The 236,762-nt window shown below is 40.8% G+C and overlaps 8 protein-coding genes, 1 long non-coding RNA gene and 1 pseudogene across 15 annotated transcripts; 9 read left to right on the top strand and 1 right to left on the bottom strand.

The window, feature by feature from the left end:
- The first annotated feature begins 12,368 nt into the window (after nt 1-12,368).
- LOC137281935 (regucalcin-like) lies at nt 12,369-21,859 on the top strand. Its single transcript, XM_067813661.1, has 6 exons — nt 12,369-12,543; nt 13,807-13,959; nt 14,300-14,314; nt 14,738-14,968; nt 19,252-19,395; nt 21,485-21,859. Exons 1-6 carry the CDS (start codon nt 12,369-12,371, stop codon nt 21,688-21,690), a joined length of 924 nt encoding a protein of 307 aa, XP_067669762.1. The 3' UTR covers nt 21,691-21,859.
- A 10,952-nt stretch (nt 21,860-32,811) lies between these two features.
- On the top strand, nt 32,812-34,295 carry LOC137281163 (receptor-interacting serine/threonine-protein kinase 4-like). The gene is made up of 3 exons (XM_067812288.1): nt 32,812-33,352; nt 33,554-33,721; nt 33,886-34,295. Exons 1-3 carry the CDS (start codon nt 32,941-32,943, stop codon nt 34,293-34,295), a joined length of 990 nt encoding a protein of 329 aa, XP_067668389.1. The 5' UTR covers nt 32,812-32,940.
- Nucleotides 34,296-36,500: 2,205 nt separating this feature from the next.
- On the top strand, nt 36,501-48,932 carry LOC137281927 (regucalcin-like). Of its 5 annotated transcripts, XM_067813647.1 has the most exons (7): nt 36,501-37,154; nt 37,697-37,854; nt 40,844-41,009; nt 44,867-45,046; nt 46,230-46,454; nt 47,124-47,267; nt 47,932-48,932. In XM_067813647.1, coding segments are annotated over exons 1-7 (1,065 nt in total). In that variant the 5' UTR covers nt 36,501-37,153; the 3' UTR covers nt 48,123-48,932. The 5 variants fall into 5 exon arrangements, with proteins under 5 accessions (XP_067669748.1, XP_067669749.1, XP_067669751.1 ...); XM_067813648.1 differs by having other exon boundaries at nt 36,503-40,648; XM_067813650.1 differs by having other exon boundaries at nt 36,504-40,207.
- A 6,875-nt stretch (nt 48,933-55,807) lies between these two features.
- LOC137281930 (regucalcin-like) lies at nt 55,808-213,885 on the top strand. Of its 3 annotated transcripts, none has more exons than XM_067813655.1 (6): nt 205,436-205,503; nt 206,303-206,465; nt 209,088-209,267; nt 209,860-210,084; nt 212,788-212,931; nt 213,557-213,885. In XM_067813655.1, the coding sequence occupies exons 2-6, from the start codon at nt 206,306-206,308 to the stop codon at nt 213,760-213,762; spliced, it is 915 nt and encodes a 304-aa protein (XP_067669756.1). In that variant the 5' UTR covers nt 205,436-205,503; nt 206,303-206,305; the 3' UTR covers nt 213,763-213,885. The 3 variants fall into 3 exon arrangements, with proteins under 3 accessions (XP_067669758.1, XP_067669756.1, XP_067669757.1); XM_067813656.1 differs by lacking the exon at nt 205,436-205,503 and adding an exon at nt 205,871-206,091; XM_067813657.1 differs by lacking the exons at nt 205,436-205,503; nt 206,303-206,465 and adding an exon at nt 55,808-55,940.
- On the bottom strand, nt 79,435-82,463 carry LOC137281937 (uncharacterized). Its single transcript, XR_010956773.1, has 4 exons — nt 82,449-82,463; nt 81,286-81,395; nt 80,084-80,270; nt 79,435-79,479 (listed from the first exon to the last, which is right to left on the bottom strand). It is a non-coding gene; the product is annotated as an uncharacterized lncRNA (long non-coding RNA).
- LOC137282106 (uncharacterized) lies at nt 80,318-81,265 on the top strand (annotated as a pseudogene).
- On the top strand, nt 133,028-143,823 carry LOC137281931 (regucalcin-like). The gene is made up of 5 exons (XM_067813658.1): nt 133,028-134,600; nt 135,818-135,988; nt 136,432-136,662; nt 140,339-140,482; nt 143,439-143,823. The coding sequence occupies exons 1-5, from the start codon at nt 134,438-134,440 to the stop codon at nt 143,642-143,644; spliced, it is 915 nt and encodes a 304-aa protein (XP_067669759.1). The 5' UTR covers nt 133,028-134,437; the 3' UTR covers nt 143,645-143,823.
- LOC137281922 (putative ankyrin repeat protein RF_0381) lies at nt 146,298-152,277 on the top strand. The gene is made up of 3 exons (XM_067813643.1): nt 146,298-147,124; nt 149,852-149,935; nt 150,852-152,277. The coding sequence occupies exons 1-3, from the start codon at nt 146,308-146,310 to the stop codon at nt 152,048-152,050; spliced, it is 2,100 nt and encodes a 699-aa protein (XP_067669744.1). The 5' UTR covers nt 146,298-146,307; the 3' UTR covers nt 152,051-152,277.
- Nucleotides 155,872-160,990, top strand: LOC137281164 (putative ankyrin repeat protein RF_0381). Its single transcript, XM_067812289.1, has 3 exons — nt 155,872-156,694; nt 159,068-159,151; nt 159,525-160,990. The coding sequence occupies exons 1-3, from the start codon at nt 155,872-155,874 to the stop codon at nt 160,721-160,723; spliced, it is 2,106 nt and encodes a 701-aa protein (XP_067668390.1). The 3' UTR covers nt 160,724-160,990.
- LOC137281929 (regucalcin-like) lies at nt 166,315-172,964 on the top strand. The gene is made up of 7 exons (XM_067813654.1): nt 166,315-166,382; nt 166,724-166,889; nt 168,282-168,461; nt 169,559-169,719; nt 171,019-171,082; nt 171,754-171,897; nt 172,569-172,964. Exons 1-7 carry the CDS (start codon nt 166,371-166,373, stop codon nt 172,757-172,759), a joined length of 918 nt encoding a protein of 305 aa, XP_067669755.1. The 5' UTR covers nt 166,315-166,370; the 3' UTR covers nt 172,760-172,964.
- Nucleotides 213,886-236,762: the final 22,877 nt, after the last annotated feature.

The raw sequence follows: 236,762 nt of genomic DNA on the forward strand, positions 1-236,762 counted from the left end.
CCACAAATAACGATCCATTAATTGAATCGTTTAAAAGTTTAGATAAATTGTTTATCTTGATGCTACAAAGAGTGACAGACAAAATACTGCCTTGTGGAACAGCCTGATCCTGATTGTAATGATCAGACAAGGTAGAACCCACACGGACCTGGAACTTTCTGTCATTTAAAACGTTGGCTATGAATTCAGACAAACGATCTCGCAAGCCGAAAGCACGTAAATCCCCTAAAAATGCCATATTTCCAGGTTGTATCATGTGCATGTGCCTTCTCTAGATCACAGAAGATAGATACAGCGTGTTGTTTATTAATTGGTGCGTTTTTAACAAATGATTCCAAACGCACTAAGTGATCGACAGTACTTCTGTTTTTTTCCGGAAACCACACTGTATGTCTGTTATGAGATTATTTGTTTCCAAGTACCAAACAAGCCGATTATTTATCATGCGTTCCATGGTCTTGCAAACACAGCTGGTTAAAGAAATCGGACAATAATTGGATGGATCCGTGTGATCGGGTCCAGGTTTAGGTATTGGTGCTGCTATAGCGACACGACATGAAGAAGGAAATTTCCCAGAATTTCAAATATCTTCAAAAATTGATAAGGGCGTTTCTAAACAGGATTCTGGTAAGTGCTTCAGGAGTTGATAATGTATGTTATGTGAATGGAAATTACAAGACTAATTCGCTGGAAATCGAATTTGGAGGGATCAAATTGTTCCAAGCGGACTGCAACAGTACCTATTATGGGCCAGGTGATTACAGACCGTCTACATGCTGTTTTTATCTAACTGAAGATCACGTGCTGTGCTGCCTCTGACAAATCATTATGTTCCCACCTGGGGTCAAGGGTGTACTCAGCGTCAAATCATGAGTAAATGTCGTCGGTCAGGTGTCATACATTCTTAAATACGCGTGACCATGTCATGCAGAATTCGACCAGCATCCCGATGATATATTTGATTGTGCATTAGTTCTAATGTAGTTGCACATCAATGTGAGTAATTGAACTCCACGCTACATTGTGTAATAGACGCCGGGCAATTTTACCAAGACAGTATGCTTTAATCTTACCATTGCTGTGAGTGACTGAGCTTATAAGAGTAGTTTTATGTCACACTCAACAATATTCCAACTATCCTTAGATATTCGCGTCTGGGTCTGGCAGTCCAGTGTCCTACAGCATGAACATCAATCTACGCAACTGGAATACATTGACCCGAGTCAGTCAGAATGACACTGAGATAAAATACTGACAAGTCGTTGTTCCTGTGCGTGCTCAGTCAATCCGTGGAGTCTGTAAACTTGTATTATCCTATTTCAGGTAGAGAGCAGGTCTGCAGTCAGTATACCCTGGATTGGGTACACTTACAGAAATATGTTTTTCAAACATAAACACTTTTTGCAAAGGATCTCCGTTAGAATGTATTAAAACAAATTCAGACCGAATCCAGTTACGGTTATAAGTTTTACGTTTTATAGTACTTTACGATGCCAAATGAAAACAGTGGCCAGGGGAATGTGTGGAACAGTCATTTAATCATGGATGAAATACATCTGAAGGAATCAGAAAAGACAGTAAACACTCTGATGAGATAATAAATTCACAGATGCAGCACTCATCCTCACTTACTCTGGACCAAGCCTACTTATAACAATGTGCAGGATCTCTGCACTGTGACCGTCAATAGAACCTAGTATGCTTCATGAAATACAAATAACTCTACTCTAGGAATGGTTCAACTACATGGAAATGTATTCCAAGAGCTTAGATTATTTCTACAGTTACATTTCTCTAGATTTTAGATAAGGCTACAATCTCTAATGCAAGATTTGAAACTAAGCTCTTCAACGTAAATAATACAGTGTGAGGACCTTGCTGCCTAGTAAATGGATCCATCAGAGCAGAGAGAGGTGACAGGTCGTTCCATCTGACAATCGAAAACAATATCGTAAAATACATGACTCTAACTCTTCTCAAATTCATAAAATGTGGTAATCCGAACAAAGAAAGAAATATTTGTTAGAACAAATATTTCAACTTGTTACGAACGCTCCATATCTAACAAACCATCCGCACATGGGATATTTAAAATAGATATAAAAAGAATTATCATTATCTTCTGAAACAAGAATTATCCCACCAAAAAAAAACAAAACAGTAGCCTACTCAAAATACGTTTATTTTAGAAACAACGACACATCGAACACCTCTGATGCAAAAATAAAAACTGTCACAATTTCCGAGAGAGCAATGATTGGTTTGCTTCATCTTGCAAGCCACCATTATCAGTCGAGAGGTCATCGAGACCTGCAAGTGTGTGTCCATGTCGGGGCAGAGTGCAGAAAACATATCGGGCCGGATGTATAGGCAGAAGTCACACCTTGTTTATGAGAACCAGCGTATACGAGAGACACGACACGGTGGGAAAATTCTTAGTATCTGTTGCAGCTTTGTTAATCTGTGGTGAATATAAGCTGATGAAATGGCACGGCTCAGGCTGTTAGGTAACTAAGATATAATAATGCTGTTAGCCCAATAAGATCATATTGTTGTGGTTTAGCGATATTCCAACTCATTGACTCTAGGCTTGATAATGTTGAAGGGTACAGATTGACATTAGCGATGTTAAACACTAAGGTCGCTACCAGCAGCATGAGACGTGCAATACGTTTAAAAAACATGACACATATACATACAGATGTGTTGTCGGTATAAAACTTCTGAGCATGTGTGCACATATGCACAAATGCACTAGGTCAACAAATCAACAGGTACTGGCTACGTGAAAGGTTTACTTAATGACATGAAGTGTGTACATCGTTTGGACAATTTCAGTAGGTATATCATGCTTGCAAGTTGTAAATTTGAGACTAGTTAAAGTACAGGTGATGTTCAAAATTTAGACACACATTCTTATAACACTGTATATGGTCCCATTTGTAGATTTATCGCTTGCCCTTATCTAATACTGCAGTATAATGTCATTTACTGTTTACACGACCTAAATGCTTTAGATAAGTCATGTCGGTGTTTTCTTGAAATAGTTGTGACTTAAAATTAAACGGAATTCATAATCTACTTTGTTCACTGAAAGTTTTCAGTTCACTGCATTTGAAATAACTCTTGGCATTTACCACGGGCGAATAAACTTTGTTAGTCATTACAGCAGGATGAAGTACGTCACTTATTTTGTCATTTGCGTTTGTTGTGACAGCGCGTTGGTTGCAATAATCAGAACAATGAAACTCACATTCAACGGATTACATAAACCAGACATATTTTGTAGCTAGCATCCTATACCGTTCTTTGGCGGATTCTTGTATCTCTCCTACAGACAACAGACCTATCAAAATGTTTTGTCAATGATACGGTAAAAGATGAGTGGATGTCTGAGAAGAATGGTCCATTGTGAGTAACCTCGGGATGTCCTTTTTTCTTTAGCTTTTTCAACTCCTTTATCACATCTGTCTGGAACTTTGACGTGTAAAATGTTTGACATAAACCAACAAACTCACAACTAACTCTATGTATCGTTGGGTTACCCAAGTCCTCGTTTTTTCTGTTTACAAAGAACGTTGTACATCGGTAGTACTGCTCGAATGAATATTTGTTCATGATTTATTCCCAGTTGTATGGTTCTATAAGCCGAGATTATGGAAAGTTGTTTGTCTCTTATATTTTGATATATTGGCATGTTTTCTTCTTTCAACATCATTCACCTAATCATCTGAATTGTTGGGAAATGTATCATCGTTGATAAAGCTAGAGTTTGCATGGGTTCAAAAATCCCATCGCCCGACCCCCTGGACAAAACACTTTTCATTTCGGGCTATCAAATAATGATATCTTACTTGTCCTTGAGGTACTATATAATTTCCACTTAAGATGGAAATAAACTTGGACTTCATTTCATATCCACTGAAAATGTAGCCAATAAATTTCGTAATGATAGTAAAGTACAGTTGTCTTTCTATACTATTTATCACTTTTTGATAAACAGCTCAGTTAACATTAACATTAGAAACCATGCTGATATATTCTTTCACAATTACATCATCATGATAATGTCATACATCAGGGCAACAGGAAAGTTAGTCTGGACATGTTACCTTCTTAACGTTCATGGCAGGAGCCTTTTTTAAAAAAAACCCCGAAACCCTGGTTAGTGATAGGTAATAATAATGAGTGCAATCCTTGCATTTAGGTCACACATATACATATAATGCTGTTGTAGCAATCTAGAGCTCTACTGCTTACGTCTGATCTCATTGTGTAAGTCTGGAATGATTTGACAGATTATAATTGTAAACTGTGGGCACAGGCTCCCGTATCTTTCTGATGGTTACAAAAACAGTATATAAAATGATTCGCAGTACAATTCATAATCACAAAGCCGCCTGCTTTGTCAATCTCCATGCTACTATCACATAAATTGTTTAAAACTTAATGTAAATAAATTGTGGATAACGGGCCTATCAAGACCCGTGACCCTATGAAGACCTTAATCATATCATGGTTCTTGCACATTGCACAAAATGTGTTTGTGAACGTGTATCTAAAAAACGTGTGAGTATGGTTTAACACTGCTTTTGTCAATATACCAGAATTATCAGGGCAGGGAACAACAGAATTAGACTCCACACATTGTACTCATGTGAGGAATCGAATTGTGTGTGTGTGTGTGTGTGTGTGTGTGTGTGCGCGTGGGGGGGGGGGGGGGGTTATCGGGAGGTGTATGAGGAAGTGTTAGTTACTAACTTTATTAGGGGTAAAAATTAAAACAAGTCCTACTGTGAAAGAAGCACAAGACCGTGGAATGCAAGGCTATTCACGTATGAGGAAGTCTGAGCTCATTGAATTACTATAGGAACAACAACATAAAGAATTACAATTCACACCTACTGAGCGTGCTATGGGAAAATGTTTGAAGGGTTGGAAGATAGAAGTTCAAAGAAATATAAACTTTGGGGATATAAAACAATTAGTATTTCAAAAAGTGAGCGAAGAACTGAATGATTTAAGAGGTATTAAATTTCAACTAGATGACACTAGAGAAACAACGGGTGGATGGACCTACTGAAAAAAAACTATGTTTACTTAAGAGGTACTCAGGAAGTTACAACACAACCAGATACTATCAACTCTTCTGTTGACAGATCATTTGAAAAAAATCTAGAAACACTAGAACGTTACACTATTATGGGGTCTGGTTGGGTCGTTGATTAATTAATATGATCTACCTGGATATAGCAAACTATGAACTGTTGTGAGGTGGATCGTACTTACCCCCGCCTGTGTATTTTAAGAACAAACAAGCTATGGTTAACGTTAAAACCATAAAAAAAAATTGTATGAGGACAACGATCAGATCTGCTAAATTTCAAGTTAAAAAAAAATGGATAGACTTTCCAGTTATCCACAAGATGATGGAATTATCCACAAGATGATGGAATGAATTGGGAAGGTATAGATGAACCCACCCAAATATCTCAGATCCCAAAAATAGAAAAACAAAATCCAGACTTCGCTATAAACGTATTTGGAGATGAAAGTAAAAGTGTAATAGTGCTCAGGGTACGCCCTTTATTGTATAAGGATAATAGTAAAACAATCAATATATTTATTATACAACAAAGTGAAAAAAATCATTACACATGGATTAAGTATTTCAGTCAACTGTTGTACGATCAATCAAAATATAAAGAGAAGAAACACTTTTGTGAAAGGTGCCTACACGGGTTTTCTAGAGCCGATCTGCTCAATTCACACAGTGATGATTTTCGAGGTGTAGGGGAGACGGCCATACGGGTAGATATGCCGACCAAAAACAACAATATCTTGAAATTTATCAATCACAAAAATCAGATACCGCTACCATACATTATCTACGCTGACTTCAAAGCTATCATTAAATGAATCGATACAGTGGCCCAATCCTCCAATCAAAGTTTCACGCAAAAAGTTGAACAGCATGAAGCTACTGAGTTTGGTTATGTGGTCGTTCGTTGTGATGGCCAAACTAACCCTCCTCCCAGTGAGTGAGTGAGTTAATATTTAACGTCACATCGGCAATACCTCAGCCATACCGTGACGGGAACATAACATTAAAATGGAATATATGAGTATTATAAAAACCTGTCGACGAAAGACAGTAAAACAACTAGAACATCACAGACCACAGAAATGAATGTAAAACTAGTAGCTATGCCTAAAACAATTTATCTACAAAGGACAATACAATATAAAACTGGGCTATAGATTGCTAACAACTGAAGGTAGATCACCATAGTAGGGATCATGGGGACTTACAGTACTTTTGCTACCTGCATGGACCCCAGCTGGATTTACATCATCCCCTCAGCCGTCAGCAATTTGGGAAATCTAGCCATACAATAAAAAAACACTTATTCTACGATTAAAAACGTGGAAATTTAGAATTTACTTTGAATGTTTGTGGACGTACGTACCCTTTCAGGAGGACAATAATTTTACAATACTTCAACCCCCTTTGAGGGTACAGCCACTAACAATGCAAGTCACAAATCTAAATTACCAATAATTAAAATACATCTATTTACAGAACATATTATTCAAAATTCAATCAAGAAATTAATTTCCTTTAAAAAATCAATGATTAAATTAGAATTAACAGTGTTAAAAGAACCTTGACAATTTTGACATTGAAATATTTATCCCTTGTGATGGAGAATTCAACACAGTCAAGCAGGATATGCTTGACCGTGACTCTCTCATCACAAGGGATATAAAACGGAGGATCCTCACCTTTCAATAGGTATGAATGAGTATATCTAGTATGGCCAATACGACATCGTCGTAAAATAACCTCTTCAAATCTGGACTGACAGCCCAAGTAGGTGTAACCACTATACGGTTTTATTTCATGTAATTTATTTATACCTACTTGGGTGTCCCACTTCTTCTGCATCAGATCATGGATGTAGGTTCTTATGCTTGCTTTGTAATCAGAGTATGGAAGAAGAAGTGGTGTCACAGATTTGTTGAGTGCAGCAAGATCGGATATCACATTTCCAGAAATACCTACGTGACTTGGTAACCAACAAAAGACGATGTCATATTGGCCAGTAGCAAGAGTATTATACAGTTCAATAATTTCTATTGAACGTGGATGTTTACAAGAAATATATCTAACAGCCTGAAGGCAAGAAAGAGAGTCGGAATATATTATATATTGTTTACGTTTCGGGTGTCTTTGAATATATTTAAGAGCTGTTAGTATGGCATTAGCTTCTGCTGTAAAAATAGAACTATTATCTGGTAATCTAGAAGATATTGTTCTGGATCCAATGACAGCAGCACAAGCCACTGCACCACCGTCCTTGGACCCATCTGTAAATAAGGATTTGTAATTGTTATATGTATGTTCCAATTGATTATATTCTTGTTTATACTATAATTCATTCGTTTCTGACTTTTTAAATGTAGTTAATGTTAGGTCAACCTGTGGTCTAACCAGCTGCCAAGGGGGAGAGGAAAGAAGACGGAAAGGAGCTATATTGTCCAGCTCAATACCAGCAGCAGCAATAAACGGCTTTATTCTGAGCCCAAGAGGTGGAACAAGAGAAGACTTTTTGCTATACAAATCCTCATAAAGAGGATTGAAGACACAGTTATATGCAGGGTTAGATTCGTTAGAGTATATTTTGGTGATATATTGTTAAGATAATTTGATACGGCGTTGTGCAAGGGATGGTTCATCGGCCTCAACGTAATGACTGTCAATAGGTGAAATTCTGAAGGACCCAAGACAAAGTCTTAGACCTTGGTGATGGACAGAATCAAGAACTTGAAGATTGCTTTTACAGGCTCCACCATAGACGATGGAGCCATAATCAAGTTTAGAACGAACGAGTGATCGATATAGATGGAGAAGGGTAGCTTGATCCCCTCCCCATTTTGAATTTGAAGCAACTTTCAACAAGTCAAGTGTTTTCAGGCATTTAGTTTTAAGTGATTTAATATGTGGTAAAAACGTTAAATGTGAATCAAAGACTAGACCCAAGAACTTGGCTTCTTTTAACAACTTAATGGACGTCCCATCTAGAGACAGTTCAGGGTCTTTATGTGGTTTGTATTTACGACAAAACTGTATGCAATTAGTTTTCCATTTGGAAAATTTAAAAAGCCATTTTCAAGACACCATTTATTAATCTTGTTTAAACACAACTGCAATTGCCGTTCAATGATATGTATATTTTTACCACGACAAGAAATATTAAAACCATCCACAAATAACGATCCATCAATGAATCGTTTCAAACTTTTGATAAACTGTTGATCTTGATGCCGAAAAGAGTGACAGATCAAATACTGCCTTGTGGGACACCCTGATCCTGATTGTAATGATCAGACAGGGTAGAACCCACACGGACCTGGAATTGTCTGTCATTTAAAAAGTTGGCAATAAATTCAGGCAAACGACGACGCAAGCCAAAGTCATGTAAATCTCTCAGAATGCAATACTTCCAGGCTGTGTCATATGATTTTTCAAGATCAAAAAAGATAGACACAGCATGTTGTTTATTAATTAGTGCATTTTTTCACAAATGACTCTAAACGCACTAAGTGATCGACAGTACTTACTATTTTTCCAGAAACCACATTGTTTATCAGTTATAAGGTTATTTGTTTCCAAGTACCAAACAAGTCGATTATTTATCATGCGTTCCGTGGTCTTGCAAACACAGCTATTTAATGAAATCGGACGATAATTGGATGGATCCGTATGATCACGTCCTGGTTTAGGTATTGGTACTACTATGGCGTCACGCCATGAGGGAGGAAAGTTACCCGATGTCCAAATATCATCAAAAATATGTAGGAGAGTTTCTAGGCAGGATTCTGGTAAGTGCTTCAGGAGTTGATAATGTATGTTATCAGGTCCTGTAGCAGTGTGATGAGCTTGATCAAGAGCAGTATGGAGTTCATGAATAGCAAACGTTTCATTATAATCTTCCCCATTATCAGAATTGAAATTAATAGTTTTATTTTCTTCTTGTTTTTGATATTGCTGCTACATAATTTGGTACGTAATTTGAAGAGGAAGAGTGTTTAGCAAGGGTTTCACCTAGTTTATTCGCAATATCTGTTTTATCAGAAAGCAATTGATCTCCATGTTTAAGATGATGGATAGTTGATTTAGTACCTTTACCTTTAATTTTCTGGACCATGTTCCATACCTTGGACATGTGTGTCCGAGAATTTATTTTGGATACATAATTTTGCCAAGATTGGCGTTTGTTCTGTTTAAAAGTACGCCGCGCTTTAGGATTTAAAATTTTAAATTCATATAAATTATGCACCATAGGATGGCGACGGAAATAATGTTCTGCCTTTTCCCTTGTCTTCCTAGCTTGTTTGCATTCATCGTTGAACCATGGTTTTCGAATATGAGGAACTGCAGAGGACTTTGGTATACACTCATCAGCTATGGAATTCAGTTCATCAGAAAAGCACTTAATAGCATCGGGAACGTCAATAAAACATTCAAGTTTTTCAGCACACAGTGTCTAATATAAAGCCCAGTTAGCCTTCTTAAAATTTCGTCTTGATGATGGAGGAACATCAGATGGAGTTATAGCTTTTAATACAGTATTAAAATGGTCACTTCCACAGAGGTCATCGTGGACTGACCATTCAAATTCATTTAGTAGTTCTGAATTTGTCAATGACAAGTCAAGAGCAGAATAGGTCCCTGTACCAGGGTTTAAATATGTGTTGGAACCATCATTATAAATAGATAAATCATTGTCAGACAAAAGTCCTTCAACAATTTCCCTTTAGTGTTTGTAGTTACACTACCCAGAGTGGGTTGTGTCCATTTAGATCTCACATTATAATACAGGACTTCGGGAGTTGGTCATATAGAGCTTGCAGATCAGTTTTGGCAAACGTCGAAGATGGCGAAATGTACAGAGAGCATAGCGTAAACGCTACATGTAAAGTAATTCTTACAGCCTGCATATTAGTATTAAGTGAAGCAGGGCTTTGAATAACGTTTTGTCGGACTAGAACGGATGACCCGCCAGTGGCTCTATCACCCGGAGGTGAAAAACAATGATATGCATTAAACTGACGAAGTTTTCAGAAACGTCCGTGTCTTCATGAGACCCGTATCTATTGAACAGTTGAATTTTGTTCTGTGATCCTTTAGGAGCTCTGCCACTTTGTTGTTTTGAAGCATCAGGCTTTGGCTTTGGTTTACCTATCACCGTTTGTTGACTATCAGCTGTCGATTGAGACTTTGAGTGTGACTGAGATGATGATTTGTGATCAGAAGAAGACTTTGAGGTACTACTCAGTTTGTGATGATATATACAACCGACAAGAAATAAGGGAACTAATGAAATAATAGCGAACTTGAAACTGCTTTGAATATCCACTAAATTAATTTTAGGCGTCAAGTTCAATATCTGGTGTGTCCACCATGTTGGGCAACACATTCACGGCACCTTGATGGCATGCTGTTAATCAATTTCCGGATGGTTGCCCGTGGTATTGCCCGCCATTCCTCTTGGAGAGCTGCACCAAGCTGGGCCAGATTGGCGGGTCCTGGGTCCCTGGCGTACACCCTTCGACCAAGAACGTCCCAGAGATGTTCAATTGGGGACAGGTCTGGGGACTTAGAGGGCCAGTCCAATGTCTGGATACTTTCTTGTCGGAGATAAGCGAGACAATTCGGGCCCGATGCGGTCTGGTATTATCATCTTGGAATACAAAATTTCGGCCAATAACTCTAGCCAATGGAGCCACAACAGGACGCAATATTTGGTCAACGTATCGTTGACCAGTCATGGCTCCGTTAATGATGACCAAATCTTATCGTCTGTCATGTGTAATCCCACCCCACACCATGGCAGTACCACCTCCATATCGATCATGGTCAAGAATTGCTGCTCTGGCATATAGCTCCCCGCTCCGACGCCAACAACGTTTTCTGCCATCTGTGAATCGTAGGCAAAACCTTGAAAAAACAGGACACTGTTTAGAAAATGAATAATGATTGCCTCCGCAGTCCCCCAAGGGAAAATGCAACAACAGCCATCTTTCTTAATTCTCCCTTGGGGGACTGTGGTTACAAATGGACCCATTTACTCTCTTTTTTATTCTTTCTAATATTTCTAGTTCTTGTGTGTCACAATCTCAGCCGGTACGCATTTAAAAATTTGTTTAGTCTAGGAAATAGGCCAGCCCACAGTAGAGGCAGCCCCCACATTGGGCTTTTTTGAATGCAGACGGGTTGTGTCTGTTTTTCCAGAGTTTGTGAATAAGGGGGTCTAGATCACGTTATTGATATTATATAACTTATATATTTGACATGAGCTCGTGCCCTTATTACCGACACAGCTCCTGCAACAGGTGCCTATATCACGAACTGCAAAAGTCAGTGTCCTTCACTGCTTGTCCAGTTGGCCTGGTCTAAACCCGATTGAGCATCCACAGGACGAACTTGATCGACATATCCGTAAACGTCACCATCGTCCGCAGACACTTGTATAACTTCCCAATGCGTTGTAGGAGGAATTGCGAGGAATTAATTTCCCAAAGGCAAAATTCGACTTGTGCAATCCCTTCCAAGCTGCTGTTGAGCAGTGACGACTGCAAGTGGTGGTGTTACCTGGTACAGACTTGGACGCCCCCTTCTGTCGACAAGTATGCTTTCAGTGAACAGTGTAAGGGATAACAGTCAAGGCGCCGACTGGCACACTGAACATGACAACGTGACAGGACAGATGACAAAACGACAATGGTGCATACATGCATCACGGACGACCCGCTAACAATACTCTGACCTGATAGACTCACCCTATCACGTGTCAGTTTGTAAGGGGACCATCCGTCCCGTGTTTGCATCACACATCAGAAGTAAGGCTGACAAGTGACAACAATACACGTAAATGCACATTTGGAAAGTTTATTTTGTAGCTTGTTTGTCAGACTGTGTTCCATCCGGGATTCGAACCCAGACCCTCAGAGTCATGCAGCTAATTATCAGCCATCTAACCCCCAAATCGATCGTACTGGAATAATGTAAAACATATTACATTTGACCTCTTTCTAAATGATATTTATCCGGGGTAGAATAGGTCTTCAACAACCCATGCTTGACATAAAAGGCGACTATGCTTGTCCTAAGAGGCGACTAATAGGTTCGGGTGGTCAGGCTCTCTGGCTTGGTTGACACATGTCATGGGTTCCCAGCTGTGCAGATCGATGCTCACGTTGTTGTTAAATGGACTGTCTGGTTCTGCCTTGATTATTTAAATGATACTGTGTATTCATCGTATGTTCATTCTCTCGTCATATCGTATTTTCTCCTTCAGATTATGTCAGAGAAGATTGATCTCGTAGTGAGGACTCGTGTTAACCATGGGGAGGCCCCCCACTGGGATGATACAACGCAGTGCCTGTACTACGTGGACATGTTTGCTAATGACGTCCACAGGTACAACGCCGTCACAGGAGAGAATAGCAAGTTGAAATTAGGGGATGAGTTTATCTCTGTTAAAAACTAGGTATCCCAATCTGCACGTTTGTTTATGTGTAACAAAGCTGCAGTTTTGTAACAATGGTCTGCACATAACAGAGTTTGTGCGAGATCAGCGAGTGCAATCAAAAGCATTGATTTTCACGAATAAAATTATACTATAACTCGCATCAGTGAGTTATTATTCAACGTCACATGAGCAATGTTTCAGGCATATCTATAGGAGGAATGAACCATGGCATGGACCTAAACCATCACTTCAGCCATTAGCAGATATTCATCCACAAGAAATATTCTACGATGAAACCAGTGTGTATAGCTAAATTGGCTTTGACAGCTTTTTGGACTTGCGTAAACCCCTAAGAGGATAATCATTCCAAAGGACACAGAACGAGTTGTAATTAACGACTGTATTTAAATAAAAACGACTGACTTACTGTATCACCGCATTTGCAGTCAAAGCACAATGGCAGAGCAAGTCCAGAAGTAACACCATTCAAGAGTGAGTGAGTGAGTGAGTCCGCACTTCGGTAATGTTTCGGCCATATAGTCACAAGAATGAAATAGCTGTAGCAAGGGAAGTAAACCATTGGCGAGTTATCAACATGTTAGTCCATAACTAAGCATGTCAAGTGATGAAAGATCAAGCAACACAATGGTCAAATAATATCATTAAAACATGAACTATGGAACACCAGTCACCAGAGCAGAACCATACAATTGAAGTGATTAAAGGAATAACACAAGTAAATATTCGCCCCTCAGCAACGCTAATCCAACTTCATACACAAGCTATGCGGTGTATGACCATCATACAAAATGCTAGTATTCAGGTAACTTGAGGGGTAATATGAAACAAGAGGATATACAATAGCTAGTTCTCATGATATAAACAAAACCAAGTTGCTATACAATTCTCAATCACGCATGATTATAATAGACTGAAGCAACTAAGGGAACTGCCTAGAACATTCCTGCATACTTTTTTAAACATAGGGCAAGCTTACGGAGCAAACCACTGGTTCCTACTGATTCTGTGATCGTGTGTGAGATGTACATTAGTGTTTTCTTTCACGATCAAAATGTCCATTTTTTTCTGTTTCACGTTTGTGATCAAAAACAATTTTCCGAGATATACCCAAGGTGCAAAATATCGGAACACATCTACACTTTGCACAACTTTGTATGTGTTGTGTTCAACATGTTTACATATTTAACATCTTTGAATGAGTAATCAGTCATGACATCATGTTTTGTTCCTGGAGACTCAGCGGCGACCGTCATCATCCCGCGCCAGAAGGGTGGCTTTTTGGTGAGTCGGCGGACAGACCTCGCCATCTTGGACTCTTGGGTCAATGGCAAGGTCATTAGCATTGCCAAGGTTGAGGTCGACCCTAAAATGCTCAATGACGGCAAAGTGGATTCTTCAGGTGAGGTGAGGTGAGTTCGTAGTTAACGTCACATCGGCAATATTCCAGCCATATCGTGACGAGAACATGTTTGATATTGAAATGAAATGTGCATATACTATAAAAACCTGTCGTCAAAGGACAGTAAAATAACTAGAATATCACAGTTATCATTTAAAACTAGTGTAGAAAGTTAAAACTAATATCACTATTTGGACAATACAACATAAAATACGGGCTATATATCACCAACCACTGAAGGTAGATCACCACACTAGGGACCATGGGGACTTACTGTACCTTTGCTTCCTGCATGGACCCTAGCTGGATTTACATCATCCCTTCGGTTGGGATTCTTCAGGTAGACTCTGGATTGGTAGGTTCATACATTCTTGTGTCTCGTTTTGGGACACCTCCCCTTTACGCGTCCCTAACCCCAGCCTAACCCTAACTTCCGGGGACCCGGAAAATGCAGTATACCCCTCGGTTTGAATATGTGGGTTAGTGTTGTTTGACAATTAGCAATGGCCACGTAGTCTTAGGGACACCAGGAACCTGTGTCCGAACCCAAGTGCTTTGTTAGCACCAGTTCCCTTCTTTTAGATTTCATTAAAGAGGAAACTCGGTTCACACGTCGCGATTTGCTAATTTAAAATGGTTTACAGACCCACCTTTTTAAGATAGTTTAAAGCTAAACGTACATGATCATACTGATATCCTGTCTTATAAACATAAAGTAGTATTTGACTTTACGTGAATCAAGCTATGCGAGAATAACCATGTAATACTTTCAACACAGGTTCGTGTTACTGTGGTAAAGATGACCTGGGTCCTGACCTTCTAAAGTGGCCGAAGTATCACGGTTCATTGTACAGCCTGGGTGCTGATGGGTACATCAAAAAACACCTAAGTAACATCAGCATCGGCAATGGCATGGACTGGACTGACGACAACACCATCATGTACTACATCGACTCTCTACCCAGGCAGATCTATGTGTTCAACTTTGACATTACAGCTGGGACAGTCAGTAAGTGGACTTGCAACACTGTAGCCACAGGTCGCAGAGTTGTGCAGTTCTGTCAAAACATTTAATTTTTTTTCAAAGCTGTACATGTCTGAACATATCCTATTAGGAATTAATATAATGACACTTTATAATTATATAACTTTAGAAATTAATCTAACGTTACGTCAAACATTATATAATATTTACTTAAATTAGGTAAAATGCTGCACTTCCTTGTTGATAACATCTTGTAGAATTATGACGTGAACAATTTGCACCAGAAGCCTGCATAGGCATCATTCTCCGACTTTTGCTAATGTGTGTCTTCAATCATACTGGTATAAACCTTGCTCCCGGTGACAAAATCGAAAAATCTGAACTTAAAATTAAGGAGATACACCATGCACAACGCGTCGGTGACTACAGAGATATGAAATAAGGAACAATGATTTCACTTTTCATAGTGACCTTTCTTTTCAAGTTGAGCGACATTCCAACATTTACGATACAAGGAGTAAGCTCCTTTCAACAAGACTTCAAGGTGTCCCACACAACTCTTGTTCAGAAGATGTTGCATCAAGGTTTCAAACTCCAACGCCTCAGAAAGGCACGGTAGGCGTCTTCAAGACAAATCAATATTTCACGAATGAGGGAAGGCGAGATACGGCGAGAATCAGTCAATAATAGCTCCAAGATGCACATAAAAATGTTGGAAAGAATGAGTGGGCGAGTTAAAACTTAACGTCACATCGGCAATATCGCAGCTATATCGTGAAGAGAGCAGTTCTTCAATGTTCAAATCAATAAATGTATAACGAAAACAACCTGTCATCAACGGAGAGAAAAGCTACTAGAATATCACCGCTCGTAAATTAAAACTAGTACGCTATCATAAAAATATACACCAAGACGACAGTACAGTCTAACAACGGGCTATAGATCACCAGCAACTGAAGGTTGATCACTATACTTAAGACCATGGGGACTTACAGTACCATTGCAACCCTTTGCTACCTGCGTGGACCCTAGCAGGATTTACATCATAACTTTTGCAGCCGGCGATTGTGGACAATAATTAAAATCACAAAAATCCTAGGTAAAAAATCTTGGTAAGTTTGACAATTACGTGGATCGTCTAAGGACTTACATACCCTCTCAGGAAGACAATATTTTAACAATACTTTGTTACGAGAGTGTGTTTTCTGTAATTTGTATTATCACTGATTAAGCGATAGTTATCACTGGGTTACAATATTTAAGGTTTTGAGGGATAGTTATTATGGATCACATTTCGTATCACGGCAATAGTATTTTAGCAGCAGACCTTCTTTTTTAGTGCTCCAACTACCTGACCTTGGCTAGCTATTGTTTACTTCATCTCGCGGAGGCTGTTCGGGAACGTTCTGACTAAAGGAAGACATGGTCGCGGTTTGCTGAAATATGCTCGACTTTGTGCCGTGCATATGAAGGCTGGCTGTGTTGAAAAAAAAGAGATCACACACTGACTTACACTTAGAAGGATTCTGGAGTTCTGCCTCTGCCTACCATCGACTGTCAGAAACACCCGACCCACAAACTACATCCAAGACTCGACGCCTGACTGCTCACTGTTGAAACAAGCTTCATTTACAATTTTTGCTCTCTCAGATAATAACTAATAATAATAATAACTGTTATTTCCAGCTACATGCAGCAGCTCAATGGTGCTTTAGAAGCTGGAAATCACTTGGTTACAAATTAAACAGAAGATTAGAAAAAAAAAATGGTTTCGGTTTTCTCTCAAACGTCACTGATCCTGATGTCATGGGGCCACATTCCACATGGTGGGAGCTGCTACTGAGAATGCTCGATCTCCAGGCTTTGTTGATGTTGATGGAACAACCAGCTGCTCCATCTGAGCAGAACGTAAGGATCTGGATGGGTGGTAGACCGATAGCAGGTCCTTTAACTAGGTATGCGATACCTCTAAAAAGAGAACGTTTTACGTCTAGGGGAGTAACTTGAAACTGATCCGATGTCTAATGGGCAAACAGTGTAAATCCCTGAGAATTGACGTAATGTAACATTCCCTTTTGGTTCTGGTGACCAAGCGAACAACCTTGTTCAGATCTCTGTGCAAGTGACAGATTACTCCAGGCCCAAACACTAGGGAGTTGAAGTAATCGAGTCTGCTTGGTCCTTGAGACTTAATAAAACTTTTACAAGTTTCATTTTCAAGGTAGTTTCCTGCTTTGGCTGTGTTCAGTGTCTGATATTTGCCAGACAGGATAACGCCCAGTTGTCTGACAGTTGTAGCTGGAGCAACACAGATCTTGTCCACAGACAAGTTAATGGTAACTGGAATCTTGGAGAGCTGTTTTTGAATTCTGTTTTGTCCTTGTTTAGTTCCAGATAGTTCGCAGACATCCAATCATGAATGTTGCTTATGCAGTCTTGTATGCGGCGGATTCCTGTGCTAGCATCTCATGGCCTAAACGCCACATACAACTGCTGATCGTCGGTGTATCCATGGAAATCCAAAGAGTGATATCTTGACGTTCCAAAGTGGCTTGATACAGCAGTTGATCAAAACAGGACCTAACACGGATCCATCATTGAATGCATGTTCGTGCTGTCAAACAGCGAGTGTACTGGGCTCTGCAAACTTCATGAAATTTCACTGTGCTATTCACTTCCAACGGATGAGAAAATTACATCTACTTCTTCAGAATTGTCAGTGGAATCTGGACTTTCATCCACATTTTACGGTTTAGAAATGTGGACTGTGCTAATATTTTCTATTCATTTGTGTACCTTCATTGAAAACAGTTCACCTATGTTTTATCACCCAAGGTAGAGCAACTCACTGCATACAATGGAAGCCAGTCAGCAACCATCAAAACTGAGACGGATCAACCACCCTCGCAATCATTCTGTTGGTGAGGGAAAAGCCATAATCTTCAGAAACTCTGTTAAGGTTAAGGTATGTCCTGTAAAATTCACTGTCATTCATTTGAGAGAAAGAAGATACGGGTCCTACAATAAGTCTTACTGTTTAGATGTGTGCATATACAGGCTACCTCCATCCAAAGCGAATGGCTTCCGCTTCTGTCAGTTCTATGATGAACTTTCATTAGCTTCAGAAACTACCTCACATCACAACTTACTGATCTTGGGACATTTCAATGTGCACTTTGATCAACATGATTTCTCATGCCAGAAGTCAAGACGTTAGTAAAGTTGTTTGACAATCACGACTTTACCAGCAAGTTAACGGCCCTACCCACAATAACGGGCACAAAATGGGTAAGTTTATTGTCAGCAGCACGACAGACAAATGTCCGAGAATTTCTTCATTCCATTTACGATGTCTGTCCTAAAACTTCATACCTGTGAAAATAGTCGTATTGTGAAGCAATTTGAGGAAAATTGACCATTGCCATTTAGGGATGGCCTAATTTCAGTGCTTATTAGTCCCAGCTTCCTCCTTAGATGACTTGTGTCACGCCTATAACGACACGCCAACAGGACTGTTAGACAAACATGCCTCGTGTGCCATGAAGAAGATCTTCCCTAGATCTACGTCTCACTGGTACAACGAGGGTGTTGTCTGTGCTAAGAACCACAGACGAAAGGCTGAACTTCTAAGGAGAAAGTCGAAGTTATAAGTACATCGGCAAATATACAAACATGTAAGAACACTTACACCATGCAAATTAGAAAATCCAAATCTGACTACTGCCATGCGAAGATAAAGGAGGGTAGAAGTGATGCTATTGCTCTGTATGACTATGTCTTTTCGATGGAAGTTTTCCATGCACAGAACATGACGTGACCGGTCAACTGACAGAACAGGATCCATTCTACCATCAGTCTAGGTGAAATCAGTGTCAGAGTGGTGCATTGGGCCAAAGACCACTATGCCAGGAACCATTGTCCTCAACCACAAGAAACTCCCCTCAGCCGTCCCGTCGTAACCAGTGGCAAACAGAATGCCGAGTTTGACCGTTTTTCACGATAGGAAGGGAGCTGAGGACCTTTTCACCCGTGGTTAACACGGAGGAACAGCTATTGTCATTACTCAGCATGGAGCCATATAACAAACTGGACATTTACAAATAGGTATACATTATAACACCTGTCGTCAAAGGTCGGTAAAACAACTAGACTATCACATGTAGAATTAACACTAGCTTGTACAGTTGAAACTAATAGCATTTTTTGGACAATACCTAATACAAAAACAGGCTATAGATCGCCAACAACTGAAGGTAGATCACTACCCTCAGGATCTTCTATCAAGTAACGATACTGTTTTGTTTCAGGCAATAAGAGAACTGTAGCAGACTTCAGCTGTGCTGCAATCCCAGATATGGGGTTTCCTGATGGAATGGTCATTGACACAGAGGGAAAATTATGGGTAGCCTGTTGTGACGCTGGGAAAGTTGCCCGACTCGATCCCGAGACAGGTGAGGGCAAGCATACCGAAGTGATGAATGGTGTCCCGGTATTGTTGTAATACGATTTGATCTCATTTTGAAATGATTTATTCATATGAAACCAGTCCTAAAAATATAACAAGTTTGTTCTCATCTATACTCATGCTATACGTCTTTTGGCACACTTTCTGTCTGTATGCGTCTGTTCCACTCCAGTCTCATAATAGAAGCATACTTGATCAATGCGAACCGATGGATTTAGCGTTAATGCCTTGGCAGAATGACTCACGTATGAACGCAACCAACTTTATCTTTTGTATACCTGTAGGTACAAGAGGTATGTAATGCCCAAAATGTCACTGGTAGATTCTTTAACTAAAGTACTTCAAGTCATCAGTGCATTCTAATTTGACTTTTTATCATATTTTACACACATAACTGTAATCGATAGGAGAACGGATGTTCTTGCAGGATACGGAGACTTGTTATAAATGGTTAACGACCTCATAACAAAAGTCAGGGACTCTATCCACCATAGAAACATCGTCCCAGTTGAAGGTCTGTTTGAAACCATATATCTGAAGAGCCTATTACAGATGTTACCGTTGCAGTATTTTCATTAATTTACGCTTATTGTGCATACTTGTATGAGGTTTAAAATGGTCTGATCGTCTGCATCAATACAATTGTGATGCACAGTCTGCAACAAGGAAGGAAAATCAAGTGCTATGCTCAGTTTATTGGTGAATGATGTAAGAATTCGAGAATGTGAGAATCTTTCGAGGGAGGAGGAATCCCATTCTCTTCCCACAGAGGTTACTGACGTCATGTCTTCTCACGTAATCTCTGTTCTAACACGGTCAAATTTCCCGGTTCTCGTAAAATCCTTCGGCGGCAAAAATCGCAACACGAATTATCTCCCTTTCTATGCAATAAGAAAATGTTTTACATTTCGGTATTTCATGTGAGGAGAGAATGGAGGAATCCAAGGTCTTGTCAGTGTTGACAAATTCTTTAGGGCTACACCCGAAAACTGATGAGAAGTTGTCATTCTTGTGTAAGTTTATTCAAGGAGGTTGACCACGCCAAAGTCTTCTTAAAGATTGTGAGAAACCTTCTAAACTTTACCTGCCCGGTTCAGACTACTCCTTAGGCTCTACAACCATGGCAGCAAATTACAGACTGGCATCTGCGGCGATGTTGATGTTGAACCCTTCAGCAAGAGGGTTTTAGTGGCTTTGAATGTCAACACTCAAGGCGTTGGTCGACTTCGCCCTAGTTGTCCATCCAAACCGCCTGATATAGAAGCTTGAGATGTGCGATAAGAAAAGGGAAAACGCTTTGCCACTGATACAATGCTTCATAAAAAGAGACTCCCTGTTCAAACGAGGTGACTGGGTAAGAACCTCCTGACCAGCGCATAATCATAAATTGAGTTCTTCTCACAAATTGAGTTCTTTGGTGTGAGAACCAAAACAGATACAAATGCAGCTTGGCAAATATTCATATCTTCATTGTGAGTGAATGAGTTAATCTTAAACGTCACATCGGCAATACTGCAGTGATATCGTGACGAGAACATTCTTAACACAGAAAGACAATAATATCTCCTTTTCGATGGAATGCATGACGTGTTATTCACTCCAATCAAAGATTTTCCAAAGGTGTTCATTCTGCAGCTGATTTATATTCGGACTACCAGACCTAAATGGACACCTAGAGATCAAGTGTACCCGTGTGACTATTACTGTGACTGAAAGTTCTAAAGAGTTTCATATACTGGTTTAGGTTATATTTCAGGTTAATGTGATAAGAAATTCAGGCAAACCAGTCATCTGAATTCATTGTCACATGTACGCCATTTTTAATTAACCCTCACAAGTGCAGATGCAGAATGGAGTCGGCTGTACGGGTTCGTTTACTTTCCTTCTGTTGAAGATCCGGGTTAGCAATCATCTTCAACCACCAAGGCCAAACATGGGATTGGGTGGTCAGGTTTCTTGATGTATCTTGAATTACATTGATTTTTCATGAAGCAACAGACATGCACACACAGTGTAATCAATAATGTTGAGGATATCGTTTCGTTATTAACATAAATTGATGTTTTATCTGTCAGGAAAGGTGATCCGAACAGTGAGGTTCCCGTGTGAAAAGATAACGTCGTGTTGTTTCGGCGGGAAAGACTTCACCGACCTCTACGCCACGTCATCGCAGTTCCAAATGACCCCGGCACAACTGGAGAAAACACCACTGGCTGGGTCCATCTTCAAGGTCACTGGGCTTGGCGTCAGAGGTCGCAAAGCTAACTCATTCGCTGAATAAGCGTTTCTCGGTTCAGTCCACAACTTTCGAGAACCAAGCTCGTCCACTATTTGCAAATATGATATTAGTCTAATTCAGGTTCTTAACCTTAGTGTCCATCTACTCAAGACATGTCAAATGAGACGCAGGAATATGTTAACGATTTACAGGAATACAGCATTGTTTTACCATGGAGAACTATGGAGTTTTTATGTATATTTTGAAAACAAAATAGTCGTCCCCTCCTTTATGCAACAAAGGTACTTGAATTTCATGAAAAGCGTCAGCCCCATCCCCACATTGTCCTTAACACCGAACACGTTCACCCCTGAATATAATGTGCTGACGCTTCAGGCAGAGGCGGAGAGCTGTGGCAAAAACATACAACATTCAATGGACTGCGATTAGTACAAAACCACACTTTGACAACAAACACCGTTGAGTTGGTTCCTGGAAGACAAAAAAAAAAGATTACAGAATTAACTGATTCCAAAGCAGACATCCCCAAATCGAGATATACAGTAGAAGCTGTATTCCAACGGTAAGATGCACGAAACTCCTCGTTCAAAAGCCACATGTTATTCCGCCCCTGACAAATGGCTGTTGCCACATTCCGTATCCATCATGGAAAGAGGACTAATCGTTTTTTGTCATGTGTCACGTTTACTGATCAACTTTTGATTTTTTCTTTGGCGCTGTCATGTTTGGCGACAAGGGTCACTGAGCAACAAATGGGATATCACTCTGACACCCCGCTTTGTCCCGCTTGTCAAGCGTGTGAGTGGCTTACAGTGGAATAAGCCACAGGCGTATTCCTCAGTACAGTTCTCAAAGCAATTGAAGAACATATGCCATAACCAGGAAAACTTCATCAGAGTTTATGACTGGCAGGCAGACAGATCAGGTTGACACGCCATCGACTTCTTTCTAGCTGTCTATCCCAGCGGTCTGATGTAGAGGCTGGAGATGTATCAAGGTGGAAAGAAAAGGCAAAACGCTTTACCACTGAAATAATGCTTCATAAAATGAAACGTGTTTAAACAAGGTGACTGGGTACAAACCTGCAGACCAGTGCATAACCACAATTTGAGTTCTACTCTGTCCGAACCCAAACAGATCCAAAGGTCGCTTGGCAAATTTTCATACCCGCGTTGTGGTGGAGTGCATGACGTTTTATTCTCTCCAATCAGAGAATTTCCAAATGTGTTCATTCTACAGTTGATTAATAATAGGACTGCACGACCTAAACGAGCACCAAGACATCATGCCTACCCTTGTGACTATTACCGTGACTACTGACAGGGCATTAGTGAAATAATGTTCAAACAATCCTCAGAACCCTAAAAGTACAAATCCCATGTAAAGTTCCATTTGGGTTGGACTCAATAATGATTTCTGTGAACTTCAAAGCTGTATCTTCCACTACACTAAATCATAATCACGTGCTCCCTAAATGAGGACATAGGCCTGTGACAGCTCTGCTTGGATGAAATAGTGTAAGCTGTTTACGTGTTTTAAAAGCACATCCATCCAGAGATTAAACCTGACAACAATTTTAAGTATTTAGTGCTGTCAGTTTTGTCACCATGGCTCATGCTTATGAGGGCCAGCTATTTTCAGTCAGGTGACATTTGGTGCGGAATGGGGATTTGATGTGTTCCACTTTTTGTGCTCGAATATTGGACAGAACATGTGTTTTGTATTGTAGTTTTAAAGGCAAGACATTAACCGCATGTACATAGAATGTCTGTTGATAGCCTGGGTATTTTATTTTGTAAAACGAAATAGGGTTACTATAGGAGCTCAACTATATGGGAAAACATTTGGTGTGGTGTAACCTGTAATAAGGTTTCCTTTGCTTGGGCGCATTTAGAGAGAAACATCTTTATCCTTAGAAGCATACGATGGCCTAGCGGGATATAAAGTGGATTTGGGGTATAAGTAGGATCCGTTTAATTTGCTCACTCGCTTTTCAGCATGGAGGTTACACACAGAATGCTCTAAATAACAGACTAAATATCATGACAGCATCACAGATAAATACTGTAGGGTTAGCTGCACCATTAGCAGATGATTTGCTGCAGTTATCTCTGTGGCCGTGCCTGGTTTCTGGTTGTCACATGAACACGCATGCCTGTGAGTATCTGTTTCCCCGAGCTGACCCTTTGCCAAAATTTGTAGATATCCAAACTTGTCGCCTTCGTCGCTGTGCGCTACGCAGTACCCTTGCAATATGGCAACATCGGCAGTCGTATTTTTCAGTCTCGTGTTGTTGTGCGGTGTCCGGGACGTGTACACACGTGCCAGATTGAGAGATTTAGCTCAACAAGTGCGACAGTTAGCTGGAGAAGTCCACGCATGGCAGCTAACAGTTGCTGAGAGGGAGACTAAATTGACCACATCACATCATGATTCAAAGCAAGAAATAGCTAGCCTCAAAGAAGATTTCATGACACTGAACATGAGCTGTGTGAGGAGGCGAGACAATAAAGAACGTCATGTTCCAGAAACGTCACAGAAGTCATCGTCATTGCCGCAGATGTCATCCACCACTTTGCCATCGACGTATTTTCCAGAAGGTGAGCATTTGTGGCTGAATTGTAATTTGTTTCTGTCAACGTAAGAGTGTACAGAAATGTCATTGTAGCGTGTTTGATACGTTTGTTAACAGATGTGGTGTACTGGCAATGTCATCATAGGGTGTCCATGGCATGCAAGGGTAATGTGAACATGTCATGCATGTCAACAGAGGGTGTATTGCGTATAGTATCCTAGGTTTTACTGGCCATGACATCATAGGATGTACTGGGCTGGGGATGTACTTCAGTCCAGATATACTGTACCTTTATACACTGTGCCATCCCTCAATCAGGAGGTAGAGTAAGGTTGTGAGGTAATACTCAGCATCACATAAGCGCGGGTTCATTCACATCCTGACGAAAACAATTCAATTTATATCAAGATTACAATCAATACATTTGGGACATAAAAACCTGTCATCAAAGGGCAGTAAAATTAATAGGGTACCACAGCTCTTAATATAAAACTAGTACGCTAATATAAACAACCTATCAATATAGCCAACAGTATCAATATAAACACGAACTTGCGTGTCACAGCTCTTAATGTAAAATGTGTCATGAAATAATATAGTATAAATATGAAAACGGGCTATAGATGACCAACCACTACACGCTGATCACCATACTAGGAATGATAGGGACTTACAGTACTGTAGCTATCTGCATAGACTGGATTTATATCAACCCTTCAGGACCTGGCGATTATGGTCAAATTCAGCCCAAACTAAAATTCCCTTGAAAGTTTCGGCACTGACGTACCCTCTCAGGACAGGACGTAGAGATGGTGTCCTCACCTCTACTGCTGGTGTCCTCAAGCTTCATTTGTATTTATCGATGCCGAATATATCTGTTCAGTGTTAATGTTCTATAACTAGTTTTATAACAAATACGTAATGTACGGCTGGGTTTTTTTATCCATCAATGACATATTTTATAGCATCATATATAACTGTATAACTTTATCAAGTCACAATATGGCTGAAATACTGCCGGTGTGACTTACATAAAACTGACTCACTAATTTAGTACATCCATTGGTTCCCTGACTGCATTAAAATGATCGACAAGGGAAACTGAAAAGGAATTGTTACCAACAATATCTGTGATATTTTATGCATGCACATATTTCGTGAAATAAGTATCAATGTTCAGTGAGAGAGAGAGAGAGGGACCGACTGTTGGAGAGGGATACACGTAATATCGAAGCTGACACCACCACAGGAAAAGCCGAGACTGAACAGCGAGATAGCCTCCACTTTGCCACCAGGTTACAAAGTGCTGTCTTTGCTGATCTGCAGATTACAAATCTGTCTTGTTCCACATGAAGGAAAACGACATTCGGCAGAAGCCCGGTAGGGAGATATATGTATACACATCAGGACATCACTACAACATATGTTCAAGGTTGTTGCGAAGGACACTGAATGTGATTTAGACAACAGATTCTCTACAGCTGACTATGTTTTTCGCCTGCGTTTCAAGAATAATCCAAAAACTATCGTTGCATGTGTCGATACACAGGCTAAATATATACTTGAACTTGAAATCAACAATGATATGTGGTATAAGCAGCAAAAGAAAGCATTGTGAAATATTTATAAACCATATTTTATCATTAACAACGTTTCCACATTATTGCAAGTGACTAAAAGATATTACAGAGACAGTACAAATTCAAAGGACGTAGTGTGAAATGAGTTTACTTTTACATCACTTTTAGCAATATTCCAGAAATGTCAGTCTGGGAACACCAGAAAAGGGCTTCACATATTGCACCCATGTGGGAAATGAAACCCGGGTCTTCGGCGTGACAACCGGGGGCTTTACCCACTAGACTCCCACGCCGCCCCTTCGAGAGTAGTTGTTACATCAACAAAAACGGAGACAATAAAAATTGCCATCTCAATGTATCAATGGCGAAGTTTACAAAATACAATCGAGACTGAGCTTCCCGAGCAAGAATAGTCACCACATAATTGTTTTAATTTGAGATGTAACATTAGAAGAGAGGCAAGTATAAGTTACCGTAATATAGCCAGAGAAATGACTCCATCTCCTTGGGTCAGACTGTCGACGAAAACATGGATAGAGCTGTATTACCTCATAGAGGACCTGTGTCCAAATATAACTCGCCACTATCTTCAAATGAATACCACACAATGAATAACCCTGTCATGCGCCAAATGTTGGGTTTTGTTGTTTTTCGCTCTAGTATTTTAGTCTGATTTAACTGTTTATTGGTAAATCATTTACCATGAGAGTATATAAAATCCATTTCATCCGTAAAACGATTTTGCTGGCAAAGCGTTAGTCGAAAACTGTGTTATGTCTACATACTTACATGCTTTACATAACCTTTTGTGCAATATATTCTCTTTCAGACTGACCCAAGTAAGGATGACAGGATGATTCCGCCAAGGCCAGGAACGAAGGAAGAGTCTGATATTAACGGTAGGTGGGCAAGTCCAAACCTTCCCACAATGAACAGGGTAGTGGAGTAACCAAGTGGTTTTGATGCTCGCTCATGACGCCGAACACCCGAGTTCGAGGTACAGTGTGTGAAGCCTATTTCTTGTGTTCCTCAATGTAATCCTCTCAGGAGTACTACACTTGGCATAAGGATAAGTGATGAGGGGGATTCTTGAAATGTGCCTCTCAGGAGGGCAATAATGTCGTTTAAAGTACGTTACCTTGGGACTTTGAGTGAGTGAGTGAGTTAATATTTTACGTCACATCGGCATTATCTCAGCCATATCGTGACGAGAACATTTGCATGAAATATATGCATGGGGTAAAATCTGTCAACGAAGGACAGTAAAACAACTAGAATATCACAATTTCAATTAAAACTAGCATGGAAAGTTAAAACTAATAGCACTATTTAGACAATACAATATGAAAAACAGACTATAGATCGCCAACAACAGAAGGTAGATCACCACACTAGGGACCATGGGGACTTACAGTACCTTTGCTTCCTACATGGACCCTAGTTGGATTTACACCATCCCTTCAGCTGCTGGCGATTGTACGAAAATTTAACCAAAATGAAAAGAACATGAATACTACGATTAAAAACCTGGTAGACTTAAATTTACTGTGAATGTTTGTGGACTTACGTACCCTCTCAGGAGGACAATAATTTTACAATACTTCAACCCCCTTTGAGGGTACAGCCATCAACAATTCAAGTTACTAATCTAAACTACCAATAATTACAATGCAACTATCTACAGAACATAATAATCAGAATTCATTCATGAAATCAATTTCTTTTAAAAATCCAATAATTAAATGAGCACTAACTGTGTTAAAAAGATCTGACATTGCTTTTAAATTAAAATATTTATCCCTTGTGATGGAGAATTCAACACAGTCAAGCAGGATATGCTTGACAGTGGTTCTCTCATCACAAGGGATGCAAAATGGAGAATCCTCACCTTTAAGCAAATATTTATGGGTATATCTCGTGTGGCCAATACGACATTGTCTTAAAATAACCTCTTCAAATCTGGACTGACGACCCAAGTAGGTGTAACCAATATAAGGTTTTATTTCATGTAATTTATTTATACCTACATGGGTGTCCCACTTCTTCTGCATCAGGTCATGGATATAAGATCTAATGTTAGCTTTGTAATCTGATTATGGAATAAGAAGAGGCGTCACAGATTTGTTGAGTGCTGCTTTAGCAGCAAGGTCAGCCAGTGTGTTACCAGAAATGCCTACGTGGCTGGGTAACCAACAGAAGACGATGTCGTATTGGTCAGTAGCAAGATCATTATACAGTTCAATAAATTCTATTAAAAGTGGATGTTTACAAGAAATATTTGTAATAGCCTGAGGACAAGAAAGAGAGTCTGAATAAATTATATATGGTTTACGTTTCGGGTGTCTTTGAATATGTTTAAGAGCTGTTAATATGGCGTTAGCTTCTGCAGTAAAATTAGAACTATTATCTGGTAATCTAGAAGATATTGTTCTGGATCCAATGACAGTAGCACAAGCCACTGCACCATCATCCTTGGACCCATCTGTAAATAAGGATTTATAATTGCTATATTTATGTTTCAATTGGTTATATTCTTGTTTATACTGTAATTGATTGGTTTCTGATTTTTTAAATGTACTTAATGTTAGGTCAATTTGTGGCCTAACCAACTGCCAAGGAGGAGAAGAAAGAAGACGGGAGGGAGCTATATTTTCCACCTCAATGCTAGAAGCAGCAAGAAATGACTTAATTCTGAGCCCAAGAGGCGGAAGAAGGGAAGACGTTTTGTTATACAAATCCTCATTGAGAGGATTAAGGACACAATTAAATGCGGTATTAGACTCATTAGATGCTAATTTTGTAATGCATTGTAAAGATAGTGTGATACAACGTAAGTTGAGAGAAGGCTCATCAGCTTCGACATATAGACTGTCAATAGGAGAGGTTCTAAAAGAACCGAGACAAAGTCTTAGGCCTTGGTGGTGAACAGGATCAAGTAGTTTTAGGCTGCTTTGACAAGCTCCACCATATACGATGGAGCCGTAATCAAGTTTAGATCGCAACAGTGATCTATATAAGTGAAGGAGGGTAGTTTGATCGAATCCCCATTTTGAATTTGAAACAACCTTTGATAAATCGAGTGCCTTCAGGCATTTGGCTTTAAGGGATTTAATATGCGGCAAAAAGGTCAAATGTGAGTTGAAAATAAGTCCCAAGAACCTGGCCACCTTGACCACTTTGATTGGAGTACCACTGAGATATAGATCTGGGTCTTTATGGGGTTTGCATTTACGACAGAAGTGTATACAATTGGTTTTTGATTTAGAAAATCTGAAGCCGTTTTCAAGACACCATTTATCTATTTTGTTTAAACACTGTTGCAGTTGCCGTTCAATAGTATGCATATTTTTACCACGACAAGAAATATTAAAATCATCCATAAATAAAGATCCATCTATTAAATCATTTAAAACGTTAGATAGACTGTTGATCTTGATGCTAAAAAGTGTGACTGACAAAATACTGCCTTGTGGAACACCCTGATCCTGATTGTAATGATCAGACAGGGTAGAACCCACACGGACTTGAAATTGCCTGTTATTTAAAAAGTTGTCTATGAATTGAGGCAAACGACCTCGCAAACCGAATCCATGTAAATCTCTTAAAATGCCATATTTCCAGGTTGTGTCATATGCGTTCTCAAGATCAAAAAAGATAGACACAGCATGTTGTTTTTTAATTAGTGCATTTTTAACAAATGATTCTAAACGCACTAAGTGATCGACAGTACTTCTGTTTTTGCGGAAACCACACTGTATATCAGTTATAAGATTATTTGTTTCCAAGTACCAAACTAGTCGATTATTTATTATGCTTTCCATGGTCTTGCAAACACAGCTAGCTAACGAAATCGGACGATAATTAGATGGATAAGTATGATCACGTCCAGGTTTAGGTATTAGTACTATTATAGCGTCATGCCATGAAGAAGGAAATTTACCTGAAGTCCAAATATTATCAAAAATGCATAAGAGCGTCTCTAAACAGGATTCCGGTAAGTGCTTCAGGAGTTGATAATGTATGTTATCAGCTCCAGTAGCAGTGTCATGAGCTTGATCAAGAGCAGTATGGAGTTCATGAATAGAAAATGTTTCATTATAATCCTCCCCATTATCAGAATTGAAATTAATAGTTTTCTTTTGTTGTTGTTTTTGATACTGCTGGAATTTAGGTACATAATTAGAAGAGGAAGAGTGTTTAGCGAGGGTTTCATCCAGTTTATTCGCAATATCTGATTTATCTGTAAGTAACTGATCTCCGTGTTTAAGATGATGGACAGTAGATTTAGTACCCTTACCTTTAATTTTCTGGACCATGTTCCATACCTTGGACATGGGTGTCCGAGAATTTATTTTGGATACATAATTTTGCCAAGATTGGCGTTTGTTCTGTTTAAAAGTACGCCTCGCTTTAGCATTTAAAATCTTAAATTTATTTAAATTATGCACCATAGGATGGCGACGGAAATAATGTTCTGCCTTTTTCCTTGCCTTCCTAGCTTGTTTGCACTCATCGTTGAACCATGGTTTTCGAATATGTGGAACTGCAGAGGACTTTGGTATACACTCATCAGCTATGGAATTCAGTTCATCAGAAAAGCACTTAATAGCATCAGGAACGTCAATAAAACGTTCGGGTTTAAGTTTTTCAGCACACAGTGTTTCATATAAAGCCCAGTTAGCCTTTTTAAAATTTCGTCTTGATGATGGAGGAACATCGGATAGAGTTACAGCTTTTAATACAGTAGGAAAATGGTCACTTCCACACAGGTCATCGTGGACTGACCATTCGAATTCATTTAGTAGTTCTGAATTTATCAATGACAAGTCAAGACCATAATAGGTCCCTGACCCAGGGTGTAAATATGTGCTGGAACCATCATTATAAATACATAAATCATTGTCAGAACAAAAGTCCTCCAACAATTTACCTTTAGCGTTTGTAGTTACACTACCCCAGAGTGGGTTGTGCCCATTTAAATCTCCCATTATAATACAGGGCTTCGGGAGTTGGTCATACAGGGCTTGGAGATCAGTTTTGGCAAACGTCGAGCATATAGAGTGAGCACAGTGTAAACACTACATGTAAAGTAATTCTCACTGCAACAGCCTGCATATTAGTATTAAGTGAAACAGGGCTTTGAAAAACGTTTTGTCTGACTAGAATGGATGATCCGCCAGTGGCCCTATCACCCGGAGGTGAAAAACAATGATATGCATTACAATGACGAAGGTCAAATGTATCTGTCTGTTTTAAATATGTCTCTTGGAGACATATCGCTGAAGGTGGAAAATCTTGGACTAATAGCTGTAATTCATGTAAATTAGTCCTCAATCCTCTGCAGTTCCACTGTACAATATTATTGGAATAAACTATCTTTTGGGGGGATTTATTGGGGATCTACCCCGCACTCTTTTTGAGGGCGACAAGCTATGTGCCCTAGAATGGACGTTTTCAGAAACGTCCATGTCTTCAAGAGACCCATATTTATTGAACAATTGAATTTTGTTCTGTGACCCTTTAGGAGCTCTGCCACTTTGTTGTTTTGAAGCATCAGGCTTTGGCTTCGGTTTACTTTTCACCGTTTGTTGACTATCAGCTGTCGATTGAGACTTTGAGTGTGACTGAGATGATGATTTGTTATCAGAAGAAGACTTTGAGGTACTAGGAAGTGATTCCTGAGTCTGTGATGATATAGCAGGGTACAAAAGCTGTGGAGAATCGCAATTTACCCAAGTCAAGGTAGTTTAGCAGCCTGTGGTTGACGTAGTTTTAGAGTTAGATCCCGATGATGTGTTTGCTACTCTAGCATAACTTTCTGGAAGATCAGGTCTCTTTACCATTTTTGTGGCCTCGGGAAAAGAGATATTTTGAGTAAATTTGATTCTTTTGATCTCCATTTGCTCTTTCCAAACAGGACATTGCTTAGAAAATGAAGAATGATCGCCTGAGGAATTGATGCATTTTGTAGAATCACTGTCACAATCGTCTGTTGTGTGTGTCTTCTCACCACAGTGATCACACACAACAGACAATGTGCAGGTATTTACTCCGTGTCCATATTTCTGGCACTTAAAACACCTTAGCGGGTTGGGGATGTATGTATCAACTGGAATGTTACAGTAGCCTGCCTTCACTGATTTGGGTGCATTTGGAGATGAAAAAGTAAACAGGTACGTATTCATTTTGATGGTTTCGTTGTTTCTCCGAGTTGAAAAGCGCTTGACATAGAGCACACCTTGATCCTTCATTTCAGATCCTATATCAAGGTCCGACATATCATCAGACAATCGATCACGATCTCTCAAAATACCTTTACTCGTGTTCAAGGTCTTGTGAGCAGAGACCGTGACCGGAATGCCCACGAAAGAGTTCATGTTCATCAAGTTCGTTGATTGTTGCTTTTTCCCGCATTCGACTAGCAGGGCACCCGAACGCAAGCGTCTAATGTTTTTCACCTCCCCAGCAATACCTTGAATACCCTTGGATACAGCAAAGGGGTTCAATCTCAATAACAACGAAACGTGGCCAATATTCAATCAATGCAGACGGTCTATGGTCAGTATCGACAGGGTCAATATCAAGTGGACGTTTTGTTTTTTTGGTTGAGGTTTCATACGCCATAGTTAGAGTAATATGGTTCATCATCCGAGCTCCCCACCCACCACGGAGTATCACAAGGACAATGCTAAAGCAAGCGGGCCTCCAGCTTGCAGCACCAAGGATACCCGGATGATATACTCCAGTAGAAGAATTACAAAGAATTAATCTACCAGATTGGCCCATGAACCACCGCCTTCTTGGCATAAGACTCTAGGCAAACTTCAGAACTTCAAATACATTCCTAAAACCAGAAAAGTCGATGAATAATTCAGCCAAGACCGAAATTAAAAAGTCCAAATACAATTTGTGCAATGACATATATATAAGCCATGCACAGGGATTGGCATGACCAGCCGATTGGTTGAATGGGGCCAATTCAACCACCCGTCTAGGTGAAGTAAGTGGTGTGTTGGGCAAATGGAAAGCAGTTAAAAGCCCAAATACCCTCAACCACCAGGTTCCCGTCCTCCACCGACACGGGACGCAACCCACGGCCTACAGGTTCCCCAATTTAGTCGCCTCTTACGACAAGCAATGGGGTGCTGTGGACACATTCTGCCCCGGGTCCACACGGGAGAAGAGCACTTAACATTACCCAGCACTTCAGACTTCATCCCGTCAATATATGGCTGGAAAATGCTGGATAGTGCATGTATTGGAAAGATATCCGGATTTGTACATAGTTTACTTCTTGTTCTAGCAACTCGATCATATGCAGACCTCGACCTCTACAACGCTAGCAGGGACGGTGACCTGGAAGCTGTTAGACGCATCCTGTCTGTGGGTCTTCCCAACGTCAACTGTAGGGTGGACGGCAGGACACCGATGATGGTGGCAGCATGGAACAGACACAGCGATGTAGTGGAACTCCTTGTGAAAGAAGATGCTAATGTGACACTTGTGGATGATCATAAGAACAACGTCCTTCACTATGCCTGTCGGGGAGGTGACATAGAGACGGTGGAGTTTGTCTTATCTCTAAACGCGGTGGGCATCAACAGTTAAGGATATAAGACCGGAACACCTTTGATGGTGGCCGCACAGCATGGACACAGGGAAGTAGTGGAGCTGCTTTTGAGGAACAGAGCAAATGCGTCATTTGTCGACGTTGTCGGTGACAACCTCCTGATTTGGGCCTGTGAGGGAGGAGACGTGGAGACGGTGAAACTGGTCATGTCTTTGAACATTGTGGACGTCAACAGTCACGGATGCAAGAGCAAGACACCAGTGATAGAGGCGGCTCAGCATGGACACAGAGATGTAGTGGAGCTGCTTGTGAAGAAAGGAGCTGATGTGACACAGGTCGACGACATCGGTGAGAACACGCTACACTGGGCCTGTGTAGGGCGAGACTTGGAGACGGTGAAGTTGTTGCTGTCTCTGAACATGGTGGACATCAACAGTCATGGATGGAGGAGCAGGACACCGGTGATGGTGGCGGCACAGTATGGACCCTCACAAGTTGTGGAGTTCCTTGAGCCGATGTGTCACTGGTTGACGGCGTCAAGGACAACATCCTTCACTACGCGTGTCGGGGAGGTGACAAGCAGACGGTCAAGCTTGTCCTATCACTGAACATTGTGGATATCAACAGTAGAGGGCAGAACAGCTTAACGCCTGTGATTGTGGCAGCACAGGGGAAACACAGAGATATATATGAACTCCTTGTGACGGAGGGAGATGACGTGTCTCTGGTCGACGATTCCCGTACAAACATCCTTCATTGGGCCTGTTTGGCAGGAGACTTGGGAACGGTGAAGCTGGTCCTCTCTCTCCATGCGGCGGACATCAACGCCCGTAGTGACTACGGCAACACGACGCTCGAAATAGCGAGATTCTGGGGACACCCTCAATGGGTGGATCTCCTGGTGTCAAGTGGTACGCAGTAAAGTCACACTAGGTCCATGTGGACAGTGCCGTTACTGACACAGCCATGTTATGTGATGTTCACTTTGTGTTTTTGTCAGTACGTTGTGTTGTAGGTGATTTTATTTTCTCTATAGTTTTGAACATATGTATTTGTTGTAAAACAACTTTCAGACATTTTGTCATTTGTTTTGTTTTGAAATTATCATGACCGTGGAAGACCATTGTTGACGAGATGATGTGTGTTGTATAAATACTGCTGATGACGTCACAACCAGTAGAGATGCGAAGGAGTTTCCCTGCTAAATAGAGCATCGATAATTCACTTGTACTGCTGGCTTTAGAACATATAGGTACAACACAAGTATTATTTATGAGTGATTTGGTTTAGTTTTAAGACTGGTGTCTGGTGTCATCGATCATCAATATTCCAGCTATATGGCGACGGTCTGTAAATAGTCGATTCTGGACCATGAGCATCGATCTGTGGAATCGGGAGCCGTTAACATGGCACATGACAACATAGGATGTGCTAAGGACATACAATGTTCTGGATATGTGACCACTTGGTGTACCGGCCATGACAACTTTGGATGTACTGATCATGACAGCATAGGGTGAGCTGCCTATCGCAACATACGATGTACTGTCCGTGACAGCATGGGATGTATCATCCATCACAGCATAAAGTGTTCTGTCTATCTGACCACTTGGTGTACCGCCCCTGACAACAGTGGTGTACTGGATATGTGACCACTTGGTTTGTTGGACATGACATCATTGGGTGTACTGGATGTGTGGGTACACGGTGTGCTGGCCATGACAACATAGTGTGTACTGGATATGGAAACATTGGCCGCTCTGCCGATGATAACAGGGACTGAACTGCGTTGTGTGGTACTTCAGTGCAGATATACTATTTCATGTTACCCCTGAATCAGTGAGGAGAGATAGCATTCCTTTTCAGTGGGTAACTAATGGTAATTCTATATGGAAATGTAATGATGTCCAGTTTAGAATGACCGCCATCGATGATAATCCCTGGTACTGGTGTGTGATGCAACACTATTGTTGGTCCAGGAAACAAAGTAGTCATGTCTGCAAGCGTTGATACAATTCATCATGTGACGATTGATGCTTTTTGTAAGAAAGATAACATCTGACAATAGTTGTACTGATAATATCACCATATATAATATAACAAACTTAGTAAAAATTAACACTGTCCAGCCATAGTCAAAATATTGTTACTTGGTTACAGATGTAAATAATGAAACACACAACATTCAGTTACGAATTTGAACATAAAACACACGTGGTCAACCTTGCAATGACTGGTGTCTACCCTATGTAGGTGGTCAACCTTTCAGTGACTGGTGTCTTCCCTATGTAGGTGGTCAACCTTTCAATGACTGGTGTCTACCCCATGTAGACGGTCAATATAACTGATGACATTGGATACAGTGTTTTATGGGACATAGTGTTGGCAAAAGTGTCATGATTACATTGTAAATAAAGTCGGTCAAGGTCCCCTAATGTAAACCGACACTAAATAATGAACACATTGTGCACAATAATTCATGATATATCACGTTTGCATAGATCTGAAAAGTGGTCAAAGTGTCGTCGTGACCTTGAACATGTGGACAAGCTCAACCAAATCACCTGGTGTCTGCAGTGTAGGCTGTCCACATTTAGGTTGTACTTTGGGTCCAACTGTTTTTGAGCTATCGCGTAAACACGAACTGGGACGTGTGTACATACGAATTTTGTGACAAGAGGATTTCATTCCCTTCGCTTTATTTCGAAACGTTATTCACACTATATATATATACACAAAACACACCCGCGCGGAAGCGCATATATATATATATATATATACACACATGCACATATACACGTATATAGTAAACTACGAAGAGAAGCATGCCTACATAATGGACTACAAGGACATATTCAATCATGAAAAGTCAGTTGTAGAAGCATTAAAGTAAGATTATATTTGTTTGGGTTTTTTTGTTGTTGTTGTTGTTGCATGAGCATCGTTCTGAACGCATTTTTAGATACGATTGCATATGTCAGCCAAGTCAACGAGCCTGACCACCCAACTCGATCGGTCATGCTATTAATCCATGGATTATCGTTCCTAACTTGTCTGGTCTAGATTGGATTATTTACGGCACGCCGCCCTATAACTAGAATATTAATTAGTGTTAACATAATAAATTACCTTCATTGACGTATTACAATATTGTTAATAACATTAAGAATTAAAAACACGGATTAGTCATTATTTTACCTAAACGCGCATAGCTTCATACTATTAAACAGTAACATAAATACTTGAGCATTTAAAACGTCTGAATATCTCTTGCCTCGGATCTGCGTCTGGAGGTGATTTCGCAAAAGAATGAATATATTCTCGAATCATTGCGAGTAGGAACACTCTTCGAAACATCACCAGTTATTTCATGCGAGTCATACTTGGAGTTAGAGTGGTGTTTGCTGATGGATTTGGGTAGGAATTTGGGTCAAGGACGGAAATATAGACGTAGCAGCGGAAACTGATAGCAGCAGGGAGGGCGAGGCGAGCATCTTGCTTCACTAACACTGCGGGTCACAGTGGCATGATGCTTGAGTAATGTGTGTAGGAGCGATGTTATCCCTTGTCGTTTGAATGATGATTGTACGCACTATGGTCATGAACTTATATTGAGGAAATGGACAAAGTTTTACTAATACCTTATTACATTATATGCTATTGGAAACTGGAAATATCACAGATACACTGACAGCTTTCCACTACCGAAAGCCAAGGGTCACGCTGCTGCATATGACGACTATCTGACACATTCCGGGACGAGTATCTCTCAAGCTAACAAGTAAGTAAGTCCCATTTCATTCAAAGATTGTTTCCACACTGCGTGTGTATAATCATAGAGTATGTGTCGCCAGCGACTGAAGGGATGGTGTAAATCCAGCTGGGTTCGATAATAACAGGTTTTATAAGCACTGCATGTGAGTCCCATGATCCTTAATTTGGCAATCTACCTTCAGTTGTTGGCGATCAATTGTCTGGTTATGCAGTGTCTTGTATTAATCGTAACAAAGTTTTACATGTACAAACTAGTTTTATATTCCTATCTGTGATCTTCGAATGGTGTTTATTGTCCTTCGTTGATACTGCTTTATAATTGAACTCTAAATTTATCATTTATCTAGAATTTCTACCTGAAATATTTCCCATCTGATAAATCGTAATTCAATATTCACTCACCAGAGACAATTAATTAATGTTTAATTTATAGTCGATACTTCGGTCATACGGTTCCTCGTGTGTATTTTGGTATTTCTATAAATAAATGTAACATGCTATAAACATTGAATGTATACTCTAGAGAAGAGGATATACGTATTGATTCAGTGACAGAGTACTTGTCCTTCATGCACCCGGGCCAGGCTTTGTGTTGTGTGTGGCTTGGTATAGTGGTACCTCTTGCCATGAGAGCTGGTTCCACAAAGACTCGCGTTTTACAGCTACTCGAAGTCAGACGTCGTTCAGCAGACAAGTTAGTATGCTCGGTGAGGTTTTTCAATATCTAAGGATATTGTTTTATCATCACAATTTTTTTTCACATCCTCCAAAGTAGCTGATTCCCTTGGCGGTGAATGTTATGTGCGAACTTAAGACAAAACCAGTCAGAATGTGTGCAAGTACTGAAAACAATCATGAGTACTGGCAAGGAAAGGCTGGGTAATTCTAATGGCCCAAGTGACAATTAAAATTAGATCCCCAACAGATTTGCCCCTCGTCCGTATCAGACTGATCGTCAACAAGTGTAGCCTCTTACTCTAGATGGAAGACTGGTGTCACACATGAGCCCCTATAAATCTTGCATTCAATCCTTTTTCGAAGTGTTTGATCGTAGATAGAAGTAGTTCGACGTCTTAGACTTAGATCGGACAGCCCCATTTTATCCTACACAATATATCCTCGTGTCACTCAAGAACTGTCACTGAATTTTCAAAATAATATTTATATATTCTTATTTCCAAATATCTTATCTGGAAACTGGTTTATTTACGATTACACGATGCCATTTAGAAAGTGGTCAAATGCAACATATGTCATATTTGGGATTTCCCTTTCTCAGTCAAGTACAAAATTCTAGTGCTTTTTTGGCTGAGTCCCATCCGGGATTCGAACCCGCACCCTCAGAGTCCACTCAGTGGAAGTCGCTGTGGCTGAGCGGGCTAGGCGGCTGACTTCGTGTGCTGGCGATCAGGTGCCTGACTCTGAGGGTTCGGGTTCGAATCCTGGATGGGACTCAACCAAAAAGTGCTAGAATTTGTACTTTACTGAGAAAGTGAAATCCCAAATATGACATATACTCATGGAAAAATTTAAGGGAACGCATGAAATAGCTGTGAATTTTAATCTTTGAATCTGTAAGAGAAAAGTTCATACAGATGAAAAGGCTTATGTCAAGTGATGAAAATCAGTATCGGATGTGTCCCCCATGTCTCTGGAGAACTGCTTGGCATCGTCGTGGCATGCTGAATATGAGTGTGCGGATGGTACCAATCGGAATTATACGCCATTCTTCCTGGAGAGCCACGAAAAGTTAATCCAAATTGTTGGGTTGAACAGGTCTGTCCCGAACATTGAGGTCAAGAACATCCCAAAGATGTTCGATGGGGTTAAAGTCAGGGCATTGCAACACCCGGAAATCTGCAGTCCTCAGTCTGTCCCGACAAACATGAGCGATAAGAGGGTGGGCATTGTAAAGTTGGAACTCGAACATTCAACCTGCTGTACGCGCAAAAGGGATCAAAATCGGGTTCACGATATCGTACACCTGTTATCCTGCCATCAACACGCACAAGACCTGTTTTGTGGTTAAAGGTAAACCCGCCACACACCATATCAGAGCACCCTCCATAACGATCATGTTCTTTGATGGTTCAGGCACTGTGACGTTCCTCGACGCGTCTCCAAACTCAAATTCAACAGTCATTATGGTGTAGTAAGTACCTGCTCTCATCACTAAACATGGTGTTTCTTCATTGACGTACGGTTCTTCTTCCGTGGTTCCGTGCCCACTGCAGTCTCAAGCGCTTGTTTTGCTCATTCCTGTTGACTCCAACCAATGGACGGTGGCTTTTTAGACCAGCCGATTTAAGACGATTAGGCACTGTACGTAAACAAAGTCTGACGTTTGTTCTTCGCCTGAATTCCGTACTGATTTCGGAGGAGGATGTGAACCTGTCTCGCAGAGCAATAAGACGTAGGGTGCGGTCATCCCGTGGGGAGGTTTTCTTTTTCCGTCCCTGACCACGCCTCATTTTGACGTCACCAGTCGCTCTATAGAGATTCCAAAGTCTGGATATCACGCTAACAGACTTATGGAAAGTTGTTGCAACCTGTCGTAATGAGCTTCTACCATTAACCATGCCAATTGCCTCCCATTTCTGTGTCAAAGTTAAGTACTGTCTCGCCATGTTAACAATTTTTTTTACCGCTGTGTTTGACAGTGCACATACATGTAACGTGTAAGTCTAAGTGCATATAACTTCAGGAGCATGTAGTGCACGTGCATGGAAAGCATTATGGTGAGTTTGAGTGAACTCCTCTTCACGAAAAAGATAACACACGGCGCTGAAGTTAGTAAACAGAAATTTTGAATTGCCCTAAGAAACATGCCTTCCCTTATTTTTTTCCATGAGTATATGTTGTTTATTTACGTCAAACATATCCAGGTATTTTCACAGCGTTTCACAATCACGGCATGGCAGCCCTCTCTCTAGGGCGCAAAAGAGTGTAGAGAGATAACCATATTACAGACAGTTAAGAGGTCATATCCATTGAGAGGTTCATACGGATTGAGGTCAGGGCGGTTTACAAACCGGGGTGTTTTAGACGCGACGCGTGTCGGTAAGTATATGTTTCCGCTGTTACCGCTTTAACATGACTTATGGCCTGATGAAACAGGTTGTCCAGCAGAGCACTCATTAACTGAATGGATGGACCATAACATTTGCAGCACAAACGTTTGTTTATCTTCATTTGCTAAGGCACTACACAGCACTATACCCAGGCTCCTAATAACCGAGTAGAGCGCGGACATTCCGTTATATAACATTACAAACAATCCGCATTGTGAGCCAACAAGCACGATTATCGGGTCAGAAACAATCAACAAGGGTTAGAAACAATCAACAAGGGTGATACTGACTTAATCTCGCGTTATCATGTCAAGGGCATACCCTTCAGTTGTCAGCTCGGTCAGGTCCATTTGTAAGCCCGTACAGTTGACTAAATGTACCGTCACTTCAGTTTTTCAACAGACTGTCCCAAAGGGATATGATAGAAGGGGTAGGTAGTGGGGTTGGGGTTGGGGTTGGGTTGTGGTTGGGGTTGTTTGTGTGTGTGTGAGAAGCGTTAAAAAGCAGTTAAACGTATTTCATTCCTGTGTTGCATTGCACGAGGTAAAAATATCGTTGTAGCACTTATCACGTACTAACCTCATCTCCACTATCTCCCTATGTGTATGTTTTTATCCTCCGTCAGATCATGTCGGAGAAGATTGAAGTCATTGTGAAGAACAGTACTCGGGTTGGGGAGGGCCCTCACTGGGACGACTCCACAAGGTGTTTGTACTACGTGGACCTTTTCGTTGGTGACGGCTACAGATACAACGCCGTCACAGGTGACCACAGCCGACTAGACTTTGGAGGTGCGTTCATTTGTGAACTTGTGTGCATGTTTGGATACGTCTAGCAATATCCCTGCTCTAACACGAAGGTCTGTAAATATTCACGGTATGACCTCATAACGAGTGACATCAGGTGCCATTGAAACACACATCATCACCCTATCCCGTTAGTGACATAGGTTGCTACAAATCAGTTTTGTAATCAATAATACCAGGGCTTCTTGTTCGCTGCCCTGGGTCACTCACTTCCCACTCGTAATCGCCAAAACCTGATTCTCAAAAAAAGTTCAGTATGAAACGTCGTCTTTGCAGTGAATTTACAGAGACTGTCCTAAAGCTTGTCAGTGGATGCTCTTCCTTTGCACAAACAGCATATTTTAAATGTCATGATTGCTTCTGCTATCTTCTTCACTATGCTTTTAAACTTTTTTTGAATAGGCCCGTATACAGCCTCAGGAGAATTCCAGCCTGCAAACCCGATCTTGCCCTTTTTGATTTGATTTCTGATTTATTTATGTCATTGAATTTTCTGTCCCCTTTGAGAGCAATGTCCCTGGAAGAAGTCGCTGTGTGGGCTACGTGTAGACGGGGCTAGGGTTCTGAGCTGACGATGAGCCTTGCCAGGCTGACTGTGTCAGGGTCACCTGAATCCTCTCCGCTGCACATTTATTTTCACCTGTAAAACATAATAATAATATTCAGGAAAAGCATAATAAATATGCAGACCTCGCCTTTGAAATGTCTCACTTGCATTCCAAGTACACTGAAAGGTTTTGGAAACTGTTGTGGTCTGCACCCGGCAACTGTAACCTGGAGGCACCATTGGTCAGTGAGTGTGACCATTCAATGCATGAGAAAGTAACTAGGTCGTTGTCTGTTACATCTCAGCAATGTGATTGGCAAGATTCAGGAAAAGCATGATAAATGTGTGGACCTTGTCTTTGAAATGTCTCGCTTGCATCCCAAGTACATTGTCGTCAGGCTCCCCATTGTTCTTGGTCGGTTCGAGTAGGCAGTGTTTCCTGCGAGAAGTCCCATTCGCTGTCTGGGCTAAGTGTAGGGGGCGAGGGCCCTGAGCTGATGATGAGCCTTACCGGCCTGACAGTGCCAGGATCACCCCAACCCTCTCTGCTGCTTATCTATCTTAATCTGTAAAACATAATAATATAAATAATGACGGTTATAATTGTGTGAAAAAGCGTGCTAACTGTAATGGGGCCAATTCTGATGAATCCAGGTCATGTCCCGTGTGGCAATGGGAATCACAAATAATGAAACTGAAATGTCAAAACAACATTTCGTACCTAAATGCAAATCAATTAAACCTGACCTACTGCACGTGATGCATTCACTTGCTCTGTAACAACATCCTATATTTCATGATAGACTGACTTGACATGTGTAACATACGTAAACCGATTCCTTTCTCTTTAAGTGTTCAGATTACTCCCGAAGTCTAACGATCTACGTCAGGTTCTCCAACAGAAATTAATCAAAATAAACAATCTGAAACGTCTGCTTCGAAACCAGTTAGTGACATTTGACAATGAAGAAAGGAAATATATTAAAAAGAGACAAGCAACCTGCTGCCCCTTCATCTTCTGACGTTCCAAAACATAAGACATTTGGACCTCTAGACATTTGGACGGAGGAATAGTTCCTCTATCAATTCTCGTTTTCGATCGCCATTTGAGCTATCATGCCTGTGTTGCCCCCTATAATGCAATGGAAATGCAGAGAACTGAAGAATAACTTTTGTGAGATACAGTTGCTGACACAGGACACAGGAAAAAATGCAACCGGAGATTTTTTTAGGGGGGGTCTATGGTATTAAGGGGGATATTGATTGCTCACTATCAGTTCTTGTTGCCTGATTCATGTATAAAAATCCGTTCGGAAATATTTGATGAAATATGGACTGCCGGGAACTCCCCACCTCCACTGTGTAATGCCACTGAAGTCCCTATCCCAGAGCATAGCTGCGATTATACTGATCTGTCTCTTTATGGACATACAACTTATACACATGGGTATTTATTGAAAGGCGAGGATTCTCAGTTTTGCATCCGTTGTGAAGAAAGAATCACGGTCAAGCACGTTCTGCTTGACAACATTGCATCGTCACAAAGGATAAATATTTCAGCGTAACAGCAGTTAAACATCGTTTTAGAACTGTTAACTTCACTTAATTATTATGTTATTATTGTCCAGGAGCATCCGTCGTTGTTGCTCTCTGGTAGTTCCGGATGGTGGACAAGTAACAGGGAAGACAAGAGTCGACGGTAGAGATGAAGGCAACATCAGGCAACATCATGTTTTATTATTGTTTGGCTGAATGATGGTCGAAATGGCATATACGGTGGTAAACGTGTGACAGAACGCACATCAGGACTGAGTGGACAATGATCCCGATGTGGAGACCCGCTCTGTCGCTTACACACATTCAGAAGTCCGACGGCGATCCATCATCGTCGACGTAGCCGTAGGTGGGGCGACGGCCTTGGCCGACACCCCGACTTAGCCGTCCACTTCTGTCGATGATCTGGTTTCCCTGCTTTCTCCAGCTGGTAGGTCTCCCCGACTGATCATATCAGTCAGGTTCTTATACACAGGGCCATTACGCCACCTTCTGCAAGGTCAATGGCCCATGCACACGTACATACGTAAGATTCGCCGACATAGGGAGGTGTTAATTGACATGTATTGATAGCGTTTACGAGTGAGTGCGTGAGTTTAGTTTACACTACACTCAGCAATATTCCAGCTATGTGGCGGCGATCTGTAAATAATCGAGTCTGCACCAGACAATCCAATGACCAACAACACGAGCATCGATCTGCGCAATTGGGAACCAAGTCAGCGATCCTGACCACCCGATCCGGTTTGTCACCTCTTACGACAAGCATAGTCACCTTTTATGGTTGATGAAGGCCTATTCTACCCCTGGCTACAGATACTGCCCCATACCATGAGGTCTCCTCCACTGACCGGAGGAACTTCTTGAATGCAGATTGGCGCCAGTCGCTCTTCCCTATGTCGAAATACTAGAATTCTAACATCGTTTCAGAGTACGGAGTATTCTCACTGCAACCGACGTAAGCGTGCACTGACAGTGTAGACGGGTCAAGGCCATTCCACTGAAGGAGCGGTACCAGCAATACCTTGTCATCGAATGTCGTCTGACGATGTCTACTTGCAATATGGACGTCACGAATGTTGTTCCGGAGGTGCATCTGCTTGATATAGCGACCGCCGTTGTGACACTGGATCTTCCCATTTTGGGTTGCCATCTGGTCTGTTTACTGGATACGCTTGATCAACTGGCTGATGGTGGCCAAGCTACAGCTGAAGGTTCTTGCCAGCTGATTGCGTGAAGCTCCCACATCGCCCATTTTTTTGCGAACATTCACGATGGGTTTTAGATTATTGCAAGCATGCTCTGTCCAAAATCAGACATATGCGTTTGTTCCATTGTCTAACAATCAAGTTTTTCACATTTGAAAAAGGTATGATTTGTACTAATGTCGTCAGCTGCATCGCTGTCGGAACCAATTTAATTATAACATGTTCTGCCTCCAACTACTTTCGTAAGGGCTAAATGTATTTATGTTTGCTCACTAACACTAATCTTATGATTTTGTGTTTCTTCTGTGTTAGAATATGAAATTATGTAAGCTGTTTTCTTTTTCTAGGTATCTCGTGGACCAAAGAAAGTATCAGTTTAATTTGGCATGTTTCGGATTGTATTGTGTTCGGAAATCCAAACATAACTGTGTATAAGTCCTCTAAGCACAAGCTTCCCTTTAGTTGTTCTTGGTTACTACCCCTCTTTATATAAACTTTTCAAACGATCCTATCATCATGTTTCATGAATGAAGACACAACAGTGAGCGTCATCATTCCGCGCCAGAAGGGTGGCTTTCTGGTGAGTCAGAGAACAGACCTCGCCATCTTGGATTCATGGGACAGTGGCAAGGTTACCAGTATTGCAAAGGTCGAGGCCGAGGCTAATATGCTCAATGACGGCAAAGTGGATGCTTGCGGAAGACTCTGGATAGGTAGGTTCATGTATTTTTGTGTCTCGTGTTCAATATGTGTGTAAGAGCTTTTTGACATTCACCAACTGAGGCCACGTAGTGTGAGGCATTGTAGTTCAATCCTGGCGACTCGTTAAGGTCCGGGTTAGAATGGGTCTTCAGCAATACCATGTTTGCTTGTCGTAAGATGCGACTAACGGGATCGGGAGGTCAGACTCGCTGACGTGTTTGACACATGTCATCTGTTCCCAGTTGCACAGATCGATGCTCATGGTGTTGATCACTGAATTGTCTGGTCCAGACACGATTATTTACAGATCGCCGCCACATAGCTGGAATATTGTTGATCACTGAATTGTCTAGTCCAGACACGATTATTTACAGATCATCGCCACATAGCTGGAATATTGTTGAAAACTGAATTCACTCACTCACTCACTCCTAGGACTTTGACAAGGTCACCAGAGTGCAAGGCCGATCGAGGCCGACGCTAATATGCTCAGAATGCTGATGGTTCCTGAACACACTTGTTCGGTAAGCTCCCTTTCTTGGGTTGCCTGTTGAGTTAGTGAGCGTTTTCAGTAAAACGACCTTTCATGTATGTGCCATTGAGCATACACAGTATTAGTGTTGTAAATCGAAAAATACAGAATCATAGCTCCAGTATTTGAGGTCTCGCATGTATTAAGCATTTTTCCGTGAGTAAGATTAAAGCCATTGAGTGAGTGAGTGACTTAATCAGCAATCCGCAATATTTCGGCCATATCGCGAAGAGAACATGTGAAAATGGAATATGTGTATTCCGTTTGTAGAACAGTAACTCACGTATTTGAGGTTTCATTAGCAGATTCGCCTTCAGTATAACGAGGATAATAAACCACACGCAGCGCCATGGCCGTCCTTGAAATCTTTAAATTCAATTGTCGTCTGTTCAAGTGTCCGCCCATGCAGCGACAAAGATCACTCAGTCATATTGCTTAGAAAATGTGTTGATATTATTTGTACGAAACTCTCCTGGAACAATAATATATGATAGTTTCCGCACAGGTCTTGTTTCTGTGGTAAGGTTTGTCACTTTATGTTGATACAGCTACGTTTAAATAACATGTATCAGCTTATATACTCTCGGACATACTGCTTTTTGAAATATGTCGACATTATTTGTAACCTCCCCAAGAATAACTACAATGAAGTTTCCACACAGGGTCTTGCTTCTGCGGTAAGGATATCCCTGACCCCCTAAAGTGGCCGAAGAATCAGGGCTCATTGTACAGTCTGGATGCTGATGGTAGCGTCAAAAAACACATCAGTAACATCAGCATCAGCAACGGCATGGACTGGACTGACGACAACAGCGTCATGTACTATATCGACTCCATTCCCAGACAGATCTGGGCCTTCGACTTTGACATAACAGCTGGGACTATCAGTAAGTAGCCAGTGGTTCGCCAAGCAGTCAGGACACAAGCACTTTCCTGAGTTATGTTCAGTGCCTTCATTCCTGCATTCTGCCTGATTCTTCCATGCAGTGCATTGGATACTGAAATCATTTATTAAAACCACACTTCCAACATATCACAAAAACTGGACCTTCTTGTGTTTTAGAAGTAGTCCATGTCGGACTTCTGTGCGTGTAATGTGGTTGTCAAGATCAAGGCAAACAACGGAACATCACTTACAAAATGTTACTGTTGCATATAACGGAACAAAGAGTCCCACTCCCAATAATGTTTGTACCTTCAGTTGCGTACCCCACTGTCTCGTGACTGAACTAATAGTAGGATCGTGCGTGAAAGTGTATAAAAATGATGTCCATATATGCTCGATTCTGCAATAGTCTGACTGACACATTATGTTTGAATTAGGACTGACAGATTCATAAACACGTATTAAACATTACATTTGTCATCGGATCGGATCTTTGTACATTTAATTCATTGCAACTTAATTCTGCATAAATAAACGGTAGGAGTAGAACCGAAAACTGCTCGGCGTTCCAATAAACCTCCACTTTAGCTGATGCATGATGTTTCTCAAAGGTTCGATCAGTACAACCAATTTTCTGCTAAGTCACCGTGCTGTTTTGGATTTGTTTCAGGCAACAAGAGAACTGTAGTAGACTTCAGCTCTACTGAAATTCCTGATATGGGGTGTCCTGATGGAATGACCATTGATACAGAGGGAAAATTGTGGGTGGCCTGTTTTGATGCTGGGAAAGTTGTCCGAATTGATCCCGAGACTGGTAAGTGGGTAAGAATATTGGTGACGTATTGGTGACGTATGGAACATCTGTAGAAAAAAGAGCTAATCAGTCTTCCTACATTGTTGTGAGCAGATTCGAACTATTGACTTATTTATATGGGACAAGTCTCGTTGTCAACACCTTTTGGGAGGAACGATAGCAGTGGGGAGTTTCAATGTCTGGGACTCCCGAATTATCTTTCAGATACTGGATAATACTTAGTTCGAGTTTCTTTCATTATTATAGCGTTGTATGACAATTGGTGGACATAAATATCATACCATATTCACATGAACTAGCCCAATGATGATCCTGAAGAAAGTAAATATCTTCAGCGACCCAAAGATGTACTAAGAGAAAGCAAAATTTTTTATGATCACCCTCAGTGAATCTTTGAAGGGCTTTCAGATGTGGAAAGCATACGAAAAGTCAGATTTATGGATGTCAACTTCTGTATCATGGATAACACAATGTTTTAGTGCGTATGCTTGCTCCTTCATCACGTGATATGTTAATTACAGGGCCAAACAACATTGCAACGAAACAATCTGCTGTCACGTAGGTGAAATGTAGCAGAATGAGAGTTAAACAACACACTAAGTACAGTCAGAATGTGCTGCGATTTATGTGTTGGTTATAATGGACCGATATTGTTTATGTCTAGGAACCGTGATTAGGACTGTCAAGTTCCCTTGCGAAAAGATAACTTCGTGCTGCTTTGGAGGAGAGGACTTGACCGACCTGTACGTCACATCAGCGACCCCGCCACTGGAGAATACAACATTGGCTGGGTCACTCTTCAAGGTTACGGGCCTAGGAGTCCGAGGTCGCAAACCTAACATATTTGCGGGATAAGTGTTTGTCTGTTCAATGCGTTTTTCAGAAAAAAGAAATCGTGCATAACTCGTATACAACTCATTTTGATGTAATGCAACTATTTAAGTTCAGTGTTTAACGGGACTGCATTCAGGAGGGAATGCCTATTGGAACTAAGGGATTAATTGTTGTGTATACAGTTTAATTTTCCGACGCTTTCGCTGATGCTTCGACGAAATATGAACAATAAATATTCTGAGAAAAGAATAGTTGTCCTCATATACAATAAATGGTAGCCTGCTTGGCCTGGATCCTTAAACCGCTCCCTAACATAATGTCCTGATTCACTGACAGAATTAAGTGGGCTAAAACCAAAAACTGTTTTACGGTCTGTGTTCAGCAGACTATGGTCCCGATATTAGCCAACATGTTGACAATATACTGTTGTGAAACAATGGGGACCTTGGTGTGCTGATTAGCTCTTTGTGTTATTGGGCTGAAGAGACACAGTGAGTTCAGCTCACTATCCACTTTAGTATATACACTGACAGTTGAATGGGGAAAAAGTTACAATGTTTCTCTCACTGATGATTTTTGAGACTTGGAATATACACCAAAAGCTGCAACCACTTGGCGCGACCTTGACCTTGGTATTGCCGATGTGACGTTAAACATCAGCTTACTCACTCAATCTGCTGCACTAACATAAAACGTGTATACATCAAACCATTGTGTGACCTCATACGAAACTTTTACGAGATATCTCAAGTATCAAATCCAAGACTCGTGCATGTATTGTACGTATGCTCTGTATGGTCACCTTTACTTAAATAAAGATTTTGCATATTATCCAAGTTGTATATTATCCAAGATTTGCCTCGGATGTGGCAGCTCAAAGTCTGTCCTTCAAAATATTTCTTTCGTGATATTCCCATCCTGGTGCCATGGTCATGAAGCTTTTGAGTATCACGGATGTCAGTTTCACCTCACTGCAGAGGAACCACTCATCGTTATAACAGTTTTCAATTGTAGTACGGATCTATAGTCTACAGTAGGTTTTCCCAGGGGTGGGATTCACCCTACAAATGTGTCCTGGGATTTCATCCTACCTATTCTATTATTTCCAAGCGAGTTTCAGACTGGATAACCTGGCAGCAGTTCCACCTCACTATACTAACCTATTCCACGTCTTAACTGGACCATGGAAACAGACTGTCACAAAGTCAAATAAAACAATGGTTGGTACGTGTGAGTCACGGCTGTGTTGTCCGCTGCCATTATCAGTTGAGAGGATAACCACGTGGACATAAAGGTCAGGGTGGAGAGCAAAGGACTGTGATATTCACACATGACACATTTTGGTTAGTACATGCACCAGTTTTTTGCACTTTTACTGATTTAACGCCATTCATGATCTGATGAAATGGGACGATTCAAGTTTTCCGGATGACAGTGAGCGAGTCATCACACCGCCGTTTCTCGCTAACGCATGCATAGCAATAGGTGACCTCATGCAGCTATTAATCGAGAGTGGAGCAGACAATCCAGTGATTGATTGCACATGTGATTGACAAGCGATCATCAATGCCATTTGAATATGACTACACAACAGTGAGTGAGTTATAATTTAACGTCACATCGGCAATATTTCAGCAATATCCTGACGAGAACAAACATGATTATAAAGAATATCTATATGTTACGAAACCCGCCGTCAAAGCACGGCAAGATAACTAGAGTCTCACAATTCGACTTTAAAACTAGCATCTGCAGTTAAAAATAACAGACAATAACAATAACAGTTGTTACGGTTAAGAATTTACCGTGACAACAATTTAAGAAATCCGCTTGTAAACCAGCAAAACAAAACAATGACAAGTTGTTTACGTTCAAATTCTGTTATTATGCAACGAGAGCAAGGTATACAAAGTCACAAGTCAACACAACAATGAAGATTTCAGGTACAAGTCAAGAGAGACAAAATCTAAGTCAATGGGTCACAAAATACAATATAGCAAACTCACCAAAGTCTTGGTGTGAGAGAGAATCAACTATGGCAGAACGTCAACACAGCGATCAGTGCGACACCAGATGATGTAGATTCAGGCTTGACGGGATTTTAAGTGTTGCAGGTAACTCCGGCAAATATGAATGAATGTCAGTGTGAGTGTGAGTCTCCCCGTCAACACGGCAACCAGCCTATATATATATATATATATAAACTAAGTCATTTCCCGAGTTCGGACACAAACGAACATCGTCAACACTGTAGAATGCCCTCGAATAAGTCTCCCGGAAGTAAACATCGAAAACTAGTAGCAGATAAATTCCGGAAAACCAGAATGCTAAAAGAGTTGACCAGCTATTAAAACGAAATGTGACCCATCACATTTAATATTCAAAACACTATATGCTGTGACCCAATAATAATTATTACTTAATTAATAACAAAAATATACAGAAACTACACACTCGTAACATGGTTTAAACAAGTCATGATAAAAAGTGAGTGAATGAGTGAGTTAATATTTAGCGTCACATCGGCAGTACGTATTACATCCATATCGTGACGAGAACAATATAGTTTATATCTATATTAAAATTAATAAATTGAGAACGTAAAACCTGCCATCGAAGGAAGTAAAAAAATTTAGATTTTCACAGACATGAACATAAAACTAGCACGTGAAACTGAAAAAGTGTATTTAATGAGGACAATACAACATAGAACAAGGGCTATAGATCACCAACAATTGAAGGCAGATCACCATTCTAGGAACCATGGGCACTTACAGTACGTTTGTTACTACCATGGATCCTAGCTGGATTTACACCATCCCTTCAGCCGCTGGCGATTGTAAGACAATTTAACCAGAATTTAAAATATCAGATATACCACTTTTAAAAACCTGGTTTTTTTACTTTGAAAGTTCTGGGACTCATGATATAAAATAGGCTATAGATCACCATCGCCTCAGATTCTGGGGGAATTGGGGGATTGTAGGAAAATGTAGCCGAAATTTAAAAAGACAAAAATACAACGTTTAAAAGTTGGTAAGTTTAAATTTCACTTTGAAAGTTTCGGGACAACAGGGGACAATGATTTTACGATACTTTAGCCCCCTTTGAGGGTACATCCACTAATAATAGCAAACTTTCTATTTACAAAACGTATTATTAAAAAATTATCTAATAGTTCTATTTCCTTTAAAATATCAATGATTAAATGATAATTAACATTAAAAAGATCCTTCAGTGTTTTGACATTAACGTATTTAACCTTTGTGATGGCAAAATCAATTCAGTCAAGCAACACATGCTTGACCGTGATTCCTTCATCACAAGGGATACAATACGGAGGATCCCCCCTTTAAGGAAATATTCGTTAGTATATCTTGTATGGCCAAAGCGACATCGACGCATAATGACTTCCTCAAATCTAGACTGACAACCAAAGTAAGTGTAGCCAATGCGGGGTTTTATGGCACATAATGTATTGATACCTACTTGGGTGCCCTAATTCTTCTGCATCAGATCAAGGATGTAAGTTCTAATGAGTGCTTTGTAATCCATTGTGTTCCCATAAATACACGGCTGGGTGACCAACAGAGGACGATGTCCTATTGGCCAGTAGCAAAGGTATTACGCATTTCAATAATTTCAATTAAGAATGGATCTTTACATGATACGTTTTTAATAGCTTGAAGAGAAAGAGAGTGAGAAAATATTATGTATTGTTTATGTTTAGGATGCTTTTTTAATATATCTCAGAGCAGTTAATATGGCGTTTGCTTCGGCTGTAAACGTAGAGCTGTTATCCGGTAATCGAGAAGATATTGTTCTGGATCCAACGACAGTGGCACAAGCTACTCCACCACCGTCCTTGGATCCATTTTCAATTGCTATATTAACGTTTCATTAGATCATATTCTTGAGGTTCTTGAGTGAGTGAGTTTAGTTTTACACCGTGCTCAGCAATATTTCAGCAATATGACAGCGGTCTCAAAGTAATCGAGTCTGGACCAGACAATCCAGTGATCAACAACATGAGCATCGATCAATTGGGAACCGATGACATGCGTCAACCATGTCAGCGAGCCTGACCACCCGATCCCGTTAGTCGCCTCTTACGACAAGCTGAGTCGCCTTTTATGGCAAGCATGGGTTGCTGATTCTTGAGAGGCATTTAGAAGTTGGTGAGTGAGTGATTAAAATTTAAAGTCACTTTGGTAATATATCAGCCATATCGTGACTAAAACAATCTGTAGATTAACAATAATAAGAAACAGAGTATACAATCCTGTCAACGAAAGACAGTAAAATAACTAGAATATCACAGGTATACATGTAAAGCTAGTAATGAAATCTAAAACATTTTGGCTGTAAGGGACAACACAATATACAAATAGGCTATAGATCGCCAACAACTGAAGGTAGAACACCACACCTGCATGGACCCTTGCTGGATTTGCACCATCCCACCTACCCGTTGGCGATTATCAGAAATGTTAGCCAAATTAAAATAACAAGATTACTACTTTTAAAAAGCCTGGTATGTTTACATTGACTTTGAACGTTTTGGGACTTACGCACCGTCTTCAGGAGGACAATAATTTTACTATACTTCAACCCCCTTTGATGGTATAGCCACTAACAGTTCAAGTTCCTAATCTAAACTACCAATTGTTAAAATACATTTATCTACAGAACATATTACTCAAACTTCAACTATTAAATCAATTTCCTTTAAAAAAGAAATAATTAAATGACAAAAAATATAACTGTGTTAAAAATGATCAGGAAGATTTACAGGAAGAACATAAATACATGTACATACAAACAAATCACAGAGGACAGATCAAATTTAGTTATAAAATCAAGATAGATAATTTAAGAATTTGATAGGTGTTCGGGAAACTAGGCCCATTTACACCTTGCCCATCACAAAGGTTTGCTTATTTCCGAAACGTTTACAAAGTATTAAAACTACCACAAGCTTTGATATAAGCAACAAGGACATTCTGAACATCAGTGCGGGCGATATTCCGTGAACAGAACAGTCCAGTCAAGGAGATATCAATATTGAGTGATGTAAGTGATTCGATCATCGTCTTTCGTTGAGTGGCACACTTTTGGCAATGCAGTAAATAATGGGCCACATTATGTAGCTGATGACACACAGTGCAATTTGGAGAAATATCTTTATTAAAACATTTAGATAGGCACCAAGACCACAGTGCCCAAGACGAAGTCTGGTAAATATCACATCTTCTCTACGGTTGCCTCTGGATAATTTCGACTTAACTAGAAAAGGCACGATGCCATAGTGAGTGAGTGAGTGAGTTTAGTTTTACGCCGCACTCAGCAATATTCCAGCTATATGGCGGCGGTCTGTAAATAATCGAGTCTGGACCAGACAATCCAGTGATCAACAACATGAGCATCGATCTGCGCAATTGGGAACCGATGACATGCGTCAACCAAGTCAGCGAGCCTGACCACCCGATCCCGTTAGTCGCCTCTTACGACAAGCTGAGTCGCCTTTTATGGCAAGCATGGGTTGCTGAAGGCCTATTCTACCCCTGACCTTCACGGGTCCACGATGCCATAGAGATGGCGTCCTTTTAAGGATGAGGACTATCTGTGTTGCCATTTCGTCTGAACACAGAACTTATGATGGTGCAGAATTCAACAGGAGAGGGCAATATTTACTCATCTTGTTCTGATCCATCAAATTCTAATGCAACTTCAGCCAATCTGTCAGCTTTTCCATTTCCAAAAATCCCAACATGAGCCGGCATCCAGGAAAATTCAACGTCTAAACGATCTTACTTAAGTCATTAAAGAGATCAAGTATAATATTGATCAAAACTTGCCTTGTTCCGTATTGCTTGTAAAACACTGACATAATCACTAAAATGACCGCTGATACAGGTCTTAAAATATGAATCCAACGCAAAGCTTCAATGATGGCCGCAAGTTCAGCAGAAAATCCTGACATGTGATCAGCTAATCGGAGAGAAATCTCTCTTTGATCAGTAGCTATGAAGATACCTGCACCAACATGTCCCTACACTGGGCACGTGGATCCATCAGTGTAAATCTGCATTGCATTAGTCCACTGTAAGCTTCGGATATGTTCCCCAGCAAGAGCGTTCATACAAGGAGCTGGCTCAGATTTAGATGCTTGTTCAAGGACATCAAGAAAAAAGGACTGAAGTTCAAGCAACCAAGGTGGCTTTTTAGGCAGAACACAGACATCATCTATAGCAACATCACGGACTTGATGATGAAAAGCAGTTCTCTGATAAAGCATCCCATAAGGCCCCATACCGTCCTTCCAAGGATCGAGAAAATGCTCAACACAATCTCCCAATACAGCTGACGTCGGGTGTTTCAGCCCAAAAGATTTCAACTTCAGCAGGTATCTAACTTCTAACAGTTCACGTCTGAGATCTAAAGGCATTTCACCCGATTCAACACGCAGAACCTCCACAGAGGTAGTTCTAAATGTTCCAAGACATATTCGGAGAGCTTTTGCCTGAACAACATCTAGTCTTGCCTTTTGTGTAACACATGCAGATCCCTAAGCTTGACGGCCGAAATCAAGTCGTGATCTAATGAGGGCACGATATAACAGCAATAAACACTTCCTGTCTGCACCCCATTTGGTACTGGAAATACTTCTCAGAAGGTTCAAGACTTCAGTGTATAAAATCAGCGACAACAGGGATAAAGTGAGGCCAGCTAACGGATGTCTACACAGCAGAGTGATATACAGATAATTAGATTTACAGGAAGTCAGAGATGTACATGTGCATACAATCAAACAGGTAGACCAAATAGATGTTACATAAACAATGATGATCTGGAGATGCAAACAGAAATGACATCAGTGGTGGCTTTTGTGATGTTCCAGGCACTTGGGAGATATACACCTTGATCTCATATATATGAGAATTTATATATATATTCTTGATTATACTGTAATTCATAATTCATTAGTTTCGGATTTGTAAAATGTGGTCAATGTTAGATTAACTTAGGACCTGACCAACTGCCAAGGAGGAGAAGAAAGAAGTCAGGAAGCTGAATGCTGGCAGCAGAAATAGAAATAGGTTTAATTCTGAGCCCAAGAGGAACAGGTTTCTTAGTGTAGACTACACAACATGCATGGTCACTATGTCCATGACGATGACTGTGGGATAAAATATAATCTTTCTGTAGCGCATGTCAAGGGCATACCTTCAGTAACCAGTTGGGTCAAATTCATAGGTGAGGCGGCACAGATGGTGGAATGAGAGAGTGAGCTACGTTTTACGCAACTTCTAGCAATATTCCAGCAATATCACGACGGGAGTTGGCAGAATGAACAACCCATCCAGTTATTTAGCAACTGTTGAATCATTTATGTATCAACTCCTTGGTCTAGGACGAACAGAACTATTAACGGCGAAGTTGAAGTATCAGGTTTGCTGGCGTTGGAGATGGACGTATTGTGTAGCATGCAGTTGCGCTCTTAATACTTGTGATATCAATGACTGGATTGTCTGGGCCAGGCTCGATCATCTGACTGCATCGTTATTGAATTGCTTCAAGTTACTGCGGGTTAGTTTATGATTTGGGCCTATAAAAGGTACACACATATTGTCCACTCTCTCGTTATTTGTATATTGCATTACTTTCCCCGTCAGATTATGTCTGAGAAGATTGAGGTCGTTGTGAAGAACATTCGGCATGGGGAGGGACCTCACTGGCACGACAACACACAGTCCCTGTACTACGTGAACTATTTTGTTGATGACGTCCACAGATACAACATCGTCACAGGAGAGGACAGCCGACTGAACCTTGGAGGTGAGTTCATTTGTAAACTCATTTCAGTTTGTGTGCATGTTTGATTACGCCGGACCATATCCCAGCTCTATAACTATGGTCTGTAAATATTCACTTTATAACCACTTAATCCCGTGAGTGAAATCATGGGCACACACTTCAAGAGGGCGACACTCATCGCCATATTTGGTTAGAGTTGTTAAAAACCAATACAAACATTTTTACCACGTCTATGTCCCATGTTCTGCTCCCAGAATGGGTATAGTTGCCGCATAAAACCATGTTACACGCTTTTGACATGCCGTACTTTAGCACTTTGCTAAGAAATTTTATCCCGAAATATTCATATTGTACATCTGACTAAACCACTGGGAAGCAGTAAGTTATCGCTGACTCCAACTGACCCCGCCCCCAAAGAGAAAAATAAATAAAAAATAAAAAAATAAAGACGTGTGTGGTATTTAAGAGAGTTGTTTTACAAACAGAATTTATGTTCCAATAATGTAACTGAAACTTAAGTGCAATATTGCTCTTATATATCTTAGAATTTATTAAGAAAGTGTCAAGGGGTCAAATTTTAAAATGATAAATGAGTTCATTATAAAGGTGAGTGAGTTAATATTTAACGTCACATCGGCAATATTTCAGCCATATCGTGACGAGAACATTTAATACTGAAATGAAATATATCAATACTACAAAAACCTGTCAACGAGGGACAGTAAATCAACTAGAACATCACAAATGGGATTAAAACTAATGTGGAAAGTTAAACCTAATAGCACTATTCGGACAATACAACATAAAATCAGGCCATAGACTGCCAACAACTGAAGGTAGATCACCATACTAGGGGCCATGGGGACTTACAGTACCTTTGCTACCTACATGGACCCTAGTTGGATTTACATCATGCCCTCAGCTGTCAGCAGTTTAGTCACATCTAGCCAAAAATTTAAAATGCACATATACTACGATTAAAATCAGTGGAAGTCTAAACGTACATGGAATGTTTTTGGACTTACGTACCCTCTCAAGAGGACAAGAGTTTTACGGTACTTCAGCCCCCTTTGAGGGTACAGCCACTAACTTACGGTGTTAAAAAGGTCCTTAATTGCTTTTACATTGAAATATTTATCCCTTATGATGGAGAATTCAACACAGTCAAGCAGGATATGCTTGACCGTTGTTCTCTCATCACAAGGGATGCAAAACGGAGGATCTTCACCTTTTAAAAGGTATTCATGAGTATATCTCGTATGGCCAATACGACATCGCCGCATGATTTCCTCTTCAAATCTGGACTGACAACCCAAGTAAGAATAACCAATATAGGGTTTTATTTCATGTAATTTATTGCTGCCTACCTGGGTGTCCCACTTCTGCATCAGATCACGGATAGAAGATCTAATGATAGCTTTATAATTAGTGTATGGAATAAGAAGTGGTGTCACAGATTTGTTGAGTGCTGCCTTAGCAGCAAGATCGGCCATTGCGTTACCGGCAATGCCTACATGGCTGGGCAACCAACAGAAGACGATGTCGTATTGGTCAGTAGCAAGATTATTATACAATTCAATAATTTCAATTAAAAGTGGATGTTTACAATTCAATTAAAAGTGGATGTTTACAAGAGATATTGTTTTAATCGCTTGAAGGCAAGAAAGAGAGTCGGAATAGATTATATACTGTCTATGTTTAGGGTGTCTTTGAATATATTTAACAGCTGTTAATATGGCGTTAGCTTCAGCTGTAAAAATAGAACTGTTGTCTGGTAATCTAGAAGATATTGTTCTGGATCCAATGACAGTGGCACAAGTCAGTGCGCCACCGTCCTTGGAACCATCTATAAATAAGGATTTATAATTGCTATATTTTTGTTTTAATTGATCATATTCTTGTTTATATTGTAATTCAATAGTTTCTGATTTTTTAAATGTGGTCAATGTTAGGTTGGGGCCTGACCAACTGCCAAGGAAAAGAAGAAAGAAGACGAGAGGGAGCTATGTTTTCCAGCTCAATGCCGGCTGAAGAAAGAAAGGGTTAAATTCTACGTTCTAGAGGCGGGACAAGAGAAGATCTTTTCTTATATAAATCCTCTTAAAGGGGATTGAACACACAGTTATAGGCAGCGTTAGATTCATTAGAGTGTAATTTAGTAATGTATTGTAATGGTAATTTAATACGACGTTGTGTTAGAGATGGTTCATCGACCTCAACGTAGAGACTGTAAATAGGTGAAATTCTGAAGGACCCAAGACAAAGTCTTAGACCTTGGTGGTGGACAGAATCTAATAGTTTCAGGTTGCTCTTGCAGGCTCCACCATAAACGATGGAGCCATAATCAAGTGTTGAGCGGACGAGTGATCCATATAAGTGAAGGAGGGTAGTCTGATCCCCTCCCCACTTTGAGTTAGAAACAACCTTTAACAAATCGAGTGCCATCAAGCATTTAGCTTTTAGGGATTTAATATGGGGCAAAAAGGTCAAATGTGAATCAAAAATAAGTCCCAAGAACTTAGCCTCTTTGACAACTTTGATAGGGGTGCCACTTAGAAATAGTTCTGGGTCTTCATGAGGTTTATATTTACGGTAGAAATGTATAAAATTGTTTTTTGATTAGAAAATGTGAAACCATTTTCAAGACACCATTTATCTATTTTGTGTAAACACAGCTGCAGTTGCCGTTCAATATTATGCATATTTTTCCCTCGACAAGAAATATTAAAATCATCCACCAATAGAGATCCGTTTATTGAATTGTTTAAAACTTTTGATAAATTATCTATCTTTATACTAAAAAGTGTGACTGACAAAATACTGATATGTGGAACACCCTGATCCTGATTGTAATGATCAGACAGGGTAGAACCCACGGGGACTTGCAATTGTCTGTTATTTAAAAAGTTGTAGCAGTGTCATGAGCAGTATGGAGTTCACGAATAGAAAATGTTTCATTATAATCTTCCCCATTATCTGAATTGAAATTAATAGTTTTCTTTTCTTCTTGTTTTTGATACTGCTGGAATTTAGGGACATAATTCGAAGAGGAAGAGTGTTTAGTGAGGGTTTCACCCAGTATATTAGCAATATCAGATTTATCAGTAAACAATTGATCTGCATGTTTAAGATGATGGGCAGTAGATTTAGTACCTCTACCTTTGATTTTCTGGACCATGTTCCATACCTTGGACATGGGTGTCCGAGAATTAATTTTGGACACATAATTTTGCCAAGATTGGCGTTTGTTCTGCTTTAAATTTATTTAAATTATGCACCATAGGATGGCGACAGAATTCCGCCTTGATGATGGAGGAACATCAGATGGAGTTACAGATTTTAGTATAGTAGGAACATGGTCACTTCCACAGAGGTCATCGTGGACTGACCATTCAAATTCATTAAGTAGTTCTGAATTTGTGAGTGACAAGTCCAGAGCAGAATAGGTCCCTGTACCAGGGTGTAAATATGTGTTAGAACCGTCATTATATAAGCATAAATCGTTATCTGAACAGAACTCTTCTAATAGTTTACCTTTAGTATTCGTAGTAGTCCCACCCCAGAGTGGGTTATGGCCATTCAAATCTCCCATAATAATACACGATTTGGGGAGTTGATCGTATATGGTTTGAAGGTCAGTCTTCTGAGGCGCTGTAGACTGTGAGGCATACAAAGAACACAATTTGAAGCGTAACATGTAAAGTGAGTCGGACGGCAACTGCTTGAAGATTTGTAGTGAGTGTAATTGGTCTATAGATAACATTCTGTGTGACAATAATTGAAGATCCTCCAGTGGCTCTGTCACCCGGAGGTGAGAAACAATTATAAGCACTGAAATGACGTAACTCAAAAAGATCTGTCTGCTTTAAATAAGTCTCCTGCAGACTGACTGCTGATGGCGAACACTCCTGGACCAATAACTGTAACTCATTATAATTATACCTTAGTCCTCTGCAAGTCCACTCTACAATATTGTGGGAGTAAACTATCTTTTGGGGGGATTATTGGGGATCTACCCCGTACCTGCTTTATTCGTCGCTTCAGATGATGTCTTAATTTTTTAAGCATAAGTTTCTGTTAGATCTCTGGACAAGCTGTTTTGCGTGAATTTCAGTTTGTTTATCTCCATCTGCTGCTTCCATATTGGACACTCTTTTGAAAAAGAGGAATGGTTTCCTGAACAGTTAGTACATTTCTTATAACTACTGTCACAATCTTCTGTTGTGTGTTCTTCTCACCACAGTGAGTACACACAACAGACAATATGCAAGTATTGACCATACTTTCGGCACTTGAAACATCTCAGTGGATTCGGAACATATGATTCCACTTTGATATGACAGTAACCAGCCTTTATCGATTTAGGAGCAGAGAAAGTAGAGTAGAGAAAGAAAACAAATAGGTGTTTGTTTGTTGGATCTCATTGTGTTTACGGGAAGTGAAACGTTTTATATACAACACACCTTGTTCCTTCATCTCTGAGGCGATATCAATTTCCAGCATATCAGCAGGAAGGCAGTCTCGGTCTCTCACTATGTCTTTGCTGGTGTTAAGCGTTTGGTGGGCAGAGACTGATACGGGATTGCCGACAAAAAATTTAGTTGACAGGAGGTTATTTGCCTGTTGTCTCTTACTACATTCAATAAGAAGTGAACCTGTATGCAAACAGGTTGTAACATCTCCTGCTATGAGGTGTACGCCTTTTGAAATGGCAAGAGAGTTCAGCTTCAAAGGAGTCTTGTCAACAGTCTCAAGTACTATAAAACGTGGACAATAGTCAATAGATGTGGACGGTCTTTGTTCATTAACATCAGGATCCGTGTCAAGAGGACGTTTTGTCTTGGTGATAGGGGTTTCGTAAGCCATAATTAGTGTTTTAAGGTTCATCATCCGAGCTCCCCACCCACCACGGAGTATCACAACGACAATGCTAAAACCAAGTGAGTCTCCAACTTGCAGCACCAAGATTACTCGGATGATATACTCCAGCAGAAGAGTTACAAATAGCTAATCCACCAAAATGACCCATGAGCCCCCGCCTTCTGGCATAAGACTCTAGGCAAAGAGCAAAACATCATATTGCAAATCATTGACATTTGATATGAACAAATGTACCAAGTCCAAAAGTAAAACATTTTCAAAGTAAATTTGTGCAGTGACGTACAAGTCCACACACAAGGCTTGGCGTGACCAGCCGATTGATAGAATCGGGCCGATTCTACCACCCGTCTAAGTGAAGTAAGGGCCAAAGTGGTGTGTTGAACAACAGGAACATGGTTCAGGCTCCTACTGCCCGCAACCACCATACTACCGTCCTCCACCGACACGGGACGCAACCCACGGCAAGAGAGATCAGCAAAATCCATCCCTGCTATGACAGCAGCCCGTGTACAACGTTATGCTCTGTTCCTGTCTGGACACCAGAATGACACTGAGTACAGAAACACACATAAACATGGAAATGCTGATGGACTTTCCAGACTTCCTCTCAAGACTGAAAGAACCGGACAAGATGCGTCAGATGTGTTCTATGTCCACTAGATTGAACCTCTACCTGTTACTGCAAGAATAACTCAAGTTACTCAAGAATAGAACAAGAGGAGACCCTGTGCTGTCACGACTATTAGAACTTAGATTACAAGGTTGGCCCGACATATGCCCTGCTGAAGAGCTCAGATCATTCTCCACTAGACGCAGGGAACTGTCTGTGTGTCAAGGTTGCTTGATGTGGGGACTTAGAGTTGTTGTACCTTCATGTCATCAGAGCCAGTGCTTATAAGAAATACATACGGGTCGCAAGGAGGTGGTTTGTATGAAAGCCCTTGCTTGAAGCTATGTATGCTGGCCGAATATCAGTTCCCATATCGCACAGATGGCTAAGACCTGTCGTGGATGCCTCGGACAAGGAAAAATCCGCCAACAACACATTGGCTATGGCTTATGGCATCATGGGAAAGAGTGCACATAGTCCTTGCTGGACCTGTTATGGATAGAATGTTTATGGTTGCAGCGGATGCATATCCCAAATGGCCAGAGGTGGCAATCTTGAAATCAACTACTGCTACAGCTACAGTCTCACCCCTACGCCGATGTTCGTTCGTCATGGAATACCGGACAACATAGTCACAGACCATGGTCCACAATTCATCTCAGGAGAAATGTCTCGTTTCACAAACAAGAATAGTATCAAGCATACTTTCTCAGCACCATACCATCCAGCAAGCAACGGGCAAGCAGAGCGATTCGTCCAATTTTTCAAGAACTCCCTGAAAACAGAAAGGAAAAATATAACAGTTGAACAGAAACTTGCAAACTTCCTAGTAGGTTACAGAAATACGCCACACGAAACGACAGCAGAAACACCAGTCATCCTGATGCATGGAAGACGCCTATAGATCAAGCTTGACTTGGTGAAGCCAAATCTACCCAAGACTGTTCAAGAACGACAAACTGCAAGTATCGATCCAGACAACGCAGTCAGACAGTTGCCACTAGGATGCTATGATTTTCAGAGATAATTTGATTTTTCGAACATGGAATCTGTCAGCGGAAACTGACATTATATTCTATAGTCTTGAATTAAAAATCTACCTAGTGTTGGTTGCTGATACATTCAAAAAAGGTTGCTTGGTTGTTTAACGCGACTCTGTGCAATATAGCTTCTATATGGCGGCTGCATGTAAATAATTGATTGTGGACCAAACGATCCAGTGATCAACTGCAATAGTACCAGTCTACACAAATGGGATAGAATGTGTCAGCCAAGTCAGCGTGTCTGACCACCAGATCCCGTTAGTCGCCCTTTACAACAAGCATGCGTTGCTGAAGACCAGTTCACGGGTACATCCCAAAGAGACATTGAAGGCAAAATATCTGCCATCACACGTTTGATCTTTTAGATGGTATAATGGGCGCTGGTCCGCTGGGCGCTGATACATCTAGATGGAACATATTCTCTGATAAAACCCGTCGAGTATGATGGAGCTGACCCTTGAATACATTGATGGCTTAGGATTGTATCCGGCACCCTCCTGGACACTTGCAACCAGTGGAGGCGAATCACGGCTGCTGACATACAGAGGTGTTTTTTGAGGCTGTTCTATCATGTTCTGACGCGTAAGCCATCACAGTCGTCAAGCTGTGACAGCAACATCGACGTGTGATGTCTTCCATCATACGTCAAGCGATGTTTCCTCACATCATATGAACCGTCTCAGATATGCTGTTCATATGACTTTGGAAATACAAGTGACTGACCCTTTTCAATTTATCATACATCTAGGAGTCGATTGAGGCGATATCATAATCAGAACTTCTTGGGAGAATTTTACAAGTTGGGATATGCAGTATTGACAAAAACGTTATGGATAACTTCTTTTATCCGGGAGGGTCACGTCTCGATACAGATTCTTGTACCATTGTGACGTCAAGACATGTCAGTACAATGACGTAACATCTGTCTACTGGCTGAGTGAGTGAGTGAGTGAGTTAATATTTAACGTCACATCGGCAATATCTCAGCCATATCGTGACAAGAACATTTAATACTAAAATGAAATATATGTCTATTATAAAACCTGTCAGCGAAGGACAGTAAAACAACTAGGATATCACAGAGTAGAATATAAAACTAGTAATACCTAAAACAATTTATCTATACAGGACAATACAATGTTAAAATGGGCTATAGATTGCTAACAACTGAAGGTAGATCACCATACTAGGAACCATGGGGACTTACAGTACTTTTGCTACCTGCATGGACCCTAGTTGGATTTACATCATTCCCTCAGCCGTCAGCAATTTGTGAAATCTAGCCATACAATAAAAAGACGCATATTCTACGATTAAAAACCTGGAAATTTAGAATTGACTTTGACTGTTTGAGGACTTACGTACCTTCTCAGGAGGACAATAATTTTACAATACTTCAACCCCCATTTACAGAACACGTTATTCAAAATTCTACCAAAAAAATCAATTTCTTTTAAAAAAACGACTAAATGAGAATTAATGTTAGTAAAAAGATCCTTTACAGTTTTGACATTAAAATATTTATCCCTTGTGATGGAGAATTCGACACAGTCAAGCAGAATATGCTTGACCGTGACTCTCTCATCACAAGGGATACAAAACGGAGGATCCTCACCTTTCAATAGGTATGCATGAGTATATCGTGTGTGGCCAATACGACATCGTCTTAAAATAACCTCTTCAAATCTGGACTGACAGCCCAAGTAGGTGTAACCAATATACGGTTTTATTTCATGTAATTTATTTATACCTACTTGGGTGTCCCACTTCTTCTGCATCAGATCACGGATGTAAGTTCTAATGATAGCTTTGTAATCAGTGTAAGGAATATGAAGTGGTGTCACAGATTTGTTGAGTGCTGCCTTGGCAGCAAGATCAGCCATTGCGTTACCGGAAATGCCTACGTGGCTGAGTAACCAACAGAATACGATGTCGTATTGGCCAGTAGCAAGATTATTATACAATTCAATAATGTCTATTAAAAGTGGATGTTTACAAGAAATATTTTTAATCGCCTGAAGGCAAGAAAGAGAGTCTGAATAGATTATATATTGTTTACGTTTAGGGTGTCTCTGAATATACCTAAGAGCTGTCAATATGGCGTTTGCTTCTGCAGTAAAAATAGAACTGTTATCTGGAATTCTAGAAGATATTGTTCTGGATCCAATGACAGTGGCACAAGCCACTGCGCCACCGTCCTTGGATCCATCCGTAAATAAGGGTTTGTAATTGCTATATTTATGTTTTAATTGATGATATTCTTGTTTATATTGTAAGTCATTTGTTTCTGATTTTTTAAATGATGTTAATGTTAGGTCAACTTGTGGCCTGACCATTTGCCAAGGAGGAGAAGAAAGAAGACGGAAAGGAGCTATGGTTTCCAGCTCAATGTCGGCCGAAGAAAGAAAGGGTTTAATTGAAAAGAGAGGATTGAAAACACAGTTATATGCCGGGTTAGATTTGTTAGAGTATAGTTTTGTAGCATATTGTAAAGATAATTTTATACGTTGCTGAGTGAGAGATGGCTCATCTGCCTCGACATGGAGACTGTCAATGGGAGACGTTCGAAAAGATCCAAGACATAATCTTAGACCTTGAAGATGGATAGAATCTAACATTTTGAGACTGCTTTTACAGGCTCCACCATATACAATGGAACCATAGTCAAGTTTGGAGCGAATGAGTGATCTGTATAAGTAAAGTAGGGTGGTTTGATCGCCTCCCCATTTTGAATTGGAAACAACTTTTAACAAGTCGAGTGCCTTCAAACATTTAACTTTAAGGGATTTAATATGTGGCAAGAACGTCAAGTGGGAGTGAAATATAAGACCCAGAAACTTGGCCTCTTTAACAACTTTAATAGGTGTGCCGTTTAGATACAGTTCAGGGTCCTTATGTGGTTTGTATTTACGGCAGAAATGTATACAGTTAGTTTTAGACTTAGAAACTTTTAAGCCGTTTTCCAAACAACATTTATTTATCTTGTTCAGACACACCTGCATTTGCCGTTCAATAGTATGCATGTTTTTACCTCGACATGAAATCATCCACAAAAAGTGATCCATCAATTGAATCGTTTAAAACCTTTGATAAACTGTTGATCTTGATGCTAAAAAGTGTAACAGACAAAATACTGCCTTGTGGCACACCCTGATCCTGACTGTAATGATCAGACAGGGTAGAACCCACACGGACTTGAAACTGTCTATCATTTAAAAAGTTGGCTATAAATTGAGGCAATCGGCCTCGCAATCCGAAGTCATGTAAATCATTTAAAATCCCATGTTTCCAAGTGGTGTCATATGCTTTTTCTAGATCAAAAAAGATCGACACTGCATGCTGTTTATTAATTATGGCATTCTTAACAAAAGATTCTAAACGCACTAAGTGATCGACTGTACCTCTGTTTTTGCGGAAACCACACTGAATATCTGTTATTAGGTTATTTGTTTCCAAGTGACCCGTGAAGGTCCCGGGGTAGAATAGGCCTTCGGCAACCCATGCCATGCTTGCCATAAAAGGCGACTATGCTTGTCGTAAGAGGCGACTAACGGGATCGAGTGGTCAGGCTCGCTGACTTGGTTGACACATGTCATCGGTTCCCAATTGCGCAGATCGATGCTCATGATGTTGATCACTGGATTGTCTGGTCCAGACTCGATTATTTACAGACCGCCGCCATATAGCTGGAATATTGCTGAGTGCGGCGTAAAACTAAACTCACTCACTCACTTGTTTCCAAGTACCAGACAAGTCGATTATTTATCATGCGTTCCATGGTCTTGCAAACACAGCTAGTTAATGAAATCGTTCGATAATTGGACGGATCGGTATGATCACGTCCAGGTTTAGGTATCGGTACTACTATGGCGTCACGACATGATGGAGGAAAGTTACCCGATGTCCAAATATTATCAAAAATATTTAGGAGAGTTTCTAGGCAGGATTCTGGTAAGTGCTTCTGGAGTTGATAATGTATGTTATCAGCTCAAGCATTAAGCCATGTTTAATGTTTATATTTTCATCATCCGAGCTCCCCACCCACCACGGAGTTTCACAAGGACAATGCTAAAAACAAGTGGGTCTCCAACTTGCAGCACCAAGGATACTCGGATGATATACTCCAGCAGAAGAGTTATAAATAACACACCCACCAGATTGGCCCATGAGCCACCGCCTTCTGGGTATAAGACTCTAGGCAAAGTTCCAAACATCATAATGAAGATCTTTAACATTTTATATAAACAAATGTGCCAAGTCCAAAAGTAACTCTTTTCCAAATTAAAACTGTGTAATAACATAAGTCCATACACAGGGCTTGGCGTGACCAGCCGATTGATAGAATCGGGCCGATTCTACCACCCATCTAGGTGAAGTCAGGGCCGAAGTGGTGTGTTGAGCAACAGGAACGCTGGTCCTGCTCCCATTGCCCTCAACCACCAGTATCCCCTCCTCCACCGACACAGGGACGGATTTGGTGGACCAAATATACCCCCGGGTCCACTACGGAGGTGTCGGCGAGCTCTTTGCGTTACCCAGCACCCACCACAAGGAGGTGGCTCGCCACGGGTGCCGTCTACTGGCTGAAAGGTGAGTTACAATATATATCTGATGTATGGACGTGGTTGTTTCCCGGAGTAAAATCGTATCCAAGTATTAAATAATGTGATATACTATTATTTCATCATAAGAAGCTTGTATTGCCGTTTGGGATTTAGACATGACTTACAGCCGCTTCTTTTGAATATAATACATGGATACGATATTGAAGCACTCGACCTCGAGATTGTAGCCTCCGAACTGAACAATATATTGCCATAGCCTGCAAATTTGATCTCGGGAATTAACATAACGTGTATCCGGGTAGGATAGAGTAATAGGATATGGGGTACCCGTGTACAACATGTGGAACCGTCCCAGCTATAACCAAACGGTAATGTTAATCCTCAACCTTTGGCACGAAATGTTCATTTGTGTCACAAACCGTAATTCCGATGTTCGGATTGTGTATTTTACGCACTGGGTGAGTGTGTGGATATGATTTTACGACCGTTTCTACAAACTACCAGCGATATGAGGTGGCTAACACCAGAAATGGGCTCCATACATTACACCTATGTGGAGAATCAAACCGGCGTGCTCGGCGAACGCATTGATCACTAGACTACTCTACCGCCAACTTTGTGAAGAAAACATGGGAAGAAACTTATGAATTGCCATCCCCACAGGGACAATGTACACTATGCTTCTTGCTTCAACAAGAGACGTGTGTCTTGCAACTTTCCATACCTGTCGCCAATCACTCGCCATTCAGTTCCTTGACTTCCCCATCAACACGAGCGCAGCTGTACGCTGTTTGTGTACAATCCGGGGTCTTGGGTGTATCCGCGGTTTTAATGTTCTCCTCCTCTTCTCTTTTCCATTTTTTGGGGCGTCGGTGGAGGAGAAGAACAAACATATCCATCACCCCCGAAAGAATGAAAGTGGACCCGGCCAAGTAGAACGATGCATTGTGACTCTTGGTAATGTCAAATAACCAGCCTGTGAAAGGAAGGAAAGGTATAATATACATATAACACTTTAAACCACAATATAACACATTACAACAGATATCCTCTTGCATCTGTATCAACGAATTATAGGTGTCATGTTTTATAATTGTCGGTGTGTGAGTGAGCGATATTCCAGCTATATGGCGGCGATCTGTAAATAATCGAGTCTGGACCAGATAAGCCAACAGCATGAGCATCGATCTGCGCAGTTGGGAACCGATGACGTGTCAACCAAGTCAGCGAGTCTGACTACCAGATCGCCTCTTACGACAAGCTTTGTCGCCTTTTATGGCGAGCATGGCTTGCTGAAGACCTATTCTACCCCGGATCTTCAAGGGTCTATAATTGTTAGTATTTCATTCATTCTGGTTGCAAATTAAATTTAGACTCCCTCCGTCAACCTCCGTCAGCCTCCGTCAGCTTTCGTCAGCCTCCGTCAGGTTGGTCATTGACTAACAACAATGTGTGATGAAACTCACGCCACTTGGCTAGGTTTGCCAGGAATATATATCATTTAAAAAGTAGATTATATTCCATTTTATTGCCAAATGAATGGAATAATTGTCACATTTCCCCTTATTTTCTCTTCATCACCTGTGTCCTACTTGCTTCATGATTTTCATCTTAAATATCCAGTATCTCCTACTTTTTGGGAATGATATATATACTGTGCACGAGGGTTTCATAAAGGTTGTAAACATCCCGGATTTGCATCTCAAGGACCTGTCTTCCCACATTGCACTGACGCTCCTGATAAATGATATTTACCTTACCCGCTCATTCACGTGGCATAACATGCATTACCGTACAGTTAATTACATCGAGAACTGATTTCTTTGTACTGTTGAGATCATATGATGATAAAAATTCCTGTCAAAGAAACCAGGTTAAGCATCAATGAGTGCTGGGTATATGGAACATGACCATTCGTTCATTCATTTATCTATTTTTCCACCTGCGTATGAACCAGACTTTAGGCAGTTAATGTCTATTAGCCATACTGTCTGTTTGTCACAGTAAGTTATGCCGAAGGAACTGACGACCTGCCAATACACACGCCTTGTACGACCGCGTAGCCGACCAGGGCATAGAAATGGGAGAGATTTGGGCTGGCGACTGTAGCGACACCACACACCAACAGCGACACGCCGTGCAGGAGGATGACGTTTAAGCAAGGGAGGTCACTCACCCAGCCCAGGAAATTCCGGACCACGATGTTGGATACGCCCATGGTGGAGATGAGATAGGCAATCGTGTACTGTATGGAAGTGAGAGAGCTTGATTTGAGGCTGTTGTAAAGTGTACTCCAGTCACATCAAACCGTGTTAGTTCTTTTTTCATGCAATATTCCTGCAATATCCCTGCAATATCAGCTCAATATGGGCTTCACACATGGTACGCATGAGGGGAATCGAACCCTGATCTGCGGCGTGACGAGTGAACGCCTCTACCACTAGGCTACCCCTGGTCTCAGACGTTTGTCACATTGTTGAAGCCACGGGCAATGTTATGGTGCTAACCATTCTGGAAACATGCTCCGGGGTAAATCGATAAATAACTGTTAAAGGAAGGCAGTTCTGCTCAGCGAATTCGGCATCTAAGACCATGACGGTAGATGCATGAAATACTAATAGTGAGACACTTGTACTTTAACATTATGGTTGAAGTAATTCAATAAAAGGGATAAATATAGATATGCAAAGTACAGAGGCTAGACATATGCATGTTTTCAAAGTTGGATCATTGAATAAAGGCACAAAGTATGCCATGAACAGAATGCGCACCTGTAATACTTAAAATATTAAGCAGGGATATATTTATTATCGCTGATAGATGTGTGAAACTGATGATTCGTGTTTGTAATAATATAGAAGTTTCAATATGGAGGATTTCAATATGGAGGATGGAACTGTCTTCCTCAAAACTCCATTCTTTTTATCTAGAGTTAAATTACATTCATTAATCCTCTGTATTACATACTTCTGTCGTCTATATTGTACACCTCTCTCCTCTTTATTAGATATATCAATCGTATATACAACATATACGGAACAGTAAAAGACACGCAACTCTGGTATCCATGTCAAATATTTCCATGAGACAAACAAATGGCGACCTTCTCAATTCCCAGCTGTGTCGCCATGTCGAATCCCAGCTGCCACCGACCCCGCGATAGCGAACATCGTGAAGCAGGGGTTACAGAACAAGCTGAAGAACTGACTCCAGCTCCGTCGGCTGGTCTCAGTCGGACTCTTCTTCCTGGCTGCTGAAGAAGCAGAGAGAGACACGTGACAATGTCTAGAACAACGTACTCATAAGCCAGGTAGGTTTACTCCCTTTATACTGTGGCTGTCTAATTTCTTTACAGATCCCCATTCATTAACAGTCACTCACCTCTCCATATAGTTTCCTGTGGTAATCCACACATTGACTGATATTAAACGGCGTCCGTCTGGTAATACTCTTTAACATATACCTATGAATGATATATACCATTCTGCACATATCATACTGGCTGTCGGTATATGCCCATATTGATAACCGGGACCAAAAATACATGCATATCAGCCCTATCAGTCCCAGGGTCCGGAATCCATATCAGCCCTAGGTTAGACAACCTAGGTCCTCACCACCATGTCTATATGACACCTATATGCATAGATCTGATACACCATAAAGCTATTAAAGAGTAAAAGGATAATAGTTTTGGCAGCTTATTGCAACATGTATTTCGGTGTGAATAAAGAACTTTCTACTACCATGTACATGCCTTTATTGTGTTATCTTGTTTCTCAAAAGGAGGGGTTCAAAGGTCAATTCCATGGTTGACAGATGATGCTTCAAACATGTCACCTCTAAAATATTTTTTCGACCCTGTCAAATTGGCATTGCTGAAAAATTCAAAACGAATTAGGCTTCATATTTCCATTTAATTGATGGTGTATTGTTTGAAGTACTGTGGTGACAGCAACTAGTCACAGCAGAATATGATACATCTCATTATTGACACCAATTATATTAAGTCTTAAAAGAGGCTGGGCAGAGTCCTGCACTGTTTAAATCTAACTCCACATTTGGTATTTTAACTATGGGATGGCAAGATTTGATGTTATTGCCTTCATTACAATGTAAAATTCACAGAGTTAGTATCTTGGAAATACTCTGGAAACATGGGACGAAACAAAAAGTGCTCTAAAAGTTGTTTCAGAAAAGGACATAAGCCTTGTAACCTAGGAAAAAAGTACCCGGGGAAAAGCAAAATAGCTTAAAAGTGCCCAAAACTGTCAGGTTGACCCCTGAGCTACACAAGAAAGTGACCAGTGCAGGGGTGACTGGGGTCCAGCCAGTACAAACACTTACCAGTTTGCCATACCGCTTCTTAAGGCCGAGGAAGGGAAACACCCGTGAGGAGGATGACTGTTCACTGAGAACAAAAAGTGACAGGTAAGATCACTATAATCTACTTATTCCTGTGACCCAAGCTTTGAAATACTTGCAGGTAATAACAAATCCTCATTGCTAAGTGATTTGAATGGCTACACTTGCCTAACTATAAGAAATTATCTTTATACAAGGACACTAAGAAATCTACAGTCTTATTTACATTTCCCAGTGATTTAATGAAGAAAGTGGCCACATTCAGATTAACTAATAAGTGTTTTCCCAAACCAATTAACAATACAGTGTTTTTACACCACATAGAAGGCTTTAATGGAGCTAGAAATAGAATTCACATTTCATCTACCAAGGGAGATAATTCGGAAATGTCAACCATAACAACATATTGTAAACATTCATTTCAAAGTTTTCCAAGTAGTCAGAGGGGTTTATTTTATATCTGCAGGGCTGCTGCTGATGTGTAGCACCTGTTCCACATTGGGGAGACAGAGAAACTGTTCAATGAGGCATTCCGTCAGCATGCCGTGACATCCGTAAACTGTAACGGGGACTTGATGATGGATATAGAACATGAGCAGCAGTGGGGCCTCAACTGGACAGAGAGACTGAAATGTACCAACTGCAACTACCTGTCCAAGTACCGGAAACTCTACAAGGAGGTAGTGGGACCTTCGGCAAAGAAGGGACGTCGCTCCTCCACTGCTAACACTGGACTCCAGATTGGCCTGTCGAAATGTCCTATGGGGAGTGAAAGTGTCCGTTTCCTATGCATGAGTGCAGACATTCCACCCCCATCCAGCTCAGGCATGCAGAAAGCTGCAAATTGAGTTTGTGATCAGATTAAATGTGAACATTTGAAGGATATGAGGGCCAGGAGGGTGGAAATGAGGGAAATAAACAAATACAGGGGAACAAATTTAAATACTGTTAGCATCTCTACAGATGGCATGTACAACAATCCACTTTGTTCAGGTGTTGGGAAAACCCCTTTTCAAGCAGCCACTCAAGTTACCTATGTGGCCACTGAGAATGAGACTTGTGACCACTAAATATTGGCTCTACAAACAAAATCAAAACTTTGTTCCAAGCACAGTTTAGTTGACAACACTTCTTGTGTAAACAATCCAGACTGCACAGCTGATTTGCACATGTCAGAATCAATAGGGAATGAAAAGAAGTTAGCTGAAGAGTGTTTCAGGGACTTAAAGAAAGACCAACTTGATGTAGAATATTTGACAACAGATGCTGATAGTGCAGCACACACAGCTCTGACTGAAATGTATGAAGCAGGGGAGATAGATGTTTGTCCACAAACTTTTCTCGACACAAGGCATTTGTCAGCCAGTCATCGAAAATTCATTAAAAATTCAAAATTTGTTGTGGACATGATGCCTGCCAGAACCAGACAAGATAAACAGAATATGGCAAATACATTTTCTTTAGACTGTGCATCCAGATGTGCAGCTGAATTTTCAGCTGCTTACTCAAGTCATGCAGGTGACTTGCTACGGTTGAAGAAATCTCTGTCTTATACTTCTGATGCTATTGCTAACTGTTACATGGGAGACCACACTAAATGCAAAAAAACAGTCATTTGTCTGCAAGGGGGGGGGGGGAAGCAAAATTGGTTATTACTCAGTAAATATTTGGATAAAAACTTCAAAATTACTCACAATGAAATTAATTTTCAAAATTTGAGACAATGCACTGACTTCCGACTCGGACCTAAAATAATTGACAAGACTCAGTTCAGCCTGAACAGTCAAAAGTGTGAAGCAACGAACAAGGCAATGCGCAGGTCATTAAGTCGTGATACAACCTTTGCTCGGAACTTCCAATGCAGAGCTCACAGTGCTGTGCATGGTGTCAACTTTCAAAGCCCAGCAAAATCACTCTTCCTGTTGAGGCGAGGACTAGGGTGTGCTGTCACTGCAAAAAGTAAAATTGATAATGAGATAAGCAAAAGCCACAAAAAAGTACTTAAAGCTAAAACTTATAAGAAATCAAAACTCAGTAAGGACCGCCGTGCTAAGAAAAAAATAGAATTATTCAAACTCCATCATTGCAAACAAAATCACTATTCAAAAGACATGTTATTGAAAAGAAATGCTGCATATGTGTAGATCCACACCAAAGAGAGGATCATTCATACACCAAACCAGCCCCAAACAGAGAGACCTAGCAATACCATGTATATACTTACATCAAACAGTAGGGTTTATGACCCTTGGTGCAAAAACCCTGTTGTCGACAGTGTACTCTTTCCATATTACGTTCATGCGTCTCAACAGTTAAGTGGTCCATCGCAACACATGAAGTGTTGTGGCAAAGGTGGATTTTTTTGCCAGAACTGTCTGTTTTCAAGAAATCTGCAGGGAAACATTTATTTACTATGCACAGAGCAATCCTGTGGGTTTTTTGCTCAGTCCCTGCTTTGGACGGCCAAGAAAAAAAAACATCGTCCATAGCCATGCTTATCACGGCTCCCTAACCACTCTCTGCAACCAAGTTTCCCACTTGGGTTACCCATTCTCTTTTCAAACTTCCCTCTGCAATCATCCCAAAACGTTTCCATGGCCGTACATCAACACGGTAAACCATAAATTATGAATTGCTGAAATATGTACTTACCTTACAAGTTATACACCACCAAATGCTTTCCCACAGACTTCTATAGTAACTTTATAATTTTTTAAAAGATCACACAGGCTATCAACAGCCATTCCATGAACACGTGGACACAGTCTGGCCTCTAAGCAACAATAAATCACTTGTCGTGGCCAACTTGTCCGGCATATTTGCCAAGCACAGGAAGCGAAACCATCTACCCCCAGCTCCGCACCAAATGTCACCTACTTCAAAATATATGTGCACACAAAAGCATAACCCATGGTGATAAAAATGACAGCACTAAATGCCTAAAACTGTGGTCAGTTTTAATAACAGGGTGGATGTGCTTTTAAAACACATAAACATCTTGCACAATTTCATCCAATCACAGCTGTCACAGGCCTCTATCCGTTTGAGTTGTTCCATACGGTCTCGCTCTGAGAGCATGTGATACTGATATAGTGTAGTGGAACCTGTAGAAAAAATGGTCTGCATCTGCACTAGACCAATCTGTGATGTAGTTATTTCAAATATGTTTGAAGTACTGTGGTGACAGCAACTAGTCACAGCAGAATATGATACATCTCATGGAAGTTGGTTGTGACACCAATCATATTAAGTCTTAAAAGAGGCTGGGCAGAGTCGACTGGCTGGAACTGTTACTCCTGCACTGTTTAAATCTAACTGACAGGTCCACATTTGGTATTTTAACTATGGGATGGCAAGATTTGATGTTATTGCCTTCATTACAATGTAAAATTCACAGAGTTAGTATCTTGGAAATACTCTGGAAACATGGGACGAAACAAAAAGTGCTCTAAATGTTGTTTCAGAAAAGGACATAAGCCTTGTAACCTAGGAAAAAAGTACCCGGGGAAAAGCAAAATAGCTTAAAAGTGCCCAAAACTGTCAGGTTGACCCCTGAGCTACACAAGAAAGTGACCAGTGCAGGGGTGACCGGGGTCCAGCCAATACAAACACTTACCAGTTTGCCATACCGCTTCTTAACCTTTAGCCTGCTGAATTAATTTCAGCATAAGGCGCTAATAAGAGGGTGGGTGATTTCAAACACTCAGTGCGTCACTAAATAAGGGGCAACCGAAAAAATATTCAGCTCATTAATACTACATACAAAAATAAACATTATTATAAAAAAATATCCAGGTAATTTCAAACGTACAGATATTAATTACAAGACAAACATAAATATAGTAAATTTTCCTGAATTTACCTGAATTACTCAATTGGTAGCCGGATACGTTTTATACTAGGAACCGTATAAATTGTCCAATTATCGCAAACCGATTTCAATATTCGTATTACTGATATTTCATAAGTATCTGACTTTAATTTCGTATATTTGTATCGGCAAATATCCGCGCGACGACAAATTAAAAAATAATTCTGAAAAAAAATAATAGAAAACGTTCGTCGTAAACAAATAACATTTTCGATGTCATAACAGGTCTTACTGAAATGGCACTATTACGTTTATTTAAACGTGTCATGTAATGAAAATAGCAGAATAAAATACATGATTCATAAGCATTCATGAGTGCAAATATCAAGTTTTATGGTTCATTAATTTTTGCACAAACCCACAAAAAGACGGTGTTAAATCGTGTTACGCATACTAAAAAACAAACATGGCGCGCTTCGTCGAACTCCTACATAAAATATAGCTTTTTTGGTCAGAAGAAAGATCACAGAACTCTTCTGTGTAAGACCTGGTGAAAGAGGGAGAATTACTCATTCTACAAGTGTTCCATGTATCATTTTCCGTTTAGTATGACGAAAGACGGACGAAAATTAAGATCGTGAAATCTAACTTGTTTTCTAGTAAGTGCAAAGGTCACCGGATGTGATGTCACAGACGGGGATTGCCCGATGAAATTCATTCGGTATTGAATATGAACAGAAACGTTGGAGATATTTCGTGTGAATTTAGCACAAATAACTGTTTAAAGTGACTAATCAGAGCTCATAGAATTTTCTTGGTGTATTTTTGACTATATAATTCGCACATAGCCGAACCAGTTTGACCTTGTATGCTCCCGTGACCCGGAAACAGTAGTCGATCAACACTGCAGATGCAAGTTTTTCAGTATCTTTTATTTGAATTTTTGTTCATATTAGGCACATTGCTTTATTGTCCACTGAATATAATGATAGCAAAGATATAATTGCGATGCATGTTGATCCCAGCTTATTCTTTTTTTCACATGATCCAACACAGAAACGTGTACAAACATCATTCTCAACAACAGGTGCGCGGATATGGGCGTGGCATTTGTGTTTCAAAATAACATTCATGCTTTTCTTTTTATGACGATGTAGTGTAGTAAGAACTGCAGTATACATGTTTTATAAACAAAAATATATTTTCAGTTATAGTTTCACATGATATCGGAGATGATTTGATAAAAATTGCGTTCATATTACATGATTGGGAAAGTTATATGTCTCACTTTAGAACAAGTTGAATTACATTCATAATTTTATGCAATGAATTAACGTTCTTGGTGAATAATTATGATAGATTTGTCAATGCTTTATGTTTCATAACTGGTTACAACTTTAAATCTTTTCATATACTTTAATATGTTAAATGATATTGATAATATGACAATTATTTTTCTCTCTCAAATAGACAAGGGCAAAGACAGTTAAAATCTGTCAATGCATTAGAAACGTGTAAATTACCAAATTTTAATTAATGTCTTTCAGTATTGTGGAAAGCTGACAGTTTTGCACAATTTTTTATTACAACTACATGTATGCCATAAAATATATGGATAGATGTTACAAATTATTTTGTGTATTTTATTTCTTCATAATATCGTGCCAAAATGTATATCAAATACAAATGGGTGATGAGTTATTTTTGTTTTCAACAGTACCACTTTGTTTGCTGAATTATTTTGAATCGCACATGACAAATAATGTCATTTATGTTGTTGAAGTAACAGTACATGTAAATTTATCGGAAAATGTTATCATTTGATAAAAAAGAAACCATATACATGTAAGAAGTTATATTGTCTCTGGTGAAAGTAAACATGCTTCATATTCTGTAAATATATATTATTCTACCTTATTGTCTTTTCCTGGGTTTAGGAGCAATGTCACAATATGAAATGGGTCTAATGAACTTTCAAGGATTGTTTCTGTTTGCTGAAGTGTCTGATGGTGATATACTCCAATTATTTAGTGTTCAATAGCCTAAACCATCATGAAACAAGAAACATGAAGAACAGTCTTCCTTGAATAACAAAATGCCAAGGACTGAGCAGTCTTCCGTTAAAGATCTGGAAGCATTTGATATATATGTCTTTGCCATATACACATGGCAATGAAAAAAAATCCAAATTGAAATCTTAAAGAATAGCTCCAAACTGGACAACAAAAACCACTCACTGCAGAGCTCAGTATTAGGTAAAAAGAAATTTACTTGCCACCACATGATTACCTTGATGCCAAAGACTAACATAGGTTGCACCTCCTACTCAACACTTAATTATCTGTCACTTGTAGTTTTGATATTCCATATTCAAAACATCACTACGACAAAATTATTCTAGGTCTGGTATGATAATTTCATATTACTTCATGAAATTTCATCACAAGAAAAAAATGAGTCTGTCTTTCGATCACTGTCAGTGTAATCACTGCTCCAAGAGTTTGGATCATCAGTCTGTTTCCCAGATGAAGTCTGTTTTAACAGTAAAATATGAACATAGACAGTGTGCAAGTAAGTAAAAAGTATGGCCATAAACATGAGGTACATTTTGCAGTTCAGATTGCACTAGTGCAATATCTAAAAGCTGTATGGAGCCACGGACTGAGCCACATGACATGATTTTTTTATACAAATATGCACACACGTCAAACAATTTGATCTGAAACATTACCTGCATTATACTAGGTAGAATTAACTCCGAAAGCTCTGCTGTTTGGAGTAACAAAATAATTTCAATTTTGCTCCAAATTCGTGAACAAAAGATGTGATGTTTAGCTGTTTTAATGTCTAAAATGAATACTGATTCACAAAGACGATGACAGTTGTTTTCTAAGCAGTAATAAATTTTTATGAAATACATTTACTGTACGTTACATTCTCACACTAGCTCTGGTTTCGTTCGTTTCTGCAAAAGGAAAAGTGATTTTTTTCATGAGATCTTCAATCATCAAAATTGTACTTCTTGTAACGATATACACAGAAGAATATTCTGTTATTGTTACGACACACTGACAATTTATATGTCTCCCCGTGTCAGAACATTCTTTGAAAAAAATAGAATCGACTTCGGATTTGCTAAACTAAAGATCAACACATCGACGGCTAACTTCAGGAGAAATACTACAACACAAGCAACAAATGACAACTGCTATTGAACACAACTAATAGTTAATGACTGAGGATGACTGAAAGGTAATTCTGGTGTATAGTATGGATCTTACGGGAATTTGAATCAGTTTAGAAAATGTATCAATGGTCGTTTTCCAACTCGTTCACATTTTACTTCCACGAGTGCCATGCCGTGTACGTGCTTCCGGTTTCATCAAGGGTGGGTACAATTACAAATATTGTGATATTGTTTCATGATCTGCATTATATAGGTATTGAGTCGTTTTCTTTCAATGTATATGTGTTCAGATTCTGCTTATGAACGCATATTTTCAAACATCCTTCGTATCTTGTCACTTAGAAAGACCGCGAGTTTGGCCACGCCCTTTCGGGTCACCAACGGCTGTCAACTTTGTGAATGTTGGAAGTTTATCAAACCAAATCAAAATAAAATCGCTAAATCTGGTAATTTCTGTGCAGAGGCAATAACATTTACCTATTCACACCGTGTAATTAATTCCAGATAAAATAATTGGATATGTCAAAAGGATGGCACATTTTCTTCGGCATCACGATACATGTGGAGTTGTTTGTTTACCGCCGTTGCCATGATCGTTTGTGTTCGTCCACCCGATGATATAACATTGAGATTGGTTTTGTTTATATTTATTTGAGCCGAAAGTTACTAATATTTAGAACATGGGAAACGTATGAGCTTTCTCTTCGTCAAGGAACAAAAAATATCGACTAAACTATCAAAACATATTTCATTATGAAGAAAATATTAGACTGGGTACCACACGGCGTGGTGCGCTGGAAGTCAACAATGGCCGTTATTTTCGACTGCGTGCCGAGAAATTCGGCGATCTCATTTTTAATTTGCGGGCGTTTCGTTTTAAGGTATATAAACGTATTGAACATTACATATTTAAAAAGGTGAGAATTAGTACATTCCATACATAATTCATATGATACGTAAATCCGACTCGTTGAATAATTATTGCAAGTTTTATTTGGAGATGTCATTATCCTGCACTCCTGTCGAATGGGTTCGACGATAGCATTGAGAGGATTAAGGCCGAGGAAGGGAAACGCCCGTCAGGAGGATGACTGTTCACTGAGAACAAAAAGTGACAGGTAAGATCACTATAATCAACTTATTCCTGTGACCCAAGCTTTGAAATACTTGCAGGTAATAACAAATCCTCATTGCTAAGTGATTTGAATGGCTACACTTGCCTAACTATAAGAAATTATCTTTATACAAGGACACTAAGAAATCTGCAGTCTTATTTACATTTCCCAGTGATTTAATGAAGAAGGTGGCCAAATTCAGATTAACTAATAAGTGTTTTCCCAAACCAATTAACAATACAGTGTTTTTACACCACATTGAAGGCTTTAATGGAGCTAGAAATAGAATTCACATTTCATCTACCAAGGGAGATAATTCAGAAATGTCAACCATAACAACATATTGTAAACATTCATTTCAAAGTTTTCCAAGTAGTCAGAGGGGTTTATTTTATATCTGCAGGGCTGCTGCTGATGTGTAGCACCTGTTCCACATTGGGGAGACAGAGAAACTGTTCAATGAGGCATTCCGTCAGCATGCCATGACATCCGTAAATTGTAACGGGGACTTGGTTATGGATATAGAATATGAGCAGCAGTGGGGCCTCAACTGGACAGAGAGACTGAAATTTACCAACTGCAACTACCTGTCCAAGTACCGGAAACTCTACAAGGAGGTAGTGGGACCTTCGGCAAAGAAGGGACGTCGCTCCTCCACTGCTAACACTGGACTCCAGATTGGCCTGTCGAAATGTCCTATGGGGAGTGAGAGTTTCCGGTTCCTATGCATGAGTGCAGACATTCCACCCCCATCCAGCTCAGGCATGCAGAAAGCTGCAAACAGAGTTTGTGATCAGATTAAATGTGAACATTTGAAGGATATGAGGGCCAGGAGGGTGGAAATGAGGGAAATAAACAAATACAGGGGAACAAAAATTTAAATACTGTTAGCATCTCTACAGATGGCATGTACAACAATCCACTTTGTTCAGGTGTTGGGAAAACCCCTTTTCAAGCAGCCACTCAAGTTACCTATGTGGCCACTGAGAATGAGACTTGTGACCACTAAATATTGGCTCTACAAACAAAATCAAAACTTTGTTCCAAGCACAGTTTAGTTGACAACACTTCTTGTGTAAACAATCCAGACTGCACAGCTGATTTGCACATGTCAGAATCAATAGAGAATGAAAAGAAGTTAGCTGAAGAGTGTTTCAGGGACTTAAAGAAAGACCAACTTGATGTACAATATTTGACAACAGATGCTGATAGTGCAGCACACACAGCTCTGACTGAAATGTATGAAGCAGGGGAGATAGATGTTTGTCCACAAACTTTTCTCGACACAAGGCATTTGTCAGCCAGTCATCGAAAATTCATTAAAAATTCTAAATTTGTTGTGGACATGATGCCTGCCAGAACCAGACAAGATAAACAGAATATGGCAAATATATTTTCTTTAGACTGTGCATCCAGATGCGCAGCTGAATTTTCAGCTGCTTACTCAAGTCATGCAGGTGACTTGCTACGGTTGAAGAAATCTCTGTCTTATACTTCTGATGCTATTGCTAACTGTTACATGGGAGATCACACTAAATGCAAAAAAACAGTCATTTGTCTGCAAGGGGGTGGGGGGGGGGGGTGGGAAGCAAAATTGGTTATTACTCAGTAAATATTTGGATAAAAACTTCAAAATTACTCACAATGAAATTAATTTTCAAAATTTGAGAGAATGCACTGACTTCCGACTCGGACCTAAAATAATTGACAAGACTCAGTTCAGCCTGAACAGTCAAAAGTGTGAAGCAACGAACAAGGCAATGCGCAGGTCATTAAGTCGTGATACAACCTTTGCTCGGAACTTCCAAGGCAGAGCTCACAGTGCTGTGCATGGTGTCAACTTTCAAAGCCCAGCAAAATCACTCTTCCTGTTGAGGCGAGGACTAGGGTGTGCTGTCACTGCAAAAAGTAAAATTGATAATGAGATAAGCAAAAGCCACAATAAAGTACTTAAAGCTAAAACTTATAAGAAATCAAAACTCAGTAAGGACCGCTGTGCTAAGAAAAAAATAGAATTATTCAAACTCCATCATTGCAAACAAAATCACTATTCAAAAGACATGTTATTGAAAAGAAATGCTGCATATGTGCAGATCCACACCAAAGAGAGGATCATTCATACACCAAACCAGCCCCAAACAGAGAGACCTAGCAATATCATGTATATACTTACATCAAACAGTAGGGTTTATGACCCTTGGTGCAAAAACCCTGTTGTCGACAGTGTACTCTTTCCATATTACGTTCATGCGTCTCAACAGTTAAGTGGTCCATCGCAACACATGAAGCGTTGTGGCAAAGGTGGATTTTTTTGCCAGAACTGTCTGTTTTCAAGAAATCTGCAGGGAAACATTTATTTACTATGCACAGAGCAATCCTGTGGGTTTTTTGCTCAGTCCCTGCTTTGGACGGCCAAGAAAAAAAAAACATCTTCCATAGCCGTGCTTATCACGGCTCACTAACCACTCTCTGCAACCAAGTTTCCCACTTGGGTTACCCATTCTCTTTTCAAACTTCCCTCTGCAATCATCCCAAAACGTTTCCGTGGCAGTACATCAACACGGTAAACCATAAATTATGAATTGCTGAAATATGTACTTACCTTACAAGTTATACAACACCAAATGTTTTCCCATAGACTTCTATAGTAACCTTATAATTTTTTAAAAAATCACACAGGCTATCAACAGCCATTCCATGAACACGTGGACACAGTCTGGCCTCTAAGCAACAATAAATCACTTGTCGTGGCCAACTTGTCCGGCATATTTGCCAAGCACAGGAAGCGAAACCATCTACCCCCAGCTCCGCACCAAATGTCACCTACTTCAAAATATATGTACACACAAAAGCATAACCCATGGTGATAGAAATGGCAGCACTAAATGCCTAAAACTGTGGTCAGTTTTAATAACAGGGTGGATGTCCTTTTAAAACACATAAACATCTTACACACTTTCATCCAATCACAGCTGTCACAGGCCTCTATCCGTTTGAATTGTTCCATACGGTCCTCGCTCTGAGAGAATGTGATGCTGATATAGTGTAGTGGAATCCCTACTGCTACTGAACTTGTACGGAATGAATAGAGTTACGTCCCTTGATGTGGTACAGTGAAAGCTCTCAAAACCGGCAGCCCTCCCATTCGCCATGCTGTCAATATACGTTTATGGTACAAAAGACATGGCAGTTTCCGTTTGCTTGCTGGAATATTGCCCAAAGCGGAGTAAAATCATACTCACTCAATTTCGCCAGTCAAATCAGCTTAAGACTAGGGAGACTATCTTCGGGCCTCCACTCACACGCATTTATATAAATACTAGACTAAGTATATAGACTGATCAGACCATCCCATAGCCCTCCAATAACAATGGATTTTTCATAAGCCTCAAGCCGTTGTCTTTCATTAAGTGAACCCGATAATTACCTGTACTATAGTCAGGGGTTCTGAAGACGCCGGCACAGACTACGCCGTTGAGGACGAGGCCAGACAGTAGAAGCAGCGTGCCCCTCCAGCCGTACTCCCCCAGTAGGTAGGTGTAAAGAGGGGACAAAGCTAGCGTCCCAATGCCACTCCCACAGGACGATATGGCGTTGGGGAGTCCTCTGTGTTTGTCAAAGTAGAGCACCACTATCAGAGCTGAGGGCACAAATACCAAGCCAAGACCTACACCTGTATGAGAAGTTGTAGACAAGAGCATTTACTACGTATACAGAGATGTGTCAGTGTGGTATAGGATGGAAGGCCGAAGTGTGTCAGGTCTCAAACGTCTACCACTGTGCTGAGATACGAAGTATTTATTTGAATCTTGGATTTGTAAATATGACCATAGGATTCTGAAGTTAACTGGAGATGGAATTGCGGTATCGGATTCTAATGACCACATAAGCAGCCCTCATGGGAAGTTCACCCTCTCAGGTTGACGCTGATAAATTCACTTATCTAACTTTGACCTACTCTCCTACAAAGTCGTCGTAACTACGGCCATTCACGTAATGAACACCGTAAGTTCTTCTACTTAGTGAGCACCGTAGCTAAATACACGTTAGGTCACTCACTTAGTGAACACTGTAATAAAGTACAAGTAAAGTCAGCCACTTTGTGAACACTGTAATAAAGTACAAGTAAAGTCAACCACTTAGTGAACACCAGAGCTAGGTAAACAAGTAAAGTCACGCACTTACTGAACACCGTAGCAAAGTACAAGTAAGGTCACCGACTTTGTGAACACCGTAGCTGAGTACAGGTGACGCCACACATTAACATGAACACCTTACCTAAGTGCAAGTAAAGTCATCCACTTACTGAACACTGTAATAAAGTACAAGTAAATTCAACAACTTAGTGAACATTGTAGCAAAGTATAAATAAGGTCACCTACACAGCTAACACCGTGGCCATGTACTAGTGACGTCAGCCACATAGTGAACACCGAGTACAAGTGAGGCCACGGACTTAGTGAAAATAATATGTAAGTACAGGTAAGTCCACTCACCTAGTAAGACGACGTAGCTAATGTGGAGTTAGGTGATCTCCGTGGCGAACCAGCTAATGAAACAGCCCACGAAGGCCAGGAGAGTTCCAGCAATTGTTGTTTTCCGTATACCAAATCTCGCTGTCAGAGACGCAGCCAGCGGTTCTGCGAATGTCATTTGTCACATTACTTGGTAAGTGAAACATTGTCGCCTAATCGTACCATGTAAACCTCATGCAGGCTCGGTTTTATCTGGACATTTCCCCCCGTAGACAGTTATACGGACAGGTGGGAATAGTAATAGACCTGTTGACTTGAAAGTGGCCATTATTATTTGTGATTGCTCGTCTGTCTTTGACCCTTCACTGAAATCCAATAGCAAAACCAACCTGCAATAATCTATGTGAATGATTGGGTGCATTTTGGATAAATCTCAGTTTCTTTCACCTGTGAGGTAGATCAGCCCAATTGCTAACGATCCAATCCACGCGGTGACCTCCCTGGAGGTGTGGAAGTAGTCGATGAGTTCCACGTAGATGATGCCGAACGCTGTCGCTGTTCCAAGAACACAGAACTGGCAGTACAGCCTGACGACAACACACACCTAACCCCACCCTCCATCCGGCAGGCCTCTCGTTCTGACATCACTCCCGGTCAACTCTTCAGAAATAGTTCCCATGGATACTACTTATACCTGAAACAAGAACGAAATACGGCTACAAGCCTGTAAAAAGAATTGAAACAACCTCCACTGATGTATTGTACTAGATACATGCTGTGGATAACTAAGAAGGGGAGTACGAACACCGGCTTTAAGTAGGTTTTCAAGATATGCACTATAATTACTTCATAGCATTGCATATTACTGAGACACTCACATGTAGTTGTTAATAAGAGGGCTGTCTGAGTGAGTGAATGTGGTTTTTCGCCGCCTTTAGCAATATCCCAGCCCTATCACGACGGGGGACACCATTAGCTGGCTTCACACATGAAATCGAACCCTGGTCTTCTACATGACGAGCGGACGCATAAATCACTCGACTACCCAACCGCCCCGAGGAGCGTCTGAACAGACGCCGCGTCCAGTACACTAGCGTGGTTGTCAAGTGAGTGAGTGAGTTTTAGTTTTATGCCGCACTCAGAAATATTCCTGCTATATGGCGGCCGTCTGTAAATAGTCTGGACCAGACAATCCAGTGGTCAACAACATGAGCATCGATCAGCGCAGTTGGGAACCGATGACGTGTCAACCAAGTCAGACCACCCAATCCCGTTAGTCACCTCTTACGACAAGCACAGTCGCCTTTTATGGCAAGCCAATCCTACCCCGGGACCTTCACGGGTCTGGTGGTCAAGCGCACATTTATACTTTACTGTGTTCCAGTTGTATCCCCAGTAACGGATGAGGAACCTCCAGCTCACTGCTAATGAACCATGACTAACGGGTTCACTCCAGTACAGATTCGCCCTTCTATTCACCCGGATTGTTTAACACCAAACACCTTCACTCCAGTACAGATTCGCCTTTCTATTCATCCGGGTTGTTCAACCCCAAATACGTTCACTCCAGCACAGTTTCGCCCTTCTATTCACGCGGTTTTTTTAACCCCAAACACCTTCACTCCAATATAGATTCGCCCTTCTATTCACCCGGGTTGTGCAAAACCCACACACCGTTACTCCAGTGTAGATTCGCCCCTCCATTCGCCCGGGTTGTTTAATCCCAAAACAAGTTCACCCCAGCACAATTTCGCCCCTCCATTCCCCGGGCTGTTTAACGTAAAGACGTTCACTCCAGCACAGTTTCGGCCGTCTACTACCCGAGTTGCTTAACCCCAAACACGTTCACTCCAGCACAGTTACGGCCCTCCATTCACCCGGGCTGTTTAACCCCAAACACGTTCACTCCAGTACAGATTCGCCCTTCCATTCACCCGTGTTGTTTAACCCCAAACACCTTCACTACAGCACAGTTTCGCCCGTCTACTACCCGAGTTGCTTAACCCCAAACACCTTCACTCCAGCACAGTTACGGCCCTCCATTCACCCGGGTTGTTTAACCCCAAACACGTTCACTCCAGCACAGTTACGGCCCTCCATTCACCCGGGCTGTTTAACCCCAAACACCTTCACTCCAGTACAGATTCGCCCTTCCATTTACCCGGGTTGCTTAACCCCAAACACGTTCACTCCAGCACAGTTACGGCCCTCCATTCACCCGGGCTGTTTAACCCCAAACACCTTCACTCCAGCACAGATTCGACCGTCTTCTCACCCGAGTTGTATAACCCCAAACAGATTCACTCTAACACAGTTTCGTACCTCTGTTCACCTCGGTTGTGTAACCCCCTACAGATTCACCCCGTTTAGAGGATGTTTCACTCCAGCAAATAGTAATTATTATTAGCTTCAAATTCATCTGTGTATTGTGTCGAAACAGCATATTTAGGTTGTTTGAATTATTGTATCTTTTCACATGGCTGTGTTAGATAAGGTGAAGTCCTGCAAGTATATACTAAGTTTGCTGAATAATAAAAACTTATAGATTAAATTTACTCACTGGATATTTAAAGGGTCTCAGTTACACATTATTTATCAATGGGTAATAAGTAGGTAAGGGCTGGTTTTATAAGAGCAGGTGTACTAACATGCAGAGCGAGAGACAAGAAAGACAGACAGGGAGGCAGAGGCAGTTGAGGCAGATGTCCAAACATGCAGGCTCCATGGCAGAAATGCACGTGTAATGTTTCACACATTGTTGACTTATTTAAATGTTCATTTAAGTTTTGATCGTGATGAGGTGAGGTTAGTATATATACATGCTTAAGTCCTGTGCCCCATCTCCACACAGAGACAAAAGCTTTCAACTGATTGTTGTAAACACATAGCATAAGTAGGGTTAACAGATTTACGCAATAATACGATTCTCCATGTATACTCAGTTTTCTTGAGTGAAACAAAGTGCAATCGCAGAAGAACGTGTCTACGGCACTTAGGTGATACATATTACCAGCAGTGCAGCTTGCTTACGTTTTTCTCCCCGTTTTGCTCTCTTATTGTTAATGTCAGAGCAGTCACTGATAGGTTGTGAAGTCACGTATTCTTTGACAAAAATTTTGAACAACGTCCCGACAGGAACGATTAGTATCCTGGCCACTTTGAAAACTTGGTCATTTTGAAAAGCGTCTAGAAATCACGTTGATTGTTTTCATCATGAAAGTGGATTTTTAAGAGACGTGATTATATTTGTGTGAATATTGAACAAGAAAATCCATCATGAAAATACATACAAATTTAACTGGTTCTTGCAAGAAAAAAACATGGTAAACAAAGAAATGTAGGAACGTGTCTACTTACTTCTGCACTTGCTGCTAGCGGCCTGTACGATACATCAACACATGCTGCTGTGATCTACATTACACCGGTTGATAACATGACGTCACTGAGTTGAAGCACTCGATGTTTCTGTTATTACCCGATAGAAAAGGGCATTGGTCATTCAGCAGAAATACTACTGTACACGACCGACCTCCAGTGATACAAAAACAGAATGAATGGACAGTGAGTTACTAGTCAGCCAAAGAGAGATATGCTTATCTAATTCTACAACAGACAAAAGTAGTTTCCGTGCACATTGGCGATACGTGAAGGCACTGTGACCCTTAGGTGAGCATGTGGCCGCATACAACTATATCGCTGACTTCTTGACCCTTGCTATCTTCAACATTGCACAAGTACAGCACGTAAGACAGCAGTTGTATATACTTCGCACAATATTATTCGCACTACAATTAGATCACTACGAAAACACAACGACATTTAGAGAGTTGTCAAATGTAACTTATGTTATATTTGGGATTACGCTTTCTTAGTGAAGTACAAATTGTAGAAATTTTTGTCCCATAACAGATTCGAACCCACACCGTCAGAGTCAGGCACCACACAATGTCAACCACCCAACCCGCTAAGGAACTGAGAAAGAAGGTGTACCTCAAATCTAACGTATTTTACATTCGACCACTTTCTAAATGGCAGTGTGATTTCATAGATTTCGGGCATGGAATCCGTGCCAATTTACACTTATCAGAGGGGTACACAAAGTCCGCAGTCCAGACATCAGGTGTCTGACCTCTATACGTGTGAAATCCCTACTACCATGCGCGCAGCACGAGTGGTTATCGATATTTTGGCTGTTTTACTGAAACCAGCATTGAATCTCTTGTATGCAATGCAGACGTCACCCGTGAAGATCCGGGATAGAATTGATCTTCAGTAACTAATGGTTGTCGTAAGAGGCGGGTGATTTGGTTGATACGTGTTGGACCGTCAGGAAAGGGTGCTCAAGCTCGCTGATATTGTTGTCGCCGTCATCGTATCCCAATGGCGTCGACCGATGCTCATGATGTTGATCACTGGTTTGCCCTGTCAAAACTCGATTATTTACAGACAGCTGATAGATAGCTGGAATATTACTGATTGCAACCATTCACCTAATTATTCACCATTGTTCGCTAGACAGAATGAGTGCACGACAGTCTGTAAGCAAGCACACATGGTTGATAACACCATCAGCAAAACATGTTCATGAAAATCTGTACGTTTCCGACCAGTCCCATCCTCTTCTGTACGTACAATACATGGTCATATTTAAATCGAAGAAAGAGAACCAGTTTGACCCAATATTTCATCGAAGCTGTTTCAACTCGTGTGCTTGACAGTGTTTTACAATATGAGCAAAACAAAATTACATGACGCGATTTGTAATTATGTTACATTCAAAAACAAATTTGCTTTCGTTCTCAACACAAGCTGAATACCGTCTTTCCTTGGTGATGTATAACAGCCTAATGCAAATGTATGAAATCATCCCTATTTCCACCATCACAGCATCACACTGCTCTATCTGACTCGGGAAGTCGTGGTGAGATGAAACTGGGCTATTGCACCAATATGACAATTTGACCAGTGCGTATCACGCCTCTCATGCAAACGGCCATTATCAGGGGAGAGGTCAATGTCAGGTGAAGGACGTGGAGACTGAAGTAGGGTGAAGCACAGACACAGAGACATGCGTGTGACACTTCACCCTCCATTCTTGGTTGGTCTATCATAATCAGGCAGACCTGTCATCGATACATCTTATTAGCGGAAACCTAATTGCCACGCACGCTTCATACAGTAGTATAGGGAATAGGGGTTTTAAAACACTTTCAAGAAATGTCTCTACAAAGCCTTATTTAGTAAATAAGGCTTTGGTTGGGTCATTAGCTCTTGCTACTATTACCCCTACTACAAAAAAGTTGGCGGTAATTACTATGCCTACTTTGTGTTGGTAGGAGGTAACACTGTGCCGTACGGTACGATCAATAATTCTTCTCTTACAAATCCCCTACCCGGCCCATCTCTCAAGTAGTACAAGTTAGGTTCGTCGGCTTTCATATCCACTTTATCTATGTTGTAAGTTTTGACTGACCATATAGGATCGGTGGCTCGCTTACGGCTATCGCCCTCGTGTTCCCCCGGCTGGTATAGATACCTCACTAGGGCCCTATCTGGTATCTGTTTCTCCTTCCCACGCAATGGAGCGGCCGACTCTGCAATTATTGATTTTAGTTTGATAGCATCTGCCGGTTTCTTACCGGTGAGACGGGTGACTTCATGGTTGATTGCCGACACCACCTTGGGTAACCTCGTGACCCATTCAGTCGATCGTTTTCCAGGGGTGACCATCTCCCTAGCATACTGATAGCCGAACAAGCGCTCAGCCAAAGTCCTATTAAATCTCTCAACTATGGCTTGGCTGCGATGGGCTCCGGCCGTGCCTCGCCTGACCTTTGTATCGTGTTTGGCTAGCAGTTGTGACACGGCACCCATGAACTCCCGTCCGGGGTCAACTTGCAGCTCTGTTGGCCACGTCAGCGGGCTGCGTTTGTATATGCGTTCGAATCCTCTGGCTACCTGGGCCGAATCTTTCGTGGTCAAGGGTTCGGCTTCCTTGTAACGACTGGCTACGTCCACTACGGTTAAGGCATACTTGTACCTCTTGTCGTGGGGTAGGAACAGTAGGTCTGCCTGGTGAACGCTATTAGGTATGTTAATACCGAACCTCCTTCTAGGCACGTAGCGTGGTGCCGGCAAATAGATCTGCCACAGGGCTTGTTTTTCAAGCCACGCTTTGGCTTCCTCCGGGGGTACTCGCGCTATTTTAGCTAGCTTATCTACTGCGCTAGCTCCTTTCCAGTACCCACGCGGGCTGTAGTAAATAGCCTCAAATTTTTTCATGTCCATACGCGTATGTGTTTATCCCATCAATAGCTATCCAACGTTTCGTGTCCATAGGCGACAGGGACGTCTTGTTTATAGTCAGTCCGTATATCTTATGTCCATCACTTCTAAGTGTGTTCATTTTATGCCTAAAGGTACGGGTCTTGAACAGGGCTTCCTTGAATCTGGCGTGTTTGATGTGTTGTTTCACCACATACTTCTTAACCCCCTTAGCCTTCCGGATCTCACTATTGTCGGCTTTCAGTATGGAGTACATCTTAGGTCTCAAACCTATGTACTCGGCTATGGGCGTGCCAGCACACTCGTCCTTCATCTTACCTAGGACCTTTTTATTTACCGTACTGTGTATGGCATGGGTCTTAGGGTAGTCGCTGGTGTCGTATAAATCGAGGTGTTTTTTCATGTCCTCGTACACGTCCTCGGTTCGAATCTCCATCAGCAGGGAATCCGTGTCAGTGTACAGCACTTCACACCTGTCACCGTACTGTTTCTTAAGCTCGTTGTAGTAAAAGTCGTACATCAGGTGTTTGGATAAATCGAGGATGCTCATCCCCACGTAAACAGGCCGGTTGAATTTTATGTGACTTTTCTTCATGTGTAGGGCAACCAGGTTGTCTGTGAATATCTTACTACGGTTGAATGCCGGACTGGCTATCAATCTCCTGAGCTTGTCTTCCTCACTCGATCGAACCAGCTTCACGGTCACGTGTTTCCTCAGGTTCTCCATAGTCTTACCAAACACCGAGTTGTTCATGAGCTTGTAGAGATTTTTCTCAAAATCACTGGTGGCTTTTTTTCGTAGGTCTGTGTTCATTCTGATGTAGGGCTCCATCCATGGGCTCTGGTCGAACATGAGCACCCTGTGTATTTTGGTCAGCCTCATACCCAACGACAGGTACAGCTGTAGGTTGCGATAGTGAACGATGTACTTGGTCTTATTCATTAAGTTAGGCACGAGTTTTTCAACGTCTGTCACACGCCCACCTGACAAGTTATGTTGGTACTCGGACATCCAGTCTGGGTTAACCCTCATACGTTCGGGGGCCAGGGGGTAGCTGTTGTGTGATGTGTGTAATTCCTTGGGATACTCTAAGTCAACCTCGAGGATATAACCTTTGTTCGAATCTGGTGCAACCCCCATAACATCAACGTGGGGTACCCATTCGAATCCCCCTGTAGGTAGATACTGACTCATGGCCCAGCCGTACAGGTTGTTTGCGTCGAGGTAGAGAATGTGATTGGTTGGTTTGTTAGGATCGTAACCTTTCACGTATTGATTATTTGCTTTCGCGTATCGTTTGGATGCCATGGAAATCCCACCTCGCAAACCTTTCTCAATGAATAGGTGCATGTCGTAATCTGTGAGCAATTCCAAATTAACTCCGGTCTTTTTAAGCAAGGCGTCCCACGACAGACCTGGGCTGGTGTAATACCATGCGGGGTCGAGTTTATACTGCTTGAAACATGTCCGCCTAAACGTTTCAAACACGTCGGCTAACAGCAGTACATCTGTCCTCAAGTACAGGTCGTGATAATCACCCAGGTTCTTACAACCCAGTTTATTCCATACGTTAGTCGCGTGCGAGTAATCATCTCGTGAGACGGACGCCTCATTCAGCTTGCTATAAAAGCAGTCAATAGGGGGTAGTCTGGTCTCGGTGAACTTAGCCCAACTATCTATGTACTCATAGGGGTACACACCCTTCCTCATAAGCAGGGGTCTAGTCTCGGCGTCTGTGTATCGATCGGTGATAGGGAAGGTATTGTTGGCCTTGACCAGACTGTCGAGTGACAACAGGAGGAACTGAAACGAGTCAATGAACCTAAGTCCGTTTAAGCTGAAGGAGATGTATCTCTCCATGTTGTTGGGGATGCACGTTATATTACCATCGATTTTCGCGATGGCCTGCATGATCAAGTGTGAGTCGTACCCTCTCAAGTTGTGAAAGACAACGGGGATGTTTATTGTCTTAGGGTTGATTTTAAGCTTGAGGTTGCACGCGTTGTGAGCGGCGCCTCTATACTTACCAGTTATGTGACAGTGATCTCTCACCGAATCACCGTTAAGTGGTGATTCACACACGTGACAGTTAGTGCTACTAGCGTGGGCTAGCCTGTCGACTCGGGTCAGACGCATGGGAGCGATTTTATACAATGCATTCCTAATAATTTTTTCTTCCTCCTGCAAACACTTTAGAAACCTTTCAGCCGCGTCAGGCCCCCTATACACTACCGGAGCTTTCGTTTCCCCGTCACAACGGACGACAATGTATCCAAACGAACAGGCTTTATGCTCTTGTGTTTTGTGGGTAAAGGTACCGGCGGCACCACTGGGGGTATCCCCCACAACTAAGGCTTCGAAGTCGGCATATATAATATAAGGCACAGACATTTGGTTCTTGTGGTTATTGAATTTTAGGATATTGTCACCTTCCTTAGGCATGTCGACTCGTATGGCCGTCTGCCCCACACCTTGACAATCATCCCGGTGGGATTCTAATAAATCAGCTCGGGTGAAGCCATGTAGACATCGTTCACAGAAGTGGGTCTTTCCTTTGTATGCTGATTGGTCATACAACAGCTTGCTAAAGTGTTTTATCCATGTGTAGTGATACTTTTCACCTCGTTGGATCATGAATATATTGATAACTTGGCGATCCTTCACCGGGCTGACCCTGTGTACTATTGTTGTGTTACCTTCGTGCCCAAAGACATTTATAGCCAGATTATTCTGTTTTTCTACTTTAGTGATCTGGGATATGGGGGTGGGTTCATCTATACCATCCCAGTTGAGCCCATCATCCTGAGGATAATTAGAAGGCCTGTTCGGATTAGTGTCAGCTGGAAATAAGGCTGACCTGATAGCTAACCTCAGGCAATCGTTTCCTCTATTCTTAACGTTTACTATAGCATGTTTGTTCCTATAGTAGGGAGGCAAGGCTAGGTATGACCCGCCTCTGAACGGCACGTAGTTAGCTATGTCTAGATAGACATTATCGATTTTATCTACAACCCACCCCTAGTGTGTGTAGCGTTCTAGGTATTCTCGTATCTGCTGAAAACTGGTATCGATTGATGTATCAATGGTCTCTGTATGTGTGGCGACCTCTTGTTGACCTCGGAAGTAAGGCTGAACATACTCAGTGGTACTCCCAACCTGCTTATCGAGCGACATTTTCACTGTGATCTGAAACTTGATACTTCCTAGGTTATTTAGTTCCTGGTTGACCTTATCAGCTATCAGAGGCTTGATATCTGTAATGTCTATGTTTCTATCAACGTGCATGCGCCAACCTCTCAAATAGTTGCCTACAGCGCGCTCAATGCGCACGAACTGTAGGTCAATAGCTCTATTCTGTCGTAATAATTCTATAAGCTGTGGTTTTCTCATACGGGAATACCCGCCTAAACCCAAATCGTGTGCCTCGACTTTCAGTTGTTTTACAGTGGGACGTGCTACGGGGGCATGTGATAACAATGCGGTTAACCCGGCTCTCCCCAGGTTTGAATAACCCGTGTATCCAAGCTGTTTTGCTTGAGCTTTTAATTGTTTTACTGTAGGAGGGGCTTCTAAACCTAGTAATCTCAACAATGCTGACTTCCGCATTCGAGAATACCCGATCACACCTCTCTGTTTTGCGACCCGCTTGAGCTCGCTTACAGTAGACATCGTGTTTACACCTAAGAGAACCAATGTCTAATTGGTTCACAGTAAGGGGAGGTAACCCTTAAGTGGCTATCTTGAGCAGTCGCCTACGTTCTTTTATGTAGCCTTTTTTATTCTCGTAGATGAGTTGATGTCTGACTACGTTCGCTCCGTGAGCTTTACATAGACAGTAGTGTCCTTTAACCCCGATACCACACACAGAACACGTGTAGTTAGGACTTCCCATATGGAAACAACAGAACCCCTGATTCCTGCATTTCCTACCACAGGCCTCGGTCTTCCCCATAAGTATGTATTCGCATCGGTATGGAGCGGGTCTCATGTTTACTTATATAGGTATTTTAATTTAATTGCTTCGCAACCAACGCAGTAGCTGCTATACCCAACACTATGAAGCCCAGTTCACGATTCATTTGTCCCTTGGATGGTGTGTAGTACTGAGCGAGTGTGGGTTTATTGAGCGGTTCCAATTGTTTACCAGTTAGTAGGTAGTATTCTTTCATTGCTTCATCAACATCGTTGAATGTTTGAACGGCATGGTTTTCACGCTGGAGTTGTTCATTAATAAAATCGATCCTCTGGAGGCGTTTTTTAACGTACTCGTCCTGTGCTCTTTGTAATTTCTCAGTAGCGAGATCGTGCCGCTTCCTTTCTTCCTGTATTTCAGCCGCGTGATCATCTCGTAGTTTCGAGAAGAGGAAATTACTCCCGGAAAATGCCAGGGCATTCACTAACGCCCCACCGACCATCATAGCTATCGTGGCCATCCCTATATTTATTTCATTATATTATCAGGTATTATTCCTTGTTTTACTAGTATGTCTTTTGTGGCCATCGCCATACCAAGGTTCATTATGAGCATACCCATATCCTGCAGGTTGAAATCTAGCTTGATAGTTGGTTGTTTAAGCACCATTTTAGTCAACCGAGCGTACCCTACGGCTAGACTGGCGACCACTGTGGCGTGGTATGCGTCGTTGACGAACGTTTTCCCCTCAGACATTATGTATATGATATAAAATATTAAAATTATAACATGATATGCGGGTCGACAGTGGGGCCTGCCGGCGGCGTGGCGGTACCCCCCACACCCCCAGGGTTTCCCTCACTGTGGGAGGGTACCCCCACGTATAACCATGTTATAACCACGGCAGCAGTTACGCCTACAGCCAACAACAGTCGGGTTGGGTTGGTCACTTTATGTTGGTTACACCACCGTTTTTTACCGGCAGCTACTCTCTTAGGATTCTTCTGTCTGGTTACTGTTTGTGAAGGGGTCACTTCCCTCACCTCGGGAGGGGTTTCCCTCACTGGTTCCTGTGTCACTTCCGTCACCTCGGGAGCAGCATCCATCTATACTATTATTATTATTCTTTCTCTCAAATTGACAATGTTTTGCTGTGATAATCGCCGCCGTCACTGGAGCCAACAACATACCATATTTGTGGTACAGCCCGCAGCTGATAGAACTCACGGCATGTTCGATAAAAGGGTCTTTCTCGAGGTCCTCCCACAGGTAAAGTCGGCGCTCTGGTGGAATGGGAAGGAAGTGTGACACAATACCGGTGTATATCTGGGTCATAGCCGATCCTATTGTCTTTGTCATTTCTGCTCCGAGCCGGGACTCGTATCTAGCGTACAGCTTATCGATTTCTTCGGCTGACATTTTGTGAATTTTATCCGGAGTGTAGTCTCCAAAGTAATGTTTGGCTTTGCCACCAACAGCCAACGCCACCAGTTTCTCTCGCTTGGGGGAATCCCCCACAGTGGGGCCTGCCGGCGGCGTGGTGGAGACCCCCAACTGTTCGAGCAATTCCTCACACTCCATCTTATAATATAACAAGTAAGATTTAGTTTTAACTTTATAATACCCGATGCAGACAAAACACAGAGAAATGAAGGTTAAGTTGCACACGACAAACACTTCAAATATCATAGCTATGCTTAGCATTTGCTTAGCTTTGCTTAGCTTTGCTTAGCTTTGCTTAGCATACTATATATGCTACTGGTTGGTCGGTCTTTAGCACGAGCTTAGCGTGTTTAGTTTCAGCGAGCTGTTTCTTCACCCGTTCCCGTTCAAATTTGCTCATCACATCGTTCTCTCTCAAACACTCCTCGAACGAATCCCTGTCCTTGCAGTGAAATAAGGCCACCCATCGCGTCTGCTCCCTGAGGTCTTTCAACACCGAGTTGAACTTCTGCGTTAGCACCCAGACGCTGTGATTTGCATGCCGGCCGGAGAAGGCCAGGTACGATAGCATGTCTCTCTTTTTTGTTATCTCGCGATTAGCGCTGCAGTCGTCCAGTATAAACAGAGTCGGTTCCCCTTTAAATTTCTCGTGAAGAGCTTTCAACCAGTCCTGCAGGCGTGTTCCAGGGTCGATTTTGTGTACGTCCAGGTCCGTCATCACCCAAGGTCGCGCGTACGTTTTATTCATGCTCAGAGTAGGGCACATGATAACGATGTTATCGAACACATCCTTGTAGTAACCCTCCAACATATCCAACACGAAAACGGTCTTCCCACAGCCAGTCTGCCCGCACACTATGGCGCAGTGTGGGTCAGTGGGTAGTTGTGGGTACCCCTGGGGGTACCCCCCATCAGTAGATGGCTTGCACGAATCTCCCATTGTCTATATTAAGTTGCGCGTCCATAATAACGTACAGATATAATTTCAACTTACCAGCGGTTTGAGCCTTCTTAGTAATCTGGATGGTTATCCCTTCGCTGCCGTTATCTATACGGCGCCCGCTACCGTGCAGTTTATCATCATCCGTGGATCGCATGTCCAACCATAGGGCGTACTTGGTGGTCAGGTATTCACCGATCTGCACGGAGCCGAGGTCCAGGTCCTTTGTTATGTAGTCCCCCACTGGTAGCTTTTTTATCTCATCCCACTGCTGGTGTGGCCTCATACCATGACTGAACAGCTGGTTGGGCACACCCTCGATGGTAACTTCCACCTTTTCAATCTCGGGGTTGAAAAACTTCTCGCTGTCCCTCCGGAATGGATCGTAATACTCCACGGGGACGACCAGGATACCTTTCATCGATCGCGCCGGCACGTTCAGGTTGATATTCCACACAGTGTCGCTCTTATCTCGCACGACTGATCTATGTCTCAGTACGCGATCGTACAGGATAGCCATCTTCCCAGAGTACTGGCTTCGAACCTGCCTGGCCAGCTCCGGGTTAGTGACCATGTCGAACTCCAGAGAGATGTTGTCTATGGCATAACTGGCCTCATCACCGTTCGGCGTACGCACTACTTTGCTATAGTCGTTAAACGTGAGCTCGTATTCGAGCCTATCACCCAGCGCGGCCTGGTAAAACGGCGCGTGTCCCGTGAGCAACTCGAAGTCGAGCGGCACGCAGAATCGATTCCCGTATGCTAGAGCGATGGCCTTTTCACCATCCGATAGCTTGTCTTGCTGGTCTTGCGTGAAGACATACCCTATGCGCGCCCGGGTTGATTTGCTGATGCCCTGGTACACATCATTGACTCGTTCTCTCTCGCTTTTCCAGAGATCCTTGTAGCAGTGAAACACGTCGCTGTCGTCGATGCTCAGCACCTCGTTACCGCTGATCTTGACGGTCGTTTTCTTGATGATAGCTCGACCCACGTTCCGCACTAGCTCGCGTTTGTCGTTGTCGGAGGTCAACGTGATATTGAACGCCAGTCGAACAGTGCCTGGTACAATGAGGTCATTCTCACCAAGGTTTGGAAATCTAACCAGCAGAGTTTGATTCTGGTCTATCTTGCTGGGATTGTTGGTGATGGTCACCGACTGTCGCACGGCTCTGGCTCCTAATGGCTCTCTCAATCTTCTGAAAGGATCTAATTTTCTGCCGTACATTGTTATATAAAAGAAATATATTTTTAATGCTAATGGATGAAGACATAGATATGACGGAGATGCCGGGCGCTAGTGCCCAGGCATTCGATGATGAGCAGGAGACCTCATTTACTAGTTCACCATTGAACCAAGAACTCTTGGAAACAACGGTAAATGATTATTACGAAAGTTTAAGAAGAGATAAAAACTACGTTGAACCACAGGGTCGATACCATAAGAATTTTTTTATTGATACAAAGGGTGTTCTACGCCTTAAGTCTGACCCAGGGGTTGACCTCTTTAACAAGAGCAATAAAAAACCACTGGCCTTGTCAACTCTAGCCAGCCGCCATGGTGTTGAATTTATCCGTAAAAATCTAAACATGAATGATTACGGTGGTGCAATACCTAAGGCCGTTAAAGAAGATCTGCAAGCTACCAGATCCCACCTCACCACTAGAGATGAAATGACACCACAGCGTGCTACAGAAGCCTCGGACAGCATAGAAAAACTGTTGAGCACCTACTGGGACAAACCGTTACCGGGGTTTGACTTTCCGGTAAGGGAACTGCGCGGCTTAGACGAAGCCGTGAAACGCGTGCGTGGAGAACTCGTGAACAACATGGGGAAACTGAACGAAATCGACGAGCACATCGCTAGGGAAAAAACCAAACTCAACGAAACTGAAAACGATGATATGAAGCGTCGTATCAATGAACGACTACGCGATTTAGAAGACGAGAGACGTACACGATTGGAATCCGCTTCCTCGAATCGTGAACAGCTTCGATCCCAGATCAGTCGCATTCAGGAAACAATCGATAGAATACTGAATGAGGATACAACTTTAGCCAACAGGATTCGGATATTGTTCCGGGAGCAAGGGATCACCATCGCCAGTATTCTGACTGCATTGGGTTTCATTATATCAACCCTGGTGGTGTCACTGACAGGGGGTACCCCTGTTGGGCCTACAGGAGGCGGCGGAACTCCAAGTGGCGGTGGGGGTGTTAAAGACTGGATAAAAAAACTCGGTGAAGGCCTAGCTAAACTGGCTGGTAAAGCCGCCGAAGCCCTTCCCGGCATCCTGGGTAGCATCGTCTCGTGGTTGTTGGGCGCTCTGTCTAAAACTGCCATGTGGCTCAGTCAAAACCTGTGGGCAGCCATCGTCGCCGTGGCGGGTCTGGTGTACGTAGCGGCTAAGAAATCTTTAACCAAATAAGTCCCAAAGTTACCCCACCAACCACTAAGGCTGTTTTATTATCAATATGCTGCTGATAGGGGGGTCCCCCCACATGAATATGGGGGTGTGGTGTTGGCTGAATTTTAGGCTCCGGAGGTGGCGCCACTATACCCTTTTCACGTGGTGGGATGTGTGGGATATAGGGGGTGTTAATATCGGGGTTGATACCCAACTTTTGGTCCGCCGTGGCTATGACTATTTTGTTGTTATAACCCACCACTTTTTTTATTCTCAGTTGCATATCACTCGGAGCCATGTACAACCCCACGCCGAACACGTAATTGACTTTCGATCTGGTGTATTCTAACACGTTTTGGTAACGGTCGATGGCCCTCGGGAAATCAACTGGAGAATTGATAGCATCCTCAACGTTGGAAACGAATTGTGTCTGAGCGTCGTAAGCAGTTCCCTTACCGAGGATGTTGGAACGCGTCATCGACTGCGCACCCAACAGCGCCCACACGTACGTTCGAATCGAGTCGTTCAAGCGTATTGTACCAGCACGAGTGAATCCTTTCGACGTGTCCAGCATGAACATTTTCCACCCGTCTGCGGTTGACTGCTCCACTTTCTGGACTGTGAAAGCAACACCACCTTTAAAGTTCATACGATCATCCCTCCATTCATTACTCGACAAAGCAAAGTCCTGGCGTAGTATATCTCGTTTCAGTAAATCATCACTGACTTCTTTCACTGATCGCGCGCCATCATAAGGAATACCCAACCCGTGGTTCGGCCCCGGCAAACGCCAATCCGTCTTCGGGTTTATTTCGAATTCATTGCAAATACGTTCGTAGGCCCGTCTATCGTACGGGTTGTTTGTTGCGCCCCACGCTTTGTCCTGTGGGAGGGGGGCGCTGATCTCTTTAAGGATACGTCTGACCTGGTAGTACACGTGGAACTTGAACACAGACTGACTCAGCGGGTCACGCCGAGTGTCGGCCAATGTCACACCACACCCCGTTGTAGCGCACCACACGGCAAAGTTTAATTGATTCTGCCAGAACTGCATAGGGTTGTTGAACCAAGCGTGGACTGCCTCAATGTTAGTCACCGAAAGCTTATACTGATCGAACACATCTAAAAACTGGGCATTGAAATACAACCCAGGAGCAACCACGATCTTCATGGGGGAGAAATCTACGTCCAGTTTAGGGTAAAACACACCAGGGGAATACATTTTAAAACTATTATATAATGAGCATATATACTCTAACATGTACATAACACTTCCAGGGATAACGAGCGGTGAGGCCGTTCAGCTGACGCACGCGATCGATAACACGTCAGGTCAACTCGAAGTCGCACTCTGCGATATCACCTACCTACCGCAATGGACTAACATTAATATCAGCAACAATAAGCTGTTCGTCAGTGGAACTCGCAGCCAGATAACTGACGGCTACTACAGCGTGTGCTCTCTAAACGACGAGGTCTTCAAACCCCTGGGAGCCGAACTCAAGATGAACGACTCAAACGGCACAGTGGTGTTAATCAACAACGGAAGAAACCCCTTGAGGCTCCTGACGAGATAAAACCAACAACAACCGTCACAGGCACGAAGTTACCCGACCTAGTACCGTACCGAGAGCTGTACATTCATCTCGATCAGGTGAGCACAACGTATAACATTCAAGGAGGTCACCCTTCCACTATACTGAGAGCAGTGCCGGTGAAAACTGAGAAATTCAACGACGGTAGAACCGAGTCGTTTTCACCACGGCAGTATAAGAGATTAACCCAGGGCAACATACCTGAGCTGACAATATCGGTGTTAGATATAAATCATAATCCTGTAAATATAGGATACCTCAGCTTAACGCTTCATGTAAAATGACCAGCGCCCAAGGCCCCGGAGTGAAAAAATGCGTCAATATCGGGATCTCCGACCTCGGAGACACGCGCGGTTTCGACGCTCCCGGAGTAGATGGTAAATCGTACGCCTTGCAACTGAAAAACAACATTTACAAACGCGTTGAAATCCCCTCCGGTGGAACCCTAAGTGATATGATAGATACCACAAGAGCAACAGTCAACACTAAGTACGCCCTTGTCAACACCGGTGATAATAATTGGATAATATACCCATCGTTTGGGGGTAAACTGTTCGACTTAGACGATGTTGAGAGCACTACCGTCGTCCAAAACAAACCATATATGCTCGTCTTCACCGAAGATGACAAGTGGGTGTTGTTACCCGATAACGACGACTGGTTTCTCAATATTAGACTCGTCTCCCCTTACGTGTTTACGGATAACAAAGACAACCACCTAAACAAAGTCGTGAACAATGGAACCCTGCTCGTGGCTTATGTCCCAACTCAGAGACGTAGCGTAGTCGTCAGCCCAGTCAACACTATGGCAGCCCACATGCTATCGAGTAAACCGGCCATACAAAACGTGACATTGCAGTTGGTGTCTGAATTCGAAGGCGTGGTCAAGATACTAGAGACTCTACCGGCAAACTCAACACTGATCATCAAAGTCTACCTAGGGGAACCATCGGGGAATGATGTCGAGATCGTGAAGGGAATCAAACTCGGGTGGGTGAAACGACACCAGTATCAAGTTTGCAACGTTTACGTGCGGGTGGGTGTTGGAGCCGACACCAGTATGGAGGGGGTCAACGTGATCGTGGAAAACAAGATATCACTAACCAAGATCTTCCTGCCTGACAACATACACTTCATGGGTATGAAGTTAACCCCTGAATTATTATCAAAAAACCAGTTGGAAATTATATCGTAATAGTATCATAATGACCAGTCATCGTCCCAACACTACGCTTAACGACCTAGGAGACACGGAGGGATTCGATCAGCCTGGTGAGGAAGATGAATTATACATCCTGCACTTCAAAGACAACGTGTACAGACGGGTGTCGTTATCAGATTTAAAAGAGCCCAAATGGCTGATCAACTTAACAATCACCTCACCTTATATCACATTAAAAGAAGAAAAGTGGGGGTACATCTCTAAGATTAGGAATAACGGTATCTGGCCCGGGGATTTCATTACGGAAAATAAAGCAACAGTCTCGATAGATTCTGGAGAAAAAAGTGGGTTAAGTTCTGACACAGAAAGTAAATTAACATTTAGCAGTAAGTTTTTTTTACCCAAGGAGCATCTTGATCAAATAAACTACCTCTACACAATCATCATAGAAGTCGTCTTTACGTATTTTAACCAGGAAAACTCCTCGAAAGGACGCCAAATTTTACCCGGGTTGACAATACACTGGTATAACGAACACGTAGGTCAATATTGCCGTATTGTTATACAACGGAATGACCCGGGGGGTCCTATAAACCGCTTCATAAGCCTCCCTGGGGTTTTTATTACAACAGAAAAGTCTATTGGCTTCACACCTATTATCATTAATTATGATCTATCCCTTGTAGGCTTCAAATTCATTCGTGAAATATTAACTGAAACCCAATTAAAATATTTTTCAAAATATATATTATAGATGGGTCTGTACCCAGTCGTAGAGGAAGTAGCGAAGACGCTGGAAACCGTAGATGGGTTCCACTTGAGACAGTTATGTGATGTGAAACGTCAACTAGAACAAGACCGTGACACGCGGAAAGCACTATGTAAAAAGTACAATAGAGCTTTCAATATCGTGGACGGGGTTGACACTACCCTTATGGCAACCAGCATGGGACTAGGGGCGGCAGGCGTTGGGTTGTTGGCTACCATCGTGGCTGCACCTATAGTGCTAGGTATTGAAATAACGGCTGGGGTGGCAGGGTTGGCAGGGTTGGCGCTTAAGTTAGTATCACGCAGACTTAATCGTAAGGCATTGAAACACGACGAGATCAGGGTTCTGGCCGAAGCAAAGCTGAACACAGTGAGTGAGCGTATTTCCACGGCACTCTCTGATAGTAAGATCTCAGAAGAGGAGTTTCGTTCAATCCTCTCTGAACTCAAAAAATATAACGGAATGAAACAAGATATTCGATCCAAGTCTCGTAAGTCTGCTATCAGCGAGGACGAGAAAAAAAAGTACATAGAACAGGGGATACAAAAAGCCCAGCAAGCCTTTATTATGAACACCAAAGAGATCGTAGGCGGTTCACGTTAAACTGTTTCATCGATATAAACATGACATAGGCCGCCAAAGTGAGGTATCTATACCAGCCGGGGGAACACGAGGGCGATAGCCGTAAGCGAGCCACCGATCCTATATGGTCAGTCAAAACTTACAACATAGATAAAGTGGATATGAAAGCCGACGAACCTAACTTGTACTACTTGAGAGATGGGCCGGGTAGGGGATTTGTAAGAGAAGAATTATTGATCGTACCGTACGGCACAGTGTTACCTCCTACCAACACAAAGTAGGCATAGTAATTACCGCCAACTTTTTTGTAGTAGGGGTAATAGTAGCAAGAGCTAATGACCCAACCAAAGCCTTATTTATTAAATAAGGCTTTGTAGAGACATTTCTTGAAAGTGTTTTAAAACCCCTATTCCCTATACTACTCATACCATAAAATTGTTGCACGTTTTCGTTTGACCTCAACATTTTAAAGGCTCGACTTGACGAGGCATTTCGTTACGGAACTTTAAGTATCGGCATTACTGATTAAATATTGGACATAGTCAGTTCAAACATGTTCACACTAGGTGAATTGTGTATAAATGGTTGATAAACACAATGTTCGTATTCTGTAACAATGCGATCTGTCAAAATGCGAAATAATTACCTAAGCCAATGAGTGTTCTAAATCAAAACAACTCAAGCAATAACAACTCGCATTTTATTTAGAGAAATACAATGCAACACTGAGATGCCATGACTATTTCCTGTCCCGTGTAGAATAGCTATATAAAAGTCGTGAGCAACCCGTGCCTAACTGGACCGAGTGGTCAGGCTTGCTTACTTACATACAACCGCCAGGTACTAAGAATATTGCTAATTGCTGCGTTACACAACAAACAAGCTCCATCCGCAAAATCATGCATTTGTACTTTCATGTGCCTCTCAAGAGCCTCAAATTAAATTTGTGTCTCTCAACCTTCTTCAAAATGTATTTCGAAGAGATGGCATTGGATTAAGCACGCAGACAAATAGGAATGTATTGGATGTCATTTGAAAGAAAGGAATTCACAATTTCTGTTTGAGCTGAAAACAGGACCACGACAAAGAAAATCAAGTATGTGAAAGCGGTCACCCGCCTGAGAAAAGGTCTCGACGTCGAGTCCGCCTTTGAATAGTGTCTAGGTTAGGGCAACCTGAACCTCTGTATTTGCCTTCGCTGACTATAGTCTTGGATTATCATAATAGACAACGTTGAGATTAGGGCGGATGTTTGACCTTACTTAACAAGGACGAGTTCATGTTATACTTGGCTTATGCAGAAAGGCCATCATAAAAGTCATACCTACTTTCACCTGAGCAATGGCTGGTGTGTCGCACGCTTGTATAGCAAGCCGCCAACATTAGTCGGGAGATCATGAAGACCTCTTACTGAAGGAGGTGGAGACTGAGGGCGGCGCGAGCTATATAGTCCGTTTGACTCAAAAGCGGACCGGTGAATTGCAGCCTAGCTCGAAAACTACGGAACATATTATACTCAAGGAAACGCTGATCATAATAAGAACATCATACCAACTCTGTGAGGTGTTGTGGAATTTTTGTCTTTAAAATAAAAAAAAACGTTTTTAAAACTATCATTAACATATTGGCACAATTCACCATTTGTAACGAGTTGTTTTATAAAATGTCATTAAAATATTGACGCAGTTCACTATTTGTTACGACGGAGGGGTGTAGACAGCCAGGTGTTCATCGATCCGCTTTTGAGGCAAAAAACCTACACAGGAAACATGTATGCGAGTATAAGGGACGTAGCATACTGCGGTGAGTAGACGTGTTGCCGTGTGGGTTTTAGATGATGGGATATGTAATAATGAGCAAACACTATAGATAACAACTTCGTTTATTACACGAGTGTGACGTCTCGATACATATTCTTGTTCTATTGTGACATCAGGATATGTCAGTACAATGACGTAATATCTGTCTACTGGCTAAAGGGTCAGTTACAGTTTGTATCTGTGTTCCGTTGTTCAAAACAACCTATTCTTACACACCCGTGAGTGAGAATCTCATGCGAGATAACTGGCGTCACAAATGTGTGTGAGATCGATTTCTAATCCCGTGATTGGCTACTCCATGGTGATGACCTAAGGTCAAATTATGACGGACTACTTTCCTGATACAAAATTCATTGATACGTTTCTCGTGCTTCGACCGAATGCAGACCTGTCACTCGTGTCCAGTACTTTAAAAATCTGAGTGTATAGCTGTCGCCTACCTTAATTGTTGTTAAGATGTACCGGTATTTATGAAATACACCGAACTTAGTTTAGATAGTAACATGTATGCTAATCTATTTTGTTTTCCTTTGTCGTCTGCTACAGTAGTTACTGCAGATTATGCACAGTCAAAATGGCTTCAACAACGAGTAACATCACTAACAATTAAAACTATTGTGGCATGCTACCGTTGCACTTCAGCTTGCCTGTAAAGGATTTACACCTGTTTGTTTGACACAAACCCCAGTCCACCCTGAAGTATATTGAGTGTTGTTACACAAAATGACTGACCCTGTTATTCATTTCACGAAATGACTGATTTCACAACCTGACTGAAACATATACTATACCAAAGAAGAAACGCAAAGGCAATTTGTATTTTTAAAAATATATTCACTACATATAGTGTTCAAACAATCGTCAAAATATGTCACAAAAGTGTTGATAACATGATTTTACACACCTGCACAAGTACAGATCGATTTTACGTCAAAATATTGAATTTGATTAGATTGCTTACAAGGATTAGAAATGCATCGCCACAACGCAACGGAAATCACCATCCAGTTGAAACTATGCAGAAAAGACTATTAACTGTCTGGCAATAAAAATCCAGATTCCTTTCACAAATTGGCATTCGTTTTGAAGGTGTTTCAAGGTCATTTCACAACTTCACGACTTGAAATTACCAATCTTTTCTTGCCAGGCGCCTGAATGTTTAGTCTGAGCAAGATGTCATAGCTTGCAGCTTGTTGCAACTAAACAGGTATAAAAAATGACCGTCCCCAAACAGACAGAACCTCGAGTTACCACTGCAGTCCAAGATTGGTATATCCGGGTGTTACAGTTGCGTGATCGTACTGCCACGGGTGAGAGCACAGCAGCCAGGGTGTCTGGACTTAAGAGAATATTTGGTCAAACGGAACAGGTTGAACGAGGTTGAGAGCCAGGAAGACTGACGTCAGGGTCGTGCCTCGTCGTTACCATAGCGCTCAACTTCCCGAATCTCTAAACGTATCCACGTGGTTGTATAGACATCACCTTCTTCTAAAAGGTTCATGCACTAAAGTCTATAATTGGGCGGGTTATACATGTTATGCCCGTGTATTTTCTGTAAATTGTATTATTCATGAAGTGATGTTATTGGTTCATAGTTACTGTGGGCCACATTTCGTGTCATAATTGTTCAGTCTTTACGATTGTGCTCTAGAGTTGCCTCGATCGAGAGAGAGAGAGAGAGAGAGAGGGGGGAGGGATTGAGAGAGAGAGAGAGAGAGAGAGAAAAGGCTGGTTATTGTGCTGACACTCACCCACGGACTTGCACATTGAGTTTTACTAGAGTGTGTCATCATTCGGCCTACATCAATCTGCCTGCCTCTTCCTGAACACTTGGCCTACCTGACTGCTGTCTGGCCGCTCGCTCAGTTACATTCAGTATAACTGTTTCTCACTCTCAAACCAAGTCTTTGGTGTGTTGATATTATATCTGTGACCCGTTAAGTTAGATTTGACTCAGTTGCATTATACTAGAAACCTCTATTGTGAATCTTTCTATCTTACTTTTGTTTGCTCACTACATATTATTGAATATTTTAGCTTTGTCTTAATGTTATCCAGCTTAAGATAATCCAACGTAATCCAACTTATCCTTCTCCCAGAAGTCATATTTACAATATAAAACAACAGGGATTTGTGGAAATCGCAACAGATCTCTCGTCTATGCGTTTTTGTTGTCTATGTTTTTTTTCTTTGATTGTATATATATAGATTTCTGTGATCAAACTCTGCTACCGACTATTCCATAGACCTCATGAAATTCATAAAAGATTCAAGTGAACACGATAATTACCTGTACTATAGTCTGGGGTTCTGAAGACGCCGGCACAGACTACGCCGTTGAGGACGAGGCCAGACAGTAGAAGGAGCGTGCCCCTGCAGCCGTACTCCCCCAGTAGGTAGGTATAAAGAGGGGGCAAAGCTAGCGTCCCAATGCCACTCCCACAGGACGCCATGGCGTTGGGGAGTCCTCTGTGTTTGTCAAAGTAGAGCACCACCATCAGAGTTGAGGGCACAAATACCAAGCCAAGACCTATACCTGTATGAGAAGTTGTAGACAAGCGCATTTACTATGTACACGGTAGTATGTGAGCTTAGTGTAGGATGACACCCCGAACGAGATAGATCCCACACATTTACCGCCGTGCTGAGATATGAATCATTGAAAGCTGAGGGCTGAGGGCTGAGGGCTGAGGGCTGAGGGCTGAGGGCTGAGTACTAAATATCTATACAGCATTATAACACATACGGGCTAGGATACACAGTTGATTATTTCTGTGATAATCGCACATGAGCTTGACAGTGATTCCCAACGTTGACTGGTCAGCTAAGCAAAGACAAAATGTAAAGTGGTTGACGGAACTACTTTTCATGATACAAATCCATTGACATCCTTTACCATTTCACTGATAATTAGAAGGTGCTGTACGCTCCGAGATGTGAAAAAAAGAAAACACACAGGTAAGAGCAAGAATACAGTTTTTATTACTTATATCATATTGCAAAAACGCGTTATAAGCAGGGAAGCAGTCTTTTCAGTATCAGTAACCTTATAAAAAACAGTTGTTTGCATTGTTTGTAAACAAACATGGCCGCCATTAGGCTAACCGCGATCAAGGGCAATGGCCTAGTTACTTAAAGTTTACAGTAACATAAGAGGAAGAGAGAGACAAATTTTACAGACCCTCAATTCCTACAACCTGTTTGTAGTTACTCTGAATTCGTGGAACAGAAGCACCAAAATACCAACTGAAGATGTTACCAGACGTTTGACAGGTGACTTTTGCCACTGCCTCCATACATCGACCAGTGGTGTACCAGCACATCAAATCATCCGAATTTGTGGGCACAAAGTGATTCAGTCAATAAACAGCTACTCTTCAGTTAGTGAGAAACAAATCAGTCCATCGATAAATTTATTTCGATGATATTGCATTTAAAAGATCTTAACAAATTATTCCATAAAACTTATTTACTTTTTTATCTATTTGCGCTGTATTGATACGGGTTTGAGCTCACATACCGTCTCCGCCTTGTTTTATTTTTAATTCCTGGTTCTTTTTAAATTACATTATGGATAATAAATAGAATAACCGACTCGATACGAGTGATGGCGAAAATTATGCCCTCGTGAAAATAATGTTCAGTGTCTCGCCAAGACTCGGCACTCTGAACATTAGTTCAATTATGGCATATTTCCCGTCATCACTCGTATCGTGTTGCATTGGTTATTCTATCAATGCGTCAGCTCAATAAAAGTCCGAATTGCATCAGGTCTCAGACGTCTACCACTGTACTGAAAGATGAAGTATTCAAGTGAATCTTAGATTTGTAAATATGACCGTAGGTTTCTGAAGCTCACCAGTGATTCTGCAGAGGGAATTATGGTGTCAGAAAAAAATGGCCTCATCAGCAGCCCTCAGGGGCTCATTCACCCAGATTGACGCCACTGATAAACTCACTTATCTAACCATGACCTATTCATCTACTAAGACGTCGAAACTAAGGCCATTCAACTAGCGAACACCGTAGCTAAGTACAAGTAAGGTCACAAACTAAGTGAACACCGTAGATTAGTACAGGTGAGGCCATTAACTTAGTAAACTAAACACCGTAGTTTACACCGTAGGTAAGTACAGGCGGGGCCATGAGCGTTTAGAACACCGTAGGTAAGTACAAATAAGCTCAACCCGTGAAGGTCCGGAATAGAATTGACCTTCAGCAATCCATGCTTGCCATAAAAGGCGACTATTCGTAAAAAGCGACTGACGGGATCGGGTGGTCAGGCTTGCTGACTTGGGTGACACGTTCGGTTCCCAATTGCGCAGATCAATGATTACGCTGTTGATCACTGGATTTTATGGTCCAAACCCGATTATTTAGAGACCGCCGCCATATAGCTGGCATATTAGTGAGTGTGGCCTAAAACTCAACTCACTCACTCACAAGTAGGGTCACCCACTTAGTGAACACCGTAGGAAAGTACAGGTGAGGTCACCCACTTAGTGAACACCGTAGATAAGTACAAGTAAGGTCACCGTTTTAGTGAACACTGTAGGCAGGTACAGGTGAGGCCACGCACGTAGTGAACACCGTAATTAGTTAGAAGTAATGTCACCCACTTAGTGAACGTCGCAGCCAAGTACAAGTGAGACCACGCAGCGCAGTACAAGCAAGGTTACCTACTTAGTGAACACCGTAGCTAAGCACAAGTAAGGTTACCTACTTAGTGAAAACCGTAGCAAAGTACAAGCAAGGTTACCTACTTAGTGAACACTGTAGCTAAGCACAAATAAAAGTTACCTACTTAGTAAACACCGTAACTAAGCACAAGTAAGGTTACCTACTTAGTGAACACCGTAGCAAAGTACAAGTAAGATTACCTACTTGTTGAACATCATAGCTAAGCACCAGTAAGGTCACCTGTAAGGTCACCAGTAAGGTGAACATAGTAGCCAAGTACAGGTGAGGACATACACGTCGTGAACATCGTAGCTAACTTCAAGTAAGGTCACTTACCTAGTGAACACCGAATGTAAGTACAGGTGAGTCCACTCACCTAGTAAGACGCCGTAGCTAATGTAGAGGTAGATGATCCCCGTGGCGAACCAGCTAATGAAACAGCCCACGAAGGCCAGCAGAGTTCCAACAGTCGTTGTCTTCCGTATACCAAACCTCGCTGTCAGAAACGTAGCCAGTGGTCCTGGAAATATCACAGTGCGTCTACGGCTAATCGTACCATTTAAGCGTCATGCAGGCTCGGTTTTATCCGTTTTTTTCCCCAGGTGGAAATAGTGATAGACCTGTTGACTTGGAAGTGGCCATTACTATTTGTTATTGCTCTTCTTTTTTTTACCCTTCAACTGTGACCAACAGTAGGATACTGTCGTGGACAACCTGTTCTACTTTCTTATTAGTGAACAACCTGCAGTGATCTGTATGGATCATTGAGTGCATTTTGGAGAGATTTCAGTTTCTTTCACCTGTGAGGTAGATCAACCTAATTGCTAACGATCCAATCCATGCGGTAACCTCACTGGAGGTGTGGAAGTAGTCGATGAGTTCCACGTAGATGATGACGAACGCTGTCGCTGTTCCGAGAGCACAGAACTGGCAGTAGAGCCTGTCGACAACACATACCCACCCCACGATCCACCCGGCGGGCCTCTCGCTCTGATGTCACTTGTGGTCAGTTCTTCAGAAATAGTTCCCATGGACACTACTTATACCTGAAACAAGAACGAACGCCTACAAACTTCTCACGTGAGTGAGTGAGTGAGTGAGTGAGTGAGTGAGTGAGTGAGTGAGTGAGTGAGTGAGTGAGTGAGTGAGTGAGTGAGTGAGTGAGTGAGTGAGTGAGTGAGTGAGTGAGTGAGTGAGTGAGTGAGTGAGTGAGTGAGTGAGTGAGTGAGTATTTAATGTAACATCAGCAATACTTCAGCCATATCGAGACGAGAAAGTTTTTATACTGAAATGGAATACATGTATATTATAAAAAGCTGTCGACGCAGGACAGTAGAACAGGTAGAAGTTAAAACTAACGTGGAAGGTTAAAACTAATATCACTATTTGGACAATATAATATAAAGACAGGCTATAGATCGGCAACAACTGACAGTAAATCACGATGCTACGGACCATAGGACTCTTTATAAGAAGTGACATAACATTGACTGATATATTTATAAAATTGATGTGAATAACCACAGTGAGTGAGTGAGTGAGTGAGTTAATATTTAATGTCACATCGGCAATGTCTCAGCCATACCGTGACGAGAACATTTAATTCTGAAATGAAGTATATGTATAGTATAAAAATCTGTCAACGAAGGACAGTAAAACAACTAGAATATCACACTTTGAATTAAAACTAGCCTGGAAAGCTAAACCTAATATCACTATTTGGACAATGCAACATGAAGTCAGGCTATAGATTGCCAACAACTGAAGGTAGATCACCATACTAGGGACCATGGGGACTTACAGTGCCTTTGCTACCTGCATGGACCCTAGTTGGATTTGCATCATCCCCTCAGCCGTTAGCAATTAAGACACATCTAGCCAAAAATTAAAAATACACATTTACTACGACTAAGAACAGTGGAAGGTTTAAATAGACTGTGAATGCTTTTGGACTTACTTACCCTCTCAGGAGGACAATAATTTTGCAATACATCAACCCCCTTTGAGGGTACAGCCACCAACTATTCAAGTTACTAATCCAAACTTCCAATAATTAAAATACATCAATTTACACAACAAGTTTCAAAATTCAACCAAAAAAGTCAATTTCCTTTGAAAACCCAATAATTAAATGAGACCTAACGCTGGTAAAAAGATCCTGCATTGTTTTAACTGTAAAATACTTATCCTGAATAACCAGAAAGAGGATTAAAAACACCAGCTTCACTAATGTATCCAGTATAATTAGTCCATAGCATTACATATAACTATTGACAATGGTATGTATTTCTTCATATGAAGACTGTCCGAACCCTTTCATACTGCACCTATGGTCCGAATGTATCACCGGTAATGGTGAAGAGACTCCTTTCAGACAGGACTAAGGTGATCATAAGTCACTAAGCAGTGTTGAAGAATGGGGGTTAAGGTTAACCTTAGTAAAGGTTGCTCCGTGAAAGGGGTCCCATTTGACGAAACTCTCTTACTGAAACATGTTATCACTTCGTGTATCATGTTGATTTGCAGAAATATTAGATCTTCGATTCGATGACATCTGTCATAGGATTGTTCGTAACCCAAACAAACTTTGGTTCCATTGTTTGTTTGCTGCTTAACACCACACTCAGAATATTCCAGCAGCGGTCTGTAAATAATCTAGTCTGTACCAGATAGTCCACTGATCAACATCATGAACATCGATCTATGCAAATGAGATACTGTCACGGTTAATTATTTACAGTGACAAACAACGTTAGAAAATCCCCCGTGAACGAGCAAAACAGAACAAAGACAAGTCATAAACGTTCAAACAATGTATTATTATGCAATGAGAGTAAAAACCTCAATTGGCAAAGTGGTGGTACCAAGGTACACTCCAAAATGCTGTAAAGCTAACAAAAGACCTAATGTCTCTTTCTCAATAGTAGAATAAATTCTTTGGTGCTTGTCAAATTTCTTTGAAAAATAACAAACGGGATGTTCAATTTCTGAATAAGGACAGCACCTGCAGCAACATCACTTGCATCAATTTGCAACTTAATTCATGAGTATGGCTTTTCAAATGCAGTCTGACAACTGCTATCCCACTGAAATTTTACCTTTCTCCACAAACGTTTGGTTAGTGGAAATACAACATTTGAGAAATTGTGACAAAACTTTCTGTAATAGCCAGCCATACCCAAGAATCTTATGCGTTCTCTCTTAGATTGAGGTAGTGGTAAATGTACAATTGCTTCAACTTTAGCATGAACTGGTTGTACCTGGCCGTGCCCTACATCATGCCCTAAAAATTCTACTTGTGCTTTCCCAAACTCACAGTAAGCTTCGCCTCAGAAAGTCTTTTGAAGAAAGCACGAGTCCTTTTCAGATGGCCATCCCATTCCATGTCGTAATCGATGATATCATCCATGTAAGCCTCGACACGATCAAGGCCTGACGTGACATTGTTGACGAGTCTCTGGAATGTCGCTGGAGCGTTCTTCAGACCAAACGGCATCACTTTGTATTGATACCGATATTTTCTTTGCACAGTCTGTAAGTGGAAAATGCCAGAACCCTTCAGTAAGTCAAGCTTACTTACATTCTTGGTTTGACCAATGCGATCAATGCAATCGTCCACTCTCGGAATAGGTTCATGAGACCGCATTGACAGCTTTCAGCAGCGCCAGCAGCGCCAACCACTTCCACTCTTCGGCACAAGAACACATGGTGAACTCCACGGACTTTCACTGAATAATGTCATTGTCCAGCATACATTTCACCTCTTACCGCATAATTTCACGTTTCACTGGATTCATATGATAAGAGTGTTGTTTTACAGGCACAGCATCACCTACATCTATATCATGACTAACAACATCAGTTCGACCCGGCACATCAGGGAATTAGGGAGAGAACTCATTAATCAAATCTAACATCTGAACCTTCTGTTCAGGGGTTAAATGTGATAGTTTCTCATCAAGGTGAGCTAACACATCAGAATTTCTCAACTTGGGTGAAACATTATCACTAAAATCATCACATTTCACATTGCTAACACAATCATCAATGTTGTCTACATTTTCACAATTGTCTTTAGTACAATCAGTAACTGGGGAGAGTTTGGCAATACAATTGACATGCTTTGTTTCTGACCTGTCACGATATTTTTTAATCATGTTCACATGACACAATCTCTTTTGTTTACGACGACAAGATGTCAAGACGCCATAGTCTGTGTCGCTAACCTTTTTGTCAACAACATATGGACCTTGATATCTTGTTCTCAGTGGCTGACTAAGAATGGGAAGCAAAACTAACACTATCTCATCACAAGTGAAATTTCTCTCTTTTGACTTTCTGTCATAGTTTAGCTTCATTTTTGTTGTGAAACTTTCAAGTCTCTCCTGGCCAATTCACCTGCTTTGAATAGTCTGTCCCTAAATGTAGACACATAGTCTAAGAGATTGATCTCAGGTCTGTCATTGAGCCATTCGTCTTTTAAGTGATTTAGTGGCCCACGCACACTGTGACCAAATATAATTTCAAAGGGACTAAACCCTAAACGTTCCTGAACTCACCCTCTGACAGCAAACAACAACAAATGCAAACCCTCATCCCAATCCCTCTGTCTCAAAACAATAAGTCTTGATCATATTTTTCAAAGTTTGATGGGTGAGTGAGTGAGTTAACATTTAACGTCACATCGGCAGTATTGCAGCCATATCGTGACGAGAGCATTCTTAAAAAAGGAATCTATGTATATGATAAAAACCTGTCGCCGAAGGACAGTAAAACAACTAGAATATCACAATAAGAAGTAAAACTAGCGTGAAAAGTTAAAACTAATATTCCTATTCAGACAATACAATATAAAAACAGGCTATATAGATCACCAACAACTGAAGGTAGATCACCATACTAGGGGCCATGGGGACTTACAGTACTTCTGCTACCTGCATGGTCCCTAGCTGGATTTACATCATCCCCTCAGTTGATGGTGATTGTAAGCAAGATTAGCCACAAATTAAAATGACACATATTCTACGGCTAAGACAAAATGGAAGATCAAATTTGACTTCAAATGTTTTGGGACTTACGTACCCTCTCAGGAGGACAATAATTTTACAGTGCTTTAACCCCCCTCGAGGATACAGCCACTAACACTCTAAGTTACTAATTCAAACTTCCAAGTATAAAATATTCATCTATTTACAATTCATTTAGCAAATCTAATTCTTTTAAAAATGCAATAATTAAATGAGAGCTAACAGAATTAAAAAGATCCTTCAAAGTTCGTGAATTAAAATATTTATCCCTTGTGTTAGAGTATTCAACACAGTCAAGCAGGACATGCTTGACTGTGATTCTTTCATCACAAGGGATACAAAACGGAGGATCTTCACCTTTTAATAAATACTCGTGAGTATACCTCGTATGGCCAATGCGACATCGTCGCATAATGACCTCCTCAAATCTGGACTGACAACCCAAGTAAGTATAACCGATATAAGGTTTTATTTCATGTAATTTATTTATACCCACTTGGGTGTCCCACTTCTTCTGCATCAGATCACGGATATAAGATCTTATTGCAGCTTTATAATCTGAGTATGGAATAAGAAGTGGTGTCACAGATTTGCTGAGTGCTGCTTTAGCAGCAAGATCGGCCATTGTGTTACCAGAAATGCCAACGTGACTAGGTAACCAACTAAGAACAATGTCGCACTGGCCAGTAGCAAGATTATTGTACAATTCAATAATTTCTATCAAAAGTGGATGTTTACAAGAAATATTTTTAATAGCCTGAAGGCAAGAGAGAGAGTCTGAATAGATTATATACTGTTTATGTTTAGGGTGTCTTTGAATATATTGAAGAGCAGTTAATATGGCGTTTGCTTCTGCAGTAAAAATAGAGCTATTATCGGGAAGTCTAGAAGATATTGTTCTCGATCCAATGACAGTGGCACAAGCTACTGCACCACCGTCCTTGGATCCATCTGTAAATAAGGGTTTGTAATTGCTATATTTATGTTTTAATTGATTATATTCTTGTTTATATTGTAATTCATTAGTTTCTGATTTTTTAAATGAAGTTAATGTTAGGTCAACTTGTGGCCTAACCAACTGCCAAGGAGGAGAAGAAAGGAGACGGGAGGGAGCTATGTTTTCCAACTCAATTCTGGCGGAAGAAAGAAAGGGTTTAATTCTGTGTCCTAGAGGTGGAACAAGAGAAGACCTCTTGTCATACAAATTTTCATAAAGCGGATTGAACACACAGTCATAGGCTGGGTTAGATTTATTAGAATATAGTTTAGTAATGTATTGTAAAGACAATTTTATACGGCGTTGTGAAAGAGATGATTCATCAGCCTCAACATAGAGACTGACAGGTGAGGTTCTAAAAGATCCAAGACAAAGTCTTAGACCTTGGTGATGGACAGAATCTAATAGTTTGAGGCTGCTTTTACAGGCTCCACCATATACAATGGAGCCATAATCAAGTTTAGATCGTACTAATGATCTGTATAAGTGAAGGAGGGTAACTTGATCCCCTCCCCACTTTGAATTTGAAACAACCTTTAACAAATCTAGTGCCTTCAGACATTTAGCTTTAAGGGATTTAATGTGTGGCAAGAAGGTTAAATGAGAATCGAAAATTAAACCCAGGAACTTGGCCTCCTTTACAACCTTGATGGGAGTGCCATTTAAAGATAGTTCAGGGTCCTTATGCGGCTTATATTTTCTACAAAAATGTATGCAATTAGTTTTGGATTTAGAAAATTTGAAGCCATTTTCAAGACACCATTTATTTATTTTGTTCAAACATAACTGCAGTTGTCTTTCAATAGTGTGCATATTTTTACCACGACAAGAAATATTAAAATCATCCACAAATAATGATCCATCAATTGAATCATTTAAAACCTTGGATAAACTGTTGATCTTAATACTAAACAAAGTGACAGACAAAATACTACCTTGAGGGACACCCTGATCCTGATTATAATGATCAGACAGGGTAGAACCTACTCGGACTTGAAATTGCCTGTCTTTTAAAAACTCTGATATAAAAAGAGGCAAACGACCTCTCAATCCAAATTCATGTAAATCCCTCAAAATACCATGCTTCCAGGTCGTATCATAAGCTCTCTCAAGATCAAAGAAAATTGATACAGCATGTTGTTTATTTACGATTGCATTTTTCACGAAGGATTCTAAGCGTACCAAATGATCAATGGTACTGCGATTTTTCCTGAAACCACACTGAATATTTGTAATGAGATTATTGGTTTCAAGATACCAAACTAATCTATTATTCACCATACGTTCCATGGTTTTACAGACACAGCTAGTGAGAGATATCGGTCTGTAATTCGACGGATCTGTATGATCCCTGCCAGGTTTTGGTATTGGGACTACAATGGCATTACGCCACGAAGGAGGAAATGCTCCAGACGTCCATATTTTGTCAAATATATCTAAAAGTGTGAGCAGACATGGTTCAGGCAAATGTTTCAGTAGCTGATAATGAATATTGTCATCACTTGCTGCAGTGTCATGAGCTTGGTCAAGAGCTGTATATAACTCATGTAATGAGAAAACTTCATTATAATCTTCACCATTATTTGATTCGAAATTAAGTTTTTTCTTTTCCTGTTGTTTCTGATATCTCTGAAACTCAGGGACATAATTTGCCGATGAAGAATTTTTGGCAAGTGTTTCGCCAATTTTATTTGCAATATGAGACTTGTCAGTAATTAAATTATCACCATCTTTGAGATGGTGAACTGAAGATGTAGAACCTTTACCTTTAATTCTTTGAACCATGTTCCATACCTTGGACATTGGCGTGCGCGAATTAATCCTGGAAACGTAGTTCCTCCAAGATTGCCGTTTGTTGTGTTTGAAGGTACGACGGGCTTTCGCATTGAGGATTTTAAACTTATTCAAGTTGTGGACAGTTGGATGATAGCGGAAATAATTTTCCGCCTTTTTCCTCGCTTTTCTGGCTTGCCTACAATCGGAATTGAACCATGGTTTCCGTACATGTGGAGCAGTAGAAGACCTAGGTATACACTCATCAGCTATTTCATTTAAAGTGTCAGAAAAAAGCCGAATAGGATCAGTTACTTCACTGAAACACTGCGGCCGTAGTTTAGATGTGCATAACATTTCAAATAACGACCAGTCTGCCTTGGAAAAATTCCATCTTGTATAAGATGGAGAATCAGATGGATTAGTTGCTGTTAAGATAGTTGGAAAGTGGTCACTTCCACAGAGGTCATTGTGGACTGACCACTCAAATTCATTTAGTAGAGAAGGGTCTGCAAGAGACAGATCCAGAGAAGAGTAGGTGCCAGTTGCAGGGTGCAGATAAGTGCTTGAATCATCATTGTATATACACAAGTCATTATTGGCTATAAAATCTTCCAGTATTTTACCTTTAGAGTTTGTGTTTGTACCACCCCAAATCGGGTTATGTCCATTGAGATCACCCATTAAAATACAAGGTTTAGAAAGTTGGTCATAGAGAGCTTGAAGATCAGACTGCTGGAGTGCTGAAGAAGGTGAAATATATAAAGAGCATAGTGTAAAGGTAACGTGAAGAGTTAGTCTCACTGCAACAGCTTGGAGACTAGTTGTGAGTGTTACAGGACTATGGATAACATCCTGTTTTACAAGAATTGAAGACCCTCCAGTGGCCCTATCACCTGGAGGTGAAAAACAATTATATGAAGTGAACTGACGTAGATCAAAAGCGTCTGTCTCCTTCAGATAGGTTTCCTGGAGACAGAAAGCGGATGGTGCAAAATCCTGGACAAGTAGCTGTAACTCGTTGAAATTGGTCCTTTGGCCTCTACAGTTCCACTGTACAATATTTTTGCAATGGATTATCGTTTGGGCGGGTTGATTGGGGATCTACCCCGTACTTTTTTTGAGGGCGACAAGCTGTGTGCCCTTGATTGGACGTTTTCGGACACGTCCATGTCCTCAAGTGTTCCGTATTTATTATAAAGCTTAATTCTGTTTTCAGACCCTTTTGGGGCTCTGCCACTTTGCTTTTTTGAAGAATCAGGCATAGGTTTAGTTTTTCCTTTAGGAATTTGTTGGACATTTGACAAAGATTGAGACCTTGCAGGTGGCTGTGATGATGAATCCGAAGCTGGCCCTGATTGACTTTGCGACATGCGAGGAAGTAGCTCAGCGGTCTGAGTAGAAATAGCGGGTGAAAAAACCTCTGGGGAATCAGTGTGCACCCAAGTCAAGTTTGTTTGAGCAGCTGAAGAAGACGTAGAAGCCTTAGAGGATGGTTCAGATGATGGTTTTGTTTTAGAAGCATATGTTTCTTGTGGATCGCATCTTTGAACAAGTTGTTTCGCTTCGGCAAAGCTGATATTTTGAGTAAATTTTAGTTTGTTTATTTCCATCTGGTACTTCCAAATCGGACACTCTTTTGAGAAAGACGAATGGTCTCCTGAACAATTGGTGCATTTCTTGTAATTACTGTCACAATCTTCTGTTGTGTGGGTCTTCTCACCGTAGTGAGCACACACAACAGACAATGTGCAGGAATTTACACCGTGACCATACTTTTGACACTTGAAACATCTGAGTGGATTAGGAATAAACGTTTCCACTTTGATGTGACAGTAGCCGGCCTTTATTGATTTTGGAGCCGTTGGAGTGGAAAATGAAAATAAATAGGTGTTGGTTTGTTGGATCTGGTTGTTTCTTCGGGTTGTGAAACGTTTCACAAATAACACACCTTGGTCCTTCATCTCTGCAGCAATGTCAATTTCCAGCATATCCGCAAATAGTCTATCACGGTCTCTCACAATACCCTTACTAGTGTTAAGAGTACGGTGAGGAGAGACTGACACTGGAATGCCTACAAATGATTTTGTTGAAAGGAGATTGGTTGCCTGTTGCCTCCTATTACACTCAACAAGCAAAGAACCTGTTCGTAAACGTCTAACGTTTCTAACATCACCTGCAATGCCCTGTATGCCTTTTGATACCGCAAAAGGGTTCAGCTTTAACGGAGTGTTGTCAGTGGTCTCAATTACAATAAACCGTGGCCAGTAGTCAATGGATGTGGACAGTCCTTGGTCTTCAACATCAGGATCAGTAGTATCAAGAGGACGTTTTGTTTTTTTGAGGGGAGTTTCGTAAGCCATGGTAAGTTTATATTGTTTCATCATCCGAGCTCCCCACCCGCCACGGAGTATCACAAGGACAATGCTAAAAGCAGGCGGGTTTCCTGCCTGCAGCACCAAGGATACCCGGATGGTATACTCAAGCAGAATAACACAAAAGTATTTATTCCACTTGATTGGCCCATGAGCCACTGCCTTCTGGACATAGGACTCTAGGCAAGTTACGAAATTTGAATTGTACAATCGAAATACAAATGAATCATCATGAAGCCAAGACAAAAAATTACATATTTTCTCAAATTTGTGAACAACATTTACATGTACAGGGCTTAGCATGACCAGCCGATTGGTTGAACCGGGCCCATTCAACCACCCGTCTAGGTGAAGTCAGGGCCAAAGTGGTGTGTTGAGCAATAGGAGCAATAGTCCTGCTCCCATGCTCTCAACCACCAGGATCCCTTCCTCCACCGACACAGGGCCGCAACCCACGGCAAACGGATTGGTGGACCAAATATCCCCCCGGGTCCACTACGGGGGTGTCGGCGAGCTCTTGGCGTTACCCAGCACCCACCACGAGGAGGTGGCTCGCCACGGGTGCCAAAGTTTGATGGAATCTTTTCTAAAGCTCCCTGTGACTATGGATGATAAGCACTAGACTTAACTTGCTTAATACCTAACTGGTACATAGCTTGTTGAAACACCTTAGACATAATATTTGAGCCCTGATCAGACTGAACAACATCTGGCAAACGAACTTAGGTGAAAAACGTGATCAAATCCATGACAAGCAAAGCAGCAACAATCCTACGAAGCGGAATTGCTTCAGGAAATCTGATAGAAGCACACATAATTGTGAGTAAATACTGATTACCACACTTAGTCTTAGGTACTGGACCAACACAATCAACAATAACTCTACTGAAAGGTTCCTCAAAAGCCTGTATAGGTTTCAAGGAGCAGTAGTAATTTTCTGATTTGGTTTTCCAACAATTTGTTATGCATGACAGGTGTTACAAAATTCAGCCACATCATGTCTCAAACTGGGCCAAAAGAAAAGTGCCACAATTTGATGGTACAATTTCCATTCATCCTCCGCAGGAACATCCAGCGACCTATATTTCCTCATCAAAACACATCCTTGTAGTAATAACAAACTGGAACCTTGCTAACCTCCTCAAAAGAAACAGCCTTACTAGCCAGCTTAAGCCCTTCAACATCCTCACCCAGTGCACTAATAAGCTGCTCTCTAGAAAGAATGTGTTCACCACCTGACAAACTATCTGACTTATCAAGAAGTCCTGGCACCCGAAAACGGCCACCTCCTCGTGGTGGGTGCTGGGTGCTGGGTAACACTGAGAACCGTTCACTCCCGTCATGGACCCGGGTGGATATTTGGTCCACCAACCTGTTTGCCGTGGGTTGTGGCCCTCTGTCGTCAGAGAAAGGGATCCTGGTGGTTGAGGTCAATAGGGGCTGTTCCTGTTGCTCAATACACCACTTTGGCCCTGACTTCTACTAGACGGGTGGTTGAATGGGCCCGGTTCAACCAATCGGCTGGTCGTGCTATATATATATATATATATATATATATATGCTGTGATACATGTGTTTATTTTTAAATTGAGAAAACGATGCCAGTGTCAGAAAGCGGTGGCTCATGGACTAATCTGGTAGACATAAGTTTGATCCCGGATCTTCGCGGGTCTTACAGTTGCTAGGTCTTTGAGTCAGAATGACACTGAGATAAAATACTGACAAGTCCTTGTTCCTGTGCAAACTTCTATGATCCCATTTCCAGTAGAAAGCTGGTCTGCAATCAGCATGCCCTGGATTGGGTACACTTAAACATATATGTTTTTTCAAACATAAACACTTTTTGCAAAGGATCTCCAGGGAATGTTTTAAAACAAATTCAGGCCGAATCCAGTTAAGGTTATAAGTTTTACGTTTCATAGTACTTTATGATGCTAAATGAAAACAGTGGCCAGGGGAATGTGTGGAACAGTCATTTATTCCTGGATGAAATAATTCTGAAGGAATCAGAAAAGACGGTAAGCATTCTGATGAGATAATAAATTCACAGATGCAGCACTCATCCTCACTTACTCTGGACCAAGCCTACTTACAACAATGTGCATGATCTCTGCACTGTGACTGTCAATAGAACCTAGTATGCTTCATGAAATACAAATAACTCTACTCTAGGAATGGTTCAACTACATGGAAATGTATTCCAAGAGCTTAAAATATTTCTACAGTTACATTTCTCTAGATTTTAGATAAGGCTACAATCTCTAATGCAGGATTTGAAACTAAGCTCTTCAACGTAAATAATACAGTGTGAGGACCTTGCTGCCTAGTAAATGGCTCCATCAGAGCAGAGAGAGGCGACAGGTCGTTCTATCTGACAGCCAAAAATATCGTAAAATACATGACTCTAACTCTTCTCAAATTCATAAAAGGTGGTAATACGAACAAACAAAAAAATATTTGTTAGAATATTTCAACTTGTTATGAACGCTCCGTAGGAAAATCAAACAAAATATGGCAGTTAATAATGGAGCACCACTAAAAATATATATAATGGACTCTTCCAGAAAAAAAATTACTTTTTCTACAGTATCTAACTTCCCAAGCAAAGACAATTCCTAGAATACTTCCAGATAAGATCAACAAACCATTATTACGAACATCAATCATTCTGGAAGAGTGCAATCTCCCCTTAATGCTTGTTTGTGACAGTTGACATCTCTCTCCACATCAGCAGGCTTGTAGGTAGCATGCGCCTTCTCAAGACAAACATGCAACAAACTATCGGTACAAGGGCTATTTAGATTAGGTATAAAAAATAGTTATCATTATCTTCTGAAATAAGAATTATCCCACCAAAAAACCGGTAACTTACTCAAAATACGTTTACTTTTAGAAACAACGACACATCAAACACCTCTCATGCAAAAAGAAAAACTGTCACAATTTCCGGGAGAGCAATGATTGGTTTGTTTCATCTTGCAAGCCACCATTATCAGTCGAGAGGTCATCGAGACCTGCAAGTGTGTGTCCATGTCGGGGCAGAGTGCAGAAAACATATCGGGCCGGATGTAAAGGCAGAAGTCACACCTTGTTTATGAGAACCAGCGTGTACGAAAGACACGATACGGTGGGAAAATTCTAAGTATCTTTTGCCGCTTTGTTAAACTGTGGTGAACATAAGCTGATGAAACGGCTCAGGCTGTCCAAAATGTCTGTAAGTTAAATGAGTACTTGAGATATAATAGCGCTGTCAGCCCAATAAGATCATACTGTTGTGATTTAGCGATATTCCAACTCAATGACTCTAGACTTGATAATGTTGAAGGGTACAGATTGACATTAGTGATGAGCAAATGAACTGAACTTTTGTTAAACACTAAGGTCGCTACCAGCAGCATGAGATGTGCAATACATTTCAACAACATGACACATATACATACAGATGTGTTGTCTGTATAAAACTGCTGAGCGTGCGTGCACATATGCACAAGTGCACTAGGTCAACAAATCAACAGGTACTTGTTACGTGAAAGGTTTACTTAATGACATGAAGTGTGTACATCCTTTGGACAATTTCAGTAGGTATATCATGCTTGCAAGTTGTAAATTTGAGACTAGTAAAAGTATAAGTGATGTTCAAAATTTAGAAACACATTCTTATAACACTATATATGGTCCCATTTGTAGATTTATCGCTTGCCCTTATCTAATACTGCAGTATAATGTCATTTACTGTTTACACGACCTAAATGCTTTAGATAAGTCATGTCGTTTTTTTCTGGAAATAGTTCAAAGGTCTAAATCATAATATGCCAAGTGAGTGTGTGACTTAAAATTAAACGTCACCATGGGAGTTAATAATCTGCCTAAGTTCACTGAAAGTTTTTTTTAAGCTAAGTAAATATTCACTATGTGGTTGGTTTCACATGCAGACCTTGGTTCAGAAGTTTTATGCATGAATGAGGATCATTTCTCATTTCCGTCAGCAAGGAATAAGAAGTTTTAAATGTATATTTGAAAAAAATACAGGAATTCCGCTTTTAGAAGTGTTACTTGCATTACGCAGTCTATTGTTTGGGAATGTTTGGCTGCATTTGAAATAACTCTTGGCATTTACCACGGGCGAATAAACGTTGTTAGTCATTACAGCGGGAAGAAGTACGTCACTTATTTTGTCATTTGCGTTTGTTATGACGGCGAGTTGGTTGCAATAATCAGAACAATGAAACTCAACGGATTACATAAACCAGACATATTTTCTAGCTAGCATCCTATACCGTTCTTTGGCGGATTTTTGTATCTGTCCTACAGACAACAGACCTATCAAAATGTTTTGTCAAAAGGTAAAAGGTGAGTGGATGTCTGAGAAGAATGGTCGAATGTTAGTAACCTCGGAATCGTCTATAGTCTCTTAGGGTTCACTACCAAGAATGTCATTTTTTCTTTAACTTTGCCAACTCCTTTATCACATCTCTCTGGAAAGTTGACGTTTAAGATGTTTGACATTAACCAACAAACTCACAACTAACTGTATATATCGTTGGGTTACCCAAATCCTTGTTTCACCTTTTTTTCGTACAACGATAGTACTGCTCGAATGAATATTTGTTCATGATTTATTCCCAGTTGTATGGTTCTATAAGCAGAGATTATGGAAAGTTGTTTGTCTCTCTTATTTTGATATATTAGCATGTTTTCTTCTTTCAACATCATTCACCTAATCATCTGAATTGTTGGGAAATGTATCATCGTTGATAAAGCTAGAGTTTGCATGGGTTCAAAAATCCCATCGCCCGACCCCCTGTACAAAACACTTTCGGGCAATCAAATAATGATATCTTGCTTGTCCATGTACTATATAATTTCAGTTTAAGACTTCATTTCATACCCACTGAAAATGTAGCCGTTAAATTTCGTAATGATAATAAAGTACAGTTGTCTTTCTATACTATTTATCACGTTTTGATAAACAGCTCAGTTAACATTAACATTGGAAACCATGCTGATATATTCTTTCACAATTACATAATCATGATAATGTCATAAATAGGGTAATTGGAAATTTGGTCTGGACATGTTACTTTCATAACGTTCATGGCAAGAGCCTTTTTATAAAAAAAAACGAACCCCTGGTTAGTGATAGGTAATAATAATGAGTGCAATCCTTGCATTTAGGTCACCCATTAAAGTATAATGCTGTTGTAGCAATCTAGAGCTCCACTGCTTATGTGTGATTTCATTGTGTAAGTTAGGAATGATTTACCACATTATAATGGGAAACTGTGGGCACAGGCTCCCATATCTTTGCAATGATTACACGAAAAGTATATAAAATGCTTCGCAGTACAATTCATAATCACAAAGCCGCCTGCTTTGTCAATCGCTATGCTACTATCACATAAATTGTTTAAAACTTAATGTAAATATATCCTAGATAATTGGCCTATCAAGACCTATGACCCTATCAAGACCTTACTCAGATCATGGTACTTGTACATTGCACAAAATGTGTTTGTAAACGTGTATCTAAAAACCGAATGAGTATGGTTTAACACTGCTTTTATCAATATACCAGCAATATCAGGGCAGGGAACAACAGAAATAGACTTCACACATTGTATTCATGTGAGGAATCGAATCCAGGTTTTTGGCTTGACGAGCCAATGCTTTAACCGCTAGTCTAAACCACCACCCTTTGTCATAAAAATAAGATTTATTATAAAATTACATGAAAAGAGCATTCCGAAAGAGATTGTGTGTGTAATGCACATGAAGCGAGTCTGAAACATGACGAGATACATCGCCGATAAAAACACAAATTCATCATTATTACAAAATGTGGGGTGTAAATGAAGATGAAAATGCCAAGACAGTAGTATTAGTAATAGGGGCACGAGCTCATATCAAATATATAAGTTATATAATATCAATAACGGGGGTTGCCTCTGATGTGGGCCGGCCTATTTCATAGACTAAACAAATGTTTAAATGTGAATTGATCGATACCAGGGGTCCCACAGTGCGCGTCGGCTGAGTCGATAAAGTGACAAGCAATTAGAGAAATGATCCACATATAGTATGAACCCTGTGTCATGGCTACAATACGTGAGGTGAAAAGACATGCACGTGAACGTGGTATAGGGGGTAAGAGGAAGTGTTAGTTACTAACTTTATACTAAGGTAAAATATAAAACACGCACTACTGTGAAAGAACTAATCAAGAGCGTGGAATGCAAGGCTATTCACATAAGAGGAAGTCTGAGCTAACTGAATTACTAAAGGAACAACAACATAAAGAATTACAATTCACACCTACTGAGCGTGCTATAGGAAAATATTTGAAGGGTTGGAAGATGGAAGTTTGAAGAAATGTAAACTGTGGGGATATAAAACAGTTAGTATTTCATAAAGTGAATGAAGAACTGAATGATTTAAGAGGTATTAAATTTCAACTAGATGACACTAGAGAAACAACAGGTGGATGGAGCTACTGAATACACCTACGTTTACTTCAGAGGTACTCAGGAAGTTACAACAGAAGCAGGTACTATCAACTCTTCCATTGACAGATCATTTGAAAAAAATCGAGAAACACTAGAACATTACACTATTATGGGGTCTGGTTGGGTTGTTGATTAATTAATATGATCTACCTGGATATAGCAAATTATGAACTGTTGTGAGGTGGATCTTACTTACCCCTGCCTATGTATTTTAAGAACAAACAAGCTATGGTTGACGTTGAAAACCATGGAAACAATTGCATGAGGACAACGATAAGATCTGCTAAAGTGGCCCAATCCCCTAATCAAAGTTTCACACGAAAAATTGAACAGCATGAAGCGAGTGAGTTTGGTTATGTGGTCGTTCATTGTGATGGGCAAACTAACCCTCCCATTATTTATAATGGCCCAGACACAGCTGAGAAATTTCTGAAGTGTTTACAACACAAGGAGGAGGAGATCAAGAGAAAATTACACACATAACACTATTGCATTTTGGGAAGCCTATATCAAAAATACACTTTGCCATGTCCATTGTAAATCTCTGAATGGTGATTCAGTGTGAGACCACTGTCACGTGACAGGAAAATACAGTGGTGCGGCTCACAGTGAGTGTAATCTGAAGTTGAGAATAAACCCTAAGCTTATTCATATCCCGGTGGTGTTTCACAATTTATGAGGGTATGATTCATGATTGATTATGCAAGCTGTTTCAAAGGTAGAAGGGAACATATCCTGTATCCCAAATAATATGGTGAGATGCATATCCTTTTTGCTAAATGGATTGATATTTATAGATAGTGTACAGTTTCTGTTGTCATCTCTAGACAGTTTGGTCAAGGCAAATAATCCAGATGACTTGGCTATAACTAATTGATACACAGATGAGAAAACTAGAGTTTTACTGCTACGTAGGGGTATTTCCACGTATAAATATATGGACGACTGGTCTAAATTTAATGAGATAGAGTTACCACCTATTGACCGATTGTACAGCAAACTGACTGACGCGTCTGTCTCACAAGATGATTACGAACACGCGAAAAATGTATGGGAACAACTAGGCTGTAAGAATCTAGGTGATTACCTCGATTTATATTTGAAAATGGATGTGTTGTTGCTGGCAGATGTGTTCGAGATATTGAGGAAAACCTGTTCAAAGCAATATGAGATGCATGATCCTGCATGGTATTATTCCCTGGGCTATCATGGGATGCCTTACTGAAGAAAACAGGTGTGGAGTTAGAATTATTTATAGATTATGATATGCACCTATTTACCGAGAATGGGTTATGCAGGGGTATTTCTGTGGTATTGAAATGTTATGGTAAAGCTAACAACAAGAATGTGGAAGGCTATAACCCTAATAAACCTTTGACTCATCTACTCTACTTCTATGATACCAAACTGTACAGCTGGGCTATGAGTCAATATCTACCAACAGGTGGATTCAAATGGGTTCATCCGGGGATTATGGGGGACATCATGAGTATTACACCGGATTCAAACAACGGTTATATCCTAGAAGTGGACTTAGAGTACCCGGAGGAATTGCACCAGTCTCACAATAGTTATGCTCTAGCACCCAAACAGTTGAGGGTTAATCCCGACTGGATGTCTGAGTACCAACATTACCTGATGAATGGGCTGCTAGCAAATGTTGAAAAACTGGTACCAAATTTGATGAATAAAGCAAAGTATATAATTCACTATCGTAATTTACAGCTGTGTCTAACGCTTGGTATGAAGCTGACTAAAGCCCATGGACGGAACCCTATCTCAGAATGAACATGGATTTGAGAAAGCTGGCCACGAACAACTTCAAGAAAAACCTGTACAAACTCATGAACAACTCTGTATTCGGTAAAACGATGGAGAATTTACAAAAACATGTTAACGTAAAGCTAGTCAGGTTGAGTGAGGAAGACAAGCTCAAGAAACTAATAGCCAGCGCGGTGTACAATAGAACTACTATATTCGATGATGACTTGGAAGCCATACATATCAAAAAGAGTCACATTAAACTTAATCGGCCGGTCTATGTTGGTATGTGTATTCTAGACCTGTCTAAACACCTGATGTATGACTTCTCCTATAACGAGCTATAGAAACAATACAGTGATAGGTGTGATGTGTTGTACACGGATACGGATTCCCTGTTGATGGAAATTCAACCTGAGGACATACACAAGGATATGAAAAACAACATACACATGTACAATACCAGCGATTACCCGAGAGATCACTCCATGCACAGTCAAGTCAACAAGAAAGTACTAGGTAAGATGAAAGATGAATGTGCTGGCACACCAACTGCTGAATACGTTGGGTTGAGGCTTAAGATGTATTCTATCAAGAAAGCAGACGATGCTGAAATAAGAAAGGCTAAGGGTGTGAAAAAAATGTGGTAAAACGACACATCAAGCATACCCTCTACAAAGAGGCCCTATTCGAGAAAAAAACGTTCAAACACTTTGAATAAGACGTCTCTATCACCCATGGATACAAAACAATGGATAGCCGCAGATGGTGTCAATACCTATGCTTACGGTCACTCCTTGATCTCTGGGGTGTGTGCGGGGATGCACCACTAATGATATTTAAGTAACAGAAATATGATGGAGAAAGTTTACTACAGGCCTCTGGGATATTGGAAAGGGACAGACAGTTTAAATTCACTGATGTAGTCTTTTTTCTTCTCCTAAAAAGCTGAAATCGTTGTTTGTCCACGCCATGGGCTTTACATAAATGATAAGGACCTTTCACCCCTATACCGCACCCCTTTACCACATGACTGAGCCTTCTTTGTCATTTGTATGGTTATACCCTCGCTTCCATTGTCGATACGCTGACCACCACCGTGTAGACTGTTATCATCCATCGATCTCATATCCAACCATAATGCATACTTTGTGGTTAGGTAACCCCCCGATATTCACAGAGTATAGATCCAGGTCACTGGCCACGTTGTTGACTATTGAGTTTTGTCTGATCGCCGGCAGTTTCCTTATTTCATCCCACTGCGAGTATGCTAAGAGGTTGACCTCTTTCACAGTCACAATAGAAAACCACTTGCTTTGTTAACTCTAACCAGTCGTTATGGTGCCAAATTTATACGTGAAAAACTAAACATGCAGGATTATGGTGGCGCAAAACCAAAAAGTCCTGCGGCCAACTGCAAATCCACCCAAAAGTCACTCAAGAACTGCAAACCATACAATCCGAACTTGTGGAGAGTCCTCCGGACCATGCTTCAGAACTGATGGGCAGTATCAAGTATATATATATATATATATATATATAGTACAACCAAGACTAGAGTGGTGACGCTCAATGATACCATTACACAGGCTACATAATTGATTGGCAGTATCAAAAATCTGCTGGGAACACTCCACAAAGAAACCTCTGCCAGGTTTTGAATTTACCTATCGTGAACTGAACCCGTTAGACCAGGCCATGCAGTGTGTACGTGGAGAACTTATGCACAACGTAGGAAAACTGAGCAAACTCGACGAGCAAATAGCTTATGAAAAATCCAAACGGAAGATGAAGATGAGATGCATCTTATCAATGAGAGAATAAAAACTGGGAAGACGAGAGATGGGCGCGATTGTAATCCGCTTCATCGAATCGTGAACAGCTTCAAACTCAGATCAACCGCATTTGGGAAACAATCGATAGAATACTGAACGAACATACAACTTAAGCAGACAGGATTCAAACATTGTTCCGTGAGCAAGGCATCACCTTTGCCAGTTTTCTGACGGCATTGAGTTTCATCATATCGACTATTGTATTATCAGTTACCACACCACCAAGTGATGGTGACGTTAGAGACTGGATAAAAAATACCTTTGAAATCACTCGGAGAGGCCCTTGCTAAACTCACTGGTAAATGCCCTGGAAGCCCTACCCAGTAACCTAGGAAGTGTCATTTCATGGCTGCTCAGCACGCTGGGTAAAACTGCCACGTGGCTTGGTCAAAATCTGTAGGCATTCATCGTCGCCATGGTTAGGTTGGTGTACATTGCTGCTAGGGAATTTTTAACCATATAAGACACAAGCCGACCGCGACACCTCCAACCACCAGCAGTGTTTTACGATTGATATGTTACTAGTTGATTGCCTGCACGGTGTGAGGGGGGACCTGCCGACTGGGCAATTTCCGTACCCTTGCCTCCGGTGGTGATGCCACAGAGAGGTGTCCTGTGGACAGCTGAGTAGGTGATGGTAAGTGCGTTACGTTGACGTCGGTGTTGATACCAAACTTTTGGTAGGCTGTGGAATGATTATTTCATTTTTGTAGCATGTTATTTTATTGATTCACAGACGCATGTCGCTCGGAGCCATATACAATCCCACACTGAACACGTAGTCGACTTTCGACCTGGCGTATTGTAACGTGTCCTGGTATCGTGTTATAGAACTAGGTAGATCTACTGGTGATGCAATAATTTTTTTCCAATCATCATCTGACCCTTGTTGAAACCTCCAAACGCGGTAATCCTTGCTGTCATCAAAAGCCAAGTAAGGGTCATCCCACTCGTTTGTTTTAAAGTAGTGATACGACTAATATACCCATTTTTTTAACCACTCGTAGCTGGCTTCCGCTAGAGACTGATTGTGAATGATAGGAATTTCTAATCCGTGAAATATAAACACAGATTTACTCAGTTCATCACGTCTAGTGTCTGTCAACTTCAAGCCACAACCAGTCGTCACGCACCACACAGAGAAAATGAATTGATTCTGCCAGAACTGCATAGGGTTGTTAAACCACGTGTGTACCGTTTTCACGTTTGTGACAGAAAACCCATAATATTTAAACACATCCATGAATCTGGCTCTGAAATATGAAACATCTGCATCAAGCAAGATTTTCATGTGTGTTAAGTTGCAGGCGTTTATGTCATCATTTTCAGGAAAACGTACTTTGGGGTTATGCATATTATTATTAAAAATGATTTATGTTATAATATGTACATTACGCTTCCGGATATAACGAGCGGTGAGTCCATTCAACTTACACTTGCCATTGACACATCTGTCCTGAAAACTGGAAATAGCACTATGCGATATCACTTACTACCCATGATGGACAAACATCGACGAAAAAAATAATATGTTCTACGTCAATGGTTCGCCAAACGTAACAGAAGATGGTTACTGCAGCATGTATTCTCTCAATGATGAAATCTTCAAACCCTTAGGAGCTGAGCTTTAAATAAATGACTCAAACGGAACAGTGATGATAATCAGTCAACCGTTGGCGGAGACGCATGGGTTGTCATCAATTTCAATACCCCCAAAATTTATTCGAAATTACCAAATGTAATTCCATACCACGAGTTATGCGTTCATCTCGACCAGCTCAGCACAACGGATGATATACAAAGTGAGCGTCCTTCCACCTTGTTGAGGGCTAACTCAGTTAAAACAGAAAAATGATCTAGGCGACACAAATGAGTTCAATTTACCTGGAGAGGAAGACACCCCATACATCTTATACTTTTAAGATAACGTATGCAAACAAATGCCACTAGTAGATTTTACAGAGCTTGAATGGGTAATTAAAATAACACTAACCAACCCTTACATCATTTTTAATCAAAATGACCTCATTTCCGAAATTACTAACAACGACTTCCTTTTCATAATCTTGATTCCCTCAAGAGACCTTATAGGCTTTAAATATATCAATCGAAACTTAACTGACTTGTAATTAAAAACTAATTTATAAACTATATTATGGACAAACAGAATGGGACTGTGTCCAGCCGTAGATGTGCAGATGGATTTTGACTGAAACATTTATCTGAAATAAAACGGGTATCACTACATAAAAAATACAATGGAACTTTAAACTACATAGATGGTGCTGATAACACCCTAATGGCAGCTAGCATGGGATTAGGAGCAGTAGGAGTTGGGTTGTTGACAACAGTCATAGCCGCATTGGTGGTGTTAGGACTTGAATTAGCAGCTGTAGTGACAGGAACAGTTGGGTCAGTGCTTAAATTTATATCTCGCAAATTGAATCATAAAGCAAAGAAACATAATGAAGGTAGATTACTAGCCTTATCAGAGTTAAATACGATAGAATATCATGCAACATATGTCATATTTGGGATTACACTTTCTTAGTAAAGTACAAATGCTAGTTCTTTTTTCGGTTGAGTCCCATCCGGGATTCGAAAAAAGTACTAGCATTTGTACTTTACTAAGAAAGTGAAATCCCAAATATGACATATGTTGCATTTGACCACTTTCTAAATGGCATCGTGTAATGATAGAATATCATGTTTCCACCACACTCAATGACAATAAATTCTCAGAAGAGGAGTTTCGTTTGATCATAGGTGATCAAGAAAAATACAACAGAAGATTAGATCGAAGGTTCATAAAACATATTCTATAAGTGAGGATGAGTCAAAAAGTATATAAAACAAGGGATACAACAAGTCTAACAAGCATTTATCATGAAAACCAAAGGCATGATAGAAGATTGTTACCCTCTGATAGTTTACATATGTGTAATTCCGGCTACCTAAATGACATGATTAGACAAGAATACGACACTGAGACCATAATTTGAGACCATTACTTTGAATATAGCACACATTTACTGATAAAACTGCAACCAGGTATCAGCCAGCGCACTGTGTGACCCAGCTCTTTATTGATCGTGCTTTGCATTGCATCTCGTTGCCATAAAGCTATCACGTGATCACAGTGTTGACAATGCAGGATAGACCTGTTAAACCGAGATTACTGCTCTCAGTCCTGAGTAGCTCAAACGGTTGAGGTGCGGGCTTATTGTGTACAGTAGCACTGCTGTGCATTATAGGTTCGTATCCCGCCATTGCCTCAGATTGACTCCCTTGCACAATTTCGTGACGCAATGGTCGAGCGGCCCTTGCAACTTTCGTGAACTAGGGATCACGATCATATCAGTTGGGTCTCTGAAAAGGACCTTTCTGAGTGGGGCACTCTCATGGTGAGAGAAGGCACCTGCGCAGTCCCCCAAGGGAGAATGCAACAACATCCATCTTTCTTAACTCTTCCTTGGGGGACTGGCTACAAACGGACCCTTTAACTCTCTTTTGTCATTCTTTCTAATCTTTCTAGTTCTTGTGTGTCTCTGTCTCGGCCGGAACGCATTTAAACATTTTTTAGTCTAGGAAATAGGCCAGCCCACAGTGGAGGCAGCCCCTACATTGGACTTTTGTGAATGCAGACGGGTTGTGTCTGTTTTTCCAGAGTTTGTCACTAAGGCGGTCTAGATCACGTTATTGATATTATATAACTTATATGTTATATATGAGCTCGTGCCCTTATTACTAATACTACTCAAGACCGATTGCTTCAAATGGACCCAAGATTGTCCCAGGAGTGGAAGACCAAAAGTGGCTACTCCTGCTTCGGACCGATTCATCTGGATGTTTCACCTGTTACACTGATTTGCTAACAGCGGACACAAGAGGACAGGTACGTGGTCCTCGAAGAGTCCTACAATCTCACCTACTCCCACTTTGTAACCGCCAGAAGGGACCTGTTTCTATGCAAAGCTCGACCCCACACAGCTCCTGTAACAGGTGCCTATATCACGAACTGCAAAAGTCAGTGTCCTTCCCTGCTTATCAAGTTGGCCTGGTCTAAACCCGATTGAGCATCCACAGGACGAACTTGATCGACATATCCGTAAACGTAACCATCGTCCGCAGACACTTGCATAACTTCCCAACGCGTTGGAGGAGGAATTGCGAGGAATTAATTTCCCAAAGGCAAAATTCGACCCAAAGGCAAAATTCGACCTTCCAAGCTGCTGTTGAGCAGTGACGACTGTAAGTTGTGGTGTTACCAGGTACAGACTTGGAAGCCTCCTTCTGTCGACAAGTATGCTTTCAGTGAACAGTGTAAGGGAAAACAGTCAAGGCGCCGGCTAGCACACTAATCATTTATTCATGACGACGTGGCAGGACAGATGACAAGACGAAAATGGTGCACACATGCATCACGGACGACCCGCTAACAATACTCTGACCTGATAGACTCACCGTATCACGTGTCAGTTTGTAAAGGGACCATCCGTCCCGTGTAACACTAAACTCACTCACTCACTTCTAAATCATACTGTGTATTCATCGTATGTTCATTCTCTCGTCATATCGTAATTTCTCCTTCAGATTATGTCAGAGAAGATTGATCTCCTAGTGAGGAATCGTGTTAACCATGTGGAGGGCCCCCACTGGGACGATACAACGCAGTGCCTTTACTACGTGGACGTGTTTGCTAATGGCGTCCACAGGTACAACGCCGTCACAGGAGAGAATAGCAAGTTGAACCTAGGGGGTGAGTTTATCTCTGTTAATAACCAGGTATCCCAATCTGCACGTTTGTTTATGTGTTACAAAGCTGCAGTTTTGTAGCAATGGTCTGCCCATAATGGAGACTGTGAGAGATCAGCGAGTGAAATCATAAGCATTGATTTTCACGAATAAAATTATACTATAACATGAATGAGTTATTATTCAACGTCACATGAGCAATGTTTCAGGCGTATCTATAGGAGGAATGAACCATGGCATGGACCCACACTGGATTTATGCCATCACCTCAGCCATAAAACATTATTCCACGATTAAAACAGTGTGTATAGCTAAATTGACTTTGACATATTTTTGGACTTACGTAAACCCATAGGACGATAATTATTTCAAAGAACACAAATCGAGTTGTAATTAACAACTGTATTTAAAAAACGACTGACCTAATGTATCACTGCATTTGCAATAAAAGTAGAAGTAGCACCATTCAAGAGTGAGTGAGTGAGTCCGCACTTCGGTAATGTTTCGGCCATATAGTCACAAGAATGAAATAGCTGTAGCAAGGGAAGTAAACCATTGGCGAGTTATCAACATGTTAGTCCATAACTAAGCATGTCAAATGATGAAAGATCAAGCAACACAATGGTCAAATAATATCATTAAAATATGAACTGTGGAACACCAGTCACCAGAGTAGAACCGTCCGATTTAAGTGATTAAAGGAATAACACAAGTAAATATTCGCCCCTCAGCAACGCTAATCCAACTTCATACACAAGCTATCCGATGTATGACCATCACACAAAATGCTAGTATTCAGGTACCTTGACCTATGAAACAAGAGGCTATACAATAGCTAGTTCTCATGATATAAACAAAACCAAGTTGCTATACAATTCTCAATCACGCATGATTATAATACACTGAAGCAATTAAGGGAACTGCCTAGAACATTCCTGCATACATTGTTAAACATAGTGCAAGCTTACGGAGCAAACCAATGGTTCTTCCTGATTTTGTGATCGTGTGTGAGATGTACATTATTGTTTTCTTTCACGATCAAAATGTCCATTTTTTCTGTCTCACGTGATCACAAACAATTTTCCGAGATATACTCAAGGTGCAAAATATCGGAACACATCTACATTTTGCACAACTTTGTATGTGTTGTGTTCAACATATTTACACATTTAACATCCTTGAACGAGTAATCAGTCATGACATCATCTTTTATTCCTGGAGACTCAGCGGCGACCGTCATCATCCCGCGTGGTTTTTTGGTGAGTCAGCGTACAGACCTCGCCATCTTGGACTCTTGGGTCAATGGCAAGGTCATTAGCATTGCCAAGGTTGAGGTCGACCCTAGAATGCTCAATGACGGCAAAGTGGATTCTTCAGGTAGACTCTGGATTGGTAGGTTCATATATTCTTGTGTCTCGTTTTGGGACACCTCCACTTTACGCGTCCCCAAAACCAGCCTAACCCTAACTTCCGGGGACCCGGAAAATGCAGTATACTCCTCGTTTTGAATATATGGGTTAGTGTTGTTTGACAATTAGCAATGGTCACGTAGTCTGAGGCACTGCAGGTGACTGTGCAATTAGGGACGCCGGGAACCTGTGTCCGAACCCCAGTGCTTTGTTAGTGCCAGTTCCTTCTTTCAGATTTCATTAAAGTGGAAACTTGCTTCACACACGTCGCGATTTGTAAAATGGTTTACAGACCCACCTTTTTGAGATAGTGTAAAGCTAGACTTACATGATCATACTGATATACTGTCTTATAAACATAAAGTAGTATTTGACTTTACGTGAATCAAGCTATGCGAGAATAACCATGTAATACTTTCAACACAGGATCGGGTTACTGTGGTAAAGATGACCTGGGTCCTGACCCCCTAAAGTGGCCGAAGTATCACGGTTCGTTGTACAGCCTGGATGCTGATGGGTGCATAAAAAAGCACCTAAGTAACATCAGCCTCGGCAATGGCATGGACTGGACTGGCGACAACACTATCATGTACTACATCGACTCTCTACCCAGGCAGATCTATGCGTTCAACTTTGACATTACTGCTGGGACTGTCAGTAAGTGGACTTACAACACTGTAACCACAGGCCACAGAGTTGTGCAGTTCTGTCAAAACATTTCAAAATTTTTCAAAGCTGTACATCTCTGAACTTATCGTGTTAGGAATAAATGTAATAACACTTTGTAATTATATCACTTTAGAAATTTATCTAACGTTACATCAAACATTATATAATATTTACTAAAATTAGGTACAATGCTGCACTTCCTTGTTGATAACACCTTGTAGAATTACTACGTGAAAAAATTGCACCAGAAGCTAATGTGTGTGTCTTCAATCATACAGGTATAAACCTTGCTCCCGGTGACAAAATCGAAAAATCTGAACTTAAAGTTAAGGAGATACACCATGCATAACGGGTCGGTGACTACAGAGGTATGAAATAAGGAACAATGATCTCAGTTTTCATAGTGACCTTTCTTCTCACGTTGAGCGACATTCCAACATTTACGATACAAAGAGTAAGCTCCTTTCATCAAGATTTCAAAGTGTCCCATACAGCTCTTGCTCAGAAGCTGTGGCATCAACGTTTCAACCTTGAAAGACATGGTAGGCGTCTTCAAGACATATCAAAATTTCACGAATGAGGGAAGGCGAGATACGGCGAGAATCAGTGAATAATAGCTCCAACATGCACATAAAAATGTTGGAAAGAATGAGTGGGCGAGTTAAAACTTAACGTCACATCGGCAATATCGCAGTTATATCGTGAAGAGAACAGTTCAACAATATTCAAATCAATAAATGTATAACGAAAACAACCTGTCATCAACGTACAGAAAAGCTACTAGAATATCACCGCTCGTAAATTAAAACTAGTACGCTATCATAAAGATATATACCAAGATCACCGATCACCAGCAACTGAAGGTTGATCACTATACTTAAGACCATGGGAACTTACAGTACCATTGCAACCCTTTGATACCTGCGTGGACCCTAGCAGGATTTACATCATAACTTTTGCAGCCGGCGATTGCGGACAATAATTAAAATCGCAAAACTCTTAAGTAAAAAATCTTGGTAAGTTTGAAAATTACTTGGACAGTCTAGGGACTTATGTACCCTCTCAGGAAGACAATATTTTAACAACACTTACGAGTGTGTTTTCTGTAATTTGTATTATCACTGATTAAGTGATACTTATCACTGGGTTACAATATTTAAAGTTTTGAGGGATAGTTATTATGGATCACATTTCGTATCGCGGCAATAGTGTCGTAACTGGCTATTTGGGTGTTAGTAACCATGTTACCAGTCACCTGTTACGGTGGCCGTTCTGACATGTCGGGGGTGATGTAAGCTCTGGTTGCATACTCGCTTGGTCTGTCCGGGCTGCTACATCTAGGAATGAGTGGTCTGACGACCGGGACTCCGAACTAACACATAGCATTCATGTACTGGCCCTCTGGCATACCAGAAATCACTCGACACAAGGTTCTATACTCACATAGGTTTACTTGATCCTTTTCTTTATTACACGATATCGTGGCCTGGACAAGATGGATAAGTTCTATCCCAACTATGGAAATGTACAATCCTGGTGTTCGAACGTTCTGCCAAATGTAACACGCGCCCGCACTGCTTTTGGTGCTGACGGGATCTTTTTAAGGTGGTCGAACCTGCTCCAACCTTGTCAAATGACCATATTCAATCCCTCTGATTTGTTAAAAGTTACATCATTCCATGGTCTCACGTATGCCTCGTGATCGGGAAAATTCCATTAACTCCCATCATTGAATCTTCCTTGATAAATCTCATTTATTCATCTACTGACATATTCTCCTTTCCCGACGATTGGGTATTAATCTTATTTCTAGAAATAGCAACTCTAGTGTCAATGTTCTGTACCACACTATTTATCATGGATACAATTTTGACCTTATAACAATAGTATTTTAGCAGCAGGCCTTCTTGTTAGTGCTCCAGCTACCTGACCTTGGCTAGCTATTGTTTACTTCAAATCGCGGAAGCTGTTCGGGAACGTTCTGACTAAAGGACGACATGGTCGCGGTTTGCTGGAATATTCTCGACTGTGTGTCATATATATAAAGATTGGTTCTGTTGAAAAAAAGAGATCACACACTGACTTACACTTGGAAGGATTCTTTAGTTCTGCTTATCATCGACTGTCAGTAACACCCGACCCACAAACTACACCCAAGACTCCACGCCTCACTGCTCACTGTTGAAACAAGCTTCATTTACAATTTGTGCTCTCTCAGATAATAATTAATAATAATAATTGCAATTTAATTGCTAAAAGTCACTGCTCCTGATTTCAAGGGGTCATATTCCACATGGTGGGAGCTGCTACTGACAATGCTCGATCTCCAGGCTTTGTTGATGTTGATGGAACAACCAGCTGCTCCATCTGAGTAGAGCGTAAGGATCTGGATGGGTGGTAGACCGATAGCAGGTCCTTTAACTAAGTATGCGATAACTCTAAATAGAGAGCGTTTTACTGTCTAGGGGAGTAACTTGAAACTGATCCGATGTCTAATGGGCAAACAGTGTAAATCCCTGAGAATTGACGTAATGTAACAATGGTTCTGGTGACAAAGCGAACAATCTTGTTCAGAACTCTCTGCTAGTGAGGGATTTCTCCAGGCACAAACACTAGAGAGTTGAAGTAATCGAGTCTGCTTGTTCCTTGAGACGTAATCACAATTGTGCAAGTTTCATTTTCAAGGTACTTTAGGAGTTTGCCGATGGCAGCGATGTGAAAGTTTGCGGCTTTGGCTGTGTTCAGTGTCTGATATTTGGCAGACATGGTTCTGTCTAGGATAATGTCCAGTTGTTTGACAGTTGTAGCTGGAGGAACACTGATCTTGTTCACAGACAAGTTAATGGTAACTGGAATCTTGGAGAGCTGTTGTTGGATTCTGTTTTGCCCTTGTTAAGTTCCAGATAATTAGCAGACATCCAATCATGAATGTCGCTTATGCAGTCGGATTCCTGTGCCAGCATCTGATGGCCTAAACGCCACATACGACTGCTGATCGTCGGTGTATCCATGGAAGTCCAAAGAGTGATCTCTGATGACGTTCCCAAGTGGCTTGATATAGCAGTTGAATACAACAGGACCTAACACGGATCCACCATTGAATGCATGTTCGCGCTGTCAAACAACGAGTGTACTGGGCTCTGCAAACTTCATGAAATTTCACTGTGCTATTCATTTCCAACGGATGAGAAAATTACATCTACTTCTTCAGAATTGTCAGAGGAATCTGGACTTTCATCCACATCCATGTTTAGAAATGTGGAGTGTGTTAATATTTTCTATTCATTTGTGTACCTTCATTGAAAAGAGTTCACCTATGCTTTATCACCCAAGCTAGAACAACTCACTGCATACAATGGAAGCCAATCAGCAACCATCAGTTAAGTACCATCAAAACTGAGACGGATCAACCACCCTCGCAAGCATTTCGTTGGTGAGGGAATTGCCATAATCTTAAGAAAGTCTGTTAACGTTAAGGTATGTCGTGTAAAAGTTCACTGTCATTCATTTGGGAGAAAGAAGATACGGGTCCCTGCAATAAGTATTACTATTTAGATGAGTGAATATACAGGCTACCTCCATCAAAAGCGAATGGCTTCCGCTTCTGTCAGTTCTATGATGAACTTTGATTGGCATCAGAAACTACCTCACTGTTTTGTTTCAGGCAATAAGAGAACTGTAGCAGACTTCAGCTCTGCTGAAATCTCAGATATGGGGTTTCCTGATGGAATGGTCATTGACACAGAGGGAAAATTATGGGTAGCCTGTTGTGACGCAGGGAAAGTTACCCGACTCGATCCCGAGACAGGTAAGGACACGCAGTAACTGTTGTTATAAATGGCAATCGACGTCATGACAAAAGTCAGGGACCACCATAGAAACATCGTCCCAGTTCAAAGTCTGTTTGAAACCATATATCTGAAGAGACTAGTACAGATGTTACCGTTGTAGTATTTTCATTTACTTACGCTTATTGAGCATACTTGTATGAGATTTCAGATGATCTGATCGCCTGCATCAACACAATTGTGATGCACAGTTTACAACAATGAAGGAAAACCAAGTACTATGCTCAGTTTATTGCTGAATGATGTAAGAATTCGAGCATGTGAGAATCTTTCGAGTGAGGAGGAATCCCATTCTCTTCCCACAGAGGTTACTGACGTCATATCTTCTCACGTAATCTCTGTTCCAACACAATGCAATGAGAAAATGTTTTACATTTCGGTATTTCATATGAGGAGAGAATGGAGGAATCCAGTCTTGTGAGTGTTGACAAATTCTTTAGGGCAACGCCCGAAAAGTGATGAGAAGTTGTCATTCTTATGTACGTTTATTCAAGGAGGCTGACCACGCCAAAGTGGACGGCATTTTGCCGTGTTTAGCAAGATGAAGGAAGAACACTTCATATGCGAGTCCTTCTGTCAAGGAGGTTGACTGGGTAAGAACCTCCAGACCACTGCATTATCACAAATTGAGTTCTTCGCTGTCCGGACCCAAACAGATCCAAAAGCAGCTTGTCAAATATTCATTCCTTCTTTGTGAGTGAGTAAATGATGGACGTCACATCGGCAATATTGCAGCAATATCGTGACGAGAACATTCTTGACATCAAAAATCTCCTTTTTGATGAAATACATGACGTGTTTTTCAATCAGAGACCAGACCTAATTGGACACCTAGAGATCAAATCTACCTGAGTGACTATTACTGTTCCTGAAAGTTCTAAAGAGTTTAGTCTCCTCCTTGGTAATTGGTAAGGCCAGAGGTTGACCTCACCCTGACAATGTTTAAGAAATCCGAAACAAATGAATTACAATACAAACAAGGATATAATCAGTTAAAAAGTAAATATAGCAATTACAAATCCTAGTTCACAGACGGGTCCAAGGGCGGTGGCGCTGTGGCCTGTGCCACTGTCATTGGTTCTACAACAATATCGTCTAGAATACCGGACAATGCCTCTATTTTCACAGCTGAAGCAAATGCCATATTAACGGCTCTTAAACATATTGAAAGACACCCTAAACATAAACAGTATATAATTTATTCAGACTCTCTTTCTTGCCTTCAGGCAAAAAACTTATCGTGTAAACATCCACTTTTAATAGAAATTATTGAAATATATAATGGTCTTGCTACTGGCCAATACGACATCGTCCTCTGCTTGTTACCTAGCCACGTAGGCATTTCTGGTAACACAATGGCCGATCTTGCTGCCAAGGCAGCACTCAACAAGTCCGTGACACCACTTCTTGTTCCTTGCTCGGATTACAAAGCTAGCATTGGAACTTACATCTGTGATCTGATGCAGAAGAGGTGGGGCACTCAAGTAGGTATCAATGAATTACATGAAATAAAACCCTACACTGGTTACACCTACTTGGGTTTTCAGTCCAGATCTGAAGAGGTCATCATGCGACGATGTCGCATTGGCCATACTAGATATACTCACAAATACTTATTGAAAGGTGAAGATCCTCCGTTCTGTATCCCTTGTGATGAGAGAGTCACAGTCAAGCATATCCTGCTTGACTGTGTTGAATTCTCTATCACAAGGGATAAATATTTTACTGTTAAAACAGTTAAAAATCTTTTTAACACAGTTAGTTCTCATTTAATTATTGGATTTTTAAAGGAAATTGATCTATTAGTTGACTTCTGAGCAAAATGTTCTGTAGATAGATGTATTTTAATGTTTGGTAGCTAAACTTGGAAGTTGAGCTGTTTGTGGCTGTACCCTCGAAGGGGGTTGAAGTATTGTAAACATATTGTCTTCCTGAGAGGGTACGTAAGTCCCACATCGTTCAAAGTCAGTGTAAACGTACCAGGATTTTTAAATGTAGTATTCTTGTTGTTAAAATTTTCGCTAAAATTTCCTACAATCGCCATCAACCGAAGGGATGATGTAAATCCAACTAGGGTCCATGCAGGTAGCAAAGGTACTGTAAGTCCCCTTGGTCCTTAGTGTGGTGATCTACCTTCCGTTGTTGGCGATCTATAGCCTATTTTTATATTGTGTTATCCCCTATCGCTAAATATTTTAGAATTCATTTCTAGTTTTACTTGTATATCTGTGATATTCTAGTCATTTTACTGTCCTTTGTTGACAGGATTATATAATCAATCTTTCATTATTGTTACTCTATATACTGTTTTAGTCACGACGTGGCTGAAATATTGCCAAAGTGACTTTAAATTTTAACTCACTCACTCACTAAAGAGTTTCATGTACTGTTTTAGGTTATATTTCAGGTTAATGTGATCAAAAATTCAGGCAAACCAGTCATCTGAATTCATTGTCACATGTAAACCATTTTTAATTAACCCCCACACCTGCAGATGCATAATCTAGTCGGCCGTACGAGTCCGTTTACTATTTTTTTTTAAAAACAAACAACATTCATTCGGTTTCACCATTATTTTTATTTGGCACCCAGTGGAATTTTGTTTTAGCAGATAACTGAGATTGAATATTTGTTTTCAAGAACTTTCTATATGTACTTAAAATGGCACTAAATTGGTTCCGTGAAGATCCGTGTTAGCAATCATCTTCAACCACCAAGGCGAAACATGGGACTGGGTGGTCAGGTTTCTTCATACATGTAGTCAGATTCCTTTCGCTCTGACTGTAAATTACCGCGTTACATCCTGCCGTAATGCATCTTGAATTACATTGATTTTTCAGGAAGCAACAGACATGCAATCAATAATGTTGATGATATCGTTTCGTTATTAACATAGATTGATGTTTTATCTGTCAGGAAAGGTGATCCGAACTGTGAAGTTCCCGTGTGAAAAGATAACGTCCTGTTGTTTCGGCGGGAAAGATTTCACTGACCTCTACGTCACATCATCGCAGTTCCAAATGACCCCGGCACAACTGGAGAAAACACCACTGGCTGGGTCCATCTTCAAGGTCACAGGGCTTGGCGTCAAAGGTCGCAAGGCTAACTCATTTGCTGGATAAACGTTTCTCGGTTCAGTCCACAACTTTCGACAACCAAGCTCGTCTACTATTTGTAAATATAATATTAGTCTAATTCAGGTTCTTAAGCTTTGTGTCCATCCGGACTGTTTTAGCAAAACATGTCAAATGAGACGTCAGGAATATGTTCACGATTTAAGAGAATACAGCATAGTGAACTATGGAGTTTTTATGTATATTTTGACAACAAAATAGTCGTCCCTTATGCAACAAAGGTGCTTGAATTTCATGAAAAGCGGCAGTGCCATCTCCACGTTCACCCCTGAATATAATGTCCTGACACTTCAGGCAGAGGCGGAGAGCTGTGGCTAAAACGTACAATATTTAATGGACTGCCATTAGTACAAACTCACACTTTGACAACAAACACCATTCAGCTGGTTCCTGGGATACAAGAAAAGATTGCAAAACTGATTGATCCTAAAGCAGACATCCCCAAATTGAGATATGGAGGCAATGCGAATTGTGCCTGACTGTCATCTGGTTAATGCAGTAGAAGCTGTATTCCGACGGTAAGATGCACGAAACTCGATGTTCAAAAGCCACTGACAAATGGTTATTGCCACATTCCGTATCCATCATGGAAAGAGAACTAATCGTTTTTTGTAATGTGTCACGTTTACTGATCAACTTTCGATTTTTTCGTTGGCGTTGTCATGTTTGGCGACAAGGGTCACGGAGAAAAAACTGGGAAATCACACTGACACCCTTCTTTGTCCCGTTTGCCAGGCGTGTGAGTGGCTTACAGTGGAATAAGCCATAGGCGTATTCCTCAGTACAGTTCTCAAAGCAATTGAAGAGCATATGCCATAACCAGGAAAACTTCATCAGAGTTAATGGCTGGCAGGCAGACAGATCAGGTTGACACGCCATCGACTTCTTTCTAGCTGTCTATCCCAGCGGTCTGATGTAGAGGCTGGAGATGTATTCAGGTGGAAAGAAAAGGCAAAACGCTTTACCACTGAAATAATGCTTCATAAAATGAAACGTGTTTAAACAAGGTGACTGGGTACAAACCTGCAGACCAGTGCGTAACCACAATTTGAGTTCTACTCTGTCCGAACCCAAACAGATCCAAAGGTCGCTTGGCAAATTTTCATACCCGCGTTGTGATGGAGTGCATGACGTTTTATTCTCTCCAATCAGAGACTTTATAAATTTGTTCATTCTACAGTCGATTATTAATAGGACTGCACGACCTAAACATCATGCCTACCCGTGTGATTATTACCGTGATTGATTACTGACGGGGCATTAATGAAATAATGTTCAAACAATCCTCAGAACCCTAAAAGTACAAATCTCATATATAGTTCTCTTTGGGTTGGACACAATAATGATTTCTGTGAACTCCAAAGCTGTATCTTCCACTACACTAAATCATAATCACGTGCTCCCTGAATGAGGATAGAGGCCTGTGACAGCTCTGATTGGATGAAATAGTATAAGCCGTTTACGTGTTTTAAAAGCACATCCATCCAGTAATTAAAACTGCCAACAATTTTAAGTATTTAGTGCTGTCATTTTTGTCACCATGGCTCATACTTGTGAGGGCCAACTATTTTCAGGTAGGTGACATTTGGTGCGGAATGGGGATTTGATGTGTTCCGCTTTCTGTGCTCGCGAAATTGGACAGAACATGTGTTTTAATGTAGTTTTATAGGCCAGACTTTAACCGCATGTACATAGGATGGCTGTTGATAGCCTGGGTATTATATTTTGTAAAACGATGTAGGGTTACTATAGAAGCTCAACTATATGGGAAAACATTTTGTGTGGTGTAGTCTGTAGTAAGGTTTCTTTTGGTTGGGCGCATTTAGAGAGAAACATCTTTATCCTTTAAAGCATACGATGGCCAAGTGGGACATAAAGTGAATTTGCGGTATAAGTAGGATCCGTTTAGTCTGCTCACTCGCTTTTCAGCATGGAGTTTACACTGAAAACGTATTTAACGATCTATTATTTTGCTAAAACTACACCTTCTCATAATGACCAATTTCTTTTGAAAATGATACAATCACATGGCTAGAAAGTTGTCTAAGTGGTTGTTTTAAAGTAGATTAATTGCAAAGTGATCTGCTTATCAATGCAGTATCAACACATTCTAAAAGTATGTGTTTCATGGCTTACTGGTATTGACAGTGAATACACATAGGAGAGTATCATCGCCCTTAGGTGAGAATGAGTGAGTTAAAATGTATCGTCAAATCGGCAATATTTCAGCCATTTCGTGACGAGAAAATAATAGAAAATAATTAATGTGGGAGGTAAACTGTAAGAAAAGGTCAACAAAGGAAAGTAAAATAGCTAGATTATCACATATTGGAATTTAAATCTAGTAAGTAATTAGATCTAAAACATATGACAATACAATGCTATAACTAATAGGCTAAATATCACGACAGCCTCACAGAAAAATACTGTAGGGTTAGCTGCAGCATTGGCACTTTGTATCGTACAGATGATTTGCTGCAGTTGTCTCTATGGCCGTGCCTGGTTTTAGGTTGCCACATGAACATAACACGCCTGTGAGTATCTGTTTCCCCGATTGACCTTTTGCCAACACTTGAGTCGAGCCGAGATGATGTTGTAGATATCCAACCTTGTCGATTTCCTCGCTGTAAGCTGCGCAGTACCCTTGCAAAATGGCAACGTCGGCAGTCGTATTTTTCAGTCTCGTGTTGTTGTGCGGTGTCCGGGACGTGTACACACGTGCCAGATTGAGAGATTTAGCTCAACAAGTGCAACAATTGGCTGGAGAAGTCCACGGATGGAAGCAAACAGCTGCTGAGAGGGAAACCGAATTAACCACATCACTGAAACAAGAAATGACTGAAACTTTTGTTCCTAACGTCATAGAGAGTCTGGTCAAACACGCGATCACTGAACTCCTGAAACACGAATCTATCGGAAATAGCATCAGTGGACATGTTCCAGATGAAATTGACGGCCTGAAAGCCGGTGTAGAGAACACAAGGACTCAACAGTTTAGAAACGTTGAACGGGAAAGGGACTTTGACAGAAAACTCCAGCTGGGCCAAACTATCCATACATTACAGCTGCAGTTGAATCAGACACAGGCTGACCTACGTGATGCAAGAGTGTTGAACAATGGTCTTAGGAATGATTTCATGACGCTGAATACAAGTTGTTGCATGATAAGAAAAGAGAATGAAAACCACAGCAAAGTTGAACAAGCATACAAGAAAGGCGTGCATGATATGCAGCTAAAGTTACGTACAGACATGCAGCGGTTAAACATTCAGCTCAGTCAGACCATTAAAGATCTGCATGATTCAAAGCAAGAAATAACTAGCCTCAGAGAAGATTTGATGGCGTTGAATGTGAGCTGTTTGGGGAGGCGATACAAGAAAGAAAGTCGTGTTCCAGAAACGTCACAGAAGACATCGTCATTGTCGCAGATGTCATCCACCCCTTTGCCATCGACGTATTTTCCAGAAGGTAAGCATTTAGGCTGAATTTTAATTTGGTTATGTCAACACAAGGGTGGCCAGAAATGTCAATGTAGCGTCTTCGAGGTATGTGAACATATGCGGTGTACTTGCAATGTCATCATAGGGTGTCCATGGCATGCAAGGGTAATGTCAACATGTCATGCATATCAACAGAGGGTGTATTGGGTACCATAGGTATACAGGCCATGACATCATAGGGTGTATTGTGTTAGGGATGTACTTCAGCGCAGATGCACTGTGTTTTATACACCGTGCCACACCTTAATGAGAAAATAGAGTAAGGGACTGAGTTAATACTTAACATCACATAGGCAATATTTCATTCACATCGTGACGAAATCAATGCAATGGATATTAATTGTGAGTTAAAACTAGTTGGGTACCACAGCTCTTAATATGAAAGTAGTATGTCAACATAAACAATATATCAATATTGCCAACAATATTAGTCTAAGCACGAACCTGCTCTTAATATAAAATTAGTAAGCTAGCATAAAATAATATAACACTATAGATAATAGTATAAATATGAAAACGGGTTATAGATGTCCAACCAGAAAACGCTGATGGCCTTACTAGGGATGACAGGCCGGGTAGGGACTTACAGTATTGTGGCTACCTGCATGGTCCGTACCTGGATTTATATCAACCCTTCAGCCGCTGGCGTTTGTGGTCAAACTTAGCCAAAACTATAATTCCCTTGAAAGTTTCGACACTGACATACCCTCTCAGGACAGAATGTAGATGTGCCTAAATGAAGGGTCGGAGTAATCATTGAGTAACCACATGGTAATTCCAAGTGAAAGAGTGTGATGTTGACCTCTTAGGAATGGTCCCCACTTTCGATAATCCCCTATGAGGGTTTGATGAGACTGTATTGTTTAGCCAAAACGTACATGTAACACAATCTGTGGTCAAGCTCCATGCGTTCAAACTGTTCATCATGTATTCCCTATATGATGTCATCAAGCCTCACTTGTATTTATCGATGCCAAATACATCTGTTCAGTGTTAATGTTCTATTACTAGTTTTATAACAAATATGTAATGTATGACTGTTGGGGTTTTTTTCCTTCCATCGATGACATTTTTCATAAAACCATACATAACTGAATAACTTTATCAAGTCTGGCTGAATATGGCTGAAATATTGCAGACGTGACCTCAATAAAACTCACTCACTGAGCATATATATGTATATGCACATCCATCGGTTCCGTGACTGCATTAGAAATGATCGGCAATAGAAACTGACAAGGGATTTTTACCAGCTATCTTAGAGAGCACGACTGAACACGAACACTGTACTTTAACCAGGTACAAGATTCACCTGAATGATAACTAGATAAATGTGTGGTGACATCAGCATGAACAATCGGGGCCGTATCAGCAAAGCTCAAAACAATAAACGAGCATCTTAAGATTTCAGTTCAATGATTCGCCACATGAAACGTAAACTTGTGTTCCCGAGAACCCGAACACTGGATTTTTTTTTAAAAAATGGTATACTGTTTGTTGGAGTGAAGAGATACACATAATGTCGAAATTGACACCAGCATCGGAAAAGCCCAGACTGAGTTGCGAGATAGCCTCCACTTTGCCACCAGGTTACAAAGTGTTGTCTTTGCTGATCTGCAGATTACAAATCTCTCTTGTTCCACATGAAGGAAAACGACATTCGGCAGAAGCCCGGTAGGGAGATATATATATATACCAGACTATACAGAGAGATATCTCTTCTTGCATATGAAGAAAAACAGCTTTTGGCAGAGAGCTTTGGCATATAGGTATACACGTCAGGATATCACTACAACATATGTTCACGGAAACTGACTGTGTTTTAGACAACAAATTCTCCTTAGCTGATAAATGTTTTTCCTCTGCGTTTCATGAATGATCAACTACAAAAACACGGATTGTGAAAAATGTATGAACTATATTCTATCATTAACAAAGTTTACACTTTATTACAACTCACTCAGAGTCTTTACAGAGGCAGTACCCATTCAAATGACGCAGTGTGAATTAGGTTAGTTGTATGCCGCTGTTAATAATATTCAAGGAATGTCACTTTGGGAGCACCAGAAAAGGTCTTCACTCACTGCACCCATGTAGGGACTCAGACTCGGGTCTTCCTGGGTGAAGCCTCCTCTCGTCACCCCGCCATTCAAGAGCAGTGGTTACATCAACAAAAACGGAGACAATAAAAATTGCCATCTCACTGGATCAATGGCGAAGTTTACAAAATACAGTCTAGACTGAGCTTCCCGAGCAAGAGGATAGTCATCACATAATTGTTGTAACTTGAGATGTAACATTAGAAGAGAGGCAAGAGTTAGTTACCCTGGTATAGTCAGAGAATTGACTCCAGAAGATTCTCCATCTCCTTGGGTCAGACTGTCGAGGAAAATACGGATAGAGCTGTAGTACCTCAAAGAAGTCCCTAGAACTGTGTCCAAATATAGCACGCTACTGTCTCCAAATGAATATCGCGCAATGAATAACACTGACATACACCAAATGTTGGGTTTTGTTGTTGTTGTTGTTGTTGTTTTTCGCTCTGGTATTTGAGTCTGATTTAACCCTATGTCTGTAAATTATTTACCATGAGATTAATTAAAATCTATTTCATCCATTAGATTTTGCTGGCAAAGCGTTAGTCGAAAACTGTGCTATGTCTACATACTTACATGCTTTACATATTCTCTTTCAGCCACGACTGACCCAAGTAAGGATGACAGCCCGAGCGAGATGGTTCCGCCAAGGACGGGAACGAAGGAAGAGTCTGATATTAACGGTAGGTGGATCCGAACGGTAAGTCCGAAACCTCCCCACATTTAACGGGGTAGTGGAGTAATCAAGTGGTTATGAAGCTCGCTCATGACGCCGAACACCCGCGTCCAGGTACAATGTGTTAATAATAAAATACAATATATAATTACAGAAACCAAGTGTGGTAATACAGGTCATGTCCTACCGTTGTCAGCCATGTGGGAATTATTTAAATATTGCATCAGTGGTTGTATCAGTCACATACTGGTTATACCTGCTTGGGTTGTCAGGCAAGATTTGATGAGGTAGTTTGCTGTATGAGAGAGTGAATCAGCTAAAATTTATCTTCAAACCGGCAATATTGCAGCCATAATATTAGAAATAAATACATTGTTCCCGAAGATCATGTAACACCACCAGTATAGCCATTTAAAGCTAGTAATTAATCTAAAACAGTTTACCTACACAATACAATAAGAAAACGGGCTATAGATTGTCAATAACCGAAAGTAGATCACCATACTAGGGACCATGGGGAGCTATCACACATTTTCTTCCTGTATGGGCCTTAGGTGGATTTACACCATCCCTTCACCTGCTAGCAATTTAGACACATCTAGCAATACATAAAATACACGTATGCTACAATTAAAACAGTAAAAGGGTTTAATAAGGATTAATGTACTTTAAATGTTTTGAGAATTAGGTACCCTCTCAGGAGGACTACACTTGTGGATAAGTGATCCGGGGGATTCTTGAAACTCTCAAATGAGACTCTCAGAAGGGCAATAATGTCGTTTACAGTACGTTAACTTGGGACTTTGTTATTAAAATGTGTATGATATCAGACTTCATTCCGTCAGTATATCGCTGGAAAATGGTGGCTAGTACACATTTGGGAAAAATATCCGGATTTGTATATAGTTTACCTTTTGTTCCAGCAACGCGATCATATGCAGACCACGACCTCTACAACGCTAGCAGGGACGGTGACCTGGAAGCTGTGAGACGCATCCTGTCTGTGGGTCTTGCCAACGTCAACTGTAGAGTGGACGGCAGGACACCGATGATGGCGGCAGCATGGAACAGACACAGCGATGTAGTGGAACTCCTTGTGAAAGAAGATGCTAATGTGACACTTGTGGATGATCATAAGAACACCGTCCTTCACTATGCCTGTCGGGGAGGCGACATAGAGACGGTGGAGTTTGTCATATCTCTAAACGCGGTGGGCATCAACAGTAAAGGATATAAGACCGGGACACCTTTGATGGTGGCCGCACAGCACGGACACAGGAAAGTAGTGGAGCTGCTTTTGAGGAACGGGGGTAATGCGTCATATGTTGACTTTGTCGGTGACAACCTCCTGATTTGGGCCTGTGAAGGAGGAGACGTGGAGACGGTGAAATTGGTCCTGTCTCTGAACATTGTGGACGTCAACAGTCACGGATGGAGGAGCAGGACACCAGTGATAGAGGCAGCTCAGCATGGACACAGAGATGTAGTGGAGCTCCTTGTGAAGAAAGGAGCTGATGTGACACAGGTCGACGACATCGGCGAGAACACGCTACACTGGGCTTGTGTAGGAGGAGACTTGGAGACGGTGAAGTTGTTGCTGTCTCTGAACATAGTGGATATCAACAGTCATGGATGGAGGAGCAGGACACCGGTGATGGTGGCAGCACAGTATGGACCCTCACAAGTTGTGGAGTTCCTTTTGATAAAGGGAGCCGATGTGTCACTGGTTGACGGTGTCAAGGATAACATCCTTCACTACGCCTGTCGGGGAGGTGACATAGAGACGGTCAAGCTTGTCCTATCACTGAACGTTGTGGATGTCAACAGTAGAGGGCAGAACAGCCAAACGCCTGTGATTGTGGCAGCACAATGGAAACACAGAAATATAGTTGAACTCCTTGTGACGGAGGGAGCTGATGTGTCTCTGGTCGACGATTCCCGTACAAACATCCTTCACTGGGCATGTTTGGCAGGAGACTTGGAAACGGTGAAGCTGGTCCTCTCTCTCCATGCGGCGGACATCAACGCCCGTAGTGACTACGGCAGCACGGCTCTCGAATTAGCGAGATTCTGGGGACATCCTCAAGTAGTGGATCTCCTGTTGTCAAATGGTGCGCAGTAAAGTCACACTAGGTCCATCTGGACAGTGCCGTTAGTGACACTGACCTATTATGTTATGTTCACGTTGTGGTTTGTCAGTACGTTGTGTTGTAGGTGATTTTATTTTCTCTTGTAAAAGCAGTTTCCAGACATTTTGTCCTTTGTTCTGTTTGGACCTTTTCATGACCATGTGAGACCATTGTTGACTAGATGATGTGTGCTGTATAAATATCGACTTTCGTAATATAATCATGTGTTAGTTTTGTTAGTTTACACCTCAGTGTAAAACAGACACAACAAACTGTTTGTATGTCACTGCGATCTGTGATCTTGGATTGCCCTGAGGTTAGCTCAGCGTTTGTTGTGTCATATGAGCAATAACAGTGACGTCACACTGCTGATGACGTCACGATCCATCTAGATGTCAAGCAGTTTCCCTGCTAAATACAGCATGGATAATTCACTTGACGGCGCACTGCTGGCTTTAGGACATATAGGTACAACACAAGTATCATATATAAGTGACTCATTAATATTCCAACTATATGGTCTGTAAATAGTCGATTCTGGACCATGAGCATCGATCTGTGAAATCGGGAGCCGTTAACATGTGTCGTGCTGCACATGACAACATAGGATGTGATAAGGACATAAGATGTTCTGGACCACTTGGTACCACTTGGTGTACCAGCCATGACAACATTGATGTACTCGATATGTGGGTACATAGTGTGTTAGCCCTGACAGCATAGGGTGTACCGGATATGTGGGTACACGATGTGCTGACCATGATAACATAGATGAAACTGGATATGTGAATGCATTGAGGGCTGACCATGCCGACTTAGAGTGTACTGGAAAGGCAGTCACGCGGTGTGCTGCCGGTGACTATATATCGTTGAACTGGATATAATGGGCATATGATGTGCTGCCAGTGACAATTTAGGGTGTACTGAATATGTGGGCACACGGTGTGCTGGTCATAAGAACACAAGGTGTACTGGATATGGGCACATTGGATGCTCTGCCGATGACAAAAGGGGCTGTATTGAGTTGTGCTGTACTTCAGTGCACATATACTATTTCCTGTTACCCCTGAATCAGTGAGAAGAGATGGCGTTCCTTTTCAGTGGATAATAGTAATTTCATATGGAAATGTAATGATGTCGAGCTTAGAATGACCGCCATCGATAATATTTCCTTGTGCAGATGTATAATCGGTCTAGATCCCCTAATGTAAACCGACACAAAATAATGAACACATTGGGCACAAAAGTTCATGATATATCACGTTTGCATAGATCTGAAAAGTGGTCAAAGTGTCGTCGTGACCTTGAACATGTGGACAAGCTCAGCCAAATCACCTGGTATCTGCAATGTAGGCTGTCCACATGTAGGTTGTAGTTTGGGTACAACTGTGTTTGAGCTATCGCGTTAACACGAACTGGGACGTGTGTACAGACGAATATTGTGACAAGAGGATTTCAGTTTCAATTTCAACACGTTACTCTCTCTCTCTCTCTCTCTCTCTCTCTCTCACACACACACACACACACACACACACACACACACATGCATATATATACGGAGGGACAGAGACAGATACATTAAATTAAGATTGTATTTGTTTGTTTGTTGCATGATTGGATTGAATTATTTGCGGCACTCCTCCCTACAACTACAATATTGATGAGTGTTAACATCATAACACACCTTCATTGACGTATTACAATATTGTCAATAACATTAAGAATAAAAAAAACATGGATTAGTCATTATTTTACCTTAACGCGCATACTTTCATACTATTAAACAGTAACATAAATACTTGAACATTTTTAGGATTTTGAATATCTCTTGCCTCGGATCTCAGGTTGGTGGTGATTTCCCAAAATGATAGCAGCAGGGAGGGCGAGACGAAAATCTTGCTTTACTAACACTGCAGGTCACAGTGGCTTGATGCTTAAATAATGTCTGAAGGAGCGATGTTATCATCCCTTGGCGTTTGAATGATGGTTGTACGCACCATAGCTGTGATGACATTGAGGAAATGTACAAAGTGTTACTAATACCTTATTACATGATATGCTATTGGAAACTGGAAATGTCACAGATACACTGACAGCTTTCCACTACCGAAAGCCAAGGGTCACGCTGCTGCATATGACGACTATCTGACACATTCCGGGACGAGTATCTCTCAAGCTAACAAGTATGTAAGTCCCATTTCATTCAAAGATTGTTTCCACACTGCGTGTGTATAATCATAGAGTATGCGTCGCCACTGACTGAAGGGATGGTGTAAATCCAGCTGGATTCCATAATAACAGCACTGGATGCGAATCCCCATGATCCTTAATTTGGCAATCTACCGTCAGCTGTTGGCGATCAATTGTCTGATTATATAGTGTCTTGTATTAATAGTAACAATGTTTTACATGTACAAACTAGTTTCATATCCCTACCTTTGATCTTCGAATGTTGTTAATTGTCTTTCGTTGATATGGTTTTATAATTCAACTCTAAAATTATCATTTGTCTAGAATTCTATGTGGCAGGGCGTAGAGTCATCCCACAGATGACATCCTTACCTTGTCAGCTTGCTGACGGGGTTAACCTCTTTGGCCATGTGGACAAGGCGTCCGACTTCGGATCAGAGGGTCCGTCGTTCGAATGCCAGCACGGGACTCGGAAATTTTGTGGCCGCTACATCTATTCTAGCTGAAATATTTCCGATGTGACTAAATCGTAACTTATTCAATATTCACTCACCTAAGCTAACAGAGACAATTAATTAATATTAAATTCATAATCGATGTTTCGGTCATACTAAATTATAAAAATCTCACAATAACCTTCACGAAAACAACGTTCTCCTAAGTGTAATCAGGAAATGCTGAGAGAGGGTAATAATATGGAGAACATTTACTAACCATTCCGTGGCCGTCTTTCACTCGTCACGATATTAAGTATTACATTCAGGTGCTTGTGGTACGTGGCATCCTGTCCTGTATTTAATTCTCATATACCCTGAAATGCTGTGTGAGTTAGTTTACTTCAGTACTAATCAAGGCTATGCTGCTTTAAATATGTGGGTGTCTAGTGTATAGCCTTTGTATATCCACTTGGTTAGAGTGTGTCCGACGTGCTGTGGTATGGATACTTCTCTATGAGATCGCGTACCTAGGTATTTATGGTGATCAGAGTATCTTGTGTCCTTCCCTTAAAGCAACATTGCTGTTCCTGTTATCTAGTTTTGTTATTTCTGTACATGCTATAAAACTTGAATGTACATTCTCGAGAAGACGATATACGTATTGATTCGGTGACAGAGTACTTGTCGTTCATGCACCCAGGCCGGCTTTGGGTTCTGTGCGGCTTGCTATAGTGGTACCTTCTGACGCTTACTCTGCTAATCATTTTGCCAAAATCTTGAGCGAATGCGTGTACGTTCACGTTTTGTGCACGTTCGGATTGTCGTTCAAAGCCTCACTCAGCAATATTGCAGACAATCCGATGATGAAGAGAGTGTTTTGAAAATGTTTACATTGCACGACATGATTGTATTTGGACGTGGATCCTCAGTGTGTAGTAGATTCAAATTGTCGGACCAATTTACGCCGCATATTGTCCATGACAGCGTCACAGATAAATACTGTTGGGTCAGCATTGGCACTTTGTATCGTACAGATGATTTACTGTAGTTATATCTATGGTCGTGCCGCCTGTGAGTATCTTTTTCCCCGAGCTGACCTTTTGCCAACACTTGAGTCGACCCAAGGTGATTGTAGATATCCAAACTTGTCGATTTCCTCGCTCTGCGCTACGCAGTACCCATGCAAAATGGCAACGTCGGCAGTCGTATATTTCAGTCTCGTGTTGTTGTGCGGTGTCCGGGACGTGTACACACGTGTCAGATTGAGAGATTTAGCTCAACAAGTGCGACAGTTAGCTGGAGACGTCCACGGATGGAAGCTAACAGCTGCTGAGAGGGAGACTAAATTGAAAACATCACTGAAACAAGAAGTGACTGAAACATTCGTTCCTAACTTCATAGAGAGTCTGGTCAAAGATGCGATCACTGAAATCCTGAAACACAAATTTATCGGAAATAGCATCAGTGGACATGTTCCAGATGAAATCGACCGCCTGAAAGCCGATGTAGAGAACACAAGGACTCAACAGTTTAGAAATGTTGAACGGGAAAGGGACTTTGACAGAAAACTCCAGCTGGGCCAAATTATCTATACATTACAACTGCAGCTGAATCAGACACAGGCTGACCTACGTGATGCAAGAGTGTTGAACAATGGTCTTAGGAACGATTTCATGAAGCTAAAAACAAGTTGTTGGATGATAAGAAAAGAGATTGAAAACCACAGCAAAGTTGAACAAGCATACAAGAAAGGCGTGCATGATATGCAGCTAAAGTTACGTACAGACATGCGGCGGTTAAACATTCAACTTAGTCAGACCATTAAAGATCTGCATGATTCAAAGCAAGAAATAGCTAGCCTCAGAGAAGATTTGATGACGTTGAATATGAGCTGTTTGAGGAGGCGAGACAAGAAAGAAAGTCGTGTTCCAGAAACGTCACAGAAGTCATCGTCATTGTCGCAGATGTCATCCACCCCTTTGCCATCGACGTATTCTCATTTTCCAGAAGGTGAGCATTTTGGTTGAATTTTAATTTGGTTATGTCAACACAAGGATGGCCAGAAATGTCAGAGTAGCGTGTTCTAGGTATGTGAACATATCCGATGTACTGGCAATGTCATGGTGTGCATGGCATGCGAGGGTAATGTCAACATGTCATGCATGTCAACAGAGGGTGTATTGGGTATAGTATCCTAGGTTTTACTGGCCATGACATCATAGGATGTATTGGGCTGGGGATGCACTTCAGTCCAGATATACTGTACTTTTATACACTGTGCCATCCCTCAATTAAGAGGTAGAGTAAGGGTGTGAGGTAATACTCAGCATCACATAAGCGTGAGTTCATTCAATTAAATTTATATCAAGATTACAATCAATAAATTTGGGACATAAAAACCTGTCATCAAAGGGCAGTAAAATTAATAGGGTACCACAGCTCTTAATATAAAACTAGTACGCTAATATAAACAACCTATCAATATAGCCAACAGTATCAATATAAACACGAACTTGCGTGTCACAGCTCTTAATGTAAAATGTGTGTGTTGTCATGAAATAATATAGTATAAATATGAAAACGGGCTATAGATGACCAACCACTACACGCTGATCACCATACTAGGAATGATAGGGACTTACAGTACTGTAGCTAGACTGTATTTATATCACCCCTTTAGCCGCTGGCGATTGTGGTCAAAATCAGCCGAAACTAAAATTCCCTTGAAAGTTTCGGCACTGACGTACCCTCTCAGGCCAGGACGTACAGATGATGTCCTCACCTCTACTAGTACTGCTGGTGTCCTCAAGCCTCACTTGTATTTATCGATGCCGAATACATCTGTTCAGTGTTAATGTTCTATTACTAGTTATATAACAAATATGTAATGTATGACTGTTTTTTTTCATCCATCAATGACATATTTTATAGAATCATACATAACTGTATAACTTTATGAAGTCACAATATGGCTGAAATACTCCCGGCGTGACTTAAATAAAACTGACTCACTAATTTAGTACATCCATTGGTTCCCTGACTGCATTAAAAATGATCGGCAAGAGAAACTGATAAGGGATTGTTACCAGCAGTACCTGTGATATTTTATACATGCACATATTTCGTGAAATAAGTATCAATCTTCAATGAGAGAGAGAGAGGGGCGGGGCGGGGGGGAACTGACTGTTGGAGAGAGGGATACACGTAATATCGAAGCTGACACCACCACTGGAAAAGCCCAGACTGAACAGCGAGATAGCCTCCACTCTGCCACCAGGTTACAAAGTGCTGTCTTTGCTGATCTGTAGATTACAAATCTCTCTTGTTCCACATGAAGGAAAACGACATTCAACAGAAGCCTGGAAGGGAGACATATGAATACACATCAGGATATCACTACAACATATGCTCGAGGTTGTTGCGAAGGAAACTGAATGTGATTTAGACAACAGATTCTCTACAGCTGACTGATGTTTTTCACCTGCGTTTCAAGAATAATGCAAAAACTATCGTTGCATGTGTCGATACACAGGCTATATATATACTTGAACTTGAAATCAATTACGGTATGTGGTATAAGCAACTAAAGAAAGCATTGTGAAATATTTATAAACCATATTTTATCATTAACAGCTTTTCCACATTATTGTAAGTGACTAAACGATATTACAGTGACAGTACAAATTCAAAGGACGTAGTGTGAAATGAGTTTAGTTTTACACCACTTTTAGCAATATTCCAGAAATGTCACTCTGGGAACACCAGAAAAGGGCTTCATATATTGCACCCATGTGGGAAATCAAACCCGGGTCTTCGGTGTGACAAGCAGGGGCTTTACCCACAAGGCTCCCACGCCGCCCCTTCGAGAGTAGTTGTTACATCAGCAAAAACGGAGACAATAATAATTGCCATCTCACTGGATCAATGGCGAAGTTTACAAAATAAAATCTAGACTGAGCTTCCCGAGCAAGAATAGTCACCACATAAGTGTTGTAACTTGAGATGTAACATTAGAAGAGAGGCAAGAGTTAGTTACCCCAGTATAGTCAGAGAAATAACTCCAGAAGATTCTCCATCACCTTGGGTCAGGCTGTTGGGGAAAACATGGATAGAGCTGTAGTACCTCATAGAGACACCCAGACCTGTGTTCAGATATCGCACGCCACTATCTTCAAATGCGCGAAATGTTGGGTCTTGTTGTTTTTCGCTCTGATATTTTAGTCTGATTTAACTGTTTATTGGTACATCATTTACCATGAGAGTATTTAAAATCCATATCACCCGTAAATAGATTTTGCTGGCAAAGCGTTAGTCGAAAACTGCGTTATGTCTAAATACTCATATGCTTTACATAACAGTTTGTGCAAATACATTCTCTTTCAGGCACGACTGACCCAAGTAAGGATGACAGCCCGAGTGAGATGCTTCCGCCAAGGCCAGGAACGAAGGAAGAGTCTGATATCAACAGTAGGTGGGCAAGTCCAAACCTTCCCACAATTAACAGGGTAGTGGCGTAACCAAGTGGTTTTGATGCTCGCTAATGACGCCGAACACCCGAGTTAAAGCTACAGTGTGTGAAGACTATTTCATGCGTGTGTCCCTCAATGTAATCCTGTCAGGAGCACTACACTTGTCATAAGGATAAGTGATCAGGGAGGATTCTTGAACTTTGCTTCTCGGGAGGGCAATAATTTCGTTTACAGAACTTTAACTTGGGACATTGTATTTAAAAAGTGTATGAAATCAGACTCCATCCCGTCAATATATCGCTGGAAAATGGTGTCATGTGCACATATGGGAAAGATATCCGGATTGGTACATAGTTTACTTTTTGTTCCAGCAACTCGATCATATGCAGACCACGACCTCTACAACGCTAGCAGGGACGGTGACCTGGAAGCTGTGAGACGCATCCTGTCTGTGGGTCTTGCCAACGTCAACTGTAGAGTGGACGGCAGGACACCGATGATGGCGGCAGCATGGAACAGACACAGCGATGTAGTGGACCTCCTTGTGAAAGAAAATGCTAATGTGACACTTGTGGATGATCATAAGAACACCGTCCTTCACTATGCCTGTCGGGGAGGCGACATAGAGACGGTGGAGTTTGTCATATCTCTAAACGCGGTGGGCATCAACAGTAAAGGATATAAGACCGGGACACCTTTGATGGTGGCCGCACAGCACGGACACAGGAAAGTAGTGGAGCTGCTTTTGAGGAACGGGGCTAATGCGTCATATGTTGACGTTGTCGGTGACAACCTCCTGATTTGGGCCTGTGAGGGAGGAGACGTGGAGACGGTGAAACTGGTCCTGTCTCTGAACATTGTGGACGTCAACAGTCACGGATGCAGGAGCAAGACACCAGTGATAGAGGCGGCTCAGCATGGACACAGAGATGTAGTGGAGTTCCTTGTGAAGAAAGGAGCTGATGTGACACAGGTCGACGACATCGGCGAGAACACGCTACACTGGGCCTGTGAGGGGGGAGACTTGGAGACGGTGAAGTTGTTGCTGTCTCTGAACATAGTGGACATCAACAGTCATGGATGGAGGAGCAGGACACCGGTGATGGTGGCAGCACGGTATGGATCGGCACAAGTTGTGGAGCTCCTTGTGACGAAAGGAGCCGATGTGTCACTGGTTGACGGTGTCAAGGACAACATCCTTCACTACGCCTGTCGGGGAGGTGACATAGAGACGGTCAAGCTTGTCCTATCACTGAACGTTGTGGATATCAACAGTAGAGGGCAGAACAGCCAAACGCCTGTGATTGTGGCAGCACAAGGGAAACACAGAGATATAGTTGAACTCCTTGTGACGGAAGGAGCTGACGTGTCTCTGGTCGACAATTCCCGTACAAACATACTTCATTGGGCATGTTTGGCAGGAGACTTGGAAACGGTGAAGCTGGTCCTCTCTCTCCATGCGGCGGATATCAACGCCCGTATTGACTACGGCAGCACGGCGCTCGAAATAGCGAGATTCGGGAGACGTCCTCAATTAGTGGATCTCCTGGTGTCAAATGGTGCGCAGTAAAGTCACACTAGGTCCATCTGGACAGTGCTGTTACTGACACTCACCTGTTATGTGGTGTTCACTTTGTGTGTTGTCAGTACGTTGTGTTGTAGGTGATCTTATTTTTTCTATTTTTTTTAACATATGTATTTGTTGTAAATGCAACTTTCAGACATTTTGTCATTTGTTCTGTTTGGAACTTTTCATGAACATGTAAGACCATTGTTGACTAGATGATGTGTGCTGTATAAATATCGACTTTCGTAATAAAATCCTGTTAGTTTGCAACTCATCGTAAAACCGACAAAACAATCTATCTGTATGTCACTGCTATCTTGGATTGCCCTGAGGTTATCTTACGGATGTGGTGTCAGATGTGCAATAACAGTGACGTCACACTGCTGACGATGTCACAGCTCATAGAGATGCCAAGCATTTTCCCTGCTAAATGCAGCATCGATAATTCACTTGGCGGCGCACTACTGGCTTTAGAACATATAGGCACAACACAAGTATTATGTATGAGTGATTTGGTTTAGTTTTTTAAGACGCACTCATTAATATTCCAGCTATATGGCGACGGTCTGTAAATAGTCGATTCTGGACCATGAGCATCAATCTGTGAAATCGGGAGCCGTTAACATGGCACATGACAACATAGGATGTTCTTATCATATAAGATGTTCTGGATATGTGACCACTTGGTGTACCGGCCCTGACTACACAGGATGTGCTGCCCATGATAACACAGGGTGTACTGCACATGACAACACAGGATGTGCTGCCCATGATAACACAGGGTGTACTGCACATGACAACATGGGATGTGCTGCCCATGATAACACAGGGTGTACTGCACATGACAACATGGGATGTGCTGCCCATGACAACATAGGGTGAGCTGCCTATCACAACATACGGTGTACTGTCCAGGACAGCATGGGATGTACTATCCATCACAGCATAAAGTGTTCTGTCTTAACTGACCACTTGGTGTACCGCACCTGACAACATTGGTGTACTGGATATGTGGCCACTTGGTGTGTTGGACATGACAACATTGGGTGTACTGGATGTGTGGGTACACGGTGTGTTGGCCATGACAAAATAGCGTGTACTGGATATGTGGCACACTGTGTGCTGGTCATGACTACACTTGGTGTACTGGATATGAGAACATTGGATGCTCTGTCGATGACAACAGTGGCTGTACTGTGTTGTGTTGTACTTCAGTGCAGATATACTATTTGATGTTATCCCTGAATCAGTGAGGAGAGGTGGCATTCCTTTTCAGTGGATAACTAATCGTAATTCTATATGGAAATGTAATGATGTCGAGTTTAGAATGACCGCCACCGGTGCTGGTGTATGATGTAACAATATTGTTGGTCCAGGAAACAAAGTAGTCATGTCTGTAAGCGTTGATACAATTCATCATGTGACGATTGAGGCTTTTTGTATAAGATAATTCCTGATATCTTACTGATATTATCACCTTACAAAGTATAACAAACTTAATATAATTTAACACTGTCCAACCATAGTCAAAATATTATTACTTGATACAGACAGATTTAAATAATAAAACACACAATATTCAATAACCTAAAACACATATGGTCAACCTTTCAGTGACTGGTGTCCATCCTATCTAGGTGGTCAACCTTTCAATGACTGACGTCTACCCTATGTAGGTGGTCAACCTTTCAATGACTGATGTCTACCCTATGTGGGTGGTCAACCTTTCAATGACTGGTGTCTGCCCTATGTAGGTGGTCAACCTTTCAATGACTGGTGTCTGCACTATATGGGTTGTCAACCTTTCAATGACTGGTGTCTGCCCTATCAAGGTGGTCAACCTTTCAATGACTGCTGTCTATCCTATCAAGGTGGTCACCCTTTCAATGACTGGTGTCTGCCCTATGTAGGTGGTCATCCTTTCAATGACTGGTGGTCCATATAACTGATGACATTGGATACAGTGTTTTATGGGATATAGTGCTGACACAAGTGTCATGATTACTTTGTGAATAACATCGGTCAAGGTTCCCTAATGTAAACCGTCACTAAATAATGAACACATTGGGCACAAAAGTACATGACATATCAAGGTTACAAAGATTTGAAAAGTGGTCAAAGTGTCGTCGTGACCTTGAACATGTGGACAAGCTCAGCCAAATCACCTGGTGTCTGCAGTGTAGGCTGTCCACATGTAGGTTGTCCTTTGGGTACAACTGTGTTTGAGCTATCGCTTTAACACGAATTGGGACGTGTGTACAGACGAATATTGTGACAAAAAAAGGATTTCATTCCCTTCGCTTTATTTCGAAACGTTAGTCACACTATACACACAAAAAGCGCGCGCGAATACACACACATATATACACACGCATATAGTAAACTACGAAGAAAATTATGCCTACATAATGGGGCACAAGGACATATTCAATTATGAAAAGTCAGTTGTAGAGGCATTAAATTAAAATCATATGTGTCTTTTTGTTGCATGAGCATCATTTTTAGATACGATGGCATATGTCAGCCAAGTCAACGAGCCTGACCACACGACTCTTTCGACAAATATGGGTTTGCTGAAGGCCAATTCCTGCTCGATCGATCATGCTGTTAATCAATGGATTGTCGTTCCTCACTTGTCTGGTTTAGATTGGATTATTTACGGCACGCCGCCCTATAACTAGAATATTAATGAGTGTTAACATAATAAATTCCATTCATTGACGTATTACAATATTGTTAATATCATTAAGAATTAAAAACATGGATCAGTCATTATTTTACCTAAACGCGCATAGCTTCATACTACTAAACAGTAACATAAATACTTGAGCATTTAAAACGCTTGACTATCGCTTGCCTCGGATCTGGAGGTGATTTCGCAAAAAGATGAATACACTGTCGAGTCATTGCGAGCAGGAGCACTCTTGGAAACACCACCAGTTATTCCATGTGAGTCATACTTGGAGTTTGCTGATGGTCTACATCTGGATTGGGGTAGGAATTTGGGTCAAGGACGGAAATATAGACGTAGCAGCGGAAACTGATAGCAGCAGGGAGGGCGAGGCGAGAATCTTGCTTCACTAACACTGTGAGACACAGTTGGTTGATGCTTGAGTAATGTGTGTAGGAGCGATGTTATCCCTTGTCGTTTGAATGATGACTGTACGCACTATGGTCATGAACTTATATTGGGGAAATGGACAAAGTTTTACTAATACGTTATTACATTATATGCTATTGGAAACTGGAAATATCACAGATACACTGACAGCTTTCCACTACCGAAAGCCAAGGGTCACGCTGCTGCATATGACGACTATCTGACATATTCCGGGACGAGTATCTCTCAAGCTAACAAGTATGTAAGTCCCATTTCATTCAAAGATTGTTTTCATACTACGTGTGTATAATCATAGAGTATGTGTCGCCAGTGACTGAAGGGGTGGTGTAAATCGAGCTGGGTTCGATAATAACAGGTTTTAAAAGCACTGCATGTCAGTCCCCATGATCCTTAATTTGGCAATCTACCGTCAGATGTTGGCTATCAATTGTCTGGTTATACAGGAACTTGTATTAATAATAACAAAGTTATACATGTACAAACTAGTTTTATATTCCTACCTGTGATCTTCGAATAGTGTTTATTGTCCTTCGTTGATACGGTTTTATAATTCAACTCTGAAATTATCATTTGTCTAGAATTTTATTCTAGCTGAAATATTTCCCATGTGACTAAATCGTAATGCATTCAACATTCACTCACCTAAGCTAACAGAAGGTAATAATATGGAGAACATTTATTAACCATTCCGTGGCCGTCTATCACTCGTCACGATATTAAGTATTACATACAGGTGCTTGTGGTACGTGGCATCCCGTCATGTATTTAATTCTCATATACTCTAAAATGCTGTTTGTGTTTACTTCAGCACTAATCAACGGCATGCTGCTTTGAATATGTAGGTGTCTAGTGTATAACCTTTGTATATCCACTCGGTTAGAGTGTGCCCGGCGTGCCTGAGTTCTATTCTGTGGTGTGGATACTTCTCTTTGAGACTGCGTGCCTAGACATCAATGGTGGCCAGTGTATCTTGTGCCATCCCTTTAAAGCAATATTGATGTTCCTCGTGTGTATTTTTGGTATTTCTATAAATAAATGTAACATGCTATAAACATTGAATGTATATTCTAGAGAAGACGATATAGTATTGATTCGGTGACAGAGTACTTGTCCTTCATGCACCCGGGCCAGGCTTTGTGTTGTGTGTGGCTTGGTATAGTGGTACCTTTTGCCATGAGAGCTGGTTCCCAAACACTCGCGTTTTACAGCTACTCGAAGTCAGACGTGGTTCAACAAACAAATCAGTATGCTCTGCCATGTTTTTCAAGATCCAAGGATATTGTTTTATCATCACAAGACTTTTTTCACATCCTCCAAAGTGGCTGATCCCCTTGAGTGTTATGCGCGAACTTAAGACAAAACCAGTCAGAATGCGTGCAAGTACTGAAAACAACCATGAGTACTGGCAAGGAAAGGCTGGGTAATTCTAATGGCCCAAGTGACAATTAAAATTACATCCCCAACAGATTTTACCCTCGTCCGTATCAGACTGATCGTCAACAAGTGTAGCCTCTTGCTCTAGATGAAAGACTGGTGTCACACATGAACCCCTATAAATCTTGCATTCAATCTTTTGTGGAAGTGTTTGGATGTAGTTCGACGTTTGACGTCTTAGACTTTGATCGGACAGCCCCATTTTATCCTACACAATATATCCTAGTGTCACTCAAGAACTGTCACTGAATTTTCAAAACAATATTTATATATTCTTATTTCCAAACATCTTATCTGGAAAAGTGTTTATTTACGTCAAACATATCCGAGACCCAGGTATTTTAACAGCTTTTCACAATCACGGCATGGCCGCCCTCTCACTTTCAACACAAGTGAGACAGTAAGTTACGTCACACAACTTCGAACATATAATTGGCTGGCTAGTAATGTAAACAGGATGGCTTGTATGGATGATCTCCCTTTAAGTTTAAGCTTAAACAATTATATTGAAGACCATACAACTTAAAAACGGGATGTAGATCGCCAACGAGTGTAGAGAGATAACCATATTACAGACAGTTGAGAGGTCATATCTGTTGAGAGGTTCATACGGATTGAGGTCAGGGGGGTTTACAAACCTGGGTGTTTTAGACGCGACAAGTATGTATATGTTTCCGCTGTTACCGCTTTAACATGACATGACCTGATGAAATGGATTGTCCAGGTTGTCATGCGGAGCACTCATTAACTGAATGCATGATCATAACATTTGCAGCACAAACGTTTGTTTATCTTCATTTGCTAAGGCACTACACAGCACTATACCCAGGCTCCTAATTATCGAGTAGAGCGCGGACATTCCGTTAAATAATGTTACAAACAATCCGTATGGTGAGCCAACAAGCACGCTTATCAGGTGAGAAACAATCAACAAGAGTTCGAAACAATCAACAAGGGTGTTACTGACTTAATCTCGCGTTATCATGTCAAGGGCATACCCTTCAGTTGTCAGCTCGGTCATGTCCATAGGTGAGGCCGTACAGTTGACTAAATGAATCATCCGTTCAGGTTCTCAACAGACCGTCCCAAAAGGATATGATAGAAGGGGTAGGTGGTGGGTTTGTGTGTGTGCGCGCGCGTGTGTGTGTGTGGGGGGGGGGATTGTTTGTATGTGTGAGAAGGGATGTTGGGCTCGTTTGGCTTTAAAGATGGTGACACTGTGTATTGTGCTTGTTAAATCAATCACTCCATTGTCTGATCCAAACTCGATTTTATATAATCAGCACTCCCGTGGACTATTTGTGATTGAAGCGTTAAATAACAGTTAAGCTTATTTCATTGCTGCGTTGCGTTGCATGAGGTCAAAACATCGTTGTAGCACTTAAGAGGTACTAACAGTTACCTAATCTCCACTATCTCACTATTTGTATGCTTTTATCCTGCGTCAGATTATGTCGGAGAAGATTGAAGTCATCGTGAAGAACAGTACTCGGCTTGGGGAGGGCCCCCACTGGGACGACACCTCCAGGTGTTTGTACTACGTGGACGTTTTCGTTGGTGACGGCTACAGATACAACGCCGTCACAGGTGACCACAGCCGACTGGACTTTGGAGGTGAGTTCATTTGAGAACTTGTGTGCATGTTTGGATACGTCTAGCATTATCCCTTCTCTAACACGAAGGTCGGTAAATATTCACGGTATGACCTCATAACGAGTGACATCAGGTGCAGTTGAAACACACATCATCACCATATCCCGTTAGTGACATAGGTTGCTACAAATCTGTTTTATAACCAATAATACCAGGGCTTCCTATTCGCTGCCCAGGGCCACTCACTTCCAGCTCATTATCGCCAAAACGTGATTCTCAAACAACATATCCATATGAAACGTCGTCTTTTTAAGTGAATTTACAGAGACTGTCCAAAACCGTGTCAGTGGATGCTCTACCTTGGCACAAACAGCATATTTTAAATGTCATGATGGCATAGCCTGTTGTTTCTACTATCGCCTTCACCATGCCTGTGGGGTCCAATTGTGGGTCGACCATGATCAAGCCGAGGGCGTCATGGGAAACGATGCTTTTAAACTTCTTTGGAATAGGCCCGAATACACCCTCAGAAGAATTCAGTTCAGATTACTGCCAAAGTCACACGATCTGCGTCTGCTTCTCCAACAGAAATTCACCAAAATAAACAGTCTGAAACGTCTGCTTCTAAACCAGTTAGTGACTTTTGACAATCAAGAGAGGAAATATATTAAAAAGAGACAAGCAACCTGCTGCCCCTTCATCATCTGACGTTCCAAAACACAAGACATTTGGACATATAGATACGGACGGAGGAATAGTTCCTCTATCAACTCCCGTATTCGATCGCCATTTGAGCCATCGGTGTTGTTTTGGTTATTGCAAGCATGCTCTGTCCAAAATCCGATTTGTGCCATAATCAGGCAAGTGCCATTGTCTGACAATCATTTTTTTCACGTTTGAAAATAAGTATGATTTGTACTAATGGGGACAGCTGCATCGCTGTCGGAACCAATTTTCGTTTTGATGAATAACCTGTGTTTGAGTTCTAACCCGTAACAGCGTTATGGCAATTACTTTAATGGTGATAGCTTTCTTGAAATTTGCTTTCTGGAAGGCGTTGTGTATTCATTTCCATGTTCGCCCCAAAGAACATTACAACATGTTCTGCTTCCAACTACTTTCACAAGGACTAAATGTATTTATGTTTGCTCACTGACACTAAGTATTATAAGTTTCTGTTTGTTCTGTGTTAGAATTTAAAATTCTGTGAGCTGTTTTCGTTTACTAGATATCTCGTGTACCAAAGAAAGAAACACGTCAAATTTGGCATATTTTGCCATGTGTTGTGTTAGGAAATCCAAACATAACTGTGAATAAATCCTGTGCGCAAGCTTCCCTTTATTTGTTCATGGCTACTTCCCCTCATTATATAAACTTTTCAAACGATCCTATCATCATGTTTCATGAATGAAGACACAACAGTGAGCGTCATCATCCCGCGCCAGAAGGGTGGCTTTCTGGTGAGTCAGAGAACAGACCTCGCCATCTTGGATTCATGGGACAGTGGCAAGGTTACCAGTATTGCAAAGGTCGAGGCCGAGGCTAATATGTTCAATGACGGCAAAGTGGATGCTTGCGGAAGACTCTGGATAGGTAGGTTCATATATCCTTGTGTCTCTCACCAATTGAGGCGGCGTAGTCTAAGGCACAGCAGTTCAATCCTGGGGACCCATGAAGGTCCGGGTTAGGACAGGCCTTCAGCAACCCATGCTTGTTTGTCGTAAGGTGCGGGTGGTCAGGCTCGCTGACTTGCTTGACACATGTCATCGATTCCCAATTGCGCAGATCGATGCTCATGTTGTTGATCACTGGATTGTCTGGACCATACTCGATTATTTACCGACCGCCGCCATATAGCTGAAATATTGTTGAATGCGACGAAAAACTGAACTCACCCTCTCACTCCTAGGACACTGGCAAGGTCCCCAAGAGTGCAAGGCCGATCGAGGCCGACGCTATGACGGGAAAGTTGATGCTTCCTGAAGACTTTTGTTCGGTAAGTTCCCGTTCTTGGGTCTCCTTTTGAGTTAGTGAGCGTTTTCAGTAAAACGATCATTCATGTATCAAGCACTGAGCATACACAATATTAGTGATGTAAATCGGAAAACGCAGAATCATAGCTCCAGTATTTGAGGTCTCGTATGTATTAAGCATTTTTCCATGAGTAAGATCTCAGCCATTGAGTGAGTGAGTGAGGTATCGGCAATAATTCAGCCATATCTCGAAGAGAACATGTGAAAATGGAATATGTGTATATTATAAAAACCTGTGTCAAGGGACAGTAAAGCAATTCCATTTTTAGAACAGTAACTCACGTATTTGAGGTTTCATTAGCAGATTCGCCTTCAATATAACCAGAATGAACTACACGCAGCGCAATGGCCGTCCTTGAAATGTTTAAATTCAATTGTCGTCTGCTCAAGTGTCCGCCCATGCAGGGACAAAGATCACTCAGATATATTGCTTATAAAATATGTTGATATTATTTGCACGAAACTCCCGGGGAATAATATTATATGATAATTTGCACACAGGTCTTGTTTCTCTGGTAAGCTTCTTCACCTTATATTGATACATGTTGCTACATTAAATAGCAAGTGTCCGCTGATATACTCTCAGACATACTGCTCTATGAAACATTATTTGTAAGAACCTCCCCAGGAATAACTACGATGAAATTTTCCACACAGGGTCATGCTTCAACGGTAAGGATATCCCTGACTCCCAAAAGTGGCCGAAGAATCAGGGCTCATTGTACAGTCTGGATGCTGATGGTAGCGTCAAAAAACACATCAGTAACATCAGCATCAGCAACGGCATGGACTGGACTGACGACAACAGCGTCATGTACTATAGTCTGGTTCATAATTATTGAGAATTTTTCTTCTTACTTTGAGCTATCCTAACACCTCAACTGATTCACTGATACTTAAAACTAAGTAATGGTATAAGGGAGGTAACTCATCTTGGCCTACTGAGTATAGTACAATTAGAGTTACCTCCCCTGAATTTGTAGCAGACGTCATTTTCCTCAGTACTGTCAACAATGTCTGCTGAAGATAAAAGAAGGTTGATTTTTGAGTTGTGTAATCAAGGAATTGATGATGTAAATACATTGGTAGGGAGAACAGGAACTCCTCTTTCTACTGTGTATAGGATTAGGAAGACTTTTAAAGAGGGAAAGGATTTTGGGCACCAGAAAGGAGCAGGGAGACCCAGAAAATTGGACTTCTCAGATCGCGTCCGGCTGGGAATTTTAGCGTCTAAAAAGCAAAGGGCAAGCATCGCCAACATCAGGTATGAAATGATAGAAAGGGGATCAACAGTTGTATCAAAATCTACAGTTAGAAGAAATTTGATTGATCTTGGATGGGAGAAAAAGACTGGAATTCTTTCTCCTCTCATGAAACAAGAACATAAAGACAGGCGTGTTGAGTGGTGTTTGGCACATGAAAACTTTGACTGGGAAAATGTGATTTTTACTGATGAAAGCTCAATATGGGTATATCCCAATAATGTGAAAATATGGACAAAGTCTGCGTCAGCACCGTTGTATCGACGACCTAAATACAGCCCAAAGTTTCATGTATGGGGAGGGATATCCTTATTAGGAACGACCCCGCTGTGTGTGTTTGAGGGAAATCTGACAAGTCAACGCTACACTAACATATTAGATAATTTTCTGCTTCCAAGTGCACATGTATTTTATGGAAATGACTGGATTTTGCAGCAAGATAATGATCCTAAACACACCGCAAAACATGCCAAGCAGTGGTTTCAGGAGAAAAATGTGACTGCATTACCATTTCCTGCATATAGTCCTGACTTAAATCCCATTGAGAACATTTGGGGGATGATGAAGGAATGTGTGAATCAAAAGGGGTTGACAAAAATTGAAGACATGAAGAGAGAAGTGGTCCGATACTGGGACAGCATAACTCACGAGACACTAACCTCTCTGATAGGAAGTATGCCTACCCGTCTTAGACTGTGCCGTGAAGCTCAAGGAGACTTGATAAAATATTAAATTGTTACCTACACAACATGAAAAGGTCAGTTCACTTTCACAATACATTCAATTTTATCTGATTTGTTCTCGTTTAATAATATGAAATGCTTTAGCTATTCTCAATAATTTTGAACCATACTGTACATCGACTCCATTCCCAGACAGGTCTGGGCCTTCGACTTTGACATCACAGCTGGGACTATCAGTAAGTAGACAGTGGTTCGCCAAGCAGTCAGGACACAAGCACTTTCCTGAGTTATGTTCGGTGCCTTCATTCCTGCATTCTGCTTGATTCTTCCATGCAGTGCATTAGATACTGAAGTCATTTATTAAAACCACACTTCCAACATATCACAAAAACTGGACCTTCTTGTGTTTTAGAAGTAGTCCATGTCGGACTTCAGTGTGTGTAATGTGGTTGTCAAGATCAAGGCAAACAACGGAACCTCACTTACAAAATGTTACTGTTGCATATAACGGAACAAGGAGTCCCACTACCCATAATGTTTGTGCCATCAGTTGCGCACCCCACTGTCTCGTGACTGAACTAATAGTAGGATCGTGCGTGAAAGTGTATAAAAATTATGTCCATATATGCTGGATTCTGCAATACTCTGACTGACACATTATGTTTGAAGTAGGACTGCCAGATTCATAAACACGTATTAAACATTACATTTGTCATCGGATCGGATCTTTATACATTTAATTCACTGCAACATAATTCTGCATAACTGAACAATAGGAGTAGAACCGAAAACTGCCCGGCGTTCCAATAAACCTGCTCTTTAACTGATTCATGATGTTTTTTCCAAGACTCGATCAGGACAACCAAATTTTCTGCCAAGTCACCGCGCCGTATGGGATTTGTTTCAGGCAACAAGAGAACTGTAGCGGACTTCAGCTCCACGGAAATCCCAGATATGGGGTATCCTGATGGAATGACCATTGACACAGAGGGAAAATTGTGGGTGGCCTGTTTTGACGCAGGGAAAGTCGTCCGAATTGACCCCGAGACTGGTAAGTGGGTAAGAATATTGGTGACGTATTGGTGACGTATGGAACATCTGTACAAAAAAGAGCAAGTCAGTCTTCCTGTATTGTTGTGAGCAGATTCGAACTATTGACTTATTTATATGGGACCAGTCTCGTTGACAACACATTTTGGGAGGAACGACAGCAGGTGGGGAGTTTTAATGTTTGGGACTCACGGATTATGTTGCAGATACTGGATGATAATTAGTTCAAGCTTCTTTCATTTTTACAGAGTTGTATGGCAATTGGTGGACATAAATATCCGGCAACATACCATATTTACTTGAACTAGCCCCGTGATGTTCCTGAAGAAAGTAAATATCTTCTGCGACCCAAAGATGTACTCAGAGAAAACAGAAATTTATTATCACCCTCAGTGAATCTTTGAAGGGCATTTAGAAGTGGGAAGCATAAGAAAAGCCAGATTTATGGATGTCAACTTCTATGTTCTGGATAAGACGACGTTTTGGAGCGTATGTTTGCTCCTTCATGACATGATATGTAAATTACAAGACCAAACAAAATTGCAACGAAACACACTACTGTCACGTAGCTGAAATTTAGCAGAATGAGAGTTAAACAACAGACTAAGTACAGTCAGAATGTGCTGCGAATTACGTGGTTGGTTATAATGGACCGATAATGTTTATATCTAGGAACCGTGATTAGGACTGTCAAGTTCCCTTGCGAAAAGATAACATCATGCTGCTTTGGAGGAGAGGACTTGACCGACCTCTACGTCACATCAGCGAACCCGGCACTGGAGAATACAACACTGGCTGGGTCACTCTTCAAGGTTACGGGCCTAGGAGTCCGAGGTCGCAAAGCTAACATGTTTACTGGATAAGTGCTTGTCCGTTTAATGCGTTTTTCAGAAAAAAAGCAAAGACTCATTTTGATGTAATGCAACTTTTTAAGTTCAGTGTTTAACCGGACTGCATTTAGCAGGGTATATCTACTGGAACAAATGGATTGTTGTGTATACAGTATAGTTTTCGGACGCTCTGTCTGGTCCTTTGACTAAATATGAACAATAAATATTCTGAAAAAAAGAATAGTTGTCTTCATATACAATGAATGGTAGCCAACTTGGCCTGGATCCTTAAACCGCTCCCTAACATAATGTCCTGATCCACTGACAGAATTCAGTGGGCAGAAACCAAACATATACGTCTTATGGTCTGTGATAGGCAGGCTATGGCCCTGCCACTCACCAACATGTTGACAATATACACCCTCGAATTCGTCGCAAGTGAGGGCCAAGGGTCATTGAACAGAATCTGGACAACACTGTAGCCAAATATCATTATCCTGTTTGCAAGGAGGGTGGGTCGGCCTTACGTCACGCAGAAGGACCCTGACATTGATCACCGAAGGAGACGAGTGATACAGAAGGACCCTGACATTGATCACCGAAGGAGACAAGTGATGTATTGACGACACAACTCAGAGAAAAATACAACATAGTTTTTGTGGGCTTTAAAGTTGCGAACGACGTTTCTGTCGGTTGGGTACATTACAAATAAGAAACAGACTGCTTTCTCTTTGACAGTACGCAATGGCTTAAAGTGAGTATTAGCTTTGGTGAATTGTGTGTGTGTGTGTGTGTGTGTGTGTGTGTGTGTGTGTGTGTGTGTGTGTGTGTGTGTGTGTGTGTGTGTGTGTGTGTGTGTGTGTGTGTGTGTGTGTGTGTGTGTGTGTGTGTGTGTGTGTGTGTGTGTTAAGTAGTTCGTCTTCCTCGCTGAGGAACAATGCCTGTTAGCAGTGATATCTAGCAACCCAGGCAAACGGAAATGGTTCGGAGACCTTCATTCATGCCATATTCGTTTCGGGTACATCGTTACCCGGACTGACACGCTATGCCAATTTATATTCAGTAAATGAACATGCCAAATTCTGTGGGAACAGATATTAAAAATATTCCAGCAGAATGAAAGGAAAACGTCAGTTTGATGGCATTTTCATGTACACAATGTGGTACAAATGGTTTCAGTACAGGATATTTTAGAACACTCTGACAACTAATAATTTTCGGCATAAGATTAGATATGTTGATCTACATGTACCTCTATGTTCTTTTTGTGAACGGGTACTTGAGAGTGTTATGCATTTACTATGTGACTGTATTCGTTCAAACAGAGTGTTGAAGGATTTGGCCTCTCACCGCCATATTAAAAATGCTTTATGTAACTGAAGAGTTTACATTTTAAGTCTCAATGCTATTTTATGCAAGTAAACAATTCATGTAATACACAGAAATGATTCATTCAAATTAGGGATATCCTACGGCATTTATGGTATATTCGGAGATATATACTGAACATCATTGAAAACGCACCACCCCTAAAATTGTGGATTTCTAAGAGCAGAAGTGAGCAATCTATGTAAATTTTATATATTTGTGTAGACCAATGTTTGATAAAGAAAAGAAGCAAAAAACAATCAAGCAAAACAGTGAAGATTTAATGCAGCTGACAATGAAATAAAGATGGGGTCAAAATGGAAAGTCAGTAGCGTGTATGACCCCCGTTAGCAGCAACACAAGCTGTGCAACGTCTCCTCATTGAACGGATAAGTCTCTGAATAAAGTCCTGAGGCACTGCATTCCACTCTTGCTGCAAGGCATTGTCGAGTTCCCCAAGGTTGTTGATCTGCGGACGACGTGCGAGGCGTTGGCCGATGTAATCCCACAAGTGTTCGATGGGTGACAAATCTGGTGACAATGCAGGCCAATGAAGTAGAGGAATGTTGTTGTTAGCCAGATACTGTATCGAAACACGTGCAGTGTGGGCTCGTGCATTGTCATGTTGAAATGAGTGCAGATCTTGATGCTGGTGAAAGAAGGGAACGACGTTGTTCTGAAGAATGTTGTCACGGTAGTAAACGGCATTCACTCTGCCACGACAAACAATCAGAGAGGTTCTGTGGTGATAACTTATCCCTCCCCACACCATAATGCTGCCTCTACCCCACCGATCGGTTTGCACAACACAATCCTGATGATAACGTTCACCCCGTCGACGCCATACCCGTAGACGCCCGTCAGCATTTTGCAAGTGAAAACGCGACTCGTCGGAGAACACCACACCATGCCAACGTCGTAACAACCACACACGATGCTGTTCAGCCCATTGTCGGCGTTCACGGCGATGCCTGTCATCAGGATGGGTCCAACGTAAGGGCGTCGACAACGTAACCCTGCCGCACGGAGACGGCGTCGGACGGTGGAAGCGCTGATCAAACCACGTCGACCCTGGGCAGCGTTGGCGGTTCTGGCAGCGGGTAAGGTTCGATCCCGAATATGGCGCCGTACAATGTCTCGATCTTGACGAGGGGTGGTAACACGTGCCTGACCTGGGCGTTGCCGGTCCCTGCTGGTTCCTGTTGGTATCTGTTAGCAAGCCTCAGAATGGTCGAATGATGACACCCAAATCGTCGTGCAATGTTTCTGCTTGAAGCGCCGAACTGCAACATACCCAAGGCCTGTTCTCGTTCCTCTGGTGACAATCTTGGCATGGCGAAAAAACTTTACTTACGAAAGTACTGCGAAAATGAGAACGGTTTTGTGCCGAAGGTCATTTATACCCCTGAACAGCATGCTTTCTGCATGCAATTTGTGCCCTTCGTGTGTGATGTGTATGAATTTTGTTGTTTTCATGTGATGTGTTCGATGATGTGTTCGAACGATCCGTTTTTTACTGTAGAGCGTTATTTACGATCTAGTGTGTTATTATCAAAATTCCCACCATTAATTTTCCATTTCCAAAAGATTCTATGGCCTTATTTCAAAATTTACAGGTGGTGCGTTTTCAATGATGTTCAGTATATGTTCGTTTCATGGCAGAATCTATAGATGTGTTACAAAATACCCAACATACCAGTCGTTACATCTCATATCCGCATCATCGTGATGTTTGGATTAATTAGTTCACGTTAAATATGTGAATCATGTGCATGATCCCTCAACATGCCATCAACAGTGATGGATGGAGGAGCAGGACACCGGTGATGGTGGCAGCTGACGTTGTGGAGCTCCTTGTGGAGAAAGTCCGTTTCTGTCAATCGGCTGGTCACGCCATGCCCTTCGCTTTGAAATTATTTTTGATAATTGAGGAAGGTACAGAACAATTTCAGAAGGTACAGAACAATTAGTATGTCATAACTTGTTTTTGCCTAGAGTCCTATGTCCAGAAGGCGGTGGCTCATGGGTCAATTTGGTGGAATTATTATATCATTCGGGTATGCTTGGTGCTGCAAAGCTGGAGGCCTGTCTGCTTTAGCATTGTAATTCTATTCTCAAACAACACCTCGGTGGTACAAGAGCATATAATCTACACAAATAGACAAATACAAAATCAGCTCGGAACCAAAATGGTAGTAAAACAACATATTCACATCTTTGTCTGACAAGGGATGATAGTTTTACAATATATTTTAATATATTCACTATATCTTGCCAAGTTTTAACAGATAGTATTTTCATAAACTTTATATCATTTGGAAAAATGATTGGATGGTTGGGTAGATATTGCCTCCTCAAAGTATCTAATGCTTTACAATGGAAAATATAATGATACTCGTCCGCAATGTTTTAGAAGCCTCGTGGAATATTATACCAGCAGCCCGTCTCAATAGGTAAATAATGGTTACATGTTCTAAGTCACAGTGGCAATGAAATACGTTTTGGGAGGAAGATATATTCATCAAAATTAGGAAACGTCTTAAGATGTTGATAGTAAGTTCCCTTGGGGCTAGAAATAATGGCATTGTGCCAGTTTTGGGTAAACTGATCCTTAAGAATATAATCAACTTTTGAGACTAGCCACTGGGTTGTGCAAGTTGATGGATTTGTAACAACATACGAGAGTCCAGTAGTGTCTAACATATTTTTAACGTGATGTAGCCAGGGATTACATTTCTTATGTGTTCTTCTTTGGAATGATAGGCAATTGTAAATTACGTTGGTAAGCTTAAAAACACCTTCTTGGTTAGTGAACTTGTGCCAAAACATTTATATATCATAATTCTAATGGGGAATCTTTGTAGTTTCCCATACAGCATGAAACGAGGGGTTGAATGTCTTAATCCTGTAATGAGTCTTAAGAATTTTAAATGAATTTTCTGTAAAATTACAAGGTTTTCGAAAGACCACACTTCAGCACCGTAGGTCAGGATACGTGTAACCATTCAGTCAAATGCTGACTGTTACGAGTGTGTATTTTCCGTATATTTTGTTATTAATTTAGTAATAATTATTATTGGGTTACAATGTTTAGTGTTTTGAATAATAATTATAATGGGTCACATTTCGTATTAAAGATGATCCGCATTTTTAGGATTCTGGCAGAAGGTTTTCCGTAAATTATCTGCCCTTGACAGTGCGTGACAAAGCTCAGTCACTTTCTCCAGATATTTTATTCTTGGTGATATTATCAAGTGCACTCTTAACAATGTTTTACCTAACTTTTACCAGTATGCTGATTGTTCCACTACATTCAATAGAACTATTGATCTCTGTTGCGGAAATGTAAGAAGTGCCTACAAGTCCTATGTAAAAGCACCCCTGGGATCATAGGATCACAACGTTATCCATCTTTTACCATCCTACAAGCAGAAATTAAAGTCTGAAAAACCTGTCATCAAAACTGTAAAATCATGAACAACTGGCGCAATAGATAATATTAAAGGCTGTTTTGATAGTACAAACTGGGCCATGTTTTATGAAGCCTGTGCAAGTCTAGAGGAGCTGACAACTGTAATCACGGATTACATAAACTATTGTGTGGAGACCATCGTACCCAGTCGGACAATCAAGATATATCGGAACAACAAGCCATGGATTACAAAGGAGTTCAAGTCAGTGCTCAACGACAAAAAACGTGCGTTCTGCTGCGGGGACAAAGAGAGAGTGAAAAGTGTACAAAAGGACATAATCACGCAATCTATTAAATGTAAGAACTCTTATAAACAAAAGATTGAAAAACAGTTTTCCGACAATAATCTCAGGTTAGCCTGGACTGGTTTGAAATCTGTCATTGGAACAAAACAAAAGAAGCAAAATATCCTTGTGTCTGACTGTCAATCCCTTGCTACGGAACTGAACTCTGTCTATGCCCGTTTTGATGTTCATGATTTCAAATGTGAAATTGACGATGTGTGTCTATCACTACCTCCGAGCGAGGACTTGTTAACCACAGAGGCAGATGTACTACTTTCTTTTAAACAGCTTAACGTGCGGAAGTCTTCTGGTCCAGATAAAATGGGTGGTTTTATTTTAAAGGAATGTGATGAGCAGTTAGCACATGTATTTAAAAAAATTCAAAAATTCAATAACGTCTGGTAAAATCACATCTCTGTGGAAAACTTCAAACATTGTCCCCATTCCAAAACAACAACGCCCATCTACTCTTAATGATTACCGTCCTGTAGCACTTACATCTGTTGTCATGAAATGTCTAGAACGTATTGTCAAAAAACATTTGCTTCATAATGTTACACACTTGTTAGATCCCCCTCGGTTTACGCACAGACCTGGGCGTGGTACTGATGATGCTACACTGACTCTCCTACACAGTGTTTTATCTCATCTGGAAAAGAGCAATAGCTTTGTTCGATTACTCTTTGCTGATTTCACCTCGGCATTTAACAAAACACAACCACATTTACTTTTATATTTCTAAATTGCCAAGTATGGGTGTTGACTCTTTTATCATCAAGTGGCTCAAAGATTTTATTGTTGGTCGGAGTCAGTTTGTATCTGTTAATGACTCTCAATCAAATGTTATATATACATCTACTGTTGCTCCACAAGGCTGTGTACTTTCGCCAATGTTATTCACATTATATACAAATGATTGTTTTAGTACCTCCAGTGATGTTTTTACAGTCAAATTTGCAGATGATGCAGCACTATGTGGTCTTATTGCACTTTCGGAAGCCTTCTACCGGCACGAAATTTTACACTTTATAAACTGGTGTCAAGAAAACTATCTGGTTTTAAACACTAAAAAAACAAAAGAAATGATTATTGATTTCAAGTTTGACGCAGCTTTTTGTTAATGGTGAAAAAATTGAAATTGTGGACAGCTACAAATATCTTGACACAGTAACTACCTCAATATTATCTTTTACCAAAAACACCAATCGTATTCACAAAAGAGGACAACAGCGGCTGTATTTTTTACGTCAATTCAGGAAGTTTTCCATCGACAAAACTCTAATGCGAGCCTTTTAGTGAGTGAGTGAGTGAGTGAGTGAGTTTGTTAAAATCTATCGTCACATCGGCAATATTTCAGTCATACCGTGACCAGAACAATTAATTTCATGGACAATAAATAATGGTAATTTGTATAAACCTGTCAGTGAAGAACAGTAAAACAACTAGATTATCATAGATTCTAATGTAAAACTAGTAACTAGATCTTAAAAAGTTTAACCTTACAGTACAATACAAGGTACGAGCAAGCTATATATTGCCAACAACTGAAGGTAGATCACCACACTAAGGACCATGGGGACTTACAGAGCATTTGCTTCCTGCATGGACCCTAGCCGCATTTACATAATCCCCTTAGCAATTCAGACACATCTAGCCATAAATTGAAACTACACATATTCTACGATTAAAAAAGTGGAACGTTTAAATTCACTTGGAATGTCTCAGGAGGACAATAATGTTACAGTACTTTAACCCCCCTCGAGTATACAGCCACTACCATTATTAATACCTTTCAACTTTATAGGTTGAATGGGCATTTATGATGATTTGTTTCGGTATATGCATATCAGAATCTGCAAAGTTGTGTTTCACATTGCATGTGATCTGTACGTATTTACTCCAGAAACTCCATTTGTCGGTTGTCAGTTTTATGTCATCAAGTAAACATGCTAAGAATTCATTAACTGAGCATCGAGTGACTGATGACAAATGACATAAGTAAGTTTATACCACCAAACAGAAGTTACAGCAAGGGAATGGTAATCGCTGTATTCCATGCAACTTTAACTGACTGTAAAATATGGATGGACACTGAGAATACGAACAGAAACTCATGCTTGCACAAGAAATAAATATCATCAATTGCTATTGCTAAGTAGAAACTGTATATACCTATTTAACATTTAAGTACATTTTCAGATATGTATAGCAATGACAAAGTGGAGTTGTTCAGTTTATAAATTTAAATAAATACAGTGTGGGGATAATCATATATATCGTGCATAATCATATTTTTCATGACATGAAAATATCGAGGTATAAACACAGCAATAGGATTGGATCAGTCAGTAAACCATCTATTAAGTATCCATATTTCAGAATGATAAGTGGCACCCGTGGCGAGCCACCTCCTCGTGGTGGGTGCTGGGTAACGCGAAGAGCTCGCCGACACCCCCGTTGTGGACCCGGGGGGATATTTGGTCCACCAACCTGTCTGCCGTGGGTTGCGGCCCTGTGTCGGTTGAGGACGGAAGTCTGGGGGTTGAGGGCACTGGGAGCCTGTAACCGTGTTTCCTTTGCTCAACACACCCCTTCGACCCTTACTTCACCTAGACGGGTGGTTGAATGGGCCCGGTTCAACCAATCGGCTGGTCATGCTAAGCCCTGTACATGTAAATTTGGCTGCACAAATTTGAGACACTATTTACAAATTTTGTTCTAGCTTCATGATGATATAATTTTCTTTTGATTGTGATTTCGATATCCAACTTTGTAACTTGCCTAGAGTCCTATGTCCAGAAGGCAGTGGCTCATGGGCCAATCTGGTGGAATTATTGAACTTTTTAAATTTTTCTGCTGGAGTATATCATCTGAGTATCCTTGGTGCTGCAAGTCGGAGATCCGCTTGTGTTTAGCATTGTCCTTGTGATACTCCGTGGTGGGTGGGGAGCTCGGATGATGAACGACTACACACTTACCATGGACTTCGAAACACCCTCTAAGAAAACAAAACGTCCCCATGACACTGATGACGAACAACGACCCTCCACAGTACTTGCTTACTGGCCACGTTTCCTGATTATTGAGACTTTGGATAAGACTCCCTTGAAACGATTTATAAATCCTTTCGCGATTTCAAAAGGAGTTTATGGCATAGCAGGAGAAGTGAAGAATGTTCAGAGGTTGCGTTCAGGATCCCTGTTAGTCGAATGTAACAGGAAACAGCAAGCAATGAACCTGCTATCAACAGATATGTTTGTTGGTGTTCCCGTTAAGATCTCTGCTCATAGAACTTTGAATACTAGCAAAGGGATTGTAAGAGACAGAGATCGCCTCTTTGCTGACATGACAGAGATTGAAATCGCTTCTGAGATGAAAGACCAAGGAGTGTTATTTGTCAGGAGATTTACAACCCGCAAAAATAATGAATCTGTTCCAACAAACACTTATCTCTTCTCGTTTTCAGCGCCAAACCCTCCTAAATCAATCAAGGCAGGTTACTGTAATGTGAACGTTGCTGTGTACATCCCTAGTCCTCTGCGGTGCTTTAAATGTCAAAAGTACGGACATGGAGTGAATAATTGTACATTGTCTGTTACTTGTGCTCACTGTGCTGAGAATACACATGTAACAGAAGATTGTGACAATAGTTATAAAAAATGCACCAATTGCCACGGAAGTCACTCATCCTTTTCTAAAGACTGTCCTGTTTGGAAACAACAGATGGAAATAAATCGGATTAGATATACCAGGAATGTCAGCTTTGCTGAAGCAAAAAAGCTTGTTCAGTCTAGAGAACACAGTGAAACCTATGCCTCTATCGCCAGTTCATCAACCGAAACAACCCATAAGGAAAGTCCTTCAGTCACAATTAAAAATACCTCCTCGCACTCATGCCAAACAGACTTGACATGGGTAAACTCTGACACTCCTACACGATTGTCTCCTGATCAGTTCACTCAGACAGCAAAATCACTTTCACAGCCGAACCACTTGCAGGAACAATCTTCTCTTCCACAAACTTGTTCTCAACCTGACAGAAATGAGAACCAACCTGGAAAATCCAAAATCAAATCACGGATAGACACTTCAAAAACAAATCGGGCATCTAAAGGGTCAGATAAGATAAAAATATCTAACAAATTTGGATCACTAGAGGATATGGATGTTTCTGATAGCATCCATCAAAGGGCACGTAGTTTATCGCCCTCGAAGAAAGTGCGGGGCAGATCCCCAATCAACCCTCCTAAAAGATAGTTCATTCTAAAAAACTAGTACAGTGGAATTGTAGAGGCTTACGGTCCAATTTTAATGAGTTACAGCTTTTAGTCCAAGATTTTGCACCATCGGCTTTCTGTCTGCAGGAAACTTATTTGAAGCAGACAGATGCTTTTGATTTACGGCATTTTGATGCATATCATTACTTTTCACCTCCGGGTGACAGAGCCACTGGGGGATCTTCAATCCTTGTTAAACAGGATGTTATACATAGTCCTGTACCACTCGCAACTAAACTCCAAATCGTTGCAGTTAGACTAACTCTTCATGTTACCTTTACACTATGCTCTTTGTATATTCCGCCTTCTTCAGCACTCCAACTGTCAGATCTCTATGACCAACTTCCTAAACCTTGTATTATAATGGGTGATCTCAATGGCCATAACCCGATATGGGGTGGCTCAAACACTAACTCAAAGGGTCAAATACTGGAAGATTTTATCTCCAATAATGATTGGTGTATTTACAATGATGATTCTAGCACTTACCTGCACCCTGCAACTGGCACTTACTCTTCTTTAGACTTGTCTCTTTCAGATTCTAGGCTACTTAATGAATTTGAATGGTCGGTCCACAATGACCTCTGTGACAAGTGACCATTTTCCAATTATTTTATCAGAAATTAATCCGTCTGACTCTCCATCATATTCGAGATGGAATTTTTCCAAAGCAGACTAGTCTTTATTTCTTGCTTTATGCACATCTAAAATACGGCCCGAATTTTTTAGTGACATAGCTGATCCCATTCAGTGTTTCTCTGACGTTTTAAATGAAATTGCTGATGAGTGTATACCCAAGTCCTCTACGAATCCACATGTACGGAAACCATGGTTTAATACAGATTGTAGACAAGCCATGAAAGCGAGAAAAAAAGCAGAAACATATTTCCGCCATCACCCAACTGTCCACAACTTAAATAAATTTAAGTGTGAGTGAGTTAAAGTTTAACGTCACATCGGCAATATCTCAGCCATATCGTGACGATAACATTCAATACTAAAATGAAATATATATAATTATCTATTATATAAAACCTGTCAACGAGGGACAGTAAAACAATTAGAATATCACAGATGAGAATATAAAACTAGTAACTATACCTAAAACAATTTATCTATAGAGGACAATACAAGATGAAAATGGGCTATAGATTGCTAACAACTGAGTGTAGATCACCATACTAAGGTCCATGGGGACTTACTGTACCTTTGCTACTTGCATGGACCCTAGCTGGATTTACATCATCCCCTCAGCCGTCAGCAATTTTGGAAATCTAGCCATGCAAATAAAACACACTTATGCTACGATTAAAAACGTGAAAGTTTGAATTTACTTTGAATGTTTGTGGACTTACGTACCCTCTCAGGGGGACAATAGTTTTACAGTACTTCAACCCCCTTTGAGGATACAGCCACTAACAAGCACGGTTACCAATTTAAACTTCCAATAATAAAATATTTATCTATTTACAATTCAGTCAATAAATCTAATTCTTTTAAAAATGCAATGATTAAATGAGAGCTTGTGTTATTTAAAAGATCCTTCAGAGTTCGTGAATTAAAATACTGATCCCTTGTGATGGAATACTCAACACAGTCAAGCAGGATATGCTTGACTAACACAGTCAAGCAGGATATGCTTGACTGTGATTCTTCCATCACAAGGGATACAAAACGGAGGATCCTCACCTTTAAGCAAATATTTATGTGTATATCTTGTGTGGCCAATACGACATCGTCGCAAGATGACCTCTTCACATCTGGACTGACAACCCAAGTAGGTGTAACCAATATACGGTTTTATTTCATGTAATCTATTGATACCCACTTGAGTGTCCCACTTCTTCTGCGTCAGATCATGGATATAAGATCTAATGATGGCTTTGTAATCAGAGTAGGGAATAAGAAGTGGTGTCACAGATTTGTTGACTGCTGCTTTTGCGGCAAGATCGGCTATCACATTCCCAGAAATACCTACGTGACTGGGTAACCAACAAAAGACGATGTCGTATTGGCCAGTAGCAAGAGTATTATACAGTTCAATAATTTCAATTAAAAGTGGATGTTTACAAGAAATATTTTTAATAGCCTGAAGGCAAGAAAGAGAGTCGGAATATATTATATACTGTTTACGTTTCTGGTGTCTTTCAATATATTTAAGAGCTGTTAATATGGCGTTCGCTTCTGCTGTAAAAATAGAAGTATTATCTGGTAATCTAGAAGATATTGTTCTGGATCCAATGACAGTAGCACAAGCAACTGCGCCACCGTCCTTGGACCCATCTGTAAATAAGGATTTGTAATTCTTATATGTATGTTTCAATTGATTGTATTCTTGTTTATACTGTAACTCATTCGTTTCTGATTTTTTAAATTTAGTTAATGTTAGGACCTGTGTCCTGACCAACTGCCAAGGGGGAGAAGAAAGAAGACAGAAGGGAGCTATATTGTCCAGCTCAATACCAGCAGCAGCAATAAACGGCTTTATTCTGAGCCCAAGAGGTGGAACAAGAGAAGACTTTTTGCTATATAAATCCTCATACAGAGGATTGAAGACACAGTTATATGCAGGATTAGATTCGTTAGAGTAAAGTTTTGTGATATATTGTTAAGATAATTTGATACGGCGTTGTGCAAGAGATGGTTCATCGGCCTCAACGTAAAGACTGTCAATAGGTGAAGTTCTGAAAGACCCAAGACAAAGTCTTAGACCTTGGTGATGGACAGAATCAAGAAGTTTAAGATTGCTTTTGCAGGCTCCACCATAGACGATGGAGCCATAATCAAGTTTAGAACGAACGAGTGATCGATATAGGTGTAGATGGGTAGCTTGATCCCCTCCCCACTTTGAGTTGGAAACAACTTTCAACAGATCGAGTGCTTTCAGGCATTTGGCTTTGAGGGATTTAATATGCGGCTAAAAAGTTAAGTGGGAGTCGAAAACTAGGCCCAGAAACTTGGCCTCCTTGACAACTTTAATGGGTGTGCCATCTAGAGATAGTTCAGGGTCTTCATGCGGTTTGTATTTGCGACAAAAATGTATGCAATTAGTTTTCGATTTAGAAAATTTAAAGCCGTTTTCAAGACACCATTTATCTATTTTTTTCAAACACTGCTGCAGTTGCCGTTCAATAGTATGCATATTTTTCCCACGACAAGAAATATTAAAATCATCCACAAATAACGATCCATCAATTGAATCGTTTAAAACTTTGGATAAACTATTTATCTTTATACTAAAAAGTGTGACTGACAAAATACTGCCTTGTGAAACACCCTGATCCTGACTGTAATGATCAGACAGGGTAGAACCCACGCGGACTTGAAATTGTCTGTTGTTTAAAAAGTTGGCTATGAATTCAGGCAAACGACCTCGGAAACCGAAATCATGTAAATCTCTCAAAATCCCATATTTCCAGGTTGTGTCATATGCCTTCTCAAGATAAAAAAAGATAGACACAGCATGTTGTTTATCAATCAGCGCGTTTTTCACAAATGATTCTAAACGCACTAGGTGATCGACTGTACTTCTGTTTTTACGGAAACCACATTGTATATCTGTTATGAGATTATTTGTTTCCAAGTACCAAACAAGTCGATTATTTATCATTCGTTCCATGGTCTTGCAAACACAGCTAGTTAATGAAATCGGACGATAATTTGATGGATCAGTATGATCACGTCCAGGTTTAGGTATGGGTACTACTATAGCATCACGCTATGAAGAAGGAAATTTACCGGAAGTCCAAATATCATCAAATATATATAAGAGCGTCTCTAAACAGGATTCTGGTAAGTGCTTCAGGAGTTGATAATGGATGTTATCAGCTCCTGTAGCAGTGTCATGAGCTTGATCAAGAGCAGTATGGAGTTCATGAATAGAAAATGTTTCATTATAATCTTCCCCATTATCAGAATTGAAATTAATAGTTTTCTTTTCTTGTTGTTTTTGATACTGCTGGAATTTAGGTAAATAGTTAGAAGAGGAAGAGTGTTTAGCAAGGGTTTCACCCAGTTTATTTGCGATATCAGATTTCTCAGTAAGTAACTGATCTCCATGTTTAAGATGGTGGACTGTAGATTTAGTACCTTTACCTTTAATTTTCTGGACCATGTTCCATACCTTGGACATGGGTGTCCGAGAATTTATTTTGGATACATAATTTTGCCAAGATTGGCGTTTGTTCTGTTTAAAAGTACGCCGCGCTTTAGCATTTAAAATCTTAAATTTATTTAAATTATGTACCATGGGATGGCGACGGAAATAATGTTCTGCTTTTTTCCTTGCCTTCCTAGCTTGTTTGCACTCATCGTTGAACCATGGTTTTCTTATGTGTGGAACTACAGAGGACTTTGGTATACACTCATCAGCTATGGAATTCAGTTCATCAGAAAAACATTTAATAGCGTCGGGAACGTCAATAAAACTTTCCGGTGTAAGTTTCTCCGTACACAGTGTTTCATATAAAGCCCAGTTAGCCCTTTTAAAATTTCGTCTTCATGAAGGAGGAACATCAGATGGAGTTACAGCTTTTAATACAGTAGGAAAATGGTCACTTCCACATAGGTCATCGTGGACTGACCATTCGAATTCATTTAGTAGTTCAGAATTTGTCAATGACAAGTCGAGAGCAGAATAGGTCCCTGTACCAGGATGTAAATATGTGCTTGAACCATCATTATAAATACATAAATCATTGTCAGAACAAAAATCCTCCAATAACTTACCTTTAGTGTTTGTATTTACACTACCCCAGAGTGGGTTGTGCCCATTTAAATCTCCCATTATAATACAGGGTTTCGGGAGTTGGTCATAGAGAGCTTGCAGATCAGTTTTGGCAAACGTCGAAGACGGCGAAATATAGAGCGAGCATAGCGTAAACGCTACATGTAAAGTAATTCTCACAGCAACAGCCTGCATATTAGTATTTAGTGAAACAGGGCTTTGAATAACGTTTTGTCTGACTAGAACGGATGACCCGCCAGTGGCCCTATCACCCGGAGGTGAAAAAGAATGATATGCATTAAAATGACGAAGGTCAAATGTATCTGTTTGTTTTAAATATGTCTCTTGGAGACATATCGCTGAAGGTAATAGCTAATAGGTAATGACTAATAGCTGTAATTCATGTAAATTAGTCCTCAATCCTCTGCAGTTCCACTGTACAATATTATTGGAATAAACTATCTTTTGGGGGGATTTATTCGGGATCTACCCCGCACTCTTTTGGAGGGCGACAAGCTATGTGCCCTTGAATGGACGTTTTCAGAAACGTCCATGTCTTCAAGAGACCCATATCTATTACACAACTGAATTTTATTTTGTGACCCTTTAGGAGCTCTGTCACTTTGTTGTTTTGAAGCATCAGGCTTAGACTTCGGTTTACCTTGCACAGTTTGTTGATTATCAGCTGTCGATTGAGATTTCGAGTGTGACTGAGATGATGATGATTTGTGATCAGAAGACGACTTTGATGTACTAGGAAGTGATTCCTCAGTCTGAGATGACATAGCAGGGTATAAAAGCTGTGGAGAATCGCAATTTATCCAAGTCAAGGTATTTTGGCATCCAGTGGATGATTTTGTTATTTTTGAGGTAGACTCCAATGATGTTTTTGCTACTGTAGCGTAACTTTCTGGAAGATCAGACCTTTTAACCAGTTTTTTTGCCTCAGAAAAGGAGATATTTTGAGTAAACTTTATTCTGTTTATCTCCATTTGTTCTTTCCAAATAGGACACTGTTTCGAAGAAGATGAATGGTTGCCTGAACAGTTGGTGCATTTTTTGAAATCATTGTCACAGTCTTCTGTTGTGTGTGTTTTCTCACCACAGTGAGCACACACAACAGACAATGTGCAAGTATTCACGCCATGTCCATATTTCTGGCATTTAAAACACCTGAGCGGGTTGGGGATGTAGATATCAACTTCTATGTTACAATAGCCTGCCTTCACTGATCTAGGAGCATTTGGACATGAAAAAGTAAACAGATAGGTATTAGTTTGAAATGTTTCATTGTTTTTTCGGGTTGAAAAGCGCTTCACATATAGCACACCTTGATCTTTCATTTCACATGCTATATCAAGTTCGGTCATGTCAGCAAACAATCGATCACGATCTCTGATGATACCTTTACTAGTGTTCAAGGTCTTGTGAGCCGAGACCGTGACCGGAATGCCCACAAAAGATTCAATACTCATCAGATTGGATGCTTGCTGTTTCTTGCTGCACTCAACTAGTAGCGCACCCGAACGTAAGCGCCGAATGTTCTTAGCATCCCCAGCAATACCTTGAATGCCCTTAGATACTGCAAAAGGGTTCAGCTTTAATGGGGTCTTGTCCGGAGTCTCAATAACAAGGAAACGTGGCCAATACTCATTCGACAGAGACGGTCTGTGGTCAGTATCAACAATTTCAAGTGGACACTTTGTTTTTTTTGTGGGGTACTTCATAAGCCATGGTTGGTGTCATATTGTTCATCATCCGAGCTCCCCACCCACCACGGAGTATCACAAGGACAATGCTAAAGCAAGCGGGCCTCCAGCTTGCAGCACCAAGGATACCCAGATGATATACTCCAGTAGAAGAATTATAAATAATTAAACTACCAGATTGGCCCATGAGCCATCGCCTTCTGGCATAAGACTCTAGGCAAAGTTCATATTAGAATTCACAATCAAAACTTACAGATCACCAGTAGTGCCAAAGCCGAAATTCAAAACAATTTCAAATCAAATCTGTGCCAAAGACACATACACAGTTCATGCACAGGGCTTGGCATGACCAGCCGATTGGTTGAATCGGGCCCAGTCAACCACCCGTCTAGGTGAAGTAAGGGCCGAAGTGGTGTGTTGGGCAAATGAAACGCAGTTAAAAGCCCATCTGCCCTCAACCACCAGGATCCCGTCCTCCACCGACACGGGACGCAACCCACGGCAAACAGGTTGCCCAATTTAGTCGCCTCTTACGACAAGCAATGGGGTGCTGTGAACACATTCTGTCCCGGGTCCACACGGGAGAAGAGCACTTCTAAATAAATTTAAAATACTCAACGCGAAAGCACGTCGTACCTTCAAACAAAACAAATGGCAATCCTGGAGAAACTATGTCTCCAAAATTAATTCACGTACGCCAATATCCAAAGTATGGAACATGGTTCAAAGAATTAAAGGTAGAGGTTCAAAAGCTGGTGTTCACCATCTTACAGATGGGGATAATTTAATTACTGACACATCTGAAATTGCAAATAAAATTGGCGAAACTCTTGCCGAAAATTCATCATCGGCGAATTGAGTCCCTGAGTTTCAGAGATATCAGAAACAACAGGAAAAGACAAAACTTAATTTCGATTCAAATAACGGGGAAGATTACAATGAAGTGTTTTCTTTACATGAGCTCCATACGGCTCTTGACCAAGCTCACAACACTGCAACAGGTGATGATAATATACATTACCAGCTACTGAAACACTTACCTGAATCATGTTTGATGACACTTTTGGATATATTTGACCAAATATGGACGTCTGGCAAATTTCCTTCTTCATGGCGAAATGCCATTGTAGTTCCAATACCAAAACCTGGTAAGGATCATACAGATCCGTCGAATTATAGACCAATATCGTTAACTAGCTGTGTCTGCAAAACCATGGAGCGTATGGTGAATAATAGATTAGTTTGGTATCTTGAAACCAATAACCTTATCACAAATGTTCAGTGTGGTTTCAGGAAAAATCATAGTACCATTGATCATTTGGTACGTTTAGAATCCTTTGTTAAAAATGCTATAGTCAAAAAACAACATGCTGTATCAATTTTCTTTGATCTTGAAAAGGCTTACGATACCACATGGAAACATGGCATTTTGAAGGATCTACATGGTTTTGGTTTGAGAGGCCGTTTGCCTCTTTTTATATCACAACTTTTAAAAGATAGGCAATTTCAAGTCCGTGTGGGTTCAACCCTGTCTGATCATTATAAACAGGATCAGGGTGTTCCCCAGGGCAGTATTTTGTCGGTGACCTTATTTAGCATTAAGATTAATAGTTTATCCAAGGTTTTAAACGATTCAATTGATGGATCACTTTTTGTGGATGATTTTAATATTTCCTGTCGTGGTAAAAATATGCATACTATTCAACGGCAACTGCAGTTATGTTTAAATATAATAAATAAATGGTGTCTTGAAAATGGTTTTAAGTTCTTTTAAGTCGAAAACTGTCTACACTTTTGTAGGAAATATAAATCGCATAAAGACCCTGAACTATATTTAAATAGCACTCCCATTAAAGTTGTAAAGGAGGCCAAGTTTCTGGGCCTAGTTTTCGACTCCCACTTAACTTTTTAGCCGCATATTAAATCCCTCAAAGCCAAATGTCTGAAAGCACTCGATCTGTTGAAAGTTGTTTCCAACTCAAAGTGGGGAGGGGATCAAGCTACCCTCCTACACCTATATCGATCACTGATCCGTTCAAAACTCGATTATGGCTCCGTCGTATATGGTGGAGCCTGTAAAAGCAACCTTAAACTTATGGATTCTGTCCACCACCAAGGTCTAAGACTTTGTCTTGGGTCTTTCAGAACTTCACCTATTGACAGTCTTTACGTTGAGGCTGATGAACCATCTCTTACACTACGTCGTATAAAATTATCCTTACAATACATTACTAAATTATACTCTAATGAATCTAACCCTGCATATAATTGTGTGTTCAATCCACTTTATGGGGATTTGTATGACAAGAAGTCTTCTCTGGTTCCACCTCTAGGGCACAGAATTAAACCCTTTCTTTCTTCGGCCGGCATTGAGCTGAAAAACATAGCTCCCTCTCGTCTTCTTTCTTCTCCTCCTTGGCAGTTGGTTAGGCCTCAAGTCGACCTAACATTAACTTCATTTAAAAATCAGAAACTAATGAATTGCAGTATAAACAAGAATATAACCAATTAAAAACTAAATATAGCAATTACAAACCCTTATTTACAGATGGTTCGAAGGACGGTGGTGCAGTGGCTTGTGCCACTGTCATTGGATCCCGAACAATATCTTCTAGATTGCCAGACAACAGTTCTATTTTTACAGCTGAAGCAAACGCCATACTAGCGGCTTTTAAATATATTCAAAAACACCCTAAACGTAAACAATATATAATCTATTCAGACTCTCTTTCTTGCCTTCAGGCCATTAAAAATATTTCTTGCAAACATCCACTTTTAATAGAAATTATTGACTTGTATAATGATCTTGCTACTGGCCAATACGACATCGTTGTTTGTTGGTTACCCAGCCACGTGGGCATTTCTGGGAATACACTGGCTGATCTTGCTGCTAGGGCAGCACTCAAACAATCTGTGACACCACTTCTTATTCCCTACACTGATTATAAAGCTAACATTAGGTCTTACATCCGTGATCTGATGCCGAAGAGGTGGGACACTCAAGTAGGTATCAACAAACTACATGAAATAAAACCCTACATTGGTTACACTTACTTGGGTTGTCAGTCCAGATTTGAAGAGGTCATCATGCGACGATGTCGTATAGGCCACACAAGATATACACATGAATATTTGTTTAAAGGTGAAGATCCTCCGTTTTGTATCCCTTGTGATGAAAGAATCACAGTCAAGCATGTCCTGCTTGACTGTGTGGAATATTCCATCACAAGGGATCAGTATTTTAAATCAAGAACTATGAAGGATCTTTTAGTAATGTCAGTGTTCATTTAATCATTGCGTTTTTAAAAGAATTAGACTTGTTACATAACTTGTAAATAGATTAATATTTTATGAATGGAAGTTGAATTAGCAACTAAGATTGTTAGTGGCTGTATCCTCGAAGGGGGTTGAAGTACCGTAAAATTATTGTCCTCCTGAGAGGGTACGTAAGTCCCAAAACGGTTTAAGTCAGATTTGATCTTCCACTTATTTAATCGTAGCATATGTGTAATTTTAATCTGTGGTTAATCTTGCATACAGTTGCTAACAGCTGAGGGGATGATGTAAATCCAGCCAGGGATCATGCAGGTAGCAGAGGTACTGTAAGTCCCCATGGTCCCTGGTATGGTTATCTACCCTCTGTTGTTGGCGATCTATGGCCTGTTTTTATATTGTACAGTCCACATATTGATACTATCATTTTTTATGTTTCCACGCTAGTTTTAATACCAACTCTTATAGTCTAGTGGTTTTACTGTCCTTCGTCGACAGGGTCTTCATAATATACATATATATTATTTTTGTCACGTATGTTCTCGTCACGATATGGCTGCAATATTGCCGATGTGACGTTAAATATTAAGTCACTAAGTCACTAAGTCAGAATGATAAGTATTGTCTAATACCATCCAGGCATTAGAAAGTCCGAAATGCATACACTGTTGGGATACTTTATTTCAATCAGACAAGGACAACCGGGTACATTTTCAGAGAACGGTATCTGATAGGCATTCTTCCTTCCTAATGTTCCACTGTTTAGGTTGACGAAGTTCTGCCAAAGTAGTCAGTAGTCCATTGCCCCTGTACGTCACTGTCGAGGGAGCAGGTGCTGGTCAGCATGCTGCTTGGTTTCACAATTAGGGCTGGTGGCGAGAAACATTAATCGCCCTTGATGTGTGCCCCTTTAATACTGACCACCACAATACCTTAAACAAGAACGACAACTCGTTTACCGGGATAGCACGAGTTGGTCTTAAAGGTTACGGAAAGGGACGAGTGGTAACGAATCCTTTTTAAGAGAGATCACGAAGATTGAAGAGGTGCGGAGCACAGAGACGCATAACTAACCAAGCTATATTACGGTAAGTACATCAAGTACTTGCTACTGTTGTTACATGTTTGTGGTGATTTATCAGTGTTATCGATAAAATGGTTCAGATTATAGATATATATTTGTTTTATCGCTCTGTAACACGATGCAGACCAGTACTTGTGGTTTATGGGATTAAGTCCTCATTACCTCGGCCCCACGTAGGTACATCGTCCGGCCGTCCATTTCCAATTAATTATCCATATTTCATAATGATTACTACTGTCACTGTTCTTGGTACTGCAGCCAGAAAGAGACATAGTTTTATTGTAAATAAAAACAGAAAAGAACATATTAAAATATTAAACAGAATAAAGCAATATTGAGAGGTCCTTGTTTTCGGCCCTCACATTTATATTTTTTCAAATTAAGAACAAACGTGATAAGCATACATGGCTGCAATCACAAACGTGATATCCATGTCAGCAATTACATCAAAGGTCAAAATCAACCCATACCGATGTTAGTATCAGTTAGTATCAATTTAAATGACACCATATCCGAACGGCATATTCCAACGATAGTTGCAGTGTCGGGGTGGGATATATTTAGTTGAAGTATTCATTTTGTGAATCCTACAGTTTGTTGGGTATTTAAAGTGCGTATTGCTTCTTCTTGTGATGGATATGTTGTTGTCGTAATTGCTAAAAGAGCGAGAGTTAACTTATGATCACATGGCAGGCCACGTGTTATATTGCGAAGTTAATTCGGTTCACAAATAGAAAAAAAACTACATAAACTGAGTGGCAGTGTAAAGTAGGAGATAATGCAATACAAGGGAAACATTAATAACAATCTAAAAAAGATACTAAAAATTTACACCAACGCAGAAGGTCCTTGTGGCCCATTATATCTATCATTCTTCTAAACCTGGCAAAGACTAAACCTGAAACAGTGCTGCCCATTACTGTATCTAAAGTAGGACACTGGAAAAAGTTCACATTTACAAGCTTGTAAATCTTTTGTAAAAATGATGTTTACAAGAAATTTACAATTTTGGAAAGATGGTGTTTACAAGACATTTACAATTTGTAAAGATTCACAAGGGGAGATAACTGGTGGGTGATGGTAAAACGGTTCGCAAGGCCTCAAATTCACACCTAATATATCCCAAAGACTAATTACAGTGTGACCCCTCGACATAATTAGTGAAGTAATTGGGGCGTGAAATAAGAGTGGGACAGACCACTGTTCAGTGGACAGAAGTCACTCTGTTAGGGGTAGGATGCTGATGCTCTTACTACAGCGTTCGGTTGAGTGAAGATGCATGGGTGTTTCTTTCACAATGCACAAGCCGTTTAGAAAAGAATTCCGACTCAGTATCCCACTTATTTTGTGTTTGGGAACACTGAATAACAATAACCATAAACAATATCACCTTGTGTTTTTTTTTCCTAAATGATGCAGATTGTGTTGTGATAACATAACACATGACAATATATTTTGCTATGAATCCTGTGGTCGATCCAACCTTTACCAATAGAACCAGTGATACAGATGGGATAGATCAATATTGGGCCAGTCCAGCAACAATCCACCATAATCCCATAAAATCATTGAGGCATGAAGTCCTATATGCCTAATGAAATGTACCTACCTAACTGAACACTTTTAGGCTTCGAGAGACTATACCTGTTGTACATGGGCTAGTTGCAGTTAACACATACTGCTATATTTAACATAACTAAACAATAACCTTCAGGAATGGAACCCCATGACAGAAATGTGCCCAGGACAAATAACAGGTTGGAGGTTGACATTGGAGGTTAAAGAAACTTGTTGGAAAAGCCCACCCCAGCGTTTTCGAGATGATAAATTTCATGCTGGACTGGAGACGCAAATTAATAAACTGAACATGGTGCAATATAGTGCTGGCCAGACACTGCTCCCAAACAAAAAAGAAACATCAAGACCTCCAGAGAGAACTGCCCACAATGGAACATAGGGCATTATTGATATGTTGTATTATTTTTATATGTTGTATTATTTTGATAGGGTATCTCATGGAACGAAATTTTTTTAAAGGACACATGCAAAGGAAAACACAACTTTGCAGATTCTGATACCTTTCGGTATGCAGTTACCGAAACAAATCATAAAAAAGCCAATTCAACCTCTAAAGTAAAAAGGCACCTATGGCGAGCCACCTCCTCGTGGTGGGTGCTGGGTAACGCCAAGAGCTCGCCGACAACCCCGTAGTGGACCCGGGAAGGGATCCTGGTGGTTGAGGGCATGGGAGCAGGACCAGTGTTCCTAATGCTCAACACACCACTTCGGCCCTGATTTCACCTAGACGGGTGGTTGAATGGGCCCGGTTCAACCAATCGGCTGGTCATGCCAAGCCCTGTGTATGCATATTTTGATACACAATTTCGGACACTCCAGAAACTGTTTTGTGAGATCACTTGGCTTAAAATATGTATTTGAATTTGAAATTATTTCACTTTTATATTTTGCCTAGAGTCCAATGCCCGGAAGGCGGTGGCTCATGGGCTAATCTGGTAGAATTATTAATTATTAATTGTTAATGTTAATTCCTCTGCTGGAGCATATCATCCGGATATCCTAGGTGCTGCAAGTTGGAGACCCACTTGCTTTTAGCATTGCTGGCACCCGTGGCGAGCCACCTCCTCGTGGTGGGTGCTGGGCAACTCTAAGAGCTCGCCGACACCCCCCGTTGTGGATCCGGGGGCATATTTGGTCCACCAACCCGTTTGCCGTGGGTTGCGGCCCTGTGTCGGTGGAGGACGGGATCCTGGTGGTTGAGGGCAACAGGGGCCTGGAACCGTGTTCCTGTTGCCTAACACACCACTTTGGCCCTGACTTCACCTAGACGGGTGGTAGAACTGGCCCGGTTCTATCAATCGGCTGGTCACGCCATGCCCCGTGCATAGAATTTATTTTTGCACATTGAACTTGTTGGGTATTGGTCCTTTTGATTTGAAATGTAAAGATTATGTATATATTAAATTGCCTAGAGTCCTATGCCAGAAGGCGGTGGCTCATGGGCCAATCCGGTGATGTCGACCTCTAAATTCTGTATGTCTCCAAGTTTTTGTTAAAGCCGAACCAGCATAACATTATATTTGGTAGACGAATATAGCTATTTATGTCGTCTTTATCGGAGTATAACCTCGCTGTATCCCTAGTGTTTGCATGCCGGATATCCGTTGCAATAAAACACTGTCCTTGTTGACACTCTGTGGCGGGTGGGGAGCAGTGGTGTTGAACTTTACTATATCCATCATGTCTCTTACGAATTCTGGTTCAAGTAGAAATGACAAAAAGAGACGTCTAGAGGCTGATCATCTTTCAAGTCATGAAGAGGTTCCAGTTTCACAGCAGCAAGAACCTTGGTCTAAGTTTATAGTCATTGCATCTGCAAATGGCGAACCACTTAAACTCAATCCGTTTGTGATATTAAAAACAATTCAGGCTATATGTGGAGAAGTAAAGAATGTTTCACGTCTCCTGGTGGTTTGCTTCTTGTGGCAGCAGTCAATTAATTTGCTACAACAGCACAAGTTTGCAAATATCAATGTTGTCGTCTCGCCGCACAAAACGCTGAATTCTAGCAGAGGTATTGTTAGAGACAGAGCTCGGTGCTTAGCGGACATGTCTGAAGAGGAAATAGTTTCTGAACTGAAAAGTCAAAATGTTACTTCAGTCAAACGCTTTTCTGTAAAGAAACAAAATGGTACCACAGAACCAAGCAACACCTACCTGTTTACATTTGCACTAAGTACTGTGCCTAAATCCATAAAAGCTGGTTATTTCAATATCGGAGTGGAGGTATATATCCCAAATCCACTCCGGTGTTATAACTGTCAAAAGTTTGGACACGGTTCTACATCCTGTCGTAATGATCAACGTTGTCAACGGTGCTGTGAAGATCACCATGATCCTGCCTGCGATAAAGATCCTAAATGTGCAAATTGCAGTGGTAGCCATGTATCGTCGTCAAAATCTTGCCCTGATACAAACAAAAATCCTCAAATTGAAACATCAGAGCAATATTTCCTTTGTTGAAGCTAAAAAGCAAGTTACAAGCCAGATCCAATCTGAAATATCGCCGATTGTTAGCTACTCAGCTGTTGTCTCTGGAAAATCCAAAACAGTTTCTATCGCATGCCAGACTGAACTGACTTGGATAAAATCTGTTAAACCAGTAAAAGCTGTTTCTTCTTGTACTCCTGACTGCCACTCTCCTGAAACTACATCTGCCTCTCAAACTGTGAGTCAGTCATAACCTGAGCTTACGCACACAAATGTTGACGTTGAGGAACATACTGGAATGTCAAAAGCACAGCGAAAACGCCTTAACCGTATGAAATCTTCTAAAACCCCGTCCACTGGAGAGAAACTCGTACCTGCTGAAGAACAGGTCACTGTGCAGGTTCATAACTCGTTTGAACCCCTTGAGATGGAGGTGTCTCCATCTTCACAGCACAAAGATATGGGTTCTTCCTCAACACGTCCGCGGGAGAGATCCCCAATAGAACCGCCATGAGTCAAAATCGTAATCTCATACAATGGAATTTCAGAGGACTGAAGAATAACTTAAACGAGATCCAGTTATTACTACAGGCCTTAAAACCGTCAGCACTATGTCTGCAAGAGACCTATCTCAAAAATACAGATACTTTTGATTTAAGACAGTACAGCAATTATCACTCTTTCTCTCCTCCAGGAGATAAAGCAACAGGAGGTTCATCCGTTTTGGTAGGGCAGGGCATAATACATAGCCCTGTCCCGCTTCATACGAATCTTCAAGCTGTAGCTGTTCGCCTAACCATGCACATTGCATTCACTCTATGCAGTTTATACATACCTCCCTCCTGTAGCATTCAAAAACCGGATCTTCAAAATCTATGTGATCAGCTTCCAAAGCCATTCATAATCATGGGTGACCTCAATGGCCACAACCCGCTTTGGGGAGGTACAAACACAAATCATAAAGGTAAAATTATTGAAGAATTCATTTCAGATAATAATTTATGTATTTTTAATGGTGATGCAGCTACATATCTACATCCAGCTACAGGAACATATTCTTCCCTAGATTTATCTCTTGCAGACCCCATGTTATACAATGAATTTGAATGGATGGTCCATGACGACCTATCTGGGAGCGATCACTTTCCCACCATTCTCAAACCAATTGACCATGGTGATGATCCACCTTTATCCAGAAGGAACTTCGCCAGGGCTGACTGGGTATTACATGAAAAACTATGTACCGATCACTTAAAACATGATGTTTTTGCGACAAGTAAAGATCCAATACAACTGTTTTCCGATGTACTGAATGATATTGCTTACCAAACTATTCCCAAGTCCTCTGCGGTTCCACAGGTTCGTAAACCATGGTTCAATAACGAATGTAAACAGGCCAGAAAGTGTAGGAAGAAAGCTGAGAAGTATTTTCGCAAACACCCTACTGTACATAATCTAGATAAAGTTAAAATTCTAAATGCCAAAGCTAGACGTGCTTTTAAACAAAATAAGCGTCAGTCATGGCGAAATTACGTTTCTAAAATAAATTCACGCACGCCTATGTCAAAGGTGTGGAACATGATTCAAAGAATAAAGGGCAAAGGTTCCAAATCTACTGTTCACCATCTGAAGGATGGTGATCATTTATTAACTAACAAAACTGACATTGCAAATAAACTTGGTGAAACGCTCGCCAAGCATTCATCTTCTTCCAATTATGTTCCTGTTTCAGAAACAACAGGAGAAGAAAAGCTTAAATTTTAACTCAAACAATGGTGAAGATTATAATGAATTATTTTCAATGCACGAGCTACATACTGCCCTTGAGCAAGCTCATGATACAGCAACAGGGGCTGATGATATACACTATCAGCTCCTGAAGCATTTGCCCAAATCATGTCTGGAAACGTTGCTAAATATTTTTGATGCAATATGGACTTCAGGGAACTTCCCAGCTTCCTGGCGTAAAGCCATTGTAGTACCCATTTCAAAACCTGGCCGGGATCCTTCGAATTACAGACCAATCTCTTTAACGAGTTGTGTCTGCAAAACCATGGAAAGAATTGTAACTAATAGATTAACATGGTATCTTGAAACCAATAATCTTATAAAAAATATCCAATGTGGTTTCAGGAAAAATCGCAGTACCATTGATCATTTGGTACGTTTAGAATCCTTTGTTAAAAATGCACTACATGATTTTGGTTTGAGAGGCCGTTTACCTCTTTTTATATCAGAGTTTTTGAGCGACAGGCAATTCCAAGTCCGAGTGGGGTCAACGCTGTCTGATCATTACAATCAGGATCAGGGTGTTCCACAAGGCAGTATTTTGTCTGTCACACTTTTTAGTATAAAGATAAATAGTTTATCAAAAGTCTTAAACGATTCAATTGATGGATCGTTATTTGTGGATGATTTTAATATTTCTTGTCGTGGTAAAAATATGCATACCATTGAACGGCAACTGCAGCTGTGTTTAAACAAGATTAGTAAATGGTGTCTTGAAAACGGCTTTAAATTTTCTAAATCGAAAACTAATTGCATACATTTTTGTCACAAATACAAACCACATAATGACCCTGACCTATATCTAGATGGCACTCCCATCAAAGTAGTCAAGGAGGCCAGGTTCTTGGGATTAATTTTTGACTCACATTAAACGTTTCTGCCTCATATTAAATCCCTAAAACTAAATGCCTGAAGGCACTTGATTTGTTAAAAGTTGTTTCCAATTCAAAATGGGGAGGAGACCAAACTACCCTACTCCACTTATACAGATCTCTCATCCGTTCGAAACTTGATTACGGCTCCATCGTTTATGGTGGGGCCTGTAAAGCAACCTCAAAATACTTGATTCTTTCCATCACCAAGGCTTAAACCTTTGTCTAGGGTCTTTTAGAACTTCACCTATTGAAAGTCTTTACGTTGAGGCCGATGAACCATCTCTTGAGCAGCGCCGTATAAAATTAGCTTTACAGTACACTACTAAGTTATACTCTAATCAAACAAACCCTGCATACAACTGTGTTTTCAATCCCCTTTGTGAGGACCTATGCAAGAAAAAGTCTTCCCTGGTTCTGCCTTTAGGACAAAGAATTAAACCCTTTCTTTCTTCGGCCGGCATTGAGCTGCAAAACATAGCTCCCTCCCGTCTTCTTTCTTCTCCTCCTTGGCAGTTGGTCAGGCCCCAAGTAGACCTGACATTGACCACATTTAAAAAATCAGAAACTAATGAATTACAATACAAACAAGAATATAACCAATTAAAACATAATTATAGCAATTACAAACCCTTATTTACAGATGGGTCCAAGGTCGGTCATTGGATCGAGAACAATATCTTCTAGATTACCAGATAATAGTTCTATTTTTACAGCTGAAGCTAACGCCATACTAACGGCTTTTAAATATATCCAAAGACACCCTAAACAGAAACAGTATATAATCTATTCAGACTCTCTTTCTTGCCTTCAGGCTATTATAAATATGTCTTGTAAACATCCACTTTTAATAGAAATTATTGAATTGTATAATAGTCTTGCAACTGGCCAATACGACATCGTCTTCTGTTGGTTACCCAGCCATGTAGGGATCTCTGGAAACACATTGGCTGACATTGCTGCAAAAGCAGCACTCAACAAATCTGTGACACCACTGCCTATTCCTTACAGTGATTACAAAGCCACCATTAGATGTTATATCCGTGACCTGATGCAGATGAAGTGGGACACCCAAGTAGGTATAAATAAATTACATGAGATAAAACCTTACATTGGTTATACCCACTTGGGTTGTCAGTCGAGATTTGAAGAGGTTATTCTACGACGATGTCGTATTGGCCACACTAGATATACTCATGCGTACCTGTTAAAAGGTGAGGATCCTCCTTTTTGTATCCCTTGTGATGAGAGAGTTACGGTCAAGCATATCCTGCTTGACTGTGTTGAATTCTCCATCACAAGGGATATGTATTTTACAGTTAAAACAATGAAGGATCTTTTTAGCAGCGTTAGTTTTCATTTAATTCTTGTTCTTTTAAAAGAAATTGATTTTTTTTGTTGAATTTTGAGCAATATGTTTCTGTAAAAAGATGTATTTTAATAATTGGTAGTTTGGATTCGTAACTAGAATTGTTAGTGGCTGTACCCTCAAAGAGGGTTGAAGTATTGTAAAATTATAGTCCTCCTGAGAGGGTACGTAAGTCCAAAAACATTGATAGTAAATTTAAGTCTACCACTGTTTTTAATCGTAGTATTCCTGTTGTTTTATTTTTGGCTAGCATATTGTACACTCGCCAGCGGCTGAAGGGATGGTGTAAATCCAACTAGGGTCCATGTAGGTAGCAAAGGCACTGTAAGTCCCCATGGTCCCTAGTGTGGTGATCTACCTTCAGTTGTTGGCGATCTACAGCCTGATTTTATAGTGTATTGTCCAAATGGTGATGTTATTTTTAACATTCCATGCTAGTTTTAATTCCATTTGTGATATTCTAGTTGTTTTATTGTCCTTCGTTGACAGGTTTTATAGTAGACATATAATTGATTTTGATATTCGTTCTCGTCACGATATGGCGGAGATATTGCCGCCGATGTGACGTAAAATATTAACTGATTCACTCACTCAATCACTTTTAGCATTGTCTTTGTGATAGTCCATGGTGGGTGGGGAGCTCGCATGATGAACCATATGACACCAAACATGGCTTATGAAATCCCCCATAAGAAAACAAAACGTCCACTTGAAATTGATACTGATCACAGACCATCTCTATCGATTGAGTATTGGCTACGTTTCCTTGTTATTGAGACTCCTGACAAGACACCATTAAAGTTGTACCCTTTCGCAGTATCTAAGGGTATTCATGGTATTGCTGGGGATGTTAATAACATTAGACGCTTACGTTCGGGTGCGCTACTAGTTGAGTGCGACAAGAAACAACAAGCAACTACTCTGGTGAGCATTGAATCTTTTGTGGGCATTCCGGTCACGGTCTCTGCTCACAAGACCTTGAACACAGGTAAAGGTATCGTTAGAGATCGTGATCGGTTGTTTGCTGACATGTCCGAACTTGATATAGCATGCGAAATGAAACATCAAGGTGTGCTGTATGTGACGCGCTTTTCAACCCGAAGAAGCAATGAAACATTCTAAACGAATACCTATCTGTTTTCCTTATCATTGCCAAATCCTCCCAGTGAAAACAGGTTACTGCAATATCCAAGTTGAAACCTACATCCCCAAATCGCTCAGGTGTTTTAAATGCCAGAAATATGGACACGGTGTATCCACCTGCACAGTGTCTGTTGTGTGTGCTCACTGTGGTGAGAAGACACACACAACAGAAGATTGTGACAGTGACTTTAAAAAATGCACCAATTGCTCAGGCGACCATTCATCTTCTTCAAAACAGTGTCCAATAGGGAAAGAGTAAATGGCGATTAACAAAATAAGGTTTACCCAAAATATCTCTTTTTCTGAGGCAAAGAAACTGTTGAAGAGATCTGACCTTCTAGAAAATTATGCTCCAGTAACAAAATCATCATCTGAATTCAGCTCTAAAATAACAAAATCATCCACAGGATGCCAAACTACCTTGACGTGGGTCAGTTCCGACTCCCCACAGGTTTTGTACCCTGCTATATCATCACAGACTGAGGAATCACTCCCTACTACGTCCAAGTCCTCTGATCATAAGTCATCTTCACAGTCACGCTCTGAGTCTCATTCAACACCTGATAGACAACAGATTGTTAAAACTAAACCCAAAACCTAAGTCTGATGGTTGAAAACAACAAAGTGGCAGAGCCCCAAAAGGGTCACAAAATATAATTCAGTTGTTCAACAAATATGGATCTCTTGAAGACATGGACGTATCTGAAAACGTCCATTCTAGGGCATATAGCTTGTCGCCCTCCAAAAGAGTGCGGGGTAGATCGTCAATAAATCAAAGTTATTCCAAAAATATTGTACAGTGGAACTGCAGAGGATTGAGGACTAATTTACATGAATTACAACTATTAGTCCAGGATTTTACACCTTCAGCGTTATGTCTCCAAGAGACATATTTAAAACAAACAGATACATTTGACCTTTGTCATTTAAATGCATACCATTGTTTTTCACCTCCGGGTGATAGGGCCACTGGCGGATCATCCATTGTAGTCAGTAAAAACGTTATTCAGCAACAGTTTTAATCAGATCAGATTTGAACTCTGTCAAATCAATATGTTTCCATTTCAAAAATGAAGTTTGGCGTCTTGGTCTCTTGGGCACTCTGAAACTGGCAGTAGCTATGATTGCATAGTGATCAGACACAACAGAATGTTCCATGCGTGCACTTCTGATATCTAGTTCATTCTTTCTCGTGATCACAAGATCCAAGGTGTGGTTTCTGACGTGGGTTAGTTTACCAACATGTTGAACTAAATCAAAGGTTTCCAGGAGTTACAAGAAACTGGCAGTGTCGTGCTGTCTTTTGTCCTCCATATGAATGTTAAAATCCCCACAGATATGGAGTTTTCCCGCTGTCATTTTGAATGAATCTAGAAGCGAGCTGAAGTCAGTAATGAAACATCCTCCTCCTTCTTTGTCTTCGGAGAGTGAGATTCTTCCCGGGGTCTGTACAATATCTGATTTATCAGTAAGTAATTGATCTCCACGTTTAAGATGATGGACACTAGATTTAGTACCTTTACCTTTAATTTTCTGGACCATGTTCCATACCTTGGACATGGGTGTCTGAGAATTTATTTTGGATACGTAATTTTGCCAAGATTGACGTTTTGTTTTGTTTAAAAGTACGCCGCGCTTTAGCATTTGATCCTTCATCTCTGAGGCAATGTCAAGTTCTGACATGTCGGGAAACAAACGTTCACGGGTTCATGCAGGTAGCAAAGGTACTGTAAGTCCCCATGATCCTTAGTATGGTGATCTGCCTTCAGTTGTTGGCGATCTATAGCCCGTGTTTTACATTGTATTGTCCTCTATAGTTAGACTGTTTTAGAATTCATTACTGGTTTTAATTATCTCTCTGTAATAATCCAGTTGTTTTAGTGTCCACCGTTGACATTTACTAGTATGTATGATATTTGTGATTCTCGTCACGATATGACTGACATATTGCCGATGTTAAATATTTACTCACTCTGATTGGTTCAAATCTCGTTTGCGGCTGAGAATTGCGCACTGTTGTCAAAAAGGTCGATTTGAGGTAATTAAAGATCGAAATGAGCAGTTTTAATAAAGAGATTTCATTTATAACGATGTCAGTGTGTGATTTATGTATTTGCACCACCTATAGAGGATATGTGATCTTTAAGTTTGTTTGGAGAAATCGAGGCCAGGACAAACACTGGAACTGCATCAATCTCGCCAGTCCCTACTTCGCAGTATGTGATTTTGGGCAGAGAGACCTCCACTGCCGCTTTATGAACTTACCCTTTATTGTTTTTGATACGAGGATTGTGAATCTCTGCGTACAGTCTAAGTATCTCGAAGTAAAGGCTCAGCGTTATCCGTTAAGCTCCTCCACTGAGTCTTAAACCCAAGTCGAGGTAAAAGTTCAAGAGGTAAATGTCAGCTTTCGCGATGTGGTAAGCTGTGCTCTGATTGGGCAATCTCCAGGTTTCCCTGACGCTACCCCCTACTCGAGGTTGTTAATATAGGTGTGTAATATAGAAATGATACTGATAATAAGTTTACCTAGATATGAAAAAAATGTACAACTGCTAAGAGAGATCGCAGTGAAACGTTTAAATATTTTCTTCATTCTGTCAGAGCACATCAGATGACACAAGTTCACTGAGATCCAGACACGCTTATAACGAAAGGCTAGAAGACGTTTGTTTCACTCCAGCAAACTTGGGCTATTTAACTCAATGATTTATGATTAGTTCTACGGTTAGTTCTACTGTACTAACATAAAACATGGTATGTACATCAAATCATTGTGTGACCTCGTACGAAAAGTTTACGAGAAATCTCGAGTATCAAATCAAACACTCGTGCATATACTGAAAAAGATCGCATGCTCTGTATGACCACCTTTACTTAAAGTAAAGATTTTGCATACTATCCACGTTTCAAATTTTGCCGGGGATGTAGCAGTCTAATTTCATCTTGTAAAACTATATATTTCTTAATATTCCCACCCTGTTGTCATGGTTATGAAGCTTTTGAGTCTCATGGGTGTCAGTTTCACCTCACTTCAGAGGTAAATCTCGTCTTTTTAACCGTTTTGAATTCTAGCACTTGTCTATAATTTACAGTGCATTTTCCCAGGTTTGGGATCCAACCTTCAAATGTTTTCCGAGATTTTATACTACATTTTCTAGTAATTCTAACGGGGTGTCATGACTAGATTAACTTGCAGCAGTTCCCCCTCACTATAGACAATTAGCCCGCGTCATAACTGGGCTATGCAAACAGACTATCACAAACTCAAATCAATGGTTGGTGTGTCTCACGCTTGTATTGCCCGCTGTCATTATCAGCTGAGAGGATAACCACGTGGAGATAAAGGTCGGGGCGGAGAACAAATGGCAAGCATTGAGTAAATTCACACACGACACATTTTGGTGAGTACGTGCAGCAGTTGCTTCCGCTTTTACCGCTTTAAGACCATTCATGATCTGATGAAATGGGACGTTTCAGGTTTTCCAGATGACGGAGTGAGCGAGTCACCACACTGTCTATTTTTCGCAAACGCACACCCAGTAATACGTGACCTCATGCAGCTATTAATCGAGACTGGCGTAGACAATGCAGTGATTGATTGCACAGTTGACTGGCAAGCAATCGTCCATGAAATTTGCATAAGACTACCCAACAAACATTACCACCCTGCCCATAACGATGAATATGGGATAGAATGTAATTCTGCTGTAGCACATGTCAAGGGCATACCTTCAGTAATCAGTTGGGTCATATTAATAGGTGAGGCTGCACAGATGGCGGAATGAGAGAGTGAGCTACGTTTTCACAATTTCTTGCAATATTCTAGCAATATCAAGACTGGAGTTGGCAGAATGAACAACAGACCCAGTTGTTAATGGTCGTGATCTCAATCACTGGATTGTCTCGTCCAGACTCGATCATCTACAGGCAGCATTCATCTTCCTTGACTGTTTCTGACTGCAACACTGAATTGCTTCAAGTCACTGCGGGTCAGTCTATGATTTGGGCTTATAAACGGGAACAACCTATTCTCCACTTTCTCGCTATTTGTATATTGCATTACTTCCTCAGCCAGATAATAATTGTTCTGAGACTAGAATATTTCTAGACGATACACAACCAAGGAAAATGCATTAGCTGATACAATCTGCTACAAGATAACTTATTCCTTTCGAATTCATTTTCTGCCCACCATTCCAGATTATGTCTGAGAAGATTGAGGTCGTTGTGAAGAATATTCCGCATGGGGAAGGACCCCACTGGGACGATAGAACGCAGTGCCTTTACTACGTGGACTGTTTCGCAGATGACGTCCACAGATACAATGCCGTCACGGGAGAGGACAGCCGACTCAACCTTGGAGGTGAGTTCATTTGTACACTCAGTTCAGTTTGTGTGCACGTTTGATTACGCCTGGCAATATCCCAGCTCTAACGCTATGGTCAGTAAATATTCACGCTATAACCACTTAATCCTTTGAGTGAAATCATGGGCACACACAAGAGGGCGGCGCTTGTCACCCTATCTGGATAGGGTTGTTAAAAACCAATGCAAACATTTCAAAAAGGTCTTTTCACAGTAATATTTTGAACGGTCCGAATATTGCATGACAAAAGTTTAACTAATCGTATACAATGAGTCAATGCCACATAGCAGTAATAGGGCGGTATAGTTAAAGACGTTTCTTACCAAGGCTATGTCCCGTGTTCTACTCCTAACATTGGTAGTTAGGTTTGCGGAATACAACCATGTTACACACTTGTGCAATGTCGTGCATTTGTACTTTACTAGGAAAGCTTAATCCCGAATAATTCTTAATTCTTATCGTACGTCTGACTAAAACACCGCGTAAAAGTAGGTTATCACTGACTTCACTTGACCAGAAAATACAAAGACGTATGTGGTATTTATGATATATTTACACTTTACAATATTTTCTAATAATTTGACTGAAAATTAAGTGTAACGCTGCATTTGCTTTTCCTGTAATTCATTAAGACAGTGTCAAGGGGTCAAAATTAACAAAATACAAAACTCAGAGTTCACTCTAAATTTGCAGAACGAGTCACATAATGAGAAATGAGTTAGGGTATACGTCATCGAAAGGGAATATGACTACCCTGGGCATTCATACACACTTCCTCAATGACGTCGCTGTCACTTTGAGGACAAAGATGATTCCAGATGTGTGTTGTTTACACACGACATGACAACTTACTTTTTCCTTGCAATTTACTTGATGAAATGTGTCCTATCATTGCATCCTTCTCCTGGACCAAATGATAAAAAACGTCAAATTTGGAATAATTTGTTTGTGCTCTGTTACGAAATCGAAACGTTACAATGAAAAAGTCATCCACTACTGTTCGATTCTCATTGAACCTTCTTGCCACACATTAAATCCCTTCATGCTAAATGTCTGAAGCCACTAGATTTCTTAAAGGTTGTTTCAAATTCAAAGTGGGGAGGGATCAAACTACCCTCCTTCACTTATACAGATCATTGGTACGATCTAAACTTGATTATGGCTCCATTGTATATGGTGGAGCCTGTAAAAGCAACCTTACACTATTAGATTCTGTCCATCACCAAGGCCTAAGACTTCGTCTTGGATCTTTTAGAACCTCACCTGTTGCTAGTCTCTTTGTTGAGGCTGATGAACCATCGCTTGAGCAGCACCGTATAAAATTGTCTTTACAATACGTTACTAAATTATATTCTAATGAATCTTGAGCAGCGCCGTATTAAGTTAGCGTTACAGTACATGTACTCTGGCCCTCTAATCTAACCCTGCATATAACTGTGTTTTCAATCCCCTTTATGAGGATTTATACAACAAAAAGTCTTCTCTTGTCCCGCCTCTAGAACACAGAATTAAACCCTTTCTTTCTGCTGCCGACATTGAGCTGGAATATAGCTCCCTCCCTCTTTCTTCTCCTCCTTGGCAGTTGGTTAGGCCACAAGTTGACCTAACATTAACTACTTTTAAAAAATCAGAAACGAATAATTTACAGTATAAACAAGAATATAATCAATTGAAACATAAGCATAACAATTATAAATCCTTATTTACAGATGGGTCCAAGGACGGTAATGCAGTGGCTTGTGCCACGGTCATTGGATCCAGAACAAGATCTTCTAGATTACCAGATAATAGTTCTATTTTTACATCAGAAGCTAACGCCATATTAACAGCTCTTAAATATATTCAAAGACACCCTGAACATAAACAGTATATAATCTTTTCAGACTCTCTTTCTTGTCTTTAGGCCATTAAAAAATGTCTTGTAAACATCCACTTTTATTTGAAATTATTGAAATGTATAAGGATCTTGCAACTGGCCAATACGACATCGTCTTTTGTTGATTACCCAGGAACGTAGGTATTTCAGGGAATACACTGGCGGGCTTTGCTGCCAAGGCAGCACTCAACAAATCTGTGACTCCATTTCTTATTTCAAAGTGAATTTATTTTTTCCAGGATTTTTAAGTGTAGCATTTGTGTTATTTTAATTTTGGCTAAAATGTCTTAGAATCGCCAGCGGTTGAGGGGGTGGTATAAATCCAACTAGGGGCCATGCAGGTAGCAAATGTACTGTAAGTCCCCATGGTCCCTAGCGTGGTGATCTACCTTCAGTTGTTGGCGATCTACAGCCTTTTTTATATTGTGTTGTCCCTTCTAGATAAAATGTTTTATATATAAGTACTAGTTTTACATGTATATCTGTGATATTCAAGTTATTATACTGTCCTTTGTCGACAGATTTTTAATATATGCATACATTCCATTTAAATGTTAAATGTTCTCGTCACGATATGGCTGAGATATTGCCGATGTGACGTGAAATATTAACTCACTAACTCACCCATCCACTACTAAACGTTCTCGGGGCCAAGCACAAGGTTCCTTTTAGTTTTGCATTGTTACTTTCTCTCAGTATTAAAACTCTTATAATTGTTACATCATAATGTTTCATCACTGGAGACTCATCGGTGAGTATCATCATCCCGCGCCAAAAGGGAGGCTTCGTGGTGACTCAGAAGACAGACTTCGCTTTCTTGGACTCCTGGGACAGTGGCAAGGTCACCAGCATTGCAAAGGTCGAGGCCGACGCTAATATGCTCAATGACGGGAAAGTGGATGCTTCCGGAAGACTCTGGATAGGTAGGTTTATATATTCTTGTCTCTCGTGTTGAATGTGAGATGACTACTGTTTGACACGAAACAACAGGTTACTGCAGTTCACCACCTACAACAAGCACAGCACCGATAAATTCAGGAGATGCATGGGAACGTCTGCAAATAAATTCATGTGATTAATATATTTTCTCATGTTTAATTTGAAACGCTGCATTTTCGTGCATTGCAACCTCTGAACACCAGGTGAACATCTCTCATCGTAGGTTCGAATCCCGTTTCAGTTGATTCTGTTTATGTTTTTCATGTACGTGCTTGGATTTACAAATAAAACAAAACAAAACAAAATAGAAAAAACAAAAAAACTGCTTCACACCCCTTGATATTACTAGAATGCTGAAGTTGAACAAACTCTCCCATTCAGGATGATGTACTATTTCCTGAACTCTTATGGATGTAGAAAGCGTTTTGCCACTTCTATTCGATTGATGCATGTATATTTAAACATGTGTCCTCTGATACAGGTACAGGGATCACTTTATGCTTTATGAAATAAAAAATTTGCATTATTTGTTAGAACATCCTAAAATGAATAACTAATATGATTGCCCCCACACAGGGTCTTGTTTCTACGGAAAGGATATCCCTGAACCTGATAACTGGCCAAAAAGTCAGGGCTCACTGTACAGCCTGGATGCTGATGGGAGCGTCAAAAAACATATTAGTAACATCAGCATCAGCAACGGCATGGATTGGACTGACGACAACAACGTCATGTACTACGTCGACTCCATTCCCAGACAGGTCTGGGCCTTCGACTTTGACATCACCGCTGGAACAATCAGTAAGTAGAGTCGAGAACTCATGCGGCCCATGCGGCTGATTTTAGGTTTACGCAAGTCATGATTGAGTTTATTTGCAAGGGCAAGTGCAGACATCACAACCCATTTCTAATGAAATATTTCAGGGCACTTCTTTACGTCCTTAGTCATTAATATTTTAAACCTTTTGCAAAATATAGGGGAAGGTTACCTCCTAAGCAGAGGTCCCCAAAATTTTGTCACTTCATTTATACGACGCTATTGCCAAGGTAAATTCATGTTGTAGAGCTTTTCATCAACGGTGGTGGTATGTCCTGTGTGCTGTCCAAATCCAACAGTTTGCATCTGAAACGTGGCAAGAGAAACGGTCATCAGTTAATTTGCTTGTGGGACGTGCTGTTGATCATGTTGAGATAAACTTCAGTAAGTCGGGAAGAAAATAAATGAAGATTTATGAAAATCTGGAGTCAAGAGATCAAGGCAAATATGTGAACCTGACTAACGTAGTATGACAGTTGCATTCCAAACTCCAAGGTGTCCCATACTGTTTGGAGCGTTCAGTTTCATATTGTGACTGAACAAATAGTAGGATAGTGTACAAGATATTCATATTTCTTTGGTGAACAGTTTAGAAGGATGAAGTTGATGAAGAATGATTACAATGACAACTCATGTACATAATCTCTCATATATTTGTTTGATAATGACATTAAAAACATTGGACATGTCGAAACGTTACGGAATATCAGTAGTAATTACCAGAAATTTATTGAGAGTTTTAAGATTGTATTTTTGTTTTAATTTTGTACACTTATTACTCGCGTAGTAAATCTGAATATTGGCAGAACCTAACTCCAGACGCAAAGACAGATGTACAGTCAGTAGTCTGTCAAGTCATCATGGTCAGCGATGCAGGCTTCAGTACAGCGGGACATACTACTGATAAAAAGAAGTTCGAAAGTTGTGATGCATGCTGTATATCGGACCACTTCTTTCATTTGAGCAATATTTGTCAGACCTTTCTCATCGACAAGTCTCTAAACATTTTCTTTGGCTTTAGGTCAGGGCTATACATGCAGTTTGCGTCAGAAATAAGACCTGTGGATGCTTTGAATGATGTTTTGAGTGGTTGTCGTTCTGGAAAATCAAAACATTTCCATAGAACACGTGAGCAGATGGAAGTAAATGCTCCTCGAAAATATTTGTGTACTACGCACTGTTTATATTCCCTTCAAATACACGGACGGACGTTGCCCCTAACACACATATGCCACCGCACACGATAAATTTGGGACAGTACTTTGGTGGCTGATACAAAGGCTTTTTACGTTATTGTTTGTTTTGGTCCAGAAGTTCAGTCTATTAGGAAACGTTGGAGACAATCGTATCGTCGATGCCCTAAGCACCAGTTCCACCTTCGGTCCTTTTGTTCGTGTTTCAAGATCCTCGACTTTTCTGCCAACCCACTGCATGCAGCTCAGTTCTAATTGTCTCCTTACAGAAAAGCACAGTTCCTCTATCAATCATATTCAGAGTTAAGTTTTCTAAGCTCCTTCGTTTGGTTTTAGAGACAAGAATTCCAAGCTGCGTCCTGTAGCCGACAATATTTTTTCTCGGCCTATTTGCGCCTCCTTGGTGCTCAGTACCAGATCCATTTCCAATATTTTCAAACCACGATAAGCAGTGATCAAAGTGTTACCTCTTCTCTGTGAAATCACTTTAGCTGATCTGATGCCCCTGTTATAATTCTCTAATATCAACTTCCTCTTATGTAAATCGACCCGTGAAGGTCCCGGGGTAGAATAGGCCTTCAGCAACCCATGCTTGCCATAAAAGGTGACTATGCTTGTCGTAAGAGGCGACTAACGGGATCGGGTGGTCAGACTAGCTGACTTGGTTGACACATGTCATCGGTTCCCAATTGCGCAGATCGATGCTCATGTTGTTGATCACTGGATTGTCTGGTCCAGACTCGATTATTTACAGACCGTCGCCATATAGCTGGAATATTGCTAAGTGCGACGTAAAACTAAACTCACTCACTCACTCACTCTTATGTAAATCATCCATACTGAGGATCACCAAAATGTCGTCTGCTAGCAAGCAGACAAAGGGGGATAATTATTCTCAGACTACTGAAAAGACATTAAGGGTGTTGTCTCTCTTGAATGGAACCAAGTTTATTTATACTAGAAATCCAATAAAACATATTCCTGAAATTCTCAATAATTTCTTGCCACACTGTATATCCATAAATGTTGCCATCATTCTTCGATGTCCATATTTGTCTTTCTGTAATAGGAAATTGTCGTTATGAGTTTCGTCTTGAAATGTCTCCTGAGTTCATCTTCCCACTTCCACAGTACATATTAGCACTTTAATGATTTGTTTGTTGTTTAACAAGCTTATTGATTCAGCAACATTCTAGCTACAACCAGTGGACACTTCGATAACACTTTATTCGCAGGTTATCTTTCTGTCCATTCTGGATTCTGCAATACTCTAGCTGACAAATTATGTTTGAATCAGGAGAAACATTTATTATCAAATCGGATGTCTGTACATCGAATTAACTGCATCAAGCAGCAAGACGAGTAGGACCAACAGATGTCCGGGTTCCTGTAAACATCCGCTTCAGCTGAATCATATTGTTTTACAAATTTCGTAAAGATTCAAGACATCCCCGTTTTCTGTCAAGTTAGCGTTTTGTTTTGGATTTGTTTCAGGCAACAAGAGAACTGTAGCAGACTTCAGCTCTACTGAAATACACGATATGGGGTTTCCTGATGGAATGGCCATTGATACAGAGGGGAAGTTATGGATGGCCTGTTTTGATGCTGGGAAAGTTGTCCGAATCGATCCCGAGACTGGTAAGTGGGTAAGAATATTGTTGGCGAATGGAGCAGCTGCAGAAAGAAGACCAAGTCAGTCTTCCTTTCCCGGTGTGATAAGATTAGATCTCTTGGCTAGGAGACTCGGTGATAACACTTCTTGAGAGTAATGGTGTGTAGTTGTAATGTCTAGGCGCCTACAGTTATCGTCTAGATACTTATGTAATACTTCCGACAGAGTTCATGAAGACATGAGGACTACGTTCAACGTCAGAAAAAGGTCCTAGCTCAAGTTTCGGTCATAAATTGTAGACTAGTATGACATTTTATCTCTCCACATATCATATGTATTTGAATTGGACTCATGATGGTCCTGAAAACATAATCACTAGCGACCCACGGCTGTTGTAAGAGGTGGAAATATATGAGCAGGATCGGTGCCCTTGATAATGCATGTTATGCTATAAAGATACGTCAAGTAGTGGTTCATCTGGGCCAGGCGCAATTGCAAAGGAACATGCTGCTGTCATGTATCTGAAAGTTCGTTGAGTGGGAGAGTGGGAGTGGGAGAGTAACAACATACATGTATAACATTTACACAGCCTGTATTGTGAATACTTATTTGCTTGGTTATAATGAATGAACCTTTATTGTTTCTGTCCAGGAACTGTGATCCGAACTGTCAAATTCCCATGCGAAAAGATAACGTCGTGTTGTTTCGGTGGCGAGGACTTCAACGACCTTTACGTCACTTCATCGAAGTTCCTGATGACCCCGGCCCAACTGGAGAAAACGCCATTGGCTGGGTCAGTCTTCAAGGTCACAGGGCTTGGGGTTCGAGGCCGGAAGGCTAACACATTTTCTGGATAAGCGGTTTCCGTTCAGTGTAAATCACTTGTAAATCTGATTTCTGTGTACGTAATTTTCTGCTTAGCCTTCAAGCGTACTACAGTCAGCAAACTAAACATGATACAATACATATGTTTACACGTCTTGTTATCTTATATATATATATATTATTTGCTTGGTTATAGGGATTCAAAATCATCTCAGTAGAAAAGGTGAACTACTACGTGGCTGGAAACTGTCATTCGTCCAAATACAAAGCAGGACTTGTAACTGAGAAGAGTTTGCCCCAGTTTCAGTCAGATCCAGTCATTCGAATCATATTTAGTGAATCGTTTGAACTGCGATTTCACGGGCTTTTTTTCATCGCGTTTCTTCAACTTAAGAGGTTTGTTTGGCATTTTTGATAATATGTTTCGGTAAGTACATACCGAAAGGTTTCAGAATCTGCAAAGTTGTGTTTCACGTTGCATGTGACCTTTAAGTGAAACACCGAGAACAAGTTTTGTTGGTTTTAGTTAACGCTCATCACGGACAGCATTTGCATTTATTTCAATGTTTCAGATACTGCCCTTACCACCTTGTAATACAAGTACACATCTAAGTAGAATTATGCAAACATACAATCAAACTGTTCAAGAGAACAATGGCTGGTGTGTCGAGAGGTGGACTCGGAGATTAAGCTGTAGGTCTCACAAATGAGAATACACTGGCTATGATATGATATTTTCGGTGAAAACTTATACGAGAAGCTTAAGTGTGTGAAAACGGTCACTTTGTATAACTACAATAATTGATGCAAATTTCAGTAGGTGACTCCTGGACTGTCTCGTGAAGGCAATCTGGTACAACTGTGACATTGTCTAGAACAGCTGCAAGACTGATGAAAGTGACAATACTCACGATAAGTCACTGTACACACACGACCATAGATTTAGCTGAATTTTTTTCTGGATGTGGAAAGGGCTTGTCACCCTCACTACTACTACTACTACTACTACTACTACTGCTACAACTACTACTACGGTTAAGAATTTACCGTGACAATAATGTAAGAAATCCCCTTGTAAACCAGCAAAACAAAACAAAGACAAGTCGTTAACGTTCACATTCTGTATTATACACCGAGAGCAAGGTATACAAAGTCACAAGTCCATATAACAATGCTGAATACAAATTCAATTCAAGAGAGAAAAAATCCAAGTCAATGGGTCACAAAATACAATATAGCAAACTCACCAAGGTCATGGTGTGAGAGAGAACAGCTATGGCAGAATGTCAACACAGCAGATAATGTAGATTCAAGCGTTGACGGGATTTCAAGTGTTGGCTGTAACAGTCAATCCCCGAAAGTTCGGGCACAAATGAACATCGTCTACACTGTAGAATGCCATAGAATACGTCTCCCGGAAGTCGACACATAGAAAAACTAGGAGCAGATAAATTACGGAAAACCAGAAAGCTAAAAGTTTTCACCAGCAATTAAAACGAAATTTGACCCATCATATTTAATATCCAAAACACTAAATGTTGTGACCCAATAATAATTATTAGTTAATTAATGTACAAGACAAATACAGATACAACAACAATGACCAGCGAAGGGAGCGGACGCACGCAAACACCGCCCAGATGAAAGGGCTACTTTCTCATGATCTATTTAGCCGAAAAACCTGAGAAATTACCTATTAATGCCTGATAACCCCAGAATAACAATGCCGTGAAAAGAACTTTCACCGAAAGTTATCAATACAAGATAAAAATGGTTCATAGATTGCTAACAACTGGAGGTAGATCACCATACCAGGAACCATGGGGACTTACAGTACGCATGCTGCCTGCATGGACCCTAGCTGGGTTTACATAATCCCCTCAGGCGTCAGCAATTTGGGAAATCCAGCCATACAATAAAAAGACAGAACGTGGAAAGTTTGAATTTGCTTTGAATGTTTGTGGACTTAGGCACCCTCTCAGGAGGACAATAGTTTTACAGTACTTCAACCCCCTTTGAGGATACAGCCACTAACAAGTGTAGTTATGAATTTAAACTTCCAATAAAAAATATTTAGCTAATAAATCTATTTCTTTTAAAAATGCAATGATTAAATGAGAATGTGTTACTGAAAAGATCCTTCATAGTTCGGGAATTAAAATACTGATCCCTTCTGATTGAATATTCTCCACAGTCAAGCAGGAGATGCTTGACTGTGATTCTGTCATCACAATGGATGCAGAACGGGGGGATCTTTACCTTTCAATACATATTGATGAGTATATCTAGTGTTGCAAATACGACATTTCAAGTCCTCTTCAAGTCTGGACTGACAACCCAAGTAGTTATAACCGACATATAGAGATTATTGACCGAGTGTGTTTCCGTATGATTAATATCATATTATTAGGGAAAAAATATTTTCTATCACTAATCATATGATATTAATGATATGGAAACACAGGTCAATAATCTCCTTATCATATAATGTGATAGTTTTAAAGTAGAACAAAATACGTTTTGATGAGAATATGTTGTTTGTGTATGAATACCTAGCATTGAAGCGAGGTCAAGGTCATTGACCTTTTGCAACTGCGGCACATGGTTGCGACCAGTGTCACATATAGCCCAAACCTGGTGTTAAGAGTGTGTATTGTCTTTATATTTTGTTATTTTTTAAGTAATAATTATTATTAGGTCACAACGCTTAGTGTTTGGAATAATGATCATTATGGGTCATATTTCGTATAATAGTTGGTTAACACATTTAGGATTCTGGCAGCAGGTTGTCCTGAAATTATCTGCCCTTTACTTCCTGTTTGTTTACTTCCGGGAGTTATTCAGGGGCGATGGCCGGAGGTGCTGAAACTTTTGGGGAAATGACTGATTATGTATATAAAGGCTAGTTGTCGTGTTCGGACACATTCACATCCATTCGCTGGAGTTTATCATTTTGCCTCTGCCTACGCTTCATCTCCATAGCCGCCATCAGACCGCTCACTGTGTTACATTCTGCACGACTGTTTCTCTCTCACACTAAGTCTATTGTGATCCATTGCCTTAGATTTTGTCTCACTTGTATTGTATTTGCAATCGGTATTGTGATATTGTATTGTGACTTTGTATAGCTTGCTCTTATTGCTTTACTACAGTACCTGAATATTTTAAATTTGTCTTTGTTCTGAATTGCTGGTTCACAGGGGATTTCTTACATTGTTTGTCATGGTACATTCTTAACCATAACACCGAATATGAACCTGGAATGACTTTTTCGCCTTGAAAGAACAACAAAACAAGATAACATTCAAGAGAAAGAGTGTAATAAGTAAGAAATATTTTCTTGGTTCACAGATATACTCCCGTGTGCACCCGGGGCAGAATGTGTCCACAGCACCCCATTGCTGGTCGTAAGAGTGAGTGAGTGAGTGAGTTAATATTTAACGTCACATCGGCAATATTGCAGCCATATCGTGACGAGAACATACGTGACAAAAAGAATATATATGCATATTATGAAGGACCTGTCGACGAAGGACAGTAAAACCACTAGACTATCACAGTTATTATTAAAACTAGTGTGGAAACTTAAAAAATAATAGTATCACTATTTGGACAGTACAATATAAAAACAGGCCATAGATCGCCAACAACAGAGGGTAGATCACCATACTAGGGGCCATTGGGACTTACAGTACCTCTGCTACCTGCATGGTCCCTAGCTGGATTTACACCATCCCCCAGCTGCTGGCGACTGTATGCAAGATTAGCCAAAAATTACGATGACACTGCAGCTAAAAATGTGGAAGATTAAATCTGATTCCAAATGTTTTGGGACTTACGTACCCTCTCAGGAGGACAATAATTTTACGGTACTTCAACCCCCTTCGAGGATACAGCCACTAACAATGTTATCTGCTAATTCAACTACCTACATGGCTGGGTAACCAACAAAAGACGATGTCGCACTGGCCAGTTGCAAGATCATTATACAATTCAATTATGTCAGTTAAAAGTGGATGTTTACAAGACAAATTTTTAATAGCCTGAAGGCAAGAAAGAGAGTCGGAATAGATTATATATTGTTTACGTTTAGGGTGTCTTTGAATATATTTGAGAGCTGTTAATATGGCGTTAGCTTCTGCTGTAAAAATAGAACTATTATCGGGTAATCGAGAAGATATTATTCTGGATCCAATGACAGTGGCACAAGCAACTGTGCCACCATCCTTGGACCCATCTGTAAATAAAGATTTGTATGTACTATAATTATTTTTTAATTGCATAAACTCCTGTTTATATTGTAATTCGTTTGTGTCTGAGTTTTTGAACTTTGTTAATGTGAGGTCAACTTGTGGCCTCACCAATTGCCAAGGAGGAGAAGAAAGAAGACGAGAAGGCGCTACACTTTTCAAGTCAATGGCGGCAGCAGAAATGAATGGTTTAATTCTGTGCCCAAGAGGCGGAACAAGAGAAGGCTTTTTGTTGTATAAATGCTCATAAAGAGGATCGAAAACACAGTTAAAAGCAGGGTTGGATTCGTTAGAGTATAGTTTTGTAATATATTGTAAAGCTAATTTGATACGGCGCTGTGTAAGAGATGGTTCATCGGCTTCGACATAGAGACTGTCAATAGGAGAAGTTCGGAACGACCCAAGACAAAGTCTCAGACCTTGGTGGTGGATAGAATCAAGGAGTTTTAGATTGCTGTTACAGGCTCCACCATAAATGATGGAGCCATAATCAAGCTTCGAACGGACAATTGAACGGTATAGGTGCAGGAGAATAGCTTGATCCCCTCCCCATTTTGAGTTTGACACAACTTTCAATAGATCAAGTGCCTTCAGGCATTTAGTTTTTAGGGATTTGATATGCGGAAGAAAAGTTAAATGAGAGTCGAAAATCAAACCTAAGAACTTGGCCATTTAAAAATAATTCTGGGTCCTTATGTGGTTTATACTTACGGCAGAAATGGATACAATTAGTTTTTGTCTTAGAAAATTTAAAACCATTCTCAAGACACCATTTATTTATTTTGTTTAAACATAATTGCATTTGCCGTTCAATAGTATGCATATTCTTACCGCGGCAGGAAATATTAAAATCATCCACGAAAAGTGATCCATCTATTGAATCGTTTAAAACCTTGGATAAACTGTTGATCTTGATACTAAATAAGGTCACAGACAAAATGCTGCCTTGCGGAACACCCTGATCCTGATTGTAATGATCAGACAGGGTAGAACCTACTCGGACTTGAAATTGCCTGCCTTGTAAAAACTGTGATATAAAAAGAGGTAAACGACCCCTTAAACCGAAACCATGTAAATCCTTTAAAATGCCATGCTTCCAGGTGGTATCGTATGCTTTCTCCAGATCAAAAAAGATCGATACAGCATGTTGCTTATTGATAAATGCATTTTTAACAAAGGATTCTAAACGTACCAAATGGTCAATGGTACTACGATTCTTCCTGAAACCACAATGAATATTTGTGATAAGGTTGTTAGTTTCAAGAAATCATGTTAATCGATTGTTTACCATACGCTCCATGGTTTTACAGACACAACTCGTTAAAGAAATTGGTCTGTAATTCGACGGATCAGTATGATCCCGGCCAGGTTTTGGAATAGGAGCTACAATAGCATTACGCCAAGAAGACGGGAAATTTCCCGAAGTCCATATTGAATCAAAAATATTTAGCATTGTTTCCAAACATGATTTGGGCAAATGTTTCAGGAGCTGATAGTGAATACCATCGGCTCCTGACGCTGTATCATGAGCTTGCTCAAGGGCAGTATGTAGCTCATGTAATGAAAATAATTCATTATAGTCTTCGCCATTGTCTGAGGTAAAATTTATTCTCTTCTTCTCCTGCTGTTTCTGGTAGTGTTGAAATTCAGGTACGTAATTGGACGAAGAAGAATGTTTGGCGAGAGTTTCACCAAGCTTGTTGGCAATATCAGATTTATCAGTTAATAACCGGTCACCATCCTTCAGATGATGAACAGTAGATCTGGAACCTTTGCCCTTAATTCTTTGTATCATATTCCACACCTTAGACATAGGTGTACGGGAATTAATTTTGGAAACATAGTTCCTCCAAGACAGACGCTTACTCTGTTTAAAAGTGCGTGCCTTGGCATTTAAAATTTTTACTCTATCTAAATTATGTACTGTAGGGTGGCGGCGAAAATCCGCTTTCCTCCTACTCTTTCTGGCCTGTTTACAGTCATTAGTAAACCATGGTTTGCGAATATGTGGAATTGCAGAGGACTAGGGGATAGTTTGGTCAGCAATGTTATTGATTATATCTGAAAACAGCTGTACAGGATCTTCGCTGTTTACAAAAACATCAGGTTTTAAATGATCAATACAAAGTGTTTTATAAGGACCAGTCAGCCTTCTTGAAGTTCCGTCTGGATAAGGGTGGATCATCCCCAGGGATAATGCCTTTAAGAATAGTTGGGAAGTGATCACTCCCACATAGGTCATCATGCACCTCCCATTCGAATTCATTACATAAATTTGAGTCGGCAAATGATATATCCAGGGAAGAATACGTTCCCGTAGCTGGATGTAGGTCAGTAGCTGAATCGTCATTGAAAATGCATAAATTATTATCGGAAATGAATTCCTCAAGGATTTTACCTTTAGTATTTGTGGTGACACTACCCCAAAGCGGGTTGTGCCCGTTAAGATCGCCCATGATAAGACATGGTTTCGGAAGCTGATCATATAAATTTTGAAGATCTGAATGTTGAATATTTGACGAGGGAGGTATATACAAGCTGCACAATGTCAGTGCCATGTGCAGAGTAAGACGAACAGCAACAGTTTGTAAATTTGTATTTAGAGTGACAGGGCTATGAATGACGCTGTCATGAACCAAAATAGAAGCGCCTCCAGTAGCTTTATCTCCCACGGGAGAAAAAGAATGGTAATCACTATATTGTCTCAAATTAAAGTTATCTGTATTTTTTTAGATATGTCTCTTGGAGACATAATGCTGACGGTTTAAGATCTTGTATGAGTAACTGTATTTCGTCTAAGTTACTCTTTAGTCCTCTGCAATTCCACTGAATCAAGGGCTGAGAACTTTTCATCTCTTAGGCGGATTAATTGGAGATCTCGCTCGCCCATTACGTTTAGGCAACAAACTTGTTGTTCTCTGAGGGATGCTCTCTGAAACATCCATCCCTTCAAATGATCCAAATTTATTGTAAAGTTTGATGGGATCATCAGAACCTTTTGATGCTCTACTCGTTTCATTGTTTCGAGTTGAGTCACTTTTATATCTGGATAAAGCATTTTTTTCCTTTCTTGGAATGTGAATTTGGTGCTGAGTCTTTCTGTACCCCTGTTTGTTGATTTGGGGTTACAGAAGCAGGAGACGATACAAGAATCTGTACAGCTGAAGAAGGCTCAACAGTAGTTTGTGTGCATGAATCGGACATGCAGGAGGGTTCTGGATTAATGGAATGTATCCACGTCAAATCTGTTTGGCAGCCAATAGAAGATGTTATCAATGCTGGTCTTTTAGTTACGGAGGCATAGGAACCATGAGGATCACAGGAAGGTACACGTTTTCTAGCCTCATTGTAGGTAATGTTCTGAACAGTTTTGATTTTATTAATCTGCATCTCTCTTTTCCATATGGGACACTCTTTTGACGAGGACGAATGCTCACCAGAACAGTTAACACATTTTTTAAAGTTGCTATCGCAGTCCTCAGTAACATGTGATTTCTCACCACAGTAGGCACAAGTAATAGTACTTTTGCATGAATTTACCCCGTGACCAAACTTTTGGCACTTAAAACACCTCAGTGGGTTGGGTATATATTGTTCAACTGTAAGGCTGCAATAACCTGCTTTGATAGTTTTGGGTGGAGATGGAGAGACGAAAGAATGCCTTTGCTTGAATTAAGTGACCTGTGAACAGATATAGAAACAGGGAGACCGGCTAAGGAATCGACAGACAGCAAGTTGGTAGCTTGTTGTCTTTTGGCACATTCAATGAGAAGTGATCCAGACCTCATACGTTTGATAGTCTTAACATCTCCTGCTATACCATACACTCCTTTCGAAATCGCAAATGGATTCAGTTTGATAGGTTGCTTGTCCGGAGATTCTAGAACTAGAAATCTCGGCCAGTACTTAACTTGTGTAAGAGGTATGCAAACTTCATTCGCATCATGATCATTGTCACGTTGACGCTTTTTTTTCAAGGGGGTTTCAAGAGCCATGTCGAAATATTAAAGATTCATCACCCCAGCTCCCCACCCACCACGGAGTATCATAAAGACAATGCTATATACAAGTGGATCTCCAACTTGCAGCACTAAGGATACTGGGATGATATACTCCAGCAGAAGGATTAAATAGATAATCAGTCTACCAGATTGGCCCATGAGCCACCGCCTTCTGGGCATACGACTCTTGGCAAAAACATACGTAACATGATACATTTGAAATTATGGAATCCAAATAGTTTGGCCAAGCATGAAAAATCAAATCAACAGTTTCATAAAGTTTTGAGCATATCATAGTTTCAGCTCAGGGCTTGGCGTGACCAGCCGATTGATAGAACTGGGCCAGTTCTACCACCCGTCTAGGTGAAGTAAGGGCCGAAGTGGTGTGTTGAGCAAAAGGAGATAAAATGTACAGTCTCCTACTGCCCTCAACCACCAGACTACCGTCCTCCACCGACACGGGACGCAACCCACGGCAAACAGGTTGCCCAATTTGGTCGCCTCTTACGACCAGCAATGGGGTGCTGTGGACACATTCTGCCCCGGGTCCACACGGGAGAAGAGCACTTAGCGTTACCCAGCACCCACCACGAGGAGGTGGCTCTTCATGGGTGCCACTGGTCGTAAGAGGCGACCAAATTGGGCAAGCTGTTTGCCGTGGGTTGCGTCCCGTGTCCGTGGAGGACGGTAGTCTGGTGGTTGAGGGCAATGGGAGCCTGAATAGTGTTCCATTTGCTCAACACACCATTTTGACCCTTACTTCACCTAGACGGGTGGTAGAATTGGCCCGATTCTATCAATCGGCTGGTCACGCCAAGCCCTGTGTACGGACGTATATTATGTCATCACACAAATTTGATTTGGAAATGTTTTACTTGTGGTCGTGGCAGAATTGGTCACACTTTTATGATTTTGAAATATCATGGTTTGCTCATTGCCTAGAGTCTTATGCCCCAGAGGCGGTGGCTCATGGGCCAATCTGGTGGATGTGTTATTTATAACTCTTCTGCTCGAGTATCCTTGGTGCTTCAAGTTGGAGACCCACTTGTTTATAGTATTGTCCTTGTGATACTCCGTGGTGGGTGGGGAGTTCGGATGATGAACCTTGTACACTAACTATGGAATACAAAACCTCCCAAAAACGAAACAAACGTCAACTGGACAGTGATGATGATGACCAACGACCTTCTAACTCAACTGAATACTGGCCACGATTTTTAATCCTAGAGACCCTTGACAAGTCACCTTTAAAATTAAACCCGTTTGCAGTGTCAAAAGCTATACAAGGTATTGCAGGTGAAGTCCCAAACATCAAACGACTGCGGTCAGGCTCTTTGCTCATGGAATGCAGCAGGAAACAACAAACAACAAATTTGATGTCAACACAGCTTTTGGTTGGAATACCGGTTTCGGTATCTCCACATAGAACTTTGAACACTAGCAAAGGAATTGCCAGAGACCGGGATCAACCATTTGCCGATATGAGTGAATTAGATGTAGCCACAGAAATGAAAGAGCAATGAGTGAATTTTGTGAAACGATTCACAACCCGAAAAAACTGGTGAGTGAGTGAGTGAGTTAACATTTAACGTCACATCAGCAGTATCTCAGCCATATCGTGACGAGAACATTTAATTCTGAAATGAAATATATGCCTATTATAAAACCTGTCAACGAAGGACAGTAAAACAACTAGACTATCACAGAGTAGAATATAAAACTAGTAACTATACCTAAAACATGTTATCTGTACAGGACAATACAATATAAAAGTGGGCTATAGATTGCTAACAACTGAAGGTAGATCACCATACTAGGGACCACGGGGACTTACAGTACCTTTGCTACCTGCATGGACCCTAGCTGGATTTACATCATCCCCTCAGGCGTCAGCAATTCGGGAAATCTAGCCATTCAGTAAAAGACACTTATTCTACGATTAAAAACATGGACAGTTTGAATTTGCTTTGAATGTTTGTGGACTTACGTACCCTCTCAGGAGGACAATAGTTTTACAGTACTTCAACCCCCTTTGAGGATACAGCCACTAACAAGCACAGTTTATCTATTTACAATTCATTTAATAAATCTAATTCTTTTAAAAATCACAAAATTAAATGAGAATTGATATTAGTAATAAGGTCCTTCATACTACGTGATTTAAAATAGGTATCCCTTGTGATGGAATGTCAGTCAAGCAAGACATGCTTGACCGTGATTCTTTCATCACAAGGGATACAAAATGGAGGATCATCACCTTTCAAAAGGTATTTACGCGTATATCTGTTGTGACCAATACGACATCGTCGCATAATCACTTCTTCAAATCTGGACTGACAACCCAAGCAGGTGTAACCAATATACGGTTTTATTTCATGTAATTTATTTATACCTACTTGGGTGTCCCACTTCTTTTGCATCAGATCACGGATATAAGTTCTAACGTTCGCTTTGTAATGGAATGGAATAAGAAGTGGTGTCACAGATTTGTTGAGTGCTGCCTTGGCAGCAAGATCGGCCATTGTGTTCCCTGAAATGCCTACATGTAACCAACAGAAGACGATGGTATTGGCCAGTAGCAAGATTATTATACAATTCAATAATGTCAATTAAAAGTGGATGTTTACATGATAAATTTTTAATCGCATGAAGGCAAGAAAGAGAGTCTGAATAGATTATATATTGCTTACGTTTAGGGTGTCTTTGAATATATTTAAGAGCTGTTAATATGGCGTTAGCTTCTGCTGTAAAAATAGAACTATTATCTGGTAATCTAGAAGATATTGCTCTGGATCCAATGACAGTAGCACAAGCAACTGCGCCACCGTCCTTGGACCCATCTGTAAATAAGGATTTATAGTTGTTATATTTATGTTTCAATTGATTATATTCTTGTTTATACTGCAATTCATTCGTTTCTGATTTTTTAAATGTAGTTAATGTCAACCTGTGGTCCAACCAACTGCCAAGGGGGAGAAGAAAGAAGACGGAAGGGAGCTATACTGTCCAGCTCAATACCAGCAGCAGCAATAAACGGCTTTATTCTGAGCCCAAGAGGTGGAACAAGAGAAGGCGCTTTGCTGTACAAATCCTCGTAAAGAGGATTGAAGACACAGTTATATGCAGGGTTAGATTCGTTAGAGTATAGTTTTGTGGTATATTGTAAAGATAATTTGATACGGCGTTGTGCAAGAGATGCTTCATCGGCCTCAGCGTAAAGACTATCAATAGGTGAAGTTCTGAAGGACCCAAGACAAAGTCTTAGACCTTGGTGATGGACACGATCAAGAAGTTTAAGATTGCTTTTGCAAGCTTCACCATAGACGATGGAGCCATAATCAAGTTTAGAACGAACGAGTGATCGATACAGATGGAGAAGAGTAGCTTGATCCCCTCCCCATTTTGAATTTGAAACCACTTTCAACAAGTCAAGAGATTTCAGGCATTTAGTTTTAAGTGATTCAATATGTGGTAACAACGTTAAATGTGAATCAAAGATTAGACCCAAGAATTTGGCTTGCTTCACAATTTTAATGGGCGTCCCATCGAGAGACAGTTCAGGGTCTTTATGTGGTTTGTATTTACGACAAAAATGTGTGCAGTTAGTTTTCGATTTAGAAAATTTAAACCCGTTTTCAAGACACCATTTATTAATCTTGTTTAAACACAACTGCAATTGCCGTTCAATGGTATGCATATTTTTACCACGACAAGAAATATGAAAATCATCCACCAATAACGATCCATCAATTGAATCGTTTAAAACTTTAGATAAACTGTTGATCTTGATCCTACAAAGAGTGACAGACAAAATACTGCCTTGTGGAACACCCTGATCCTGACTGTAATGATCAGACAGGGTAAAACCACACGGACCTGGAATTGTCTGTTATTTAAAAACTTGGCAATAAATTCAGGCAAACGACCTCGCAAACCATAGTCATGTAAATCTCGTAAAATGCCATATTTCCAAGTAGTGTCATATGCTTTTTCCAGATCAAAAAAGATAGACACAGCGTGTTGTTTGTTAATTGCGTTTAAGTGCGTTTTTACAAATGATTCTAAACGCACTAAGTGATCGACAGTACTTCTGTTTTTTTCCGGAAACCACATTGTATATCTGTGATAAGGTTATTAGTTTCCAAATACCAAACAAGTCGATTATTTATCATGCATTCCATGGTCTTGCAAACAGTTAGTTAACGAAATCGGACGATAATTGGATGGATCGGTATGATCACGTCCAGGTTTAGGTATTGGTACTACTATGGCGTCACGCCATGAGGGAGGAAAGTTACCCGATGTCCAAATATCATCAAAAATATTTAGGAGAGTTTCTAGGCAGGATTCTGGTAAGTGCTTCAGGAGTTGATAATGTATGGTGTCAGCTCCCGTAGCAGTGTCATGTGCTTGATCAAGAGCAGTATGGAGTTCATGAATAGAAAACGTCTCATTATAATCTTCCCCATTATCAGAATTGAAATTAATACTTTTCTGTTCTTGTTGTTTTTGATATTGCTGGAATTTTGGTACATAATTTGAAGAGGAAGAGTGTTTAGCGAGGGTTTCACTTAGTTTATTAGCAATATCTGATTTATCAGTAAGCAATTGATCTCCATGTTTAAGATGATGGACAGTAGATTTAGTACCTTTACCTTTAATTTTCTGGACCATGTTCCATACCTTGGACATAGTAGTCAGAGAATTTATTTTGGATACATAATTTAGCCAAGATTGGCGTTTGTTCTGTTTAAAAGTACGCCGCGCTTTAGCATTTAAAATCTTAAATTTGTTTAAATTATGAACCATGGAATGGTTGAGTTGAGTTCGTAGTTAACGTCACATCGGCAATATTCCAGCCATATCGTGACGAGAACATGTTTGATATTGAAATGAAATGTGCATATACTGTAAAAACCTGTCGTCAAAGGACAGTACAATAACTAGAATATCACAGTTATCATTTAAAACTAGTGTAGAAAGTTAAAACTAATATCACTATTTGGACAATACAACATAAAATACGGGCTATATATCACCAACCACTGAAGGTAGATCACCACACTAGCGACCATGGGGACCTTCTGTACCTTTGCTTCCTGTATGGACCCTAGCTGGATTTACATCATCCCTTCGGTTGTTAGCAATTTAGGAAAATCTAGCCATATATTAAAAAGACACTTATTCTACGATTAAAAATATGGACAGTTTGAATTGACTTTGAATGTTTGTGGGCTTACGTACCCTCTCAGGAGGAAAATAATTTTACAGTACTTTAACCCCCCCTCGAGGATACAGCCACTAACAAGCACAGTTACGAATTTAAACTTCCAGTACTAAAATATTTATCTATTTACAAGTCATTTAACAAATCTAATTCTTTTAAAAACTGAATGATTAAATGAGGACTTATATTATTAAAAAGATCCTTCATTGTTCGTGATTTGAAATAGGTATCCCTTGTGATGGAATATTCGACACAGTCAAGCAAGACATGCTTGACCGTGATTATTTCATCACAAGGGATGCAGAACGGAGGATCCTAATCTTTCAATAGGTATTCATGAGTATATCTCGTGTGGCCAATACGACATCGCCGCATGATGACCTCTTCAAATCTGGACTGACAACCCAAGTAGGTATAACCAACAGAAGGTTTTATTGCATGTAATTTATTTATGCCCACTTGGGTGTCCCACTTCGTCTGCATCAGATCACGGATATACGATCTAATGGTAGCCTTATAATCAGTGTATGGAATAAGAAGTGGTGTCACAGATTTGTTCAGTGCTGGCTTAGCAGTAAGGTCAGCCAATGTGTTCCCAGAAATGCCCACGTGGCTGGGTAACCAACAGAAGACGATGTCGTATTGGCCAGTAGCAAGATCATTATACAATTCAATTATTTCAGTTGAAAGTGGATGTTTACAAGAAATATTTTTGATAGCCTGAAGGCAAGAAAGAGAGTCTGAATAGATTATATAGTGTTTATGTTTAGGGTGTCTTTGAAGATATTTAAGAGCCGTTAGTATGGCATTAGCTTCAGCTGTAAAAATAGAACTGTTGTCTGGTAATCTAGAAGATATTGTTCTGGATCCAATGACAGTGGCACAAGCCACTGCGCCACCGTCCTTGGACCCATCTGTAAATAAGGATTTATAATTGCTATATTTATGTTTTAATTGATTATATTCTTGTTTATATTGTAATTCATTCGTTTCTGATTTTTTAAACGAAGTTAATGTTAGGTCGACTTGTGGCCTAACTATCTGCCAAGGAGGAGAAGAAAGAAGACGGGAGGGAGCTATGTTTTCCAGGTCAATGCCGGCAGAGGAAACAAAGGGTTTAATTCTATGTCCTAGAGGAGGGACAAGCAAAGATTTCTTGTTGTATAAATCCCCATAAAGGGGATTGAAAACACAGTTATAGGCAGGATTAGATTCATCAGAGTATAACTTAGTAATGTACTGTAAAGCTAACTTTATACGCCGCTGCTCAAGAGATGGCTCATCAGCCTCAACGTGGAGACTGTCAATAGGTGAAGTTCTGAAGGACCCAAGACAAAGTCTTAGGCCTTGGTGGTGGACAGAATCAAGAAGTTTAAGATTGCTTTTGCAGGCTCCACCATATACGATGGAGCCATAATCAAGTTTTGAACGGACGAGTGATCGATATAGGTGTAAGAGGGTTGCTTGATCCCCTCCCCACTTTGAGTTGGAAACAACTTTCAACAAGTCAAGAGCCTTCAGGCATTTAGTTTTAAGGAACTTAATATGAGGCAGAAATGTTAAATGGGAGTCAAAGATTAGGCCCAAGAACTTGGCCTCCTTAACAACTCTGATGGGAGTGCCATCTAAAGATAATTCTGGGTCCTTATGTGGCTTATATTTTCTACAAAAAGGTATACAATTAGTTTTGGATTTAGAAAACTTAAAGCCGATTTCAAGACACCATTTATTTATTTTGTTTAAACACAACTGCAGTTGCCGCTCAATGGTATGCATATTTTTACCACGGCAAGAAATATTAAAATCATCCACAAATAACGATCCATCAATTGAATCGTTTAAAACTTTAGATAAACTGTTTATCTTTATACTAAAAAGTGTGACAGACAAAATACTGCCTTGTGGAACACCCTGATCCTGATTGTAAGGATCAGACAGGGTAGAACCCACACGGACTTGAAATTGTCTGTTATTTAAAAAGTTGGCTATGAATTCAGGCAAACGACCTCGCAAACCGAAATCATGTAAATCTCTCAGAATGCAATATTTCCATGTTGTGTCATATGCTTTTTCAAGATAAAAAAATATAGACACAGCGTGTTGTTTATTAATCAGGGCGTTTTTTACAAATGATTCCAAACGCACTAAGTGATCGACAGTACTTCTATTTTTACGGAAACCACACTGTATATCTGTGATAAGGTTATTGGTTTCCAAGTACCAAACAAGTCGATTATTTATCATGCGTTCCATGGTCTTGCAAACACAGCTAGTTAGTGAAATAGGTCTATAATTGGACGGATCCGTATGATCACGTCCAGGTTTAGGTATTGGTACTACTATGGCGTCACGCCATGAGGGAGGAAAGTTACCCGATGTCCAAATATTATCAAAAATATTTAGAAGAGTTTCGAGGCAGGATTCTGGTAAGTGCTTCAGGAGCTGATAATGTATGTTATCAGCTCCTGTAGCAGTATCATGAGCTTGATCAAGAGCAGTATGGAGTTCATTATAATCTTCCCCATTATCTGAATTAAAATTAATAGTTTTCTTTTCTTGTTGTTTTTGATACTGTTGGAATTTAGGCACGTAATTAGAAGAGGAAGAGTGTTTAGCCAAAGTTTCACCCAGTTTATTTGCAATATCAGATTCCTCGGTAAGTAATTGATCTCCATGTTTAAGATGTTGGATACTAGATTTAGTACCTTTACCTTTAATTTTCCGGACCATGTTCCATACCTTGGACATGGGTGTCCGAGAATTTATTTTGGATACATAATTTGGCCAAGATTGACGTTTATTCTGTTTAAAAGTACGTCGCGCTTTAGCATTTAAAATTTTGAATTTATTTAAATTATGCACCATAGGATGGCGACGGAAATAATGTTCTGCTTTTTTCCTTGCCTTCCTAGCTTGTTTGCACTCATCATTGAACCATGGTTTTCTTATGTGTGGAACTGCAGAAGACTTTGGTATACACTTGTCAGCAATGTCATTGAGTACATCTGAAAAACATTTAATAGCATCAGGAACAGTAATAAAACGTTCAAGTTTAAGTTTGCCAGTACAGAGAGATTCATATAAAGTCCAGTTGGCCTTTTTAAAATTCCATCGTGATGATGGAGGTACATCAGATGGGTTCACAGGCTTTAAGACGAGAGTCAGTAACTGATAAATCAAGAGCTGAATATGTTCCTGTGCCAGGATGTAAATATGTATGTGACCCGTCATTGAAAATGCAGAGATCATTGTTTGAAAGAAAATCCTCAAGTAATTTACCTTTGGTGTTCGTAGTAGTACCACCCCAGAGTGGGTTGTGGGCATTTAAATCGCCCATGATTATACAGGGTTTGGGAAGTTCATTGTAAAGAGCTTGTAGATCAGTTGACTGGACAGTAGATGAAGGTAGAATATACAATGAACAAAGTGTAAATGCAACTTGCAATGTAAGTCGCACAGCTACGGCTTGGAGATTTGTTTTAAGCGCTATTGAACTATGTATAACATTTTGCCGTACCAAGATTGACGATCCTCCACTTGCCCTATCACCCGGAGGTGAAAAATAATGATATGCATTGAAATGACGGAGGTCAAGAGTATCTGTGTGTTTTAAATATGTTTCCTGTAGACAGATTGCTGATGGTGTAAAATCCTGGATTAAAAGCCGCAATTCATTAAAATTAGTCCTTAGTCCTCTGCAATTCCACTGAATAATATTATTCTGATAACTTATCTTTTGGGGGGGATTTATTGGGGATCTACCCCGCACTTTTTTGGTGGGCGACAAGCTGTGTGCCCTAGAGCGGACGTTTTCAGACACGTCCATGTCTTCAAGTGATCCATATGTGTTGAACAACTGAATTTTGTTTTCTGATCCTTTAGGGGTTCTGCCACCGAGCCTTTTCGAGGAATCTGGCTTTTTACTTTTGTTGGTAATAATTTGTTGAGACTTAACTGTTGACTGAGAAGATGGTTCGTGATCAGAGGATGCCTGTGATTGGATTTGGAATGTACTGGGAAGTGGCTCTGCTGTCTGAGTGGATATGGCAGGTGAAATAAGTTGAGGAGTATCTGTTGTCATCCATGTTAAGTTGGTCTGACAACTTACAGACAATTTGGTAACTGTAGGGGTGGCTGCTGACGTTCCGGCAATGGAAGCATAGCTTTGTGTTTGTTCTGAGCTGTGAACCAGTTTCTTTGCGTCTGCAAAGCTAACATTCTGTGTAAATTTTATTCGATTGATGGCCATGTGCTCTTTCCAAACAGGACAGTCTTTTGAGAATGATGGGTGTTCCCCTTTGCAGTTAGCACATTTTTTGACATTACTGTCACAATCTGCTGTTGTGTGTGTCTTTTCACTGCAGTGAGCACACACAACAGACAATGTGCAAGTATTTACACCGTGCCCAAACCTTTGACATTTGAAACACCTAAGAGGGTTAGGAATGTATGTCTCAACATTGAGGTTACAATAACCTGCCTTCAGAGATTTTGGTGCATTAGGTAGAGAAAAGGAAAACAGATAAGTATTAGTTTGGATGGTTGTGCCATTTTTACGGGTAGAGAAACGTTTTACATAAAGTACACCCTGATCCTTCATCTCGGAAACAATATCTAGTTCCGACATGTCAGCCAGCAATCGCTCACGATCTCGAACAATTCCCTTGCTCGTATTGAGGGTCTTGTGAGCTGAGACGTTAACAGAAATGCCAACAAAAGTTTTTGTGTTCAAAAGATTAGTTGACTGTTGTCTCTTGGCACACTCAATCAACAGGGCACCTGAACGCAATCTTCTAATATTCTTCACCTCGCCGGCAATTCCTTGGATACCCTTAGACACAGCAAACGGGTTCAGTTTTAATGGTGTCAAATCCTTTGTCTCCATGACAACAAATCGAGGCCAGTAATCAATTGGTTTGGACATTCTTAGATCGTTGTCAGCAAGGTCAATTTCGAGAGGACGTTTAGTTTTTTTGTTTGGGGTTTCATAAGCCATGGTTTATACTTTAGATTTCATCATCCGAGCTCCCCACCCACCACGGAGTATCGCAAGGACAATGCTAAAAACAAGTGGGTCTCCAACTTGCAGCACCAAGGATACTCGGATGATATACTCCAGCAGAAGAGTTACAAATAACAAATCCACCAGATTGGCCCATGAGCCACCGCCTTCTGGCATAGGACTCTAGGCAAAGTGCAAAATATCATAGTTCAAAATTATAAACATCGAATATGAACAATTTTGTCAAGACCAAAAGGTGAACATTTACAAATCCAATTCGTGTTATGACAAATAAAATATAGGCCATACACACAGGGCTTGGCGTGACCAGCCGATTGATAGAATCGGGCTCTTCATGGGTGCCCCCATGGAATGGTGACGGAAATAATGTTCTGCCTTTTTCCTTGCCTTCCTAGCTTGTTTGCATTCAATCGTTGAACCATGGTTTTCTTATGTGTGGAACTGCAGAGGAATTTGGTATACACTCATCAGGTATGGACTTCTGTTCATCAGAAAAACATTTAATAGCATCAGGAACGTCAATAAAAAGTTCAGCTTTAGGTTTTTCAGCACACAGTGTTTCATATAAAGCCCAGTTAGCCTTTTTAAAATTCCGCCTTGATGATGGAGGAACATCAGATGGAGTTACAGATTTTAGTATGGTAGGAAAGTGGTCACTTCCACAGAGGTCATCGTGGACTGACCATTCGAATTCATTTAGTAGTTCCGAATTTGTGAGTGACAAGTCGAGAGCAGAATAGGTCCCTGACCCAGGGTGTAAATATGTGTTGGAACCATCATTCTAAATACATAAATCATTGTCAGAACAAAAGTCCTCCAACATTTTACCTTTAGTGTTTGTATTTACACCACCCCAGAGTGGGTTGTGCCCATTTAAATCTCCCATTATAATACAGGGCTTCGGGAGTTGGTCATATAGAGCTTGAAGATCAGTTTTGGCAAACGTTGAAGACGGCGAAATATAAAGAGAGCATAGCGTAAACTCTACATGTAAAGTCATTCTCACTGCCACAGCCTGCATATTAGTATTAAGTGGAACAGGACTTTGAATAACGTTTTGTCTCAGTAGAATGGATGATCCGCCAGTGGCCCTATCATTCGGAGGTGAAAAACAATGATATGCATTACAATGCCGAAGGTCAAATGTATCTGTTTGTTTTAAATATGTCTGTTTGTTTTGAATGGAGATATAACGCTGAAGGTGTAAAATCTTGGACTTATAGCTGTAATTCATGTAAATTAGTCCTCAGTCCACTTCAATTCCACTGTACAATATTATTGGAATAAACTATCTTTTTCTTTTTTTTTTTTTTTTTTTGGGGGGGAGGGGGGGGGGGGGGATTTATTGGGGATCTACCACTCTTTTGGAGGGCGACAAGCTATGTGCCTTAGAATGGATGTTTTCAGAAACCCAAGAGACCCATATTTATTGAACAATTGAATTCTATTTTGTGACCCTTTGGGGGCTCTGCCACTTTGTTGTTTTGAAGCATCAGGCTTTGGCTTAGATTTGCTTTTGACAGTTTGCTGACTGTCAGCTGTCGATTTAGACTTCGAGAGTGACTGATATGATGATAGTTTGTGATCAGAAGACGACTTTGAGGTACTAGGAAGTGATTCCTCAGTCTGAGATGATATGGCAGGGTACGAAAGCTATGGAGAATTGCAATTTACCCAAGTCAAGGTAGTTTGGCAGCCTGTGGATGATTTTGCTCGTTTTGAGCTTGACTCAGGTGATGTTTCTGTTTCTCTTTACCATATTTTTTTGCCTCAGAAAAGGAGATATTTTGAGTAAACTTTATTCTGCTTATCTCCATTTGCTCTTTCCAAATTGGACACTGTTTAGAAAATGACGAATGATCGCCTGAGGAGTTGGTGCATTTTTTGAAACCACTGTCACAATCTTCTGTTGTGTGTGTTTTCTCACAACAGACAATGTACAAGTATTTACACCGTGTCCATATTTCTGACACTTAAAACACCTAAGCGGGTTGGGGATGTAAGTGTCAACACTGATATTACAATATCCTGCTCTTACTGATTTTGGAATACTTGGAGAAGAGAAGTGGAAGAGATATGTGTTAGTAGGTTTTGTTTCTGAGTTTATCCGAGTTGTAAATCTTTTAACAAAAGTCACCCCTTGATCTTTCATTTCTGATACGATGTCAAACTCAGTCATATCTGCAAACAATTGATCTCGGTCTCTAACAATGCCTTTGCTCGTGTTCAGAGTCGTGTGTGGAGTAACTGAAACCTGGACTACAACAAAGACCTCAGTTTACAACAGGTTGGTTGATTGCTGTTTCCTGCTACATTCTACAAGCAGGGAACCTGAACGCAGTCGTCTGACATTTCGTGCCTCACCTGCGATGCCATGTATACCTTTAGATACCGCAAATGGGTTTGATTTGAAAGGTGATTTGTCAAGAGTCTCGATCACTAGAAATCGTGGCCAGTATTCAACGGACGGAATAGACGGTCGTAGTTCATCATCATCATTGTCAAGTTGACGCTTGTTTCTTTTAATGGGGGTTGTGTAAGCCATAGTTACTTTAATATGGTTCATCATCTGAGGTCCCCACCCACCACGGAGTATCACAAGGACAATGCTAAAAACAAGTGGGCCTCCGACTTGCAGCACCAAGGATACTCATATGATAAATTCGTTATAAACAGTTGGGTCTGCGAGGGGCAGATCGAGTGCAGAATAAGTTCCCGAACCAGGATGCAAATATGTGACAGATCCATCATTAAAGATGCATAAGTGACTGTTTAAAATGAAATCCTCTAGGAGTTTTCCTTTATTGTTGGTGTCGGTACTTCCCCACATTATGTCCATTACGATCACCCACGATTATACATGGTCGAGGAAGTTGGTCAAAGAGATCCTGAAGATCGGACTGTCGAAGGGCTGTAGAAGGAGAAATATACACAGAGCAAAGGGCAAAGGTGATCTGTAAAGTGAGACGGACAGCAACACACTGCAGATTGCTTTTGAGAGGAACCGGGCTGTGGATAACATCATTCCTCACGATAATAGAAGCGCCACCGGTGGCTCTATCACCTGGAGGTGAGAAGGAATGGAATGAATTATACCGACGCAATTCAAAGTTATCAGTACTTTTCAAGTGTGTCTCTTGTAAACTAAAAACCGATGGATTAAAATCTTGAGCTAATAATTGTAGATCATTAAACTTATTCCGAAGGCCTCTACAATTCCAGTGAATTAAATTAATAGTGCTGTTCATGGCGGTTCAACCGGGGATCTTGAATGCGAGGAACGTCTACTTCCTCGTTCTGGCTGTGAAGGAGTGACCTCCATATCAAGAGGTCCAAACGGATTATGAACCGTCACTGATGTTGTTGTAGTTGATGGTACCTCTAAATGCTGAAGAGCCTTTCCCCTTCGCAGCTGTTTCTTTTCTTTATTTGACAACTGACTAACCTTTCCTGGATTAGATTCTGTCTCTGGTTCTTGTTCAGTCTGTCTCACAGATGTTGACGACCTTTGCTCATTTTGAGAGGACTGAGAGAATTCATTGACTGTAATTTGTCGTTTACCCAAGATATGTCTGTCTGGCATGAAGTTGAAACTTTGGTTACAGGAGGATGAACGAGGGAAGAAACGGTGGCTGAATATGGCTGAGAGGTTTGGTAGGAGAGACTTTAAGAATCCTTGATTCGAGTTCAAAATTAGGACATGATTTTGACGATGCCATGTGCTCACCGTTACAGTTAGCACATCTGATGTCTCTTGTGCAGTCAGTATTGTCATGAGACCCACTGCAATGGGAGCAGACTGTTTTACGAGTGCATGACTTGGCACCGTGTCCAAATTTTTGGCACTTCAAACATCGCAGCGGATTTGGGATGTATACATCAACTGGGATGTTGAAGTAGCCAGCTTTAATGGCTTTTGGTAGAGACGACAGTCCAAACGTAAACATGTAAGTATTAGTTTTAATGATAACTGCATCCTGCTTCCTGGTAAACCGTTTAACAGCAATTACTCCTTGGTGTTATAATGCATCAACAATTTCTTCTTCTGTTATGTACGCCAGACAACGAGATCGATCACGAAAAATGCCTCTGCAAGAGTTCAATGTCCTGTGCACAGAGACAACAACCCGTGTATCAACGAAATTTTGTAATCCTAGCAAGTTTACAGATTGCTGTTTACATTCAACAAGAAGTGAGCCAATCCGAAGGTGTGTAACGTTGGCTACCTCTACGCATATACCTTTGATACCTATAGATATAGCAAAGGGATTTAATTTCAATGGACCTCCATCTGCTGTTTCAATGACCAAGAATCTTGGCTACTACTACTGAAGAGACTTCATCATCAGAAGATGTTGAAAGATGTCTCCGTTTATTCGTTTTTGAACCAGGGGCAATGTGTTTAGCCATTGTGTTATAAGGACGTTCAGCAACCCTGATCTCCACCCGCCATAGAGTGTGAACAAGGACGATCCCGCAGTGGAAACCAAACTGCAAGATCAGAGCTACAGAGATGCTAAACTCCAGAAAT

Source organism: Haliotis asinina, chromosome 4 (assembly GCF_037392515.1).
Source record: "Haliotis asinina isolate JCU_RB_2024 chromosome 4, JCU_Hal_asi_v2, whole genome shotgun sequence".
Lineage (NCBI taxonomy): Eukaryota > Metazoa > Mollusca > Gastropoda > Lepetellida > Haliotidae > Haliotis > Haliotis asinina.

Coding starts and splice junctions, on each gene's coding strand:
- LOC137281930 (XM_067813655.1), top strand. CDS start 206,306: ATGTCTGAGAAGATTGAGGTCGTTGTGAAGAATATTCCGCATGGGGAA. Junction 206,466..209,087: donor CAGCCGACTCAACCTTGGAG/GTGAGTTCATTT, acceptor TCATCACTGGAG/ACTCATCGGTGAGTATCATC. Junction 212,932..213,556: donor CCGAATCGATCCCGAGACTG/GTAAGTGGGTAA, acceptor GTTTCTGTCCAG/GAACTGTGATCCGAACTGTC.
- LOC137281935 (XM_067813661.1), top strand. CDS start 12,369: ATGTCAGAGAAGATTGATCTCGTAGTGAGGACTCGTGTTAACCATGGG. Junction 12,544..13,806: donor ATTAGGGGATGAGTTTATCT/CTGTTAAAAACT, acceptor ACTCAGCGGCGA/CCGTCATCATCCCGCGCCAG. Junction 14,969..19,251: donor CATTACAGCTGGGACAGTCA/GTAAGTGGACTT, acceptor GTTTTGTTTCAG/GCAATAAGAGAACTGTAGCA.
- LOC137281927 (XM_067813647.1), top strand. Junction 41,010..44,866: donor CAGCCGACTAGACTTTGGAG/GTGCGTTCATTT, acceptor TCATGAATGAAG/ACACAACAGTGAGCGTCATC. Junction 47,268..47,931: donor CCGAATTGATCCCGAGACTG/GTAAGTGGGTAA, acceptor GTTTATGTCTAG/GAACCGTGATTAGGACTGTC.
- LOC137281164 (XM_067812289.1), top strand. CDS start 155,872: ATGGCAACGTCGGCAGTCGTATATTTCAGTCTCGTGTTGTTGTGCGGT. Junction 156,695..159,067: donor GTATTCTCATTTTCCAGAAG/GTGAGCATTTTG, acceptor ATTCTCTTTCAG/GCACGACTGACCCAAGTAAG. Junction 159,152..159,524: donor GGAAGAGTCTGATATCAACA/GTAGGTGGGCAA, acceptor TTTTTGTTCCAG/CAACTCGATCATATGCAGAC.
- LOC137281929 (XM_067813654.1), top strand. Junction 168,462..169,558: donor TTGCGGAAGACTCTGGATAG/GTAGGTTCATAT, acceptor TTTTCCACACAG/GGTCATGCTTCAACGGTAAG. Junction 169,720..171,018: donor ACGACAACAGCGTCATGTAC/TATAGTCTGGTT, acceptor TGAACCATACTG/TACATCGACTCCATTCCCAG.
- LOC137281922 (XM_067813643.1), top strand. CDS start 146,308: ATGGCAACGTCGGCAGTCGTATTTTTCAGTCTCGTGTTGTTGTGCGGT. Junction 147,125..149,851: donor ATCGACGTATTTTCCAGAAG/GTAAGCATTTAG, acceptor ATTCTCTTTCAG/CCACGACTGACCCAAGTAAG. Junction 149,936..150,851: donor GGAAGAGTCTGATATTAACG/GTAGGTGGATCC, acceptor CTTTTGTTCCAG/CAACGCGATCATATGCAGAC.
- LOC137281163 (XM_067812288.1), top strand. CDS start 32,941: ATGGGGTGCTGTGGACACATTCTGCCCCGGGTCCACACGGGAGAAGAG. Junction 33,353..33,553: donor TCACTATGCCTGTCGGGGAG/GTGACATAGAGA, acceptor CCTGTGAGGGAG/GAGACGTGGAGACGGTGAAA. Junction 33,722..33,885: donor GACACAGGTCGACGACATCG/GTGAGAACACGC, acceptor GAGTTCCTTGAG/CCGATGTGTCACTGGTTGAC.
- LOC137281931 (XM_067813658.1), top strand. CDS start 134,438: ATGTCAGAGAAGATTGATCTCCTAGTGAGGAATCGTGTTAACCATGTG. Junction 134,601..135,817: donor TAGCAAGTTGAACCTAGGGG/GTGAGTTTATCT, acceptor TTATTCCTGGAG/ACTCAGCGGCGACCGTCATC. Junction 140,483..143,438: donor CCGACTCGATCCCGAGACAG/GTAAGGACACGC, acceptor TTTATCTGTCAG/GAAAGGTGATCCGAACTGTG.